This window comes from Schistocerca serialis, chromosome 4, assembly GCF_023864345.2.
Source record: "Schistocerca serialis cubense isolate TAMUIC-IGC-003099 chromosome 4, iqSchSeri2.2, whole genome shotgun sequence".
Taxonomy (NCBI): domain Eukaryota; kingdom Metazoa; phylum Arthropoda; class Insecta; order Orthoptera; family Acrididae; genus Schistocerca; species Schistocerca serialis.
This window is the reverse complement of record NC_064641.1, coordinates 681,389,067-681,632,859: the sequence shown is the minus strand read 5'-3', so window position 1 is coordinate 681,632,859 and position 243,793 is coordinate 681,389,067. Positions and strand designations below refer to the sequence as shown.

Sequence of the window (243,793 nt, the reverse complement as noted above, 5' to 3'; positions counted from 1 at the left end):
AAAGAACATCAAACAAACTTTGGCCAAAAATCCAAGACAGAAGCCAACAGGTAATCTATCAACAGGTGGCCACGAAAACCTAACAATTAGATGACTAATTTACCAATTCATGTCCGATCGCAGATGCAGCTCGCGCCAGTGGAGAGCACGCATGACATGAGTGTTGCACGGTATGCAGGTGGTGGCGACAGCGTGCTCTGCGACAATTGTGGACCGCGCCGGACGTCGGATTCTGCTCATCTTCTCGTACAGCGCAATGGGGGTGTGCCTCATCGTAGTTGGAGCCTTCTTCTTCATGTTGGAACAGAATGAGAATATGGTGAGGGATGTTCGTTGGCTGCCCATCTTGGTTATTAGCATCTACCTTGTTGTGTTCTCGATGGGCTGTGGGCCGCTGAGTTGGAGCATGATTGGAGAGATCTTTCCGCAGGAGGTTAAGGCTATTTGCAGCGCCATATGCGCCGCTACCAACGCCGTAATGACCTTTCTCGTCTCGAAGACGTACCTGGACCTAGAGGAAACGCTTACCACTGCAGGCGCTTTCTGGGTGTATGCAATACTGAACTTCGTTGCCGCCATATGGATCTTCTTTTTCGTCATTGAGACTAAAGGGAAGACACTCGACGAGATACAGAAGCAACTTGGCAGTTGATGAAGCATCCTTGGTTCCCATGTTCGAAAATTTATTACCACCGCTCATGTGTGTGTGTTATGTGAATCTGCATTCTAATCCACGAAATTTTTATCGTTTCTTAATTTTTGTATAATTTTTATTGACCATCTGTTAATCTTCATCTCCGCTTATAAAATACTATGACTCATATGCATTTCAGAAGCTATGAGATTATCAAGGTGAATATCTAAAAGCAGACAGCAGTTTATTAAGTGGTCTCTACAGACACTTTCCTTTGTACAAGAATTAGACAAGCGTCAGTTTTTACTACATATTTATTGGTCGAAACTTGTCATACAATTGCTAAATGATAGAAAGTATAGTATAAGTATATAACATGCCGTGACGGGTAGCTAAATTCCTATACATTCACGGTGTTTATCGACATATTAAGCAAGGCCAATTGCAGCTGACAAACAGCTTTGTCATGGCTGAAGCCAACAACATTATCAAAATCGAGAACATTGCGTCAAAATAATGGAAATGTTTCAAATTCCTTTTATACTAATGGACTGATTTGTCTTATTTTCTCCACAGTCAATTGATCCATTAACTCATTCAAATTAAGCCGAATAAATCTTAATCATGATTTCCCATCCGTCAAGGCATATGCTGGAATTTTAATCTCTGGTGTGCTGAGGTGTCATCTGATGGAAAATGATAGTTGTACTGACAAAATTACAATAAAAGTAGATTGGTTTCTATAAATTGTGGTGAAATCAGAAAATATGATGTCTCAATTTTTAAAAAATAACTAAAAGACAAAATGACTCATTTATTAAGAAAATCGTTTGCACACAAATAATTTATGTCACTTTTACAAAATGTTTACAGTGTACAACAATATTATGAAAAGGATCGATTGGTGTTCACCATCAGGATGACACGTTGAGTTACAGCCAGGCACTACGGAAAGGCTTAAACACTAGCTTCTGTCCAGAGGCTTCTTCAGAAAAGAAAACAAGCGTGCGCGCACGCAACACGCACACACACACACACACGCACACACACACACACACACGTGTTCACACAAGCAAGCACCCTCACACACACACGACCACTGTCTCTGGCCGCTCTGGCCAGAATGCAATGGTGTTGCGGTTGCGTTGAACGCAAGCAGAAATCCACAGTGGGTTGGGGAAGGCGGAGAGATGCAGGGTACAGTTGACGAGTCAGAACCACCCGGTAGAGCGTGCAGGGACGAGATAGTGGCAGGACAAGGCTGCCAGGTGCTAGACTAGGAGGCTGTGGGGAAGGGAGGGTGGGGCAGAAATGGGGAGCAGGAAAGAAGAGATTCATATAAGGGGAAAAACACTAGTGGGTGCATTGGCAGAGAACCAGTGCCCTTTTCCTACTTCACCCCCCCCCCCTTCCGTCCCTCACAGCGTCCCGACATTGTTACCTGGCAGCTTTGTCTGGCTACCATCTAATCCCTGCATGCTCCGCCAGGCAGCACTGACTCCTCTTTCCCCACCTGTACCCTACCATCTCTTCCCCGTCCCCACACCACTAAGGATTGCTGCTTGCGTTCAATGCAACACCACTGCATTCTGGCCAGAGCGGCCAGAAATAGCAGTTATATATGCATGAGATGTACTTGCTTGTGTAAATGTGTGTTTCCTATTCTGAAGAATGTTCTTAGTCCACTCAAATGGTGATTCAAATGGTGATTCACAGAGGAAAGTTTTGTAGAAGTATGTATGGCAGGCTATCTGTTATGAGGATGCTGAATTCAAATTTTTAGAATTGCACCAAAATTTCAGTATGGAAGTGGATCAAAAATGGAAGAAAATCATGAAAAAACTGGACTTTTTTGAGTTTTCGTTATAACTCGGAAACGACGCAAATTTCAGCAAAGTTTAGTATTTACTAAAATTTTCCACAAAATAATTTTGAATGATTTTTTCGTCAGAACAAGTGCATGGAGTGTAGAGCACATTGAGGGGTGCGATCACCAAAACCCAGCTCATCTATCTCTCAATATGATAATACGTTAATTGAAATAGCAAAATGAATGCATTCATCACTTCTACTGTTAAAAGGTATTCAAACAACCTATCTAGATGGCATAATAATTATTTTTTATTTTGAGTTTACTAACAATAATAATAATTATCATAATATTATATTATTAGTATTACAATTATAAAGAAATTTCATAAAAGTTTCATCCTCTCGGTGCCTCATGCATCGCTACCCTTTTGCTCGATTCATCTGCAAAATGAGAATATAACTATATGGCTATGTTACAGCTAAATAAGATAATATATGACTGATTATAGTTCATACCAGATAATAGGTAAATAATTAGAGTTGAAACCAGTATACTGTGTTTATTACAATAATGAGGTCATTAGACTTCACAACGGAAAATTATAACAACAACAATGTGGAGAAAGTAAGAGTGCTATCGATAGGGGACGTCAAACTGAGTTCATATTTTTAGATTTCAAGAAGGTATTTGGGATCGTTCCTCACAAGCGACTTCTAATTGATTTGCGTGCCTGTGGCGTATCGTCTCAGTTGTGTGACTGGATTCGTGATTTCCTGTCAGAAAGGTCAGAGTTCATAATAAATGACGGAAAGTCATCGAGTAAAGTAGAAGTAATATCTGGCGTACCACTAGGAAGTTTTGTAGGACCTCTGTTGTTCCTGATCTACATAAACGATTTAAGGTTCTATTTGTCTGCGACTGCCGGCGGTAGCGGCCGGTAGTGACTCCGATCAGTTGACTACTGCTCATTGGCAAAGCAACGGACCATATGTCGCGTAACTGCTCGGCAGTCAACGGTCGTGACGTCATCACGACTGGTTCGTCTCGGCCGCTGGAAATGCAGTCTGCCAGTCGGGCAGACAATTGTAGTAAGCTACGATGCGCACACGTGAAAAAAGGTTTTCACGATGACGACAACGACCAGCAAGTGAGGCATGTGAGCAGGTAACTCTGTACTGTATGATCATAAGCATACAGATTTCAGAAATGTGGTGGCAAAGAATAAGGTGTGGAAGAAGAATAGAGGAACAATGAAAAAAAGATGGTAAGTTTCTTTGAATATACACGTTTAATTACTTGTATTTATTCCCTACTGAGACACGTAATTTTACAATATTGAACCCAGAACAATATCTTTAGTTCTTTTCACGGCTGTAACTGTAGGTCACAGAAGTAATTCTTGAGTGTACCTCGTACCTGAAACCTGTCAGCTTGGTGGAATCCCACTGTTCGAGGCAACGGAGTAATGTTTTGTGATAAGCTCACGTCATGGTTAAGTTCATAAAAAGGTCGTTTACTATTTTCTAAATAGGCATCCCTGAGGAGGTTGTGTAGACACCAACAAACTGTAACGCGTTTGTCACATTTTTGATCTGACGCAAAGGTCCAAAAGGATTTTTAGAAACTCTGCCCATTCGTGACAATTTATAGCTGAAGGTAGCTATCGATTTATCTTGCTGGGCAGCCGAGCGAGTGTAAGGCTTGAAAATATGTTTTCACAAGGGGAATGCCTCGACGTCAACTATAACAAATGGCATTTGATTTCAGTTAATGAAAGCTCTTCATCTTTCCCATTACTGACTTATTAAATACGCCACTGTCTCCTGCCTTCCCATATGGACCGACGTCTACCACGACGAATTTACAGTTCGCAACAACCAATGCCAAAAACACTATGGAGAAGTAACCTTAGCAGTTTCAGAAAAGAGAAGCACTTTTTCCAGGACACCGTTTTCTTATATGTTTTCCTCCAATAGCAGCACAGCCTTTAGGAAAAATCCCCAAAGAGTGTAGAATTTTTTCGCACGTTTCAGGAATCACTCTAGTGATGGAGGAGGCAGGAAAATAGGTACCAAGTGTTTGTGCAAAACTCCTAACATTTCACGAAATTTGGCGATATTCTAAAATCGTATCCAAGGGACACGAAACTCTCCCCTGTAGCTAGAAACCTGTAACACAAATCATAATTATTATTAATGCAGGAAACATAAATAATATGTTTTGTACTAATTACACAACCAAAAGGATATCTTTCAGTTTTAGGAAACCAATGTAAGAAGAAATAGAAAGATATCGGAGATAACTCGTGGAAAACAGTTTGAAAAGAACAGTTGCAAACAGATTCTGCAACACCAAGTTCATCAAAAAAATGAAGGTTGTTCAACGGACTAAATTTTTTTAGAGATGTAGAAAGAGTGCGGTCCTCTTTTTGTAGTGTTGCGCTACATAACCCAACAAATTTGCAGGACCGCCATCTGATGAAGACGGTCAAAATGCTTATGAAAGCGGGGGTGACACTCCGCAAGCTATTACTTCCCTACTCTCTAGTGACACACTTACTGCCAACTACCGAGCGAGGTGGCGCAGTGGTTAGCACACTGGACTCGCATTCGGGAGGACGACGGTTCAATCCCGTCTCCGGCCATCCTGATTTAGGTTTTCCGTGATTTCCCTAAATCGTTTCAGGCAAATGCCGGGATGGTTCCTTTGAAAGGGCACGGCCGATTTCCTTCCCAATCCTTCCCTAACCCGAGCTTGCGCTCCGTCTCTAATGACATCGTTGTCGACGGGACGTTAAACACTAACCACCACCACCACTGCCAACTCTTCCTCCTCAGCTCGCAGATCGAGAAAAACCCACTGGGATTCAGTCAACAAAAGGTGTCAACAACAACTGAAATTGCTGCAGCTCTTAGCTGATAAGCAGGGGCTCCAAGATGCTGTGGGATTATTCTTGAGGAACATCGCAGAATCCATTAGGAAATTGCTAAATGACCTCATTAATAAAGCGAAAACTGACATTTTAAGCTACACTACGTGATCAAAAGTATCCGGACACCTGGCTGGAAATGACTTACAAGTTCGTGGCGCCCTCCACCGGTAATACTGAGAATCAATATGATATTGGCCTACACTTAGCATTGATGACAGCTTCCACTCTCGCAGGCATACGTTCAATCAGGTGCTGGAAGGTTTCTTGGGGAATGGCAGCCGATTCTTCACGTAGTGCTGTCCTGAGGAGAGGAATCGATGTCGGTCGGTGAGGCCTAGCGCGAAGTTGGCGTTCCAAACATCCCAAAAGTGTTCTATAGCATTCAGGTCAGGACTCTGTGCAGGCCAGTCCATTAGAGGGATGTTATTATCGTGTAACCACTCCATCACAGGCCGCGCGTTATGAACAGGTGCTCTATCGTGTTGAAAGATGCAATCGCCATCCCCGAATTGTTCTTCAACAGTGGGAAGCAAGAGGGTGCTTAAAACATCAATATAGGCCTGTGCTGTGATAGTGCCACGCAAAACAACAAGGGGTGCAAGCCCCCTCCATGAAAAACACGACCACGCCATAACACCACCGCCTCCGAATTTTACTGTTGGCACTACACACGCTGGCAGATGACGTTCACAAGGTATTCGCCATAGCCACACCCTGCCATCGAATCGCCACATTGTGTACCGTGATTCGTCACTGCACACAACGTTTTTCCACTGTTCAATCGTCCAATGTTTACGCTCCTTACACCAAGCGAAACGTCGTTTGGCATTTACCGGCGTGATGTGTGGCTTATGAGCAGCCGCTCGACCATGAAATCCAAGTTTTCTCACCTCCCGCCCAACTGTTATAGTACTTGCAGAGGATCCTGATGCAGTTTGGAATTCCTGTGTGATGGTCTGGATAGATGTCTGTCTATTACACATTACGCCCCTCTTCAACTGTGGCGGTCTCTGCCAGTCAACAGACGAGGTCGGCCTGTACGCTTCTGTGCTGTGCGTGTCCCTTCACGTTTCCACTTCACTATCACATAGGAAACAGTGGAGTTAGGGATGGTTAGGAGTGTGGAAATCTCGCGTACAGACGTATGACACAAGTGACACCCAATCACCTGACCATGTTCGAAGTCCGTGAGTTGCGCGGAGGGCCCCTTTCTGCTCGCTCGCGATGTCTAATGTCTACTGAGGTTGCTGATATGGAGTACCTGGCAGTAGGTGGGAGCACAATGCACCTGATATAAAAAAACGTATGTTTTTGGGCGTGTCCGGATACTTTTGATCACATAGTGTATGTAACGGGACTTGAATGTTCTTCGGAATTATCTCTTGTGCCACGGGCTGCCACCATCAGTCCTTCCAGCTCTTCTTGCCTTCCATCTCAGCTGGAACGAACTTCAGAACCATTTGATGAAAACGATGGCTATACTTTCACCCACCTAATAAACATCGAACAACTAGCAGGTGATACGTTACTACTTTTGAAAATAATTACTACTAATAGTAATGTAAACATCTAAGAAGACTTTTCGAATTGCTTCCTAAAGGCACTACTCGTAACTGCCGACCGTAACTGCCTGTGTATTTCGCTGAAACTGCTTACGCTAGCGGACACACCACTTACTGCGTTGCTTCTGCGAGACAGACAGGCATGTGAGTTCGCATCATGGGTGCTAATACCATTCTAGGCTTTTTGCTAATGTAAAGATAATGTAAAAATAAAGAACAAGTTGTACAAACTCTGAGTCATTTCCATATAAACCTACCATCTCCATAGAATTTTATTTCATAGAAATGCGCCGGTCGTAGTGGCCGTGCGGTTAAAGGCGCTGCAGTCTGGAACCGCAAGACCGCTACGGTCGCAGGTTCGAATCCTGCCTCGGGCATGGATGTTTGGGATGTCCTTAGGGTAGTTAGGTTTAACTAGTTATAAGTTCTAGGGGACTAATGACCTCAGCAGTTGAGTTCCATAGTGCTCAGAGCCATAGAAATGCAAAATTATCAATTTTAAACCAACGTTGAAGTGTATGTATGTTTCTATACTGCTACTTACAGTAATGTCACTGTCATTTTTTCATCACAGCTTCTACGGCAGTTTGCACTGCACTTGTAGCTGTTTCTGCTATAACTTGTTCGAGCTGTATCTTCTTTCATCAGGCTTAAAACAAAATCGAACCTCGATGTATTAAGCCTAAAAAAAATTTCTTAACCTCTCTTCACTGTTTCTCAAGTGGCCGATTACAAAGTTAGCAAAGATACCTTCACTTTTCCTTGTTTGGATGATGCCGTGAAGGCAAGATCTTTTCAGCTTTATCATAACTTCCTTTTCCAACAAAAAGCCTAGAATGGTATTAGCACCCATGATGCGAACTCACATGCCTGTCTGTCTCACAGAAGCAACGCAGTAAGTGGTGTGTCCGCTAGCGTAAGCAGTTTCAGCGAAATACACAGGCAGTTACGGTCGGCAGTTACGAATAGTGCCTTTAGGAAGCAATTCGAAAAGTCTTCTTAGATGATGCTGTCATTTATCGTCATTTAATGTCATCAGATGGTCAAAACGAAGAGCAAATTGATTTAGACAAGATATCTGTATGGTGCAAAAAGTGGCAGATGACTCTAAATCATGAAAAGTGTTGTCATCCACATAAGTACTAAAGAGAATCCGCTAAATTTAAGTTGCACGATAAATCACACGAATCTAAAGACTGTAAACTCAGTGAAATACTTAGGTATTACAATTACGAGTAACTTTAATCTGAACGATCACATTGATAATGTGGACAAAGCAAACCAAAGACTGCGATTTATTGGCAGAACACTAACAAAATGTAACAGGTTTACTAAAAAGATTGCGTACACTACGCTTGTCCGCCCTCTTCTGGAGTGCTGCTGTGAGGCGTGGTATCCGCATCAGATAGGACTGAAGGACGATGTCGAAAAAGTGCGAAGAAGGGCAGATCGTTCTGTGTTATCGCGAAATAAGGGAGAGAGTACCACGGACGCGACACACGAATTGGGGTGGCAGGATTTAAAACAAAGGCGTTTATCGCTGCGACAGGACCTTCTCGTGAAATTTCAGTCACTAATTTTTTCCTCAGAGTCTGAAAATATTTTCTTGCCACTCACTTACAAAGTGAGAAATGATCATCATAATAAGAGAACTCAGAGACCGCACGGAAACATGTGAGAATTAGTTTCTCCCCCGCGTCGTTCGAGAGTGAAACAGCAGAGAAATAGCTTAAAGATTATTCGATGAACCTTCTGCTAGGCATGTAGATGTAGATGTACATGAGACCATCGTGTGGTGTGGTACATTGGATAACCCCCCTCCCCCTCATTACATGGAAAATGTTTCCGTCAAAAAATTGGGTGTTGTAGTCAGCATTGTCGAAGGCAAACTGAAATGACGCATTGCTGACATCTCAAAACGTACTGTTTCTGTGCGGGAGGTACAGTATCCTAAAGCAGACGGTCCAGCAACAAGGTTCTGAGAACCATACTTCTTGTAAATGATTGCGGCCAGGCCGACTTGAAATGGTGACAAGAAATAGTTGGCTCTGGCAGCTTGTACCGTGTTGTGCGCTATGACCACACTTTTGTTCTTCCATTTGTTCAATTTCCTTGTTTCTTCTTCTGCTTCACTATTCGATTATCAAAACTTCGAACAGTATCAACGATGAGAACATTATTCTCTGTAAAAAACCGGTCTCGAGGGCGATATTCCGTTGTGTTATAAACCTGCGATCGAATGTCTTCAACAAATGTGTCTGCTGCTGTTTCAACCAAACGTTGCTCTCTTCCTCTGAAGATCATGTTTTTGACTGATACGAGCTGTCTGTAGAAATTTAGCACCCAGTGTATTTCAATCAAACAACAATTGATTTCTTCACTGGTGAGGCAATAACTATATCGGTTTCATACATCTTCAGTGGATGAGCTTTCACAGTCTTTACAAAGGATAGCAGTCACTATAGATCTGGTCTGTTAACAGCTGAAGGGAAAACTGGCAGTTCTCGAGTGATGACATATTTAAATTCAAATTAAAATGTCTGTAAATGTTTATTTATTTAAAGGTATGAAATGAAAATCGACTTAGTAAAATTATCCATCGTGTACTAAGGTTAGTGTTAAGGAAACCTCTATAAGTATTTCAAGATGTAAAAGTGTTATTTCTGTGATAAATGTTCGGTGGAATGAGAATGTAGTTTGTGGAAACATTAATAAATTTATGGAAAAATAAAATATGGAAATGAATGTAATTTATAAATTTAATGGCTAATATTCTAAGGGTATTAGAATATTTAATACATTTAAACAAATCGAAATCATGAAGACAGGGAATCCACTGTGAGTTTTCTACCGTCAGTCTTATGGATGACTTTGGCGCGAGTAGCGCAAGGGAGGAAAAAGAATGGAAAACCAGAGGCAGACGCAGTCAAGCCTTGACAGAGTACTTATCGTGGCGTGCGAAGTCTGGCGACGTGAGGCTCAAACTGTAAAAATTCGGTGTGAAAGTGCTTAATACTAGGAGTGGCAGTTTATTTTGTGTCGGAAAGCAAGAATGTCCGAATGGAATATGGAGCCGACGATACAGATAGTTAACATGTGCGTGGTAGTTATAAATTAGTGTTGTGACAGATCTCTGCTTCCGCAACTGCCGAAGTTCCACACATTTTTTCACAACCGCTTCCATATTTTTATATAGGAAGTTTATCGGAACTTTCAACAACGGCGAGGCTGTCGATGCGCGCACTTATTGTCCCAACGCGCCGGGTGCTGCGCAGCCGGGAGTTCGTTGGAGGGGCGTGTAGCATGATGCCTGTCAATCGCAGCGAAAGTATAGCGTTTTCTCCCTCGTCAGTCTACTTTGTGTTGCTGTACAAAATTACTGTATTGTAAAGTCCTTTTTAGTCAAAAGTTTTGTGGTGTAACGTTAGTTAATAGTACAGTAATGAAACCAAAAGCAAGTGTTATATGGAACCATTTCGCTGAGATTAAGGGTTTGAGTCCCAAACGCAAGACCTGTGACAAAGGATATTCGCGGAAATGGCGCACGACCACCTCACTGAAGAGTCATCTTAAATCATTACAACTCCAGAAATTTTCTGAGTTTGAGAAGATAGACGAAACTATCACACTTTCAGTGGAGGCGAAAAATCAAATCGTTAGTCAGTATTTATAATATAATGTAGTCAACACTAATAATATAGTTCGAGTTTTACAGGGTGAGCTCTGTCCACTGCTGGAGCAAAGCTGTTTTATCCGAATGATTCGCAATACGATAACATTATAAAGAGTTCATCCCACCCTTAGTTTTGGTCGGTTCGTATTGGTACAAGTCGATACATAATGTAGCTTTTCTCGTTGCTGACAGCACTTAATGATATAAGCATATAACCGTCTGTGGCACGGAAGACACGAATCACTGTAGTACGTGAGCTGCACACGAGTGTTTGTTGGCTGCACTGAAGGAAATTTAAACCGTTTTACGTCCCTGCCCCTCAGGCGGTCTGAGGTGAGCACTTAGAAAAGTTATCTCACTCTATATAAAAACGTTTCTAAGAATTTTATCTTCCATTTATCTATAGAAGAGTGGTGATACTCTCGTAACTGTTTATAATTTGAACCAACACCAACCACGTTCCATTTACTCAGTGGCATGTTAATTTATTTATTGCATTTTTTCTCTTTATTGCATACCAGGTGACGGTGACTACCTTACCATCATCAGTTCTAAAATAAAAACTAATGATGGTAAATAAGTTACTAAAACCTAGTATCCAATATGAAGCATAAAATCCAACACTTATAAATTAACACCCCACTGAAAACTGTAGCGTGATGTATAAACTAGTTCAGAAACGTTTCTTTTACAATTGTCGCTTTAGATGGGCTCGTTGCGAATTATCGACGTGCTCTACTTAACAATATGGAATTTTATTTTTGTATTACTTTTTACTATTTAAATTCTTGGGGTATTTTGCTATTTTCATTGTGTTGCTGTCAGAGGTTTCTTTTACTCTTTCCAAAAATCATAAACAATAACTTAAATTGCAACAAAGTGTGCAAGTAAATGATTATTGGGATTCGTCACACCCAAAGTCTCAACAAATGGATCGTGTGATTACTGAAATGACTGCCTTCCAGAACTTATCGTTTAATTTTGTCAAGGGTCTCGGCTTTCGCAGAGTAATGTCGCTTTAGATGGGCTCGTTGCGAATTATCGACGTGCTCTACTTAACAATATGGAATTTTATTTTTGTATTACTTTTTACTATTTAAATTCTTGGGGTATTTTGCTATTTTCATTGTGTTGCTGTCAGAGGTTTCTTTTACTCTTTCCAAAAATCATAAACAATAACTTAAATTGCAACAAAGTGTGCAAGTAAATGATTATTGGGATTCGTCACACCCAAAGTCTCAACAAATGGATCGTGTGATTACTGAAATGACTGCCTTCCAGAACTTATCGTTTAATTTTGTCAAGGGTCTCGGCTTTCGCAGAGTAATGAATGCTGCTCTTTCAAATTATAAGTTGAAAGGTCGTGATTATTTTACTTCGTATTATGCGATAACTTGTACAATAAACTGGTAAGAAAAATCAAAATTTACTTGCAGAATTTGAAAAAAGTATCTTTTGCAATTGACGTATGGTCTGATCTACATTCTAGAAATTCATGACTTAATTTTGACTTCTCGTGATATTTCAAAGGATTTTCACAAGATGTCTACAATTTTGAAATATGAAGTCGTGACTGAGCGTCATACAAATTGTGTAATATGAACAAGATCTGAAACTATACTACAAGAATGGGGTGTAAATTACCAAGAAGTGCATTGTATTGTTCGTGGTCGTGAATCTAACATGAATAAAGCATTGGAGTTGTTTGGCTTTGATGATATGGATTGTGAAATACATCAGATACGACTTTGTATTCGAGCTACTCTGGAATCACGGGAATAGCTCCCACAACTTACTGCTTAATTGAAAAAAATTGCCACCCGCTTCAATCATTCCTTGGTCGTAGAAAACGAGGTGGCAAATATTCAAAGGGAACGCCTTAACCCATTATATCCCATCGTATGATTTATCATACGCTTGTTCTTGTCAGGCGTATTTGTTTTCAGAAGCTCTTTGTCAACAACTGAACTACTTCTTTTATGTTTTATTGTTAGTTTGAAAGCCCACTGTAGCAGTGGACATTAGGACTGTTTATTTCCTGGTGAAAAGCATTTGTTCTAGTGCTATCGACTCCGTTACTTGTCGTCATGGACAGGCGGTAAGTAATAATAAAATTATGATCTGCCGGTTCATAATTTCGCTCATATTACTACGGATTAATAATCTGAATACTTAAATGCAATATATGAGCACAAATTGGAAAAGAGTACTTTATTTACTGTGTTGTGGTACTGGCTTATATCTTTACGTATGAAATATCATACGGTGGGCAGTAAGGGGCCATTTTCTCGCAGTTGATACGATTTATTTCAGTTATGATTTAGAAAAGGAGGAGAAGAACAGCCCGCCACTGTTGCTGGTTTAGGGAAGAAGGTTCTGGGACAAATTGTAGAGATAAGATCCGTAAATATTGACGGCCTTGTTGAAAATGTTACTTCTTTATCCACCCCAGAGGAAAATCCCTGCTATTCTAAATCACGATTGTGGTTGAGTTAGGAAAACAAGACACTGGACAGAAGAAAGACTAGACTCTTCACAAAAATTCGAGGTATCTCGTGATCCTACACCTGATACAACATAATATCTCCGTATATCAAAACCGACTCCAATAGATCTTTGCCGTGAAGATTTTGATGCTGATTTGGTTGAGATTCTGACGGGAGAGACAGTAAAATATGCTGCTCAAAAGGGACGCAACAGACAAATAAGTAATGATGACATCTACAAATACATCGCTATTTTGCTGTTATCTGGATACTGTAAGATCATGCATAGACGTATCTACAGGGAGATCAGATCTGACACAAATAATGCCCTTGTTTCTAATTCTATCTCCAGGGATACTTTTGACAAAGTTCATAGATTCTTCCATGTCAATGATAATGACAACATTGAAAAAGAAGGTAAAGTTTACAAGGTTCGGCCATTAATTTCACATCTAAATACGAAATTCCATGACATCATAGAGCCTCTAGGATCAAACTTTTCCTTGGATGAGGCCATGAAGCCTTATTATGACCACCACTTTATGAAACACTTTATAAAAGGCAAGCCAATTCGCTATGGTTTCAAATGGTGGTGTTTAGCTGCATCTAATTAATCTCATCAAATTTGAGCCATATGTTGGAGTAAGTCAAAGAGAGCCCCATAAGGCACTGGGACATTCTGTAGTTGAAAAGCTCTGTGTGGGTACATCCCTCAGAACAGCACAGTGTACATTGACAATTACTTTAACTCTATGCTCCTACTTGAACCTCTTACTTCAAATGGAATAAAACGCATAGGAACCCTGAGAAATGACCGCTTGGAGAAGGCACCCATGCCAGATATAGAGAAGGCACCACGAGGTACTACTCATGTGTTACGTGATACAGAGAATTCTATTACACTTATAAGATGGAATGACAATAATCAAGTGACTCTGTGACAAATCTACTGGCTGAAGGTGTATTAGGTGAAAGTACATGCTTGAGGGGGAATGGAGACTCTAGAAAGAATGTTTCCACACCACAGCCTTTCCTTGTACAGGAATATAATCGCCACATGGGAGGAGTAGATATTTTTGACAATCTACGAAGTCTATACCGCATTTGAATAAGATCAAAGAAATGGTACTGGCCAATGATCAGGTTCTGCCTAAATGGTGCTGTTGTGAATATGTGGACCCTATACCGGCAGTTAAATAACAATGTAAGCCTACTGAAATTTACCAGACTTATTGTACTATCGGTCGGCCGGAGTTGCCGTGCGGTTCTAGGCGCCACAGTCTGGAGCCGAGCGACCGCTACGGTCGCAGGTTCGAATCCTGCCTCGGGCATGGATGTGTGTGATGTCCTTAGGTTAGTTAGGTTTAATTAGTTCTAAGTTCTAGGCGACTGATGACCTCAGAAGTTAAGTCACATAGTGCTCAGAGGCATTTGAACCATATTGTACTATCAATTCTGTCTTCGCTCAACAAAAGGTGTGTTGCCAAGATTCTGCCACAGGTGCAAGAAGGCATAAGATTTGATAGTGCTGGACACATGATTGATGTGCAGAGCATGCAAAGAAGATATGGACAGTGTGGTAAATGTATAAAATTTTCTCTGTGTAAAATGCAATGTGGGACTCCATCCAAAGCGATGTATCATTTTGTATCACCGGCGCTAAGAGGACTGTGTTGTCTAAGAAACTATTATTTTTTTCATTTCTTCTTTATTATTGCAATCTCTTCGTTTATTCATGTAATGCTGCAAAGTTACTTTGTTGATTCTACTTTGTGAATTTGCCATGTATACTTAATGTATAAATAAATAATGTAACTTTCAAATAAAATGAAACGAACATTACAATAACTGGAAATTATTATTGTACTTTTTCTTCATTTATTCGTGTAATGAATGATAATCACTAGAAATTCGCCATATTACTTGTGACGAAATGGTGTAAGGAATTCTACCCCTTACTGCCGATCGTATCATATCTCAGTAATTTTACCCCTTACTGCCCGCCGTATGATTTATCATACGTAAAAAAATCAATGAATTTAAGGCCACTATCATAAAGTAACATTCATGAAGTGCTTATTAACCCACGTGGGTAGTGGATCTGAAATATCGTCAAAATCTAAAAAAGATTAATTCTAGGGTATAATGGGTTAATCGAACTGCTTTATCTGTCGTTTTGAATTGCCCAACACGATAAATATTGTTAAACATATACAAACGAATTTTACTTTCATGGTATATCTGTAACGTAAGTATTGTGTATTTTGCGTTACGAAAATCCTATCTGTTAGTTTAAGTTCTTCTATTTCCATCTGGAATAGCACGTTCCAAATGATGGAACGATTTTCAGAGCTCAAGGAATCGCTAATTTTGTACTTATGTTCAAATACAATCACGATTATATCCACTGAAGACTGGCGCTAATTTTGTACTTATGTTCAAATACAATCACGATTATATCCACTGAAGACTGGATAAAAGTTCAAAAATTTGTAGAAGTAATTAAACCATTCGAAGAAATTAATAGAAACTTAAGCAGTTCTCAAGCGAGCATTTCATTAGTCATACTGCTAATTCAAGTTTTTGTGAGCACTTTATAGCAAGAAGAAACGAAAACTGATACTTCAGAACAATTCCTAAATTTTGCAAGAAAATTACCGAAATGAAATGAATAAAAGAACGAGATCTAGAGAACTGTCGAAAACTCCCGCGACGTAGTTAGATCGATGATACAAGTAGATCTTTTCAGTGGCACCGCCACAGAGCAAGTTGAGACCCAAATACTTAATTTGATGATGATAAAAACCAGAGGTACAAACTCATCTCAGGATGACTGCATGCCTATTAGATCTGAAAGGTTCCGAATGAAACTGAAAATCAGCCTTCAACAAGTTGTGACTTAACACAGAATCTTCATTAGAAAAATCGTTATAAACTTTAAAATACATGTTAAAATGAACGAAGATCAGCAAGACCTGACTATGGATAATGAAAACGACAATCAGCTTACTATCTGTGGCCACTAGCTCGCCAGTATTTATTAGACCCTCACAGCAGCGTAGCCAGTGAACAGTTATTCAGTAGATTGCAAGGTGAAAACGTGGCAAAACTACTTTTCGTTAAATATAATCTTCCACTGATAAATTTTGAGTATTAATATAATCAAAATAGTGTTTAATAAAGAACTGTTACTTTTTACTTAATACATATACTTCCTTTTCCACATCCGCTTCCATTCCCACTTCCGCTGAAATTGGTTTTTGACATCTCTTTCCACTTATGCTTCTTTTATCACATTTTAGTCACATCACTAAAATTAATTCCATCACTGGAGACGTGAAGAGCCTATCTAAACTTTCATTCAGAAAGCAACAACTTCAACGCTGATACGAATGCAACCAACAAGTTAAGACATGTTCATATTGACCGTATGTAGCATTGTATCAGGATGGTGCAGTCAACTCCATAGTTTGCAAAAGCTTTAATACATTTTCTTCAAAGTATTTGTTAGAATACTTGGCCCAGAGTCATATATCGATCCAAAGTTCCCTGTCCATTTTGTTAAATGTTAATTTTGTGTCATGTTCCCGGATCACATCATAACTACTGATGGATCCAGGAAAAGTAAAAACAGTAATGGATTGTGCTAGGTCCAGGTAGAAGTCCTATACATACTATTCAAGCCGACGATGGGTTGGATATAGTCGCACTCGATGTTTCCGAACGGTTACCGAAACCCACTGGTAATTTTTCATACATTTTTGTAGTAGTGGAATTTTTCTCAAAATTTATCAAACAGTATCCGTTGAGGAAAGCAACAATAAGAGCCGTACACAATAGAATGGTTCTCGACTATTTTCCGAATGTAGGTAAACCAAAGAGAGTGCTATCCGAGAATGACTGGTCAAAGTTATGGTAAGAGGGTATGGCGAGCAGCCAGGTACGAGTTTTGCCTATTGCCGCACATTATCTCTCTAGTAATCTGCCTAAGAAATATAAGCGAGAGATTAGGCCGTTATGTCGGACTTACTGCCACAAAAACCGTCAAGCTTTGGGAACGTACGTAAATGAATTTGAGTAGATAATGTCTTCGTTAAACCATGAAATGGAAAATGAAATGATCGTATGGTATTTATTGGCCGGGATATCCCCTTAGAGGAAAGTACAGGATTCACTCCTGCGGAAATTTCGAAACAATGGAAAAGCAAGAGTTTGGTCGAAAAATTATTAGATTTTCCCACTTGTAAAGAGGTGAAAATGGACGAGAAGAAAGAATTGCTTGGAAAAAGGTGACAAAGCAAGCTGAGAGCAGGATTCGTTGGTATGACAGAAACATAAACCTTCCATAATTTAAAGCAGACAATTTGGTTCTCATGAAATTTTACGAGCGATCGAGTGAGATTAACCATGAGATAAGCAAATTTATATTTTTATATAATAGACCATAAAGGATAGCAGATATACAACACACCAATACCCGATATCAAAAAAGTGTTTTGATATTCGGAATGTGGTTGATCTGAAAAGATACAAGGGGCTCGAAACGACAATGGTCAAATGTAAAATATAGTCTGGAAAGAAAGAAGGGAAAAAAATTTAAATTCGATATGGTATTTAATTAAAGTATTGCAGAATTATGTTGAAGTGTATATATGTCAATAGTAATGAAAAATGTGTACAGTAATTTTCCAACTTGCAGTGGAACCATACGTTATATAAAGCTTCTATAATGGAGCTGTGGAAATGACGTAAAGTACTAGGCAGTGAGTTGTGAGAAAGAACTCACAATGGAGTGATGAAGTGAAAATCATGGGTATTGACGGAGAATTCACTTAGTTCTCCATGAACATAAGGAAAGAAGCGAAAATGAAGTGATCAAGAAATGCACTGGAGTGCACTGGCCTTTTTATTGTTCTAATTTAGCGTGCTTTACAAATATATGTCGCAGTTTGTAGACTAATTAGTGTTTAGTAGTAAGAACAAAAGAGTACCTAGTAATAAGTGTTGAGTAAATGCTGAATTTGGCAGAAAATATTTCAGAAAGCAAACGATAACCAATTTATAGTGTAATAAATGTATAATGTATAGGAAAAATTTTTAAATTGAAACTGAAAAGGTGTTGCAGAGTAGGAATTTCCTTTATGTGTTAATGTAAGGTAAATTCGTTTTTTTTTTCAGTTTGTGTTATCTTGAAGGAAAATATATAATTTTTCTTGAAGTACCTGAAGAATCCATATAGAAGGTTTTTTTCTGCAAAGAAACATTTTAGGATGATTCAACGAAATTTGGGGGATATACGATTACACAGTCAATGCAAATTGAAATGCCTAATAATTTTTGTTTATTTAAACGCTATCAAATGAAAATCGGGTTAGTAGTTTTACCGATCTTCTACTAAAGGTTGGCATAAGGAAACCTCTGTAACTATGTCAAGATGTAAAAGTATCATTTCTGTGAGAAATGTTCGATGTATAAGTGTTATTTCTGTTGTAAATGTTCGATATAAAAGTGTTACTTCTGCGATAAATGTTCAGTGGAAGGAGACTGTATTTTGTGAAAAAATTAATAATTTTGTAGGAAATAAAATATTGAAAGAATGTAATTTATAAATGTAATGACTGTAACATTCTAAGGGTATTAGAACACGTAATTAATTTAAACAAACCGAAATCATAAAGGTAGGGAATCCGCCATAGCCGGACTTAAGCCCGGTTGAGAAAGGAGGAGGGGGAGGAGTAACACCTCGTTAAAAGATCTTGGTTCACCAGGCCCAGGTGATCGTACCTCGTGAGGCCCTTTGCCAGGGATACTGTGAAGATCTCAATGTCAGCGAAGGCGGAGAAGATGGCCTTCGGTACAACGATGCGTGTGGAAGAGGCAGTCTCTTGTCCAAGGCCAAAATGGACAGAGGTCTCGACGGTTCCACATGTCAGTGGCGGCGCCCCAACAGCGTCTTTTCCACATTTTAGTGGCGGCTGAATAAGTGATATTTCAGGCCAACAACCTGGTCTTACTTTGGGAATTCTGGGATGACTTTGGATTCTCTACTCTTCACAATTTACAGCTGCAAGTCGCAAAATGAAAAGTTTGCACAATGGATGCTTTACCCCTGGTGGTAACTCTGATGAGGAATCCACCATTACATCGTGTAATGCAATGGGGCCTAGGATTCTGGGGAGTCCCAACATTTGTGACAAAGAAGAGATGGAATATATTTAAAAGCTTTCCAAGTTTCAGTTCAAGAAGAAGTACTACTTTGGGACATTAAATGTAAATTCTCTTCTGAAAATTGGGAAACAAAAAGAATTAGATTTATTTCTGCAGAAGAACGATACACAAATTATAGCAGTCCAAGAAACACGATTGTTGGATGACAATGTAGTTGATACAGAACATTGTAGAATTTATAAAGGGAAACCAGCAGTGAGGATAATGCAAAACATGCTGATGTTTGGAACAGCATTTTATGTAAACAAAACAATCGTAGACATTATAACAGAATTTAGATAGAATTCAGAAATAATATCCATGTTAACAATAAAGTGCAAGAAAAAAAGTTACACCCTCATAGACTGTACATGCACCTATAAATGCTGACAAAAGGATAAATCTGGAGAAAGTAAATCAGTTCAGGGATCTTTTAGAATCTGAAATTTCTATCATACCTAAAAAGAACGTTAAAATACTTCTTGGTGACTTCAATGTGCAAATTGGAGGGAAAATAAATTTGGGACTATTGTAGATGAATATCCAGCACACTCAAGAACAAACAGAAATGGTGAAAGACTGATCAATGTGGGTTAAATGTTCCACTTAAAACTTATGTCCACACATTTCCGCAAACTACCAAGAGAGTTCTCCCCTATTAATTTTTGAAGTTACGTGTTACTACTGTTTGCAGTTCATATTTTGAAAATTAGAAACGTCATTACATCCATCCTTAGTCACATATATAGCCATGTACATAATTTATTTTGCAGTTGGTCCAGAGAAATGTGCTTGCACACATACAAGGACAATAGTTGTACTTTTTGAACTGATTTAGTGAAAATCAGTGTCTGAAGGATATGGATTTCTTTTGTTCTCTGAATGTTGCTCTTTCATTAGAAATGCTAGCTGGAAGAGATGGGTTGTTTGTGAAGGAACGAGTTTAAATGAACTTTCCATTAAACTGAACAGAAAGACCAAGGAATGACTTCTAAGGAAATGTCATTCACCATTCCCATCACGTCGGCCTCATTCACACCTCAGTCTCATTCAGTTAGTTTTGTTCTTTTGCAGATGGTCACTGATTTTTCATTACATTTCCATTGCTCTTCATTTAGTTGTTTTGTTCATTATGTTCACCTGTTCTTGTTCAGTTGCAAGCTTTTCTTGAAACCTCAACTTGTGGTTCCACAACCAGTAATTTAATTTTGTTATAATTATATATTTAAATTAATACAAGAAGTCCTGATTCAGCGGATCTCCTATTTCTATTTGCTAGTGTATGTTTGTGAAAAGGAAGTTCCCATAATACCCACTTAAGATTTTGCAAAAAAAAAAAAAAAAAAAAAAAAAAAAAAAAAAAAAATGAAATGGAATTAAATGAATTTATTAAAACAGTTCCCTGCACCATTTTCACATTTCTGCTTCTGAGGTACAATTAGTAGTCCTTTGGAGTGATTAAACAGCGGTTGGGCTACTTGGAGTCCATTCTAATCTTGTTTTGTTTGGACAATAGTTTTATATCGTTGTGAAATCTGGGTGACATCAGCAACAACTGAAGAAGCAATCTGTGCCTTGGAGAGGAGAGTATTTTGAAAGATCTGTGGTCCCATTTACAATATCATGGAAGGTAAATGGGAATGAAGAACGAAAGAAGACCTGTACTAGTGGTTTAGAAAGCCACACATTGGCCGAATATCAGAGCAGAAAGAAACTACAGTGGTTTGACCACATCTTTTGATCTGATGGATCCCACCCTGAGTCTTCCATTCTCAACCTTCTGGAAAATGCCCAAGGGGATCGAGTATTAACAAACCATGGACCTTGCCGATGGTGGGGAGGCTTGCGTGCCTCAACGATACAGATAGCTGTACCGTAGGTGCAACCACAATGGAGGGGTATCTGTTGAGAGGCCAGACAAACGTGTGGTTCCTGAAGAGGGGCAGCAGCCTTTTCAGTAGTTGCAGGGGCAACAGTCTGGATGATTGACTGATCTGGCCTTGTAACACTAACCAAAATGGCCTTGCTGTTCTGGTACTGCAAACGGCTGAAAGCAAGGGGAAACTACAGCCGTAATTTTTCCCGAGGGCATGCAGCTCTACTGTATGATTAAATGATGATGGCGTCCACTTGGGTAAAATTTTCCGGAGGTAAAATAGTCCCCCATTCGGATCTCCGGGCTGGGACTACTCAAGAGGATGTCGTTATCAGGAGAAAGAAAACTGGCGTTCTACAGATCGGAGCATGGAATGTCAGATCCCTTAATCGGGCAGGTAGGTTAGAAAATTTAAAAAGGGAAATGGATAGGTTAAGGTTAGATATAGTAGGTATTAGTGAAGTTCGGTGGAAGGAGGAACAAGACTTCTGGTCAGGTGAATACAGGGTTATAAATACAAAATCAAATAAGAGTAATGCAGGTGTAGGATTAATAATGAATTAAAAAATAGGAGTATGGGTAAGCTACTACAAACAGCATAGTCAACGCATTATTGTGGCCAAGATAGATACGAAGCCCACGCCTACTACAGTAGTACAAGTTTATATGCCAACTAGCTCTGCAGATGACGAAGAAATTGATGAAATGTATGATGGGATAACAGAAATTATTCAGGTAGTGAAGGGAGACGAAAATTTAATAGTCATGGGTGACTGGAATTCGTCAGTAGGAAAAGGGAGAGAAGGAAACATAGTAGGTGAATATGGATTGGGGCTAAGAAATGAAAGAGGAAGCCGCTTGGTAGAATTTTGCGCAGAGCATAACTTAATCATAGCTAATACTTGGTTCAAGAATCATGAAAGAAGATTGTAAACATGGAAGAAACCTGGAGACACTAAAAGGTATCAGATAGATTATATAATGGTAAGACAGAGATTTAGGAACCAGGTTTTAAATTGTAAGACATTTCCAGGGGCAGGTGTGGACTCTGACCACAATCTATTGTTTATGAACTGTAGATTAAAACTGAAGAAACTGCAAAAAGGTGGGAATTTTAGGAGATGGGACCTGGATAAACTGAAAGAACCAGAGTTTCAGGGCGAGCATAAGGGAACAATTGACAGCAATGGGGGAAAGAAATACAGTAGAAGAAGAATGGGTAGCTTTGAGGGATGAAATAGTGAAGGCAGCAGAGGATCAAATAGGTAAAAAGACGAGGGCTAGTAGAAACCCTTGGATAACAGAAGAAATATTGTATTTAATTGATGAAAGGAGAAAATATAAGAATGCAGTAAATGAAGCAGACAAAAAGGAAAACAAACGTCTCAAAAGTGAGAATGACAGGAAGTGCAAAATGGCTAAGCAGGGATGGCTAGAGGACAAATGTAAGGATGTAGAGGCTTGTCTCACTAGGGGTAAGATGGATACTGCTTACAGGAAAATTAAAGAGACCTTTAGAGAAAGGAGAACAACTTGCATGAATATCAAGATCTTTGATGGAAACCCAGTTCTAAGCAAAGAAGGGAAATCAGAAAGGTGGAAGGAGTATATAGAGGGTCTATACAAGGGTGACGTACTTGAGGACAATATTATGGAAATGGAAGAGGATGTAGATGAAGATGAAATGGGAGATATGATACTGCGTAAAGAGTTTGACAGAGCACTGAAAGACCTGAGTCGAAACAAGGCCCCAGGAGTAGACAACATTCCATTAGAACTACAGACAGCCTTGGGAGAGCCATTCATGACAAAACTCTACCATCTGGTGAGCAAGATGTATGAGACAGGTGAAATACCCTCAGACTTCAAGAAGAATATAATAATTCCAATCCCAAAGAAAGCAGGTGTTGACAGATGTGAAAATTACCGAACAATCAGTTTAATAAGTCACAGCTGCAAAATACTAACGCGAATTCTTTACAGATGAATGGAAAAACTGATAGAAGCCGACCTCGGGGAAGATCAGTTTGGACTCCGTAGAAATGTTGGAACACGTGAGGCAATACTAACCCTACGACTTATATTAGAAGAAAGATTAAGGGAAGGCAAACCTACGTTTCTAGCATTTGTAGACTTAGAGAAAGCTTTTGACAATGTTGATTGGAATACTCTCTTTCAAATTCTGAGGGTGGCAGGGGTAAAATACAGGGAGCGAAAGGCTATTTACAATTTGTGCAGAAAGCAGATGGCAATTATGAGAGTCGAGGGGTATGAAATGGAAGCAGTGGTTGGGAAGGGAGTGAGACAGGGTTGTAGCCTATCCTCGATGTTATTCAATCTGTATATAGAGCAAGCAATAAAGGAACGAAAAGAAAAGTTCGGAGTAGGTATTAAAATCCATGGAGAAGAAATAAAAACTTTGAGGTTCGCCGATGACATTGTAGTTCTGTCAGAGACAACAAAGGACTTGGAAGAGCAGCTGAACGGAATGGACAGTGTCTTGAAAGGAGAGTACAAGATGAACATCAACAAAAGCAAAACGAGGATAATGGAATGTAGTCGAATTAAGTCGGGAGATGCTGAGGGTATTAGATTAGGAAATGAGACACTTAAAGTAGTAAAGGAGCAAAATAACTGACGATGGTTGAAGTAGAGGGGTTATAAAATGTAGACTGGCAATGGCAAGGAAAGGGTTTCTGAAGAAGAGAAATTTGTTAACATCGAGTGTAGATTTAAATGTCAGGAAGTCGTTTCTGAAAGTATTTGTATGGAGTGTAGCCATGTATGGAAGTGAAACATGGACGATAAATAGTTTAGACAAGAAGAGAATAGAAGCCTTTGAAATGTGGTGCTACAGAAGAATGCTGAAGATTAGATGGGTAGATCACGTAACTAATGAGGAAGTATTGAATAGGATTGGGGAGAAGAGGAGTTTGTGGCACAACTTGACTAGAAGAAGGGATCGGTTGGTAGGACATGTTCTGAGACATCGAGGGATCACCAATTTAGTATTGGAGGGCAGCGTTGAGGGTAAAAATCGTAGAGAGAGACCAAGAGATGAATACAATAAGCAGATTAAGGATGATGTAGGCTGCAGTAGGTACTGGGAGATGAAGAAGTTTGCACAGGATAGAGTAGCATGGACAGCTGCATCAAACCAGTCTCAGGACTGAAGACCACATCAACAACAACCAAGAAAATCCAAAACTTGGAGGCATCCAAATCCAAACCTAGGAGAATTTCAACTGGATCACGTAGCCATATCACTGAAATTATCAATGTTAAAATAGTAATAGGGAATTCGATTCAGATCATTATCTCTCTAAGATTAACATAAAATTTCTCCAGATGCTAATAACTCAAGCAGCAGAGAATACTTTGAGATTGGCCAAGAATAAATAAAAGCCATGGTGGAATGAGAAGTGTTAAGAAGCCCTAATACAAAGAGCTCAAAAACGGGGAAAATGGAGATGTTGGAAAAAGGAGGAAGACTTTGAACAATTCAGACAACAAAGAAAAGAAACATCAAAAATAATCCACAACATCAAAAGAAACTTCGAAAATTCTCAGCTTAGCAAAATAGAAGAAAAGTTCACCAAAAATAATACTAGTAATTTTTACCAAATTTTTAAGCACATACTTAAAGGATATCAGGCACAAAGTATTTGTTTCAAAGATGAAAATGGCAAAATGAGATTAAATAACAAAGAAAATTGTGAAATTTTAGCAAAATTTTTTGAAAAGCTGTTAAATTGTCCAATTCTGACAGATAAATTAGAATTTCCAAAGACACCTCAAAATCTGAGGGAAGATATCCCACCAACAAAGTTAGAAATTCTTGAAGCCATCAAAACACTCAAAAACAATAAAGCAAGTGGTGAAGATTCCATTACAGCAGAATTATTGAAGTGGTCAGAACCAATAGTCATAAGGGATCTACATCTGCTTTTTGAGAGCATTTCGAAAACTGAAAAACTTCCAGTTGAATGAAAAACAGCATTAATCCACCCACTACATAAAAAGAGAGACAAACAAAATGTCAATAATTACAGAGAAGTGTCACTTCTGCCAGTGGCATACAAAATATTATCAAAAATTCTCCTGAACAGAGTGGTAGATAATTTAGACAAACAACTCGGAGAATGCCAGGGTGTTTTTCGAAACGGAAGATACTGTGCAGAAAATTTTTTTAACTTAAAGTCAAGAATTCGCCATAGAATGTTAACCAGCAAACCAATAATAGTGTCATTTATTGATTTCAAGAAAGCATTTGATTGTATAGACAGAGAAACAATAAGTAAGGTTATTAGAGAATTTGGTGTTAAATCAAAATTAGCAAATATAATTTGTGTAACACTAACAGGTACAATACCTAAAGTCATATTTATGGGAGAAGTATCTCAGGCATCTGAAACAGAAACTGGTGTTAAACATGGTGATGATTTATCACCTTTACTGTTTAATTGTATTCTAGAAAAATTTGTAAGGATCTGGAATTTGGAGCTAAAAAGTCACAAAACTGAACCAATAACGTAGGGAAGGAAAACAAATGTAATTAAGGTAAACTGCTTGGCTTTTGAGAATGATTTTGCAATACTTTCAGAAAACCTGACAGAGGCAATTATTCGAATAAATCTTCTGGAAAATATAGCAAACAGGTCTGGTCTCAAAATTTCAGCAGAAAACAAACATCATGATAAATATAAAAAATGCGCCAAAACTCATAGAAACACAAATAGGTAAAAAAGAGTGAGTAAATAAATTTAAATATCTTGGAGAAACTATATAACAGAATGGACTAGAAAAATCTGCAATAGATGTAAGGAGCAACAAAATGGAAAGAGCATATGGTTCAACCAAAAATATTTACAACAAGAAATGTGTATCTAGAAAAAGAAAACTAAAACACTGCACCACAGTGGTACAACCAGGACGATATACGGATCTGAATGCCTAACGATGAACTATAAGATGGACAAACTAGAGGTCCTGGAAAGAAGGATTTTTAGAAAAATAATGTGTGCAATAAAAACTGCAGATGGTTGGAAAATAAGAAGTAATGAGGAGATCTCCAAAAATGTAGAGAAAATGTCCGAAGTAATGGCCAAACGAAGATAAACCTTTTTCGGACACCCCTACAGAATGGATGGAAATAGACTAACAAAACAAATATTCTTGTATTTCTGGAAGAAAAAGTCGGCAGCAGCATGTATTACAGAAGTATGGAAATATCTAGAGAGAAACAACATCAAAGAATCAGAAATAGCAGAAAGAAACCGTTTTAAAAATAGAGTACTTAGTTTGCAAGGCTTTCAAAGCAGAAGAAATAAAAAAATTGGGAACAACATCGACAGAAGAAGAGTTTCATGGGGAGAAAATAAGGGAATACCGGAAAAATAGGAAACAACAAAGGAAGAAGAGGAACTGAAGTTGTTAACGTGATTCTAGTTGGTCAATACGATTGTAAAAAAATAGTGAAGAGCCTATCCAAGTTTTCATTCAGCAAGCAACAACTTCGACACAAATATGACTGCAACCAACAAGGCAAGACACATTAGTATTAATTGTGTTTAGAAATGTATCAGGATGATAAAATCAACCCCATAGTTTGACAAAGTTTTGCAGTTTTGTTAAAAATATTTGTTAGAATCGTTGTCCCAAAGTAATATACCGATCCAAAGTTCACTGTCCATTTTGATAGACGTAAATTTTGTGTCAATCTATACTGTCAAAAGGTAGTAATTAATTTAGGTGTTACAACAATCTTTCAGTGTCATATAAAATTAATTTCCAAGAATAATAATCGTAGTTTACTTTGATTTTTAAGAGATAATACGAGTGGTCGCTTTGATATGTCATTGTACAGTTAAATTTTATGAGCTTTCCTACCTTTAAATTTGCCTTAGCAGATTATTAATTTTACATAATTATTCAAAGTACAGATGGCAGCCATTAAGTCATGTCAGAATGCGTTAGTAGCCCTCCATCTCGTTTCCAAGTAAAATTGTAGCCGCAAAAGTTATTAACGTAAATTTTCTTCTGGAAAATTCAATGACATATAATGAAAGAAAGTATTGAAATTGTTCCTTCAGAGCTGGCGATCAAAACTATCTTTGTAGGTCCAGTTTATCTTTCATTGTATCTGTCATAAGGTAATGCTACATAGCTGTAAGCTGTTTGCTACGGGAGTGTGGATAAGACCAAATCCAAAAAGGCCTTATAAAGTGTTGTGCGTGCAGGGTGATGTACCAATGCTGAAAGTCGAACCCCATTTTCCGTATCTCATTTTGCAGCGAACTCTAAATCGTAAATAGATGCCTTGCTAATAATAGTATTCTGCGAGGTAAAAATTTTTTTAGAGTTTGTTTTTAATGTTAGTCAACACAGTGCGATGTTGTGCAGTTTTAATGAAAATGCTCTACACGGATAAACTAAAAGCTGTATTTTCCTGAGAAGCGTCATGTAGGTAGCGTGGGAGGAACGAAAGTTTTTTTGTGTTATAGACCCGGCTGGTAGTGGTACACGCGCGTGGTGTTGTAAAACCGACCAGCAAACGGATTCAGTCTTCGTAGGGCAGCCAACGCCGTATTTTCACTTCTGGAGAGATACGAAAATTATTCAGCACATTATTAATTTCATTTTAATCAATATTTCGTGGGTATTGTTACGTTCGTAGTTAGAAAGCATTACTTTCCCTGCTATGTAACATTAGAAAACGATTCGATTACACACGATTCGGACATTTAAAAGAGTAAGTCGAATCAGTCACACATGGGATCGGAGGGGTTCGGTTACACTGATCGTTTTCACTAAGGTGGTTGAAAATTTTCTCCCTAGCACCATTGGTTTCAGTGGCATATGGATCTCGTCGCTTTTTATTCTACCTGCTTTCGATTGCCGTGAAAAACTTTCATGTATTTGATATGGTACTTGGCATCTGTTGCAACCAAGTAAAGAAGTGGTCCAATGCGACATATTATTGAGCGTCCCAGCCTATTGTTTTGTCTCTTACCAAGGTTCAGAGTCTTGCACCCCCAGCTTAAATACACGATATACTAGGTTCAATCGATTATCTGGAAGCTTGTCCTATTGAGCCAGACATTCTGGCGTAATAGCCAAACCACACATAAAAGTTGGCTTTGAAATCAAAATCCGGTTGAACAGATCGAGTTTCTTTTCAGTTGCCACCAGCCGCAACCTCTTAGGCTCTGCAGCATTTAATTTTTTATTAATGTACTTTTTAGACTTCATTCCCAAACTTCAACCACAGTTTTGCACTTCAGAAGACAGCTAACCACCCCTTCCTTTTCTTTCTTGCTTCAAGAAAATTCTCCAAGCCCACTTTGAGGCTAAGTGGTGATTCTTTTCTCTCGTCACCCAGTATAACATCACACAGCACACTTCTCACTTTAAATCATTATGTACGTTTAGTTTATGCATTTAAGCTGAATTTACCGACCGCAAATACGTTCAAACCCAACATTCAAGGGCGAAATCGTAACCAACTGCTTGCGCAGGAGACGAGCATAAGAAACACCTTCCCCCTATCACTATCCATATATCACTGAGTTTCGTAGCTTCTTCTTTTTGGTTGAAATTATTACTATGCTTATATATTTCGATTGCTTCTCTGTATAGGCGTGGATAATAGTTTGTCACAGTAGACAAGGCTTTGGTGCCGGAAAACTTCACTTCATGATTTCCTGACTGAAGTGCATGCTCTGCTACAGCTAATTTTCCTGTTTTCCCTAGTCGGGAAAAACGTTTATGTTCTTTCAGTCTTGTATTCACTCTTCTCTTGGTAGCTCGTCTTGTATTTACTTTTCTTTTGGTATTTCCAATGTAGACCTTTCCACAAGTACACGGAATATTATCTACTCCACTTGTTGACAGAGGAGGGAGGGGGGGGGGGGGTCTGTCCTTCACGGATCAGAGTGCTTGACCTATATTCTTAGTTGGTCTTAAGTAGTTCTAATATCATGTTTCTGTAGAATCTTGCCGTCCTGATTAGCTACTTTTTTGATACAAGGGAGAGAAGCCGTGTTCTTCCATCACCGACTTTTTGTAATTGTCCTTTTTCCTATTGTTATTCAGTTGAAGAATCTTATTTACTTCAATGCCGGAATAGCCATTCTTATCCAAAGCGTGCTTCAGATATTTTAATTCGACATCCAGATGTTTTGGCATACAAATTCTTTTTACTCTGTCAACGAGACTTTTAAGGCACCTCTCTCTTGACAGACGACAGTCAGTAGATAAGTCTTATCTCCGGCAAAGATTGTCTCTGCTGATCACTTGTAAACTCGAGCAGGCCTACTTCGCAGAATATTTATGTCTCTCTCTGACGTCCAACTCGTTGTTGGCAGGACACAACGTCGCCGGGACTACATCTGAAGACGTCCAGCGCAGCTCTGGACGAAACGTTGGGAGTCGAAAGGTTTTTTCGACCACGGCCATACAACTCGGAAGACTCATCAGCAGCTTTGATCGAGATCATTCCTGTGAGAATGAACTTATTATTATTGGAGTTACGAGATGTCTGGATGAGTTCGATATTCCTCACGTGCACTATTGGCTAGTGACGAACTGTCGATCTATAATATATTCTTATTATATTATGATCGAATAGGAGGCAAAGGAAGACTTAAAAATTCACTACAAACAGATTTCTCAACGCGTCATGTAAAGGGCAAAAAAACCATACACCATGCACAAAAATTAAAAATTCCAACGAGAATGCCAGGGCAATTCGGAGCATTTCTGGACAAGAAACGAATAAGCTTGACGAGGCAAATGATATTCAACTCCCAGACGACAGTAATAGCGAGACAGACGACATGAAATTCAAGTCACTGGTTACTAAACTCGAGGGAAGGCTAACAGCAGCTGAAAACACAGGGACAAAAAAAAAAGATCTATTAGATTTAGTTAGAAAGGAATTGTGTGTTCAGCTTTCAGGCGTCAGTTTCACCGTATCATCTCTTAAAGAGTTCAGAAAATCCTTAGCTTGTTAAAAAAACAGCGGCTCCCCTGGCTATTATTATACCTCAGTCAGAGTAGTAAAATCTTGCTGTTACTTTGTAGCACCACCCTTGAATTATGTGTCTAACCAGTCGACGAGTCAAGGTATATTTCCTGAAAGACTGAAGCGTAGACTAATAACACACTGTAATGCCGGATGACAAAACACTTGAGACATTCGCGTCGGCACTGTAGTGGGTCCTAGCAAGAACACTTAACCTGGACACGATCAGTATCCACAGGAATGACATATGTATTTGTTACTGTAGCTGAAAACTCTAATTTCTTACTTGTTACGACGCGCGCTGTTGACTCTGAAGTAAGATGGTGCTGTCATCGTAAGTGATGATTGCTGAGCGGGATGAGAGGCGCTGGAGTCTAAGTAATTTTCCGGCAGCGTGTCTTCGCCTACGTCTCTCATTCGTCGCTGCGTGTGGCAGCGACTGTCCTCACTTGATACTTATATGGATATGGTGTCTGCTCTTCCGGACATGTCCGAAAGAACAGACACCATATCCCTATAAGTATCTGGCAATACCGGCCATGACCTTCTTCTTCTGTGCGGATGCACACATATTACCCGAACTCTCACGGGACTTGATAAGAATGTCTTCCACGAGTAAAGAGTGTGCTGAGTAGGGACACTACGAATGTAGTATGTGGACATATAAAGTGAGAATGTTGGTCTCGCGGGAGGCGTGCGCGAGATAGTCCCTGCAGTCGCACTACCCTCTGCACCCTCGGTGGCTCAGTTGGATAGAGCGTCTGCCATGTAAGCAGGAGATCCCGGGTTCGAGTCCCGGTCGGGGAACACATATTCACCTGTCCCCGTTGATATATATCAACGCCCGTCAGCAGCTGAAGGTTTTAATATAATTCTAATTTCGTCCTCACTTGAGGTTCCGTCTTGAGATGCCGACTTTAATATGGGTCATCGTTCTTCAGACGACGTCACACATACATTACAAAAATAGATATAAACAACTTAGCTGCAATTACAGCTCTGTGCCCCTTCTTTCCGTGTGCTGAAAAATGTTTAATAAGTTAGTTTACAACAGAATATTGAACCATCTTTGTGAATACACCTTTAAGAACGTCTAATTTCGGCTTTCGTGAAAATTTCTCTTCTGCGAAAGTAATATATGACCTCACGAATTCAGTTTTGGTGGAATGCAGTTTTATATTCTGGTGTAATAGTCCATAACTAGTTGGCAGTAGAGATCAGAAAGGAAATTGAAAATCCCAGATATTCAAAACCTAAGTGAAAGAATACCTCATTGGCCACTTCTCCTCCATTTATAATAGTATTTAGATGTAAATTACTCATAACTCTAATATCTTTATTATGCAGATGTTACACTTTGTCAGTATATAGACAGTTGATGGTGGCCTAAAGTTACATAAATGCTTTCTTTGAAACATTAGAACCTGAGCGGTACAGAAAGAAGGACCCGTAGCTTCTTTCAGAGTAAGTGTTTTTTCCTAATATTAATGCGTAAAGTAATCTGGATGTATTTTCTATAATTATCAGCGAACATAGGTTAGCGGTAATCATAATTTTTTTTGGTATACTTTACAGAAATATCTAGCAGTAGTTACGGCTGCCTGCTAATGTGTAACTCGACTCGTTGCTTATCCCTAAAAAGTTCTCCTTCGTGGCAGGAGTTAGGAAATACGATGTCTGAATGAATGAAAGTAACTGAGCTATTTTCACTAGTGAACAGTCGGCTGCGAATGGTCTAAAGATAAATCTTTGGAACCGCACCAGATCACAGAACAAAGGCGCAGTTGTCGTGTGTTGGCATAGTCAGATAGTCTAATGTGAAGATACGTTTTACCTACGTTCTGATCTTATTAGCACCATGTTCAAGTGCATTACAACATATAGGTCGACACGGTTGATTCGGAGATATTTTATAGCATGCTCATTTTTAAATTTGAAATTGTTAAGTATTGTAAGAAAGAGATGAATTGAAAGAGCAGTAAGTGTTGCTATAGATGTAACTGTTTTATGTGTAACTGGTCCGACAACAGGGTATTTTTCGTTCTGTACTGTGGGACCAATTTTTCCGCTCATACCTGTGACTACTACCAAGAATAAAGCGAAGGCAACAGCTTCATCGTCGATAAAGATGGGAAGATGTGATCTACAACAGCGAGACGACAAGTAAAACAGGTACGTGAGACAGCCTGTGGAAGGCAGCTATAGTCTGATCTGAAAAGTTTGACCTTCATCCGCAGACTACTGAAATTTTTTGTGTGTTTCATTTTGTAATTTTTAAGACAAGAACCATTTAGTTTTCCTGTAAGTCGTTCCGGACCAGAATCGAAAATCGTGAAATTACTGAAACACGTTGTTCTAATTAATTTTACTTTTGAAAACTGATATTATCAGGAAAGGAGACATCGGTGTTTACGTAATTTATTACAATTAAACAAATTTTTATGTAGAAAGTTAGTGCCTAGACTCTAACTTTCATTGGAGAATTAAAACAAGATGACTAGTTGAAACTTCTTAATTTATTTGATTCTGAAACTGCTGAGTGAGATTGAATGCAAGTGAACCAGCTTTCTCTTTACTTATTCTTATCATTTCAACAATGATCTACAGAATTTGTTCTGACAAACACAACTCAGACTTTAAACTTATATGGATATGGTGTCTGTTCTTCCGGACATGTCCGTAAGAACAAACACCATATCCATATAAGTATATAGTTCTGGCAGTACCGACCATGACCTTCTTCTTCTGTGCAGATACACACATATTCCCCGAACTCTTACGGGACTTGGTAAGAATGTCTTCCACGGCCGGCCGGGGTGGCCGAGCGGTTCTAGGCGCTACAGTCTGGAACCGCGCGACCGCTGCGGTCGCAGGTTCGAATACTGCCTCGGGCATGGATGTGTGTGTGTGAAATCTTATGGGACTTAACTGCTAAGGTCATCAGTCCCTGAGCTTACACATTACTTAACCTAAATTATCCTAAGGACAAACACACACACCCATACCTGAGGACAGACTCGAACCTCCGCCGGGACCAGCCGCGGGCATGAATGTGTGTGATATCCTTAGGTTAGTTAGGTTTAAGTAGTTCTAAGTTCTAGGGGACTGATGACCTCAGAAGTTGAGTCCCATAGTGCTCAGAGCCATTTTTGTCTTCCACGAGTAATGAGTGTGTTGGGGTGGGACACTACGAATGTAGTGTGTGGACATACAAGGTGAGAATGTGGGTCTTGCGGGAAGCGTGCGCGAGATAGTCCCTGCAGTCGCACTATCCTCTGTGCCCTCAGTGGTTCAGACGGATAGAGCGTCTGCCATGTAAGTAGGAGATCCCGGGTTCGAGTCCCAGTCGTGGCACACATTTTCACCTGTCCCCGTTGATATACATCAACGCCCGTCGGCAGCTGAAGGTATTAATATATAATTCCAATTTCAACTCAAACTTCTCCTATTTATGAATTACCCACAATATTCAGGGATAACGCGATCTGACTGCTTTAAAATTGAATCAAATGAATGGCCCTATAAGAAGAAATCCTGACAATAACCTACACATTTCATGAGTCATTTACATCACGAAAATCTTCATTGCCCGAACTACAGCAATGCCGCAGGCACCAATACTGCCAGCTAAATAAAAGATTTTAGCTACTGAGGGCTCTAACTATTGACAGGCATGTGGTTAGGAAAGGAAAGATTTCGTTGCTGAACAAACAATGTATTTACCTTAAGAATGTGACAACCAATTCATAAATTATATTGTCGTGCATGACATACAGTTCCAAAAATTATATAATCATGAATAATATTCAATCTCCAAGTCGGACAGTCCAGATCGTGAGCTTTCGTTAACACTTAAAACCTCTAACCTCTATCAATGCTAACTACTCACTTCCAACCTCCATCACTGCTGGCTGTTCACCTCCAACTACTAGTCCGACCAGCCACAGAGAGTCTCTTACAGAGCGCCACAGAGATTTAATACAGAGCACTACATAACGCTACCAACATACAAACACATAAACAGCCTACTTACATAGTTTTGGACGTGTATAACAGTCATCTTAAGATCGTACAAATCGTGAATGCACTGAATAGTATCAATTGTGTACATCATGCAAAAACATATTTTATTAAAGAAACGACCATACTAAGATAATACTGATGTTAAAAGCATCGTTATGGGTACCCGGCCAGGTGCGAGTAGAATTCGCCCACTGAGACCTCCGTACAAAAGTAATTATACACTACTGGCCATTAAAATTGCTACACCAAGAAGAAATGCAGATGATAAACGGATATTCATTGGACAAATATATTATACCAGAACTGACATGTGATTACATTTTCACGCAGTTGGGTGCATAGATCCTGAGAAATCAGTACCCATAACAACCTCCTCTGGCCGTAATAACGGCCTTCAATACGCCCGGACATTGCGTCAAACAGAGCTTGGATGGCGTGTACAGGTGCAGCTGCCCATGCAGCTTCAACACGATACCACAGTTCATCAAGAGTAGTGACTGGCGTATTGTGACGAGCCAGTTGCTCGGCCACCATTGACCAGACGTTTTCAGTTGGTGAGAGATCTGGTGAATATGCTGGCCAGGACAGCAGTCGAACATTTGCTGTATCAAGAAAGATGCGTACAGGACCTGCAACATGCGGTCGTGCATTATCCTGCTGAAATGTAGGGTTTCGCAGGGATAGAATAAAGGGTAGAGCCACGGGTTGAAATACATCTGAAATATAACGTCCACTGTTCAAAGTGCCGCCAATGGGAATAAGAGGTGACTGAGATGTGTAATCAATGGTACCCCACACCATCACGCCGGGTGATACGCCAATATAGCGGTGACGAATACACGTTTCCAATGTGCGTTCACCGCGATGTCGCCAAACACGGATGCGACCATCATGATGCTGTAAACAGAACTTGGATTCATCCGAAAAAATTACGTTTTGTCATTCGTGCACCCAGGTTCGTCGTTGAGTACACCATCGCAGGCGCTCCTGTTTGTGATTCAGCGTCAAGGGTAACCGCAGCCATGGTCCCCGAGCTGATAGTCCATGCTGTCACAAACGTCGTCGAACTGTTCGTGCAGATGGTTGTTGTCTTGCAAACGTCCCCATCTGTTGACTCCAATGTTTCAAATTTCCTTCGACTTTGTTCCTCTGGATTTAGTGACTTTTGACCATACTTTTGTGATTTTTGTCTGTATATTTTCGATACTTCTATTACTCAAAACTGAGTTGTATACACTACTGAAATTTGGGGAATGTAGGAATGTTTTATTGGCAGTCTGTCTTGCATTGAACTGAAGGCTGCTTGCCTTTTACTCATGCTGCTTGCCTTTGATCATATAAATCATTATCAATATAAACCTCTGTCGTAGTTACTTCGCATATGTCCGTACCTTGATATTAAACATATAACGCGTTAATCCTGTAGCTAAAGATGACTAAGCTTTTACTTTCAGTGAAACTATAGCTTTAAATTTTTTCCATTTGAAATTGTAACCAAGCCTTGGGAAGTTTCTGACATGTTATCAGCATAAGAGCTCATATAACTGGTATTTTCTTTGCACAAATATCGAATCGAAGAAGGAATATGGGTGAATGAGACATCTCTAATTTACTTACGTTATACTGATGATACGTAACTGTTTGCATCGAATGCAGATGAGCTGCACTAACAATTGGACGTATATAATGGACAAATCTTTAATGTAGATCTGAAAATCCCTTATAGTGGGGCTAAAATAATAATTAGAGAAAAATCTAGTGAAGAAGATGTAGTTAAAAAGTAACGGAGGTGGAAGGAACATGTAGGCAGGCTACTGGATTGTAGATTAGTGGACTTCAAAAGTTAAGGAGACGAAGATGTCGACCTAAAGGAAGATGGGCACGTGTTATTGGAAAATATGGAGGAACATACAGAATGCACTTAGGAGAATGCGTATCAGCTTCAGAAACTAAGATATAAGTGTCATCCTACACTAAGATCATTCGGGCTTCCTGCAGACGCAGTTCTGCTGCAGTATATATAAGAAGGTGTGAGTCAAACGGTGCTGCAAATGGAAACATGCTTCTTCTTTTGCTTCTGCCTTTTTCCTGCAGTTACGCAGGGTCGGCACGGTTAGTTTAAGGGGTGGCCAAATGCCCTTCCTGCTGCCACCCCAGACCGCCCCCCCCCCCCACCCCCGGACGTAATTTGTTTAGTCTGCGACTAGGGTAATCCACGGAATAGTGGGAATGTGTTGAGATGTCTGCGAGCCGTGTAACTGAGGCGGTACGTGGGGACCAGCCCGATATTCACCTAGGGGGATGTGGGAAACCGCCTAGAAACCACATCCAAGCTGGCCAGCACACCGGCCGTCGTCGTTAATTCGCCGGGAGGATTCGGTCCGGGGCCGGCGAGCCTACCCGAGTCCAGGAGGCAGCGCATTAGCGCTCTCGGCTAACCTGGCGGGTCATGCAAATGGAAACGTACTCCAAAGGTGAAATATGTGGGACAATATGTTTCTTGTAGGCAAAGCGTCTAAATTGTACACGGGTTCAACATGAAATCCTGGCGGTGTCTGGACCAAATTGAACGTCTTAGCCAACCATAACGGAATGGTGCCAACAATTTCACCACTGCCGCACAGACGTGTGTGATGCCTATCGGAAAATCCGACCTTGCACCACGCGATTTCCATCTTTTCGGCAGCTGAAAAAAAAACTTCTGGGAAAGACATTTTCCAACGGCGAGAACCACGTAAAGGTTCCCGAACAACACCGTGACCAATGAGCATATTTCTATCGTCAAGGAATTGAATATGTTGAAAAATAGTGTTATATATGTGTGTCACTGTGAAGTGTAGTGCAGCATTCAATAAAATTTACTTTGGCTACCATAAAACTGTGTAAGTTACTTTTTGAAGCCCCTCGTGCGATGAAGCAAGGAAACATTTTGTCAATTACTGATGACGGCCGGCCGGAGTGGCCGTGCGGTTCTAGGCGCTACAGTCTGGACCCGAGCGACCGCTACGGTCGCAGGTTCGAATCCTGCCTCGGGCATGGATGTGTGTGACGTCCTTAGGTCAGTTAGGTTTAATTAGTTCTAAGTTCTAGGCGACTGATGACCTCAGAAGTGAAGTCGCATAGTGCTCAGAACCATTTGAACCAATTACTGATGACGATGACGTAACCAAATTTCGTGATGGATGACTGGATTGCCGGTCGGAGTGGCCGAGCGGTTCTAGGCGCTACAGTCTGGAACCCCGCGACCGCTACTGTCGCAGGTTCGAATCCTGCCACGGGCATGGATGTGTGTGATGTCCTTAGGTTAGTTAGGTTTAAGTAGTTCTAAGTTCTAGGGGACTGATGATCACTGCAGTTAAGTCCCATAGTGCTCAGAGCCATCTCAACCATTTTTTTGATGACTGGATTGTCTACGACAACGTGTGGCAACGAAAATAAGTAATTTATTTGTGGTAGTACGTTACCACGATTTCTGACAGCGATCCGATTGTTACACATGTAATATTGGCCATACTACGGCCACGAAAGCGCACAGTATCTGCCTGTCAATAAATCTCGTACAGTACGCCCCCGGTGGCCTAGTGGCAAAAAAAAAAAAAAAAAAAAAAGTGGTCAGCGCGACAGAATGTCAATCTTAAGGGCCCGGGTTCGATTCCCAGCTGGGTCGAAGATTTTTTCCTCTCAGGGACTGGGTGTTGCGTTGTGCTAACCATCATCATTTCATCCCCATCGACGCGCAAGTCGCTGAAGTGGCGTCAAATCGAAAGACTTGCACGCGGCACACGGTCTACCCGGCGGGAGGCCCTAGTCACACGACATTATTATTAATCTTGTACAGTAATGAAACGCGTACTCTTTCTGGTTACTTTGGATATGACGTATTCGACGTTATTAATGAAGAGCGCAGACGTAGATTGCTATTATAATCTGTCGTGAAGCCGTGATATTCACTTTTCTTTAGTCCAGTATCTTATACTCAAACTGTGTTCTTTGTTCTGTGAGTCTACAGTGCGCAGATATCTGGGGTATGCAAAAGCGTTCCTTTCTGCAGGCGTCTTTTTACTGTCTTCAGTTTATATCATAAGTAACGCTGATTTTTCTTGATCGGTACCTACAAGAACATTCATGTGACATTACGGCATTGTCTTTCGTACCATTTCATGAATAATGTGTTTATGTTGTGCCGGAGACATAACACAGTTGCCATTCTTTCGGACACGACGTCATTGCTCGTTAGTGCAGTTAACTCGGTCCAATTAGCCACCTGGTTAGACAACAGCCTCCCGTAACAGCTCACAACTTCGCAGCAGTCGGCGTACGTCTGGCCGACAAAGTACAGCCCGACTGATTTTATCTCAGGTGTCTGCTGAACACAGGGCTTTCCCCGGTAAGTCATCTCCTATGTTAGACAAAGGATTAGGCAATTCGTATTTTTCTTACTGTAAAACGGAGTCATTTACTTAGAAATGATAGTTTAGCCTTTTCAGAGACCAGTTTTACTATAAATCTACTAGCGACCCACTCTCACAGGAATAGCATCAAATATCTACAGCCTGGCGGCTCGTCTAACGTAGCGGCAATTTTGTTTACGAGGCACTGTGTAGAGATATAACCAAAATTCAAGGAACAGCACTAAGTTACTGAATACCATCACTTTTACATAACTTAGATGAGTTAAGCAGCGCATACCGGGAAAGTTCTCAGGAGACGCGAATGTTAGCTTTTCCATATTAAATTGGCTTTGGGAATGACACCTTGTGGCAGGGGTGGGAGATGCCAGCTACCGCACCGTTCAGTCTGGGCCCATTCAACGCGAGCCATGTCCTAATATATATGGATGATTCCAAGAAATTCTACCGTTCACGGCTAGGTGGCACTGACACCGTTTTCACAGTAGAGGGAGACTTAATTTCTTAACCCCAATTTCCAAAATTTATTTATAAATTATATACACAAATCCTCCTCGTGAATCCATGTATCTGTTAGTGAAAACCCTACGAAAATCCCTACAGTAGTTGCTGAGATTAGCCTAAACAAATAAACAAACTGCGGCGAAGTCCGTTATCGTCCCTGTGTCTCTTGTTGCGATGATTTCCAGAGACATTAATAACCTGTATTCAGTTGTTTTTAGGTCATTACTGTAGAAAAACTGTAAGTAATGCAGGTCCACATGTCTCGCTTCATACTCGAAAGACGTCGAGAAAAAGAGACTATTAGCAGCATGCATTGCTCTCCATTTTTATCTATATCATGTATAAGGGGTGACCAAACGTTTCCAGTCGAAGGTCGTGCAGTCCAGGATAGGTATGCCAATCAGGCAAAACCGCAATGAGAACTGAGGCACTGTTTAAATTATGAGTACAAACTACAAGAGTACAATTTTACCCTTTCCACGTTATCCAAGCGGAAAAAATTCTCCCACTTGGAAATGGCCAAAAGACTGAAGATGCTGTCGTGCAGTTTATTTACAAAATAATAGTTCATGGCAACAGGAATGCACTTAAAGATTCCCATAGAGGATTAAACAATTTTATGGAAATTCACGTCTTTGTCAAATTGTTTGGCAGTATTCTGTTTTGTGCGACATATCTGTTATCTATAACTTTGAGATATCCGGCAACTGGAGCTGGTTTCGAAGGAGTTCTGTATTGCACCTCTTATATTGTCCAGTCATGAAAAAATATGTCGTGACATGATGTGCGTCTTATTTGTCAAACCCGTGGATAGAAATGGAGAATTTGACAAACAAATTAAATCGTTTACTGGCGTGCTTAAGAATATACCCGCATGAGGCTCGCCTTTTAAGCCTTTTCCTATTATTAAAAAAATGGCAGCTCACAAACTGGCAGAGCAATCTGTTTATAGTGAGAACTTAATGAAACATTGTTGTGTAAAATGGAAATTAAACATAAAGATATTCGTCGATTTTTCAAATTTTTGCAGAGGCATTACTTGACAAGAAATGACTCGAACCGCCTCATTCAACTTTTGGTTGTCATTCGCTTTCAGACTGAGACTATTCACAATTGAAATGTACATAAAAACACAATGTAACAAGTCAGAAGACCTTAAGTTTTTCATTCACGGTGGGTTTCGGAGGCTATACCGCATCACTGAGTGGCAGTTGCAGTGTTTAGCACAGATGCGCTTCTCTCGGTAAAGCAAACTACTACCTGGCGATGGGATAAAGAATCCTAAACCAATCATGATTAAAAAAGTTAAAGTTTAGCGATTGGTCCCATGTTTTTATTTATATTTCAAATAGACAGTCGTGGTACATGTTTAAAACTGGTTTGCAGAATTTCTTGCTGGTCGTACTGCCGTCACAGACGAATTTCGTGAAAGTCAACAAAATCGGTAGTTGTTGGAAAAACATCGATGTTGTTCGCAAAAAATCAGTCAATCTGTGTCTTACCGTGATTACAGGCATAGTGAGGTTTATCGAAAAGTGCAGTGCATTCGATTTCACAAGAACACATAGCTGTGAAAAAGATTTCTTCGAGATGAATTCCGCACAATTTTACCGTAGCTGAAAAACAAAGCCGTGACAACTGGTCAAGGAAGGGCTCAAAAAATTCGATCGTTGAAATGTAAAATCCATGCACAACATTGTACCTGGAGACGAAAACTTCGACATACACCGCTTGCTAAACAATGGAGGCGTGGACTGCTTCGGAAGTGACCTCTGAGTTTTCTTTGCTACCGTGAAGCGATATGCAAATGAACTAGTTGCTAAACTCTGCATTCTATTACAAATTCCCCCAATGCGATTCTTACGTGCTTAATGACATAGGCTATGCAATCCCGGCCTCTGTTGAAGAATCGGACTGGGTGGGGTCTCTTGCCTCATAGAAAGTAGCATTGCAAGTAAATTATTAACATCAAGTTAACCCCACCAAAATTTGTGACTTGATTTTAGGAAAGGGTTGGTGTTTCCATATCTGTGTAGTCTGAAATATCTGGAAAGATAATAAGATTTATTCCATTTGACAATTACATATACAAACAAATTGAATTAATGAAATAATGCTTCTTGAATGTGGACAGATTAATATCTTAATAAAGAGAAAGGAGTATAACACTAGTCTATAATTATAAAACGTAGGAATGCAAATCGGTATTTCCCCCTAAATGAATGAGAGCACAAGGTTCTAGGCCACGTTATTTCTATCAGTAACTAAATCACAGAAATAATGCGAGAATGTGCTGCAATGTTCAATGGGTCAATAGCCACCCGTTTAACTTCTGCGATCTGCAAGGCTGAACGTGCTATGTTCGAAGCTGCATATATTACCTATTCTGCTTTTCTGCTCCACGACTGGGTTCCCAGCCGGCTCTCCTCCTCGTGCTGTTATGCCGAGCAGATGTGGTGTGGCGCAACTGCACCGGCGCACATATACGACACAATTCCGCGAAAATTTCCGGATGTTCTGGATGTTCCGGATAAGGTAAAGAGCTATTCCGCAATCACTCAGTGTCGTCCAGCACGGGGTACTGCGTACTTATTGGACAGACAATGAAACGTGTCTCATTTCTACCAAAAATCTAGCGTGGCGTGCCGCTCCGCTTCTGTGGCTGTCCAGTCACAACAATTTAAAAAATTTTTCACCGATGAGCACTACTCTCGCTCAACTGTGAGTGCACGGGAAACACCGGTTAAGTCACGTCGATCTGGCCAATCGCGGTCGCCTGTGGGAGTCGCCACTCGTTCGAAAAATTAACCAGTCGCTTCCTTGGCACCAGCGTCTAAATGGACACATTTCGCTCCTCTGTGCCACCCTAAAAAATGTGGAGTGGTAGAATCGTGGAGGTATGTTCCTTGCTGGCAAGGGCGACATGGCCGAGGAGGAAACAGCATCTCCCTGCTGCCTGCGGCCTGCCTGTCGGGTGGCATCAAAGCCCTGCTGCTGGAGACCGCCCTGGTAGTGAGAGCACCTTCTGGGGTGCTGGAGGTTTTAAAATTCGCCCTTTGTGCTAACGCGCTGCTGGCTTCACGCCGCCAGGACCCTGAGTACAATCCTGCTCGAAATTCTATCTGCAAAAATTATTTGCACTTAATGCAATGCAGTACATTCTCATGGGCCATTCCTTAGACATCTCTGTTACCGTAGCGTGATGAACAGCAAATTTGTTCACCTCTTATGCTGCTACTTGTCGTTACTGCCCTAATTAGTTACTCAAAAATGCAAAGTGGCGGTTAATGTCGGCGTTGCACTCCTAGTGCATAGCCCACATAAGTTGCCACCTAGCATGCTAAAGAATGGCGTCGTGTTGTGATCAGCTATGAATCGCGTTTCTGCATTACCTCGAACGGCCATTAAAAAAATGGCTCTGAGCACTATGGGACTTAACATCTGAGGTCATCAGTCCCCTAGAACTTAGAACTACTTAAAACTAACTAACCTAAGGACACCACACACATCCATGCGCGAGGTAGGATTCGAACCTGCGGCCGTAGTGGTCGCGTGGTTCCAGAGTGAAGCGCCTAGAACCACTCGGCCACATCGGCCGGCGAATGGTCATCGTTGGCGGGCATTGTGGCTAACCGGGGGGAGGTCCCATTTTTCCAGTGTTTTGAAGAGGCACAGTGGAGTTTCTGCCTGCGTCATGGTGTGGGGAGCTATTGAGTGTGGCTACAGATTGGGCTCGTAGCGATTGACAGAACTCTGACAATCCAACGGTACGTTTTGGACCTCGTGCGTGCTTATGTCTCACCTCTCATGCGACAGTCCCGTGGTTCCATTTTTCAGTATCGCTGCGCTTGTCCATACATGGCACGTGACCCTCAGATCCGTTCGCGATGGAACATGTGTACGGGTTAGCTCACATGTGACTATATCGAGCGTATTATAGCAGCACCGGACACTAAGGAGGAAAGCTCGAACTGATTGATTGAGTTGATTTAAAAATTGCAAAAATTTGTATATTTGTTCATAGAGAAACCTATGAAATCGTAACAAATCACAATAACTTCCAAAGGTTGCTCTCAAGAAAATGTCAGCCAAACACTCAGCACTCTCGAAGTTTAACTTGAATTTAAGTAATTAACAGCTTTAATATTTACTATTATGTCCAAAAAGTATCATAAACAGAAACAAGGTTAAAGAAATCAACAATTGTAAAACCAAAGCTCACAAGCAATTTAACTCAAAATCTTAGGAAATGAAAAGCAACTCAACAACTATGTAAAAGCCGTATTAAAAACTGCAGCTTAATGGTATCAAAACCAATATTTAAAACAGAACTTCAGAATGGTTAAGGAAGTTAACAATTACACTGCAGGTAAAAATTTGTACACCTTGAAAGACTGCCTCGATTTTGGCCAATGGCTGCATGTGCCACCCGGGGGGTAGTAGATGTACTGATAATGGTTTCATCATCATCTGCCAACTGACACCATAGCCGCATAGCTGCCAGAGCACCATCTGTGTCTACCTTTTAATAGGGAATACTCACAGCCAGAAAGGCCAGTTTGGTGCAATCACATGAAACAAGCAGGCAACCACGCCATGGAGATGTACTCGTGCTTCCAACAGCCAGCTGAACGATTTAGAAAGAGGTCAAATGGTTGCCTTCCATGTGGGGGAAGCTCCTTTTGGAGAACTGCCACACAAGTTGGACATCCTGCGTCAGATGTGGGATGATGCTGGCATCATTGGTCACTTGAAAATCCTCACAGCCGTAGATGAGATTCTGGATGTCCCCACACCTCAAACTTCCACCGGGATCGTTCGATTGTAAGGGCAGCAGCGACAGATGGTGCAGCTACTACTATGCTAATAAGAGAGCTTATGAACACGGACGTGTCAACACGAACTGTTGCGAACCGGTTCTTAGCAGTGGGACTACGGGCACTCCACTGTATGGCTCGGCTGTTGACGCCAGAGGATCGCTTGGAAGATGGAATGGTGCGCTGCGGTCTTTCGCGGTGAAAGCAGGGTGTACCTGAAACAAGTGATGGTCGTTAGCGCATACGACGTAGACCCGGTGAGCGTTGTCTCGTACACTACATTATCTCAGCCACGCTGGCCATATGGTTTGGGGTGCAATAAGCTACAACTTTTGTTCCTCTTTGGTGTTTCTGGAGTGGCTCTCGCTTCGTAAAAACTGTAGAGGAAGGCAGAGATTGGAATATATCCAGTAAACAACTGAGGACGTAGGTTACAATTGCTACACTGAGATGCAAAAGGTTGGCACGCGAGAGGAATTCTTGGCGGGCTGAATCAAATCAGTCAGAAGCCTGATGACAAGGTAGCACAACAAGGCCATACAAGGCCTTGGGGATCAGCACGGCGGAAAAGAGAAACCACGGCCACACGGCTAATGCATCCATGGGAGTCGTTCGGGAAACGTTTCCTCATCATTTTTTCTCACGTTTCAGCGATTTCCACTAGCCAGCATACTCACCAGATCTGTCGGTATAGCACTTCTCCTCATGGGGTCATCTGAAATGCAAATTTTACTCTCGCAAACCTCGTTCACTCAAGGGTCGGAAGGTCGCAATACGTGAACAGATTGCTTCTGTTTCACGGGACACTTTGACAGAAATTATGCAGAACTTTAAAAGAATGACTTTTAATTTGTTTCCACGAAGAGGGACGTCGTCTTACCGATGACATTTAAAAAAAAATTGCAATTCTTAAACTGTGTAACTTACAGGTTGTATTGGTGTAAATATATTTTATATATAATCAACATAAAGCTTATCATAGTAGTTTTAAATTCATACGTTCTATTTGCCTCACCTTGTATTAGTTCGCATCTTAATTGTCCCTGAATAATTGTTGTGTCCTTAATGGCTGTCTGCATTACGTATGTGGCCCAGCGGTTCTAGGCGCTTCAGTCCGGAACCCCAGAGGACTGATGACCTCAGATGTTAAGTCCCATAGTGATCAGAGCCATTTGAATAATTTGAACCGGAACACCGCAGCTGCTACGGTCGCAGGTTCGAATCCTGCCTGGGGCATGGATATGTGTGATGCCCTTAGGTTAGTTAGGTTTAAGTAGTTCTAAGTCTAGGGGACTGATGACCTCAGATGTTAAGTTCCATACTGCTTAGAGCCATTTGAACCATTACGTATGTATTTATGGCGAATATTTGTACCATAACTAACATGCCTCAAGAGAATGAATGAGAGGGTCGTATGTATTTGATGGCTGGGAAACTACGAGAAGCATCGTCATACTACGAATTAAAATAAGAAAACCACGCCTCCCGATATTTTGTGTCCCTGAGGCGAGAGTGAGACGGTAATTGCTGAAGATCATTCTCTTTGCACGGGAGTAATTTTGGACTAGGTTAATTTTAAGGTAACACCTTTTAAACTGTATTTATTGGAGGTCAGGAACACTATGTTTGTATGAGACGCTGAGAAGGGGCAATAGAGGTAGTACGTGTAGGTAATAATACAAATTAGTTTGTTCTGGATGGAGTATCATCTATGACTGACCATGAAGACACTGAGCTCGTAAAATATTTAACTTAATGAAACAGTTGTCTGTTGGTCCGATCGTCGAACTGAGTTAGTAACCACTGTAGACATGTCAGGGAGAAAGCAAAGAGCTCTAGACGAGCAGTTAACGGAACTTCGGTGAGGTCATATTGCGATCGAATGGGAGTCTCTATGGTCCTTCACGTTGAACACGAGGTGTCTGCATATAGATTTTCATGTACATATAAATCTTCATTCCGGAAGCCACAGTACAGTGTGTGGTGGAGGATACTTCGTGCCCCTCTCCGTATTTCATTCGAGAATTGTAAATGGGGAAAAAGGTCTGTCGATAAGCTTATGTATGAGCTCAAATTTGTCTAATGATACCGTCATTATCATCTCGCGAGATGTTTAAGATTTTACATCACTTGACTGTTTCTGGAATGTGGGCTTTTATAGTTTTAACTGTAAATTTCTACGTGGCGAACAAAATTTCCCTTGTATCGTGTGCCACTGGAGAAGCACAGTGATACTCTCATGCTTACAAAAACAAGCCCTTGAGGAAGCACGCAGTTCTTTTTCCATTCTCCTCTATCTCCTGTATTAGTCATACCTGGTAAGTGTCCCAGACTGGTAGATAATATTGTAGAAAGTGGTCGAACGAGGATTTTTGTGAGCCACACCATTCGGCGGTCAGGTACATACGAATGGTGTTTGATCTTGATTTCAGATGGAAGCGGCATACAGACTCAGGTCAGAACCACAGCAACAGACGAAGAGCTATTGGTGATAGAATAACGACCGCAGCACAAATTTAGACCTTAGTTACACCCAGACTGCCAGCCAGAAGCAAAAAGAAGCTTTTGCTGAAATCTAAATTACAAGCAAATACGTCACTCGCGACGATTTCTTTCACACTCCATTGCCGTACGACCCATCTACGGTGGTCTAATGAGTGTCGCTAGTACGACGTGAAATTTTGGAGAGAGCGAAGTCTGCCTTAGGTTCAACGATGATCGTTTGTGGATGCCGCATCGACAGAGAGAGCATCAGTAATCACACAATATAAAAAATATTACCACATCTGGCTACCATGGTGTGGGCAGCAAACCTGCGATTGGTGGTCACCTTTGGGGTTTTTTGGCAGAACCCTGACAAGTGCAGAATACATTCCAAATATTATCCTGGCCATTTTATTGCGCACACAGGACGTCTAAGAGATGTGTTCCACAGGAACTTTTCCTGTTTTTCGTTATTCAAGCGGTGTGCGAGATGGTCGAGGAGTTCACTGCCATACTTGTTCTCCACTGACCATTATGGGACATAGTGGTGCCTAGCATGGGTTAACGAGAACGTCAGTTGACAAACTGCGACGACAGGTGGCAGTTGTGCAACATTATCTTCCAATATGACATCCCATACTTCTAATGCAGGATTATTTCGTAGCTATAGGAATAGAAGTATGATACTGAAAGTATTGTACAACACATTCTGTACATATTTGTATGTCGATGTGATTATGAACAAATCCAACGTACAAACTGAATAAAGCTAGAGTCACATGGGAACGTTGGTGAGGGATGTACAGTTTTCGTTTTCACTGGTGCAACGGTTGACGTAAGCGGACAAAGGCACGCTTGCAGTGGATGCGTCATGAAGCGACCAAGTAAGTCTCGTCGCCTAAAGTACATTGACCCGTCGAGGCGACGCCTGGGTTCTAGGCAGAAATGAAAAGAGTGAGAGAACACAATCACTGAAAGGAATTTGCATTATACTCCAGAGTGCTACGGAGCGTCCTTGTCGAAATCCATATATAAGCCTTTGGCAAAGCTGGGTTAAGTTAAACACTTTAACAGTTCACTATATAGAAATGAACATACGGCCTGATACCAGGTCTGATGTACAATCATCGCAAGGAAAGTTACGACGTCACTATGATCAACTATGACTGCTGCTGACTGGAGCTACACGATAACTGGTCAACAGCTCGGTAGGAACTCAGCTAGAACTGGCTAGAGCTACAATCGGGCAGTGTCTTATCCATACGATCATCAGGGGGACGTGGCACACGTGCGGCCAATGCTTGCTGCCGCTGGCGGACAACAACAAATGGTTCAAATGGCTCTGAGCACTATGGGACTTAACATCTACGGTCATCAGTCCCCTAGAGCCTAGAACTACTTAAACCTAACTAACCTAAGGACATCACACAACACCCAGTCATCATGAGGCAGAGAAAATCCCTGACCCCGCCGGGAATCGAACCCGGGAACCCGGGCGCGGGAAGCGAGAACGCTACCGCACGACCGACAACAACAGAAACTTTAGTGCCGACCTCTGTACACGCAACGATAGAGTCTTGTGGTAAGGACTGATTACGATATCACATAACACACAGAAAGCTCCTGCGGATTTCTCTTTTCTAACTTATAAACGTGTGGTTTATTCTAAACTAAAGAGCCAAAGAAACTGGTACACCTGCTTAATATCGTGTATGGCTACCGCGAGAATGCAGAAGTGCCGCAACACGACGTGGCATGGACTCGAATAATGTCTCAAGTACTGCTGGAGGGAACTGACACCATGAATCCTGCAGGTCTATCCATAATTCCGTAAGAGTACGAGAGGGCGGAGATCTCTTCTGAACACGACGTTGCAAGGCATCCCGGATATGCTCAATAATGTTCATGTTTGGGGTGTTTGGTAGGCAGCGGAAGTGTTTAAACTCAGAAGAGTGTTCTGGAGAAATTCTGGACGTGTTGGGTGTCACATTGTCCTGCTGGAATTGACCAAGTCCGTCGGAATGTACAACGGTTATGAATGTGTGTAGGTTATCAGGCAGGATGCTTATGCACTAGTCACCTGTCAGACGTATCAGGTGTCCCATATCACTCCAACTGCACACGCTCCACTGCATTACAGAGCCTCCACAAACTCGAACGGTCCCCTGCTGACATGCGGGGTCCACGGATTCATGAGGCTGTCTCCATACCCGTACACGTCCATCCACTCGATATAATTTGAAACGAGACTCGTCCGAGCACGCAGCATGTTTCCAATCAACAGTCCAATGTCGGTGTTGACGGGCCCAGGCGATGTGTAAAGCTTTATGTCGTGCAGTCATCAACGGTATACGACTGGGCTTTTGGCTCCGAAAGCCCATATCGATGATGTTTCGTTGAATGGTTCGCACGTTGACATTTGTTGATGGCCCAGCATTGAAATCTGCAGCAATTTGTGAATGGGCTGCACTTCTGTCACGTTGAACGATTATCTTCAGTCGTCGTTGGTCCCGGAAAAAAAAATTGGAAATTTGTGGTAAGTTCTATGGGGCCAAACTTCTGAGGTCATCAGTCCCTAGGTTTACTCGCTACTTAACGTAACTTAAACTAACTTACGCTAAGGACAACACACATGCACGCACGCACGCATGCACGCACGCACACACACACACACACACACACACACACACACACTCACACACACACACACACATACACATACACACACATGTCCAAGGGAGGACTCGAACCTCCGACGGGGGAAGCCGTGAAAACCGCGGCAAGACGCCTAAGACCGCACGGTTACCCCGCGCGGCTAGTTGGCCCCGTTCTTACAGGATCTTTTTCCTGCCGCAGCCGTGTCGGAGACTGATGTTTCACCGGATGCCTAATATTCACGGTGCACTTGTGAAATGGTTGTACGGGAAAATTCCCATTTCATCGCTACGTCGGAGATGCTGCGACCCATCCGTCGTGTGCTGGCTATAACACCACGTTCAGACTCACTTAAATCTTGATAATCTACGAGGGTCGGTCAAAAAGTAATGCCTCCCATTTTTTTTCTACTTAAAGAAATTAAGTTAAGTGAAAAATTTGAATTTGGCGCCATTCCTCAAACCTTCTTCTGCAATCCACTGCAGTAGTAACTTTCTGTGTCAACAGATGGCAGCACAGCAGAAGTTTGTAAGATGGCCGACATCGATGTTCGTTTGAGACAGCGTTGTGTGATTGAATTCTTGAATGCAGAAGGTGAAACGCCCATACGCATTCATGAAAGACTGAAGAAGGTGTATGGTGTTGTGACAGTGGATGTCAGCACTGTTAGACGATGGGTTCGTCGTTGTAAGGAAGCTGAAGGGCAAACACCGTTGACTGACGAAAAGCGGAGCGGCAGGCCGGTGAGTGCAGTGACTCCACACAACATTCAGCAAGTTGATGACATCATTCGTGGTGACCGTCGGGTGACTGCAGATGAAGTGTGTCGCATTATTTCTCTTAGTAAAGGCAGTGTGATCACGATTATTAAACAATTGGGGTACTCAAAAGTTTGTGCACGGTGGGTTCCAAGAATGTTAACCGATCAGAATAAAGAGGCAAGGAAAACAATAGCCTCCCAACACTTGCAGCGCTTCCGTTTGGAGGGAGATGAGTTTCTGAAAAAAATTGTGACCGGGGACGAAAAATGGGTGCATTTTTTTGAACCCGAATCAAAGAGGCAGTCAATGGAGTGGCGTCACACAAGCTCGCCGAGGAAGAAAAAATTCAAAACTGTGCGATCGGCAGGGAAAGTTATGGCAACAGTTTTCTGGGATACAGAGGGTGTGATTCTGGTTGATTTTTTGGAGCAGGGATGCACAATAAATTCTGTTCAATACGTCACAACCCTCAACAAACTTAAAGCACGTCTTCAGCGAGTTCGCCCAACAAAATCAATGGCAGATGTTCTTCTTTTGCATGACAATGCAAGACCACACACCAGTCGTCACACCTCTGACGAGATTGTCAAAATTGGATGGGAAGTTTTGCCTCATCCCCCATACAGCCCTGACCTGGCACCATCAGACTTCCATCTGTTCGGGCCACTAAAAGAAGCTCATCGTGGGATTCATTTTGAAGATGAGGAGGCCGTCAAAACATCCGTGCGTCAATGGCTTAGGAAGCAGAGCTGTGATTTTTACCGTGCTGGGATACATGCCCTTGTTCAAAGATGGACCAAAACTGTAGAGATGGGCGGAGATTACATTGAAAAATGACAAAATGATCCTCAATGTTGTGGTTTTCAACCTATGTAATTGCATTTAAATTTCCTGACAATTAAACGTAGAAAAAAAATAGGAGGCATTACTTTTTGACTGACCCTCGTACATGCCATTGTTGGAGCAGTAACCGATCTAGCAACTGCGCCTGACACCCATTCTTTGTCTTATATTGGCTTTGCCGACCGCAGCGCCGTAGTCTGCCCATAACAGTTTCTGTGGCGCTTCAGTGTAAATGTGAGGTGCACAAGTCACCGGAAATTTGGACTAGTATTCGGGAAGATGGCAATTCAAATTCTTGTTCACACTTCTAGAGTTTGATTTCCGTTGTTTACCTAATCGCTTAACGCAATTGCCGAAGTGGTTGCTTTGTAGAGGGCATGACCAGCTTCTGCTTCCTCATCCTTCCCTAACTTGAGCTTGTCCTATGACTCTGATGACTTCGTCGTCGACGCGACATTAAATCGTGATCTTCCTCCCTTCTTTCCGAATTTAAGTTAAATCGCAACTGTTTGCACATTACTGCCATCAGTAAGTGAGAGTAGTTTTGAGACTATAAACACTTGTATTTCCACCAGTAACAAATACAGGTTGTCCGCTTTTTGGACTGTCTCATTGCATAGCACTACAGTCAGCACACTATCATCGCAGTCAGCGGTTCTGCTAGGAAATGGTTACATATCTGGACTCTACAGGCGTGCAAAACGATGTCGTTCCGTTGAAAGCGTTAGGGAAACATGTATATTAGATTATAGTGTTAAACTATCCTGAAAAGAATGGGAGAAGAAATAAATGTGTAAGAGTATTGGCTGTACTTGCGGTGTAGATACAAGGAAGCCACAAAGGTTATCGCACCTTAAATATGTCTGAACAGTTTGATTAAAGAAACAACAACCTGACTAGCCTTGTATCCCCGCCACAAAAGATGTGACACTTGCTAAGTGCTCTCCAAGGGCAGCGAACGCTCATACCACTTGATTCACACTCTTATTAACAGCATCGCGCGTTGTTTTCAGGCGTGTGCTGCTGTTAGCCAGTGTCTTTGCCAGAGTTTCATTACATCCTGTGCTCTCTATTTTTGTATTTTGTAGTGTCTGATACTGCAGAACTTTTGTGGGAACTTTTATTTCCTTTCGTTGTTATCATCAGTAACTTACGTTTAATGGTCATTCGCTTATAAGCACCAGAGTTGTTGCCTCCCATTTTATACAATAATTTGAGTTTACTTTTTAAACATTACCTGGCAGTCTGACATGTCGATGCAAATATGTATTGAAAATATTGGATTAACAGGTCACTTTTATACTACTGTGTAGCCTCTAAAACTAACTCCGACCGAACGAGCCTCGGAAGGTCTAATGGTACCGACCAACCGCCGTGTCATCCTCAGGCGATACGCGTCACAGGATGCGGATATTGAGGGACATGTGGTTAGCAAACCGCTCTCCCGGCCTTTGTCAGCGTTTGTTACCGGAGCCGTTACTCCCCAGTCGAGTAGCTCCTCAATTGACCTCGTAAGGGCTGAGTGCACCCCACTCGCCAACAGCGCTCGGAAGACCCGAATGGTCACCCGCCCATGTGCTAGCCAAGCCCGACATTGCTTAACTTCGGCGATCTGACGAAAACAGGAGTTACTAACGAGGGAACGCCATTGGCTGCGTAACCTCTGAGACATACGAAATACGTAGCTGCTTCTGGAGCCTTGATTTCATACCCTTCATTATCGCTTGACCTGCAGATTACCTTGTTTTTAATCGACGTTTTCCTGATTGTCAATTTGGTTCTGTTCATCACATCAAGGTATGATAATCATAAAGCCATGAAATTCACATATATTACACTACTGGCCATTAAAATTGCTACACCAAGAATAAATGCAGATGATAAACGGGTATTCATTGGACAAATATATTATACTAGAACTGACATGTGATTACATTGTCACGAAATTTGGGTGCATAGATCCTGAGAAGTCAGTACCCAGAACAACCACCTCTGGCCATAATAACGGCCTTGATACGCCTGGGAATTGCGTCAAACAGAGCTTGGATGGCGTGTACAGGTACAGCTGCCCATACAGCTTCAACACGATACCACATTTCATCAAGAGTAGTGACTGGCGTATTGTGACGAGCCAGTTGCTCGGCCACCATTGACCAGACGTTTTCAATTGGTGAGAGATCTGGAGAATGTGCTGGCCAGGGCAGCAGTCGAACATTTTCTGTGTCAAGAAAGGCCCGTAAAGGACCTGCAGCTTGCGGTCGTGCATTATCCTGCTGAAATGTAGGGTTTCGCAGGGATCGAATGAATGGTAGAGCCAAGGATCGTAACACACCTGAAATGTAACGTCCACTGTTCAAAGTGCCGTCAGGTTGCATCCATGCGGATAAGATGCCTGTCATATCGACTGCTAGTGATACGAGGCCGTTGGGATCCAGCACGGCGTTCCGTACTACCGTCCAGAACCCACCGATTCCATATTCTGCTAACAGTCATTGGATCTCGACCAACGCGAGCAGCAATGTCGCGATACGATAAACCGCAATGGCGATAGGCTATAATCCGACCTTTATCAAAGTCGGAAACATGATGGTACGCATTTATCCTCTTTACACGAGGCATCACAACAACATTTCACCAGGCAACGCCCGTCAACTGCTGTTTGTGTATGAGAAATCGGTTGGAAACTTTCCTGATGTCAGCTCGTCGTAGGTGTCGCCACCGGCACCAACCTTGTGTGAATGCTCTGAAAAGCTAATCATTTGCATATCACAGCATCTTCTTCCTGTCGATTAAATTTCGCGTCTGTAGCACGTCGTCTTCGTGGTGTAGCAAATTTCAGGGCCAGTAGTGTATTTTACTTACTGTCATCGGACACTGGCAATGACCTGTCTCGGTAACAAACATAAAAATTAAAATTAATTTATGCTTTACTGAGTTGTACATAGTGAAGTCAGTAAAGCACTTTCCTATCAATATACCCACTAAGACAAAAAAAAGAAGAAAAAACGGACTTCTAACGAATTATCGGAAATCGATAGATGCGACGTACAATTTCAGAAAAATTCCATGATTTGTCAAAGGCAAACAACTTCGCAAATTCAGGTCAATAACGCGTTGATTCACCTCTTGCCGTTATGCAAGCTGATACTCGGCTCGGCATTGATTGAGTTCTTGAATGTTCTCCAGAGGTATATCGTGTCCAGCTGGCGCGATAGATCGTCAAAATACCGAGGTGGTTGGAGGGCTGTGCCCTTGACGTTCCAAAAGTTCTCAACTGGGCAGAGAGCCGGCGACCTTGCTGGCGAGGTAGGGTGTGGAAAGCACGAAGGCAAGAGGTAGAAGCTCCTGCCGTGTACGGGCAGGCATTATCTTCCTGAAAAGGGAGCCCAGGATGGCTTACCATGATAGACAACACCCGGGGAGCAGAATATCGTCGACGCACCACTATGCTGTAAGGGTGCCACGAATGACAACCAAAGCAGTCCTGGTACGAAATTAAATGATGTCCCAAACAATCACTCCGTGCTGTCAAGCCATATGGTGGGTGACATTCAGGTTGGTGCCCCACTTCTGTCCGCAACGTCTCCAGACACGTCTTCGGTGGTCATCGGGGCTCAGTTCGGAGCGGGACTCATCACTGAAGACAATTCTATTCCATTCTATCAGATTCCAGGCCTCGATGAGCAGTGAGGATATGAATGGAGAGAAGGAGGAGAGGAGGAGATTAATGCTTAGAGTCCCGTCAAAAACGAGTTTATTAAAGAAGAGCTCAATCTCGGATTAGGGAAACCAGAGTTGCTGCCTCCTATTTTATACGGTAATTTGAGTTAGGCCGTGCCCTTTCAAAGGTACCATCCTGACATTTGCCTGAAGCGATGAGGATGGCTGGACTGGGGTTTGAACCGTCGTCCTCCCGAATGCCAGTCGGACGGGTTAACTACTGCCCACCTCCCTCGGTTACGTGTCTGGAGGTGCCCCGGATAGCGGTGGGATACCTGCATCCGCCGTACAGTCCGGCAACCAGGACTGATGATCTGGCGTGCCAATTCATTTCATAGCAGCATCCCTTTGATTGTCATCCGCGGTGTCCTTACAGCACAGCAGTACGTCGACGATATTCTACGCCCCATTGTCTTCCCCTTCATGGTAAGCCAGCCTTGGCTTACATTTCAGCAAGATTATGCTCGTCCGCACACGGCAGGAACTTCTACTGCTTGTCTTCGTGCTTCCCAAACCCCACCTTGGCCAGCAAGGTTGCCGGGTTTCTCCCCAGTTGAAAACGTTTGGAGCATTGGTGACATGCTCTCCATCCAGCTTTTGACTGGACAGAATTTGGCACGATATCCTCCAGGAGGACTTCCAATAACTCTCTCGATTAATGTCGAGTAACTGCATGCATGAGGGTCAGAGATGGACCAATGCGATACTGACTTGCTCAGTTTGTGAAGCTCTTTGTCTTGAATAAGCCATACAATTTTTCTGAAAGTGTAAACATTTGTTTGTCTCTACATGGTACGCTGCATCTAGCGAATTCCGTCCCATACTTTTACTTCCTTCGAGGTGCGTCAGTTTTTTCCTTAGAGTGAACAAATTTTCAGGTATTACAAAAACGAGAAGCAAAGACGAATAAGGAAAACTGGTAGAATACTAAAATCGACTGGTAGTCATGGAAGGCAGAATTCGGTTACGATTGTGGACAGGGCCGTAATCAGGTACTATTGGTTCCCTTTTGCAATTACACACATTTATTTTAACACGGTAATTCCTGACTCAGCACTAAATCAAGATATCTCACGTTATTAATGAAGGAATAAACAACTGTGTAATTAACAGTGTTTTCAGTGCGTTACAATTTACCAAATGAGCATAAAATACAGACACAGCAAATAATGTTTTAAAAACAAGCCAATGTGATCCCAATTAGAATTTTAAGGCAAGTAACCACAGTCACGGCTGAAGGCCTTTAACGCCAAGAACGGCAATTACAAAAAAAAAAATTAACAAACATACTGTAAAACAGCAATGCGATAGCAAAGGTTAATTTAAAAAGATAGGCAACTGATCACCAAACGGGTGAGACAAAATGATGATAAACGTGGTTGCACAACCATTTAAACCTGCTGTAACGCCAAGAATGGCAATTATATAAAAAATTAAAGACGTACAGTAAAACAGCAAACATAACAGCAAAGGTTGATTTGAAAGGACAAGCAACTGATCACCAAACAGGTGAGACAAAATGATGGTTAACTTGATAGCACTATCATTTAAACCTGCTGTAACGCCAAAAATGGCAATTATATAAAAAATTTAGAAACATACAATAAAACAGCAAATACAATAATAAAACACAAGGGCCAGTCACAGACGGAATCGACCTCTGAGTAGGTCCGGCAAAAAATACTTTCGCGAGCCATAAGATAGGCAGCCAAGAGTTGCGTTCACTTCACTAGATGGTAACTCAGACTAGTGATAGTGTAACGAATGACTAATGATAGTCTAGCTGAGGTTATGTGACGTCCAATAAACCAAATGCAAAGATGTAAAAATACGCCAAAGCCGGAACCGGCGGTCTGGACTCCGCTCGCAGAATATCGTGCTTAGAGCGCCCAGAACGAGAAAGGAATCACGAACACCAGAGTAGAAGAATCGCCAACCAACCTAGAATCAAGAAAGCTGTCAAAACTACACGCCTCCGCCTCACCGGACAGCAGCGGCAAGGCGAGGAAACGTACACTCCCGCTACATACACTAGCCCCCAGTTCAGGTCTCTGGGGCGTTAGTGGCCACGAGGCAGGAAAAATACCACTGGTTGAACTTAACAAATAGTCACAAACTGAACGCAATAAGTACTAATTAGAAGTCCAGGAAAGCATCAGATCTGCCTTTCCCAAGCACTCCACTCACTGCTCTTCACTTCAGTAACACTACTAACAGCAACACGAACCCAAGTCACAGGAGAATCGCAAGATCTCACAGTGGTGGAAGTTTCTCTACTTGAATCCGATTGCACTCAAAGCTTGCAGGATTCGGTTTACGACGAGGTCGTGCACCCTCGTGACCACAGGCCTTCGATCCGGCAGTCCATGCGCGCCACCAGGGGTCCTGGCGTGTTCTCGCACTGCGTGGACCTGGCTCCTCCTACGTCCCCACATTTTGTACCCGCTTCCAAACCAACGTATTACAGGGCTATTACAAATGATTGAACCGATTTCATAAATTCACTGTAGCTCCATTCATTGACATATGGTCACGACACACTACAGATACGTAGAAAAACTCATAAAGTTTTGTTCGGCTGAAGCCGCACTTCAGGTTTCTGCCGCCAGAGCGCTCGAGAGCGCAGTGAGACAAAATGGCGACAGGAGCCGAGAAAGCGTATGTCGTGCTTGAAATGCACTCACATCAGTCAGTCATAACAGTGCAACGACACTTCAGGACGAAGTTCAACAAAGATCCACCAACTGCTAACTCTATTCGGCGATGGTATGCACAGTTTAAAGCTTCTGGATGCCTCTGTAAGGGGAAATCAACGGGTCGGCCTGCAGTGAGCGAAGCTCATGGAAGAGGATGCGTTCAGTGCGAAACTTGTTTTCAGTGATGAAGCAACATTTTTTCTTAATGGTGAAGTGAACAGACACAATGTGCGAATCTGGGCGGTAGAGAATCCTCACGCATTCGTGCAGCAAATTCGCAATTCACCAAGAGTTAACGTGTTTTGTGCAGTCTCACGGTTTAAAGTTTACGGCCCCTTTTTCTTCTGCGAAAAAAACGTTACAGAACACGTGTATCTGGACATGCTGGAAAATTGGCTCATGTCGCAACTGGAGACCGACAGCGCCGACTTCATCTTTCAACAGGATGGTGTTCCACCGCACTTCCATCATGATGTTCGGCATTTCTTAAACAGGAGATTGGAAAACCGATGGATCGGTCGTGGTGGAGATCATGATCAGCAATTCATGTCATGGCCTCCACGCTCTCCCAACCTAACCCCATGCGATTTCTTTCTGTGGGGTTATGTGAAAGATTCAGTGTTTAAAGCTCCTCTACCAAGAAACGTACCAGAACTGCGAGCTCGCATCAACGATGCTTTCGAACATGGGGACATGCTGCGCCGAGTGTGGGAGGAACTTGATTATCGGCTTGATGTCTGCCGAATCACTAAAGGGGCACATATCGAACATTTGTGAATGCCTAAAAAAACTTTTTGAGTTTTTGTATGTGTGTGCAAAGCATTGTGAAAATATCTCAAATAACAAAGTTATTGTAGAGCTGTGAAATCGCTTCAATCATTTGTAATAACACTGTATATGAAAACTCATATGACGACGACGTATCTATTTACCTACATGACATTCGCTTCGTTTATACATTTTAACTTCGACAATGTTATCCCATTACTAACAACATTAACGGTTTCATCCTTTCGTATGTGTTCTTCGTTGAGAGCTATCCTTTATTCCTCAGGTGCTAAACTCGTTACCAGAACCAGCCGACACTAATAATCAGTGGACATAATAAATTGCGTTTACACGTGAGATTACCGAAATACTGTTTTATTAATAACCAATGTTCTTGCGCCTGTGAGAGCAGTCGAGAGAGAACATTGTCTTAAAAACGTTTAGGATAATAAAAGTAATGGCTGCAGCTGTGGGTAGTCGTTTTGGAAGAGATATTATAGCTGAAAAGTGAATATGTCTGACTGCCATCTGCAGGGCTCGAGTTCGACTTCCAGTACCGTCACGGATCATTACTTGGTGGGAGAACCGTTGCAGAATGCATTCAGCGCCGTAAGTCAGACTGAGATATATTTGAATGACAAGTATCGATTTACAAGGTCAAAACACTGACAACTACTGGGAGAGCAGTCCGTTGATCCCATGGCCCTTCATACCATATTCAGTGATACATTTTCATGGTTTCTTCGTGGGCCAGTTAGTGGACGAGTAAGTAATAATACCTCAACTAGAAGTTGTTATTGTTGCTGTTGTTGTTCTGGTCGTCTTCAATCCAAAGATTGATTAGATACAACTCTCCACACTAGTGTATCCTGTGCAACTCACTTCATCCCTACGTAATCGCTGTATCTCGTCTGGAACTGGTTACTGTAGTCAAGTGTGCCCACTTAGCGCGTCTGACTCCCATGTAGCGGGCCCGGGTTCGATTCCCGGTAGGGTCAGAGATTTTCTCATCTCGGGTATGGGTTTTATATTTTCCTCATCATAATTTCATCCTCATCGACACGCAAGTCGCCATGTTTGGTGTCAAGTAAAAAAACTTGCATCTCGGTGGTCGAACTTCTCTAGGTGGGGACTTCCGACCATCAATACTATAGGTGATTTCATTATCACTGTAGTCAAGTCGTGGTTTCTCTTAATAATGTTACTCTCACGCATTCCTCTGCAACCACGCTGGCTACTCCATGATGCCCAAAGACATTGGTGTCCAAACTTTTATGTTACCTGCCCCAAACTGGAAGCAGATGAGTGGTTTTTTGCACACGAAATATACTAAAAATAACCTCTGAGAAATAAAGACGGCGGAGTTAGGAAATATCTAATTAACACATTAAACTAATTCAGGATTTACAAATTTGTGATACTTATTTCTAAAAAAGAGCACATTGTAATTAATTTGACATTTTACATATGAGATATCATTAATAATGTTATATATAAGTAGTTACAAATCGTAGAATTAGTGTGACATTTGACTTTGTATTTGGGAAACTAATGTATCAATATAAGGTTCTATCATGTTCATACGTAGAGTTTATTTCTAGTAATAACTCTGGAACTAATTAAATGAAGGATACGGTTTTGTAACGTAATTACTTAACGAGCAGAGGACGCATAGATCAAGTAGAAACTTTCAGTTGTTTGCTGCTTTCTACTTGTCGATTAAAATCATCTACATTGAATCTCCTTCCCGATCCAGATATTTACCTAAATAAAAGATTTGTATGAAGGACTTACAAGAAATATGTTCCAGTTTCCACAATACGCATCGAAAAAAGGGAGAAAGAAAAAGGCATTATACGTGATTACATTTATGACAATGATGTCCCGACAACTGAAATATTCAGCTGTGGTTAAGCCGCTGCCTGCTTGCATTTTATAGTAATACACTGAACGTTAGTGATATGTAGTTCATGTAGCGTAGGAAGCTAGTCCGTGGAGTGTCGAATGAAGAAACTGATTTGAAGCTCATCTCTTCTTGCCTGGCGAGTTAGGAGCCACTTCTGGATTATTACGGCCAAACTGACGAATACTTTACCGTTCTGCTGTTACGTCCAGTGTATGCTGCCGTACGCCGTGAGTGCAATACTCTAATTTCTTTTTCTTGATCAAAGCATTTAGCCACATTCTGTATTATTTTACCGGCCTTACTGTGAATATCAGGCCTAACAGGCGTCATTGGAATCATGGGTAGTTGCTTACCTTCATTTGTGGTCTCTCATCTTCAGTTCCATTACCAAACACGCTAGTAATAATGCACCGCTATCTACTGTTAGTCCGCACCGGTTGACAGTAGTTCCAAGACGATGACTTCCGACGTCTACCGACAAGTACCGACCAGAGTCAGAGGTCACGGTGTAGTGGCCAGGTGGTACACAACAACCACGATATAAAGAACTTTCTGTACTGCGACTGATGTGTGAGGGGAATGAGCATGATGGCCGCTGCGGGGCGACGAAGTGCAAGGGAAGCACCTTCCTCCGTGACGTGTTGTATTAATACATTTTGATTTGTACTGATTGTCTGCTATGGTAGGAATTGCACACGAAGGTAAAAACATTTTGGAAAAGTCCATTATAATGATGTTCATGTTCAAATATGGTTCTTATTTGTAGAGACAGATATGATATCAAACTAAAACTGTTACAACAGTATTAGGGTACTATTAGATAGCAAACATTGGCAGTAATTGCAGCCCACATCAAGATTTCTGGCTCCTATCGACTTGTGTGATCAGGACAATGGTGAAAAATGTTATTTACCACAATTCTTCAGAAATAACACTGAATTTTCTTGTTTTTCCACAAATTAAAATTTCATAATACGCCTCTAATTCTCAGTTTCGCAGTTTCAACTGCCATAAGATAACACACCACTGCGTCTGACGGACTAGTGTTTATAGGAATGAGACTCTGCGGGTTCAAGTATAGCACGAGTGGTAATGTTACAAACGGGATGGACCAATGAGACAAAAGCATCGTGTGTAGGGAGTTTCAAACTGAAAATGCTGAATTTATCGTATTTTTACATTAACGGAATTTTACAGACTTTTTTTTTCCCTTTCGTGTGAAAGATGCTCACTTTTTGGGTCGCATCCAGCCCGCGGGTCTACAAAACCCTTTTCTCCCCATTTAGTTGCAATACCACTTCATTAGATAAATGATGAACCCATTTTCGGTAGTCTTATGTACACCACAACATTACCACTTGACTAAAAGAAGCGACCGGTTGATAGGACATGTCCTGAGGCATCAATGAATCGTGAACTATGTGCTGTGAGGAGGAGTGGATGGGTAAAAATCGTACTGGACGAGCAAAAATTGAGTATAGTAGGCCGTTTCAAATGCAATTAGGTCGCAGTAGTTATGCAGACATGAAGAGACTTGCTCGGAATAGACTAGCGTGGAGGGTTCTGTCAAACCAATGGTATAGCTGAGGACCACAGCAACAACAACAACAACATACTCTCATCTTGTCTGCGCTGTTTATCGTCGACGTTTAGTTTCCATACAGCGCTCCACACAGGTATTTAAAAAAGATTGTCATTGTAGGTTATTCCGCTGGCCAAATAGCAAGACACGTCTACTACTTTTAGAGACTCATTTCCTAATTTAGTTCCCCTAGAGTCACCAAACATAATTCGATCACACACCACGCTAAGGTGACAAAAGTCACGGGTTATCTTCCAACACCATGTCGGACCTCCTTTTGCCTGGGGTAGTGCAGCGACTCCGCGCGGCGTGGACTCAACAAGTCGTTGGAAGTCCCCTGCGGAAATATTGAGCCATGCTGCCTCTGTAGCCGTCCATAACTGCGAACGTGTTGTCGATGCAGGATTTTGTCCACGAACTGTCTTCTCGATTATGTCCCATAAATGTTCGAAGGGATTCATGTCAGGTGATCTGGGTGGCCCAATCATTCGTTCCAACTGGCCAGAATGTTCTTCAAACCAATCTTGAACAATAGTGGTGCATTGTCCTCTATAAAAATTCCATCTTTCTTGGGAATATGACGTCCATGTTGGCTGCAACTGGTCTCCACGTAGTTCACTTGGACCAAAAGGCCCAGTCCATTCCATGTACACACATCCCACACTACTATGGAGCCACCGCCAGCTTGCACAGTGGCTTGTTTATAGCTTGGGTCCATGGCTTTGAGGGGTCTGCGCCACACTTGAACGGTACCATTAGCTCCTACCAACTGCAATCGGGACTCATCTGACAAGGCCATGGTTTTCCAGTCGTCTAAGGTCCAGCCGATATCGTTACGAGCCCAGCATAAAGGCAATGTCGTGCTGTTAGCAAAGACTCTCGCGTCAGTCGTCTGCTGCGATAACCCATTAACGCAAAATTTCGCCGCACTATCCTTGCTGTTACGTTCATCGTACGTTACACATTGATTTCTGCGATTATTTTACTCTGTTAGCACTGACAACTCTACGCAAAAGCCACTACTTTTGGTCGTTCAGCGAAGGCCATCGTCCCCTGTGTTGTCCGTGGTGAGAGCTAATGCCCGAAATTTGGTATTCTCGGCACACTCTTGACACTATGGATCTCGGAATATTCAAAACCCTATCGATATGCGAAATGGAAAGTCCCATTCGTCTAGCTCCAACTACCATTCCGCGTTCGAAGGGTGTTAATTGCCGTCGTTCGGCTATAATCACGTCGGAAACCATTTCATTTGTATCAATCACCTGAGTCCAAGTGACATATCCGCCAATGCAGTGCCGTTTTATACGAGGCCTGTTCAGAAAGTAAGCTCCGATTGATTGCCAAATTGAAACCACAGTGAACATCAGAAATGTTTTACTTGTAACAATTAGCTAAACCTTTCAGCTACTTCTCTACGTAGTCGCCGTTCTGACTTAGACTTTTGTGATAGCGTTGTACCAACTTTTCAATAGCCTCATCATAGAAGGCAGCCGCCAGTGCTTTCCGCCAATTCTCCACGCTGGCCTACACCTCGTTGTCTGTGTCAAAATGTTGTCTTCAAAGACAGCGGTTCATGTGACCAGAGATGAAACTCAGGGGGAGACAATTGCGGACTGTATTGTGGGTAATCTCACATTTCCATTTGAAAACGATGCAGGAGCATCTTCATTGCCCCTGCAGAATGCGGCTGAGAATTGTCTTGAAGAAGAAACAGCACGACAGTTATGTAATGTTAGCTGCATAGCTTCAGGCGAAATTTCTCACCAGGCCCTCGTACTTGGCGGCAGACACTATTTTCTAGACATCTTTACGCACTCACTGCGAGCTCAGAAATGAGAAGAGCGACGTGATGCTAACTGGGGTTATACTAGAGACACTACCCAACACATATGTGCAAAGATTTATCGGATTTTCATAGTCGTTTCCATTTCGCGACCGATCGGAGCTTACTTTCTGAACGCCCCTCGTAGCTTGTGTACTTGATACTCCCTCTATTTGTTTATGTGCGTGTCTCCGTCCCATGACTTTTGTCAAGACAGTGAATTACCGGATATTTTACTGCTATCAGTTTTAATCTTACGAGGGTTGGAACTTAAATAGAGACAACTATTTATCACAACCGATACAAAAGACTAACATGTTTGCATCTGTTCTGTCCTTCAAATTGCCGCCCTGTGTGGCCGAGCGGTTCTAGGCGCTTCAGTCTGGAACCGCGCGACCGCTACGATCGCAGGTTCGAATCCTGCCTCGGGCATGGATGTGTGTGATGTCCTTAGGTTAGTTAGGTTTATATAGTTCTAAGTTCTAGGCGACTGATGACCTCAGGAGTTAAGTCGCATAGTGCTCAGAGCCATTTGAACCATTTGTCCTTCAAATTAGTCACCTGCGTTGTGTAGATCCCGTTGCTAGCGTTGTGGAAGGCGTAGTATACCGTTAGCAGAGCCTGTTCTGTTAATGGCGTGAATGGAGCGGTCTAAAGTTATGGTGACTCTCGTGTACGACTGTGATGGTGTTACCCTAACGCGTTACGTTACTCCACGGCAGATCGTCAATGCGCAGTACTACTGTTCGTTTTTGGAGCATGACCTGCGACCAGCTTTGCGAAAGAAGTGGCTACACTTTCTGCGCATCCCACCCATCATTTTGCACGACAATGCGCGGGCGGATACAGCGCCAGCAGTGGCTGCTCTGTTCGGTCGATGGGACTGGGACGTACTGTACCATCCACCATACTCCCCGGACTTAAGTCCTTGTGACTTTGATTTGATTCCGAAGATGAAGTAACCGCTTCGTGGCATCCGCTTCACAACCGTTCCAGAGATTCGACAGGCAGTAGACCGTTCCTCTCGCACCATCACCAGAACGGCCTATACTACGCCTTACACATCGCTAGTAACGGGTTCTACACAACGCTAGTGACTACTTTGGAGGACAGTAACAGGTAAAAACATGTAAGTCTTTTGTATCGGTTGTGAATAAACAGTGCCACTAATTAAGTTCCAACTCTCGTATAATCAGCTTTAAACACACGATTAATTTCGTTTCACTAAACTTCGCAGTTCTTTGCCATCTCTCACTGAATTACGGAATCATCGGAAAAGTTTAAAATGTCTTATATCGTTTGTTCAACTTTTATTCATTTTTTAAAAATTCTGCTTAGTTTCCTTTCCTTCTTTCTGATTGCACAAATTGAATAATAAGGGAGAATAGGCTTCAATCATATGTCACTCTCTCCTCCATTACAACTTCTCTTTCACATCCTTCGATACATACAAGAGCCGTGGAGCAAACCAAAGACTGCGATTCATTGGCAGAACACTTAGAAGGTGCAACAGGTGTACTAAAGAGACTGCTTACACCACACTTGTCCGCCCTATTCTGGAGTGTTGCTGGGAGGTGTGGGATCCGCATCAGATGGGACTGACGCATGACATCGAAAAAGTACAAAGAAGGGCAGCCTTTTTTGTATTATCGCGGAATAGGGGTGATAGTGCCACAGACATGATACGTGAATTGGAGTGGCAGTCATTAAAACAAAGGTGTTTTTCGTGGCGACGGGATCTGCTCACGAAATTTCAATCACCAGTTTTCTCCTCCGATTGCGAAAACATTCTGTTGGCACCAACTTACATAGGGAGAAATGATCATCACGATAAAATAAGAGAAATCAGGACTCGCACAGAAAAATTTAAGTGCTCGTTTTTCCCACGCGCCTTTCGAGAGTGGAACGATAGAGAGACAGTTTGAAGGTGGTTCACTGAACCCCCTGCCAGGCACTTTATTGTGAATAGCTGAGTAATCACGCTGATATAGATGTAGATGTCCCTATTTCGTATGAGCAGTAGACAATGTTTAGCTCCTTGTATTTTGTTCCCGATTACTTCATAATTTTGAAGAATGTCTTCTAGTCAACATTGTCGAAGGTATTCTGTAAATCAAAAAATTCAACCTATTTCTAAGACAAACTTAAGCCGTAGGTACAGTGCTGCCTCGCGTGTTTCTACTTTTCCCGGAAACCCAGGCTGATCTCTCTCCAGTTGTGCTTCTAGCAGTCACCCCATTCTTCCGTAGATCATTCATGTGACTAGTTTGTAATCGTTACTTACTAAGCGGATACTTAAGTGAAACTCATCCTAGAGAGCACCTACTTTCCTTGATGCTGTAGTTATCATATTCTTCTTGAGTTCTGAGGGTCTTCGCCGTCTTATGTATCCCGTATACCAGTTGGAACATTTGCATGGCAGATTCCCCAAGGAAGTCAATAATTGTGAATGAACTGAAATTATCTCGTTTCTGTTTAGGCCTCTCAGCGATTTGTCAGTTTTTTTCCCGCAGTATCGTATCACGCGTCACAGCTGCCATATTACCAATTTCCTTTAAGCACAGAAATAGTGAGTAGTCTTTACCAGAGAATCAACATTTTGTTTAAGCAGATTCCGACATTAACATAAAATGATTTGATGTAAGTGGTTCACAGCCTAGTGTAAACTTTTTAGATCTGACGCAGAGTCGGCGATTTGCGTGTTGATGCTGGTGTTTATTGACTGTAACATTTTACCTCAAGAGTTTGGCTACATCGTATCCCTCTCGTCTTCAAGATGCACGCCAGTAGCGAAGCAGGTACCTCAGTGACAATGGCTAACCAGGTTAGTCAGTGCAACACGGAATATTTCTTCATTCATGAATGACCAAAGCGTAAAACGTATTAGATACAGCACGAAAAGTCGCAGAACGCTCGTGGAAAGCTTATAACCCGCTGTAGGGCAGCTTGAAATGCAGTACGGCTGTTGTCTACTCCCTTCCTTCACTTTTTGAGGTTCTCAGAGAGCGCAAACAATTTGATCTGTATTTGATCGTAACATGACATATCGCGAAAGCACTCCCCTTTTTAGACATACTATAATAATGTTAGTCAGCTCCTTTGCTCCATATTCAGATCCACTGCTTTGTAAAAAAGTGTTTAAATACTTCATGACGCCCCCGTAATACATTCCCTCTCCTTACAAACGTAACGACATGACGTGGTAGGTACATGCATGGGAAATAGTTTTCAAATCGTCGTTGTATATTCACTCATGCAAATTTTGGGAGATGAAAGTTGCCTGCAAAACAGACGTTAGCATTTTAAATTACCTGTCCGGTCGTCCCATCCATTAAACTAATTGGACAGAATCTCTCTCTGCGTGGAGCTATTTCGGCTGGAACTATAGTTTAAAAACCTGGTATGTCGATGAAGAGCCTAGGATTTCATGCATATTGTATAGTCCTCATATGACAGATTGGTGACAGCATTTCATGATGTAGCTATTACTGTCTGGGTAAGGGATCTGAGCATGGAAATACATACTGCCGAAAGTAGTAATCCAGCCCTGCGGAGTGACCACGCGATTAGAGGCGACATGTCAGGGATTGCGCGGCCCCTCCTGCCGGAGATTCGAGTCCTGCCTCGGGCATGGGTGTGTGTGTTGTTTTTAGCAATAGTTAATTTAAGCAGTGTGTAAGTCTCATTACCGATTACCTCAGCAGTTTGGTCTCTTAGGAATTCACACACAATTGAACATTTTAGTAATCCGGTAACTGTGTTTACATAGCGATCCTTGCAAACAAAATTGTTTTCAAAAGAATATTACAATTCAGTTTTAAAAAGATTTTCTGCATACTTGGGTCCACAGTCGAAATGCATTTCATGCGAGTGGGCGCTTTTCCAGCTTAGGATGGATTAATTAGCAATCAGTCTAGCGTTTGGCCAGATTCTACCTTTTGATCATCATTAAGCACATACACTGAAGCCCCAAAGAAACTGATATTAGGCATGCGTATTCAAATACAGAGATATGTAAACAGGCAGAATACGGCGCTGCGGTCGGCAACGCCTATGTAAGACAACAAGTGTCTGGTGCAGTTGTTAGATCGCTTACTGCTGCTACAGTTGCAAGTTATCAAGATGTAAATGAGTTTGTACGTGGTGTTATAGTCGGTGCACGAGCGATAGGACACAGCATCTCCGAGATAGCGATGAAGTGGAGATTTTCCCGTACTACCATTTCACAAGTTGTACCGTGTACTGGGAGATGAAAAAGCTTGCACAGGATAGAGTAGCATGGAAAGCTGCATCAAACCAGTCTCAGGACTGAAGACCACAACAACAACAACAACCGTGAATATCAAGAATCCGGTAAAACATCAAATCTCCGACATCGCTGTGACCGGAAAAAAGATCCTGCAAGAACAGTACCAACGACCACTGAAGAGAATCATTCAACATGACAGAAGAGCAACCCTTCCGCAAATTGCTGCAGATTTCAACGCTAGGCCATCAACAAGTGTCAGCGTGCGAACCATTCAAGGAAAGGTAATCGATATGGGCTTCTGGAGCCGAAGGCCCACTCTTGTACCCCTGATGACTCCACGGCATAAAGCTTTACGTCTCCTCTGGGCCCGTCAACACCGACATTGGACTGTAGATCACTGGAAGCATGTTGTCTGATCGGACGAGTCTCGTTTCAAATTGTATCGAGCGGATATACGTGTACGGGTTTGGAGCTAATCTCATGAATCCATAGACACTGCAGGTCATCAGGGGACTGTTCAAGCTGGTGGCGGCTCTATAATGGTGTGGGGCGTTTGCAGTTGGAGTGATATGGGACCTTTGAGACGACTATGATAGGTGACACGTACGTAAACATACTTTCGATCAACTGCAACCATTCATGTCCATTAGTCGAGTCCATGCCATGTCGTGCGGCATTTCTGCTTGCTCGTTCTGAAATCGCATTTGAACGTTGTTTGTGAAAAGATCGTGTTGTGCCGTGTAAGGAGGTGAAACGTGTACCAGCAAGTGTGGGACTTCGATAGAGGCAGGTCGTGACTTATTGAGACTGCAGTTTATCGCTCCGCCAATATTCCTATTCTCGTTCATCAGAGTTCCACAACTGTCATGTAAATGTGGAATTGTAGGGTTCATGATAGCCGTACTCAATGTCCTGTGGTATCTCAACTGCCCCATGTGCCTTTCGCCTGACGAAAGACATATTGTTGACTCGGCCATGCAGGATTTTCCAGCCACATCGCATTCCTCAAGTTAAGAAGTGGACAGCGAGTCGAGTACTCGCACGATCATTTATTTATTCTTCAAGAGTACAACCTAATATCTGAGAAGTTAAAACAGGCCCTACGTATCACATTTTCTTATATAATAATAAATTGATATGTTAATTATTTACTTAATAAAAATGAATACCACAAAAATGCTAACATGTATTCACATGGAGAGTGCGATGACATCTGGTGCACCATACACTGTCAATACGGCGACCGTTGTTCTGAGTTCGCTTTGCACTGCGCTAAAGGTAGGTGCGCCGATAGTAATACTAGTACATTCATAGGAAACACTGCACACAGGAGTGACATGACATATTTTCAGAAGAGACCCATTCCTGCGTTCAGCATCACGTTGGGGTTATCCATTCGAGGAAGCTCCGAGGAAAATGAAATTCGCCACATTACGTCCGTCATCATCATACGACCCCAGCACCTAGCTTGAAGGTGTTGGTTGCCACTGGAAATACACGATCGAGCCTCTGGTTTGCATAGTCGGTAATTCCACAGCAGGCGTTCCGTTTGTGATGTGTTAGGCCTGTTTGTGTGTCCTATCTTTGAGGTCTCTTTGACATTCTCTTTCACCAAGATATTGGTGCCCTTGTTACCTTTGCCTACCTCAGTACAGATTGTGTTGAACTGTTGCCCAGGCCAGCACTTCTTAGGCTAAACACAGTTGGCGGTGGCATGTTTGTTGCTGTTAGAAGTAGTTTAACATGTCGCAAAATTGAAGTAGATACTTCCTGTGAGTTAGTATGGGCAGAGGTCATTGTTGGCAACCGGAATAAAATAATACACTCCTGGAAATTGAAATAAGAACACCGTGAATTCATTGTCCCAGGAAGGGGAAACTTTATTGACACATTCCTGGGGTCAGATACATCACATGATCACACTGACAGAACCACAGGCACATAGACACAGGCAACAGAGCATGCACAATGTCGGCACTAGTACAGTGTATATCCACCTTTCGTAGCAATGCAGGCTGCTATTCTCCCATGGACACGATCGTAGAGATGCTGGATGTAGTCCTGTGGAACGGCTTGCCATGCCATTTCCACCTGGCGCCTCAGTTGGACCAGCGTTCGTGCTGGACGTGCAGACCGCGTGAGACGACGCTTCATCCAGTCCCAAACATGCTCAATGGGGGACAGTTTCGGAGATCTTGCTGGCCAGGGTAGTTGACTTACACCTTCTAGAGCACGTTGGGTGGCACGGGATACATGCGGACGTGCATTGTCCTGTTGGAACAGCAAGTTCCCTTGCCGGTCTAGGAATGGTCGAACGATGGGTTCGATGATGGTTTGGATGTACCGTGCACTATTCAGTGTCCCCTCGACGATCACCAGTGGTGTACGGCCAGTGTAGGAGATCGCTCCCCACACCATGATGCCGGGTGTTGGCCCTGTGTGCCTCGGTCGTATGCAGTCCTGATTGTGGCGCTCACCTGCACGGCGCCAAAAACGCATACGACCATCATTGGCACCAAGGCAGAAGCGACTCTCATCGCTGAAGACGACCCGTCTCCATTCGTCCCTCCATTCACGCCTGTCGCGACACCACTGGAGGCGGGCTGCACGATGTTGGGGCGTGAGCGGAAGACGGCCTAACGGTGTGCGGGACCGTAGCCCAGCTTCATGGAGACGGTTGCGAATGGTCCTCGCCGATACCCCAGGAGCAACAGTGTCCCTAATTTGCTGGGAAGTGGCGGTGCGGTCCCCTACGGCACTGCGTAGGATCCTACGGTCTTGGCGTGCATCCGTGCGTCGCTGCGGTCCGGTCCCAGGTCGACGGGCACGTGCACCTTCCGCCGACCACTGGCGACAACATCGATGTACTGTGGAGACCTCACGCCCCACGTGTTGAGCAATTCGGCGGTACGTCCACCCGGCCTCCCGCATGCCCACTATACGCCCTCGCTCAAAGTCCGTCAACTGCACATACGGTTCACGTCCACGCTGTCGCGGCATGCTACCAGTGTTAAAGACTGCGATGGAGCTCCGTATGCCACGGCAAACTGGCTGACACTGACGGCTGTGGTGCACAAATGCTGCGCAGCTAGCGCCATTCGACGGCCAACACCGCGGTTCCTGGTGTGTCCGCTGTGCCGTGCGTGTGATCATTGCTTGTACAGCCCTCTCGCAGTGTCCGGAGCAAGTATGGTGGGTCTGACACACCGGTGTCAATGTGTTCTTTTTTCCATTTCCAGGAGTGTAGATACTTCCTATCAGTTAGTATGGGCAGAGGTCATTGTTGGCAACCGGAATAAAATAATGATTGGATCCTTTTACCGACCTCCCAGTTCAGATGATACAGTTGCTGAAAGGTTCAAAGAAAACTTGAGTTTGATTTCAAACACGTACGTGACTCATACGATAATAGTTGGTGGTGACTTTAATTTACCCTCGATATGTTGGGAAAAATATATGTTTAACTCCGGAGGTACGCATAAAATATCATCCAAAATTGTGCTAAACACATTCTCTGAAAATTATTTCGAGCAGTTAATTCATGAGCCCACACGAATAGTAAACGGTTGTGAAAACACACTTTACCTCTCAGCAACAAATAATCCTGAGTTAATAACCAGCATCAAAACCGATATAGGGATTAGTGAGCACAGGGCTGTCGTAGCGAGATTGAATATTGTAATCCCCAAATCCTCGAAAAATAAGCGAAAAATATACCTATTCAAAATAGCAGATAAAAATTAACTTGACCCCTTCCTGAGAGACAATCTCCACTCATTCCAAACTAATAATATAAATGTAGACCAGATATGCCTTAAATTCAAATAAATAGTATCGGCAGCAATTGAGAGGTTTATACCAAATAAACTAACAAATGACGGAGCTGATCCTCCTTGGTACACAAAACGGGTTAGAATACTGTTGCAGAAACAACGAGACAAACATGCCAAATTTAAACAGACGAAAACTCCCCAACACTGGCGATCCTTTAAAGAAGCTCGAAATTTAGCGCGGAGATCGATGCGAGACGCCTATAACAGTTTCCACAACGAAACTTTGTCTCGAAACCTGACAGAAAATCCAAAGAGATTCTGGTCGTACGAGAAGTACGTTAGCGGCAAGAAACAATCAATGCCTTGTCTGCACGATAACAATGGAGATACTATCAAAGACAGTGCTGCGAAAGCAGATTTACTAAACACAGCCTTCCGAAATGCCTTCACAAAAGAAGAATTTGAATCAAGAACAGCTGCCAGCATGAGTAAAGTAGAAGGAAATATCCTCGGACTAGTGAAGCTACTCAAATCACTTAATAAAAGCAAGTCTTCTGATCCAGACTGTATACCAATTAGGTTTAAAAAAATGGTTCAGATGGCTCTGAGCACTATGGGACTTAACTTCTGAGGTCATCAGTCCCCTAGAACTTAGAACTACTTAAACCTAACTAACCTAAGGACATCACACACATCCATGCCCGAGGCAGCATTTGAACCTGCGATGTAGCGGGCGCGCGGTTCCAGACTGTAGCGACTAGAACAGCTCGGCCACCATGGGCGGCCAATTAGGCTCCTTTCGGAGTATGCTGATGCATTAGCTCCATACTTAACAATCATATACAACTGATCGCTCGACGAAAGATCGGTACCCAAAGACTGGAAAGGTGCACTGGTCACACCAATATTCAAGAAAGGTTGTTGGAGTAATCCACTAAATTACAGGCCCATATCATTAACGTCGATATGCAGCATGATTTTAGAACATATATTGTGTTCGAATATTATGAATTATCTCGAAGGAAACGGTCTGTTGACACACAGTCAACATGGGTTTAGAAAAATCGTTCCCGTGAAACACAACCAGCTTTTTATTCACATGAAGTGCTGAGTGCTATTGCCGAGGGGTTTCAGATCGATTACGGTTCCGTATTCCAGGATTTCCGGAAGACTTTTGACACTGTACCACGCAAGCGGCTCGTAGTAAAATGGTTCAAATTGCTCTGAGCACTATGGGACTTAACTTCTGAGGTCATCAGTCCCCTAGAACTTAGAACTACTTAAACATAACTAACCTAAGGACATCACACACATCCATGCCCGAGGCAGAATTCGAACCTGCGACCGTAGCAGTCTCGCGGTTCCGGACTGTAGCGCCTAGAACCGCTCGGCCACCGCGGCCGGCTGGCTCGTAGCAAAACTGCGTGCTTATGGAATATCGTCTCAGTTATGTGACTGGATTTGCGATTTCCTGTCAGAGAGGTCACAGTTCGTAGTAATTGACCGAAAGTCATCGAGTAAAACAGAGGTGATTTCAGGCGTTCCCCAAGGTAGTGTTGTAGGCCCTTTGCTGTTCCTTATCTATATAAACGATTTGGGAGACAATTTGAGCAGCGGTCTTCGGTTATTTGCAGATGGCGCTGTCGTTTGTCGACTAATAAAGTCACCAGAAGACTGCAAAACGATTTAGAAGAAATATCGGAATGGTGCCAAAAGTGGCAGTTGACCTTAAATAACGAAAAGTGTGAGGTCATCTACATGAGTGCTAAAAGGAACTCGTTAATCTTCGGTTACACGATAACTCTGTCTAATCTAACAGCCGTAAATTCAACTAAATACCTAGGTATTGCAATTACGAACAACTTAAATTGGAAAGAACACATAGAAAATGTTGTACGTTTTATTGGCTGGACACTTAGAAAAATGTAACAGACCTACTAAGGAGACTGCCTACACTACGCTTGTCCGTCCTCTTTTAGAATACTGCTGCACGGTGTGGGATCCTTACCAGATAGGACTGACGGAGTACATCGAAAAAATACAAAGAAAGGCAGCACGTTTTGTATTATCGCGAAATATGGGAGAGAGTGTCACAGAAATGATACAGGATTTGGGCTGGAAATCATTAAAAGAAAGGCGTTTTACGTTGCGACGGAATCTTCTCACGAAATTCCAATCACCAACTTTCTCCTCCGAATGCGAAAATATTTTGTTGGCAACGACCTATATAGGGCTGAACGATCACCACGATAAAATAAGGGAAATCAGAGCTCGTACGGAAAGATATAGGTGTTCATCCTTTCCGCGCGCTGTACGAGATTGGAATAATAGAGAATTGTGAAGGTGGTTCAATGAACCCTCTGCCAGGCACTTAAATGTGGTTTGCAGAGTACCCATGTAGATGTAGGCCTCTCACGCACCTGGCAATCACTGTGATTTCTGAACTCTGGTACTGAGTCGAAGGACCATGGAATGACGTACCAATATCTGTCACCTATGTTCAGTGTGACTTGATGCACAGCCGGGATATAGTCGGCTGGCAGATCCGTGTGCTGAATCCTGCATTCTATATACTGCAAATCAACTACATATGTAATTGAGTTTTCCTCCAGTCATACTGTACATACATTATAAGTGAAATTGGTATATTTCTTGATGATACATTTCTAATGCCTGCTGTATAAATATAACCCATGCAAGAAAATGTAAGTAATAATAGTGGCATCACATTTACCCGATACTTTAATGCGGTGACGAAAAAAAAATCACAACACGAAGTAGTTGTGCGACATGAACAAAAGTTGGCAGGCGTGTTTCTACATTTGAAAGATGAGGTTAGTTCAGATTTCGTGCCAGTCGCTTAGTAGCACCACTGTGAGGATGAAAAATAGGTTTGCTTTAAATAGACACTGTAATGGTCGTGAGCGTTAGTTACCTTTGAGATTGGGCATGGTGAGCTGATGTTAGTCAAGAATGCCTTTATGGCTACAAAGACGCCATTATCAATACCTCACCCAGTTTGAACGAAGTTTTGAGCTTTTGATGGCCATAGCCGAAACGACGCTATAAATAAAGAGAAATATTAAGCGATCCAGTAGGCTTTGTTCACAAAAATCGGCAACGATCGCAGATTCGTTTACTAAATTTATTTCCTTTATTAATAAGAAATAGCTATCACAGTGGCCACGTGTATACTGCACTGAATACTCTTGATCAGTTTCGTGAGAAGTGATTTGTTCCTGGAATGGTCTACATTTGCGAGTGAAGTCATTTACTGAGGCGGGAGTGTCACATAAGATAATCATAGATTTTCGAACTACGTAGGTAAAAAATCAGTGCTTTTTGATTCCGATAATATACGTGATTCTCAAAATGTGTGTTTCATAATTACGCGTAATAACTCAGATTATTCAAGTGAAGCAATTGATGGAAAGACAAGAGACAAATTGCGCGTTTTTGTCGTAAATATATATATACTCTTTTCTATTTATTTTGGTTTTGTTTTTGTTATTGCTCGCGTAATAACGCATATACGAAAAGAGCCGCGAAATACCTTTTAGTAATGCTGTGCCAAGAATTTCTTTATAATCATTAATTTTCAACAAAACAGAATATATTGGGTTCTTATTGTTCTGTATCTGGCTTTCTATTAAAGGAACATTTTTGGTTACTGTAACTCATTATAAAAAAAATCAACATATCTTCCCTACTTTATAGTTATTAAAAATGAAAATTACTTTCTTATGAAATACTGATGTTACAGTTCGCAAAGATTGTTCAACATTTTGCAGTGGATTTTTGTTAAGCGTAAAACACCAATAATTACCACGACTAGCACAAGAACATGAGACTATTGTCGGAGAAAAATACATTTTCACTATAAGGTTTGCCTGACCAGAACTAAGCACAACAAAATTCCTATTATGTTACGAAGGTAAATTATCTCTTTTGTACTGTTAGCAATATATTAACAGCAGCCCGCGTCAACCTGCAAAACACATCATAAAATCTGCTGCTCTGCTCTGCAAGTCCGGAAGCTGAAAGAGATGATTTTATTTCACTATTACCTTCCCGCTTCTTTGCGGTATGATCGATTTCTTTTAATGCAGTTTGAATGCGCCGCGGCAGCGGCTTGTTCGTTCGTAGCGCAGCTCTGCACCACGGATAATATTTAAATAACTGAAAATGTCTTAAAAGGATGGGATAATAATTTAAGCAAGCTACTACAAATAATAATGCAAAGTTTCATTAAATAACTCTATTCAAAACATTCAAATATGTTAACTTATCTACAATACACACCTTTTTTAAAAATGAGTACGTAATGGCGTACATCGATTAACCATGACAAAAGAAGACTACGTTAGCATGTACAACTGCGACACAGGCTATCTTACTCCCGTAACTCCAAGAGGAAGACAAAGAAATTACTGTTCGTTCTGTATTATTTATACTAGGGATATTTTTCATCTCTGTATGATATTTATCGTCTGTGCGGTTTCAGTACTCGCCGACACAGATATTATCTAAAATAAATAATAATAAAAAAAATACATAATTCCATACAATAACAGAATACGATGCACAATATTTTCTCTTTACTACAAAATATGTCTTTTGCTAAGGGACGTTACAGTAGGTAAAAAATCAGTGCTTTTTGATTCCGATAATATACGTGATTCTCAAAATGTGTGTTTGATAATTACGCGTAATAACTCAGATTAAAGTGAAGTAATTGATGGAAAGACAAGAGACAAATTGCGTCATATTGTGAAAAAATACGATAGAATCGGGAACAGCGAAATATCGTTGTGATATATCTGGAGAGAGATAGATAGATAGAGAGAGAGAGAGAGAGAGAGAGAGAGAGAAAGAGAAAGTGCTCGCGTTTGTGTGTGCGTATGTATAAGCTAAGCTGGTTTGAATGAGTAAAGTCATTCAGAACGCTGAAAAAGGAAAAGACAACTCGAATATTATACAGATGTTGAATAGACAACGTGTAAGGTATTGTGACTCACACAGAAGCTTGCTCTAAAATACCACTGCAATAGGAAGTGTAGTGGTGAAAACATTTTGCTCGTATACGAATGAATGAATGCCAGTCAAATCTCCGTATGATCATCTTAGAGTTCCCTGTATTCCAGTGATTCAGTTCAATAAGGTCAAGACTGACTTCTTGCTACAGTGCATAATCAGTCAGAATATAATCGTTGTAAAGATGAGCTTACAATGGAAATGCTGTTGTAAAGACGCCAAGAAGAAATTCCCGTCTAAATGAGTAAGGGTTGGACTAAAGTATGGAAACAATAAAAGTGACGCTGTACACAGCGAGAAAATGCAAATAGCCGTCTCAGGCTGTTGCGCTCATCACTATTCAATGTTTTAATGGTTTACATGGAAGTTAGACGTTCAGTCTTTACCGCGCTAGTACAGGGGCTTCACGTAGAATATTGAGGAGGAAACGAAATAATAAGCTTCTGCTCTTCTCTCGTCTTCCATATATTTGATCCTGATTCCTGTGTGTGCAAAACAATGCAGGTCAGAGAAAATAGTTCACGGAATAAAGGATTAAACGTTACATGTCGAAATTAAACATTACTAAGTTCTAATCTTAAACAATGAAGTTACTGCACCAAATACACATTTTCATGGGTAACGCAACACGTGTCGAAAATTTATTCGCTTTTCGACAGTTGTGGGAGCTTACAGAAGTTTAGATATGATATCTGCTTGTGTGCTGTTCTGCCCTCTTTCTCTGAAATCTTTTTTTTTTAATTTTTTGTTTTCACTGCAATCAGAAAATGGGAAAATAGAATGTAGCTAATGTGGTGAGCTAGGAAGAAACCATCTGTTGCCGGAACTTTGTTATTTAAACCATTACTGGCATAGCTGCACGCTTTCCAAATATTGTTTTTCATGGATCTAATAATTAAACTATTCAGTTCACTTTCTCACTACAGCTGTTGTTCTAAACACAAAATGCGTGCATGTTGTGACCTTCTGCTTTATTATGAACTTCGAAAAGTTTGCGAATATCGAGCGTAACGTAATTCTACGCAGCTGACAGGTGAGGCTAGTATTTCTGTTCTTTACAACGCCAGCTGTCGTAAATCGTCCTTACCAGTCATCTCCGCTTAACTGCGGAGCATATTTAGCTGACTAGAGATATTTTTCTCACTTTTTATGACCCTCTTTCCAGTAGCGAATCCTGTTGTGACCATAGTCTGATGTCGTAAACTTTCGTTATTACCCACTAACAGTGCAAACTTATCGTTTTAAAGTGCCCGTATTCAAACGCGAGTTTCCTTAATTTTTTTTTTAGTAGCAGATACCAGCTGAAGAGGTCCTAACAACGTTTCTTGCCGACTACCGGTCCGCGCCAGTCAACGGAAGAAGCCCGGCTGAGCCACAGCACAACCGAATAGCGATGGCAGTTATCGCCGAAACAGTCTGTTTTCGTTTTTTTTACGTCAGTTTCCACTGAGTGTTAAAAGCGCTCAAAAATTTGTTTCTGAACTAACCAATTTTTGGTTTTTTATCCTATTATTTCCTGCATTAAACACAGAAATCGAACAAAGACTGAAAAATTTTAACACTGCTGCTGTGGCTAATTAATATTTCGGTGTTTTACCCGGTTATCAGTAGAAAATAAAGAACACCTGTCATAACCGAGACCAAACAAATGCCGAAAAATATAGGCTATTCAGAACTAAAATACTGGTATCGGTTTTAACTGGACGGGTTTTCCCATCCCTTCTGCGGACTAGGCATGGTGGTTATCGCTGAAACAACCGGTTTTCGGTTAAAATGGTTCTTTTCGCCTCCAGTTTGACTGTTAAAACTTCTCGAAATAACTTTTTTGCTGAAATAATCGATTTCAGGTTGCTTATTGCTATTACTGCTATTAGTAAACGTAGACTTTGAACAAAAATTGAAAAATAATGATCGATACGTGGTTGAGGCATCAGCAGAAATCGGTCACATTGTCTCCAGAAAAGATTGCCAATGTTAAACAGACGGGGACGGCGACAGCCAGATGTTGATGACTTTTGGATGGTATCAGTTTTCCATCCTGAAGCAAGGCAAAAAATAAGAGTTCAGTTATTACCCCAGATCATAGGGCCTCAATAAAATTGGAGGTGTATCAATCAAAATTACCTTCTCTTCGAAGAAACTTTGTGAATATTTTCTCCTTACATGATGTTGCAAGTTTGTTGTGCTTCCTACCGGTTTTAATCTTTTAAGGCCAATGGAGCACTGTATCTCATTGCTACCACACTTTGTAAAATGCTTCAAAACTACGGATCGTACCATTCTGCAGTATAACTTGAGTCCGATGACGACACCGAGAAACTATAGTACGAGGGTTGGAACTTTAACAGTGGCAACTATTTATTTACAGCTCGTAGAAAATAGATACGTGTCTCAAAGTTTTACTGACCTTCAAAGTAGTCACCAGCATTGTGTATAGCAGTACTGAAGTGAGTGCCGTGAAGTGTTTCCTTCAGTTTAGAAATCGTGTTTCCTTCAGTTTAGAAATCGAGTTGAACTCACGAGGGCTTAAGTCAGGGGAGTGCAGTAGGTGGTATAACACTTAGTACCCCCATCAGTCAAACAAATTAGTAACACTGTACGTGGTTGCCGGCCGGAGTGACCGTGCCGCTCTAGGCGATACAGTCTGGAGCCGAGCGACCGCTACGGTCGCAGGTTCGAATCCTGCCTCGGGCATGGATGTGTGTGATGTCCTTAGGTTAGTTAGGTTTAATTACTTCTAAGTTCTAGGTGACTGATGACCTGAGAAGTTAAGTCGCATAGTGCTCAGACCATTTGAACCATTTTGTACGTGCTTGAGGATTGTCCTGCAAAATGATGGTCAGGTCCTTCAGAAAGTGTCATCACTTCTGTCTCTAAGGTGGTCATAGGTTGTGTTCCAAAGATGAACCTTGAAACACCTATCTATTTTGTACGAGCTGTAAACAAATAGTTGCCACTACTACAGTTCCAACTCTCGTATACACCAACTGGTGACACGTCTTGCACACTGCACGGACACGCATGTCGGTTAGTAACCCTTGCCACACGGCAACAGGTATATTGCCTCTGAAACGCTGCACCGATTCTTCTGCCGTTTGTTGAGAGTTCCTAACTGGTTCAAATGGCTCTGAGCACTATGGGATTTAACATCTGAGGTCATCAGTCCCCTAGAACTTAGAACTACTTAAACCTAACCAACCTAAAGACATCACACACATCCATGCTCGATGGAGGATTCGAACCTGTGACCGTAGCGGTAGCACGGTTCCGGACTGAAGCGCCTAGAACCGCTTGGCCACAACGGCCAGCAGTCCTAAATGCAGGTTTTGTTATTAGAGCTGATCTCTTTTTCCTGTCTCTGTAATAACTCAATATTTCAAAGCAATGGAAATTTTTAAGTAAAATTATTCATTTTTAAAAAGAGCTTTATTTAAAAACCAAAAATTTGAGCACTGGTGCTGTGACAGATTTATATGCCGTTCTTTTTTTTTTTACGCGGTTGTTAGTCAAAAATTAAATAAAAAAAAATTATTACAGCCGAGACCAAGCAAAATCCAAAAAATATCGGTTATTCAGAATAAAAATACCGGTGTCGGTTTCAACTGGTACGTTTTCCCCACCCCTATTGCGGACCCAGAGCCGAAGTTATACACCTCACTACCAGCCATAGTGTGGGATCGCACGTTCGACTGAAAGCTTGGTTGGGTACCAGACGTCATTCCCGGCCACAAGCGGCGCCGAATATTCCTCGTTGCGGCCGGGCAAGAGTACCTGAACCGTCACAGAAACTACACTACTGGCCATTAAAATTGCTACACCACGAAGATGACGTGCTACAGACGCGAAATTTAACCGACAGGAAGAAGATGCTGTGATATGCAAATGATTAGCTTTTCAGAGCATTCACACAAAGTTGGCGCCGGTGGCGACACCTACAACGTGCTGACATGAGGAAAGTTTCCAATCGATTTCTCATACACCAACAGCAGGTGACCGGCGTTGCCTGGTGAAACGTTGTTGTGATGCCTCGTGTAAGGAGGAGAAATGCGTACCATTACGTTTCCGACTTTGATAAAGGTCGGATTGTAGCCTATCGCGATTGCGGTTTATCGTATCGCGTCACTGCTGCTCGCGTTGGTCGAGATCCAATGACTGTTAGCAGAATATGGAATCGGTGGGTTCCGGAGGGTAATACGGAACGGCGTGCTGGATCCCAACGGCCTCGTATCACTAGCAGTCGAGATGACAGACATCTTAACCGCATGACTGTAACGGATCGTACAGCTACGTCTCGATCCCTGAGTCCACAGATGGGGACGTTTGCAAGACATCAACCATCAGCACCAACAGTTCGACGACGTTTGCAGCAGTATGGACTATCAGCTCGGAGAGCATGGCTGCGGTTACCCTTGACGCTGCATCACAGACAGGAGCGCCTGCGATGGTGTACTCAACGACGAACCTGGGTGCACGAATGGCAAAACGTCATTTATTCGGATGAATCCAGGTTCTGTTGACAGCATCATGATGGTCGCATCCGTGTTTGGCGACATCGCGGTGAACGCACATTGAAAGCGTGTATTCGTCACCGCTAAATTAGCGTACCACTCGGTGTGATGGTATGGGGTACCATTGGTTACACATCTCAGTCACCTCTTGTTCCCATTGTCGGCACTTTGAACAGTGGACGTTATATTTCAGATGTATTACAACCCGTGGCTCTACCCTTTATTCTATCCCTGCGAAATCCTACATTTCAGCAGGATAATGCACGACCGAATGTTGCAGGTTCTGTACGCGTCTTTCTGGATACAGAAAATGTTCGACTGCTGCCCTGGCCAGCACATACTCCAGATCTGTCACCAATTGAAAACGTCTGGTCAATGGTGGTCGAGTAACTGGCTCGTCACAATACGCCAGTCACTACTCTTGATGAACTGTGATGTCGTGTTGAAGCTGTATGGCCAGCCGTACCTGTACACGCCATCCAAGCTTTGACTCAATGCCCAGGCGTATCAAGGCCGTTATTACGGCCAGAGGTGGTTGTTCTGGGTACTGATTTCTCAGGATGTATGCACCCAAATTGCGTGAAAATGTAATCACATGTCATTTCTAGTACAATATATTTGTCCAATGAATACGTGTTTATCATCTGCATTTCTTCTTGGTGTAGCAATTTTAATGACCAGTAGTGTAGTTCAGCTGCAGCTGTGACACACACAGGAGCCAGCCCCGCTCCTCGAGCCAGCACTGGGGACTTCCATCCCCAACACTCCCGGCGGCTACGCTTGTAGGCCTTTCCTGTAGACTGTCGGTGCTCCTAGGCTCGCACCCCGGCCCTAGCCAAAGCTCCAGCAGCGGCAGCAGCCAACGATTGAACCGGCGCAGGACTGGAAACCCGTGTAAGCTGAGTCACTTCCTCCAACACTGGAGTCACTGACAATCACAATAACTCAGAACAAGATTGCCCAGGGATGGAAACCCCGGGTTTTTAGATGTCACCGGAGCCTGTATCAAAGCTGTCTGCACAACGCTACCCCTTGCACTGGAGGAAGAAGCAACGGTCTGGTCATTTTCTGCCCAAAATAGCTGTTAAAGGAGTGAGGAATTTAGTATTGTTACCAGAATTGTTCATCGATACCGAGACGAACGCTCCAGTGTTGACCGTCTAGAACTGTTTGGTTTTTTGGCTCGCACTCCGTGCGGCGAAGGTTTCCGTCAGTTGGCGAGACCGCCCGGCGGCGTAAGCACGAGGAAAGGGTGCGCTTTCCTTGTCCAGTTGTATCGGCGAGTCCGAAGATCGACGTTACTATTTGCACCAGTTACTTGCATGCTCTAGGTTATTTCTCTCCATTTACTATTGTGATTTTGTTCGTACGATTCTAGGCTTTCCGATTTTGGATTCCTCTAGATTTGTCCTTTTGGATTTGTGTATTAGCGTACAGTACTGGAGAGAATTCGATCATCTCAGGCACTTGCAGTTTACTTACGAACCGACTAATGGCACTTCCAGACATAGATTGTGCGATACTAAAGTTCATCCGTTGTACGCTCACCAGCAAAGGGGGTGTGGTGTTACAAATTCGTGCCTGCCACTAAGTCTTCTAGGTGCCACTTTATTCGCCCACCAAACAGTCTCACCGGAAACACGGAATTTCCGCGTTAGGCTGTCACGGTCTTCTCGTCACGGGTAAACTTCCTCTAGCATAGGAAGGTTCCCATTGACTCGCTTCCTTGATATAGCTGTTACGCACTGTTGCAGTCGATCTCGAGGGACGGATGTTTCCTATCTTCAAGAGGACACCTAAACTTCAGAACTTAGATAGGTATGGCAAAACTGTCTGCCGACTAACAACTAATCGAAAGTTTTCCGGAAGACCGTTTCTTGACAGTGTAGTGTGCTTACATTCCCAATGAACCTCCGTTGTGGAATTCATCGCATACAGTGAACTCCTACGCAAATACAACGTACATACTTTTTTATCACGATGCAAATAACTGATACAGACTAAGAAAATAGTATTTCGAAATGCAAATTAGTTAACAAACAAGTCGACAAAGCATAAATGACCCACTGACACATTTTACATTTGGTGGCAACTACAACTCTATTCCAGCTCGGCCTCGAGAATATTCTGAGAACGCCAGAAAAAATCGTTGTTAATGTGGATACTATGTAACTACTAATTTTTTATGGAAGTAGAAATTTGTTAAGTAAATTTCTTATTCCTTTAAAATTTTTGTGCTTTTTGTCTCTTGCAGGGCAGGATAAGCAGAGTAACAACCCAGTCGGCACTTCTCCGAGGCCTTCACTGTGACTGACGACCGTGTTGCCAGCTATGGGTTTTGATCGGGATACCTTCCGTAGAAGGCTTCCTCAGTACTACGCTGCATTTGCCGGTAAGATTCAGTGTGAAGAGAAGCAGTGTGAACGAGGCATAACTCTCAAGAACTAAGCTAGACGAGGTGACAGATCTGTGATGGTTACTTCACTCAAAATCCAAACGTTGGAGTGTGAGAGCGGTTTGATAGGTCTGGTAAAAAAAGGCAGAAAAAATGTTTGTTTCGTAAGCACCTTACCTTACTTCTCGATATAGTCTCCTTTGAGAGATATACACATGGTCTAAAGAACCTTCAGCTTTCTCACCCCATCGGAAAAATAGGTTCTGTCAAACTCTGCAAATTACTCGTTTACTGCAACTATCACTTCCTCATTTGACAAAAATATCTTCCCAGCAGGCCAAACTTTCAAGTTAGGCAACAGGAGGAAGTCACTTGGGGCTAAGACTATTGAGAAGCATGGATGAGGAACCAGTTCAAGGCTTAATTCATGCACTTCCACAATTCGTATCGGTGATGGGTGGGATGATGCATTATCCTGGCGAAAGAGCATTTTTCTCAGCCAACCAAGTTTGGAACGGTCTCACAGTGCAGCATAATACGGCCTGGTTATGGTTCTTTCTTTTTATAAGCAGTCTATGCGGACTGTTCCTCGGGAATCACTAAAAACCAGCTGACAAAATGGTCTTTCCCTTCGCTGCTGCCCTTTCACCAATATTTGCCCATTGGTTTGACTGCCGTTTTGACTCTGGTGTGTGATGATGGATCCAGGTTTCATCAATCAACAATCACAAATCTTCGCGAAAAGTCTTGCCGACTGCAATTAAACATCGCCAGACGCCGTGTTGAAATGTGCCGGATGCGCTTTAGGTCGACTGTATTCAACTTCTTCATAGCCAATTCTCCATGCAGGATGTTATGCACTCGCTCAGTTGAGATGCCTACAGTCTCAGCAATCTCACGAGTTTTTAGTCAGAGCTCTCAACGTTACAATATGATGGACTGTGTCAATGTTGACCTAAACTGGACGGGAGGAGTGTGCTTGTCCGACCACGTTTACATTCATCTAAAAGTAATTGGTCTTAAATCGCCTTCAATGAGGATGCAGAGTCCGCGAGAACTTCATCCAGTACTGTTTTGATTTGTGCGGCAGTCCAACTCTTCAAATGAAAATTTCAATAACAGCTAGGGTGGAGAAGTTTAAAGGTATGCGATACATCGTTGAGATTCTTTATACGATCCTTGTAATAATCAACCTCACCAAATATGGAGGTGCAATAACAATGTTCCATTCTTTCACGGAAATTTACGAGACTTATCAAATCTCCCTCGTAAAACCGACAGTTAATAGAATCTGCCCTTGTAAGCAAGGAATTATTTCCTGAAGAGAACAATGAACATGTTTCCGCATTGGTACTCTAATGTTACAACGTGCTAGTGAATCGGGAACACAGAAAGTCTAATACAGCGTGTCGCGAAAAAAAAGAGGGTGAAGATTATACTAACTGTGAAGAGACGTAAGTGCGTACGGCGAGGTGAGGAACTAATTTTGTTATACAACTTACTCAGGCATTTCGAGGTCTTGAATGAGCAATGCATGAGATTCACGTGTTTATAAACTTTTATGTTTCATAATAACTAAATAAGTGCTTGTCGCAGCGACATTACGACGCTATATAGACAAACACTACACAGTCGTCGTGTACGTGGAGCATTACTCGGTACAGGAATTTGAAGATATTCATGACACGCACACTGATGAACCAAAACATTATGAAACTGATACCACCTGATGATGTTGCAGACACATAAGGCAGCATGAAAAATGCGAAGAAATCGAAAAAGACTTGATTACTGTAGGACTGCCTCAGCGTATAGAAAAGTCAAAACAGCCTTCGGTCAAGTTAAAAACAAGGAGGGTAACATTAAAAATACAAAGGAAATTTCGTTCTTATATACAGAAGAGAGAGCGGATAGGTGGAAAGAGTACATTGAGGGCTTCTATTAGGGGAAAAGTAGTCTGACGACGTGATAGAAGAAGAAACAAGAGCCGATAGGGAAGAGACATGGGATCAGGTATTAGAATCAGAATATAAAACAGCTTTGGAAGATTTAAGACCAAATAATGCAGAAGGGATAACATTCGATCGGAATTTCCAAAACCGAGTGTAGAATGTGTGATACTGGCGACATAACCTACAGACTTTCGGAAAAAGTCATCCGTAAAATTCCAAACGCAGCAAGTGCGAGAATTATCGCACAGAGAGCTCAACAGCTCGCGCATCCAAATGCAGTCAAGAATAATATACAGAAGAATGGAAAGCAATACTAATAAACCCTTGCGGCCGTTCTACACGTCTCAGTGAATTGCAGTTCTAATCATTTATATACTCGCCGTGGTGTGTACATGTACGAAGTTTTTTTAAATAGTGCGTTTATTGTGGCCTACGTACCGAACAGGCTGAGGTTGCTTGTTCCCTTTAAATGTTCTGACCAACAACCCATTACGCACCACTCCGAACAGGGAACAGAAGGCTTGGGAGGGAAATCACAAGCTGGCTGATGGCCTTTGTTGTAGAACTGGATCGACATTGGAGACTCTGACACCGGCTTTCAGCTAGCTACGACGTGAACTCTCTCCTCTCTCTCCACGTTTTTCAGACTTTGTACTAACATCGTTTCGTGAATACATCGCCTGGCAGTCTCACGGGCCGACTTGGCGCGCCCATCTACAATCGTATCGTATGAAAGAACACTCGCGATTTAACTTCAGTTACTTCTTCCATTACATCCAATATCAGTTTCGTAATCCTCTGCTACATACGCTAATCGTTTCATATAAATCACAATGACGTTCTATTTGATTTTTATTTCAACGTTTCTCTAATGATTTTTATTTCTGTTTCCTTTTAGATCATCTACTGTATTTCGAACCCAGTCCAATCACTATATTATAAACAAAATTTGCATGCAGTCAGAACGGGAAATTTGTGAGGGGTTCCGAATGATAGTTATATATATTTTTTATTATTTGGCCAAAAGCGTAAATTAAAATTATATGAAAATTAATTTGATCATAAGACACGTTGTAATTCTGACGTAGGGCTTGTTTAACGCTATGGGAATGACGTCGCATACCACTAGATTAAATGAAGCAGCATCAACTAAAGGTGGGTGGTTGTGTGGAAGTTTTGAAGACCGCTGATTTAGGCCAGTGATCCTGATTTTTCGATTTTTGTCAAATAACATTGTTTTTTAACGGATTAATAACATTACTCAAGCTTTTTGTTTGTTATTTCTAAACCCAAGATCAACTCAGTGATAAAATGAGTCCGTGACCTGTAACCCTGGACAACCAACGACCATAATTACGGGGTGGTAAGGAGACAGCCGCCACATTTCGACCTTGAATACTGTGCATGCACAGTAGCTTGTATTGGGTGGCCGAGAGGTGAAGGATAAAGGAGAGCATGCCTCCTCATATGGCAGTAGGAATGGAGAGTTGGAGTTATTACGACACTAAGTCTGTGACAGAAATGCAACGTTTTTTAGACGACAACTTTAGTGTTAGTTTATATAGTCAGATGCTCAGAATACCATGTTCTTCGCCCTAGAAGAAGTTTGAAGGTTCGACGTGAAGCATGGATCTCCGACTGCGGTGCAGGTACCCGAAAATTTGAAGAGTGTGCGGGAAGCTTTCGAACGTAGTTCTCGACGCTCGGCGCGAGCAGTCTCGCGTTTTAAGGGTGAGTCGAAGAAGTTTACGGTGATTGGTTAATGATAACAAATTCCATCCTCACATGTCGCACATTGTTCAGAAACTTCATTGCAGATAGCAACATGCATGAGATACTTTCTGCGCTGCCATGATAAAGTTGCTAAGCTAGAACCCCGATTTCTTGAATAGTTGTTCATACCCAACAAACCCCATTTTCATCTTTATAGCTCTGTCAACAAACAGAGTACGTAGTACTGGTCTCCAGTGAACCATAAAGAGCTACATGAAAAGCCATTCCGCTCTCCCGAAGTGACAGTTTGGTGTGAATTTGGTGTGGTCCCGCGTGGAGAAACAGTGACTGTTGATTGTTAACTTTGTGTTACTATGTTGGAAAACTTAGTTCAATCTCACTAAGGATGGTTTGGCACTGCCCGAAAGCTTTTACTTTCAGCAAGATGGTGCAACAGCCCATTGTATGCGAAACAGCAGTGTTATTGTTATGGAATGTTTGGAAGTGTTCTCTAATTTCCGAGACATTTTTTGGTGTTCTTGGTCACCTGACCTTACTGTCCAAGATCTTTTTCCCTGTGGGGGTTCTTGAAAGACAGTGTGTTCTGGAGAAATGTAATGAACATTCAAGAACTGAAACAAGCCATAGCTGATGAAATTGGGACTACTGACGGCGATCTACAGAGACGCAATACGAAAACTTCTTGAAGCGCTTACAACAGTTCTTTGATTTAAAAGAACATATTTCTAGCACAATTTTCAAGAAGTAAGATTTGGTTATTGAATTACATACTTCAGAGTATTTAAAGACCGTATCACTTTATCTTAACTGTTTCTGTTTCATAATCCATCATCTGTAATCTATCAGCCGACTCATGGCCGTCTTGTACATCAGGGTCTGCCACGGCGTGCAAAACTTCACACGAGCAAAATGTGCAGCCCGCGTTCGGGGATTGGCTCGGCCTGTCTCCGTACAACTCGGTACGTCTCGGTTTTCCTCGGTTCTTTTCGGTATAGCACGACATTTCATTCAGCTGTACGATGCGACACATTCTTCAGCATTTGGTGCAGCTTATTGTGGTCGGCACGTAGTTTTTCAGTTCGGCAGAATCATGGTGTAAGCGCTTTTTATCCTTCACAATTTGTTCTTTTTGTAAAGAAAGTTCACAGGTCCAGTGGCTGTTTGCGCCAATAGACACACTCTAGATATCTATAGTCGGAATCATTTAAAAATGAATGGTAATCACAAAGTATGAAAAACACTTATTTCCTGTGACGTGGACTTTCACCATAATGCAAAAGAAATTAAAAGAAAGTTGATGACTAAAAAGCTAAAAATTATAACGCTCGAAAGACGATTTGTATGAGTTCATTGTTTTGTACATTAAGAAACAATTTCTGTTAAATGTGCAGCCATGGAATGCGTGTTTAAATGAGCAAGTAGTAAGGCAAAGTGGGTTCTGGCGCAATTTTGATATCAAATAAATATGCAAATTAATTAATTGATCAATTAATTAACGCCACCCCTGATGAAGTCATGGATTTTCTCCAGCTGGCACATGGGTCCTTCCTTCCTCCCTTCCCTCCCCTCTCCCTCCCCAATCCCCGGAAATCGTGGGAATTTGACATTTTGGCAGTAAATTCAAGTTTATTGGGGGAATATCAAATTTTATGTGTTCGCCTTGAGGCTCTGATGCCAACTAACCTATTTAACAACAACACCACCAGACAGAATTATTGCCCCCCCCCCTCCACCACTGCACTCTCCCACACTACACTACTCTCCCGCTTCCACTCTCCTCCACCTCTTGTGAGGAAGCTTCAGTCCATGCTGAGCTGCCGGTTAGGACCAATGTAAGGCATTTTTTTATACGTAGTGCAGGATACTGTTTATTTAAACAATTTGAGTTGGGTAGGGGTTGTTCAAAAAATCAGATGGCTCTGAGCACTAAGGAACTTAACATCTGAGGTCATCAGTCAACTAGAACTTAGATCTACTTAAACCTAACTAACCTAAGGACTCATACACATCCATGCCTGAGGCAGGATTCGAACCTGCGACCGTAGCGGTCACGCGGTTCCAGACTGTAGCGCCTAGAACCGCTCGGTCACTCCGGCCGGCAGGGGTTGTTGCTACTGATCGAGCACTACACAGTAGCGCTGTCCAGTTTCGTAAATAACTGTTGGATGTGGAGAGGATACTTTGGCTATTAGTCTAGCACTAGCAACTTGCTCCAGCGAGTCTAGCCATTAGCCCTGTGTTGGGAGGATGGGTAAATACTAGGACAGCAAGCTACCACTGAAGCACAGGGGAGTAGCCTCCTGCTGATCAACAAGTGAATAGCTGCTGCTGGAAGGAACATGTGTATGGAAAATAGAACACCTACTCACTGTCCCAGTGCACCTGTAATATTCTGTCCCTATAAACAGGACTCCTGAAGCAACATCATTTCAGAATGAAACACACCTCTACCTGTTTATGAGTCACAAGTCACATCCTAACCAACAGAAACTTGCGAAATGTGTTGTACAATAATTTTTTACGATTTAGTGCTAATTGTCTTATTTGAACATGGCACCTCAAGTCGGAAAAGAAAACTGACCAGTCAGCTCCAGTCTAGTCCAGCGCCATCCACTGAGTGTATTTTGTACCTAAACAGCCGATAAATCGCCGCTTACTATGCTCTTAAGTCTTGATATCTGATAACCCGACTCCCACAACTGACAGAATCCGGCTCGACTTGGACTAACTGCAGTCCCACCCCTAACATTCACTCCTCAGTTTAAAAAATCCGAAACTGAATGTTGGTTTTCAATAAACCTCGAATTAATAACACTAAATGTAGAATCCTCCCTTTTGAACGAGTTACTTTCGAAGATAGAATGAATGACCATACACACGTTTTCACATCGCTGAAGTATCGTTACGTATTGTAAAAATCCTGTACAACACAATGGCATAGGCTATATTTCCTCTAAGTATTCTCTCATCAGGTAGATAATCCTGTTCATATTAGTATAATACCTGCCACATCCTGTACCACAGGGCTAGAATATTAAACTAATTTTTGCCTCCTGGTGATTTGGCAAGAGCATATTCTAACTCTGTCACAGTATTGTCTCTACCTTTCGAACACTCTTAAAGTAAACAAGTGTCTCGTCACGTACAAATTCTCTCAAGGTAATGGCACAGAGAAATTGTAAATATCAGGTTTTATAGTTTGTATCGCTTTATAAATTCAATAATGTAGCTCGTTTTATTACAGCCATCATCTTTCCCTGTGTAGGTGGGAGACTTAAATTCCATTCAAAGACCTCACCACAACGAAAAAATGCCTGATTACCACACGACCTCTTGAATCATGTCTGTGGTACTCTTGCCCTCGCTTCCACCTGCCCAGTGACACGTTATTGATATCAAATTGATAGGCTAATTAATTAAATTGATCTTGTTAGTTTCTTTGCATGGTGAGTAATTTTTTTTCTGCAGGTGGATTACACTCACCGGCTAACCATTGCAGATCCTTCCATGACATGTCTTTAGGTTTCGCACAGGCTGGGTAGTCATATATCTAACAACATCCAACGCTAATTGCGTTCTGTCTCTCAGATGCCTTGTCATGGTGGGGGAAGTAAGTTATTTAGAATTCTGATTTACTGCTCCAGAACTAATCCTGATGAGATCTGTCAGTCTGTGAGGGTTGTAGATTGATTGACTCTCTTCTCCACCCCCAAGATGCCTCCACCTCCAGAATCTATGCGAACAGCTGTCACCAGGTGGTGAACCTTCGCCTGCACGTCAGGTCTGTACAGCTCCTAGCAGACAACCCACCATTCTCTGTGTTGCACAGCTGTTAATGATTCCAGACTCAAAAAAGTTGTCATATCCTTATCACAACTGGGCACTTACATATCACTGGGGTAAATAACAGTACAGTGAACAATACGCTTCCCTCATCCCTGCTGTAAACTGAAACATTCTGAGATGTGTTTTCGAAATATCCTGGAAAGGCTGACCCAGTGAGTAATAACAAAATACCTGTTTACTGTCCGCCACATCCCAAACGTTCATGAGCCTGCAGAGTTAGGTTTCACTCAGAATACAGCCCTATGCAGTCATTCCTATCGGTTCCCGCCAAATTAGTGGGCTGATGCTTTGAGAAATCAAATGGGAATCCTTGGAACGAAGATGATGGTCTTTTCGAGGAACACTATTGAGAACTGACGTTTCAGGCTGACCGCAGAAGCATTCTACTGCCAGCCGGCCGAAGTGGCCGTGCGGTTAAAGGCGCTGCAGTCTGGAACCGCAAGACCGCTACGGTCGCAGGTTCGAATCCTGCCTCGGGCATGGATGTTTGTGATGTCCTTAGGTTAGTTAGGTTTAACTAGTTCTAAGTTCTAGGGGACTAATGACCTCAGCAGTTGAGTCCCATAGTGCTCAGAGCCATTTGAACCATTCTACTGCCACCAACATAAATTTCGCATAAGGAGCATGAAGATAAGACACGAGAAATTAGCACTCATAGGGAGGCATATAGGTATTCTTTTTCCCTCACTCCATTTGCGAGTGAAATGGGATGGGAAAGACTAATAATGGTACATTGTACCCTCTGCCACACATTATAGAGTGGCTTGCAAAGTAAGCATATAGATGTAATTGTAAATTTAGTCTACCAATTAAGATGTCAGTCCATCCACCTAGAGGCCTACAAAACTCATGGAAGTTTTCTGTTTCTTATTTATCGAAAAAAAAAAAAACCGTTTAATCTCGTTTTCCACTGCGATGGGGTAGCAGGTGTCTCGGTGTTCCATTCTGAAGTGATCAAAAATATTTATTCCTCGTATTACAGTCATGTACGCAATCATTATTTTATCGCTGGCAATCCCTGGAAGGTGTTGCTCTGACCAAGACTTTCTCCATCTCAAGAAATTTTTGTCAGTCAATCATTACGTGGTAATCATTAGGGTACCAGTGGAGTGATAGGATGGAAACACACCGTCAATATGGTATGACGTACAGTAGTAAGTACTGCAGTTGATAAGGTTATCGATTTTAGCGGTTTTACCAGTCTTTACGGAATTTCAGTGCCAACCAGTGACACATCAGTATTCTTCCCATTTTCTGTATCGCCGCTAAACTACTCTTCCACTACTCTGTGAGTAACATATAATAGAATGCTAATGCGGATAGATGACTGTGCAGTACTGCAAACCCTGTGTGTGTACATTTGCTTGACAGTTTCCTGTTCAAAGAGCTATCACACCACGGTTTGTAATTTCTCAAGTCAGACACCGCTCGTTTGCGTGTGCCTGTTTCCTCATGACATGAATTTTCCATTAGGGGCAGTTATTTTATAGGACTGATTCGAGTATAGCATAATTTCTGAACCATAGCTGAATGTGAGCACTGGGCCTACATGCCTCTGGAAAGTATATTGTGCATGTTTTACAAAGAATGTAGAAGGTAGTTGTTCTTTCATCTTAATGTTTGTCTTGGTGGTGACTGAGATGGAAAACTTGCAGGGTGGATATGTGCCAGATGTGGGAAATACACGTAGTGGCCTTGCCGCAGTGGTAACACCGGTTCCCGTCAGATCACCGAAGTTAAGCGCTGTCGGACTGAACTAGTAATTGGATGGGTGACCATTCGGTCTGCCGAGCGCTGTTGGCAAGCGGAGTGCACTCAGCCCTTGTGAGGTAATCTGAGGAGCTATTGATTGCGAGGTAGCGGCTCCGGTCTCATAAACTGACAAGAGGACGAGAGAGAGGTGTGCTGACAACATATCCATCCATATCCGCATCCAGTGACACCTGTGGCCTAAGGATGACACAGCGGCCAGTTGGTACCGTTGGGCCTTCATGGCCTGTTCGGGCGGAGTTTAGTTTTTAGGACATATACACTCCTGGAAATTGAAATAAGAACACCGAGAATTCATTGTCCCAGGAAGGGGAAACTTTATTGACACATTCCTGGGGTCAGATACATCACATGATCACACTGACAGAACCACAGGCACATAGACACAGGCAACAGAGCATGCACAATGTCGGCACTAGTACAGTGTATATCCACCTTTCGCAGCAATGCAGGCTGCTATTCTCCCATGGAGACGATCGTAGAGATGCTGGATGTAGTCCTGTGGAACGGCTTGCCATGCCATTTCCACCTGGCGCCTCAGTTGGACCAGCGTTCGTGCTGGACGTGCAGACCGCGTGAGACGACGCTTCATCCAGTCCCAAACATGCTCAATGGGGGACAGATCCGGAGATATTGCTGGCCAGGGTAATTGACTTACACCATCTAGAGCACGTTGGGTGGCACGGGATACATGCGGACGTGCATTGTCCTGTTGGAACAGCAAGTTCCCTTGCCGGTCTAGGAATGGTAGAACGATGGGTTCGATGACGGTTTGGATGTACCGTGCACTATTCAGTGTCCCCTCGACGATCACCAGTGGTGTACGGCCAGTGTAGGAGATCGCTCCCCACACCATGATGCCGGGTGTTGGCCCTGTGTGCCTCGGTCGTATGCAGTCCTGATTGTGGCGCTCACCTGGACGGCGCCAAACACGCATACGACCGTCATTGGCACCAAGGCAGAAGCGACTCTCATCGCTGAAGACGACACGTCTCCATTCGTCCCTCCATTCACGCCTGTCGCGACACCACTGGAGGTGGGCTGCACGATGTTGGGGCGTGAGCGGAAGACGGCCTAACGGTGTGCGGGACCGTAGCCCAGCTTCATGGAGACGGTTGCGAATGGTCCTCGCCGATACCCCAGGAGCAACAGTGTCCCTAATTTGCTGGGAAGTGGCGGTGCGGTCCCCTACGGCACTGCGTAGGATCCTACGGTCTTGGCGTGCATCCGTGCGTCGCTGCGGTCCGGTCCCAGGTCGACGGGCACGTGCACCTTCCGCCGACCACTGGCGACAACATCGATGTACTGTGGAGACCTCACGCCCCACGTGTTGAGCAATTCGGCGGTACATCCACCCGGCCTCCCGCATGCCCACTATACGCTCTCGCTCAAAGTCCGTCAACTGCTCATACGGTTCACGTCCACGCTGTCGCGGCATGCTACCAGTGTTAAAGACTGCGATGGAGCTCCGTATGCCACGGCAAACTGGCTGACACTGACGGCGGCGGTGCACAAATGCTGCGCAGCTAGCGCCATTCGACGGCCAACACCGCGGTTCCTGGTGTGTCCGCTGTGCCGTGCGTGTGATCATTGCTTGTACAGCCCTCTCGCAGTGTCCGGAGCAAGTATGGTGGGTCTGACACACCGGTGTCAATGTGTTCTTTTTTCCATTTCCAGGAGTGTATATCCTTCTTTTATAGTATTAAGAATGTTGCACTCCTCATGACTAATATTTCGGAAACCACATGGCTTCACCATTATAGTGTGTGTAAGTGCAGAACTGAATAGTCTTAGGAGTGCATGTGTTTATGTTCTATGATCACTTCTCTGTTGCCAATACCTTCTTGGCCTGACCCCAGACACTAGAACAATACTTCAGAATTCATAGAACAGTGGACTTACATAAAATGCTTCAAAACTCCATCTGTCTGGAGGTCCATCATGAATAAATCACAGGTTTCTTCTTAAGAGTGTAATATATCACTACAGCACTCTCGTATCTACTGTAATCCTATAAGGGGTGCTTACTTCCTCAACATGAATGCATCTGGAGGGATCTTGTGCACTTGTATGGGTGCCATGAGTAAGATTGGTGTGAAACAAACTTCACTGAACAGCAGTTATGGACTCAGCTTACTATATTCCTTCATGAGACGCGAAATGTAATGGGTGTAGTACCCTCCTACTTCTTGCCAGTTGCGAATTAAACCAGTGACAGTGTTGCAGGTAGGGTTGGTCAAACACAAAGTGGGCAGAGCTTTCAATATCCAACATTATACTATGAATGCGACAATACTCTGTGACTCCTATCCACATGAGAAAAGATGGCCAATCATAATCTATAATTCCGCAACATGATCAAAGTGCTATAAATATGTAGATAACCTAACTGCATCAGTATAGGATTCTGTCTGATTTACTCTGGTGTATGAATCCGAGAATTAACCATGAATGGACGTACTGCATCTATCTACATTCGCAATATAGTGTACAGTATTCAAAAAGCAGTGGAGGGATGGTTTAGTGATGATACAGAAATTGGGAAGCATGCTTCCGTGACGTTGGCTGGCGTTGAAATTGCGGAAAAGCTTGTAATATTACTAAAACTGATCGCACTATCAACTGTGATGGTTATTACACTACACCATCCCACATCTTTGGTGTCTTTTCCATCCCATCCTTCCACTGGCATGCTGTTCATTACCATATAGTGACTGACGGATACCAGTTGTTTGAGATGGATAGAATCTTGATTGGAGCAACATCTTCTGGGGATGACCAACCCTGAAACAGTGGTCAAGTACATGGCTGCAATATGAGGAATCAGCGCTCCTGGTCACTTCAAAATAGAACACCGAGACATCTGCTATCCTGTCGCTGTGTAAGGTGAGATTAAACGTGGAAGTCATCACCTTTGGCAAGCTGTTTGGAAGCGCTCGACAATACCGCAGTCTCTTCCAGTTCTTTTACGTTACAGTCTCTTTTTTGTCAATAAAAAACAAGCCGGCCATGGTGGCCCAGCGGTTCTAGGCGCTTCAGTCTGGAACCGCGCTACCTCTACGGTCGCAGGTTCGAATCCTGCCTCGGGCATGGATGTGTGTGATGTCCTTAGGTTAGTTGGGTTTAAGTAGTTCTAAGTTCTAGGGGACTGATGACCTCAGCTGTTAAGTCCCATAGTGCTCAGAGCCATTTGAACCATCAATAAGAAACACTGCTTCTGTCTTTTGTTACAACCATCCTGTGTGTTGTGGGAGCAGCATAGTTTACATGATGTGGTGTCCAGCTTTCTGTGAGAGCCAATGGATCAAAACGTGTTAATGTCAGTTTAGCTTCTGACACAAACCTTGAGTTATGGTAGAAAAACAAAATGTATGACTGTGTATGAAGGTTCAAATGGCTCTGAGCACTATGAGACTTAACATCTGAGGTCATCAGTCCCCTAGAACTTAGAACTAATTAAACCTAACTAACCTAAGGACATCACACACATCCGTAACCAAGGCACGATTCGAACCTTCGACCGTAGCGGTCGCGTGGTTCCAGACTGTAGCGCCTAGAACCGCTCGGCCACTCCGGCCGGCTGTGTATAAAGCTGTAGTTATGCACTACTTCGATGTGTTACAGCAAAAAACAATGTACCAAACTGGTTATGAATCAACAACTGAAGAGTCCTCTCCTTGTGACTGATAGACGATATGATATTGTTCCAGGACAGGTGACTAAACTTAGCACAGGTCTGTGGAAGCGACTTTGATTACTGGTCGCCAGCTCCATTGGGCCAATACATGTATATTTAATGGGATCACCAGATATTTTCGATGATACAGATGGTATTTGTTTCCCTATATATTGGAAGACAGAGACGTGGTAAAATTTTGTTGACTTCTCTGCCAGGTAACGTCAACAAAGTTTTTATAGATCATACATTTACTCCATTGGGTGTTAGAAAAATAACGAAGAGAGTGAGTGAGGTGAGAGAGAGAGAGAGAGAGAGAGAGAGAGAGAGAGAGAGAGAGAGCGTGCTGTCAACGAAGGTTTGGACACCATTCATTACACTGTCGTATTTCTGGCGTGGTAATCATAGGTACATGATAATGGAGATTAGGACTTGTACAGAGAAATTTTTATACAATTTCATTCGATATCAGTGAATTTTAGGTGTTATTCTTCTGAATTTCTCTGTGACTGTGCGTGCACTCTGCATAGTTGTGATTTTCCTCCTGTATATTAGTTTAATACTTGTGTCATTGTGATAGCTCTCTAACTGTCAGCCTTCTAACTAATGGAACAATGCTGTCAGAACACGATGGGATTTCAACAGAAATAGTCGGGGTCTGTAACATGGTGGGATACATCTCTTACTCATCAAAATCAGGTGCATGCAGATGCTATGTATCAAAGACTGGAAAATACCTGAGAATACGGCAGGTAAGCTATAATATGACGAAAGGGGAGTTGAAAGGTGGGCTCTTCACTGTCTCTTCAAAATATTGTGGACAAAAGTATCACAACCCCTCAGATACATCTTGGGAACTGACTGCAAAGAGAAAATTATGGGCTAATAAGAAGGTTTCTACAGAGAGACAATCCGCAGCAGACATTCTGATTTGGTTTTCTCCATGAATAAGAGACAACATTCTTCTGTAAGACATCTGTGTGCTTACTTCGCAAGCCATCGTATGACGTGTGGCGGAGGGTGCCCTGTAGCAGTACTTGTCTTTCCCCATCCCATTTCACTCGCAAATGGAGCGAGGGAAAAATACCTATATGCCTTCCTATGACTGCTAATTTCTCGTGTCTTATCTTCATGCTCCTTATGCGAAACGTATGTTGGTAGCAGTAGAATGCTTCTGCGGTCAGCTTGAAACATCAGTTCGCAATAGTGTTCCTCAAAAAGAACATCATCTTCATTCCAGGGATTCCCATTTGTATTCTCAAAGCATCAGCCCACTAATTTGGCGAGAACCGATAGGAATGATTGTATAGGGATGTATTCTGAGTGAAACCTAACTCTGCAGGCTCATGTACGTTTGGGATGTGGCGGACAGTAAACAGGTATTTTGTTATTACTCACATCCAACAGTTATTGACAAAACTGGACAGCGCTACTGTGTAGTGCTCAATCAATGGCAACAACCCCTGCCCAACTCAAATTGTTTAAATAATCAGTATTCTACACTAAATATAAAAAAACCTTACATCGGTCCTATCCAGCAGCTCAGCATGGACTGAAGCTTCCTCACAAATGGTAGAGGAGACAGGAAGTGGGGGAGTAGGGTAGTGTTGGAGAGTTTAGTGGGGGGGGGGGGGAACAATGGTGTCTGGTGATGGTGTTGTGAAATGGGTTAGTCGGTATCAGAACCTCAAGGCGAACACATAAAATCTGTTATTCCCGCCAAAAAATTTGTATTTCCCCCCATGTTTTCAAGCTCTTGTCAAAATTTCTATTTTCAATCACTTCCAGGAGTGGGGGTGGATAATGGGATGGGGGAGGATGTAGGGTCCACGTACTAGCTGAGGAAAACACTTGACTTTTGAGGTGTTGGGGTAATTTATTGATCAAATCATTAATTTATTATCAATTTGATGTCAAATGTGGGCGAGAACCTGCTTTGCCCTTCTACTTGAGTAGTGCAATTAGTATATTTTCTGATGTCTCACCCGTTATTAGGGTGTCAGTAGCAACAGTGTATGATGGAAATGTGCGGAGCATATGGGGACGATATATATTACTGAAACGTACATTGGCTAAGTCAAAGGACATGCCTAGAACAAGTTTCCGGTTTAAGACACAGTGTTGTTGAATATATGAAGGAAAAAGGAAAGCGAAAACGAAACTTTGAATTTCCAGAATGTTTTGCAGATCTAGAATTTTAAATAGAACTGATTGCTGAGTGCCCTTGGTAAGATATTGCAGGACAACAAGCAACTTACTTCTGATTTGATGGAGAAAGTGGGTGCATTAAGAAAAATACTCTTTGTGGAAGAGTCAACTTCTGACAGGGAACACCGTCCTTTTCACTGAGTTCACTAGCTTTAAAGAAATCGTGAATTTTGAACACTCCGTTGTGGCACTGAAAGAATTTCGGGAATACCTTTGTAAATGTTTGAGGACATCGCTAATCATACATCTGTCTGTGACGTCTTTCCGAGATGATTTTTCACTTCACTTGCACGTGTATTTGCACTTTACAGTGTATGTGCCGTTTAAAAGACAAAATCCTTTAGGTTATAAGTGTTCGGGAGTTCTACATGGTTTTCCTGGGAAGAGGTTCCAAGTCTGCGTACAACGGTTGGCAAACGTGATGCCATGTTTCGATCAATATATGTGTGTGAAAGGCTTTTCGCTTATAGAACTAAATAAATCATGACTGCATGACAACGTTGAGCTGTGGTAAAAATTGCTGTTTTGAAGAGTGCCCCGCAGCGCGTAGTGTGAAGCAGTCGCCCTCCGTTTCTGGCGGCGGCGCCGCTGTGGCAATCACAGCTTTGGTGTCTCCCTCTGGTGGGAAAGGGGAAAGATTGCCTGTTCATGTGCAATTAAGGGGCGCTATCAGCTCGTCAGTTGGTCAGTCTGGGACAGTCTCGCATCACCAGTTGCTAGTCTGTCTCTCGTCCGCATTTGTTAGGCAGTTAGTGTCTGTCATCCGGAGTGCTAGTATGTCGGTCGTTCGGATCAACCTTCAAAGCCGGCAAAGTGAGAGTCTTTCCACTCCGCCAGTAAGAGGACTCAGCGAGTGGTCGCCCGGTCGGGGCTTAGTTCCTGCATCTGAGTTTGCGCGTTAGGCCGCCAGTCTGCTCGAGTTCGCTCAGGCAATGGTCATTGGCGCTTGGATCGATCGGTTGGTCAAGATGACTTGTCCGTCTTGAGCGTCGTCGCATGTGAGATCGCCACGTCAGTCCAGTGGGCCGCGGCGTATAGCGAGGGGTAGTGGCTTACCGGTCGACACGAGAGCAACAGGAGTCAACGCACGACATCGGTCTGGCCGGTGCGAGCTGCGACGCCGTGAGACGGGAGATCAGCGCGCCTTCCTGCGTCCGTTGAAGCGGCTGGCAGCGGACGGTTCGGGAGAGCGATTTGGGGGTGCTGCTCCAGGTCTTCTCGAGAAATCGCAGTTTACTAGAAGTTAAGTGATTGGTTATATATTGTGTGATTTACTCTTGTGAAATTCTACTTGTTTTCTTGGTCAGTCTCTCGTCCCCAGCTTGTTCGTCTGTCTCTCGTCTGCATTTGTTAGGCAGTTAGTGTCTGTCTGTCGTTCGGAGCTGCCTCTGTCATGTTGGTCGGATTTGGTGTGTTAACGATTTTATTGCTTGGAGTGTAACGGCCAAATTCCTGAAACATGTTTTGATCTTGCCTATCATCTTGAGAGGTGGTGTCTGTGTTCTTGAGAGGTGGTGTCTGTTTGGCCAACCCTGTAGAATTTTATATAAGATTGCATTTCATGCGCTTTTATTTAAATGATCATTTTAGTATATAAAGTTTCGACCCTTTCACCGTAAGACTTTCTTAGAAGTTAAAATCAAGTTGCACCTTCTGTGGCAAAATTAATATATTTTTTTTCTGTTTTGTACCATTTCCATCCCTCCCACGGGGGTGCATAGTTTGTGTGCTTGTGTAAGTTGTTAAAACTTTTAGTTTAAAGTAATCTGGTGTGTTGCAGATTTGCACCAGTGTAGTCTTTCAGAGGCTGTTGTGAGCGGTCATACCTACGGCCGTGTCAAAAGGGAGCGGGAAGGTTCTCTGTCCTAAAGCTCATAAGTCAAGACTTGTTTCTTTCTGTCTCTGAATAAATTGTAACTTGATATTTAGAGGGTGCTTTCTGATTATAATTTTAAATCTGTTTCTTTTAAAAAATGCTTTTAGGCACTAGTAAAGTGAATAAAATTCCCATTTGTTAAAACAATTTGGTTATGATTTCATCAGTTACTCCCTGGCAACTACTTCCACGGTTACATAGTGTGATTGAATGTGTTAATGTTCTTGATGAATCGCTAGTAAATAAAATAAATTCTTAAGAATATTCTTTGAAAATAAATGCACCGTTGAAACCTGAATGACGAAGATCTACGAGAGTTTGATATGTCCGTATGTCGACAGTCTGTCACAGACATAAATTTTGTTGTGTCTTCAACGGTCCAAAAATAATTAAATAATACTGAAGGTTTATTTTGTTTATGCTCTGTGTTGTTGGGATGTACGAAGTCTGAAATAAAGCATGCTACGCTTTCACAGTCCCCCTCCCCCCCCCCCTCCCCCACCCTCGGTTTCCTCCTCTTCCCGCTCACAAGTGCAGAGTATAAACGTCCCATCACCGATATGATTCCTACTGACAGGGTGTGGAAGGAACGATAGAACTTCAACATATGTAAACAGGAAGACGCAGCTGTCAACAGTTTTCGAGAAAATCGAGCTTGAAAATTTAGGGGTGCTCGCATACTCTGTGCAGTCGCTAGGATCCAAGGAGACCGTGGCTGAGCAAGTACAGTACGTCTTCGGCGCTGTAGCGGCTGGGACGTGCCTAGCACTACGACCGCACTCCGTCGGTGTATTGATTATCACATATCGAGATGACTCTTTCTTGCCGTTAGGCGACGATCGTAGCGTTCCAAGCACAATACACAAGACCGAAAGCTCACGAAATCGAACGCTTAATGCTTGATCGGGTGAATCTAGATCCACGGGAGCCTGTTCATAGCGTCCAGCCTCGTATACGCCAAACTTACAGAAGGGGCGGCTTGCAAAAGACTCATTCGTCGATCCCCTGACGGTTATCGTTTACGCAAGTCGACGGGAATGTGGGTGTGGAGTGTGGAAGTGGTTCCGGAAGATTATCGCACTGAAGAGCATTCCTCTGCAGACGTGGAGGCGCGGCTATGAAATCAATGGTCGCAAAGGAAGCGGAAGGAGCCGCAAATGTGGTGACAAACAAGACAGTGGGAATGATTACAATTTGTTTCCATTGGCTGGCAAGGATAAGTCACACACACAGCATCTGCGCTCGCTACAGCCCAAGGGGGGGGGGGGGGGCACAACCTATAGGAGAAGCGATGGAGACGACTATGCAACAGGATGGCGTCCTATCTGTCAGTAGTAGAGACGAATGCCTGTCAACAACGAGCGTCCCCATCAATTCAATGGGGAATGAGGCATGAGAAATGGACCAGACTGGCGAGAGGTGGCCTTTCGGTCACTGGCTCCCACGAACAATCAGTCGGGAGGGAACCTCTTTCACGGCGTCCCATGAGGTGGTGTATTGTGGTCCCATTCTGGGAAGAATGTTCCATTGCCAGTCGATTTATTGGTGTGTGACGTTCTAGCAGCGCACAGCAGATACGGTGTCCCACGCCTATCGAATTGGTACTGTTACCATCAATGGTGTTAGCACACCGGTAAAGATCCAAATGCTGCAAGATATGGACAACCATACTGTTATGTGAAAGAGTAGTAGCGGAACATGTGGACTACTTACCATTAACCCATAGCATTGCCCTTACCATAGGAGTTGTCCGCTTGGTAAATGTTTGTGCACCGTCTGGCTCAACGAAAAGACACGAACAACTTTTACACAGAGGAAGCAACACTGCATAATTACATAATCGACGGTGACATTAAATGCACTCTGCGGCCCGATGATCAGTGACCACATTTCGTCCCCTGTCCGGCTTTACAAGTGTTAGTCCAGGACCTCGCAATGCGTGACACCTGGGAAGTGAAACATGGTGACAGCTGCGGAAATACATCCTTACAAGCCATTCAGCTGGTCGACAAGACCGGATGTAAGTGTCGCGTGGGCTATGCATGGCGATGATTGAGGCTGAGCTGTGACATAAGGTCACCAGACTTAGATGAACCATCGCTCTGCCAAGACAAAAGGCATGACGCAACAGGGGGCCCACGTAGTCTCAATGTTACCCACCTATGAGATGAAAACTCTTTCTCGGAGGCTGAAGACACAGAACGTCAATGGGAACGGCGTCAACGTGCATATGATTCAACACTTAAATGGTGGCTCTGCTGAGCAAAACCAGCTTTATGCAGAACGTTCACGCGATATGGCCGAGATAAGTCACGTAGCGGTCGCGCGGTTCCAGACTGAAGCGTCTAGAACCGCTCGGCCACGTCGGGTGGCACTTACATGGGACGTACCAACGACCTGAGGTCCCTGTATCGAATCTGACTACCGGTGCCTTTTTGTCATTTCCACGTTATTATGCCAACGTTGCAGTACTACAGTAATTCCTCGTAAATGTACTCCGCTGACTGACGAAGAACCTTATAAAAGGACTACGAAATTACACTTACTTTATCGAACAGAATAGAGAGCTTCTGGAGAAGACTCCATAAAAGTTGAATCAATCGTACACCATGAGTAATCCGTACCAATATCTGGTGATGGGCTTCGATATGTGTGGTACGCCGCTCAATTGTGTGATGACCAGCACCGTTTGTGAAAAAGAAGCATGTTTATTTTGCAGTAGACACGTTGAAAAATCGTACACATTGAAAAATTCGGCGTTCACCACACGTGGTGTATGTCGCAATAATTATTATTTTCTATATTTCTGTGATCATTCATACAGGCATTCATAGATTACGTACTACATTTGTCAGAAATGTAAATAAAATTATACAAGTGAAATGACTTTACTCATTTGATAGAAAGTTCTCGTGCATAGAAAGTACGCGCTTACTCGGTCTTTTTTAGTGACGTTTGTTTGGTGCTTTAAGGGTACCTAAAAAAACAAAACAAAGAAAGCAGGATTAACCGTACGGGGCACCGCCAGTTGAGACTCTACCAAACAAACTAAACTTATCCCTCCTTAGGCGTTGCCATTCTAGATACAGCTAAAACTACTCCCCACGTAAGAAAACTAAGATAAATAAAAGAGGCAATTATTCGAGCGTCAATTCTTAAGGGCTTTAGGAATGAGGGATAGGAGATCCCAACAATCATGAATGGAGGATTTATTATATTCGTTTGTTGGCTTGTATATGCTGGTGAAAATTACCGTGGAAGGTGCGTCATGATAATGGGAGACAGGGCATATCCAAAGTGTGCGACTGGGGAAGGGGGTAGGGTCAAGAAAAAAGCTTTAGAGGTGTCCTGCGTAGGTCTGTCGGCAGTGGGGTGACCGCGTGAGCATAATGTGCGCGATCACAACCCGATTCCAGAACTCGAGGACGGTATGTGGACCATTGTGAAAGAGGTATTCTAAAACCTGTCCTCGAAGGTAGATGAGTGCGTGATGTTTCACAAGAGGATAGTGTATAGTCTGAGGTAACAACAGAAACTCCGGGGTAAGCGTCGTTGGCTTGGCGCAGAAGTAACAGCCCACGACGCGTTGAAAGAGAAGCCAAATGTCCCGGTTCAGGGGGTACGTAAGATGATGTTCGCCGGTGTCGTCGAGTTGGCAGTCAGAGTAAAGTGGCGAAGCAGCCAGTCCTATTTGATGAAAACGACGATTGGTCGGTAGATTGCCGTTTACAACGACGTACCAGAGTGCAGACATGTTCGATGGTGTAATGGGTGCGTGAATGCACCCCCGAACCGTTCTGCGGTTAACGTCTGGATGATGTATCTCCGTATGGTTGCGTGGGGTAAACGATAAAAGTTCTTCGCACCGGGAGGGCGGGTGACTGGGAGATCGTTCTGAACCTAGGTTCTCACTCGACGAGGGACTGCTTGAATGTCACCGACAATGCAAAATATGTAAGCACGTCTAAAACTTTCTGATTCGATTTTCTCGAAAAACGGTGGACAGTTGCGTTTTCTTGTTTACATCTGTTAAAGTATTATTCGTGCCCTACATTCCCTTTCAATACGAATCAAATCTCCGAGGGGAAGTTCGTACAGCCCTTGTCAGATAGCGTAGCATGGTAGAGGACGAAGTGCACACGTGGGTGAGAGGGATTGGCACGTGTGCACGAGTACTACACGCGAGCTGAGATCTTGGCCGTCCCCACTGTGTATCCTCAGAAGTAGTGGATATGAGACTCGGCTAATGGAGGCCTCGCATATTGTAAACAAAACGAGGAAACATTGGTAGATCTCGCTAAAGAGCTGGGAATACTAGAATATCAGTTTGGTAGCATTTGGTGAAGATTTTTTCAGGTGTAATAGTTGCCTTTTCCTCCGTTGTATGTTAACCCTTTCGCCGATACGGACAAGCTCTTTGCATTCCATGCTTTTGTTGTGGCTGTACTCCTCCTCAAATGCTGGTGCAAGTGCTGAGGGGCGGCTTTACGACAGATATGATATTATCCGATTTTTCGAAAATTATTAGATCTTCACTGGATAAAGAACCGAATTTATTTCCGTTATCCGTTATACCTACTGCAGTGAATCAAATTAAGTGGAACATGGGCTGTGCTGAGGGATTGCATTCCGGCTCATATGAAATACTTATCATTTGATTTTTGGAAAACTATTAAATAAAAAGTTTCATTTTTGCACGTCTTACATTCTGATATCATGATTCGATAAAGAACTGAATTTATTTTCGTTATCCGTCATATTTCCTGCGCTGAATCATATTAAGTAAAACATTGCACGAAATTTTAAACAGTTCGCAGACGTAAACACATATTGTGAAAACCTTGCGTATGGTTGATTTTAACTCATACATTGCAGGGAATGAAATGTAGATAGCATACATAAATATTATTTAAAACTGAGAGCAGAAGGATATCTTATTTATTGAGTTTTATATTTGAAGAATGGTCACACATGACAAGTGATTCACGGCCTTGCGCATTGCGAATCATGTGGTCATAACAGTCGTCATACCTCACAAACTGTTCCAGATATCGAAAATGAAGTTTCCTGCAGATGATAGCATGTAATGTGTGATAAATACTCGAATCTCTTTTATTCACCGAGATATGAAGTAACTAGTCTGCAGCAGGCTCAGGACGTATTCAGACGTTCATAGCACTGTGAGAAAACCCAAACGACGCAAATAAGCGCGTTCACAACACCTTGGGAATGGCGTAGCGAGTCGTTTATACGTGTCCATAGTAGCGGAGAGGTTAATAGGCAGAAGTGCCGCAACACGACGGACACGAATGGATGCATGTGATCAGACAGGATGCTTACGTACGTGTCAGCTGTCAGAGTCGTATCTAGGCGTATCAGTGGTCCCATATCACTCCAACTGCACACGCCCCACGCCATTATAGAGCCGCCACCAGCTTGAACAGCCAAATTTTCAAATGTGTGTGAATTCCTAAGGGACCAAACTGCTGAGGTCATTGGTCTCCTTGAACAGTCTTTTTTGGACAACATGGTTGTGGAGAGAAGCAGCGATTGGTATGATTCATCAATAATTCAAGAACAGTCTTAATCACATTTATTATTGTTATAATATCGCCAACCGGTTTCAAACCGACAGCGATAGTTTCCTGCCGTTATGTAGACAGGAGTGACACCACCAGCAGTCGACCAATGGTGTAAACGCCCAGAAGATGACCCCTACGTCGGGTTGAAACCGGTTGGCGTATTATAACAATAATAAATGCGATTAAGACTATTCTTGAATTATTGATTATTCCTTGAACAGTCCCCTGCTGACGTGCGGGGTTCATGGATTCATGAGGTTGTCTCCATACCCGTACACGCTCACCCGCAGGATACAATCTGAAACGAGACTCGTCCAACCAGGCAACATGTTTCCAGTCTTCAGCATTAAGATGTCGGTGTTGATGGGCCTAGGCGAGACGTAAGGCTTTGTGTCGTGCAGTCATCAAGAGTACACGAGAGGGCCTTCGCTTCCGAAAGCTCATATGGACGAAGTTTCGTTGAATGGTTCACACGCTGACACTTGTTGATGGCCCAGCATTGAAATCTACAGCAATGTGCGGAAGGGTTGCACTTGCGTCACGTTGAACGACTCTCTTCAGTGGTCGTTGTTCCCGTTCTTGCAGGATATTTTTCCTGCCGCAGCGATGTGAGAGATTGATTTTTTACCGGAGTCCTGATATTCACGATACACTCGTGAAATTGTCGTACGGAAGAATGTAAGCTTCATCGGTATCTAGGAGACGCTGTGTCCCATCGTTCGTGCGCCGACTGTAACACCACTTTCAAAACTCACTTAAATACTTATAATCCGCCATTGTAGCAGCAGCAGGTGATCTAACAACTGCGCCAGACTCTTGTCTTATATAGGCGTTGCCGGCCACAGCGACGCATTCTGCCTTTTTACATATCTCTCATGGGAAAACCCAAACGGCAGGCGTATACACCTTCACAACACCTGTGACATGGCGTAACAAAACGTGTATACGTGTCCACAAAAGCGAAAGCGTTAATTAGCCAAGCTGAGAAATTTCCACCGTGCTCGCTTTTTTATCTTGTTTTCGTACCACAGTTAACGCTGCCCAGAAGCACTGGAATGAATCCCAAACGGCCGGCCGCGGTGGCCGAGCGGTTCTAGGCGCTTCAGTCCGGAACCAAGCGGCTGCTACGGTCGCAGGTTCGAATCCTGCTTCGGCCATGGATGTGTGTGATGTCCTTAGGTTAGTTAGGTTTACGTAGTTCTATGTCTAGGGGACTGATGACCTCATATGTTAAGTCCCATAGTGCTCAGAGCCACTTGAACCATTTTTTTTGAATCGCTAACGACTGCATCGTTCTCTCCGGCCAGCGGCGCTGGGCCCGTGGACGTTCGGCTCTGCGCTGGGCTGGTCGTCGCCGGCGTCGGAGCACCTGAGCGGCGAACTGGGCCTGGCTGTGGAGGAGGTGTCGTGGGTGGCGGGGGTGACGCCGCTGGCGGCCGTGCCGGCCATGCTGGTGACGGCGCTCACGGTGGGCCGCTGGGGGCGGCGGCCCGTCATGCTGGCGCTGGGCCCACCCTGCGCCGTCGGCTGGGCGCTCGTCGCCTTCGGCCGCGCGCTGCCCATGCTGCTCGCCGGCCGCGTCCTCACCGGCTTCTGCGGCGGCGCCTTCTGCGGGGCCGTGCCCATCTACACGGGCGAGATCGCCGAGAAGCAGATTAGAGGCGCGCTCGGGGTCTTCTTCCAGCTCCTCCTCACCTGTGGTGAGCACAATAGCCTACGTTGGACAGTCTTCAACTGGCCGGCTGTTCACAACGTTCTCGCCCGATATTTCGCCGGGGTGACTCGCTGTCTCCTTAAGGTGCTCCCTGAGACAGGTGCTTGGGCGGATCAGGTCTAGCATTTAAGCCTGGCACCATCCAGGAGTAAATACTGAACCCTACCCACCCGACGACCCACAAGGAGGCATCCTCTCCCCGTCACTGTATGGGCTGCATACAGCAGACATCCCACCACGACGACACGTGACGAAACAGTCGCGCTATACGCGGACGATACCGCGTACTGGCACACTGTTCCCAACGCAAAGAGACACAGCCGCGGGATTAGCCGAGCGGTCTAAGGCGCTGCAGTCACGGACTGTGCGGCTGGTCCCGGTGGAGGATCGAGTCCTCCCTCGGGCATGGGTGTGTGTGTTTGTCCTTCGGATAATTTAGGTTAAGTAATGTGTAAGCTTAGGGACTGATGACCTTAGCAGCTAAGTCCCATAAGATTTCACACACATTTTGAACAAAGACATACAGCGTAAGACTACTACATACCTCCACAAACTGCACACACGTATGACAAAATGATGGATCAGATCTAATCCAACCAAAACTCAGACGGCACTTTTCCGCCACAGAAATATGACCAGGAGGAGACAGCAGGTTCACACAGACATGCTACTCACCCTGTGGAACAGGCCGCTGATACCGCAGTGTACCTTGGCGTGTTCATGGAGCAACATAAACGCTTGTTAACCACCTGCTCAATAAGAAACGTAAGAGACAAGGACCAATTCAAGGACGCCTCTACAACTGAAACCTAGGAACAGCCCAATGTACAGTGCCGGAAGAGAAATCAGTACACCTTCTAACAATACCACCACTTGCAAAGTAGGTTAGAAATCAGATTAATAATGTTGCTCACGCAGCATGTGTTCGCTTTATCGGGCAACAACAAAGTTATTGACTGTGGATAGTATCGTCAGAATGGAAATAATGCAGTCACTCTAAAAAAGTCATTAATTTTGGCACTTATCTTGAATGGATTCCCACGTAGATTTCGTCGAAGTTGTTATGGCTCATCTTGTTGATTCTAGGGTCATTCCACTTTGACTGCTAGAAGGTCCAGATCTGTATTTTAGCAATATTTGAAGACCTAACATATGCGTTTTTCAGGAGATTCTTAATGATCAAACAATCCCACATCAGAACAATGGTATGGTAGAAATAATTTTTGACTTGGTATTCACGATCCACATTTTTATTGAACTTCATGTAAATTCACATATACTTCTTAATTGTCACATCATCAACAAACAGTTTTGTATCAATCTTCATATATTTAATTTCCACTTTAACCAAACACAAGACTTGACTGTTCTTTTACAAAGCGAAATAACTTACCTTCTGCAAAGTGAAACAAAGACTGCTCTGTGTGCATTCGCGCCAGAACGATTACAAGTAAGTCAAAGATTATGACAGTCTCACAGAAATGAATACACACAAGAACCATATCACTGTAATATATCGACACATCGGAGTACCTATACATTAATAAAACCAAATGTGAATATTGTCACAAAATAAGTCGTACGATATTACCGGTATCGAGAACTGGGGTTGGAGTGCCGTAATGGTCACGTAAATAAAGAACCAGTACAACCTGGAAACATACCGTCGATTTTGTACTCATGACGGCTTATACCACATGGGAGGGGTCGGAGGGGGGGGTAGTAGATGTACTGATAATTGTTTCTGTGTCTAGCCTTTAATAGTGAATCCTCAAAACCAGAAGGTTCAGTGTGGAGCGAACGTGTGAAGCAAGCAGGCAACCTTACCATGGGGGCGCACTCGTTCTTCCTACGGCCAACTGAGCGACTTTGAAAGGGGTCAAATTATGGCCTTTCGAGTGGCGGGACGGTCCTTTCGGAGAATTGCCTAAACAAGCTGGACATGCTGCATCTGTTGCCTCATATTGGTGACAACTCACTTTTCTGAGAAGAAAAAAATAAATGGCGAATTTATTGAGGACAACATTGAGGGAATATTATTCAGATTGTTAAGAGTGTATCCCCAGCGTTTTGAAAAGATACACTGATCAGCCACTACATTAAGACCAGCTACCTAATAGCCGTTATGTTTACCTTTGGCAATGAGGTGTCAGGTCAGAGGGGTGTTCTGAACACAATTTGACACAAAGCAGCTCTATAGGCTGTGGAGCGGAAGGGGTAGGCTAGCAATAGAACAGTGCATCACCGTTGACTAGATACTTATTTACTGAACACTTAAGTCAGGAATTACCCAAAAGGAACAATCAGTACAAATTGCAAAATAATATTCTTTTCCTTTAAGTCACTCAAATATTTAAACAGGCAAGTAGCAATCATTAGACTGAAAGCTTATTAAGAAAGCAAGACTAAAAAATTTGAATGATAAGTTAAAATCATATTTAAATAGGCTCTGACGGAGCACATTTTTTAAATCGAAATACTTCCTTTAAGGAACCAGCGATCAAAATTAATTACATAATCCTCAACAACCATATTACATCCAAGACATTTAAGATTAAACAGTAATATATAACATCAGAGAGCTGCAGTCCCAAGTTTTAAGCAGCACGTTTCAGATGGACTGCACTGCAACAGTACAATACAAGTCCCTCAGAGGTTCTCCCCACACAGGAAGTTATTGCCGCAATCGACAAAATATCAACATCATTCCATGTATAGATCTAAAACAAACTAAAAGCTCTCTTAAGCTTGGTACAGTTACTTCCCTTTCAACATAAAAAATACATCACAAGTCTAGCCGTAGGACGGCACCGTCATCCCGCAATTTAGCACGCGAAAAACTACAGCGATGCACTCATCACGTATCCTTACAAAATCCAAGAACAGAGAACCGGCTCCCCAATAGCGGAACATTTAACCACGCGCAGCGTGCGGGTTTGTGGGATGCTGATCTCGCCCTTAACCTCAACACCAGTTCAAATACTAGTCAGCCTACAATCTTGAACCACCATACACATTCCTTCAGTTACTGCATAAAAAGCCAATGTGATAGACAAACAGACCAGCATATGATAAAAGCTTATGCAATTTCCTTACTAGACAGCCCTTATGAATAGTAGCCGTAATTTTTTTTTTAAACGTGAGCGCACCCACAATCAAAAGACAAACAACGCCAATCAGAAGGACCGTAGCACGTAAGCAATTATCAATGGTAACTTCTGCTTAGACTGGCTACAAATCAGCGCGTGATTTAACACACCAGCGAAGAGTCTTTACAACATAACCATCAATACAATAGCAAATTACTCACACGTGAACTCCCCCACGATTTCGATTCGCAAAGCCATAGACAAAACGTGGAGAACGTATCACTTAGACCAACATAATGGTGCTCCCTCAGTTACCCCAAATAACTGACTCCCTTAGTTGCACAGCAAAGAACCAGACCTAATGAAACCGCCACAGTTTTCGCCTCTAAATTGTCACAGTACCAGTGAGACTCAATCACAAATGTAATTTTGCATCACCAGTTCCCGTATAGTCAATACAAGCGCCTGATTTTCACCCGTTTATAACGACAGGCAGCAACATCGTACGGAAAAGAGCGTAGACGCAAGCTCTTACCAATTCTCTTCTCCGCAAGCAGCCACCGCAACTCTCGAGAACCACTGGAACATCCAATGCAAAAATCATTACTCCTTCACACAAATTACAGGACGCCCGCTTCCCGCTGCTTGGTACGGCGCCTTCCGTTCAGAGCCAACTTGTATATCTCCATGCGATAGGTCCGGACCCACACTCGCTGCGCCAACCCGACAACCGTCATCCACCACGTCCCGGAGCACACCCCCCACAGGACCTCGCCCCGTTACTCCTCGGGTAGGCCCCAGAGGGCGCTGCTTACCGCCCTGACCGTGGCAGGAAAGATAAACCACCAGAGTGGCACTATCGATATGAGCAGCCACGGCTCAGATAATAGTGGTGACGCATCATGGCATGGAAGCGATGAGGTCTTGTTAGGTCACGGGAGGAAGTTGGCACCACATCTGCACACGTAAGTCACCTAATTCCCGTAAATTCCGGGAAGGAGAGCGATGACCTCTCACTCCACGTTCAAACACGTCCCAGATGTGTTCTATCGGCTTCAGATCTGGCGAGTTTGGGGGTCAGTACATCAATTGGAACTCACCACTGTGTTCCTCGGGCAACTCCGTCACACTCCTGGCCTTGTGACATGGGGTATTATCTTGTTGAAAACTGCCACTGACATCGGGAAACATGATCATCTAGAACCAGTATAAGGTACTCCTTGGTGTCATGGCGCCTACTACGGAGCTCCACTGGACCCATGGATGCCCACGTGAGTGTTCCCCAGAGCACAATGGAGCCGCCACCAGCTTTTCTCCGTCCCACAGTACAGGTGTCAAGGAGCTGTTCCCTGGTAGGCGACAGACTCGCGTTCTCCCATCACCATCATGAGGAATGTATCGGTAGTCATGAAACCAGATAACGCTCTGCCACTGCGCCAACGTCCAGTGCCAATGGTCACGAGACAATTTCAGTAGTTGTTTTCGATATCGTGGTGTTAAGATTGGAAAATGCGTGAGTCGTCGACTGCGGAGGCCCATCGTTAGTACTGCCCGGCTTACTGTTTATTCAGACACTCTCTTACTCTGCCCAGTATCGAAGTCTGATGTTAGTTCCGGCACAGTTCGCCGCCTGTCCTGTTTTACCAGTCTGCCTAGTCTACGATGTTCGGTATCTGTAACGAGGGGTGGCCGCCCAATCAAACGACGTCAGGACGTGGTTCCACGTCGGTTTTGCTATGTGTTGAAGAAACTCACCACAGCACTCCTCGAACACCTGAAAACTCGTGCAGTTTTCGAAATTCCCGTGCCGAGCCTCCGGGCCATCACAATCTGCCCTCGGTCAAACTCAGATCGCGCACTTCCCCCATTCTACACATGGACAGCACGCTCACTGATATTACATGCACCGTGGGTGTGTTTGGCTGACAGTCATTCTTCGTCAGGTAACGCTGCTATCACCTCGACGGGGTTACATCGATAGTAGGGCGGCGGTTATAATATTCTGTATGAAAGGTACTACAATCCTTCCAGCATTATGCATGCATTACACGTGCTTAGAACACAGTCCTTAAACACATGTTGGATGACGATTATGTGATAAATGGGCTTGCAGTGACTGTTAAGGGTAGTGCCTGTTTCATGAAAGAAACTGGTGACGTGAACTCGGTGAAGAGAAGCTTGAATCAAGAAACGGAGAGAAAGTGTAATAGCGTGTTTAGAATGACACAGTACGTAGTACCGCAGTGCGACAAAATCATGCAACTGCACCCGAACTGAGGCGTCACTGAAAAACTTATTGTTTACGATAACAACATTGCGAAAGAGCTCATGATATTTTTAGAGCGATTCAAAGATGCAATAAGAATGCTGGGAGGCGACAGCGTTGTGCAGAGGTGTCACCGGAGGCTCGAAGATGGCAGGCATGACTAAAGTGATGTGAGTGTAATTTCATCAGTTGACGCGAGTATGTCAGAGGCGACAGCAGCTTGTAGACAACACAGAGCTGCTATTAAAACGGTCGCAACAGCATTATTTGCGCATGATTCCAGTTTCTGGTTAAGAACGAAAGGTCATCTGCAAAAGGTAAAGACTCGATTTCAGGTGGTATCTTTCCTTTCTAAGGTGCATTCGTCTTATTCCTTTCAACTTCAGAGCCTCCTTCCACGTTTTCATTATTTTCTCCGAAACAATATTGAAGAGAATTGGGGATAACCTGTCTCTTTGCCAGACCCCTGTCTTCATTTCAAAGGGCTCAGGGATTTCTCCAAAAAAATTAATTTTAGTAATGGTGTTGTGACGTTTTAGTAATGGTGTTTGGCTGGGCTTAAAAGGAAATTTTCGCACCGTTTGTAACATGGATGAATGAACTAACATTTAACTTATTTTGTGCCGGTATTAGTGAAATGCTGAAATAGATGTAATCTATAGTAAAAAACAAGACAGAAACTCTATGAAAGATCTTGTTTTCAGCAGTTTATATATTCGTGTACCGAGTTGAAAAAAAGATCTTGTTGGATGCAGTAGGAAAAGGGGCACCCAAGAAGTAATCAGGACCGGGCAGCTTACCCTTGTAGTTTTATAGGATATTCTAGAGGCTGTTGATGCACTATTGGACGACTATATGTCAAGAGCTCATGACACCAGAGATGCAACTTCCGACTTCCTTTGTGGAAAGTATCATCATCCCAAGGCGTAAACCTCAAGGAGGACCACCTATTATGGACTACCGACCATTTTGTTGAACTGTGATATGAAAATCTTCACACGTCTACTCACAGCTCGAATTCGGCGTACGATGTCTCGTGTCCTCTCAATGGATCAGGCATCGATGGGTGGGACGCGTAATATGCACGCCGCCCTGTGCCGCCACAGGGTCTTGGTTGCCATCACTAAGGCTCGTCGCGTACCAGGAGCGCTTCAGTCAAGCATTTTATAGCATCTGTCATATGTACTTAACCGCTGTTCTTCAGAATATGCATTACCCGGGTGCTGTCGTCGAGGTGGTACTCCGTCTCCTAAGAAGCGCAACATCGAAAGTGCAAACGAACGTCTCCTTCTCCGTGACAACGCCAGGTCTCACGCAAGTCTGCGCACCCGCGAGGAGCTCACGAAACTTTACTGACTGTTCTTCGTCATCCACCGTACAGACTGGACCTCGCACCTTCAGACTTCATCTGGTTGGCCCAATGAAGCATGCGCTTCGCGGGAAGCAGAATGTGGATGATGGGGAGGTAATTCATGCAGTAAGAAATGGTTCAAATGGTTCAAATCACTATGGGACTTAACATCTGAGGTCATCAGTCCCCTAGACTTAAAACCAGTTAAACCTTCCCCATGAACCATGGACCTTGCCGTTGGTGGGGAGGCTTGCGTGCCTCAGCGATACAGATAGCCGTACCGTAGGTACAACCACAACGGAGGGGTGTCTGTTGAGAGGCCAGACAAACGTGTGGTTCCTGAAGAGGGGCAGCAGCCTTTTCAGTAGTTGCAAGGGCAACAGTCTGAATGATTGACTGATCTGGCATTGTAACAATAACCAAAACGGCCTTGCTGTGCTGGTACTGCGAACGGCTGAAAGCAAGGGGAAACTACGGCCGTAATTTTTCCCGAGGGCATGCAGCTTTACTGTATGATTAAATGATGATGGCGTCCTCTTGGGTAAAGTATTCCGGAGGTAAAATAGTCCCCCATTCGGATCTCCGGGCGGGGACTACTCAAGAGGATGTCGTTATCAGGAGAAAGAAAACTGTCGTTCTACGGATCGGAGCGTGGAATGTCAGATCCCTTAATCGGGCAGGTAGGTTAGAAAATTTAAAAAGGGAAATGGATAGGTTAAAGTTAGATATTGTGGGAATTAGTGAAGTTCGGTGGCAGGAGGAACAAGACTTCTGGTCAGGTGACTACAGAGTTATAAATACAAAGTCAAATAGGGGTAATGCAGGAGTAGGTTTAATAATGAATAGGAAAATAGGAATGCGGGTAAGCTACTACAAACAGCATAGTGAACGCATTATTGTGGCCAAGATAGATACGAAGCCCACACCTACTACAGTAGTACAAGTTTATATGCCAACTAGCTCTGCAGATGACGAAGAAATTGAAGAAATGTATGATGAAATAAAAGAAATTATTCAGATAGTGAAGGGAGACGAAAATTTAATAGTCATGGGTGACTGGAATTCGAGTGTAGGAAAAGGGAGAGAAGGAAACGTAGCAGGTGAATATGGATTGGGGCTAAGAAATGAAAGAGGAAGCCGCCTGATAGAATTTTACACAGAGCACAACTTAATCATAGCTAACACTTGGTTTAAGAATCATGATAGAAGGTTGTATACATGGAAGAACCCTGGAGATACTAAAAGGTATCAGATAGATTATATAATGGTAAGACAGAGATTTAGGAACCAGGTTTTAAATTGTAAGACATTTCCAGGGGCAGATGTGGACTCTGACCACAATCTATTGGCTATGACCTGTAGATTAAAACTGAAGAAACTGCAAAAAGGTGGGAATTTAAGGAGATGGGACCTGGATAAACTGAAAGAACCAGAGGTTGTACAGAGTTTCAGGGAGAGCATAAGGGAACAATTGAAAGGAATGGGGGAAACAAATACAGTAGAAGAAGAATGGGTAGCTCTGAGGGATGAAGTAGTGAATGCAGCAGACGATCAAGTAGGTAAAAAGAAGAAGGTTAGTAGAAATCCTTGGGTAACAGAAGAAATATTTAATTTAATTGATGAAAGGAGAAAATATAAAAATGCAGTAAATGAAGCAGGCAAAAAGGAATACAATAGTCTCAAAAATGAGATCGACAGGAAGTGCAAAATGGCTAAGCAGGGATGGCTAGATGACAAATGTAAGGATGTAGAGGCTTATCTCACTAGGGGTAAGATAGATACTGCCTACAGGAAAATTAAAGAGACCTTTGGAGATAAGAGAACCACATGTATGAACATCAAGAGCTCAGATGGAAACCCAGTTCTAAGCAAAGAAGGGAAAGCAGAAAGGTGGAAGGAGTATATGGAGGGTCTATACAGGGGCGATGTTCTTGAGGAAAGTTTAATGGAAATGGAAGAGGATGTAGATGAAGATGAAATTGGAAATATGATACTGCGTGAAGAGTTTAACAGAGCACTGAAGGATCTGAGTCGAAACAAGGCCCCCGGAGTAGACAACATTCCATTGGAACTACTGACGGCCGTGGGAGAGCCAGTCCTGACAAAACTCTACCATCTGGTGAGCAGGATGTATGAAACAGGCGATATACCCTCAGACTTCAAGAAGAATATAATAATTCCAATACCAAAGAAAGCAGGTGTTGACAGATGTGAAAATTACCGAACTATCAGTTTAATAAGTCACAGCTGCAAAATACTAACACGAATTCTTTACAGACGAATGGAAAAACTAGTAGAAGCCAACCTCGGGGAAGATCAGTTTGGATTCCGTAGAAATACTGGAACACGTGAGGCAATACTGACCTTACGACTTATCTTAGAAGAAAAATTAAGGAAAGGCAAACCTACGTTTCTAGCATTTGTAGACTTAGAGAAAGCTTTTGACAATGTTGACTGGAATACTCTCTTTCAAATTCTAAAGGTGGCAGGGGTAAAATACAGGGAGCGAAAGGCTATTTACAACTTGTACAGAAACCAGATGGCAGTTATAAGAGTTGAGGGACATGAAAGGGAAGCAGTCGTTGGGAAGGGAGTAAGACAGGGTTGTAGCCTCTCCCCGATGCTATTCAATCTCTATATTGAGCAAGCAGTAAAGGAAACAAAAGAAAAAATTGGAGTAGGTATTAAAGTCCATGGAGAAGAAATAAAAACTTTGAGGTTCGCCGATGACATTGTAATTCTGTCAGAGACAGCAAAGGACTTGGAAGAGCAGTTGAACGGAATGGATGGTGTCTTGAAGGGAGGATATAAGATGAACATCATCAAAAGCAAAACGAGGATAATGGAATGTAGTCGAGTTAAGTCGGGTGATGCTGAGGGTATTAGATTAGGAAATGAGACACTTAAAGTAGTAAAGGAGTTTTGCTATTTGGGGAGCAAAATAACTGATGATGGACGAAGTAGAGAGGATATAAAATGTAGGCTGGCAATGGCAAGGAAAGCGTTTCTGAAGAAGAAAAATTTGTTAACATCGAGTATAGATTTAAGTGTCAGGAAGTTATTTCTGAAAGTATTTGTATGGAGTGTAGCCATGTATGGAAGCGAGACATGGACGGTAAATAGTTTGGACAAGAAGAGAATAGAAGCTTTTGAAATGTGGTGCTACAGAAGAATGCTGAAGATTAGATGGGTAGATCACATAACTAATGAGGAAGTATTGAATAGGATTGGGGAGAAGAGAAGTTTGTGGCACAACTTGACCAGAAGAAGGGATCGGTTGGTAGGACATGTTCTGAGGCATCAAGGGATCACCAATTTAGTATTGGAGGGCAGCGTGGAGGGTAAAAATCATAGGGGGAGACCAAGAGATGAATACACTAAGCAGATTCAGAAGGATGTAGGTTGCAGTAGGTACTGGGAGATGAAGAAGCTTGCACAGGATAGAGTAGCATGGAGAGCTGCATCAAACCAGTCTCAGGACTGAAGACCACAACAACAACAAACCTAACTAACCTAAGGACATCTCACACATCCATGCCCGAGGCAGGATTCGAACCTGCGACCGTAGCAGCATCGCGGTTCCGGACTGAAGAGCCTAGAACGGCTCGGCCACAGTGGCCGGCTTCATGCAGCATGACGTTGTGTCTGACGTCGACCAGTGGAGTGGTACCATGAGGGCATACATGCCCTCTAGGTACCATAAGGCCTTCGCACTGAAAGGAAATTATGTTTAAAAATAGGGCTTTGTAGCCAAAAGATTGGGAAATAAAATGGTGTACTGGAATCCTGAATAAAATCAGCCTGCTTTCAGAAAAAAGGAGTTTTATTACTTATTGGACGACCTTCGTATAATGGCGAAAGTATTACAAATTTATGTTGATAAGATATTAAAATGCCCGTATATTCTGTCAGAACCCAGCGTTAGTAATCAGGTAGAGTCTTGGACAGCAAACTTCTAGGAATTCCACGAATGCACTGACCCAGCGCGTGCTTTTGTCAGTGCTAGCTTGCCAGTTCAGGGTCCCTGGCCAGTGACATTGATATGTGCTATCATTTTGCTGGACTCGTCAGTTACGCGGACCTTCGCTCAGTCTCGTCTAACGTTGATTAGGATATTCACCATTATGTTTCAGTACCAACCGATCTTCCCCGAGGTCGGCATCTAGCATTTTCTCATACTTCTGTAAATCTTTCGTGTCAGTGTATTCCAGCCATGAGCTGTTATTCTGATACTAGGGTTGGATAAAAGTGCAGCACTGCCGTAACATGATGGATGCACGTCAAATGGAATGCATGCTGTTTGTTGCTGGTAGCAGAAGGTTAGTCAGTTAACGTCGTGCAGTGAGCGGCGGCGGCTGTGTGAGTCAACTGGAGTGTGTACTTTCTGAAAGTGCGAGAGGACAGTTCAAGCGTCCTACAAGACGCCCCACTGCAGCCTACTAGTGCAATATCTCGCGACATGACCCTCGTCCCACGCTGAGAAGAAAGTGACTGCACATTCAGACACTGCAGCCCATCGTCCTTCATGTCAATGCACGATACTACACGGTGAACCCCGTGTTGGAGATCCTGCGTGTATAGGGGTGGGAGTTACTGGAAAATCCACTGTTTTCACCTGATACGAGTCTCTGAGATTACGACCTGAGTCTCTGAGATTACGACCTGTTCACCAAAATGAAAGAACCTCTTCGTAGCCCGTACTACAACACAAGAGAAGACATTATTCGCGCCATAGGCGGTCCTTGCGAGACATCGACAGAGGTGAATCCACTGACGCTGTACGACGCCTTCCATCTGTCTTGGAAAACATGTTGGAGATGCGAGGCGATTATATTGAGGGCATGTAATAGGATGAACATCTGTCACTAACGTCTGGTATGTTTTATAGCAGTGTTGGCACTAATTTTCATCCAAGCCATGTAGTTCCCTCACATTTACTCTGCCTCTTCTAGGATTGCAACTATTACATTCTTCTCTAAGTGTGTCATATATCTAGCACGCCAGCTAGAATAATTTAGCCCTGGCTGGCTCTTACGAGGATGTCAATAATTCTGAGAGAATGTCGTCTTCTCCAGGGGCCTTGACTCGATTTACGTCTTTCAGTGGTCTGTCAAATTCTTCTCGCAGTATCATGCCTCCCACCTCATCTCTGTACACTGTACTTTCTCTTCCCTTTCTATAGCATTACCTTCAAGTTCATTCCCCTTACACAGCCCTTCTATATAATCCTTAATCCTTTCAGCTTTTCCTTCTTTCTTTACTGTTTCCTTGCCATGGTCCTGCCTCCGCACTGTCCCTGACCCGTGACAGTACGAGATCCGTGGGATGGGTGAACTTGAATGTTCATTATCACACGTCAGCTTTGACCCAGGATGTGCTAAGTGACGTCGTTTGTTAATTAGATGGAATTTTGAAGCGTCCAGAGAACAGACATTACTTTGGTAGTCCTAGTAACAAGAGAATACTTTGATTGCAATTTATGTGAACTATGAATTATATAAAAATGAATTCCTTTTCGAAAATAAAATTTTTGCCTGCTGTGCTAATTCCTTTTGTCTTTCTGTTCTGCTATCTGACAGAGCGAGTGGCGCAGTCCGGGCATCCTGATTTAGGTTTCCCGTGGTTTCCTTAAATCGCTTCAGGCAAATGCCAGGATTGTTCCTTTGACAGGACACGGCCGACTTTCTCCTCTATCCTTCCCTAATACAATGGGACCGACGAACTCGCTGTTTGGTCCCTTTCCATAAATCAATCACCCAACCAACTGTTATCTGTTTTTGGATTTCTGTACAGTAAACTCGTATGCCATGAATAGCTGGGAGACTCCGAAGGGTAGGTTCAGCAGCCGAATTGGAAAGCTTTTCCCTATCTTTCGCGCCTTAGGCACCTTACTTCCGCGAAGTATAAGCGCTGTGTGCGTAAGTGTAAGTGACGGTGATGGGTGAGTCATGTTCGTGTTGGACATCATGAGGGAAGGGAGAGGGTGAAACCCGTTGACGGTACAAAGTCTATTCGTCTTGAAGAGCACAAAAGGGACCACCGAACTTAACGTTTCCATACGACACTGCACAGAGGTTTGGAACTGAACCGAGGGCGTTTGGCTCAAAGAATGGTTATCAGGGACTCCATTCAACATCTCTCCTCTACCCTCTACAGTGAAGGCAAATAGAAACATATCAAAGCGCATACGGTCACCCACCGAAACACGGACTACGCGCATTGGTGTTTAACTGTGGTGATCTGACGTTGTGTCACTCGGCACGGCGCTCGACTATGTATCGGTAATGGTCCTCAATGTTGAGCTGTAAAGGGCAAATGGTATTTTTGATAGCAGTTACACTGCTTTGTGCTCATTTGGTAGTTTTCTGCATTTTTGGTGTTATATCGTGTTTCTCCGGCTCTTTCGTTCTTGATATTTCACCAGTACTGCTAGGTACTCTAGATTTTAGTTTGTCCCCGTTATAAAACCCCAATTACCCATGTTTGTCCCGTCATCTTCAATATTTATTTTTATGTATTTGTACGATTCTGTATCTGATCTTTTTATTGTCATGGCAAGTGTAATCTTATTGATTGCTAATTTCAAGTCATGTTTGTGTAGGACCTTCCGTCCCTTTACGCCGAACCTGCACCTACCTGTGAACATAGTCCCAGCATATCTTCAGTAGGGAGGCCGAGCGAAACTTACTTTACGTGAACCAGGCTGCAATTAAAGTCACTAAACTACGTTTCGGGAGAAAGTTTTCACACGGAACGAAATTTTGTCGTTAATTAATATATCCCTGAAACTTAGGTGAAACAAGTATCACTGCTTGTCGTAGCACAGTCACTCACAATACCTTTCACTCACGTTAGCAAGTGTATGGTGTTGCATTTCCCGAAAACGTAATAGCTAAAAAAATACGGATTGTTTTTGACTGAGAATCCTCGCCAAATATTAAGTCTGTCGGTACCTAATGCAGTCACAGCTTTTAGCCACCGACCTGCTCACTACTCCACGCGCATTTTATGTCTTTTCTCGTCACAAAATTCACTTAAAAATTCCGAAATTTCTACACACCCATCGGAATAATTATGCCGTCACTTTACCACACTTTTGATGTATGAAACGCTGCTAGACCCGGCAACTTATCGTTTCCATCGGAACTACTACTACACACGTCCGAACTGTTTCATGGCTGGGCTCCGACTCCTCCTCTAGAACACTCTAAGACTTCTCTACTAGCAGAGAAAGGCGCGCGAAGAATATTGCTTTACCATTGGTCAGTTTACTCAACAGCCAATAGCAAAACAACATTCTCCCGCGTCAATCCGCGCTTTTCATCAATAACCAATCGCAAAATAGTAAACCTAACGACTGCACTTTTTACCGACCTAATTATCTAATATGCTGAAGTTTTGTTTATGCATCAAGTTATTTCCTACTGTTATTTATACCTGAATTAACTTTCCCTTTACCATAAAGTTACTTTACAAATCTATTCTACAAAAATCCCCTTTGTCCATATCCATACTGCTTCGAAATGTTCCCACACTAAATCCCACTACACAACTCGTTAAACAATTATCTTCATATTAACCTTAAACCACACTCACGCATCATTCATACTGCTAAAACACATTTATAACATTTTACCTACACAAAAAGACATAACAACACTTTATGAAAATACTAGAACAGTTTATGAAAAACATTCTATTACTTTAGTGCACCCTAGTGGGCACAATCGAAACTAAATCAGTCCCCTATCCAATATTGTCCTCTATCGGCTGATACATAAACTACGTGCGCGTCCAGTCTCGCGTCACCATCTGTCACTATCCAGCTCTGAGACACATCTCCCACTTAACCGCTTACAAGGCAGGATCGGTATACGGCGCTACGCCTCAACCTTAGGATTGGTCAAAACCGACGAGTGATACTGGACGCTATTGTTTATCCCATGTGGTTCATGATAAACCACCGCTGGGATATGGCATACTTGAGATAACTTATGGCCTCTCTTCGTCGGTGAATTGAGGCCATTATCAAGACTAGAGGGTGCGCTTAATTTATTGTGCAAAGTGGGGACTGACGGAGGTGGTGGCTGAGGCCCCGTGCGTTCTGCAACAGGTATACTGTACGTGTACGTGGTGGGGAAGGCGGTGTCGCTGCAGACGCTGGGCCTGGCGTGCGGCGCGGTGCCCGTCGCCTTCACGGTGCTGTTCTTCTTCGCGCCCGAGACGCCGCTCTACCTGCTGGGCCGCGGTCGCCGCGAGGACGCCATCGCGGCGCTGCGCTGGCTGCGGGGGCCGGCCGCAGACATCTCGGGGGACCTCGCCGAGATGGACGAGGTGGGCGCTGTAGTTTCTACTGTAACCTACACCAGTACATTGACACTTACACAATGAGGTGACAAAATTCATGGGATAGCACATATATGCACGCCGGTAGTATTGCGTACAAAAGGTATAAAAGGGCAATACGTACATTGCCGGAGCTGTCATTTGCACTGAGATGATTCGTATGAAAAGTTGTCTGACGTGATTAGGCCAAACGATTGGAATTAACAGACTCTCAACGCGCTAGCTGGAGACGCATGGGATATTCCATTTCGGAAATCGTTAGGAAATTCAATATTCCTAGATCTACAGCGTCAGGTGTGTCGAGAATACAAAATTACGATAGGTGTCCGTAAAATAAGGTTCCCAATTTCTTTCTCAGTGTAAAAGATGTTTATTTCATAAATGCGTACATTTTTGGAAAGCTCAGAATTCAACCTTTTTTTCTACGTAGTCGCCACTGAGGTCAATACATTATTGCATGAGGTGTACGAGCTTTTGAATGCCCGAGTTAAAAAAATCTGCTGCCAAGCCGTACAGATACCTGAGAACCGCTTCTTCCAGCTCTTCTCTGTCGCCGAAATACGTTCCACCCAGGTGTTTCTTCATGTCAGGGAAGAGATGGTACTCACCTGGGGCAAAGTCCGGGCTGTAGGGTGGGTGTTTGACAATATCCCATCCAAATTTTGCGATGAGCTCGTTGGTGGATTTAACTGTGTGCGGTCGAGCGTTATCCTGTTGCAATAGCACCCCCTTGGACAGCATACCCATCCTCTCATTTTGAATTACACGGCGCAATTTTTGCAGTGTCTCGCAGTACCCGGCAGCGTTGATTGTTGTACCGGTGGGCAAGAACTCGCACAACATTACCCTCTTCCTGTCCCAAAACGCTGTTGGCGTCATGGATCACCGAGCGCAGATCACACCTGGCGGGCGAAGCGTGGGGGAGATCCATCACGTACGGTTGCCAAGCCAAGGCTGAGCTCCGCAGGCAGCTCGCTAGGGAGGAGATTTGGAGTGGGGGAACAAAGGTACACTGCAGAATCGCGGCGTCCACCGTTACAGCGCTTTTCAGGACTGTAGCGCCATGGGAACCTTATTTTACGGACAACCCTCGTACATACTACCACTGATAATGCAGTGGCCGATGGCCTTGACTTAACTACCGACAGAAGCAGCCTCTGCGTACGGTTATCAGTGCAAACAGACAAGCAACACTGCGTGAAATGACTGCGGAAATCAATATGGGATGTGCGACGAACGTATCCGTTAGGACAGCGCGAAGAAATTTGGCATTAATTGGCTATGGCAGCGGACGAGCGATGCGAGTGCCCTTGCTAAAAGCACGACATCTCCAGCAGTACCTCTCCAGGGCTTGTGACCATATCGGTTGGACCCTAGACAACTGGAAAACCGCGGCCTGGTCAGCTGAGTGCCGATTTCAGTCGGTAACAGCTGGCAGAATTCGAGTGTGGCGCAGACCCCACGCTTGTCGTGAACAAGACAATGTGCAAGCTGGTGGTGGCTCCATAATGGTGTGGACTGTGTTTACATGGAATGGACTGGCTCCTCTGGTTATGTTCGGCTACTTGAACGGTCATTTGCGGCCGTTCATGGACTTCATGTTCCGAGACAAGGTGGAATTTTTACGGATGACAATGCTCCATGTCACCGGAGCACAGTTTTTTCCGATTGGTTTGAAAAACATTCTGGACAATTCGAGCGAATGATTTGGCATCCAGACCACCTAACATGAATCCCATCGAACGTTTATGGGACATAATCGAGAGGTCACTACGCACAAAATCCTGCGTCGGCAACACTTTTGCAATTATAGACGGCTAAAAAGCCAGCATGGCTCAGTATTTCTGCAGGGGACTTCCAACGACTTGTTGAGTCCATGCCACGTCGAGATGTTGCGCAACGCCGGGGAAAGGGAGGTCCGACATGATGTGAGGAGGTGTGTGTATTGCCCTTAGCAAGTTAGTTTAAGTTATATTTGATGGTGTGTAAGCCTAGAGACTGATGACCTCAGCAGTTTGGTCCCATAGGAAATTACCACAAATTTTCAATTTCTTGATCGGCTGCAGAGAGTGGTTGAAGGACACTGAAACCACCAGTAAGCAGCAAGAAGTTGGACGTTTATACCTTGCCGCTGACCAAAGGGATCAGACTATTACCGGCGAACTGTGACAGATCTGACGACAAATGGCAATGCTGCTGTAGACACAAGTGATTGTGATCATACTGTTCAGCGAACATTGTTGAACATGAACGTGGGGCTGCACGTCACATGACCCCACATGTTCCACGATGACATAATGACATAGTCAATTACGACTGCAGTGAGCACGGTATTGTAGAGATTGGACTGCTCATTGGAAAAGTGTCTCCTTTTCAGATGAATCATGTTTCTCACTACTGCAGGTCGATCGTTGCGTCCAAAAACTTGTCATCCAAGTGTATGGCTGCCATAATCATGCAATGTACCAGGAACACAGGTCAGTGTCGGCAGTATGAGGCCGTCCACCTGAGTTTACATGGAACTTGGGGTAGCAATCGAAGGTACTGTGACACCTGTCGATTACATGATCGTTATGACAGACCACCTGCATCCCTTCCTGCTTGATGTCATGCTCGACAGTGATGGTATCCTCCAGCAGTACAACTATCCATGTCACAAGGCCAGCAATCGTTTACAGTGGTTCAAAATGGTTCAAATGGCTCTGAGCACTATGGGACGTAACATCTGTGGTCATCAGTCCCCTAGAACTTAGAACTACTTAAACCTAACTAACCTAAGGACATCACACACATCCATGCCCGAGGCAGGATTCGAACCTGCGACCGTAGCAGTCGCGCGGTTCCGGACTGAGCGCCTAGAACCGCTAGACCAACGCGGCCGGCTACAGTGGTTCGAGGAGCTTCATAGTGAACTTAGTTTGATGACTTGGCCGCTAAATTCACGTAATCTGAAGGTGATGGAACACATATCTTGGACGCTATCGAGAACCAGCAGCGTGCCCACGAGTCAGCGTTCCATAATTTATGAGAACAGCGTGACCATTGCGTGGACATCTGTTAGCACACACCCCCGCAAACATACCAAGCAGTTGCGGAATCCATGTCAAGAAATATCGTTGCTGTATTGAAAAAAAAAAAAAAGTGTGTGAAATCTTATGGGACTTAACTGTTAAGGTCATCAGTCCCTAAGCTTACACACTACTTAACCTAAATTATCCTAAGGACAAACACACACACCCATCCCCGAGGGAGGACTCGAGCCTACGCCGGGACCAGCCGCACAGTCCACGACTGTAGCGCCTAAGACCGCGTTGCTAATCCCGCGCGGCTGCTGTATTGCGTTCTAAACACGGACACTTACGTTACTTTGCAGGTGGTTATAATGTCTTGGCTCACCAGGATAAAGTCACTATTTCGAGATAATCAGATAATAGCAAAGTCATCGGTTCCACCTCGATTGTTTATTACCTCCCAAGTTTTGTTCATTGTATATCCACAGCTGGCCAGTTTCGGGCTAATATGCACGTTTTCAGTGCAATACGCACATACAGTCAGTGAGAGCTTGTTGATGCATAAAAATATTGGCTCTCAGTATCCAGCATGACGGAGCCGAAAGAACTGTCACGATAATTCCGAATACAGTCATGGTGTTCATACATGTCACTAGTATGTCAGAATGGAATCTTCGTTTTCTGATATATAAACAGAATTTTAATTTATAAATAAAATCGGCAAATACTGTGAATTACTATAAGATATAATAAGTGCTGATATTTGTAAGCTTACAATAAATTGAAATTCAGTTCCATTTTCTCTTTATAAGTGCCTTTCTTAATGTTGCTTACAACATAGTAAATATTTTCCAGTTCCACACTTTTAGAAGGTTAGGTGACCATAACTTTTGTTGTGCACAGCTGTCTACATCATATTTTCCTCGACATCAAAAGACGTGTGGTGGCAGCGCCTTAACCGATTCCGAAAAGTTCTTCCATGACACATTCCGCAAGCTTTTTAAACAATAACGAAAAGTATAATGCTGGCGACAGCGTTAAGTTAGAATCCGGACATATTTTTACTTTCTCTTACAAGGATAACTGAACGAAACATAAGGCTCCAATTTCAGTCCAGATCCTTAGTTGTCTCTCTTGTTCAGAGGTGGACCAGTGGTCCTCACATTGAACAAGCAAGCAACTGTCACCCTCTTTCATGATGTTATCGGTACTGCTGGAGGCAGGTTCCACTTCCCATCCAATGTTATCAAATTGTATCTCAACTGCTTAGCAGCGCCTGTGGTAATATACAGATTATGTGTCTGGGCCCAGAGATTAGGTCTGCTGAAGCCATCCACGGCGCTAAGAAGGATACAGAGAAAGTATTATACTGAGGCGTATTGATGCGGTAAGCACATCAGCGTCTGGTGATTTGTTTTCATAATGGGGCTTCGTCCCCGAAACTTAGTACTTTGTCAAAAGGCAGTCATCTTTTGGCTGAGAAAGTAACAAAGGCACAGAATTGAGAAAATAATTTGTATTTTTTAAAAAGTGCCGTTTATACTTTCGCTTGGCGTGTAAGGCAGTCAGTTCGAAATTCGATCTATTATAGTCCAGCTCTTTCCACCTAAATAGCAAGCGATCTGGTATTGCGGCAGAGCGGGTCCAACTAAGGAATATTTCGCAGGGAATTTCCAGCTTCTGGATTTGGCTTACAACCAATGGAGGTATCCTAGAAAACTTCAGCGTAACGGGAAATTACAGCTATTACAGCTATTATTAATGTATTCCTGGGACAATAGATTCTAGACGAAAATATGAATACTAATGCGTTTTTGAGTATTGTTTTGTGTAATGTGGTGAAATCGATAACTGGTTCGAAATTTGTAGTGTAACTATTCGCACACACTGCATCCACGAGCGTATGTTTAAACAGTAGGGAGATAAAAAACTCAGAGATTGAGAATTTTCAGAGTATGGAACATACAAGAGAGATAAAAAATTAAAAGAGATACCAAATTGTCACAATTATGACGTGAGGTAGAGATATGATCGAACGCCGAATGTGACCTCTTTGAAAGGAAGTGTTCACTTGACTAATGAGAGATCGCCCCGTATATGCACAGATTGTCTCGGTGGAGAGGCAGACATTCAAAGCAGAGATGTCATTGAGTTGTTAAATGACATAGAAAAGGCACACATCTTTACAGTGTTATGGGACAGAACGTCATAACATGCTATGGTGTAAAATACAACGTATGACGAAAAAAGAGCAATACCCTGGAGGGGAGGAGGAAATGATATGAAACTTCACAGGCTGAGTGGCCATTTGATGTTACTTCTGCGATTACAAAATCGGGCAAATTTACGAAGAACTTGGCACTATGAACACACTTATTAGTATTGTGTCTCAACCCCCTCTGACCTGGATGCACGCACTGATTCGTTTGCGAAGGGTGTCATTAAACCGTTGTAACTTCTCCTGAGGCAAGTTGGTCCTCAACTGTTGAAACTGGTCCATAGTGTACTGGATGTTGGCACTCGGACAGTTGTCCAAGTTCATTCCACACGTTTTCTATCGGGGACAGATTTGGGAGCTTGCTGTCCCCGGGAGTACCTCAATATCGCTCAAACAGTTCATGGTGTTGATGAGGTCCCATACTCCGAGGAGCAGAGGGGACGATGCGGGAGACCCGCACCGCCGGACTAGGCAAGGTGCTAGTGGAGGTGGTTTGCCATTGCCTTCCTCCGACCGAAAGGGGGATGAATGACGATGATGAAGACGACACTCAGTCATCTCGAGGCAGGAAAAATCCCTGACCCCACCGGGAATCGAAACTGGGACTCCGTGCGCGGGAAGAGAAAACGCTACCGCAAGACCACGAGCTGCGGACAGACAGTTCATGGAGACATGCGTTATGTGTAGACAAGCATTGTTCTGTAGAAAAGTAGCTCTACAACGCTGCGCATTAGAGGTAACAGGCGAATCGCACGATGTCCGTGGCGTACCGTTGTGCTGTCAGAATTCCCTCAATCGCTACCAGCCGTGATGAGAAGTCTCACCCCATGACACGTCTTCGCTGGTCATCGGGGCTCAGTTCCAAGCGAGACTTACCACTGCAGACAATTCTACTCCATCCAATGAGATTCCAGGCCGAAGACGTGTCTGAAGACGCCCCAGACAGCGGTGCGATACCAACTTGACTGTGGCCTGCCATACGGCCCGCCAATCAGGAGTGCCATTTCACTTCATAACAAGACCCCTTTGGTTGTCATCCACGGCACCATTACAGCACAGCGGTACTTCGACGACATTCTATGCCCCGTTTTGTTGCTCTTGATAGCAAGCCATCGTGGGCTTACATTTCAGCAACAAAATGCCAGCCCGCATGCAGCAAGAGTTTCTACCATTTGTCTTCGTACTTGCCAAACCCTACCTTGCCCAGCGAGGTCGTTGGATCTCTCCCCAATTGAGAACGTTTGGAGAACTATGGGCAAGGCCCTCCAACCATCTAGAGATTTTGATGGGCAACGCCCTCCAACCATCTAGAGATTTTGACGATCTAACTCGGTAATTGGACAGAATTATCCCTGAGGGGGACATCCAACAGCTCTATCAGTCAGTGCCAAGCCGACCAACTGCTGGCATAAAGTTCAGAGATGATTCGATCGTTATTGACTTGCTCAATTTTTGAAGCTCGTTCTCTTGAATAAATCACCCAATTTGCCTGAAATTGTAATCATTTGTTTGTCGCTATGTGTACATCACATCTACCGATTTCCATCCAATTCCGATAATTTTTTCGTGGTGCGTCCTTTTCTTGCCTCAGTGTGTGTTATTCAGTTGACAGAACGTAGTCCATTAACAAGTACACGCAGAATTTCTACACGTATCGGTGTTCCACTTACAAGAATATAGTGAACATTACGTATATACGTTCTCTTGTTATTGTCATTTACAAAGGATGCAACACCATCAAGAAAGAGATGAAGTGCAGAACTGATATTCATCGTGGAACGGAATGCGATGACGTTCGTCAGCAGTACATACTTTCCGTTGACGGCGCCACTCCAAACCCTGTTGTTTGTGTTGTGATGCTAACGACAGCCTACACATGGGATGGTAATTTCACAGTCCGGCTGTTGCTACTCTCAAACCTGTGGTGCGGGATGACACAGAATGTTGCCGGCAGTCCATTACTTGTTCTCGGACGACAGGCGTAGATTAGAAGGGGCTACGATGTGCTTGGAGCACAATACGACGAACCTCCCTTGTGGTGGTCAGGTGTGGCCGACTGGAACCTTGACGACGAGTAAGCCTGCCGTCATGTTCCCGTGCAGTCCAGTTCGGGCCACTGTGACGTCCTAGTGCTCCACAAATCTGGACGAGGCACGATTCGATCAGCCACCCAAATTGAGATCCACAGTCAGGCCCTTTTCGTACTTTCAGATGCTGATAAGGTTGTCTCAGACGAGTACGCAGCGTCTCCGTGTCCTTTGTAGTGATTGCTCAACATGTGACGCTGCCAACGCCACTGGAACTCCTGATAACACAAACAACACCAGTGCACTCTGCTGGTCGTTCTATCTGCCACAGAGAATTGTTTGGTTGGTTGGTTGTTTTGGGGGAAGGGACCAAACAGGGAGGTCATCGGTCCCATCGGGATAGGGAAGGATGGGGAAGGAAGTCGGCCGTGCCCTTTCAAAGGAAGCATTCCTGCAATTGCCTGTAGCGATTTGGGGAAATCACGGAAAACCTAAGTCATGATGGCCTGATGCAGGTCTGAACCATTGTCCTCCCGATCAGTGTGCTAACCACTGCGCCACCAAGATCGGTGGAATTGGAACTTTAGTGACTTACCTATCTGCCGATGGTGTTTAGCTACAATTCCATTGCCTTGTCTTCTGAGTACTTAACTTTTTTTCGTCAGGCAGTGTGTTATGCACTGTAGATGAAATAGCAGTTGTGTTATTTCTTTACTTAGGAAACTGATATTGTGAATGAGCAATTATTTCTAGTTTTTATAGGGAGCAGATCTCCAGCGGTGTAATAGCTTTGCGCTGTGTGGCGTTCTAAATATAGGAAAGTATTTATCGAATATTGTGAAAAATCATAAGTTAACAGAGTAGTTAACCGCTATGTAGAAGTATTTAGTGAGCTCACCAGATAAAAAATTAGTCACCTCAGCGGGCATGTACGGATGAATCGTTAAGACTTTACAGATGGCACAGCGATCGAGTGACGTGCTCAACTCTACGTGCACTGCATAAGGAAATGGCGATCACTGAGACAATGTTTAAAGTGGTCGTTGTACGTAGATATGGGTAAATGTAAGGACGTGACAGAGCTGCAAAAAGGGAGGAATCTAGTTTGGTCGGGCCCAAGGCCAGGTGGTGTGTGAAGTTGCTGCTTTCTTTGGTGTTTCGTGGCGGACTATTCATTGTGTCTACAAGCAGTGGTGTAACAGGGCGTCAGAATTATGGTCAGAAAAGAACCTGACTGAGAGCGTCCGGAGAGACGTTCCACGACTTTTGAATCAAAATCGCTGCCACACCCGACGAGAATTACTGCAGGCAGTCAGTGACGGTTCATCCCACCCTGCTATCGAGAAAATATTGCTACTGGATTTGTACACAATCAACATTCGGAGCTAGTCACTACGTAAGAGACCACTGCTCACCCCTGAATTTGCGCTCTGCCAAAACTACCGCTCAATAGTTTAGGTACACTGCGTAAGTGATGTGAGTGGTAGGATTACAGGTAGTGTTAGTAGCATTGGTAGGGAAACAATCATAAATGAATGCTTGAGAAAGAAGCAACTGGGAGCCGACGACTTCTCTTTGTTTTTTGTTTGTTTGTTTAAGACGTAATTAGAATTGTACATCGTTTAGTGTTAGTCCATTGCCTATTTTGTGTCCTTTCAAAATATAAATTACATTTTGTAAGCAAGAAAAGTTAGTAGATAGCGTAACTTCCGCGCTTTCTTGTAATTGAAGCAATTAAGTTTCGTGCAAGCAGACTTTGCATGCGCAAACATAAAATATGCATGTAATTAATGTTATTTTGTACTCAATGGAACATTCTTAAAAAAAAATGTTCAAATGTGTGTGTGAATTCCTAAGAGACCAAACTGCAGAGGTCATCGGTCCCTAGACTTACACGCTACTTAAACTATCTTATGCTAAGAACAAAACACACATCCATGCCCGAGGGAGGACTCAAACCTCCAGCGGGAGGGGCCGCACAATCCGTGACATGGCGCCTCAAACCGCGTGGCCACTCCGCGCGGCGAACATTCTTCAACACGATCAAAGACAAGACTTCCCTGTTATTATTAATAAATGTGAAAGCTGTTTATAAATAACAGAAACATGTTTTATATAAGCATTCAAGTATTCAAGCCATGTTTAACATGTTTTTTTCGTTTTTTATTTTACCTTTTTTTTGAGGAAATTGCATTTTCCAGCGCCAAATGGTAAGGTATTATCACTTTCTTTTACTTTTGCTACAAAATTTCACCGTTCCGCGTTACAAATCAACAATTTTCGAATAAAACATGAAGCAAATATTCACGATTTCATTTTTGCCATAAATAGTGTTTATTTCTACGTAACAGATTGGAGGATAAGTATTTAGAGCAGAAACGTTCCGTAGATTACGCGGCCCTTTATGTATGCTCAGTCGGTATCGAGACAGTCCACCGCTTCCGGTTTATAGGGGAAACTAGTAAGACACTGATCACAAACGCAAACAAAGCGATTGAAATGAGTAAGGTCCAATAGGTGTACAATACGCCTAACTCACAGGTAACGCGGTTATGATCTAACAGACCAAACCTACTTGGAAAACTTCTGTAGTCTACCCTTAGCTATGATAGCCTACGGTAGTTTTACAACTATGCTCATTCCTGTTTTTCTTGACGACAACAGCAAAGATTATCGGGCAATTTTCTGAATACTCGCTCACCCTATTACATCTCGACTGGCCTGCAAAGTCTCCTGACTTGAACCCATAGGAACTAAGCGGGACATGGAACAGTGGAAAAAGGCGGACACCCGCGTCCCCGCAATTTGGTGGAATTGCGCGATCAAATCCTCAGCGAGTGATTTAACCTGGACGTGACGTATCTGCGCCACCTTGTGGACTCATTTCCTAGTCGAATCCAGGCGGTTATCAAATCCAAGGTTTGGAATTACACCATATTAAAAGATAATTGTAAAGATTTCTCTATGGGTGGCTAATTCTTTTTCGTCTGGTGCGCTTAGTTATTCTACGGTCGCTTCTAGTTACGAGGTGCTGCTTGTATCTTTGGCAGGTGATAACGTCGGCGAAGCAGCGGAAGGGCGGCGTGTTGTCCCTGGTGAGGTCCCGCGCTGCGGTGAAGGGCCTGGCCACAGGGGTGGGGCTCATGATCTGCGAGCAGCTGTCCGGCGTCAACGTCCTCATCTTCTTCTCCGTCAGCATCTTCGCCAGCGCCGGCATCGCCCTCGACGCCAACACTTGCTCCGTCATACTCGGCTGCGTTCAGGTCAGTAGTCTCTTTTCACTGGCTTTTTGCTGGAAGCAGTACGTCCATTTACAAGTGCAACATGGTAATACACCAAAGAAGGGGACGCAGCCATTCTTCTCCACCCCCATCGTTAAGTGAATATTCGGATGGATTCAATTCAGATGTCCTATCAGGCCACACAATAAAAGTTCCTAATACATATCTGAGAAGAAAAAAAACCACTCAGGTTTCAAAGTAGCCGACTTCAGGGAACTTTTCTCGAAATCTTCCACAAACAGGCTGCCTACAACAGATGACATCTGACTCCCTATCGCATCTCCATTTGCCTGCTCACAGAAATGGTCACTGAATAAAAAGCATGTGGCAGTCAGCACATGTGAAGTAGGTTCGTTAATTGAATACCAAACCAAACGTCAATTAACCTTAATGAATCAAAGAAAAGCGAGTGGCTGAGATCAGACTCATTCAAACGCAACCCCCCTTGTCGACGTAAGAAATCCTGCGAGTCCTAATGAGCTCAACGGAATAGCGACATGTTTGGTGTACGATATGTCAGAGTACGAATGTTACAGTAGAAAAAATATGACCCCTTTCTTTGTGAATCTTCGGAAGGCCATTTAATCTAGACGCCACAGAACAACAAGAAATAAAACACTTGATGTAATATCTTGCGATAAGAAACTCTTCTTCGGGAGTGTGTTATCCTTTCTCCCAACACTTTTCGTTGGGTCAACACCGATGCTACGATACGTTGAATCAGGTAGTAAACACTGAATCTTTTGAACGTAGTTCTGCTTGCTTAATACAACTGTGACATAGCCCATGTCCGCGAGTGAGAGAACAATATCTGGATCCACCCTCAGTGAAAGCAGGGCAGCCGTCTGAGCTACTATTAACGTATATTACTTTTGGGCGAACATAGTCCAGTCAACACTTAACATGCGCCTCTCCTAACTTTGTAGTTTAAAAACAGACTTTTCTTGAGAACTTATAAAATAAATAACAAGTAAATACTTTGGCGTTGGTTCAAAATTTAAACTATTCTTCGTCCAAAGCTTTCTCCCCGAGACTGATCACATAGCGTTGAGACGTAAAATGAGACTTCAAGCCACGGAAACGTTCAAACTTCGTCGAAAGCTGGGCAGTTGCAGAACGAAATTCCTTGTCAGACTGCGACCAGAAAGCACTGTCCAGCCGATCCCTGGGTAATGCCGAAATTTTCGAATCAGTCATTAAATGAAACTGAAATAATTCCTTCGAAACAAAATTCAGCTATCGGTGAGTATCGATAACTCTTGACGTTGCTCACATTTGATTGTGCTTTGTTATTTTCCGGCGTATGGTCTGCGTACCGATGTGTCCACTTTCCTAGCATAGCGCTCCCTGCTTGAATTTTTGCCTTGAAAATGACAGGGTTTGCACCATTCTAAATGTTAGCAGTTGTTGAAATCGTCACCATACTGCAGTCCCATACGTTATTTAAATATTTTGTACGTCGGGAGAAATTTAAGCTTAAAAAAAAGTGGTTCAAATGGCTCTGAGGACTATGGGACTCAACTTCTGAGGTCATCAGTCCCCTAGAACTTAGAACTACTTAAACCTAACTAACCTAAGGACATCACACACATCCATGCCCGAGGCAGGATTCGAACCTGCGACCGTAGCGGTCTCGCGGTTTCAGACTGTAGCGCCTAGAACCGCTCGACCAATCCGGCCGGCTTTAAGCTTCAAATTATAGATTTGCATTCGTATTAAATAACTTGCCAGTCAGACACAGTACGACGATTAGAGATGTTACGTATCGGCAGAACTCAATTAGAAGCTTTTGTGGATGATCCTATCGAAATAACGCAGCTACAAAAGAAGATATTCTCTTGATCTATTCGATGGATTCTCATTGTCGATAAACGACAAGTCTACAAGCTTCTGGATTTGTCGCCAGAAAAATTTTGAAGACTATAGTTGTGACTGACACACTGCTCGCCCGGCAAAACCCACAATACTACACGTATTTACATAATGCTACAAAAACAACAGGTATGAACACTCTACATGATTCGCGCTTTTCCACTGATTCCTTCGCGCTGTAAAAAATACCACTTTCATTGCCTTCAGGAAATCTACCTTTGGTTGCACATAAAACTTCGAACGAATGAAACTACACAAACATTACCGCTAGCGTAAGTATTGTACATGAACTGGGTCGAGAATTGCAAAAGATTTTCGGTGATGACGTTAGGGTATTGCTGAGACCATAGATTTTTGGGTTATTTTCATCTTATTCAATGAACTATGAATATTAGCTAGCATTATTTGCTGTTATCCCTATTAAAGCTAACGAGAATATTGACGCTACAATTATTGTTTTGCAGTCTATTTTACACAAAAATCCTTTTTAACTCTCAAAATCAACGTTCCAGCTTATAACTCCGACTGTACTGCTGCAGTAGAAATTCCGAAGCTATTTTCTAAAAGGGCTGTTCAAGCGCCATCAGTTGACGCTTGGTTCGTTAAATTCGTTTAAAGTGTTACGAATTTACTAATTTTTAAAGTAATGAGTAATTCAAAGTCAACATGTAAACTACATCTACATCTACATGATTACTCTGCAGTTCGTAACTGAGTTCCTGACAGAGATTACATCGAGTCACCTTCAATCTATTTCTCTTTCGTTCCACTCTCTAACAGGGCGCGGAAAAATCGAACAGTCATATCTTTCCGTGAGAACTACGATTTCTCTTATTTCATTTTGATGGTCATTCCTCCTTTTGTAGGTAGGCGCCAACAAAAAATTTTCACACTCTGAGGAAGAAGTTGGTGACCGGAGTTTCATGACTAGATACTGCCGCAAGGAAAAATGCCTTAGTTTTAATGACTGCCACGCCAACTCGCATAACTTATCTCTGGCACTTTCTCCCCTATTTCGTGATAATAAAAAAAAGACTTACCCTTCTTGGACTTTTTCGATGTCCGCCGTCAATCCTATCATAGTTCAGAAGAGGGCGGACAAGCATAGTGTAAGTAGTCTCTTTAGTAGGACTGTTGCACTTTATAAGTGTTTTACCAATAATTCGCAATCTTTGGTTTGCTTTCCGCACAAAATTATCAACGTGATGGTACAATTACGTTACTCGTAGGTACAATCCTTAAGTATTTAGTTGAATTTGTAGCGTTTAGATTTGTGCGTTTTATTCTGTAACCGAAATTTAGGGGATTCCTTATAGAAGTCATGCGAATGACTTCACACTTTTCATTATTGAGAGTCAATTGCCACTTTGCGCAGCATAAATATCCCCGAAATTGAATGACTTCACACTTTTCAATATTGAGAGTCAATTGCAACTCTGCGCTGCATACGAATCTCTGGCATAAGTAGTTTTGCAGTTTGCTTCGATCATCCGATGACTTTACTAGTCGGTAAATGACAGTATCATCCGGAAACAATCAGAGAGGTTTCCTCGGGTTGTCTCCTAAATTGTTTATGTAGATCAGGAAAAGTAGAGGGCCTACAACACTACTTGGGGAACGACAGATATTACTTCTATTTTACGCCATGACTTTTCGTCCATTAGTACAAACAGTGTACTATTATATCTACAGAGTGGATGCTTTGTCGTTTTTCCCAGCCTCATTTCTCTCTTTCACGTGGTGCCAATTTGTAATATACACTCCTGGAAATTGAAATAAGAACACCGTGAATTCATTGTCCCAGGAAGGGGAAACTTTATTGACACATTCCTGGGGTCAGATACATCACATGATCACACTGACAGAACCACAGGCACATAGACACAGGCAACAGAGCATGCACAATGTCGGCACTAGTACAGTGTATATCCACCTTTCGCAGCAATGCAGGCTGCTATTCTCCCATGGAGACGATCGTAGAGATGCTGGATGTAGTCCTGTGGAACGGCTTGCCGTGCCATTTCCACCTGGCGCCTCAGTTGGACCAGCGTTCGTGCTGGACGTGCGGACCGCGTGAGACGACGCTTCATCCAGTCCCAAACATGCTCAATGGGGGACAGATCCGGAGATCTTGCTGGCCAGGGTAGTTGACTTACACCTTCTAGAGAACGTTGGGTGGCACGGGATACATGCGGACGTGCATTGTCCTGTTGGAACAGCAAGTTCCCTTGCCGGTCTAGGAATGGTAGAACGATGGGTTCTATGACGGTTTGGATGTACCGTGCACTATTCAGTGTCCCCTCGACGATCACCAGTGGTGTACGGCCAGTGTAGGAGATCGCTCCCCACACCATGATGCCGGGTGTTGGCCCTGTGTGCCTCGGTCGTATGCAGTCCTGATTGTGGCGCTCACCTGCACGGCGCCAAACACGCATACGACCATCATTGGCACCAAGGCAGAAGCGACTCTCATCGCTGAAGACGACACGTCTCCATTCGTCCCTCCATTCACGCCTGTCGCGACACCACTGGAGGCGGGCTGCACGATGTTGGGGCGTGAGCGGAAGACGGCCTAACGGTGTGCGGGACCGTAGCCCAGCTTCATGGTGACGGTTGCGAATGGTCCTCGCCGATACCCCAGGAGCAGCAGTGTCCCTAATTTGCTGGGAAGTGGCGGTGCGGTCCCCTACGGCACTGCGTAGGATGCTACGGTCTTGGCGTGCATCCGTGCGTCGCTGCGGTCCGGTCCCAGGTCGACGGGCACGTGCACCTTCCGCCGACCACTGGCGACAACATCGATGTACTGTGGAGACCTCACGGTCCACGTGTTGAGCAATTCGGCGGTACGTCCACCCGGCCTCCCGCATGCCCACTATACGCCCTCGCTCAAAGTCCGTCAACTGCACATACGGTTCACGTCCACGCTGTCGCGGCATGCTACCAGTGTGAAAGACTGCGATGGAGCTCCGTATGCCACGGCAAACTGGCTGACACTGACGGCGGCGGTGCACAAATGCTGCGCAGCTAGCGCCATTCGACGGCCAACACCGCGGTTCCTGGTGTGTCTGCTGTGCCGTGCGTGTGATCATTGCTTGTACAGCCCTCTCGCAGTGTCCGGAGCAAGTATGGTGGGTCTGACACACCGGTGTCAATGTGTTCTTTTTTCCATTTCCAGGAGTGTATGTTTTCATTAATATGGATTTTACTTATGTAGCAGTCGTATAATGATTTTCGAATTCTGTGTTTACTCTGTGACGGCACTGTCACACAGCGCATGGGACAGCAACGGCACTCGCCCGATGAAACCTACTCACTATAGTCCTTCAGACTACCTACTGTCCTTACGACAAACCACCTGTTTTGTGCCCTGCATATTCTGCAAATAGCAGAGCTCGGTATGTCGCCCGCTGGTCCGACAGCTTCAACCGCCACCTTCTCATGAGCTCTGTCGTCTCCCAGTACATACGTTGAAGAGCAAAGGAAACTGGCACACCTGCCTAATATCGTGTAGGCCCCCCCGCGAGAACGCAGAAGGGCCACAACACGACGTGGCATGGACACGACTAATGTCTGAAGTAGTGCTGGAGGGAATTGACACAATGAATCCTGTAGGGCTGTCCATAATCCGCAAGAGTACGGGAGGGTTTGAGGTCTCTTTTGAACATCACTTTGCAAGGCATCCCAGATATGTTCTTGTCTGGGCAGTTCGATGGCCAGAGGAAGTATTGAAATACAGAATAGTGTTCCTGGAGCCACTCTATAGCAATTCTCGACATGTGGGGTGTCGCATTGTCCAGCTCTAATTGCCCAAGTCCGTCGGAATGCATAATGGACATGAATCAGTCAGGATGCTTACGTACGTGTCGCCAGTCAGAGTCGTGTCTAGACGTATCAAGGGTCCCATATCACTCCAGCTGCACACGCCTCACACCGTTACAGAACCTCCACCAGTTTGAACATTCCCCTGCTGAAATGCAGGTACCGTGGATTCACGAGATTGTCTCCATAACCGTACGCGTCCATCCGTTCGACAAACTTTGAAACGAGACTCTTCCGACCAGGCAACATGTTTCCAGTCATCAACAGTCCCTTGTCGGTATTGACGGGCCCAGGCGAGGCGTAAAGCTTTGTGTCGTGCAGTCAACAAGGGTACAGGAGTGGGCCTTCAGCTCCGAAAACCTATATCGATGACGGTTCGTTGAATGGTTCGCACGTTGACACTTGTTGATGGCCCAGCATTGAAATATGCAGCAATTTGCGGAATGGTTGCACTTCCGTCACGGTGAACGATTCTCTTCCGTCGTCGTTGGTCCCCTTCTAACAGGATCTTTTTCCGGCCGCAGCGATGTCGGATATATGATATTTTACCGGATTTCTGACATTCAAGGTACACTCGTGAAATGGTCGTATGGAAGAATCGCCACTTCATCGCCACCTCGGAGATGCTGTGTCCCATTGCTCGTGCCCTGACTATAACATTACGTTCAAACTCACTTAAATCTTGATAACCTGCCATTGTAGCAGCAGTAACCGATCTAAGAACTGCATCAGAAACTTGTCTTATATAGGCGTTGCCGATCACAGCGTCGTATTCTGCCTGTTTACGTATCTCTGTATTTGAATACGCATGCCTGTACCAGTTTATTTGGCGCTTCAGTGTACATTACATTATTATATATTCAAGAATTCTTCTGTGGAGTAGGTATTGTTATGAAGGTATGACTTCAGCTTGGGTTCTAAGTCATTTTCGTCAAATACAAGATCATTGGCACTACTTTGTAAGTGGTCAATGCTCTTTATGAAGACACACCTACCTGCGTTCCGCGCCATAGTAGCGCTAGTGATGGACGGTGTTCAGTCATTCACCGCCAGCAATTATTTCAATGGGTGTTACTGTTGTTTTCGAACTACGATTGATTGTTGACAACGAAGCTTATAAGGGAATAAACGTAGTGGGAAACTGTCCGAGAAGTTCTAATATGGTAACCTCATATTATTTAGTCTTGTTGCACGCTTCTGTGCAAGAAACACTTCTGTCCTAAACGAAGAGTTGCCCCAGAATGTGATGCCGTAAGACATTATGGAATAAAATAAGGAGAAATAACGAAGGTTTAGGACATTTTTATCTTCAAAGCCTATTATTATGCGTAATGCAGAAGTTGCAGTGCTCAGGCCTAGAAATGATCTGTAACGTGAGTGCCGGCTGCTGTGGCCGAGCAGTTCTAGGCCCTTCAGTCCGGAACCGCAACGCTGCTCCGGTCGCAGGCTCGAATCCTGCCTCGGGCATGGATGTGTGTGATGTCCTTAGGTTAGTCAGGTTTAAGTAGTTCTAAGTATAGGGGACTGATGACCTCAGATGTTAAGTCCCATAGTGCTCAGAGCCATTTGAACCATTTGTAACGTGAGTTCTGGCTTTCGTCAGTGTCATCATCTATCAATATAGAAAGCTTTCTTTCGTTTATTGGTTTTCCCTCGAGAATTAATTATAATGATGTTGTCGGTTATTACTTTTCAAGAAGGTCATACTGCATGCACCCAAAGTGTTTCCTAATTGTAGGTAAGACTGACGTCAGCGATATAGACATGTAGTTATAAGAAGTATTGTTAGACGACCCCTGTTGATAACGGGAATAACGTGCGCCTTTCTTTCCAAAACGACATAAAAATAATTTAGGGCGTACCCCAAGGGTGTTTTATAGGACCATATTTTTTACAATATTAAATGATGTAGTGGATGGCGTTGAAAGCTCCAAGAGGCTACTGGCTGATGACGCTGTCATATGTAGAAAGTCGCAGCGCTTGAACGGACTGAAGGAAGATCTCCTAAGGTATAACATAAACAAATCTAACATATTTTGCATAAACAAACAGAAAGAACTGTTATTGCGTTGTTAAATAATAGCCTATAGATCATTGGAAGCAGTCGTATTCATTAAATATCTGAGAGTACGCGTATGAAGCAGTTTCAAGCTGAACGACTACATAATCTATGTTCATATGTGTGTGAAATATTATGGGACTTAACTGCTAAGGTCATCAGTCCCTAAGCTTACACACTACTTAACCTAAATTATCCTAAGGACAAACACACACACCCATGCCCAAGGGAGGACTCGAACCTCCGCCGGGACCAACCACACAGTCCATGACTGCAGCGCCTTAGACCGCTCGGCTAATCCCGTGCGGCGACCACATAAAACTAACCGCGGGAAACGCAGTTGCCAGACACGTACATCGGAAGACTCTTCAGGAACTGTAGTCCATCCACGAAGGACGTTGTCTAATATGTACGAGGGGATGTTTAATAAGTAAGGCAACACAATTTTTTTCTGAAAGCAAGCTTGTTTTATTCGGATTACAACACACCATATTATTCCCCACTCTTTTGGCTACAAAACCCTATTTTTCAAAAATAATCTCGGTTTAATGCAATGGCCTTATGTCACCTTACTGGGAGGGCCGCATGGTATCACTCTACTTGGCGATGTCGGAGCCAACGTCCTGCTGCATCAATTACGTCCCCATCATTCACGTAATACTTCCCGCGAAATGAACCCTTCATTGCGCCAAACCCATGGAACTCATCACAGATGGTCCTTAATGTTCTTTTATGGTCTTTTGTTGGGTGGCGAGGAACCCAGCTGGCAAACACCTTTGATTACCCCAGCACTTCCAACAACGACGTCCAGTTGTCCAGTTGTGCAGCGTGGTGTTGGGTTGAGATTCTCAAATGAGAGTGTCCGCACGTTCCAGTATTTCAAAAGTCACAGCTGTGGGCGGCTGGTCGGCACGCATGGCAACGGACACGTTTGGGCGACCTTGTTGCGACAATGACAGATGCCTCGCCCAACGACTCGCAGTGCTTTTGTTCACAGCCAGGTCCCTATAGACGTTCTGCAGGCACCTATGAATACCTGCTATGCTTAGGTTTTCCGCCAAAAGAAATTCAATGGCAGCTCTCTGCTAGGAACGCACCTCCGTTACAGAGGCCATTTTGAAGGCTACGTGTAGCGCCGCGACCTATAGGAATTCCATAGGACTATGGTGCTGAAACGGAAATATCCACGATGTTTCACAACAAATTCTGTGTTTTTTCAACCGAAACTGGTCAGAAAAAAATGTGTTGCATTACTTGTAGATCGTCGTTCCATATAATTTTAATCTTTATACCGACGTACTATTAAAAATAAATTTAGTACTTTGCGAACATGTAAGGTATACATTATGTATTGTATACATGCATTATATATTATATTACATTATAAAATGAAGCATTATAAAATGAAGCAGGCAAAAAGGAATACAAAAGTCTCAAAAATGAAATCGACAGTAAGTGCAAAACGGCTAAGCACGGATGGCTAGAGGACATCTGTAACGATATAGAGGCATATATCACTAGGAGCAAGATAGATACTGCCTACAAGAAAATTAAAGAGACCTTTGCAGGAAAGAGAACCACTTGTATGAATATTAAAAGCTCAGATGGAAACCCAGTTCTAAGCAAAGAAGGGAAAGCAGAAAGGTGGAAGGAGTATATAGAGGGTCTCTACAGGGGCGATGTTCTTAAGGGCAATATTATGGAAATGGAAGAAGATGTAGATGAAGATGAAATGGGAGATACGATACTGCGTGAAGAGTTCGACAGAGCACTGAAAGACGTAAGTCGAAACAAGGTCCCGGGAGTAGAAAACGTTCCATTAGAACTATTGATAGCCTTGGGAGAGCCAGTCCTGACAAAACTCTACCATCTGGTGAGCAAGATGTATGAGACAGGCGAAATACCCTCAGACTTCAAGAAGAATATAATAATTCCAATCCCAAAGAAAGCAGGTGATGACAGATGTGAAAATTACCGAACTATCAGTTTAATAAGTCACAGCTGCAAAATGATACGCGAATTCTTTACAGACGAATGGAAAAACTGGTAGAAGCCGACCTCGGGGAAGATCAGTTTGGATTCCGTAGAAATGTTGGAACACGTGAGGCAATACTGACCCTACGACTTATCTTAGAAGATAGATTAAAGAAAGGCAAACATACGTTTCTAGCATTTGTAGACTTAGAGAAAGCTTTTGACAATATTGACTGGAATACTTTCTTTCAAATTCTAAAGGTGGCAGGAGTAAAATACAAGGAGCGAAAGGCTATTTACAATTTGTACGGAAACTAGGCGGCAGTTATCAGTGTCAAGGGGCATGAAAGGGAAGCAGTGGTTGGGAAGGGAGTGAGACAGGGTTCTAGCCTCTCCCCAATGTTATTCAATCTGTGTATTGAGCAAGCAGTGAAGGAAACAAGAGAAAAATTCGGAGTAGGTATTAAAATCCATGGAAAAGAAATAAAAACTTTGAGGTTCGCCGATGACATTGTAATTCTGTCAGAGACAGCAAAGGACTTGGAAGAGCAGTTGAACGGAATGGACAGTGTCTTGAAAGGAGGGTATGTGATGAACATCAACAAAAGCAAAACGAGGATAATGGAATGTAGTCGAATTAAGTCGGGTGATGCTGAGGGAATTAGTTTAAGAAATGAGACACTTAAAGTAGTAAAGGAGTTTTGCTATTTGGGGAGCAAAATAACTGATGATGGTCGAAGTAGAGAGGATATAAAATGAAGACTGGCAATGGCAAGGAAAGCGTTTCTGAAGAAGAGAAATTTGTTAACATCGAGTATAGATTTAAGTGTCAGGAAGTCGTTTCTGAAAGTATTTGTATCGAGTGTAGCCATGTATGGAAGTGAAACGTGGACGATAAATAGTTTGGACAAGAAGAGAATAGAAGCTTTCAAAATGTGGTGCTACGAAAGAACGCTGAAGATTAGATGGGTAGATCACATAACTAATGAGTAAGTATTGAATAGAATTGGGGAGAAGAGATAGTTGTGGCACAACTTGACTAGAAGAAGGGACCGGTTGGTAGGACATATTCTGAGGCATCAAGGGATCACGAATTTAGTATTGGAGGGCAGCGTGGAGGGTAAAAATTGTAGAGGGAGATCAAGAGATGAATACACTAAACAGATTCAGAAGAATGTAGGTTGCAATAGGTGCTGGGAGATGAAGAACATTGCACAGGATAGAGTAGCATGGAGAGCTGCATCAAACCAGTCTCTGGACTAAAGACCACAACAACGACAACATCAAAGGTATGCATAGCTTGATCTCTATAATAATATTACTGCACAGGAGAGTACATGCCTTTTTATCAACAATGTAGGAAAATACTGGTGTTGCTGTGTGCTAGCGGCACTTCTACTCGAACTCTTTCGCGGACTCTTGGCCTTGTATGCTCTTGTTTTAATCTTTGAATCACTATCTGTAGCGTATCCAGTATAAATATTCGTAGGAAAGTTGCTTTGCTATTAACCAGTTGTTTACTGGCACACGATACGAAACTGTGTGACGAAAAAGCATTAATCAATATAGCAAATCTAGTTGTATCACAGTCTTTCTGTTCTTAATCAACCGTTGAATCTTCAAAATTTAAGTGACAGATACTACAAATAATCTCTGAACGTGGCCTTCGTATTTGGAAGAAGTAGTTATAATAGCTTACAAAAACTGCGTTGGACTGATACGTTAGTATCGCTTGTGACTTTGGGACCCATACCAGAGAGGATTGACAGTTAAAATATGAAAGATTCATGGAGTGCAGCCTGTTACGACACAGGTTCGGTTGGAGGGCACGAAAGTGACACAGAGATGCTCACCCAACTACAGTGGCAGACGCTACAAGAGTAATGTTATGCTTTATGACGTCGTTTACTGAGCCTAGGTTTTGTTTGCCCCATCCTACGAATTTTTTACTGCTGGATCAAGAAGGCAAAATTAGAGAGAATCTAGGTTATGCCATTCCAGGTCACGTGTCCACTGTCGGATAGCCTGGTACACACTCGCACTTGTCGGTAGAGGTGGACAAACAGCTGATGCACAGAAGTCTTGGAGACGGGCCATGCGTACACGATCATAGTTTTTATAGCGGCCGAGTGCTCAGTGTTGCCAACTCTCCAAAGCGAAATAAGCTAAATGTGTCTACATAAACATGCCAGAAAAATCTGAAATAAAATACCCGTAGTCTTATTTTTACGATAATTATAATGTGTAACGGACTAGCATGAATTATTATTAATTTTATTAATTTGGAATCTGCTGGACACTATAGCAATACAAACAATTAACTGTGAATATATAAAATTATTTGAACTTTATATCCTTGATGGAACGGAAACAATAGAACCTGCATTTTAAAAGTTCAAAACGGATGATACGCATCACTATACGTGTTAATTTAAACATTAGTTTGTACCCATGAAAAGAATATATAGTCCGATTCATTCAAATCATCAGTGCATTGCAGTGAGGTTGACACCTTAGCAAACTACTGCCTGAATAGGAGTTAGCTGTTTCTCTCCTCAGTTCAGTCGCTAGCATATCGTTGATAGTAACAGTGAAGCGTATGACTTCTGATTCAACTCGCATAAATAAAAGCTTGCGTTGCTTGGAACACCTTCATTATTGTGAAGTTGTGATACTCTTCTGCTGTCAACTATGCAGGCAATAGTGTCTCCAGTAACACTATCAACTGTTTATATTTCGCAGTTTTTTTGTTTTGTTTTGTTCTTGTGTTTGTGTATTCTGACGAGCCTACAACATACACCAATGTAGTTTTAATTTGCTTTGTTGTGACTTTTCAGTCTAATACTGAATTTTCCTTGGAAAGTAAAGTGTGTTTTGAAATCTTAGTAGCGACGTGTATTTTAATGCTTTCCTATAATCAAGAAAAAGAAAGCAAGAAAAGGTCAAGTGATTGTGGAAAAGGCCATACTTCCGCACCCCAGCTATGTCACTCATTTGTCAGCGAAAAGGTAAAAAGAAGCCAGAGGTAGCTCAAAAAGCTGATTTGGCAATACTGCGGGTGACTGTGGACGGGAATGGTCAAGTGGCTGGAGCATGAGCAGAAGGCGAGAATATGGCTAGCCACCTGGCGAATAGCCTATCCGAGCTACTTCTGCCCGCAAGCGAGCTGATGAGTGCCCCTGCGTAGCCGAGGCCCTACGGGGCAGCGATGCAACGTCCTAATTTAGGTCATGCGTAGCCTTCCTCGGCATCATCCACGACTCAACAGGAATGAGGAGAAAGTGGCAGTAGTACACTAAGTACCCTTCTCGAAGCACCATTATGTGGCTTGCAGAGTATAGACATGCAGGGGATGGTCAAAAATATGGAAACACCTAACATGCAACATATTAACAGTGCCTAATACAGTGTACGAAACTCGTTGGTATTCAAAACAGATTCCAATCATCTCATAGTGGATAAATACTGATGCACCACGTACAGCTTCAGTAGAACTGGATAACTGAAGACAGGCCCTGAATGTGTGTCAAGGGAATCTTATAGCATTCTTCCTGCAAAAATAATGGCAAGGTAGCGATGATGGAGGTAGAGAGCTATCACAGACCCTTCTCTCCAAAGCAGACCACAAAGGCTCAATGTTATTGAGATATGGTGACTCTGGTAGCCAGGAGGGATTCGACAATTCGCCCTCGTGCTCTCGAAACCAGTTGTTGACTGTGCGAGTTGTGTGAACAGGGTCCCTATCGTCTTGCAACACCGCGTCACCATTGGGGAAGAAACATTACACCATGGGATAGACCTGGCCAGCAAAAACGGTCACACATTCCTTGGCAGTAATACGATCTTGGAGAATACCCATGGAGCCCTTGAGTACCACGATATGATTGCGCCGCCCCCCCCCCTCCCTCCCCTCCCGCCCACCAAGTTGGTCCACTCTTGGGACACAAACTCGGCCAGAAGCTTGAACCAATGTGAGCAAGATTCATCCTATCAAATGACTTTTCCGATTGCTCTGTAGTCCATGTTTTATGGGTTTGGCACTACGTTTTCCTGTTATGGTCATCCACATTAATGATGACTGGGCTGGAATTCCAGCTCGCCCTACAAGTAGCAGCTTATAAGGCTCCCAACGCGTTGATCTGATGCTGACAGCGTTCGCCATTGCGGCATTCAGTTTTATAGTGGTTTTTGCAGCTTTCGTCCACTTGTTTTTCATCACATTCCTCTTCAACGACAGTCTGTCACGATCAAAACACACTTTTATCCGCTTTGTGACTTAGCGAATGATGTTTATCCACTTTTCCTTTATTTGGTATAAATCTCCGATGGTATAACAATCACGTTCCTTTCAGAGTATGCAAACACAATAGCGCCTTTCTTAGCAATCATATACAGCCGCTCACTTGACTAAAAGTCCGTTCCTGAAGAGGTTACTCCAATATTCAAGAAAGGAATTAGGAATAACCCATTGATTTACAGACCCATATCAAATGGTTCAGATGGCTCTAAGCACTATGGGAGTTAACATCTGAGGTCATCAGTCTCCTAGACTTAGAACTACTTAAACCTAGCTAACCTAAGGGCATCACACACATCAATGCCCGAGGCAGGATTCGAACCTGCGACCATAGCAGCAGCCCGGTTCCGGAGTGAAGCGCCTAGAACCGCTCGGCCACTGCGGCTGGTCAGACCAATATCACAGACTTCTATTTGCAGTAGGATTTTGGAGCATATACTGTACTCGAACATTATGAACCACCTTAAACAAAGTGACTTATTGATACATAGCCAACACGGATTCAGAAAGTATCGTTTTTGTGCAACACAGCTAGCTCTTTATTCCTATGAAGTAATGAGTGCTGTCGACAAGGGATCTCAGATGGATTCCATATTCCTAGATTTCCAGAAGGCTTTTGATACCGTTCCTCTCAAGCGACTATTAATCAAATTGCGTGTATATGGAGTATCGTCTCAGTAGTGGGACTGGATTCGTGATTTCCTCTCAGAGATGTCACAGTTCGTAGTGACAGACGGTAAATCATCGAGTAGAACAGAAGTGATATCTGGCGTTCCGCAAGGTAGTGTCGTAGGCCCTCTGCTGTTCCTGTTTTACATAAATGATCTAGGTGATATTCTGAGCAGCCCCCTTAGATTGATGGCAGATGACGCTGTAATTTACCGTCTAATAAAGTCATCAGACTATCAATTCCAATAACAAAATGATATAGTTAGAATTTCTGTATGGTGCGAAAAGTGCCAACTGGCACTAAACAAAGAAAAGTGCGAGGTCATCCGCATGGGTAATACAAGAAATCCGATAAATCTTGGGTATACGATAAATTGCACAAATCTAAGGGCTGTCATTTCTACTAAATGCCTAGGAATTACAATTACGAGCAACTTAAATTGGAAAGACGACACAGATAATATTGTGGGGAAGGCGAAACAAAGACTGCGCTTTGTTGGCAGAGCACTTAGAAGATGCGAAGAGACAGCCTGCATTACACTTGTCCGTCCTCTGCTGGAATATTGCTGAGTGGTGTGGGATCCTTACCAGGTGGGATTGACGGAGGACATCGAAAAAGGGCAATGAAAGGTAGCTCGTTTCGTGTTATCGCGCAGTATGATATGGGAGTTGGGGTGGCAGTCACTGAAACAAAGGCCTCCGTTACAGAGGCCATTTTGAAGGCTACGTGTAGCGCCGCGACCTATAGGAATTCCATAGGACTATGGTGCTGAAACGGAAATATCCACGATGTTTCACAACAAATTCTGTGTTTTTTCAACCGAAACTGGTCAGAAAAAAATGTGTTGCATTACTTGTAGATCGTCGTTCCATATAATTTTAATCTTTATACCGACGTACTATTAAAAATAAATTTAGTACTTTGCGAACATGTAAGGTATACATTATGTATTGTATACATGCATTATATATTATATTACATTATAAAATGAAGCATTATAAAATGAAGCAGGCAAAAAGGAATACAAAAGTCTCAAAAATGAAATCGACAGTAAGTGCAAAACGGCTAAGCACGGATGGCTAGAGGACATCTGTAACAATATAGAGGCATATATCACTAGGAGCAAGATAGATACTGCCTACAAGAAAATTAAAGAGACCTTTGCAGGAAAGAGAACCACTTGTATGAATATTAAAAGCTCAGATGGAAACCCAGTTCTAAGCAAAGAAGGGAAAGCAGAAAGGTGGAAGGAGTATATAGAGGGTCTCTACAGGGGCGATGTTCTTAAGGGCAATATTATGGAAATGGAAGAAGATGTAGATGAAGATGAAATGGGAGATACGATACTGCGTGAAGAGTTCGACAGAGCACTGAAAGACGTAAGTCGAAACAAGGTCCCGGGAGTAGAAAACGTTCCATTAGAACTATTGATAGCCTTGGGAGAGCCAGTCCTGACAAAACTCTACCATCTGGTGAGCAAGATGTATGAGACAGGCGAAATACCCTCAGACTTCAAGAAGAATATAATAATTCCAATCCCAAAGAAAGCAGGTGATGACAGATGTGAAAATTACCGAACTATCAGTTTAATAAGTCACAGCTGCAAAATGATACGCGAATTCTTTACAGACGAATGGAAAAACTGGTAGAAGCCGACCTCGGGGAAGATCAGTTTGGATTCCGTAGAAATGTTGGAACACGTGAGGCAATACTGACCCTACGACTTATCTTAGAAGATAGATTAAAGAAAGGCAAACATACGTTTCTAGCATTTGTAGACTTAGAGAAAGCTTTTGACAATATTGACTGGAATACTTTCTTTCAAATTCTAAAGGTGGCAGGAGTAAAATACAAGGAGCGAAAGGCTATTTACAATTTGTACGGAAACTAGGCGGCAGTTATCAGTGTCAAGGGGCATGAAAGGGAAGCAGTGGTTGGGAAGGGAGTGAGACAGGGTTCTAGCCTCTCCCCAATGTTATTCAATCTGTGTATTGAGCAAGCAGTGAAGGAAACAAGAGAAAAATTCGGAGTAGGTATTAAAATCCATGGAAAAGAAATAAAAACTTTGAGGTTCGCCGATGACATTGTAATTCTGTCAGAGACAGCAAAGGACTTGGAAGAGCAGTTGAACGGAATGGACAGTGTCTTGAAAGGAGGGTATGTGATGAACATCAACAAAAGCAAAACGAGGATAATGGAATGTAGTCGAATTAAGTCGGGTGATGCTGAGGGAATTAGTTTAAGAAATGAGACACTTAAAGTAGTAAAGGAGTTTTGCTATTTGGGGAGCAAAATAACTGATGATGGTCGAAGTAGAGAGGATATAAAATGAAGACTGGCAATGGCAAGGAAAGCGTTTCTGAAGAAGAGAAATTTGTTAACATCGAGTATAGATTTAAGTGTCAGGAAGTCGTTTCTGAAAGTATTTGTATCGAGTGTAGCCATGTATGGAAGTGAAACGTGGACGATAAATAGTTTGGACAAGAAGAGAATAGAAGCTTTCAAAATGTGGTGCTACGAAAGAACGCTGAAGATTAGGTGGGTAGATCACATAACTAATGAGTAAGTATTGAATAGAATTGGGGAGAAGAGATAGTTGTGGCACAACTTGACTAGAAGAAGGGACCGGTTGGTAGGACATATTCTGAGGCATCAAGGGATCACGAATTTAGTATTGGAGGGCAGCGTGGAGGGTAAAAATTGTAGAGGGAGATCAAGAGATGAATACACTAAACAGATTCAGAAGAATGTAGGTTGCAATAGGTGCTGGGAGATGAAGAACATTGCACAGGATAGAGTAGCATGGAGAGCTGCATCAAACCAGTCTCTGGACTGAAGACCACAACAACGACAACATCAAAAGTATGCATAGCTTGATCTCTATAATAATATTACTGCACAGGAGAGTACATGCCTTTTTATCAACAATGTAGGAAAATACTGGTGTTGCTGTGTGCTAGCGGCACTTCTACTCGAACTCTTTCGCGGACTCTTGGCCTTGTATGCTCTTGTTTTAATCTTTGAATCACTATCTGTAGCGTATCCAGTATAAATATTCGTAGGAAAGTTGCTTTGCTATTAACCAGTTGTTTACTGGCACACGATACGAAACTGTGTGACGAAAAAGCATTAATCAATATAGCAAATCTAGTTGTATCACAGTCTTTCTGTTCTTAATCAACCGTTGAATCTTCAAAATTTAAGTGACAGATACTACAAATAATCTCTGAACGTGGCCTTCGTATTTGGAAGAAGTAGTTATAATAGCTTACAAAAACTGCGTTGGACTGATACGTTAGTATCGCTTGTGACTTTGGGACCCATACCAGAGAGGATTGACAGTTAAAATATGAAAGATTCATGGAGTGCAGCCTGTTACGACACAGGTTCGGTTGGAGGGCACGAAAGTGACACAGAGATGCTCACCCAACTACAGTGGCAGACGCTACAAGAGTAATGTTATGCTTTATGACGTCGTTTACTGAGCCTAGGTTTTGTTTGCCCCATCCTACGAATTTTTTACTGCTGGATCAAGAAGGCAAAATTAGAGAGAATCTAGGTTATGCCATTCCAGGTCACGTGTCCACTGTCGGATAGCCTGGTACACACTCGCACTTGTCGGTAGAGGTGGACAAACAGCTGATGCACAGAAGTCTTGGAGACGGGCCATGCGTACACGATCATAGTTTTTATAGCGGCCGAGTGCTCAGTGTTGCCAACTCTCCAAAGCGAAATAAGCTAAATGTGTCTACATAAACATGCCAGAAAAATCTGAAATAAAATACCCGTAGTCTTATTTTTACGATAATTATAATGTGTAACGGACTAGCATGAATTATTATTAATTTTATTAATTTGGAATCTGCTGGACACTATAGCAATACAAACAATTAACTGTGAATATATAAAATTATTTGAACTTTATATCCTTGATGGAACGGAAACAATAGAACCTGCATTTTAAAAGTTCAAAACGGATGATACGCATCACTATACGTGTTAATTTAAACATTAGTTTGTACCCATGAAAAGAATATATAGTCTGATTCATTCAAATCATCAGTGCATTGCAGTGAGGTTGACACCTTAGCAAACTACTGCCTGAATAGGAGTTAGCTGTTTCTCTCCTCAGTTCAGTCGCTAGCATATCGTTGATAGTAACAGTGAAGCGTATGACTTCTGATTCAACTCGCATAAATAAAAGCTTGCGTTGCTTGGAACACCTTCATTATTGTGAAGTTGTGATACTCTTCTGCTGTCAACTATGCAGGCAATAGTGTCTCCAGTAACACTATCAACTGTTTATATTTCGCAGTTTTTTTGTTTTGTTTTGTTCTTGTGTTTGTGTATTCTGACGAGCCTACAACATACACCAATGTAGTTTTAATTTGCTTTGTTGTGACTTTTCAGTCTAATACTGAATTTTCCTTGGAAAGTAAAGTGTGTTTTGAAATCTTAGTAGCGACGTGTATTTTAATGCTTTCCTATAATCAAGAAAAAGAAAGCAAGAAAAGGTCAAGTGATTGTGGAAAAGGCCATACTTCCGCACCCCAGCTATGTCACTCATTTGTCAGCGAAAAGGTAAAAAGAAGCCAGAGGTAGCTCAAAAAGCTGATTTGGCAATACTGCGGGTGACTGTGGACAGGAATGGTCAAGTGGCTGGAGCATGAGCAGAAGGCGAGAATATGGCTAGCCACCTGGCGAATAGCCTATCCGAGCTACTTCTGCCCGCAAGCGAGCTGATGAGTGCCCCTGCGTAGCCGAGGCCCTACGGGGCAGCGATGCAACGTCCTAATTTAGGTCATGCGTAGCCTTCCTCGGCATCATCCACGACTCAACAGGAATGAGGAGAAAGTGGCAGTAGTACACTAAGTACCCTTCTCGAAGCACCATTATGTGGCTTGCAGAGTATAGACATGCAGGGGATGGTCAAAAATATGGAAACACCTAACATGCAACATATTAACAGTGCCTAATACAGTGTACGAAACTCGTTGGTATTCAAAACAGATTCCAATCATCTCATAATGGATAAATACTGATGCACCACGTACAGCTTCAGTAGAACTGGATAACTGAAGACAGGCCCTGAATGTGTGTCAAGGGAATCTTATAGCATTCTTCCTGCAAAAATAATGGCAAGGTAGCGATGATGGAGGTAGAGAGCTATCACAGACCCTTCTCTCCAAAGCAGACCACAAAGGCTCAATGTTATTGAGATATGGTGACTCTGGTAGCCAGGAGGGATTCGACAATTCGCCCTCGTGCTCTCGAAACCAGTTGTTGACTGTGCGAGTTGTGTGAACAGGGTCCCTATCGTCTTGCAACACCGCGTCACCATTGGGGAAGAAACATTACACCATGGGATAGACCTGGCCAGCAAAAACGGTCACACATTCCTTGGCAGTAATACGATCTTGGAGAATACCCATGGAGCCCTTGAGTACCACGATATGATTGCGCCGCCCCCCCCCCTCCCTCCCCTCCCGCCCACCAAGTTGGTCCACTCTTGGGACACAAACTCGGCCAGAAGCTTGAACCAATGTGAGCAAGATTCATCCTATCAAATGACTTTTCCGATTGCTCTGTAGTCCATGTTTTATGGGTTTGGCACTACGTTTTCCTGTTATGGTCATCCACATTAATGATGACTGGGCTGGAATTCCAGCTCGCCCTACAAGTAGCAGCTTATAAGGCTCCCAACGCGTTGATCTGATGCTGACAGCGTTCGCCATTGCGGCATTCAGTTTTATAGTGGTTTTTGCAGCTTTCGTCCACTTGTTTTTCATCACATTCCTCTTCAACGACAGTCTGTCACGATCAAAACACACTTTTATCCGCTTTGTGACTTAGCGAATGATGTTTATCCACTTTTCCTTTATTTGGTATAAATCTCCGATGGTATAACAATCACGTTCCTTTCAGAGTATGCAAACACAATAGCGCCTTTCTTAGCAATCATATACAGCCGCTCACTTGACTAAAAGTCCGTTCCTGAAGAGGTTACTCCAATATTCAAGAAAGGAATTAGGAATAACCCATTGATTTACAGACCCATATCAAATGGTTCAGATGGCTCTAAGCACTATGGGAGTTAACATCTGAGGTCATCAGTCTCCTAGACTTAGAACTACTTAAACCTAGCTAACCTAAGGGCATCACACACATCAATGCCCGAGGCAGGATTCGAACCTGCGACCATAGCAGCAGCCCGGTTCCGGAGTGAAGCGCCTAGAACCGCTCGGCCACTGCGGCTGGTCAGACCAATATCACAGACTTCTATTTGCAGTAGGATTTTGGAGCATATACTGTACTCGAACATTATGAACCACCTTAAACAAAGTGACTTATTGATACATAGCCAACACGGATTCAGAAAGTATCGTTTTTGTGCAACACAGCTAGCTCTTTATTCCTATGAAGTAATGAGTGCTGTCGACAAGGGATCTCAGATGGATTCCATATTCCTAGATTTCCAGAAGGCTTTTGATACCGTTCCTCTCAAGCGACTATTAATCAAATTGCGTGCATATGGAGTATCGTCTCAGTAGTGGGACTGGATTCGTGATTTCCTCTCAGAGATGTCACAGTTCGTAGTGACAGACGGTAAATCATCGAGTAGAACAGAAGTGATATCTGGCGTTCCGCAAGGTAGTGTCGTAGGCCCTCTGCTGTTCCTGTTTTACATAAATGATCTAGGTGATATTCTGAGCAGCCCCCTTAGATTGATGGCAGATGACGCTGTAATTTACCGTCTAATAAAGTCATCAGACTATCAATTCCAATAACAAAATGATATAGTTAGAATTTCTGTATGGTGCGAAAAGTGCCAACTGGCACTAAACAAAGAAAAGTGCGAGGTCATCCGCATGGGTAATACAAGAAATCCGATAAATCTTGGGTATACGATAAATTGCACAAATCTAAGGGCTGTCATTTCTACTAAATGCCTAGGAATTACAATTACGAGCAACTTAAATTGGAAAGACGACACAGATAATATTGTGGGGAAGGCGAAACAAAGACTGCGCTTTGTTGGCAGAGCACTTAGAAGATGCGAAGAGACAGCCTGCATTACACTTGTCCGTCCTCTGCTGGAATATTGCTGAGTGGTGTGGGATCCTTACCAGGTGGGATTGACGGAGGACATCGAAAAAGGGCAATGAAAGGTAGCTCGTTTCGTGTTATCGCGCAGTATGATATGGGAGTTGGGGTGGCAGTCACTGAAACAAAGGCGGTTTTTTTTGCGGCGAGATCTATTTACGAAATTTCAATCACCAACTTTCTCTTCCGAATGCAAAAATATTTTGTTCACACCCACCTACGTAGGGAGACATGATCATCATAATAAGAGATATCAGAGATCGAACGGAAAGATTTAGGTGTTCCTTTTTCCCACGCGCCATTCATAGTGGAATGGTAGAGAAGTAATATGAAAATGGTTCGATGAACGCTCTACCATGCACTTAAGTGTGAATTGCAGAGTAAATGTATAGATGTAGATGCAGAAACACATGGTGCCTCCCAAATCACTAGAGAAGTAGACTACCTTTTTTGCATAAGGGCCCACCATATGAGCACCAACAATTTGAGACTGTTACAACTCATTTAGCTCCGACCAATGCACTCACAGCTACACAGAATCTGACCACTGCTGACACTTACAGCGTACTGAGGACTTTGCACAGGTATCATTAGTCGCTAACTACAACAACGCAGCCTACACGCATCAGTATTTATGATCAAGCATGCGTAGGTGTATATACTGCCTCACAACAGAAGTGGAGCACACAGAAGCCATAGTCAAATGTCTGTGCAACTGTAAATGTTGGTATATAGATGGTTCTAGAGTTGCAGTTGTCTGTGACAAATAGGAAGGTCACCAGAGTACATCAGCGCTGTCTATGTTTAGTGTTGTTATCACGCTTGGTAGCATCGATAAGGGGCCTGAACAGTGTCAGATGTCGAGTGATCACTATGATGAACACGGAGATGTTGCTTACTCGTGTAAGACAATGTTGTCAGCACTATACAGAGTTTAATATTTTCCTGGTAGAATACACTTCAGAGTTGATCGTTGCACCATGATAGAGGACATCAACAGAATAACCCGTTCAGGGTTGGCTCAAATGGCTCTGAGCACTATGGGACTCAACTGCTGAGGTCATAAGTCCCCTAGAACTACTTAAACCTAACCAACCTAAGGACATCACACACATCCATGCCCGAGGCAGGATTCGAACCTGCGGCCGTAGCGGTCGCGCGGTTCCAGACTGTAGCGCCTAGAACCGCTCGGCCACTACGGCCGGCCCCGTTCAGGGACCCAGAAGACGATCGCCATGACTTTGATTACATTGAGGGTACGGCTTTGAATTTCTTTTCCGGAAGATTTGTTGTGGCACCACTCAATGGACTGCCGTTTTGTTTCCGATTCAAAGTGATGGCTCCATGATTCATCGCCTATGATGATGTTCGACAAAAAATTCTTACGATCATCCTCCTAACACTCATGCAATTCGTTGCTCTTTGTGGTCTGCTGTTAGGCGGCGAGGAACCCGGCGGGTACACACCTTTGAGTACCCCAGCTGGTGGACGAATGTGTCAGCACTGCCAACAGATTCGTCCAGTTAAGCAGTGAGATGTTTGATTGCGTTCCATCGACGACATCGAATAATAGTGTCTTCACGATCCAAGAGTGGAGGAGTTACGTCTAAGTGCGGCCGTTCGGCACAGGAGAGATCCAACAGGTTTGATGACTTCATAGTGGTGGCGACAGATGCATGATCCAACGGCTCAACGTGCTTTTGTTCACTGCCAAGTCTCCGTAGACATTCTGCAAGGGTATATGAATATCTTTCATGCTGTGGTTTTGCGCTAAAAGAAACTCGATGACAGCTCTCTGCTTGGAACGCACTTCGTTACAGACGCCATTTTGAAGACTACGTACAACACTTTTACCTATAGGACCTTCATAAAACGGTAATGTTCTACGATGTCTCATGACAAATTATGCATGTTTTCAACCAAAATTGGCGGAGAAAAAAAAGGGTTGCTTTGCTTATTGAACGCCCGTTGCACACCCCTCTTATGAACCTTACAGTTGATATTGTTAGGTAGAAATGATGATTACGTAAATATCTCTTCCAAGTATGAATTCGATTTCGATGTTGGCCAATCATTTCGATAGCATCCGTCTCCGACGTCAGTTCTAATACACTACTGGCCATTAAAATTGCTACAACAAGAAGAAATGCAGATGATAAAAGGCTATTCATTGGACAAATATATTATACTAGAACTGATGTGTGATTACATTTTCACGCAGTTTGGGTGCATAGATCCTGAGAAATCAGTACCCAGAACAACCACCTCTGGCCGTAATAACGGCCTTGATACGCCTGGGCACCTGAGAAATCAGTACCCAGAACAACCACCTCTGGCCGTAATAACGGCCTTGATACGCCTGGGCATTGAGTCAAACAGAGCTTGGATGGCGTGTACAGGAACAGCTGCCCATGCAACTTCAACACGACACCACAGTTCATCAAGAGTAGTGACTGGCGTATTGTGACGAGCCAGTTGCTCGGCCACCATTGACCAGACGTTTTAAATTGGTGAGAGATCTGGAGAATGTGCTGGCCAGGGCAGCAGTCGAACATTTTCTGTTTCCAAAAAGGCCTGTACAGGACCTGCAACATGCGGTCGTGCATTATCTTGCTGAAATGTAGGATTTCGAAGGGATCGAATGAAGGGTAGAGCCACGGGTCGTAATACATCTGAAATGTAACGTCCAGTGTTCAAAGTGTCGTCAATGCGAACAAGAGGTGACCGAGATGTGTAACCAATGGCACCCCATACCATCACGCCGGGTGATACGCCAGTATGGAGTTGACGAATACACGCTTCCAATGTGCATTCACCGCGATGTCGCCAAACACGGATGCGACTATCGTGATGCTGTAAACAGAACATGGGTTCATACGAAAAAATGACGTTTTGCCATTCGTGCACCCAGGTTCGTCGTTGAGTACACCATCACAGGCGTTCCTGTCTGCGATTCAGCGTCAAGGGTGACCGCAGCCATGGTCTCCTAGATGAGAGTCCATGCTGCTGCAAACGTCGTCGAACTGTTCGTGCCGGCCGGAGTAGCCGAGCGGTTCTAGGCGCGTCAGTCTGGAACCGCGCGACCGCTACGGTCACAGGTTCGAATCCTGCCTCGGGCATGGATGTGTGTGGTGTCCTTAGGTTAGTTAGATTTAAGTAGTTCTAAGTTCTAGGGGACTGATGACCTCAGATGTTAAGTCCCATAATGCTCAGAGCCATTTGAACCATTTTTGAACTGTTCGTGCAGATGGTTGTTGTCTTGCAAACGTTGACTCAGGGATTGAGACACAGCATCTTCTTCCTGTCGATTAAATTTTGCGTCTGTAGCTCGTCATCTTCGTGGTGTAGCAATTTTAATGGCCAGTAGTGTAAATCCGCTACCGCCACTTCCCTGATGCTGGCACTATTTGAAATGGTGGTGCAGGCTCCAGTGGTAATGCGGTGTGTGTACGTCTGACAGGTGCTGTCGACGCTGGCGTCGGCACTGGTGGTGGACCGCGCGGGGCGCCGTCCGCTGCTGCTGGTGTCCCACGTGGGCATGGCGGCCAGTATGGCGGGCGTGGGCGCCTTCTTCCACGTGCGCGACATGGGCTCGGCGGCGGGGCTGGGCTGGCTGCCCGTCACCTCCACGTGCGCCTTCCTCTTCTTCTTCTCCATCGGCTCCGGGCCGCTGCCCTGGGCCATCCTCGGCGAGGTCTTCCCCGACGAGGTGAAGCCCGCCGCCACGGCCATCGTGGGCGCCACCAACCTCATCCTCGTCTTCGTCGTAGCCAAGTCGTACGCCAACCTCGTGGAGGCATTCGGCGTCGCCGTCACCTTCTGGATATACGGCGTCATCTGCTTCGCCGGCGCCGTCTGGATCTTCTTCTTCGTCATCGAGACCAAGGGGAAGACTCTGGAGCAGATCCAGCGCGAGCTGTCCGGCCACCACGATCAGGACGCGCAGAGCGACTCGACCGCCGACGAATTCCGCCTGAAGTAACGCTTTAGTCCTCGTCTGCCCGTCTGAGCTACAACGGACAGATGTAGGACGCGCTTGTACCTAGAGTGAGCCGAATGACACGAACCATCGAGTTCAATGACAGTCTCATTTCTGAAATGGGACACTTCAATATACCTTCCTACAAACAACACGCAAATAAAGTAAACGATAGATGTTACTGTTACTGGATCCATTAGGAGATTTACTGCCTTTTTTGTATTCTCATCGATACGAATAAATTGTAACAAAAATAGTGAAACAATAATTCACCTAAGATGAATAGGTCTGACTTTTCTGAGTGTGTTGTGTATGGAAATATGATTTTTTAATGTTGTAGATTTGACTAAAAACTTTATTCGACCGAGATTGCAACGTAAAAAACAGTCTCTACTAGTTTCACCCACTTAAACTGTCATCTTCAGATCTGGGAAAAAAGTAGGGCCACACACCAGGATACAAACATGCGGTCTCAAGTCAAGAGAACAGGTAAGACACTTTGTCATTATAGTGTTAACATTCTTAAGGAAATGTCAGCTGTAAAACAACATAGAATAAAATTACTTGGATATGACGCAGAGTCAATGAAACAAAGATATGTGCAGCAGAATTACAGTGAGAAAATACCTTACAGTCGTATTTACAGTACACGTATGTGAAGCATATTGCACAAACATCTTTGTAATAATTTGAATACGATATAAGATAAAGTCATAACGCCTAGTAAAGCTTAACTAGACCAACGTAGCAAAGAGACTCACTGGTGCTGTATACATTGACTTACAGGTCAGCGCAAATGCCAAAAGGTGGCAGTACAGGATAATGAATTCGAATATAATGTAATGCAATAATCAAAAAAGGTTGAAATACTAAAATAATAATTTAAAAACATCTGAAGTAACTAACGGTTTTAACTATAGAGACATGAAATTTTGTATAATAAAACTGAAACAGCACAGACAGAAGACGCCTACAGGTGGCGTAATATTATCGAAAACTAATAATATCACAGAGAGAGAATTAACATTAACAATATTTTATCCTTTACGTTCCTCATTCCAAAAATACTAACTATTACATATCGAGATGCTGAATGGAAACTGCTGTACCTCACTGTACAGTGCAAAAGCTAGGAGAAACAACCTCCAAGTACGATAGCGTCCATATAACTGTAAGGTAGAACTATTCAAGAAATGTTGTTGTATGGGACAGAAATGTATTACAATACATATAAGATTCAACCACACACTGTAGTAAAAAATAAAATAACACGAATAATTAGCGGTTAGTGGGAGTGATTAATGCCCCAACATATACTTATGTTCAAGATACACTCTGGTTGTCCTGATTTAATTTTATGTAGGACTTGTCTATGTTCTTATACTTAGAAGCAAATAACAATCTAAGAATAATGCAAACCACCCTCAAGTGCGGTAGTCTTAGATAGTCACTGCGGGCCAATTATAAAGAAATGCACAAATGTTAACATTAGCTTCATAGAAGATAGCATAACTTTCGCTAAATAACATTTACAAATTGAAAAACTGCAGAATAACTCTAGGTGTAAATAGTTGCTTTGTAAAATCAAGACTCTTGACCTAACATTGAACTGAAAAATAATAATGTAGTGTAATGGAATATGGACAGCATTTGTACAGCTTGTACTATGTATCCTTAGCGTTAGTATACTTTGGACCATGTATGGCTTCCATTACACGACAACTATTCATATTATTTTAATTTTTACTACAATATGTAGTTGAATGTTATACGTGTTGTATTACATTCTACATCCGTTACAACAACATTTGTTGAATAGTTTTGCCTTTTAGTTATAAGTCCGCTATCATGCACAGAAGCTGTTTCTATCGGATGTTTTATTGTATAACGAGTTTGAATGGATTTTCTTTCAGAATCTGGATGACCTCAGATGTTAAGTCCCATAGTGCTCAGAGCCATTTATATAAAAGTTAGTACTTATGTAATGAGAAATGTAAAGAATTAAATATTATTAATGTTAATTCTCTTTCTGAGATATTATTAGTTTCCCATAATATTACGACATCTGTGGGCGTTTTATATTTGCGTTGTTTCAGTTTTCTTATATAAGATTTAATGTTTTACAAATAATAGATTTCAGCTATCAGTCGTCCTTTGGAATTTTTATTGGCATATCTAGATTTCGGCTAGCAACTAGCCACTCTCAATGCACTATCATTTTTCGGTCAATGTATGTAATGCCTGTTGGTCTGGCTTTGTACACAGTTCATGGAATATTTCATCCACTGACAGAACTTATTGTTGACAACAGTAAAGCTCACTTTACCCTTCGTCCCCAAGATTGGAGTCAGTAGAAATGGTTCAAATGGCTCTGAGCACCATAGGACTTAACATCTCAGGACATCAGTCCTCTAGAACTTAGAACTACTTAAACCTAACTAACCTAAGGACATCACACACACATCCATGCCCGAGGCAGGATTCGAACCTGCAATGGTAGCGGTCGCGCGGTTTCAGACTTAAGCGCCTAGAACCGCTCGGGTACACCGGCCGGCAGGAGTCAGTAGAGTCGGATCTGTTTTTCCAGTAGTATTTTCCAGTCCTAGCTCATGATTTATATTGAGAGCCTATCAACAATAGTCGCTTACGTCACTATTTGTAGTAGTATGTGTTTCTACACATATACTTGCCAAAGAAATGAAATCTCAATAAGTGAAAGATGCAATTACAAAATACATTATATAACTTCTTAATAAGTATAAAATGTGACACATAGTTTCTTAGGTAACATAACAATCAATTATTTTCTTAAATAATATTACAAAGAATGTCAATATGGGGTCTTTAATGTTGGGTAACAATATAAAGGTTCCTGAACAGAGAAATAATATTGGCGCTAAATTCTCCGGTTGGTATTCCCTCTGTTTTACAATCGTATTCAGACGTTTTTACTTCTAATCAGCTATTTTTACAGTGTACATACGCCCCACTAGTTCCTTTTCTTCATTTAGCTAATTTTTCAGATCTTCTTTCTAGTTGGTTGTAGCCCTCTTGCCTATTCCAACGAGTACCTCCCATAAATTTTCTACGGAGTGAGGTCCGATGGTGAAGGTGGCGTCCGAAAAACATTCTGAAAGTTATAAAGAGGCCATTGTTTCACAAGATATGAGGAGTCCTCCGGGTCATTATGTTGGAAAAATACGAATATATATCTATCACTTTTTTGCACTTCTGTGCAAATTTTGTTTCAGAGTATTGAGATATTCAAGAGTTTTCGTTTTTAGACCTTGATCTCTTCCATTCCCATTTTTCCACAAGAACTGTCCTTAAAGGAGTCATTTCTTTAATAAGGAGTGGCTTAATTCTATTTGAAAGAAGATGATACTTTTTTAAGGCCTCTGGAATAACATTATTTGTAGCAGCAGTAATACTTAATGGCATATTTTTCTTAAGACATGTGGAAGAACAAGGCGCCGTACAGTCCACTGTATATTGGTACAGTATATTCATCCTTTCTATAAGCAAATCAAAACGGGAATGGATGTCACTCATTACTGCTATTCCGACGTTCTCGTGGAATCAACCAATTTTATGTAGAAATGAGTCAGTTTTGTATTGAAGTCAACGAATTTTCTGTCGATATCTGTCAGTTGTTGAAATCAATTTTTGTTTCGAGGAACTTTTACAGTTAGTTTAAAAATTTTAGTATGCTGTCTGTCAGAGATTACATGTCACAGGATAAGTTATCAAAAACTTTAATTACGGCATTGTGAACCATTTTTTCTTCTAAAAGCAAATTTAATGTGGAGTAATAAACGCCATTTCTCCTTCCAGTACTGTAATTACGTACGTCATTGTTCCTTTTGAACTGCAGTGAATTATTCATAACAAATTAGAAACAACTTTAATAAATGACATTACTCAGACTGCATAGGAAACTACTACTCTGAAAAATAAAATTGTGAACTTACTGGTGGAATGATGACTGTGATGAGTCAATTGTGAAGAAACCATGAGCTTGGAATATTTGAAGTGCAAATAAAAATGATAAGAACAGAGAAAACTTTACACAAGCCAGGAAACTTGCATCAAGAGATCTCAAAAAGATCAGAATACAACATATAGAATGTCTACTGACCTCAACTAAGTCATGATTGAAGCAAAACAACGTTTATAAAACATTCAAAATACTTTACGAAAGCGCACATCACCAAAACTCAAAAACACAGAAGGATGCGTACAATAACACTGAAAACTGCACAATACTTGTGAACTTCTTTAAAGACCTACACAACTGCGATCCACCCAAAGAACCATTTAAATTTGATAACATAATCGAAATACAACCATTATCAAAGCCACCAACAATAGAGGAAATCAGAGAAATCATTTAAATACTTGAAAATAACGAAGCATCAGGAGAAGACAGTATATTTGCTAAATTATGGAAACACTCCAGTGACATTATTCTGAATGACAGAAATAATTACTTAAATTTGGACAGCAAACAGCTTATCATCATAATGGACCTGGCATTAATAAATTCACTACTTAAAAAAGAAAAAAAACAACGGATCCTAGCACTTATAAAGGGCTCTCCTTCTTGCTAGGGAACTTCTCATGGCATTTTTGAAGAGAGCTATAGGAATATATGACCTACACCTACAAAAATATCAAGCGAGGCTTAGGAAGGAAAGGTCTTGTGTTAAGCACGTACTAAATCTAAAGAACATACTCAAAATTATGAAAATCAGAACTTTTAAATATATGAAAACTTTTGTGGTTTTAAAAAGACATTGACTCAACTGATAAACAACATTATAAAGGAATTTAGACCGGATAATAAAACAACAGAAATAAAGGAACTTGAACAAACAGAACATTTAGGGAGGAACTGTCAAAACCTTTTATAAAAAAAAGTCAGGGGTAAGACAATGGGATGGTTTGTCACCGCTACGCAGTGGAGAATGTAGTGAGAGAATGGAGGAAATCTATCAACACTAAGAATGTTCAACTACGGAGAAACTACAGTTCACAGCAAATATCAATTATACCACCAAAATCTTAACAGTTGTAACACCACGATATCTTAAACAAGCTGTTTTAAATACCAAGAGAATGGATAACAAACAATACGAAAGAAAATATAGCAATAGGAAGCGGAATATATAAAATGAATACTGCCTTTCATAAACAAACAAACAAAAAATGCTCTCTAATACAAAACTCAGGCAGTATAAAGCAGTCGTAAGGCCCGAAACACTATATACTGCAGGATCACTTACACTAAAAGAAGTTGGTGGTCGTGAAAAACTGGGAAAGGTTGGAAGAAGAATTCTAAGGAAAATAAAACAGATGGATAGTAATGCGCTAACCAAGTAGAGCTTCAGCTTACTAAATCCAAACTCATATGGTTCACTGAAACTGGAAAAGATATGAAAAACCGGGCATTATGATGGACATAATAGATAACAGAATAAATCTTATAGAGGCAACACAAATGGCAGGATTTTAGGAAAGAAAAAAGTCGACAAATGGAAGGAAGTGTACCCAGCACGAAAAGGACTGAGGGAAGTCTGGCAGCAAGGAAAATTAAACACAAAGAAGCAAAACCAAAGTGGATTTATTCTATCCTTGGAAAGGATTATTCTAATGAATAAATGAAATGAAGGATGCAGCAAATATCTGTTTATAAAAATTAATTCCCATTTGGATCTACTTAGAAAGGATGGTTACAGTGTATCTAAATGTGGTGCACGTTGTGCACCTAGCAACAGAACAGCCATTAGCGGAGTTTAAAACTGATGAATAACTACATTTAATTGGCATACATTTTGTTAAATGTGAGCTGTACATGGAAATCCTGTATGAATTAGAATTAGAGAATATATCTCCTTTGTATTTATTAAATTACTCGCTGGAAAAAGAATCAGATGATTTGGATACGAATTTAACTTACACATTAAAAATTAAACTGGACATCATTAAAACTATCAAAAGGCATCTAGTCGCCATGAGAGAGGATAGAACCTCATCCAGTTTGAACCACTCCTCCGTTAGATTCAGCTGGTGCCAATTTGGTTACCGCCCCGTTGGGCAAGTCATTGGAGGACGTGTCGTCATTTATAGATGAACCAGTGACATCCGGAAGGCTGGGTTTCTAGACGAATGAGCATATATTGTAGATGACCAGGTTCTGTTTAACTGTAGAAGATAAAGCATTTGTTAGGTATCACAAGGGTCTAAGGAATGTACTTACATTCGAGGAAATTAAAGGAGTGCCTCGTACAGTGCTGTACGAAACAGAATAGATCAAGATTCCTTTTGGAACGGCAGAGTGTGGGATTGTAAAGGCAGGAAGGATCAGGAGAATATTTTAAATGGACTTGACTTACTGATTTAAGATGAAAATGCACGTGTTAGCTACGAATGTAATGTGGTCTCATCACTTATAGACTTACAGCGCTACCAGTGTTGGAACACAAGTATTGTATTAAAGTGTCACAGTGGGATAACAATCACAGAACGACGCAGTCGTATGAATTAGTGTTGTGGGCTTCTGCTAATATCAAAGATACCAAAGACCATACAATGGACTTCTCACAACTGCATGGTACTAAACGAGACATCTTTCTCACGCCTGTGGCGGGTTGATGAACTGCGTCAGGGTGTGGAGGAAACGTGATGCAGTGGTGCCGAGAGGCGCAGACTACTCAACGACACTGCTGGGGTAAACAGGAAAACTGGAAAATAATGAGAGCAGAAATCCTCACCTGACAGTTGTAGAGCAATACTTACAACGGAAAGTCCACATCGCACCCCCCTCAGATTTAGTGGTAAGATACACTAGTGGAAAGCCTGTCAAAATCTGAAGACAGATCGGGCGCGAGGGTTGCCGCGCGGTCTGAGGCGCCTTCTCGCTGTCCGTGCGGCTCCCTCCGTTGGAGGGTCGAGTCCTCAATCGGGCATGGGTGTGTTTGTTATCCTTAGCGTAAGTTAGTTGAAGTTGGATTAAGTAGTGTGTAAACTTAGCGACCAATGACCTCGGCAGTTTGGTCCCATAAGATCTTACCACAAATTTCCAAATTGCCATAGATCTAGCATAAAAATGGAAGAAGGTGCACTGAGTGAAAAAAGAAGCAAAACAGAAACGGTTACCGGTACAAGCTCAAGATGTGCAACGTCTAAAGAATCAGAAGAAGCACGGTGTCGTGGTTGAGTGGTCACGGTGTTCGATTGTAGCCCGGGAGGTTTGCGTTCAAATCTCTTTCGGGACTCATTTCTTTCTTTTCAAAAAATTATGAACTATCCGTCCAGTCATTTCCGTGTCCGCTCTTCGTCTGCAGTCTTGGCAATTGTCATACTATATATTCGTTGTAGAATATGGTTCAAATGGTTCAAATGGCTCTGAGCACTATGGGACTTAACAGCTGTGGTCATCAGTCCCCTAGAACTTAGAACTACTTAAACCTAACTAACCTAAGGACATCGCACACATCCATGCCCGAGGCAGGATTCGAACCTGCGACCGTAGCAGTCGCGCGGTTCCGGACTGCGCGCCTAGAACCGCGAGACCACCGCGGCCGGCATAGAATATGAGTCACGTGACAAGAATACACTACCTTCGCAGAGCAGGCAACCTGATTTTGCTATTTAGCTTTTATTATTTCATTCGGTGGCGACTCTTTTATTTTTGTTTCATTACGTAATTTCGTAAATTTTATATCCTATAGATTTTTATTCTTTAGATGTTTTTACAACGTGACTTTTCTTAAGAAGAAAGACGAGGAATCTCTGTATATAGAGGGTGTTCTTGCCACTGCTGGCCTTAATTTGACTCTATTTAAAGCTTAGCATTGACCTTAACTTGCAGTTTTTGGCACACCTACTTGGGAAGCGAGTGTGACGGCTGCGTGCTAGCGGCGAGAAACTACCTATATATTTCAAGGTTGTACTCCATACCATACGTTTTATATTATAAGAGAAAATACTTTGTAAATGTCTCTTAGGTTATTGTTTTAACCATGTACTGTGATTTTTTGATCATAAGACGTCCTGATGGTCGTACAATGTACCGAAACTGGTAGCCAACAGACAACATTGCGACTATAGAAGAAAGTAAATACACTTTTCAAATTCGAAAGTGTTTCACGTGTTTTCACTAAACTGTGTGCGACTTGCGCAGCACCCATCAATCGTCTCTCATCTGAAATTTTAAAAGTAAAGAGTGTGAATGACGCATGAGACGTTATTTAGTCGATAGAACGTAGTCCGTCGACAAGAACCCGTCGAATTTCTACGTGTTTCGCTATTCTACACTGAAGAATATGATGGACGTTAGTTATGTACGTCTTCTATCCTCGTCATTTACGACGGATTCAACATCTTCGAGAGGGAGTCGATGGTAGATGGTTCAAATGACTCTGAGCACTGTGGGACTTAACTTCTGAGGTCATCAGTCCCCTGGAACTTAGAACTACTTAAACTTAACTAACCTAAGGACATCACACACATCCATGCCCGAGGCAGGATTCGAACCTGCGACCGTAGCGGTCGCCCGGTTCCAGACTGTAGCGCCTAGAACCGCTCGGCCACTCCGGCCGGCTCGATGGTAGACTCCTCGTATTTTATGGGTAATTATTCCGAGTAATACGTTTAATTTTATTTACTGATGAGCCATGTTCCCTGGTGACAGTGTCAATAATATCCGTCACTCCAATCGGTGGTCCGACGACAACCCACATGAAGACACAGTTTCACGAACGTATGTCTGTAAATGTGTGGTGTGGTACGATAAACAATCAGTTCATTGGGTCTTTTGTGTTGCTGCCTCACCCCACAGAGCCCCATTGTCTGGACTTTCTGGAAAACGGGCTTCCAACCGTACTGCAAGAGGTACCTTTGACTACATATTCTTTCAGCATGACTGGACCCCTTGCACATTCTACTCGTAAGGTGACACATCGTCTAAACCTAATGTTCCCCGACATTGGATCGTTAGTTATGACCACGTTCTAACCACCAACTTTTCTGGACCTTACCCAACATGATCTCTGAAGATTTATATGCAGTGTTGTTCAAGTGAATTCGGAAATCGGTTAAAATCGGAGGTGGAATTCAAGGAAATCAACTTCGAACTTAATCATTTGCCTATAAAGTTCTGTATTTACTTGGGTTATTTGATATCACGTATCGATACCACCCCATGGGCGTCATAGCAACGGAATTGCAAGTTTCTCTCTGACGCCAATAACGGTCGCGTGGAATCTGGCAGACCCTATCGTGCGTGCCAACTGAGCGGCGCCTCCATTAGCTCTGTACCATGAACGCCGGCAGCAGAGGCTCAGCCACTCTCGGTTGGAAACTCATCGCACCGACACCATAGTTTTAGAACAGTGAGCTTCATCCGTGTTGACAGCTGGACTCTACTGCTTGCTGTATATTTGTACTGAATCTTCGTTCTCTTGGAGAAATAAAAGTTAAATAAATATTCAGTTTACTATGTTAATCTATTTATTGATCATTTCTGCTGCTGTCCAACTTGCCTACGACGACGATTGTCGTACCACTCTTTATCATTGTGTACGAAGCTGTACACAACAGGTTACATTCCAAAATCTGTATTTCCAAAACGTATGATAACAGTCCACGTGTTATATGGAATTTTTTATTAGAATTAATATATACTACTACATCCTAAAATCTTTACTGTTTCTCCTGAAACACCCTGTGTGAAACAAAGATTTCGCTTCTATTCACTTCCGGTTTCAGCCAGCTTTCTGTTCCTAGTGTTACGTAGATATTATTATCTTTAACAAGTGCAAATAACTGTAGAGTTTTACCATTGAAGCCCCTGCGGTTCATTAGCATTTTCTCATCTGAAGGAAAAACGTTCTCCACTTTGATTAACGTGAATTATCTACTCGTTTCTCGAAGTACGGCGCCTAATTCATCGTCGGGTATCTTTAACCTACGGAAAAAAACCATTTGCACGCTGGCGTACTCTGATACCCGAGTAGTCCCTTCCTTTATTTAGTGAGTGACCCGCAAGTCTCAACCTCTTTGGCGGGGGTCAGAAATTCTCGACCAAGATCGTCATGGAATCGTATAAGCTTCGGTTTAAGTCTTCCATTCAACTCCAGTCGACCACGATGATTTCGGGGTATAATTCCGCAGATAGTAAACCATACTTCCATGGCTTAATGAGTTCACCAATTCAGCCAGTCTTCTAAAGAAACCGAGAATGGCAGGTGTAATTCGTGCCAACTTGTACTATGATTCGTGGCCCTATGTATCGGGTGCGTTTAACATCCGCCAATCGAGCCTCTTGCACATTTCGAGCTAGATCTCTCAGCAAACATACCGCGAATACACCGCTACACACGGGACCAAGTTATTGGTCAAGGAGTGTGCTGAGGGTGGGTTATAGCTTTGCGCTCTACAAATTCCCATAGCAATTACTGATGAAATGCTCAGAATTTGCAGGGACTGTGATTACTGATGAAACCGTAGGGAAACCGCACAGACAGTATTTGCCAGCGGGTATCATCATAACGATAAAAATTGAAATATGGCAGTCATCTAAACAGATGTCAGAAATACTTTGACACAATATAGAACAATTTTTCAGAAGAGACTGTTTTCGATTAACACTCACAGAATGCATCCGTAGTCTCATTGTTGCTTAAAAGATTCGGCGCTCCTCTTTGATGGTCCAGGAAACCGTTTACACATCGACGCCAGACGAACAGTGCAAAGCGAGTCATAGTATCGATACCTGGGGAAAACTGTATATTTCGACAGTTGACAACAACTACTGCCGACTTCCAATAGGAGATGAACGAGGCTTAACTCCTCGTCCAACTATTCCGATAGCCCCTCTATGTTTCCTCTGAATCATGTCTTAAACGTAGGTGGCTATTACCCTATCTTTTTCTTCTACGATCTGAGTTTGTGCTCTGTCTGTAATAATCTCGCTGGCGACGATTAATTTTAACCCTAATCTTCATCCTTTTACTGTTAAGGGATTGTCGTAATGAAATACACAAAACCCTTCGATTAGTGCAGTCTCCACAATGTAACGTCGATGCATATGATGCTCTGATTAGACACGTGTTTTTCTAGCACAGTAGGATAGACGTGTTCCCTAGCCTAGCCTTTCGCTAGGGATCACACGCTTTACTTGTTTACGCTTATGTTCTATGTTCATGCGGAATAGATCCCGTAATCCTGAGGTGTGAACTTGGGTCAAACAGCCTCACGATCAAAGTTCTTTGATGTGGAATCGGAATATCGAAAAAAAAAAACAATTACGGTAAGCAAATATCATAGATACAATGATTTCTCTGACAAAGTAATTGCTTGCGAACCTGTTGCAAGGCGTATAGTGAAACATGTTCAACAATGAGTGGTCTATGTCAGGTGGGTTTAATTGCGGACTACGAGCGTATACAAAGAAATGGAATGCTGCATAACCAGAACTGGTGGAAAAAAACGTGTAATATTTTGCATAAACCTCTCTAGAAACTTACTAGAGCAAATTTTTAAGATGGAATCTACGAAAATTCACTCCTGCAAATAATGTGTAGATTTCTACACTGATGACAGCGTGCAAGTAGTTGGGTCTGAGACTTACAGAGAGTTCGGGTAATATGTGTGCCTCCCCACAGAAGAGGAAGGTCATTTCCAGTATTGCCAGAACTATATACTTATTTGGATATGGTGTCGCCGGCAAGTGTGGCCGAGCGGTTCTAGGCGCTTCAGTCTGGAACCGCGCGACCGCTACGGTCGCAGGTTCGAATCTTGCCTCGGGCATGGATGTGTGTGATGTCCTTAGTTTAGTTAGGTTTAAGTAGTTCTACGTTCTAGGGGACTGATGACCTCAGATGTTAAGTCATATAGTGCTCAGAGCCATTTTGATATGGTGTCTGTTCTGGCAACACTGGGCGTGACCTTCATCTTCTGTGCGGATGCACACATATTACCTGAAATCTTACGGGACTTGGTAAGAATGTCTTCCACGAGTAATAAGTGTGGGGGTAGGGACACTACGAATGTAGTGTGTGGACGTATGAGATGAGAATGGGGGTCTCGCGGGAGGCGTGTGCGAGGTAGTCCCTGCAGTCGCACTGTGCCCTGTGCCCTCGGTGGCTCAGATGGATAGAGTGTCTGTCACGTAAGCAGGAGATCCCAGGTTCGAGGCCCGGGCGGGGCACACACTTTCACCTGTCTCCGTTGATATTATCAACGCCCGTCAGCAGCTGAAGGTATTAATATCTAATTCTAATTTCGTTCTAGACGGCTGCAGGTCATCAATGGTTTCTGTTATTTCGGACATGTCCGAAAGAACAGACACCATATCCAAATAAGTACAGAGTTATTGGATGTCTTCCTGAAGGAAATCGTGCCAGATCCTGTCGAACTGGAGCATTATATCGTCAAAATCCCATCCCATAATGGTCCAAACGTTTTTAGCTGGGCAGAGTTCCGGAGACCTTGCTGGCGAAGGCAGGGTATGGCAAGCACGAAAACAAGCGGTAGAAACTCAGTCAGGCTGGTACCGCACCGCTGTCCGAGGCGTCTCCAGACAAGTCTTTGCGGATCCTTGGTGCTCAGTTCGAGGCGGAACTCTTCACTGAAGAGACTTAAACTCCAGTCAATGGGATTCCAGGACGAAGACATGTTTGGAGACGCTCCAGATAACGGTGGGATACGAACCTGACTTCTACCTGCCATATGATCCGACAACCACGTGTGATGGCCTGGAGAGTCATTTATTTTCAGAACAAGACGCCTTTGGTTGTCTTTCGTGGCACCCTTACAGCACAGAGGTACGACGACGAGATTCTACACCTTGTTTTGTGGCCCTACATGGCAAGTGGTTGTCTTTCGTGGCACCCTTACAGCACAGAGGTACGACGACGAGATTCTACACCTTGTTTTGTGGCCCTACATGGCAAGCTTTACATTTCAGCAACACAATGCTCCCCTGCACACGTCGAGAGATTCCACTGCTTGTCTTCGTGTTTGCAAACCCTACTTTGGCCATCGAGGTCGGCGAATCCCTCCCAAGATGAGAACGTTTGGAGCATTGTGGGTACGGCCCTCCAGCGAGCCCTGGTATTTGGCGATCTGACGCTCCAATTGGACAGGATGTGGCACGATATCCATAACGAGGACACTCAACAACTCTGTCACTCAGTGACAAGCCGACTAACTTTTTGCATAAGGGCAGAGGTGTATTTTATTCACAAGCCGTCTTTAGTAGGACGAATTTCTCGTTTTCACTGTAAGATTCCTTCGGTGTGGCGATCTATGACTGTAATATCTATCTCTACATGTCTTGTGTAGATTTATACAGTGGATCATGTGCATTTACTATTCACCATGGACAAGAAGCCAATTTATTTGACATATACGATACTCTTCTCGGATTTGCAGCAGAATATTCAAGTCCACGTGATACGAAGATCCGGCTGCAGACCAGAGAAGACAATAAGAATGTTTCACATATGAGCTGGTTCGCTGCGAAGTGGTGTAATCAAAAAAACTGAAAAATGGCTGAGACCAGTTATCATTACTGGACAGGAAATCATTGTTTCCGACAAGTGGTGTGGGACCTAGGTCAATGTTTTTTCTTTAAATCTTTATTTGAACAACAATACGAATACTACATTAACCGATCACCTAATACATTACAGGGTCATATTTTTTACACATTACAATAGTTTGCTACTACTACAGGAAGTGTTAGCTAACTCTATGGGCAACAATTATTCTTAATCGCCAAGTCTACTCTACCAAACTAGTTCAGTAGTTTGCTTAGCTCGAACTAAGCTGCTGAGCGTCTTGGCAGTGGAATAGTGTACATCCAACTCTCATAGTAGTCCGGTATGCTAACACCACCCCATAACGAATAAGGTTTTGGTTTATGGAATGAAATGTTCATATTTTCTAAGAAAGACCTCTTAAAGTGTGTCACAAAGAGAAAAAAAAGGTGCTGAAAAGGAAAGCAACTGGCCGAAAGTGCATCATATCCAGTATGATAAAGTAGTTTCAACATTTGTTGTTATAAATAAGTCCTAAATGACAAGGATAAATTCTTAGAGCTTGATTTGAGAAAAGGGCGTCTTCTGGAAGCATAGCTGGGCTTCTGTCACTGAGCTTTGCTCGGTGCCAATTTCGAACAGCGTCTCCTGCTGGAAAATTCGTCACAGAAGCAAAGAAAATAATATGTCACACCTATTGAACTGTATAACCTCCTGCCACTATCATTTCTTTGTAGGTTTACATTGTGGTCATCATTTAAAACAGTGACGAACAATTTGAAGAAACAACGACACCATCAAAATGCTTTGTCGGAACTTTAATTTTGTGTTTTTCAGATTAACGTTTCCTTGGTATCTACTGACAATAATTAACAGCTCTTTTTCCAGTAGGTTGTCAACTTTCATTTAAGCTCATTCCATTTCCAAAATTTTTTAAGATAATTACTCTGAAAGTTTTAATTTTGCGGTAATTGAAACATTTTACACATTGTTCTAGAAAACTTACATTTACAAGTTATTGTCATGTCGTAATTTACTTAATGATAGTTATGAGCTACAAATTTTAATTTGGCTCTCCTGAGAAAGCTGAATTTTGGACATACAGCACCTGACAGCCAACCACTCCATATGCAGAAATGTTACGAAATACCTATACAAAAATATTGCACCATCCTTAGAACACTCACCAACAGGAATTACCTGCAATAAAAACACCTAAATAGATCAATCGATATTCAGAAAAAAACAATGAGAAACTAAGCACAAAAAGTAAAATAAGCACAACACAAGAACCAAAGGAAGTATTTGGCGAATTATTTCCGCAAACGAAGCCAAAATATTCAAGAAGCTTGACATTACATTTCTTCTTGCAAAGAAACACAAATTGGGACACCTTATAGCTCAAAATATTGGTAAAGTTCGTGGCATGTATAGAGGCATATTAGGAAAGCTGTCTTCAACACTGTATTAAACAGGCAAGCAGAAGCTTCCACGTACCTTTGAAAGAGCGCATGGCTGTATTTCATCCGAACCATTTTGATAAATAAGCAACAAGTAACTATATATATTTATCTATGGCCTGAAAATTTACTTGTACTTTCTAAAAGATCAATATAAATGTAACAGTCACAATTTTATTTTAATATTTTTATAGGACGGTACACAAAAAGGACTGAAACGGATATCCATAATGCAATCTCTTTGTAACAAGCTAAAAGAAATGCGTAACCTCTTGAACAGAATGTGACAACAATGTATTCTATTGAATACCATTGGTATATTTTACGTTAGAGTCAGTTGTTAAGTGAAACAACAAGGCACATGAGATAATTTAAGTTGGAAAATAAGAAATGAAAGATGGAAATATTCACTGTAGGTATATTTCCGGCTGTGCATGCTTTATGGTACATTTTAAACTTACGTGGAAAATGTAGTAACATGAGAATACTTTCGCGAGTGGTCCATTAAAAAATGACTGAGCATTAACAAAAATATTTTTTTATGCTGATGCCGTTTTTCATTCATTGGCACGTGAACCACAGTCTGAATCGTAATCATTTCCATTTTGTCAGCAATCTCCATTACCTGCAGACAAGAATTTAGGAAACAGAATCGTGATATCGCCATATATTTGAAGGCGTACTGAAGGTTTAAGGAATTGTGAAAGAATCTGTACACTTCGTAACAGAAGCTACTTGAAAGCTATACTGTGTGCGCATTGTCTACTACAGCGTGAAGAAACAATCATACGTTTTCTATGAGACGGAAATGTACTTGTGGAAATAACGATTATGCCTCTTACGACAAAAGTCACTCAGCGGTTCGTGTGCATCATTCATCCCATTTAATCCTTGCGAATACAGCTCGAAGGTTTTAACGCAGGCCATCGTTCTCAGTTTTCGTTCATCACACTACTTGGTTGGTTTCATCTACAATAGACGTGGCCTCCATGAAATGGGAGTTCAGTGTTCGTAACGGCATTTGTTGTGATTCGAATATAAACGGGATTGCGTAAATGTGCAGATGTAAGATTTATTTCGTGCTGTGAAAGAATGACCACGGAATATTCGAACTGCTAGTTGTCAATCTTTCGAGTTTTATCAGTAATTCTGATAAAGAGATAATTGGTTGCATGTTTGCCTGAAAATTTTATTTTGAAACACAACACTTAAAGCCGAACTAGGCCACGTACTATTTAGAGCAGCAGATATGTTTTCAAGATACTGTACGCCAACTCTCTATTGTCATCAAACAAACGACACACCACAAAAAGATACGTAGTGATTTGATTATGATCATACTTAAATAAGCACATGGGCATTAGTCTGAAGTGATTTATCATATCCAGTGAAAAAGTGCACGGTGTATTAACTAAAGCGCCACTTGGATCGCTGCAATAAATAATACATATGCTAGTTTATTAATAATCAATTGCTAACAACTTCTGGATTACAGGGGAAGGTAGCTGTTTAGTAGATGTATCCAAAATACTCTCCTGAGTAACTTAAGGACCATTAGTTTGTAGATTGGGAAACGTCCTGGAATGGAAGGTGAAATTATGACTGAGACGAAAATTAAACGAAAATGTACAGGCCATGTAGTGAAACAAATGGGTGGAAGACGAATAAAAGTAGGCTTTAAAATATATTGCAATACGACAAGAAAAACGCTTGTGAGATAGATAATTATTGATCACCAGATTCTGACCTTAATAGGTTAGATTAACAGAAGAGACAGAGATAATCCAATGAATAGCCGCGTCTGTCGTCATTGGATCGTTTAGTAAGTGCGAGTGTGATACGCAGACGATACAAAAGAGGTGTTGAGAATCACGAAGAGGTTGACTTTGGAAGCTCCCAGAGCGTGCATTCGAAGGAGAGTCAGTTTAATATCAGTTTATCGCGAAATGGCCACGAGAAGATATAAGAGAAATTAGAGCTCATGGTGAGGTTCAACGACGGTACTTCTTCCCCCGTACCATACGCAAATGCAAGAGGGGCGCATAGTGGTAAAACCGGGCGGGGGGGGGGGGGGGGGAGGAGACATAAACACTGAGGCTGTTTGGAGAATAGAGGTAGATGTACATGCTGTATTCACAGCAGTTGTTCACAGTGATCTCCCCGTGCTTCATTCCATAACTGAAATTGACGAACAAAAAGTTCTACCCATTCGAGCAACCATGATGCTGCTCTAACAATGCCACAGGCAGACAAAGTTAGTCAATACTTCCTTTTCATTCTCGACGGTTGTTTTTTACACAAAACGTTTCACAGCCGCCAAAAAGAAAAAATCAAGTTTGGTCAGTTAAGGTGAAAGAATTCTCCACGAAATAGGACTTCCTCTTCCAATAAACCTATGAATATTGACGCAAATGTTCACGAGCAAAATATGCAATATGGTCTTGGGCTTCATAGTTTTGAACCCGGATACGTCGATGCAGCTCAGTTAGGCTACTCGTCAACAGCATACAGAGTAAGTCAGAAACACAGCAGATACAGTTGGAGGGCAGCGGGGTGGAAGTAGTTACAAGTTTTCTGCAAATATGAGTTGAGCCACTTCATTACTGCCCAAAAGGCAGAACTCATCTACTACTTTTCGAATCTCATTTTCTTACCCAATTCCCTCAGCATCACATGATTAATTCGACTACGTTCCATTACCCTTGTTGATATTCATCTTATAACGTCTTTTCAGTACACTGTCAATTCCGTTCAATTTATCTTCCAACTTCTCCGGCGTCCCGGACATAATTACAATCTCATGAGCTCACCTCCATGTCTTCGTTCTCCACACTGAACTGTTATTCGATTTACAAATTTCTCCTTTCGTGAAATCTTCACGGGTGATCAGCCGAGTAAAGGCGTCGTCTTCTCGCAACGTTTCGAAGGGTTTCGTACCCATCATCTTCAAGCGAAGATGATGGGTACGAAACCCTTCGAAACGTTGCGAGAAGACGACGCCTTTACTCGGCTGATCACCCGAGAAGATTTCACGAATGGAATACGCCGAGAAAGTCTCAAATCACATTTAAATTTCTCCTTGATTTCCTGTACCGCTTTTTCAGTGTACAGACTGAATATCATGGGTGGGGATAGGATTGATGTCGGTAAAGCCTCGTAATTTTGAGTTTGTGGTCAGTGAGAGATAGATTTTCCAGCAATTTCAAACTGAAGTTGTGGGTTGCCTTGTTACCTATAACTCATTCAGATTCGAGCTCTGGCTCCGTATTAATTGCAGATAAATTTACAGTTTAACTAAAACAGAAATTGTCGGTTTTACTCCACAAAATGGATGACTGCGTAATGGAAATGAAATGAGCGTTTGGCGTCATTGGCCGGGAGGCCCCTTGCGTGGCAGGTCCGGCCGCCTTGTGCAGGTCTCATTACATTCGACGCCACATTGGCGACCTCCACGCCGGATGGGGACGAGATGATAATGAAGAAAACACAACACCCACTCCCTGAGTGGAGAAAATCTCCGACCCAGCAGGGAACCGAACCCGGGCCCGTAGGATGGGAATCGCTCACACTGACCACTCAGCTATCGGGGCGGACACTGCGTAATAAAAACACTTGAAGTAACCCTTCGTAGCAGTCTTGTATTTTAGCCAAGTTACCCAACACAATATTGAACTGAAATGTCTCGTAAATTTGAACATAAAGCTTAAAAATACTTGCGCAGAAATAATACATTCGTCTCCAAGAAAGGAGGATTAATAGGGCAACCCAAAAGAGTTCAATTAAGTAAGTAGTGTACTTTGTTAGGTCCTCTAAGTCTTCCTTGCAGTCCCAGGGTCTTGTTCTTCTTGTTCTTTTTCTTCTTCGGAAACTTCTTCGCCAAATAGTAAGTCCATATCTACATCTGAGCTACTGTCAAAATTTGAGAAGCCTGAATCTGACTCTGAATAATAATCAACTGGCTGTTTGATCTGTTTTCTTCCTTTATGTAACGAAATATAACTTACGTCATTTTGTTCCTGTAGCACTCTATTGTCTTTCTTTGGCTCGTCTTTCTTTCTCAGTAGCAACATTTTATTTTCCCAAGCATTTTTATTTCATTCGTTCTTTACTGGATGACGACGTTAGAAGCACAGATTACAATGCTTTCGCAGAAAATGTCCCCTAAATCTTTTTCTCAGATAGCGGAATTATATATTCAGTTGAGATAATTTCACACAATGTGTACTGAATATCATCATATGCGCGGGTTATCGTTGAAGAACGGTCATCACGTTGCTGAAGCTGCGGGAATTTACCGCAAAAGACATGCGGGTCGGACTCCCATGGAAAAATAAGAGACTATAAGACAAATCTACCACCTGGTGGACAACTCTTGAATCGATGACATCCATTTTAAAAACTTGGTGCGGATTTTTACCTCATGCGAGGCTTTACCCACACATAATCTACGTTACAAACTAATGTCACTTCCTCTTCATCCACTGTTTCCCTTTGATGTCCTTCAACTCTTATGACTGCATTGTGTATTCTGCATTATTTATAGATAATCTTTCACCCCCAAACCTTGATCTCTAATACCTTCAGAATTCCATTCAACACTGACAAAGCATTCTCCAAATATAAAAACTCTATGACCGTTTGTTTTTCCTTACTTCAGTGTACGATAAGTTTTAGAGTGAGTCTCCGACAAGTATGGTCTTACATTTATCTGAAACCTTAGCAACTACTTTCAAAATAAGTCTCTTTATTGCATTGTACAAACGAAGACTGGCATGTTTTCAGGTCAGAACGCACAACATGTTTAACTTCATATATTCCGTAGAAGGATTCTGAAAGGCGTCTACTGGGGCACACTTGTATGTGGCACAAGAATAAGATAAGAATATTAATAAATTAAAATGAAACTAGTTTACCATAAACGATGAATGTCTCTGATAGGTTCGATAATGCGTATCGCTGACTGTGCGCGACCGCAGATTCAAAGATACTGTTTCGTTGGTGTAAGAGAGCACTGGGCGCAAAATCGGAAGTAGCTGTCTGTGAGGGAAAGACGATGGAGTAGGCAGTTTCTGTGGCGTGCTGTGCGAAGACACCAAGAGTTAGATTAATGTAGGTATGTCAGTATTGTTGGACATGGAAGCAAAAGTCTTCAGGCAAATAAGGTAAAGCTGTTCAATAATTATGATTTGCGTTTTTCCCAGCGCGTTAGTAGAAATGAGTTCGCTGATAATTTATAGTTTTTGAGTAATCCCAGAATATACATAAACGATTTTGATAAAGAGACTGGTTAAATATTTCATTTTTGTAGTGCTTTTAAGATTTGTTAACAGAGCTATGTGTAAATTTTATGATTTGCATTTACGTTGGATTAATCAAGTTAGATAATACTTACTGTTTAAATTTCATTGTTTGTGAATCAATTGTGAATAATGTAACTTCAATTTTCAGATGTTTTTTAAAAGTGAAACTTAACTTGCAACATAATTTTGCTAAAAAAACTGTGTGTTGGTGATTCATCGTAATCAGTACCGCCTCCCAGTCGAGGCCATATATTTTTTAAAGAAGTTGAATTTTCTTAAATGTTCTCTTTTATGAGCCAAATGAATTTCATGTGCATTTCAATTATTATGGCCATCATTGCACACTGCTTAGCCAGCAATTGGAATACTCATATTTCTTATGAGAGACCAGAATATATCGCGTTACTCTATTGCCGCTCTAGAGGTAAGACAATTTAATTTATTCGTTATGTGAACAGGGCCTTATGATTCAGTGCCTAAGGGGCTGAATGTATTTTGCAGTGACTGTATTTCTTTATTGGTATTGGGAGTTGCATTGCCCAATCGATTTGTAAAGTTTTGCTAATAACAAGACAGAGTAAGTACATCACCTGCGGTTACAAAACGCCACACGACAATTCGAATTTTGTATCCATTCCACAATTCAGACATAGATTCAACATAATAGTGAAGTTTTTTATTATTGCATTTTACTAAAGGAATTTACAATTCTTCGCCTCAAAGTAATTGATTTTCCACTCTTTATCATTCTTTATAGTTTGCATTATCACGAGATAAATCGCTACTCACAGCCAAATGGTAGTGATACAGATTTTGTCCTATATCACTGAAGAATTGGCCGCTTCCACAGTATATACTGAAGTATGATATAGGGTATGTTCTGTATTAATGTTAATGGTATTTAATAGTATGCGAAGTGATTTTTCTTATGTTTTCTTTTATTGCGTGAATGTAGTGGAGATCTGGCAAGAGCTGGAGGCCGTTCGCTGCATTCGAATTTCACCTGGCCGAAGTAACAGCTCGCAGCTGCGCAGAATATCCTACTGCGATTATGACTGTACAATGATAAAATGAATATTTAAAAGTGCACTGAATGTTGTTGATATTGTAATCAATTGTCGTAGTAGCTGCGACCAACTTAACGAGTGTGTTAATGCTCGAAATCTTTCACACGTGACGTTGCATTGTATTCTGTGGTGCTGAATAAACCTATTTGTGAAGCTAAGCTGTATATTCTGAAGTATAAATACAGAAGCTTAGTTTCCGTTTTGTCTTGAAGGATGTTCAGTCAACTGATTTCTCACACTGAAAAAAGCGTTTAAAACGAAAACAGTGAGAAAAATAAGAACTGACGTCTTTGATTTGAAATAGATCTCCGAGATATACACTCATGGAAAAAAATTTAATGCAACGTTGTTCTTCTAGAATAATTATTTATGAGAACTAAAGATTACAACCAGAGATACTGTGTGATAAACAAACAGTACGGAATTTTCTTCCTAATCTGTACATATAAAAGGATTAACTAAATTAGCCCGCTGCAAAAGTTAAATAAAAATTATGTATCAGCTGGCATCACACAGCGGGGGAAAAGTACTTATACACTACTAGAAATGTAGACACAGAAACGACTAACCAACCGCTTGCAGTAAGGAGCACCTTCAATGGAAAGCTACACCTCATGCGTGTTGGTTCTGATACTCGGTGAATGCCGGGCAACAGTAAAATGTGTAGCAAAGGGAAGGAAGGATCTCTAAAGTAAAGGCAAATAGTTATCTCCAAATATGAAAAGGGAAAATCATTTCCAGACATAGCTGATATTAGTGGAAGAAGTCGGGCAACTGTGCAGTCCATAACATCGCGATTTAGAGAAGGAAATACTCCCATTAATAGCGAAAGAAGAGATCTACCACAGAAGCTAATGCAAGTAGGACGATCTGTGTCAATAAGAATGGTCAGAAACGGTCCTAAATTGACAGCTTCTGTATTGTCGGCGCATGTCAATGATCAGCATGAAATACAATGTAAGACCGCTATGAAACAATGTCTGCAACATTGACAAAACATTACCTCAGGGAGTACCAAAAAACTGGTTCATTCCATGCCAACGAAATTAACAGAGATGATACATAGAAGAGGAGTGCCTACAAATTATTAACATTGTCATATTTACATACATTGTAATTTTCTTTGTATGTATGAATACTTTTTTCCCACTCTGTGAAGCCAAATGGTACAGAATTTTTATTTACTTTTTACAGAAGGCTAATTTAGTTAATTCTTTTACATGTACGGGTGTAGGAAGGAAACCACATATTGTTAATTTAGCGAATAATATCTCATGGCTGTGGTCTTCAGGTGTTGTAAATGAAGTTATTCTTTTTTCCGTGAGTGTATTTCCAAAAGAGTAACAGAGGACAGAGTGACCTGTTAATTGAATATGAGTGGAACGTAATCTTCCCCGACTGACTTGAAAATAGCCAAAAAGCACATTAAGGAGGAATATCTGATTTCACATGTGACTGCTCACAGGTCAGAGGTTCAGTGAATTTAGCAGAGCGCCGTGTTAAGCATTACAGTTGGTTGTCCAAACAACGCAGGCATTCAAATAGTGAATTACGTCGACTTCAGACAAAAATTTCAACCAGAAGTATCAATCTTTGTAGCCCTATTATGTCTCAACAATCACGAACCTGCAAATAATTCAGTATCTAAAGAAAGAAATGATGGTGTATGCGTAGCTGTACACTTCAAAGAAAAATAGAAGTGCTGTACATTATCATACACACACACACACACACACACACACACACACACATACACACAAGAGTTCCTAGCACGTCTGCGGATACTCCAATAAAGAACGATGTTCGGCCACCGTCCATAGTCTTTGACGATGAAGGGTTTATTGATGACAGACCGAGTCATATTAAGTCAATGTATATTTGCACAGAGCTCCACAGAAACTTTTCGAAGCAACTGAGCGTTGCAAGTAACGATTTTGATAATCTTTTTCAAACCACGGCGGGTAAGGGCCAAGGACTAAATAAGTAACTGCTCACTGCTGGGTAATAAGCTAGCGTTTCCTCTTAAACAGTCGAGGGTTATGTTAACCTACCCAAGACACAAATTTACAGGGATAATACACAGAAATAAATATTAAGCTCCGTAAATGTAATATTTAAGATGCATTAAAGGTACCAAACCTTATTTCACGGTAGTCAAAGCGGCTATTCTTGGCAAAATCGAAACACTGCAGTAATGGATAACTTAATAATTAAGTGAGTCTTCTGCCTATTAAATATCCAATGTACACCCCGAAGTCACAGTGTCATCAACAGAGTTTCACATGTCATGTCACACGTTGTTTAAAAAGTTTTCAAATATATCTTATTTTACAGAAACCAGGAAGATTCGCAGATGTGGGTTTCTATCGTGTTAACATCGCAATGAAGGTCCTTACATAACAACTGAAGTCGCGATGGTGAAACTATGGCTACGAATGTACACCGATACGCTAAAATGTTATTGTAAAGACTGACGGATTTTCTTACTACGATGTACACCAAACCTTAGTTTAAAGCTCAGCTGAGAAGTGAGAACGAACAAGTAAATAAAATCACGGAATTTTAAAGTGTATCCTACATAATAGCATAAAAATAATAACAAATATTAAAAATTATTTTTTAAGAATCTCGGTTCGACAAAATGCTCACCACTTTTTGTATTCATCTGCTGAAAACTGCTTTTCAATATCTAATACACTTTAAGAAGTATTACAGATATTCGTGACACCCCTGTTGAGAGGCGTCGCGTATAAATTACACTCTTTGATCGGTAATATTTGGACACCCTTACGTAATACAGGATTGACCTCTAGTTTTCCCGTGAGGCGGACCCGCCAGCATAAAAGTTGTGGGGAGTATCGTGTTGTCAGCGGGGAAAACGTAACAGCAGAGTGAAACGATCAGGAGAGCTCATGACAAGTCATCAGGCATATTTCAGTCCTTCTGAAGCTGCCCATGTCTATTGTTGACGTGATTGTCAAGCGGAAACGTGAAGGAATAACAACGGCCAAACCAGACCAGGCAGTCTTCGTGTACTGCAGGACAGGGGCCATCGAACACTGCGGAGGGTGGTTGTAAAAAATCTCACGAAATCAGCGGAAGAAATCACTGGTGTGTTCCGAAGTTCTACGAGTGATCCAGTTAGTAGAATCACTGTGCGTAATGAGTTAAAAAGAATGGGATATAATGGTCGAGCTGGTCCTCATAAACCACATATTTCTGCAGTGAGTGCTAAGCGTCGCTTCAAGGGATGTAAAAATCGACGCCACTACACAGTGGATGACTGGAAACCAGTGATTTATTTAGGTTTGGTAAGTGCATGGAGAACGTTACCTGTCAACATGTGTATTGACAACAGGAAAATAAAGAGGTGGTGTTACGTTATGGGGACGTTTTTCGTGGTTAGATTTGTGCCCCCACAATGCGTTTAAGGGGACAACACCCTGCCTATCTAACCCATGTTAATTTAGGAAAGTAATTGACCCATTTCTGAAAAAACTATTTGATGCAAGACCTTAATATTTTTACTGTATGCTATTTGATGCTAATAGAGTGAACTGTACTAAAATCTACTTTATTCATTTTACAGTTTTTAAGAAATACTTTTTTAAATTTATTAACAAAAAATATTAAGTTTTTTCTGCACAAAATATTTTTTTGTGAATTTCCTAATGGGGGAATGTTAATGAATGTAGTACCAGAGATGGCTTTTGATGTTAAGCAGTCTCTGAAAATTTCATTCATCTATCTATGATAGTTTCTGATATAATGGGGCATATGTACTGAAAATTTTAGTTTGCGGGAAATTGACTTTAAAGAAAAACTTTTGAAATTTGTTACTTACAGTTAATAAAAACAGTCCTGCTGCATATAATGGCCCGTCTTTGGTCTGTAGCAGGTCTTTCAGCTTCTTTTTCACCTCCCTGGATGTTTGTCTTGCTTTCTTGGCCATATTAGATGCAGACCTCTCTGCATCGGTTATCGTCATTTTATCGCAATGTAGCAGTCCAGTGATCATATTTTCACCAGGATTAATTCCCAACTTTTTCAGTACCTTTCACTTTCCAATATTACCACAACTGAATGTAATAACAGCATCATGAACTCCTAGTTTCATTATATACAATTTTAGGAAGGCGGTTACAAATTATGTTGTTGAAACATTCATTTGGGTTCCGTATCTGCCCATGCTGACATTTCCTTAGGTCAGGATGAGCCAAGTCTTTGAAAATAGGCTTAATTGCAGCAATAACAGCAGCAGGAAGGGAATGCTGGTGAGAATAAGATTCTCCAGTTGCCTCAGCCCTATTGTATATACACCACGAATTTTCTCCTGATGGACACAATCCAGACATGGCTTATCTTCAGTAAAGGACTTATGGAAGCATATGGCCCAAACATCTCTCTTCATTGCCTCCAGATTTTCTTTATTTCTCCTATTTGCCTGCCCATAGTATACCTGCAAGTATTCTATTTCAGTTTTAGTTAACCGACCCTGTCCTGTCAAACAGCAGAAACAAAAGGATACCGACCGTTGCATTCCAAGGATAGCCAACACACTCGGGAGTAAAAAAAATCCCTAACGTGCAATGTAGGGAATTGATAAAGATCTAAAATATATGCAGAAAAGTGGGTGACAGAAAGATGGGTGCGGCACATAAACACACGTGGTAGGAAAATGCTTTTTAAATGATCGAAAAAATTTCTTTAGCAAAATCCTTTTTACAGTACTTAAATAAAATCTTAATCTATCGAAATATGATGAAAACCGAAAATTGATTTTTTTCGACCTGAACCGCGGTGTGATCCCCTTAAGACAACGCAAAACGCGGAAGGATATGAAGACATTTTACAGCATTGTGTACTGCGTACAGTGGAGGAACAATTCGGAGGCGATGATTTTATCAGTGTACGGTGCACCCTGCCATAAAGCACCACATGTAATGCATTTTCTAAAATGGACTGTACTTCCCCGAGTTCCGACCTGAACTCAGTGGGAAATCTTTGGGTTGAGGTGGAATGTCGGCTTCACTCGAGAGTCCAGCGTGCAGCATCACTATCTTTCTTGAGAAAGGATAGGTTGCATCGCTACACAGCCATTCAGACATCTCACTGAAAGTGTCTCCGACAGTTCAAGACGCCGGAAAGGCGAAGGACAGACACACCCCATATTAATGTCCCTGTAGGTGTCCAGACATTTTTGATTAGATTGCGTATCTGTATATTGCCATAAATGCATACTCACATCTCCACAATGTTTAGAGTTACTAACCCAATTAGACATGAATCAGCAATAGCTGTAGCTGCTCTGATCTTTATGAGCCGTGGCGAGCTGGCGCCAGTCTTATTTTGTCCATGTATCGTTGAGATCGATTGTGATTGAGGTAAGCTATCTTTGCTTTTCGCGTGTCTTAGGTTGCGGCTTGGCAGGCGAAGCGAATGGATTGTTAGCTTTCGAGGGGTAACCCTCGAGCTCTCGAGACATCCGCGAGGAGACGAGTGTCAACGGCTACCGAACGATCGTGATGACCGTTACATGTTGTGGTGTGAAATTGGCTAGGCGTTTTGCCGACATGGACAGCTTGGAGATACAAGTTCTGTGAATTCGCTGGGAACAAAATTTGAAGGGAAGCGGTGAAGCTGTGGTACCCGCTCCCTCATATTGTGTACCTGATATGGAGTAAGTCATCGTAATTGTTTGTTCACCGACTCACTCAGAGATTTTAAACTTTGTTATTATGGTGAGACTTTCATAGTCGAACGTTAAGACGTTGTGGAAGAGTTCAGTTGGCCTAATTAAATGGTGGCCGTTATTTGAAAATGTTCTCAGAAGTTTTACTAGTGCTTTGTATCTCTTGCAATCAAATGATCTTACGTTGCTGTTTTTAAAGTCTTCACTCTATTAATACAGTTGTCCATGTGTAAGTGAGTCAAAGGTTCTGACGAGTGTTTCTATGTTCCAGAGTTATTGGAATGTCTTTGTGATTCGGGCAGAAACTTTTAATTGGGCCAGCGCCTTGGCGGGAGTGAAATGTCATCCGAGGTCTAGGCCTGGCAGTGTTTAAGAACATGACCACTACCAGAGTTGTTCACATATCACCTTCCAAAGTTTAGTATTTATCTTTCTTCCGTCAAGGTGGGTTAAGCTGGTAGCTATATATATTGTATCTAAGCTGTTTATATATGAACTTGTTTCCATAAATATTAGGGTCTGGCAACTGGCTAAACCTTAAACTGCGTAGCAGTTGCTGAGTTCCTTGTGCAGCTTTTTCTAGTAATTTTTTTATTAACACGCCTGAGCACGCAAACATTTATTTTTTAAAGATCAGTGTCTCTGTAGTAATTTTTTTATGTAATTGATTCTATCATGTTATGTAAGGGCATCGTAGCTTAGCACTAGTGTTCAAGTGTTATTAAGTCACCCTGTACTTGTAACTGTTTCATTATATAAATTTTGAGGGTAGTATATATGAGAGTTTCAAGTTCTCAAGTTTGTTAGTACTCCTGTTTTCTTAATTTGGAATTGTTTGTTAGAGTACTGAGTACGTTGGGTTTCTAAATGTATTTGCAAAGTTTTATCTAGTGGCTCGTCCACAATTTTTAATAGTCACTTTTTTTTAATTTTAAAGGAGTAATGTCAATAAACTGTTTAATTATAAATTGCGACTTCCAACCATGAGTCCATCCCGCTTCCTCTTTTATAGTATTTAAGATATGGTGTGTAAGTGTGGTACGATTAAGGAGTCACGTATCACTTTGAAGGGAGCAAGAAAATATACACAGCTGAAGATTATTAAATTGTTTCGTAAGCAAAACATTCATAACAGTCGGTGCCCAGCCACATCAAAAGAGCATAACGTGCTTGCAGATCTTAAGTGAGAATTACAGGTGAAAATGGACGGGAGCCGAAAGGCGTCCCTTCACGGTGACAGGCAGTTTTGTCGTTTGAACAAGTTCTTAGCACAGAATACCGGAACACAGACATCGCGAGTCATGTAAATCAACGACGTGCGCTGAGGTGACACTCGACAACAGGTGGCGTGATGCTGCGAGGTGCCGTGATCGGCGCAAGTTTAGGTTCACCACTCTGCACGAATATTGGAACGTTTGACACTGCAGAAAGTTTTCAGATAACTTGTCTTCCTGATCGTTTGAAAGAGAACTCCATCTGTACTCACGTCGTCAGTTACAGAGCGTCATAAAAAAACTTTTCTCCCTCTCTACCAGATGCCGTCACAGCCGTCGCCGACTCCCTGTAATACGATTAAAAGTAGGCAGGTGGACAGGACTCTTGCGTATAGATGCTGCCATCTCTTATCCCTTTTGCAGGTGGCGCACTCTTTGGCGTGAAAACTCTAAACTGTGTATTACTAAGCAAACGCCGCTTCGCTCGCGTAGATTGTATGGTCCGTACAGATTTTTTTTTCCCAAATCGAGTTTTCATGTTGTTCACAAACTGCAAACACATCTAACTTTTTCAAGCTCAATAAGGCCGTAGAAGCATGGTCTTTACCAAACGTGCGTCGGACCGAAAAGCGATTCCGGTTAATCCTACCTTTTGAGTTCTTGTGGTGATATTTCCATAGAAACTTTCATCCCCTAACATACTTCATCCCCTATTTCACACCTTTAGAGGTTGAATTTCCAGAAAAGGAACACCGGAACACGTATTTTTCATTTCTGTCCTAGAAGCCAAATAAAAATTTACTTAGATTTACCCTCCGTTAGAAAGGTGGATACTACACCACCAACACAATGGTGGGGTGCACTACATCCCCTGCCTCATTGATTTTCCATGTAAGACCTCTACTACTTTGTTGTTTTACATTTCTTTTTCCCATTTTATTATACGTTTCAAACATTTTACAATGAACAAATTACGTATCTCGATAACATTTTCACGGTTCTAGGCGCTTTAGTCCGGAACCGCGCAGCTGCTACGGCCGCAGGTTCGAATCCTGCCTCTGGCATGGATGTGTGCGATGTCCTTAGGTTAGTTAGGTTTAAGTAGTTCTAAGTCTAGGGGACTGATGACCTCAGATGTTAAGTTCCATCGTGCCTAGAGCCATTTGAACCATCTGATAACATTTTACAATGAAAAACTTATTTGCCTTTATAACATGCAACATTTGGCAATGAACACGTTAGTGATTTCATAATAAATCAAACCTACAGTAAACGTCCAAGTTCTGTATCTGTGCCTGTGTTCGTCCTTCACAATGGCCTTGGAGTCAGTTGACAGTCGCTTCAGCTTCAGGAACGCAGTCGGGACAAAGGAAGGTCGCATGTTCGCCGAGACAAAGATTCTAACTGCAGGCTTTGCATGCGTACTTCGTCTTTCTGTCCTTCTTCCGGACGTACGGCCCGCACCTTGAATTCTTCTTCACCTTTTTTGTCGGAGGAGGTGAATGAAAGAGCATCAGCCACGGAAACTCTCCAGTTTCTCATCGATCGTAAAGTTGCTAGTGAGAATATAACGGCCTCGGCAGTTCTTGTTGAACTGTTCGAACACTCCACGGATTGGACAGAGCTTATCCTTTGCTCTCCGAGCTTGTTAGGTACATAAATCGTCAAATCCGGGATAGAGCAGGAGGAATCTGACTCGAGTCATAGTCGTCGTATGGCGGAGGATCTCAGCACCAGCCCCATCGGTGGCCCAGAAGGTTGCCAGGTTCGTTCGTCCAGCTTTAAATACCTTCCGTTTGATAGAGAAGGCCGAGGGGAGCCATGACCTCAGGTTTGTCAGTCTTCCCCTACGTGCTATCTCTCTTGGTTTGTAGTTTTCGGTAGTCTCTATCGTCATGTTGGTGCAGTCGACGATGACCTGGACAATCTCTGGTGTAATGAAATGACTAAGGGCTTCCTCGGAAGTCTTTGCATTCCTTGCGTTTCCCCTTGGTCCAGAAGCTTCTTTGATGATGTTGCAACATCTGGTCCTAAACTCTTGCGGGCCTGGAGGATTCTTCATTCACTTGGTGACGCCATCCTTCCCGAGGTAGAAGTCATCACATATGATGACGCCGCCGATTCCATCGTCGCTGTCATCCTCATTTGAGTCAGTGTCGTGTTCACTCTCCGCAATTTGACCATCAGACCCGTCGCCCCCATCATCAACAGGTGGCGGATCGTGCAGTTGGTTATCCTCCACATTCTTAGCGTCCTCCTCTTCTACCTCTATGTTTTCGAGTGGCCTCTTCAGCCTAGCGGTTTCCCATGCATATGACGACATCTAAAATATAATATATAATGCACTACAATCAAATAATTATAATATAATATAATACAACACACGAATACCAGTAGCCCAGTCATAAGACAACAATTGTTATTTACACCGGAAAGTATAAGATTGTAATAATGTGTCATGTTACACACTGAAGAGCCAAAGAAACTGGTACATCTGCCTAATGTAGGGTAGGGCCCCCGCGAGCACACAGAAGTGCCGCAACACGACGTGGCATGGTCTCGACTAATGTCTGCAGTAGTGCTGGAGGGAATTGACTCCATTAATCCTTCAGGGCTGTCCATAAATCCGTAAGCTTGTAAGTAGGCTGTTTTGGTTTTTATATTAGTAACGCCACGTAGCGCTCTGTATGAAAATTATGGGCTGTGCTGTGTGCAGTCTGTGGCTGGTTAGCATTGTTGTAATATTCGCTATTGTAGTGTTGGGCAGTTGGCTGTTAACAGCGCGTAGCGTTGCGCAGTTGGAGGTGAGCCGCCAGCAGTGGTGGATGTGGGGAGTGAGATGGCGCAGTTTTGAGAGCGGATGATCTGGACAGAGACAGTAAATTTGTAAGACTGGATGTCATGAACTGCTATATATATTATGACTTTTGAACACTATTAAGGTAAAAACATTGTTTGTTCTCTATCAAAATCTTTCATTTGCTAACTATGCCTATCAGTAGTTAGTGCCCTCAGTAGTTTGAATCTTTTATTTAGCTGGCAGTAGTGGCGCTCGCTGTATTGCAGTAGATCGAGTAACGAAGATTTTTGTGAGGTAAGTGATTTGTGAAAGGTATAGGTTAATGTTAGTCAGGGCCATTCTTTTATAGGGATTATTGAAAGTCAGATTGCGTTGCGCTAAAAATATTGTGTGTCAGTTTAGTGTTGATCAGAATAAGTAAAGAGAGTAATGTCTGAGTACGTTCAGTTTTGCTCATCTGTTTGAAAAGCAAATAATGTAAGAGGTTTAGCAGCACACTAATTCATTGATTTTTCTAAGGGAAAGTTTCAAGCTTACGAGGGGATGGGGATCTCTTCCGAACAGCACATTGCAATGTATTCCAGATGTGCTCAATAACGCTCTTGTCTGGGGAGTCTAGTGGCCAGCGGAAGTGTTTAACTCAGAAGAGTGTTCCTGTAGCCACTCTGTAGCAATTCTGGACGTGTGTGGTGTCACATTGTCCTTCTGGAATTGCCCAAGTTCGTCGGCATGCACAATGGACATGAATGGATGCAGGTGATCAGACAGGATGCTTATGTACGTGTCACCTGTCAGAGTCGTATCTAGACGTATCAGGGGTCCTATATCACTCCAACTGCACATGCCCATAACATTGCAGAGTCTCCAACAGCTTTAACAGTCCCCTACTGACATTCAGGGTCCATGGATTCATGAGATTGTCTCCATACCCGCACACGTCCATCGACTCGATGCAATTTGGAACGAGAGCAGTCCGCCCAGGCAACATGTTTCCAGGCATCAACATTACAATTTCGGTCTCGACGGATCCAGGCGAGTTGTAAAGCTTTGTGTCGTGCACTCATCAAGGGTACACGAGTGGGCCTCCGACTCCGAAAGCCCATGCCAATGATATTTCGTTGAATGGTTCGCACGCTGACACTTGTTGATGGGCCGGCCGGAGTGGCCGTGCGGTTATAGGCGCTACAGTCTGGAGCCGAGCGACCGCTACGGTCGCAGGTTCGAATCCTGCCTCGGGCATGGATGTGTGTGGTGTCCTTAGGTTAGTTAGGTTTAATTAGTTCTAAGTTCTAGGCGACTGATGACCTCAGAATTTAAGTCGCATAGTGCTCAGAGCCATTTGATCCATTTGAACTTGTTGATGGTCCAGCACTGTAACCTGCAGCAGTTCGCGGAAGGGTTGCACTTCTGTCACGTTGAACGATTCTCTTCAGTCGTCGTTGGTCCCGTTTTTGCAGGATCTTTCTCCAGCCACAGTGATATCGGATCTTTTGCGGGATTCTTCATATTCATGGTACACGAGTGAAAATCCTCACTTCATCGCTGCATCGGAGATACTGTGTCCCATCGTTCCGGCGCCGACTATAACGTCACGTTCAGACTCACTTAAATCTTGATTACCTTCCATTGTAGCAGCAGTAACCGATCTAACAACTGCGCCAGACACTGATTGTCTTATGTAGACACTTGCCGACAGCTGTGCTGATTTCTGCCTGTTTACGTATCTTTGTATTTGAATACGCATGCCTATACCAGTTTCTAGAGTGTATCTGTCACTTACGTCTGGCACCTCAATGTTGAAAATCCAGGCAACAAGCACGGAAAGGTGGCGTGCAGTAAAACCCAACGGAGAGAACGAAGACGGATACCCTTCAAGTTCTAGCGGACGAACGAGGAAAACGCGGGGAACACACTTGGTTAAATGCTATTGGTAGCTACTCAGAACCTCAGCAATGCCTGTGCCTCAGCGTTATGCACGCAAGTACGATTCGTGGGGTCCACTGCACTCTGGCTTTCTATCGGAGACTTAAAAATGCTTTCATAATGAAATATTTTCAGAAGACTTTTCATATCCTATTTCACGCCCTTAGGGGTTGAATTTCCAAAAACACTGAACAACGTGTGATTTTTATTTCCAATCGAGAAGTGAAATAGCAGTTTTCATAGATGTAGCTTTAAAAATGTATAGTAGTACTGTAATAATACTTTACTCTCGATAAGAATACCACATCTGTTTTACCCCCTTAGTGACTGAATTTCCAAAAATGCTGAAGGAGGTATTTTGATTTTCTGAGAAATCAAATAGCAATTTCCGTATTTCTAATTTCAAAGTTGCCTTCATAATGACATATTAAAAAAAATAAGACTTTCATCCTCCAACCTCACTTCTGTAGTGGTGGAATTTCGAACTATCTCTTACTAAGACGTACCTTGAGTACGAGATAAATCAGTGTATCAGTCAGGCCCTATCTCACCCCTTTATGGGTTGAACTTCTAAAGACAACGAATACGTAATGTTCTGTTTCTCACTGAGAAACCAAATTCAAATTTTCATAGATTTAGTTTTAAAAATGCTTCCCTTATGAAATATTTTCATATAACTTTCATTCTGTGTTTCAACCCCTTGAGGGCTGAATTTCCAAAAACACTCAAATATGTATTCTTTCCCTTTCCAACCGAGACGTCAAATACCAAGTTTCATAGATGCTTTAGTAGTCTTTTTAATAATGATTTATTTTAAAAAATGTTCAGTCACTATTTCACCCAGATAATAGCTAAATTTTCAAAAATTACGAAACACTTGTTTCTTTACTTCTGACTGAGAAATCAAATATCAGTTTTCGTAATTATAGCTTCAAAATTGTCACAATAGAGATATATTTTCATAAAACCTTTATCCCCTCTTTCACCACATTAGGAATGGAAATTGGAAAAACCTCTTTTCAAACGCGTCGTGTAAGAAGTGTAAGATCAACATCCTCCCCAAATTTTAAGTTTCTGCCCTTAGCGGTTTGGGCTGGGCAATGATGAGTTAGTCACTCAGTCAGGACGTTTCCTTTTATACACAAAGATTAATTTATACATATCGTCTGTAGAACCACAGTTACTGATTTAAAAAAAAGTGAATCGCTGCCACCTCACGGTGAACAGTTTCTCCTGATTTAACCGGAATAGATCAAATATACATGAAAATCGACCTGGACTGTTTCCGGAAAGAAGCGGTATGAAGACTTGTACATAATTAGTAGTTAAGGTGGGATGTCACTGACCGATTTTAGCCTGGTATCCGCCTACATCACTGCAGTGTTTATAGCTGGTGGCAATGTCGTTAGGTAATATCAACATATATATTTTTCCTTCCTCTGTAAGACATAATTTCGTGCCGTTTCTTTTCAATTATGCTGGTTTTCATGCTGATCATAAGTGTTCAACCCGTGCATAAATAGGCTGGGTGCCATTATTTATTCTAATGGTTACAGAAGGATGCAGGCTAGGACTCTGTGTCAGTATTTTATTTAGGAAATAATTTCTCATGTAAACTGAAGAATGCGTTGATTTCAGTGAAAATGAGTATTGACGTACATATGTGACTGTTGTTTAGTGTGTGTCTTTATTGTATGTATCATTTGCAGTTACTGGGGACTGTTTCGGAGCAGTATCTGATATTTCCTTTTATAAATTCCTTTCTTCCCTTTGTACCCGCCTGTAATTTGAGATAGGCCGCATTCCAGCCATCTGGCCTTTTTAAGCACTTGCATGTCTTTTTAGGATCTTTGGGCAATAAAGTACTAGCGTTGTTGCCTCATCAGTTCCCCTGTGGTCATTAGGTTTCAGCTGATCTGAAAATTCTATTAACTGCACCATGCAATTTAACCCTCTTCTCCACAAAGTAGTAAAGTTCCTTTTTGGTTGCGAAACTCTATCAACAATGACATCATTTACAAATTTGATGAACTGCTCCAAGTGAAAGTTATTTACCAAATACTACATTCATTTAAAATAATCCAGCGCAATTGTCAAACTTTGTCGTTCACGTCGTCAACCTACGGACACCTTGCATTCATTTCAGATAGATTATTTGTAGTTCCCGAACTCGTAGAATTTTTCAGTTCTATTAATTGAGTTTTACAAACAAGCTCCGGAAGTGTCTACACTTTGATTGCTTTCATAGCTCACAATCTATATCTATCTGCCTGTAATTTATCTTTCACTTTCCACTGTTCATATATATATATATATATATATATATGTATATATGAAGGCTTAAGCGCTGAGGATGACACGGCGGCTAGTCGGTATTTGGGGCTGTAAAAGTTGTTCGGACGGTGTATATATATATATATATATATATATATATATATATATATATATATATATATATATATGTATAGGGTGGTCCATTGATCGTGACTGGGCCAAATATCTCTCGAAACAAGCGTCAAACGAAAAAACTACAATGTACGAAACTTGTCTAGTTTGAAGGTGAAACCAGATGGCGCTATGGTTGGCTCGCTAGATGGCGCTGCCATAGGTCAAACGGATATCAACTGCGTCTTTTTTAAATAGGAACCTCCATTTTTATTACATATTCGTGCAGTACGTAAAGATATATGAATGTTTCAGTTGGACCACTTTTTTCCCTTTGCGATAGATGGCGCTGTAACAGTCACAAACATATGGCTCACAATTTTAGACGAACAGTTGGTAACAGGTAGGTTTTTTAAATTAAAATATTGAACGTAGGTACGTTTGAACATTTTATTTCGGTTGTTCCAATGTGATAGATGTACCTTTGTGAACTTATCATTTGTGAGAACGCATGTTGTTGCAGCGTGATTACCTGTAAATACCACATTACTGCAGTAAATGCTCAAAATAATGTCCGCCAACCCCAATGCATTTGGCAATACGTGTAACGACATTCCTCTCAACAGCGAGTAGTTCGCCTTCCGTAATGTTCACATATGCACTGACAATGCGCTGACGCATGTTGTCAGGATTTGTCGGTGGATCGCGATAGCAAATATCCTTCAACTTCCCCCACAGAAAGAAATCCGGGGACGACAGATGCGGTGAACGTGCGGGTCATGGTATGATGCTCCGATGACCAATTCACCTGTCATGAAATATGCTATTCAAAAAAATGGTTCAAATGGCTCTGAGCACTATGGGACTTAACATCTGTGGTCATCAGTCCCCTAGAACTTAGAACTACTTAAACCTAACTAACCTAAGGACATCACACACATCCATGCCCGAGGCAGGATTCGAACCTGCGACCGTAGCGGTCGCGTGGTTCCGGACTGAGCGCCTAGAACCGCTAGACCACCGCGGCCGGCTAAATATGCTATTCAATACCGCTTCAGCCGCACGCGAGCTATGTGCCGGACATCCATCATGTTGGAATTACATCGCCATTCTGTCACACAGTGAAACGTAGTAACATCGGTAGAACATTACGTAAGAAATCAGCATACATTGCACCATTTAGATTGCCATCGATAAAATGGGGGCCAATTATCCTTCCTCCCAAAATGCCGCACCATACATTAACCCGCCAAGGTCGCTGATGCTCCACTTGTAGCAGCCATCGTGGATTTTCCGTTGCCCAATAGTGTATATTATGTCGGTTTACGTTACCGCTGTTGGTGAATGACGCTTCGACGCTAAATAGAACGCGTGCAAAAAATCTGTCATCATCCCGTAATTTCTCTTGTGCCCAGTGGCAGGACTGAACATGACGTTCAAAGTCGTCGCCTATGCAATTCAAAAATGGCTCTGAGCACTATGAGACTCAACATCTTTGGTCATCAGTCCCCTAGAACTTAGAACTACTTAAACCTAACTAACCTAAGGACATCACACACATCCATGCCCGAGGCAGGATTCGAACCTGCGACCGTAGCGGTCGCGTGGTTCCGGACTGAGCGCCTAGAACCGCTAGACCACCGCGGCCGGCTAAATATGCTATTCAATACCGCTTCAGCCGCACGCGAGCTATGTGCCGGACATCCATCATGTTGGAATTACATCGCCATTCTGTCACACAGTGAAACGTAGTAACATCGGTAGAACATTACGTAAGAAATCAGCATACATTGCACCATTTAGATTGCCATCGATAAAATGGGGGCCAATTATCCTTCCTCCCAAAATGCCGCACCATACATTAACCCGCCAAGGTCGCTGATGCTCCACTTGTCGCAGCCATCGTGGATTTTCCGTTGCCCAATAGTGTATATTATGTCGGTTTACGTTACCGCTGTTGGTGAATGATGCTTCGACGCTAAATAGAACGCGTGCAAAAAATCTGTCATCATCCCGTAATTTCTCTTGTGCCCAGTGGCAGGACTGAACATGACGTTCAAAGTCGTCGCCTATGCAATTCAAAAATGGCTCTGAGCACTATGAGACTCAACATCTTTGGTCATCAGTCCCCTAGAACTTAGAACTACTTAAACCTAACTAACCTAAGGACAGCACACACATCCATGCCCGAGGCAGGATGCGAACCTGCGACCGTAGCAGTCTTGCGGCCTATGCAATTCCTGGTGCATAGAAATATGGTACGGGTGCAATCGATGTTGATGTAGCATTCTCAACGCCGACGTTTTTGAGATTCCCGATTATCGCGCAGTTTGTCTGCTACTGATGTGCGGATTAGCGCGACAGCAGCTAAAACACCTACTTGGGCCTCATCATTTGTTACAGGTCGTGGTTGACGTTTCACATGTGGCTGAACACTTCTTGTTTCCGTAAATAACGTAACTACCCGGCGAACGGTCCGGACACTTGGATGATGACGTCCAAGATACCGAGCAGCATACACAGCACACGCCAATTGGGCATTTTGATCACAATAGCCGTACATCAACACGCTATTGACCTTTTCCGCAATTGGTAAACGGCCCATTTTAACACGGGTAATGTATCACAAAGCAAATACCGTCCGCACTGGCGGAACGTTACGTGATGCCACTTACTATTACAGCGCCATCTATCACAAAGCGAAAAAATTGGTTCAATTAAAACATTCATATTTCTTTACGTACTACACGAATACGTAATAATAAATGGGGGTTCCTATTTTAAAAAACGCAGTTGATATCCGTTTGACCTATGGCACTATGGCAGCTCCATCTAGCGGGCCAACCATAGCGCTATTTGGTGTCTCCCTTCAAGGTGGACGAGTTTTGTTCTTTGTAGTTTTTTCTTTTGTTGACGCTTATTTCGAGAGATATTTGGCCCGGTCACGATCAATGGACCACCATATATATATGCCAACCGCCTTGCCCAATTTGTAACACCGCTTCCCACCAAGTCACCAAAGTTAGGTGCTATCAGGCCAGACTAATGCTTGGATGGGCCACCGTCTGGGTCTGCCGTGTGCTGTTGGCAAGTGAGTTGCACTCAGGCCATGTGAGGGCAATTGAGGAGATACCTGATTGAGAAGTAGCGGCACCAGTCACGAAAACTGAAACGACCGGGAAAGTGGTGTGATGACCACATACTCCTCCGTTTCCAAATGGTCAAATGTTCAAACATGTGTGAATTGCTAAGAGACCAAACTGCTGAGGTCATCGGTCCCTAGACTTACACACTACGTAAACAAACTGAAACTAACTTATGCTAAGAACAACACACACACATGCCCGAGAGAGGACTCGAACTTCAGGCGGGAGGGGCCGCACAGTGCGTGGCATGGCGCCTCTAACCACGCTGCCATTCCGCGTGACTCCTCCTCGCTCCAGTGAAGCTTAAGGGTGAGGATGACATGGCGGCCGGTCGGTACCTTTTGGGCCATCAAAGCTGTTCGGACGGCGTTTTTTTCTTTATGTACAGGGTGTATCAAAAAGAATCATCTGATTTGCCACGTCGATGTTTCTGAAACTAATAAACGTATACCATGAATTTTGTTTTCTGATGAACGGGAAACTCAAAAAGTTTTTTTCCATACCTTATCACAGGTGTTCGATATGCCCCCCCCCCCCCCCCCACTTTTGAGATTCATGGCATTTGTCACTGCGATATTCTAATATTCTCACACTGCAGCGGGCTGCCACAGCTGCTGTTATGCGATGTCTCACTTCATTCATTGTTGATGGTAATAGAGAAACATAAACAGCGCCTTTTCTAAATCCCCAAAAGAAATAATCACATACAATCAGGTCCGGTGGCCTCGGAGGCATGTAACGTAAGGCTGAATCATTTGGTCCAGTGCGAACGATCGATCGTTCAGTAATCTTTTGATTTTAAAGTTCCCGTACTTCCAGATGCCAGTGTGGCGGCGCCCCATCCTGCTGGTAAATGAAGTCTTTCGAATCACTCACCAATTGTGGGAAAATAGAGTTCTCAAGCATATAGAATTATTTGCTTCCTGTAACAGTGTTCTCGGCAAAGAAAAATAGACCACACACCTGTTCCCGTGGAACTGCACAAAACACATTACATTTTGGAGAGTCCCTCTCATGTTGTACAACTTCATGTGGTTGTTCTGTACCCCATATCTCACATTTCAGCAGTTCAGCTTTCCATTTAGATGGAATGTTGCCTCGTCACTAAATACTAAGCGTGGAAGAAAACTGACATCCATCATCTTGCCAAGAACGAAATTACAGAACTCTTCAAGCTGAATTGGGAATGGTTTCATGCGTAAACGTCGACGCACACACGCCAGACCGACATCGGGACGTGTTGAACTATCGAGCTGCACGGCGAACGGATTTCAGTGGACTCCTTGTGAAACTATGGAGGATGCTTTCGACGTCTGTGTCAGACAGTTGGAGACGGCCCAGCGATTTGCCTTTACACAAAGAACCTGTTTCTCGGAATTTTTCATGCCATCGTCTAATGCTCTGTGCTGGTGGAGGATCCGCACCACTCTTAAAGCCACGCTGAACAGTTGTTATTGATCTGCACTGCGCAAAATGCAGAACACAAAATGCTTTCAATTATGCCGACACTATTTTTACTAGAACTCTAGTGGGCGCAGACTGCTGCTACGTAGCGGGAACCACGTAAAACTCGAGAGTTTTCTCTTTCCAACGTCTGTTGCGCACGCACGTATCTCAAATAACGTAATAGTCATGATTTTTAAAAAAATCGGATGATTCTTTTTGATACTACCTGTATACAAGCTAGCGGAGAAACGCGGCCTTGCCCAGGTAATTTATAGTTGTGCATCCACGCCTGTAGCACGCAGCATCTGGTCTTGTATTTAATGTTCATGACGTCATATCTCGTGAATTGTGTCGTACCATGATATACTTTTGTAAGTACATTCTGTGGCATATGTGGATACTATCTTCAAAATATTTTGCGAATGGAGTAATAAATTTAAATGTCATGCCAGATGGCGCAGTTCGTCACTTATTTCATTGTTTATGATGGTGTATCTCCTGAACTATGTATCGGACGATGTTATAATTTTGTTTTTTCTTTAACCCGCGAGAACTCGCGCCTTTAGAAGTTCCGTGATCGGTCGCGCGTCGAGCATTTTGCTCATACTCAACAAGCAGTCTGAAACCTTCCCAAATATGTATAAAATAGTATGTTTTTGTTATCTCTATAATAAGAAATTCATATTTCACTACGTAAATTATTTATCTACAGTAGAAAAGGATCAAAATGTGTATACTGCTGATAATAATCTTAAGACAATTAAAATTGCCAGTCTTATAAAAAAAAATTGAAAAAAAAAACGAAATAAATATTTCTTATTATGTAACTTTTGTCACCTAATCCTCGTCACATCTCTGAGCTTTGCGCATATCATATAATGTTCACCATTTTCACTACACAAAAAATGTTTGACAATGAATATATCCATTTTCTGTCTTCTGATTTTTACACATTGCACAAACTTGACATACAGGTATACCACTGAATTTTACAGCGCTGAAACTTCAGTTTCATTGGTAAATCTTTTAATAACTTGCTGTATAGGATAAGGCAGATTGAGGATTGTACCCCTACTCACATCTTCTTCCAGCCACGACAAAATCCTTTCTTCTTGTCTGTCCAACTATAAAAATAGAAAATAATGTTAAATGTACGTATTTCATAGATACTTAGCCGTCATAAATAGTAAAAAACACACAATGAAACATGAGCAATATACATAAAACGATATTTTAAAAATATGAAAAGGGAAATATGCGCTTAAATCGAGACTCGCGCGATAGGTAAATGCCGCACGGCGATGACCGGAGCAGCTAATGACCTCTCTGCGAGCGACAGCCGTGTATTGACACAATGACAAAAGTGTGCGCGGCTCGGGGGACGCGTAAAACCCGGCTATGAGTGAACGAGAACCATTCTAGGCATTTTTCACAAAATTTCAGTGTTCTAAAATTTCCGTGAGCAAAATTGTCATAGCGCTAATGCTCGCCGGTTAAATGGCGTATGTGCATACTGTCTGTAAAATGTGCCTCAAATACAGTTAGTAGCAAAAAAAAAAGTAATAAATTATAGTGTCATGCGTTATGCGGTCCTTTCACTGGATGAACAGTGGAAAAGTAGCAAGCAATAAACTCTTCTCCCTTTATCATTTTGCAGGGGTTGTCAGCGAGAAAAATTTCTAAAAGGTTTGAATTTATGTGTAAAGCTTCGCTAACAGCTCTCATTCTCAAATACTGAATGAATAAAGTGTGGGAATTCACGCCTCGCGAGCTACACTACTTTTTCATCCCCACACCACACCACCGTATTAGCACCTGTCAGTAAGTTATATGTGTACCAAGTGTGGTTGAAATCGGTCCAGTGGCTTAGGAGGAGATGTGGAACACAGACTCATACACGTACAAACATTCAGGTGGATTGTTCGTAACAAATTCCATTAGCGAGGTTGTGGTTAAAATTCTTAGCTGATTGAAGAGATGCCTGCAAGACGGACTGAACCCCATTCACGTTTCGTCGTCTGCATCAAGCATAGACCTTGCCATTACGGTGACAGCTGACAGCCCATAGTGAGGCCGTCGAATTTGCTGACAAATCCTTTGCGATCCGTAGAAAGCTTAAACCTGCAGAAAGGATTACACCAAAGGGTGGGCCGCACGTTTAGTAATGCGCCGAGAACTGCAAGAATGGACAAATAGAACATCAAGATCAAGCCGAAAGTGCAAGTCAGAATGTGGTGTGCAAGTATTGGCCTACGGTACCGACAGAGTTAGCGCCACTCTGGACTACAGCAGCAGCAAATGCGTCTGCAAAAATACACCTCGTCTCGCGCTGACGCACGGAGAGGAGGTGTACACAAGTTATTAGTGAGCAGAAGAAGCTGTTGACAAAGACTGGTGGCCGGAAGCTTTGTGTCTGGTGTGTTACAGCTCATGAGCAATTATAGAAAGCGACTGATGCACTATTTCCTATGTGGACGTACCCGAATTAATTTTGGTTTTCTGGTTTTCTGCGCAGTTCGCCGATTATCCTCGGAGGATGCCTTCCGCAGTCGAAGGCGAAACGTCAGGGGAGAGTCTTATGTCGGACCATGGCAGCTCAGCTCGGAAGTTTTAAGTGATGACAACACCTGCCGTGAAAGCCTTCATTCTATGATTAATTTTAGTTCGTTGTCGAACGGTTTTTGTTAACGTTGCTACTGGTTTCACTTTTTTATACTCTGCCCACGAGGCTTATTCTACAACAGAGTCAACGTGTGTTTCGTCTCTTACTGTCCTCTGTTCATACGTACAATGGCACCTGCCATAACGTGCAATTTGCATAACGAGCAAATCAAATTACACGAAAATGACTCTCTTAAAGAGCGATCTTTCGCGTAACGAGTGATGCTGGTTTAGTGTGACGTCACCAGCCGTTTGCCCGCGGTGGGGGAAATGTTCAACAATATGAACATCTTTCGTTGTCGGCAGCGGGATTTGAACAATGTCTTTAGTACACACTGCAGTTTGGCTTTAGCACTCTTTCTGCTACCATCTTGGTGAAGCTTGTGATCACACATTGTTCCAAACTTGTGTTCACACATTGTTTTTTTGCGTGCAAATTTTAATAACCTTCCCAGAAATGTCCCCGAAGATAAAGCCACAAGAAGACGACCACTAGAGAAAGAAAATGACCGTAGAAAAGAAATGAAAAATCACTGAAAAACGCGAACGTGGTGTGAGCGTTGTTGATTTAGTATGCACATACAATCGGTCAACGTCAACTATTTGCACTATCCTCAAGAACAAGGACAAGATTAAGAGGATAGATGCTTCAATGGGAGCCACAATAATATTTAAACAACGGTTTCGTGTTATGGACGATGTCGAAAGGTTGCTCCTTATTGGGATAAATGACAAGCAATTGCAGGGTGACACTATTAACGAGAACATCATTTGTGAGAAGGCGATAATGATTTTCGTCGACCTCGTTAAGAGGACGCAAAGATCATCAGCGGCCGAAGAAGTGTTTGAGGGAAGCCGTGTTTGGTTCGAGAAGCTTAAGAGAAGAACCGGCATCCTCAGTGTCGTGAGGCACGGCGAAGTAGCCAGCTCCGACACAAAGGCAGCAGAGAACTTCATCAGCAACTTCAAGATGCTGGTAGATTCTGAAGCTTATCTGCCGCAAGGGGTTTTTGGTTATGACGAACCGGGTCTATTCCAGAAAAAGATGCCGAAGCTTACCTCAATAACAGCAGAATAGAATGCATTGTCCGTTCACAAGCCAATTATAGACCGTCTCACAGTGCTATTCTGTGTTCAATGCAAGCAGCGATTTCATAATTAAACATCTGCTTGTTTACTGTTCAGAAACTCCACGAGCCTTCAAGAAACGTAAATGCCAGAAGAGCACCTTACATGTGATGTGGAGGTCCAACAACAAGGCTTGAGTGACGCGGGATCTTTTTTATGATTGGATTTGGTCCTTTGGTGAAAAAATATTTCCTTGGGATGAATCTGCCACTACATGTTTTGCTTGTTATGGAAAACGCTCCTGTCCATTCTCCAGGCCTACTAGACCACCTCCTTGAAGAATTTCAATTCACCAAGATCCAATTTTTGCCTCCCAACACCATCATTCTATCCTAACGACCAGAAGCTCTACACTAAAGGACTCTATGAATGTTACTTTGAGTTGACTGAAGCTACCAATCTCACTCTTAGAGAGTTTTGGAAATATCACTGCAACATTGTTGCCTGCGTCAAGATGATGGAAAAAGTGTGGGAAGGGGTTACCAAGAGAAACTGGGTGTTGTGTTGTCCTAATCATTATCATTTCATCCCCATCGACACGCAAGTCGCCGAAGTGGCGTCAAATCGAAAGACATGCACCAGGCGAACGGTCTACCCGACGGGAGGCCCTAGTCACACGACCAAGAGAACTCTCAAACCTGCTTGGAAGAAGTTTTGGCCAGAATGCATTGTCGAATGTGACTCTGAGGTATTAGATTCAGTACCTGTGGAGGCTGTAGTCAACGATATTGTGTCTTTGGCCAAGAGCATGGGACTAGAAGTCGATAACAATCGATGACTTGTGGAAAATCACATCTAAGAAATGACCACCGAACAGATTATGGAGTTGCAGTGTGTTTCAGAGCAATAAGTTGTGGAGAGGATTTCTACAAAGAAGGAGGAGGTGAAGGAGGCGGTAATAGCAAAGAAGCAATCTTCTGGCGCAATGAGAGAAATAGTGAAAGCATGGGCTCTGGCTCTGAGCACTATGGGACGTAGCATCTGAAGTCATCAGTCCACTAGAACTTAGAACTACTTAAACGTAACTAACCTAAGGACATCACACACATCCATGCCCAAGGCAGGATTCGAACCTGCGACCGTAGCGGTCGCACGGTTCCAGACTGAAGCGCCTAAAACAGCTCGGCCACAAAGGCCGGCTGAAAGCATGGGAATCGGTTGGATCGTAAATTGAAAATCATCACCCCATAAAGCAGCGGTTACGCACGATACAAATTTATTTGACGATAATGCTTTGTAACATTTTCGCCAAATGTCGAAGCTTCCGCAGAAACAAATGACTATAAATAGCTTCTTAGTAGAAAAGAATTAGTTATATATCGTGAATAATAAAGTACGCAATACTGTGCGTATAATTTTCTTTGAATAAGTGGCGTGAATTAGATAAAACTTCTGTACTTTTTCCGCACTAATTTATACGAGATAAATTGTTTCGCTTAACGAGTGTTTCGTACTATAAGTAAAATTCTGGAACGAATTATGCGAGATTCCACCGTATTATGTTGCAATGACTGCCGAAATTTTTGCACACTAGACGTGCACTGGCACGAATGCTACATCTCTTTCGCCTCTTTGCACTCTTGCCCCACTACCACGCAACACAGCGTAGAGACGGAGAAGAGGGGAAAAGTGTGAGCTCACCGCACTAAAATGACAATGCAGTCGCACTACATAGGACTTTCCTTTATATTTGATGTTTATTAACAACATAGATCACAAAAACAACAAATTTTCGGTATTAATTAATTGTTTTTGGCGCACTGAAAACGTGATACAATTTGTATCTGGTACAAACACTCGGCATGCGGAGACAAGCAGATAATTTCACAAATTTTCACTCTCAGGCTGTCATGTAATCGTGACTCATTTAGTTTCATAATAGAAAAAATCCTTTGGCACACATATGTTGATCGAAATATTTTATCACTTTTGCAATCTCATTACTGCTCCTGTGGAAAACAATCCGGATGTTCTGGACAGAAAAGAATTTGGCTTTCAAAAGGGATAACTCTGCAAGTCAATCCGTTCCTTCTACACACGCACAGGGGCGCTTTCAAATGAAACGGCAAACGGTCTCGTAAACAGCTCGAAAATAGATGGAAGACTGACAGTACGCTCAAAACGTTTAGAAAAGTTTCCTTTAGGGGCCATGCTGTGTTCTTCATAACTCTGGCTTTCTTTAAGTTCAGTGAGTTTAGGGACATGGATGGCGTCTCCTATAAGGAGATTTTCTTTTTACACGCGTCTCCATCAAATCAGAAACAAATTATTTCCTCGCCTTGCAGTGGCTTAGTGTAGGCTGTGTACAGTCAATTCCACTTAAAATGTGAGGACTGAAATCCATTCTGGATGTAATAAATTTCAATCATGCTTTCCTTTTGCTTTTCTAAATTCGCCAATAGTGGGTTTTAAATCGAAAAATCGTTCCACACATGCCCCTTGACTTTAATCCACGTACTTTGCAGTAATACTCGAATTTAAAGTCTCAATACTCTCCATTCAGTTTCATTGAAAACTGTTGCAACCGATAGTATAATTTACTATTCGCGCCAACTACTTTCATCACGTTTTTCTTAATGTGCAGAGCAATGAATTTCGTGTGTCGGCCGCTGTAATTGTTAGCTCTTTCAAAGTCAACTACATTTTTAAAATCTTCCTGCACGGTGACAACGTCGTTCTATAGCAAATTTGCGGTACCTATCGATGACGCGACGGCATTATATTAAAATCTCATTCTTCTGTCATTCCCATGTACTCGTATTTAGAAGCAGGCCGTTGTGGCCGAGCGGTTCTAGGCCCTTCAGTCCGGAACCGCGCTGCTGCTACGGTCGCAGGCTCGAATCCTGAATCGGGCATGGATGTTTGTGATAGGTTAGTTAAGTTTAAGTAGTTGACCTCAGATGTTAAGTTCCATAGTGGTTAGAGCCATTTGAACCAACCCCCCCTTTTTTTTTTCGAAAAGCTTGTGACGATGGATTGCTGTATAGTGTTATTCCACCTCGCAAATCCTATCCGTTGGTAAGAATAATAATAAATCACGGAATAAAGTTAGTAGTTTTCTGTTGTTGGACTTCGTAAAGGAATGGAGGTTCTAATTTGTGCCTTAAAAACAATCAGATAACTGAATTTAGTGATATAAATAGATATAAATGCAAGTAGAGCTGAAGGCTCATTAATTGAATAATATTTGAACAGCTGAAGGCTATTTGCTTAATTTCATATATCACAGAAGCTGATATAAACTTCAGTTCTCTGGATAAAGGTTGTGGTTCACTTTATACACTCCTGGAAATGGAAAAAAGAACACATTGACACCGGTGTGTCAGACCCACCATACTTGCTCCGGACACTGCGAGAGGGCTGTACAAGCAATGATCACACGCACGGCACAGCGGACACACCGGGAACCGCGGTGTTGGCCGTCGAATGGCGCTAGCTGTGCAGCATTTGTGCACCGCCGCCGTCAGTGTCAGCCAGTTTGCCGTGGCATACGGAGCTCCATCGCAGTCTTTAACACTGGTAGCATGCCGCGACAGCGTGGACGTGAACCGTATGTGCAGTTGACGGACTTTGAGCGAGGGCGTATAGTGGGCATGCGGGAGGCCGGGTGGACGTACCGCCGAATTGCTCAACACGTGGGGCGTGACGTCTCCACAGTACATCGATGTTGTCGCCAGTGGTCGGCGGAAGGTGCACGTGCCCGTCGACCTGGGACCGGACCGCAGCGACGCACGGATGCACGCCAAGACCGTAGGATCCTACGCAGTGCCGTAGGGGACTGCACCGCCACTTCCCAGCAAATTAGGGACACTGTTGCTCCTGGGGTATCGGCGAGGACCATTCGCAACAGTCTCCATGAAGCTGGGATACGGTCCCGCACACCGTTAGGCCGTCTTCCGCTCACGCCCCAACATCGTGCAGCCCGCCTCCAGTGGTGTCGCGACAGGCGTGAATGGAGGGACGAATGGGGACGTGTCGTCTTCAGCGATGAGAGTCGCTTCTGCCTTGGTGCCAATGATGGTCGTATGCGTGTTTGGCGCCGTGCAGGTGAGCGCCACAGTCAGGACTGCATACGACCGAGGTACACAGGCCAACACCCGGCATCATGGTGTGGGGAGCGATCTCCTACACTGGCCGTACACCACTGGTGATCGTCGAGGGGACACTGAATAGTGCACGGTACATCCAAACCGTCATCGAACCCATCGTTCTACCATTCCTAGACCGGCAAGGGAACTTGCTGTTCCAACAGGACAATGCACGTCCGCATGTATCCCGTGCCACCCAACGTGCTCTAGAAGGTGTAAGTCAACTACCCTGGCCAGCAAGATCTCCGGATCTGTCCCCCATTGAGCATGTTTGGGACTGGATGAAGCGTCGTCTCACGCGGTCTGCACGTCCAGCACGAACGCTGGTCCGACTGAGGCGCCAGGTGGAAATGGCATGGCAAGCCGTTCCACAGGACTACATCCAGCATCTCTACGATCGTCTCCATGGGAGAATAGCAGCCTGCATTGCTGCGAAAGGTGGATATACACTGTACTAGTGCCGACATTGTGCATGCTCTGTTGCCTGTGTCTATGTGCCTGTGGTTCTGTCAGTGTGATCATGTGATGTATCTGACCCCAGGAATGTATCAATACAGTTTCCCCTTCCTGGGACAATGAATTCACAGTGTTCTTATTTCAATTTCCAGGAGTGTATTACAAAAGAAGAATACGCTAGTAAGATAACACGTTTTCTCGTCTCTTCAGAATGTCATACCTGAACAACTAACAATCGTCATTTGCGAAGTGGAAGTCGGCAAGAATAAGATAGGAAGAAGAAGTAGGCAGAAGTGGTCAAAAAGCGGGTTGTAAGACGTTTTACATTTCATTTAATAACACGTTAAGAACCAGCGAGTGGATGCCGTTAGCAGCACGGAATCACTACATAGACAACTTGAAACGTCCCCTTAGAAAAATTATACATGACTGTGCTTAAACTGACACACAATATTTTTTAGCGCAACGCAATCTGACTTTCAATAATCCCTACAAAAGAATGGCCCTGGCTAACATTAACCTATACCTTTCACAAATCACTTACCTCACAAACATCTTCGTTACTCGAACTACTGCAATACAGCTAGCGCCACTACTGCCAGCTAAATAACAGATTCAAACTACGGAAGGCACTAACTACTGATAGGCATAGTTAGCAAATGAAAGATTTTTATAGAGAACAAACAATGTGTTTACCTTAATAGTGTTGAAAAATCATAATATACATAGCAGTTCATGACATACAGTCTTACAAATTTCAAAACTCCGCCATTTCTCTCCCCACATCCACCACTGCTGGCGGCTCACCTCCAACTGCGCAACGCTACGCGCTGTTCACATCCAGCTGCCTAACACTACAATGGCAGACAACAATGCAAACTAGCCACAGACTGCACACAGCACAGCCAGTGATTTTCACACAGAGCGCTACGTAACGTTGCCAATAAGAAAACATAAACAGCCACAAAAAATTTTACAAATTGTTTTGGGCAGTGGCCAATAATGATTTGATAAAATTTTTCATAATTACAATAACAAAGATATCAAATGCACACTCTTATTGATGCAATGTTGGTCAAAAGCTAAAATTTTCTCACAGTCTATAAAGACAGTCCTGATCATTCATCACAGTAAAACTGCAGTGTTTTTCTCAAAGTCTGAGCAGTAAAAGAAAATGCACACGGAAGTAGTGGATTTCCATGCAGTCTTGAAGAAGTAGTGTTGTCCTTCCAACAGAAAGACAGTGCTGACACTCGACATGCAGACAGGTAATGGGCCACAACAGAGGAAACCCACAGCAGAGTCATTCGACGTTTTGAAGAATATTGGTAGGTAGGTCATCACAGATCAGACCCACTATAGTCTTGGTAGAGAGTATGGTATTGGTGGGCCACCAAAGGTGCAGACCCACTGCAGTCCTTGTAGTAATAATGGTATTGATGGATCATCAAAGGTGTAGACCCACTGTAGTCCTTGTAGAGATGGCCAGCAGCCATCTGCTGCGACTGTGCAGGTGCACAATCACCATCGAAGAGTCTTGCGGACAATGTAGCAAGTCCATAACCACCACTTTTGCACTCACAAAGTTTTTGGAATTGTCCTTAGAACCAGCAATGCTGTTATCCAGTCCCTTGCTGAATTATTAACACACGTGCAAACACTAACAGTCCCTACTTCTCACATATTGTCCATATACTATGACCACCAGAAACGTGTGCAGTGAAATGGAACTTACAAGTTAATAATATGATGAACTGGTGTCAATTACAATTTTATAACATAAGAATACAATTACAAAGGTACAAAATACATCATTAAAGAACATAACAATACAGATAACATTTGTAGTACAGGCTTTACAAAAGAATCGAAATAACATATACATCAGTGTTACAGGAATTAAGACAGGAGTACATACATAAAAGATCAGAATAACTTTCGAAACATCAACTTCACACATGACATTAAAACAAAACAGAATAAATGATGTCTAAACATCTTTACAAAGTAAATAACATATTATTAATGCCAATTATATTTGAGGATAACAGTATTCCTCATCATAGTGAATGTAGCTTAGTATTAGAAGAGAAAAAAATTCTATGAAACAGTACACAGAGACAGGAAGAAAACAAATACACAATAGTACAAAAACACATAGTGGGGTAACACAAAAGGAAAGGACAGGGTTTGTTTTCAGTGTAACATTTGGTACTGCTGTCCAACCAAAAAGTTCATTCCATAGATCGTCCCTCTTATTTCGACATTTGCTCCAGCCAAAAAAAAAAAAAAAAAAAAAAAAAAAATCCTATCCAAGCATGCTTCCTGTATTCTGTTCACATCCTCTTTCAAAAATAGTTTTTCTCCACTGTACACTACTTTTTTGGCCAAACCATTTTCTTATAGTTTCTCAATGCATTTCTTCCAATCCATCATAGTTAGTTTCTTATATAGTCTACCCCATCTTAAGCTAACTTAAATCTACTGAGCTCAGATGTTAAACAAAGGGACGACGCAATGCAGCAGCACAAAACAATTAACACAAACAGCAATGACAGAAAAATGCAAATTGGCAAAGCAAGCAGCAATATTACAACTAATATAAGGCAATGAGCAGCAAACAAGAAAAATAAATCAGAAGTAAAACTAGCTTAACAGAGTAATACAAAGTGAAATTTAGTAGCACTATGCCTGGCAAATAGCAGCAGCAAATGCAATAACTTATATCTAAACATGACATAGCTCAAGCAGAAGAAAATATTACAGTAAAAATGGCCATTTTTAATACCTATGTCACATCTTAATACTAGAGTGATACATCACAAAAACTTACTCTGCAAGAAAGTTACCAAGTCATTAAAAAAATTATTTATGCAATTCCTGTGATGGGAAATGTCTATTTGTGCTCTCTTTTCTAAGAAAGTACATCATAAACGTATTCTTTACTGGGTCTGTAGACAGAAAATAGTGATATTAGTACATTTATTAAATTTTATAATAACCAATGCTGCAGTGCAGCTAGAAACTAGATATTAAAGAAAATGAGCAAATATGTACAAAGGAAGGCATGAAACATCATTCATTAGCCATATGGCATTTCATAAGGTAGTAAACAAATCTCTTATCTAGAAAGACAGTAGTCATAATCAAGTGTATAGACATAAAAATATTTCTCGTCATTTCATTAGGCATTTCAGTAAATATCATAAATTAAGAGCTTCACAGTGTTATCATATGTTTTTAAGTTTGAGCGTGTTGTATTTGCGATGCTTTCTACAAAGGAATGTCAATAGCGAGGATAATGGCCCCTTTTTTTTCCACCTGTGGCTAATGGCTTTTTTCCAGGCGACTGTCACGCGGCTGGGTGCCCACGACTCATTACGTGAAAGTGGTTACTTAACTTTCTTACTGAAATATTTACGACACCTGTTTGCATTACAGTGACAGTCTCATATAAAAAATTTCACAGGTCGAGAATTTGCGTTGCAAATGTGTAGAAACAAAATCCTATAAATATAACAGTGTCCAAAACATTTTCGTCGGCATTGTGATACATTACACATATACTGACATTTCATAACTCTTAAAGTACGATTCTTGGTTTCCAAAATCCTTTTCCACAAATCAGAGTCCCTAACCACTACTCATTATTCATATACGTATTCGTCGACACTTCTTCAATATTTCATCAAAACAAATACATAGCATAATCAAATTCCTCATATAGCATCAGCTTATTGATCATAAACATACCTCAACAGCATAATACACATTGCCATCATAATAATAACATCATAACACCTCAGTCAAATCTCAAAAACGTCGTAGCTTTCTGCAATAATTTCAAAACCTAAAAAAAATTCTCTGCTCATTTAAATAGTGTCATCTATCTCAAACGTACTTTAAAAATCATGATCCCACACCAAATACATCATTCAGAGCTCTCATAGTGTCACAATGGTTCCGAAAAAATGCAGACAATATACAATTTCGTAAGTGTGAAGTTATCCAATTGTGTAATTACGTGCCGGCCGAAGTGGCCGTGCGGTTAAAGGCGCTGCAGTCTGGAACCGCAAGACCGCTACGGTCGCAGGTTCGAATCCTGCCTCGGCCATGGATGTTTGTGATGTCCTTAGGTTAGTTAGGTTTAACTAGTTCTAAGTTCTAGGGGACTAATGACCTCAGCAGTTGAGTCCCATAGTGCTCAGAGCCATTTTTTGTAATTACGTAAACATGTGTCACTGATGTAGTAAAAAAAATGTTTGTTTCTCTGTTAAATAATCAGATAGCTGTGTAATTCTGTGTTAGAGGAATATGGTACCGATGTGTAAAGTTGTATAAGCAAATACCATATTAGCTAGAGCTCCTTGTGCTTGCCAAACACATGGTACACAAAGTAAGCGTGTACGCCCCTGAGGATTAATGTAATTGTGCCCTCAGGTGTTACAGATTACAGCAATGGAATGAAATGTATCACGAAAAACTTTCTTTGTAATTCAAAAATCTTGAAAAATAAATGGTTTAAGTACAAAATTAATCACTCAAATTCGTGTCCTGTAGCGTTAAATGTGCGTCTTGCTGTAAGATAATTCTGTGGAACTGTCGTAGTTATCGTCCTCTGTAATCAAAGTTCTGCTGAAGTCAATGTACTCACCTCCTCATAAACAAAAGTGAAATGCTTTGCGTATAGATATCTTAGTTATTACGCTTATTGCCGTGATGAAGAAAGTACTGCGCTGTAACGTAATGTTGTGCTACGGAAAACGCTGTTTCATTGTAGCTATACCACAAAAGTTACTACTAAAACATGTTTTACTTTCCAGAATAATACAGAAAAACTGTGCAGATGTAAAACAGATACAGCGCAAAAGCAACAATGTAAATTGTGTCACACATTAGTAGCGTCATGATATAATCGTGTAGCTGTCAAAGAAACCAAATGTTAAGCCATCTTTAATCCCACAGAAAGTACTTCAAATCCAGAATGTATTTTCAAGTAAACCACAATGTTGCACTAAAATCTCATTAGCAGTACCAGTATATGTTCTAAGTATGTAAGCCTGATAGGCGTTACGTAATCGTGCAACTAACAAGCAAGAATGTACAAATAACAACACTGTGTCGTCTGTTCACTATAACAATGCATTCGTAATTTCTGTTTACAAATGTTCCCTAGGTTCTAGACTGGATAGTTAACTTCAAAACATTGTTGCATGTTAACAGTTTCTCAGTTTGACAAATTGTACTAGTAGCGTGAAGTGAAAAGCTTTATGGCAAAGACTAAGTTAAAAAGCAGATTATATCTGAATAAACGGTTTTACATGTGAAATGTGGTGCAATCCTTTACTCTTCATAGTACTCAGAGTTTCAACTTGAACGCAATTATCATGCGGTATACGTCGGTAAAGAATACTGGAATTTTTTCAAGGTTAGCGTCTATGTTATTTTTGTCTGAGCCAGTCGGCGCACGCGGCAGCCTGCGGTGCGAGTCATTGTCTGTCCCTTTGTTGGCGCGCATCGTTATTAGGATTTGGAGACCTAACTTCTACAAATTCACCTTGTCGAGAGGGCCCTTCTCTGTTTGAATCTCGCCAGGTCTGATGCAATTCAAGTCTGTCGTTACGATTATATCGTCTGTCGTCATGTCGGTAGTTCCTGTAGTTTCTTTCTTGTCGGTCACATGGTGGAGAACTTTTCCCTGAATCGTAACTGCGTGGAGGACCGTTGTGTCTGAAGTTATTCTGTCTCCATTGATAATAATTGTTTTGGTTCCCATATTGTCTGTTTCTATGGTTATCTCTGTCATATTCATTATTACGGAAGTGCGATCTTCCTCTGTAACTATTATTCTGCCAACGGTTGTCATATGGGTGGTGTCTGTTTTGGTCACGATTTGTGTTGTGAGAATAGCCTTGTCGTGTCCAGTTATTATTTCTTTCATCGCGGAATTGAGACGGATGTGACCTGTAAATGTTGTGTTCCTGTTTTCGCGTTCCGCGATTGTCAGAGTCAATTTCTAGTTCTTGTAACAGTCCTTGAAAAGCTTCAATATCGTCTTTGCAACGTCCTGCTAAAATAATATGTCGTAAATGTTCAGGTAATTTGATTGAGCAAATGCGGATGAGTTCTGAGGGGTTGTATGGGTTTCACAGGTACTGATTCTTGTGCAACATGTCTTCAAAATATTTCACAAGACTGGAAAATTCAGATTGTTCGAAATGTTTCATCATTATGTTGCTATGTTTTACTCGGTCTTGTGTAGCTTGAGACCAATATGCTGAGAGGAAGGCATTCACTGTGACAATCGTGAATGGCCGATCGCATTCTTACAGCTGGTTCATTCTCTAAATAGCCACACATAAATTCTAATCTGTGCTCTAATGACCAGTTGGGAGGAAAACAATGAGAGAATTGATGGAGTCACGCTTGTGGATGAATGTCGTTGCCAGAATTCTTAAATGTTTTAAATTTACGTGTAGTAATGAACAGCTTATAGTCAAAATCATCATGTCGGTGAGTCGCATATCGGTCATTGTTACGTCGTTTCGGCGGTTCCATTTCAAAATTCGGTGCACCTTGCCAATTTCTTTCATAATTTCTGAAATGTCCTGTGTTATTATTTTGTGGTTGTTCCGTATTTCTATCTCCCTCTTCCCATACTGGAGTGCGAGTGTCCTCTGAAATATGTAATTCTTGTATTACTTGTGCCAACTAATCTTGTACTTCCCGGATTTCTCTTTTGTACTGTGTATTGATTTGATTTTGATTTTGTTTGAATTTTCTAATTTGTTCATGCTCTTCAATGTCCGTGAAGGCTACAGGTCTTGTGTCATTCAGATCATCATCTACCTTTGTAGATAAGTTAGTGAACTGATCTAAAAGTTCGGCTACTTTATCCGACTGTGAAAATATTTCCTCTGTGTGTTTTTCTGAAGCAAGTTTCAGAGTGTCCATTTGTGTTGAAATCGTATCTACTGTGTCCTTTAAGTTTTCCTGAGTTTTTGCAAGTTGCGTAACCGAATCGGTAGATGCAACTGAGTCAATTTTAGCTTGCAAGGTGTCGTGATTTTCATGAACAATAGTTTGCAGTTCTTTTATGGCTGCTTCGTGATTCTGTAATGCATTTTCATGACGTGAAAAAATAGGTTGGAAATGCTCACAAATTTGTGTTTTTACGTCATTACAGACTTTTTGACATTTCGATTCAATGTTAAATAACCCAGTAGTTAAATCTTCACGTGTTTGTTCAAGTGTGGTGTCTAACTTCCAAAGATTTTGTCCCATTGTGTCTAACTGTTGCTGTGTTTGTCTCTGGTGTTGTTCCATTGTGTCTAACTTTTGAAGCTTTTGCTGTGTTTGTCTCTGATTTTGTTCCACTGTGTCTAACTTTCGAAAATTTTGTTCCATTGTGTCTGACTTTTGAAGCTTTTGCTGTGTTTGTCCCATTGTTGTATTAATTGTAATAACAATGCACTGGTGTCTGAAACATGTTCCTCAGTGCTTTTCGGCAGTGAATTTGCACCGGCAACATTCACATTTTGACGAGCAGAAAATGTGTCTTGACTTATTTGAGAAAACGGTGAGGACCCAAAACCTGAATCTACAGTATTTGCGAGATTGTGTCCTATCATTTCGGATTCCTGAGGCGAGCTATTGCCGACCGATCGATCGATAATGCTTCCCTGTTCACTAATTGTTTCACTGTCTACGCCATTATTTGCCGCCCGCTCCATTTCCCTATGCACAATTACCAAATCACTAGTTTGAACATTAGTTAATTCATTACACGGTGGCGCTAACACACTGCTATCGTCTTCACTGTCATTTCTCAGTTTACTTTGGAGCCTAGTATTACGTTTTTACACGCCATTATTGTCACAATATTTCACACAACAACACAGAAAAGCACAATTTGAAGAGCAAAATAAGAAAACACATTAAGATGGCACTGAAAATAATATCTAGTTAATTGCAAGCGCAGCTGCGAAATACTTGGTGCAAATCTACATGTATGCCACAACAACAATGAAAGACTGCAACTACAAAGGAGATTCTCTCTACAATTACGCGCTAGCAATAAACAATAGCTACACTAATTACACAAACTACAAGAAAAAAATCAGAAGATTCCAGTGAGGTATTCTCGGCTAAGGGTCGACATATGAAACGTCCCCTTAGAAAAATTATACATGACTGTGCTTAACTGACACACAATATTTTTTAGCGCAACGCAATCTGACTTTCAATAATCCCTACAAAAGAATGGCCCTGACTAACATTAACCTATACGTTTCACAAATCACTTACCTCACAAAAATCTTCGTTACTCGAACTACTGCAATACAGTGAGCGCCACTACTGCCAGCTAAATAAAAGATTCAAACTACTGAAGGCACTAACTACCGATAGGCATAGTTAGCAAATGAAAGATTTTAATAGAGAACAAACAATGTATTTACCTTAATAGTGTTGAAACATCATAATATACATAGCAGTTCATGACATCCAGTCTTCCAAATTTCAAAACTCCGCCATTTCTCTCCCCACATCCACCATTGCTGGCGGCTCACCTTCAACTGCGCAACGCTACGCGCTTTTCACATCCAGCTGCCCAACACTACAATGGCAGACAACAATGCAAACTAGCCACAAACTGCACACAGCACAGCCAGTGATTTTCATACAGAGCGCTACGTAACGTTGCCAATAAGAAAACATAAACAGCCTACTTACAAACTGATGTAACTTATAGGGCTAGCAGCCGCTCAAAGCAATCACTGCTACCTCAAGAGCGTACTCGTATATATTTTAAAAACGTTTCAAAACAGAAAATGGACCATTATAGCTAGACTGCCTCTTTTTGTGCAAACAGCCACTGGACTTGTGAACTTCCTTTCTACTCCGAATAAAAAGCGAAGGATAAGTGCCACACCCACAATGCCAAGTGAAATGTCACGCTCTACCGAGTACTTCAGAGAAGGAGCGAGCAAAGCCGAGACAGGCCGAGCGTTGGCCCACACACAGCCCTCTCTTCAGGTTCGCGTTAAGTTTGGCACTCCGTGGCCTACCCTATTATACCGCGTATTTCATACATTTGGATTTCGCGAATTCATTACCTTACACTTTCCTCTTGTCGATCAATTCTGCCACATGTACCTTGCATCCGTGATTGAGTACTTCATTTTCTGTTTACGCAAAAAGAGCTCTACTCACTTTCATTTCATTTTGCTCAGGAACTACGTTATTCATTCTTGCTACGCTTGCATTTACCTTTCGTAATTTATTTTCAGCAGTTCATGTAAGGTATCTAAATTATTGCATCCTCCGCACGAGCTCTTTATTTTCAGGCTATTTGTTAGTGTTGTGGATTGGCAGGAGAGCCAACCCAGGAATACTAGAGGAAGCCGAAAGGCACGCGTTTTAGCTCACTCAGCCTGGCGTGAGGTCTGGAACAGGACAAGGAAATTAGAATTTAGAAAAAACGGACGTAGCTGGTGGAATACTTAACTTTAATCCATTAATGGTGAACGTCGCTCTTGACGGTACATAATTTCAGTATCAATAGTAACTGGTACTGGCGCCTTGCTAGGTCGTAGCAAATGACGTAGCTGAAGGCTATGCTAACTATCGTCTCGGCAAATGAGAGCGTATTTTGTCAGTGAACCATCGCTAGCAAAGTCGGTTGTACAACTGGGGCGAGTGCTAGGAAGTCTCTCTAGACCTGCCGTGTGGCGGCGCTCGGTCTGCAATCACTGATAGTGGCGACACGCGGGTCCGACGTATACTAACGGACCGCGGCCGATTTAAAGGCTACCACCTAGCAAGTGTGGTGTCTGGCGGTGACACCACAGTTAGAGCAGGCAACAGACAGCGGAGAGATTTGTTCCTGCACTAATGGAGACTATGAGGCTCCGCCATTTTGTAAGAGATTTTCAGTTAATTTTCTAGTTCAATACCCAGTTGTGTTACTTTCGAGTAACTACGCTCCTCCGCCGGCCAGAGTGGCCGAGCGGGTCTAGGCGCTACAGTCTGGAAATGTGCGACTGCTCCGGTCTCAGGTTCGAATCCTGCCTCGGGCATGGATGTTTGGGATGTGTTTAGGTTAGTTAGGTTTAGGTAGTTCTAAGTTCTAGGGGACTGATAACGTCAGATGTTAAGTCCCATAATGCTCAGAGCCATTTGAACCATTTGAACTAAACTCCTCCGCCTTTGTTGCTCTTTGTGTGAGCCTTGCCATCTCCAAGCTCAATTCCAAGTTCAAATCGCATTATTAATAGGTCGTATTTAGTGTCTGAGGGTATACATATTTCAGGGCATAAACTGGGCGCGTCATCTTCTATGAAACTCAGATATAGTTTTGAAAGAAGTTGCAGATTTATAATTGGAAAGATACGGATTTCAGGCCAGACTATTATATGGCAATAATAGCAGTAGTGGAAAATAGAAGGATATAACGGAAGCAGAATTCGTCACGAATAGAAAGATAAGGCAGAGAGCGAGTTACTCTGAACAGTTCAGCGATAGGGTTATTCTCGTCAGAATCGACGGTGAATCAGAGGATGTTACTGTGGGCAGTTCTGCGATAGGTTATTCTCGTCAGAATCGACGGCGAATTAGCTCCATCAGTAGTCCAGATGTAATGGCCATATCACACACAGAATGTAAAGAGATAGAAAAGGTATATTAGGATATTGAAAGATTAATTCAGTATCAAAGGAAGATGATAATTTAGTTATCATAAAGAACTGAAGCAAGGTAGTAGGGGAAGGAATAAGAGAAAGAGTTACGGGAGAATGTGAGAGGCGAAAGACCACCTGAGTTCTACAGCGAGAAGTGTGACATTGTAACCACAGCTGTGACGATATATTTCAACTAACGAAAACCGCAGTTAAAATGATTATTTATTAATGAAGATTATATTCGTGACATTATAGTTAGATCTTCAGGTAATAAAATGTTGACCTTTGTATACGAAACGTCCTTAAGGCTCCATAGCAGTAAATAACAGATGTCCCTTTGTTGCTACTAAAAATTGGCGGCACAATGTAAGCAAACGTCAAGAATAAAATAACCTGAGACGTAGCCCGGACATACGTGGGATGTCTTCCCTCGGGCAGCAGTCAACTACACTAGCGTCGCTCTTAACTACAGAATTCATCTTTCCAGTGAAGTAAGAATTTACCTATGGCATTACTCCTGGATATTCATTTGTAAAGGAACCTTTAGAAGCCGAGTTCAGAGTTCCTGCTTTTGCACTGTTACGCTTAATTTCAGTTCGTGTGTTATTCTTGGATGCCTGGACATCATTTTGATGCCACTAACAGGATTTCCGGATGATTAGAATTTTTTGCAGGACAGCAAAATATAGGATATGTGAAAAGGAAAAGGGCAAAAAAAACCGTGGGTCACACAAGAAATGATTTCCAAGATGGAGGAGAGAAGAAAATTCAAAAACAAGAACACTGAAGATGCAAGAAGATGTACCGAAGGCTAAATAGTGAACAGCGAAGAGAAACAGAGCAGGCTAGGAAAAAATGGCTAAAAGAGGAATGCGATGCAATAGAAGAACTGGACAGCAAGGGAAGATACGACTTACTATACAACAGAGTAAAGACTATGACATGGTACCAAAACAGAGCAGAAAGTGCTACTATGGAAATTTTGAGTAAAGACGAAGAGGTAGTGTACAAAGGTCGTGACGGTGTCCTCCAGAGATGGAAAGAATATCTAAAGGAGCTATATGACACAGATCGCAAACCAGAAACTCTGGAACTTGAATCACTCAAGAGTGTAAATGATGACAAGAAAGGACCAACCATCGTAATGGAAGAAGTAAAGTCTGCCATAGCTCCAATGTAAAATGGCAAAGCAGTATGTACAGATGCGATACCGGGAGAGATAAAAAATGCTTGAACCAAGATGGAATAAGAGAAATATTGAGGTTATATAATAAAATATATGAGAGCGGTGAATGGCGTGAGGACTTTCTGACAACAGTAATGACTACATTACCGAAAAAAACAAGGAACCAAGAAATGCAATGAACACAGGACAATTAGCCCCATTTCACATGCAGCCAAAGTGATATTAAGAATAATTAATAAGAGACTTGAAAAAGTAGTGGAGGAGAATCTTGGCGAGCAGAAGTTTGGCTTTGACGGAATACGGGCATCAGAGATGCAGTAGGGCTTGGGAGAAAGGTTTACTGAAAAAGGAAGAGACCTCTATATGTGCTTCATCGATCTAGAAAAGGCATCTGACAAAGTGGCTTGAGACAAGCTGGAGACTATAATGAGGGAAAAGAGAGTGGACAGGAAAACCAGAAGACTTGTAAAATCATTATATCTGAATCAAAAAGCTTCAGTTAAAGTGAGAGGAGAAAGTACAAACAGGATCAGACTAGGAAAAGGAGTAAGACAAGGATGCTTTCTATCACCTACCCTTTTCAACCTCTACTTGGAAAGTATGATTGACCAACGCTCATTAGATGCGAAAGAAGTAGAAATTGGAGGAAGAAGAGTAGGGTGTTTGAGGTTTATTGATGACATGATCCTTCTAGCAACATGGGAAAAAGAATTACAGCATGTAGTGGACACCATTGAAGCTAAAGGGAAGAATTTTGGAATGAAAATTAACACAAAGGTAACAAAAGAATTGACATTAGGAGGAAATAAAGAAATAAAAATTATGCTGAATGGAGAAATATTAGAAGAGGTAATTTTAAGTATCTTGGAAGCAGGATAGACACCGACTGAAAGTGCAGCACAGAAATTAATACAAGGATAGCAATGGAAAAAGAGGCATTTTATAAGAAAAGTTGAATTTTCTGCATCAGTCTGGACGGAGAACCGAGGAAGAGACTCACAAAATGTTTTGTATCTAGTGTTCTTCCGTATGGCGCTGAAACATGGACTTTGAGGAAGAAAGACAGAGATGTGGACATGGCGGAGTATGGACAGAATAAGTTGGATGGACAGAGTAAAAAATGAAGAGGTACTGAGAAGAGTGGGAGAGAAAAGACAGTTACTAGATGTAATAAAAGGAAGAAAAAGAAATTGGATTGGGCATATATTAAGAAAGAAAGACGGACGGATAAAAACAGTTTTAGAAGGTTATGTAGAAGGGAAAAGGAAGAGAGGAAGGAAGAGATTTCAGATACTGGATGACGTGATGGTTCAAATGGCTCTGAGCACTATGGGATCAACTGCTGAGGTCATCAGTCCCCTAGAACTTAGAACTACTTAAACCTAACTAACCTAAGGACAACACACACATCCATGCCCGAGGCAGGATTCGAACCTGCGACCGTAGCAGTCGCACGGTTCCGAACTGCGCGCCTAGAACCGCGAGACCACCGCGGCCGGCGGATGACGTGATGGACGGTACAATATACAGCAGCCTTAAGACGGAAGCAATGGATCGCAGAAAATGGAGAGGCAAAGGACCTGCTAATATAGCAAAAAACTGATGATGAGATTTTTTGCGTGTTATGAGATATCTTTAAAATGTTGCTAGAAGTCTCTGAAGGCTTCGCGCATTGCACTTCTTACAGGGAAAGTTTTCTCATGTAGCGTCTCTCTAGCTATAGCCCTATACTTTGTTTTAACTATCTTGTGCATTTATCATTGTTTTTTCTTAGAAGTCCTTGTACAGGGACTGTATACCGTGGAGTGTCTCTCCGATGAGAGATGTTGTAGTAGATATCTAACCCTTGCTTGATGAGCTCTTCTTCGAAACTCTAGCCAATGTTCCTCCCATCTTTGAGATCTTGCTTGATTATCTATAAGCGGTGATGAAAACGTTTCCGTTTGAGGGTACTGCTGCAGCGTACATGAAACCCAGCACTACTCCGATGCAAGTTTATAAGCACCGATATATAGGCAAGGGGTTAGTGTTGCCTTGGAATGGAAACTTTTTAATTGCCCCTTTCACTTGACTAAACATGGAAATATTGTTTCACTTGTCCCTTTGTATTCTATTAGTCACTGTTGGTACAACTGTCTCCTGCTTAGTTTCAAAATTGATATCCTCAAAGCGATCAGGTCTGTTTCACGAGTGGTCTTTAGAACTGTCTATTTGAGCTAGTTTTCGGAGAAAAATTTACTTTTGTGTTGCTTTCCACTTACCAAACTGTAATAAACTCAATCGATATTCGAATGATTAAAGTCTCTGTCAATGATGATAGTATGTTTCGGGGAACACAAGTGTGAGCAAGCTGAAGCTTCTTCAATCGTTCTCGTTCATATATGGAAGGACTGAGTTATAAGTTTCTGCTAGGCTTTGATACTTACTCCTGCCTAAAAGATCTCCTCACATTCATCGTCAGTTTCTGTCTCGGTGGATTTTAATTCCTTGTTTTCCTGTCTGCTTCCATGAATACATACTTCTGTTTCCTATTTGCCTATTTTCTCCCTATATACATTTAGATTTTGCTTAGAAAAATTCGCTGCAGTCATGATCGGATTTCAAACATCTTTCTGTGCCTAGTAGTATGTGAGCGCTGCTGATTTTTAGGAGTGATTGAAATTTAGGGATATTTATGCGATTGATGACCAGAATGTTAATAATCTCATTTACTTTGGCTTCGGTTTTTAAACTAATTCTTTATGGTCCCCATGCGAGCATTTATGAAAGTTTAACATTTTGTAATACGGTCAGTGGGATTAATCAGAATTTACATCCCCTACTCAGACTATTAAAAAAGCAAATTTTTGAGTCCATGCCAGATGAACAAACTGCACCTGGTCTTCGTTTGGTATTTTAATAATTTTAAAATTTATTGTGCCACTATAGCACTTAATAATACAACGTAATGTAGTCGATACCGAAATAGACCTCAACGTGTAGTGTAACTATGACACCGAATTCGAAACTTCTTGTCACTTCTATTAATATTACACACTAGTGTCCTTCCCCAGCTATACACCGGTAACAAGAGGAGGAGGAGGAGGAGAAGGAGGATGGGGAGTAGGAGGAGGGGGAGGAGGAGGAGGGGTAGGAGGAGGAGGAGTTGCAGGCGGAGATTAGTGTTTAATGTCCCGTGGATAACGAGGTCAGAAGAGACGGAGTACAACCTCGGATTAGGGAGGGATGGAGAAAGAAAGCGGCCGTTCCCTTTCGAAGGAACCATACCGGCATTTGCATTAAATGATTCAGGCAGACCACGGACAACCTAAATCAGGAAGGCGGGAAGAGGGTTTGAACCGTCGTCCTCCCGAATGCGAGCCAGCGTGCTAACCACCGCACTAACCCGCTATCTACCCACGTAACACAAACGAGGAAAACACGGCAAGTGCCATAATACGATTTCCCAGAAACTTTGCTCAGTGGAAGAGGCGTCAAAATAAGCGAACACGCATCACGGGTTATCCATAGATACCAGACCATTTTTGAGAAAACGACGGTGAAAGTTTGCGAGGCACGCTCTACGGCTTTTAGCCGTCCAACAAAAGTGGCGGTACAGCGGTTGGCGCCGCGGCTTTACACGTTAGCGCTCCGCGTTCAAAACCCGATGATTATTTTTTATTTTTGTTTTTCATTTATCTACCCACGTCCGTAAAAGATTGCTAGACGAATGTTTTGCAACATGTATTGAAAAAAAAGTTATCTTTATTTTCCTTATTCTCCTGACGGTTAGGCACAGCGTATTACTAAGGAGCCGGCCGGGGTGGCCGAGCGGCTCTAGGCGCTACAGTCTGGAACCGCGCGACAGCTACAGTCGCAGGTTCGAATCCTGCCTCGGGCATGGATGTGTGTGATGTCCTTAGGTTAGTTAGGTTTAAGTAGTTCTAAGTTCTAGGAGAATGATGACCTGATGAAGTTAAGTCCCATAGTGCTCAGAGCCTTTTGAACCATTTGAACTACTAAGGAGTATTGTACTTACCGTCAAAAAGAGTTTTATTTTTCGAGGTGCAAGAGTCGTCATTTCACGGAATTTGACACTACTCCCGAAGAACTTTTCATGACGAGGAGATATATGTTCTACATGCTGTGGCTTAGGAATGTGAAACAAACACTTGACAACTGCGCCGCAGAGAGCTACTGGTCTCTCAGGGTCCATCATCGGTTGTAATTTTCTTCGTAGGTTTCCCTAGTCACTAAACGACATGCAGTCATGGAAAAGTGAGTAACTGTTACCAAAATGTTAACCGTTGAAGACTTGAAAACCACGAACCCAATACAAATAAAGAAAAGTGAAATGGTTCAAATGGCTCTGAGCACTTTGAGACTTAACATCTGAGGTCATCGGTCCCCTAGAACTTAGAACTACTTAAACCTAACTAACCTAAGGACATCACACACATCCATGCCCGAGGCAGGATTCGAACCTGCGACCGCAGCGATCACGCGGTTCCAGACTGAAGCGCCTAGAACCGCTCGGCCACAACGGCCGGCAAGAAAAGTGAGCAAGCGCAGGAAACTTACCACAAAGCATGAGGGAAGACACCTTGACGTTATACTAACATTTAGTGCGGATAATTACACTCCATCATAACATATTACTGGATTCAAGGCGAAAATATTTATGAGTATATCAAAACAGTTCACAGCACGTGTTCATGCGTCGATGATACGAAGACCTGCCGTAGCTGGACGTTTCATCCGTCGGAAATTAGGCAAAATATGAAAAGAATAGTGTAGAAATAAACATGCATTAACAAGTCTATTATTTCCCAACGGATATTCCTTTGAGTAATGTGTTACTGCTTTCTTACATTTCGCTCCGTATTTTATCTACACCATAGAATTTTGGAGTGTTTTTTAAAGTGGACGTATCAAATAATTAACTGCGGTGTTACCAAAAAAATATAATAAATAGGCTGTTACGCCGTTTGAGATTCTTGAATGACTTCTTGTTTAAATATATTATTCTTCATCTCTAATTCATTATAGACTTTTCTAATGACTACAAAACTAGAATAATTTTAAGATAACTTAAATAATATTTGACTGTACTGACGGAGCTGAAAATTGCATCCCACGAGTTTAATATTCCCTAATTATCTGATATTTTTAAATCACTTTTCTCGAAGAAACAGATAATCGTTTCTTGCTTGCTTGTTTGTGTCTTATAAACAGTTGTGTTAGATATGTAGGGAGTATTTCATGCAGTCTGGGTCTGATTGAAGAAAAAGACTCCTTTGATTGTTTTCTTGTATTGATTCTTTTTATCACTAACTCTCTTGATAAACCGTAGTGAACCATGGTTAAAAACCTTGTCAGTAAAAAGAACTAGGAACAGAAATTCCATTAAGGTTACCAATACCTGTGAATCAACTAATATTATTCAAAAACTATGTTTATTTCTTTTACACAAAACTGTAGGAAAAAGGTATTTACACTAGAAAGAATCAACATCAGACAATTGGAATTAACGGGAAGAAAACTTCTTAAGAATAAAATACTAAATTTAGAAGGGTTTCAAGATAGAAGAAATAAGAAACTGGGAGTTAAATGGACAGAAGGGGGAAAATGGAATACTGGAAAAATAGGAAACAAAATATCAAGCAGGGGAAATGAACTTGTCACACTACCGTATTCAGTCAATATGAAGCCGAAAAATAATAATGGAATGGTGACAACAACAATAATAATAGTTGAATATTTCGAGGGATGGACCGAGGTCAGCGGCAAATGAGCACTGAGATAATTCAAAGGCCAAAGCTGAAAATTTGTGCTGACCAGGACTCGGACCCGTATTTCTCGCTTTATACGAGCAGTCGCCTTACAGCTTCGGCTATCCGAGCGTGCTTTCCGTCTGACCCAAATTCTCAACTTATTTAATACCACCAAGTAGCGTCGCTGTCGATTTAGCTCAATTGCTCGCAGCATTTCCTGTATTACCGCAAGAGGTTCGGACCCTATTGTGCTATCGCATTGAGGATGCTATAGCAGCCAAACTTACAGATATACTGCATTCATGCAATTATGTCATATGATGACATGGGTGGGGACTGAAAACAGATATCGTAGGTGTTGAGACAGCAGCCAGACACAAATTTATTTTAAGTTCCTTTATTCAAAGGTAACATTGCCGGTTTCGAATCATTACAATTGATCGTCAGACAGCTTTCATGCTTTCATTAGAACATGTGGGGCGTTTTTTGTTGATTAGTTGTCGTGAGATGTTGGTCTGGAGTATTTGTTTTCATAGTTTTCGTCCAACAAATGATGTTCGTAGTTTTCACCACATTCTTATCGTTGCACACATAAATTTGTATCATTGAGCACTTTAGATTTGACACGGAATAAATTTCCCGTTGGAGGATCGAGTGTATGCGAAAATGTAAAACTTGTTGATGATTTCATTGTATATTATCATAAATAAAGAACCTTGATTCTCTCTCTTCCCCCCCCCCCCTCCCCCCCATCACCACAACAACAAAGGAAAAGTACACATTGATCTTGACAAAAGCAGGGAAGACTGTTTGTTAGAGCCGTTTCGACAATAGAGGAACAATAATGTGAACATTGGGGAACTTATTTTGAAAGGAAAGGCGGATAATTTGCAGCAGCGTTGCGATACGATATGTTTCGTGCGAGTAACGGGTGGTTAGAAAATTTCAGGAAAAGACACGGTATTGTTTCGCGAAAAGTGAGTGGTGAAGTACCAGTGCAGATAACAAAATTTTTAATGAGTGGAAGTCCGAACTGCAGAGGATCCTTCAAGATTACAAACCGGGCGACGTTTTTAACGCAGACGAACTTGAGCTTTCTAACAAATTTCTTTAAGACAAAACTACGACGTCCCGAGGAGAAAAACGTCTAGGGGGAAAATTGTGTTACCGTTTTGTTAGCAACAAAACTGACCGGCACAGAGAAACTCAACCCACTTATGATTGGAAAACATAAGAAACTGCGACCGTTTTCCGGGTGTAAGTCGTTCTATGTGGAATACAGTGCGAACAAGAAAGCATAGATGGCTTCAGAAGTGTCTTCCAAGTGGTTGAAGGATTTTTTAAGGAAAAAGACTAGTGAAAATCAAAAAGTAGTGTTGTTTGTGGATAACTACAGTGCGCATAGTGCTATTTCGCCCTTAAAATCCGTGACAGTATAGTTTTTACCACCTAATACTACGTCAAAATTGCAGCCCTTAGAACCAGGAATAATCAAGAAATGCCAAAGGATACTATAGGTATGAAGTAGCCCGAATAACAATCGCAATATTGATGGATAAAGTGTGGAGAAAAGTGAAACAGTAAACGATCGTCAGTTGTTTCCGGACACGTGGATTTTCGACGACAGCTGGTGGGTTTAATATTTAAGCATATAAAATATTAGTTTGATTCTGACATTGTTTTATGGGAATTTTGATCAAAGTTTTTATTTTATACAGCATTTACAAGAGACATCCCCTATCAGTACCCTGGAGTCCGAATGGACAGAAGTGATGATTCACTTTAAAGCCGTTCACATTCGTTCTGAAGATTTAGTAGATGTGGACAACGATGTCGCAGTAGCAGGATCACTAGCAGAAGCCGAGACTGTTGACTCCGTGAAGACAGCAAACGAAAATAAAACAATGAATTCTGCCATTCCTAGAGATTCGATATATCAAGATTTGACTGCATATGTGTGGTTCCTGTTCTGTTGGACATGTTTCACAGAAAAAAAATATTTATACACTTATATAACTAATGCAACATCCGCTGCTTCTCTTGCATAGGCTATATGCTCTACACAGATTATTATGTAATCGAATTTATATGTAGCTCACAAATTGCAACACTTTCGAAACTCTTCACGCTAATTTAGGCCATAGAAGTATGGTCTTTCCCTGTCCACTTCTGGCCACAAAGCGATTCTAGTAACTGTAGTCTAAAGTTTTTGTTAAGAACGTCTTTTGTTTTCTTGTGGTGATATTTCCATGGAAATTGTCATCCCCTAACACATTTTTCTGACTGAGAAGTGAAATAGCAATTTTCACAGATTTAGCTTTGAAAACGCTTTCATAATGAAATAATTTCACAAAACTTTTCTGTTTCAATTCCTTAGGGGACTGAATTTCTAAAAACACTGAAATGCGTGTTTTTTTCTTGTTTTTTTTTTAATTCCCAACTGAGAAGTCAAATACCAGTTTTCATAGATATAGCACAAAATTATTGAGTAGTTCTTTAGTAATGATGTATTTCTCTTTAAAACACCTTCATTCACTACTTCACCCCCTTAGCAACTGAATTTCCAAAAATGCTAAAACATGGATTTTTTTTTCATTTCTGCTTGAGAAACCAAATATCAGTTTTTGTAGTTCTAGTGTCAAAATTGCCTTAATAGTGAGATATTTTTAAAAAGCCTTTCATCCCCTATTTCTCCCTCTTCAGAGTTGTATTTCGAGCAATCCCTTATTAAATGATGCCCATACCCTCTCCAAGTGTCCAAGGAATAGAAAAGCAACTGGAATCACTCAATAGAGGAAAGTCCACTGGACCTGACGGGATACCAATTCGATTCTACACAGAGTACGCGAAAGAACTGGCCCCCCTTCTAACAGCCGTGTACCGCAAGTCTCTAGAGGAACGGAGGGTTCCAAATGATTGGAAAAGAGCACAGATAGTCCCAGTCTTCAAGAAGGGTCGTCGAGCAGATGCGCAAAACTATAGACCTATATCTCTGACGTCGATCTGTTGTAGAATTTTAGAACATGTTTTTTGCTCGAGTATCATGTCGTTTTTGGAAACCCAGAATCTACTATGTAGGAATCAACATGGATTCCGGAAACAGCGATCGTGTGAGACCCAACTCGCTTTATTTGTTCATGAGACCCAGAAAATATTAGATACAGGCTCCCAGGTAGATGCTATTTTTCTTGACTTCCGGAAGGCGTTCGATACAGTTCCGCACTGTCGTCTGATAAACAAAGTAAGAGCCTACGGAATATCAGACCAGCTGTGTGGCTGGATTGAAGAGTTTTTAGCAAACAGAGCACAGCATGTTGTTATCAATGGGGAGACGTCTACAGACGTTAAAGTAACCTCTGGCGTGCCACAGGGGAGTGTTATGGGACCATTGCTTTTCGCAATATATATAAATGACCTAGTAGATAGTGTCGGAAGTTCCATGCGGCTTTTCGCGGATGATGCTGTTGTATACAGAGAAGTTGCAGCATTAGAAAATTGTAGCGAAATGCAGGAAGATCTGCAGCGGATAGGCACTTGGTGCAGGGAGTGGCAACTGACCCTTAACATAGACAAATGTAATGTATTGCGAATACATAGAAAGAAGGATCCTTTATTGTATGATTATATGATAGCGGAACACTGGTAGCAGTTACTTCTGTAAAATATCTGGGAGTATGCGTGCGGAACGATTTGAAGTGGAATGATCATATAAAATTAATTGTTGGTAAGGCGGATGCCAGGTTGAGATTCATTGGGAGAGTTCTTAGAAAATGTAGTCCATCAACAAAGGAGGTGGCTTACAAAACACTCGTTCGACCTATACTTGAGTATTGCTCATCAGTGTGGGATCCGTACCAGATCGGTCTGACGGAGGAGATAGAGAAGATCCAAAGAAGAGCGGCGCGTTTCGTCACAGGGTTATTTGGTAACCGTGATAGCGTTATGGAGATGTTTAATAAACTCAAGTGGCAGACTCTGCAAGAGAGGCGCTCTGCATCGCGGTGTAGCTTGCTCGCCAGGTTTCGAGAGGGTGCGTTTCTGGATGAGGTATCGAATATATTGCTTCCCCCTACTTATACCTCCCGAGGAGATCACGAATGTAAAATTGGAGAGATTAGAGCGCGCACGGAGGCTTTCAGACAGTCGTTCTTCCCGCGAACCATACGCGACTGGAACAGGAAAGGGAGGTAAAGACAGTGGCACGTAAAGTGCCCTCCGCCACACACCGTTGGGTGGCTTGCGGAGTATAAATGTAGATGTAGATGTAGAAATTTCATATTTCTGTCCCTAGCGGTTTGGGCTAGGTGTTGATGAGTCACTGGATCAATTGGGTCCTACTTTACTCCATTAGGGTATAAATTTCCAAAAACAGTGAAACTCTTATTCCTTCATTTGTAACCAAGAAGCCAAATACAAAATCTCCTAGGTTTAGCTTTTCAAAATACTGCCCTATTGAAATATTTCCATCAAAACTTTAATCCCCTATTTCACATCCATAGAGTTGAATTTCCAAAAACAATGAAACATGTATTTTCTTAGATTAAGCTTTAAAAATGCTTTCATAATGAAATATTTCATAAAATATTTCACTCCCTATTTCACCTCCTCATAGGTTGCATTTCCAAAAATAACGAGGCATGTTTATTTATTAATAATCAAGAAGTCAAATATACGATATCATGGATATAGCTTTAATTATGCTTTAGTGTTCTTTAACAATGATTTATTAAAAAAATCACTCATCCACAATTTCATCCCAATAGTGATCAAATTTCCAAAAATCTGGAACATGTATTGGTTCTTTATTTCTGACCGAGAAACCAAATAACAATTTCCTAAGTGTAGTTTCAAAATTACCTTATTAGCGACATATTTAAAAAAAATTGTCACCCATTATTTCATCCCCTCAGGGGTGGAATTTAGATAAATCCCTTCTTAAACGACGCCTACGTATAATATCAATACCTTCTCCAAATTTCAAATTTATATCCTTAGCAGTGTCAGGACATTGTCTATTATAGACGTAGGTACATGACTAGCGCTGTGCAAGTCCTACTGTTAGATTTTGTTACTGAATACAGACCACAATTAGATCGCCACACATATGCAAATAAAAGCTAAACAAAATAATGAAAGTAAATCACTGTTTATTTGAAGAAGAATGAACAAAAAAGCTATTATGAATAAATGAACAATGTAACTAATAAGTGAACCAAACAATCGGCTCTTTAGAGACAAGGGAAAGACAATATATAAACGCTTCAGAACAGAGTGAATATGTCACGCAGCAAGATCCCTACATATCAACTACAGAAGAAACCCTTAGAGAAAAGGTTCTGCTATGTCTTTCTTTGAGGAATGAAAAAGCGAATGGAAGGTGGAATGAGAGTATACATAAGAAAGTGAATAGAAAGATGTAATGACAGTGAAAGTGCCGTTTCAGAGATTCTGTGCTATATAACTACAAATGATCATACTTACCTTTAGAAACAACCAAATAATATACGATGAGGAAGCGAGAACTCGAAGGGGGATGTATTTGACGTAATTTTAAATATATTGTTCTAACTGGTTAAGTCCTGCTGCTGAAAAGAAAATCTTACAAAAATACTAAACTCGAAGGCTACTAAGAATTCCATCTTATATCTCTAAAGTAATTACTAGATGGTATAATAAGTGGCAGTCGGCCTGGAAAAAAATATTGAATATCACCCTGACGATCCATCTGGATTCAGGAAATACAAGCAAACAAGACACTCAGTTCAGAGTCACAGAACGTCAACGTAAATGAGTAGATCATTAAGTGGGCAAGATGGCCTTACTACCCTACTCACATAGTAGATGTCACTTGATAATGGAAGGGAGAGACAACGGTCAGCAACCTCTACGGACTTCAAAGACGGAAAAGTTATTTGACAGATTCACAAGGAACAGATCGCTTTCATTGTCAAGATGGGACAATTCAAGGATATGAGATGACCTATTGTTTATTATTCTGTTTTTAGAGAAAGAATAGGTAAATTTTCTAAATAGCAAAGTGTTAACGTTTGTCGGACGCTGCAATCATTGGAGCATAAATTAAGAAAGAAGGAAACATTACTGAATTAAGTAAGATTGAGAAGATGAAATAAGGAAATTAATAAAAGTAGGACCAAAATACTGAAAATAATCACAAAATATTGAATTTTGTTGCAGATTATTCTAATACAGACAGCACTGTACAGTCATATCACTTCACAGTGGATGGCATTACAACTACTGCTCCATGTTCGCTGATAACACTCTCATTAGCAAACTCAAATGACCTCAAAAAATTCATTACGCGAGATGCGGTTTCATTTGTGTTTCATTGCACCTTTCGTGTCTGTGTTATTTAACATGTCATTAAATACACAGAATTTATTGTACAAAAGATTGTCAGAATAACAAATTATTGAAATATGAAATAAAAAATGCAAGCAATAATAATTACAATAGCAATGTTAATGAACATTCAGCATAATAGTGTACTTCATTTTGTGAAGTTTAGTAGTGCTCAAGGGAGTGGAAGGTGTCGACTGTGGTTTATCGAAAGGAAAAATCGCAGAACTCTCCTGACATTATTTTAGAATGCCATGATAAATTCAGATCGAGTTAGCTGTATCAGTTAAATAAGATAGAAGCCTCCTGACATGAAAAAATTTGTTACACTTTTCATAAACTCAAATGGACCTAAAGAGACTGCATACGAATATTACGAGAGGCGTTTAGTAGGTAAAGCAACTCATTTTTTTCTCAGTCAATTTGTAACGATACAGCCTTCCCCAAAATTGATATGAAATGTCTGATACCATCTTCTTTTTATATGCATCCGGATAGTTATCGGACAAGTCAATGCTTCCTAAGGCCTTGCATGTGTATCTTTATATATATCATTCTGCCCTATTTGATAAAAGAACTTGATATTCATTGCGAAGGCGTATGGAATGTTCTAGAGGAACGTACATGGTCATCATTATCAAGAGATTCTTGTCATCAACAAAATTACATAGAAATGCAGGATTGAATGTACAATAAAGAAATTGAAGGGATAAATATTTGGCGGAAAATATTAAAATGCTGTGGAAGTGTTGGCATAGGTGGCTGGTGCCTCTAATTACCATACTTAAAATCGAATAACGAGTTAACACAAAGAACCTCATTATCTTCAAAATAAGCTTAAACTTTATTACCTAGCGATGTATTTTCATTTGTTATTTATTTTTATGTCTTTCTTTGCAATTAAGAGTCCTTGTAATTACATTTCTAATTAACTCTCCAATTGTTTACATCTCACAGTTTTGCAATGTTAGTAACCAAATCCAAACTGTAATTAATTACGTAACTAAAATAATACGAGACACATTACTGTAATTAAAGTTCAGAATGATTCTCTTATGGAAAACTAAAGATATTACTAGAAAAGATCTTTATTCAAATATTGTATTTTATACCTTATTCGGCTGTAACATCAGTTTCTTTACGTTTTGTCAATTTTAATTGTAACATTGAAATTATACAGAGTTAATAATGGAATAGTTGGTGAGCAACTGGTAAAATTCTACAATAGGGAAAAAAGCGAGGCTGTTAGTTAGTCAGTTGTTGTTGTTGAGTCTGCTAGAGGGTCAGTTTGAAAGTCAACCTGTGAAGTTAGTTTTGAAGTTACTTTTAGAAGTCAAAGAGATCATACTGTTCGTATTTTAGTTACATGACGAGTGTGCAGTTCGGGTGTCAATTAGTGTGAATAAATCTTGTTAAACATGAAAATTTCACATTCATTCATCAATGGACCAGGCAGAAGAAACTTAAGTTAAGTAAATTCAACATGAATTGTTACAAATTTCATTTGAAAACTACAGAATTTGTTGTTAGGCATCGTGGGATTATTCTCACTTCAGCCTCTTATTATTTCATGAAGTTCCGACTGGTGGCGGCGCTGTTCGTGGCCTTCAAAATGGCGTCTTTGACATAGGCGTGTTCCAAGTGAAAATTGTCATTGAGTTTCTTTTGGCAGAAAACCAGAGCATTGCTGATATTCGTAGGCTGTATACGGAGAAAAAATGGTTCAAATGGCTCTGAGCACTATGGGACTCAACTTCTGAGGTCATTAGTCCCCTAGAACTTAGAACTAGTTAAACCTAACGAACCTAAGGACGTCACAAACATCCATGCCCGAGGCAGGATTCGAACCTGCGACCGTAGCGGTCTTGTGGTTCCAGACTGCAGCGCCTTTAACCGTACGGCCACTTCGGCCGGCGTGTATACGGAGACCTGGCAGTGAACAAAAGCACAGTGATTCGTTGGGTGAGGCGCCTGTCATTATCGCAACAAGGTCGCGCAAACTTGTCCGATCTCCCGCCTCCTGCCGTGTTGGAATGTACGGATATTTTCCTTTGAGTTCCTGTATGTCAATCTTTCGGAGATGGTTGCGGGACTCGGCTGCTCGATACAGGATATTAAATTAAACTTCTTTCAGCCGTCTAGTTTCCAAACTTATTTTACTTGGCCACCAATTTCGTCGGTTGGCAGATGATGGTTGAAGTGACCGCTATAGCAAAAATCTACTAATACCATTATTTCTGGCCCCTGTTTTGATCACAGCTGAGGTAGAATCTTCCTACACGTCGGTCAGGGACCTGAAGACGGCGTAGTAAAACTGTGAAACTGGCAGACAAATAAGATAAGTTTGGAAGCTAGACGGCTGAAAGGTGTTAATTTGACGTTTCCATTCGAGGTGATCGACGGATCACAGTCAAACACCTCGCTGCCCACCTGGACGTCTCCATTGGTAGTACTGACACACTCATCCACCAGTTGGGATGCTGAAAGGTGTATAATCGCTGAGTTCGTTGAAGCCTAACAGAAGATGATAAAGAGAGATGAATGATCATCTGTGCGGAATTCATTGCGCTCTACGATGCTGACCGTGACAATATTTGTCGAACATTGTCACAGCTGATGAAACACAGGTTCATCACTTTGAACCGGAAACAAAACGGCAAAGAAATTCGAAGCCTCACCCTCAGCCGGGAAGGTCATGGCGACGGCCTGAGACTCTGAAGGGGTTACTCAATTTGATGTCCTCCGCCATGGTGCAACGATCAACTCTGAAGTGTATTGTGCTACAGTCAGGAAATTGTAGGAACGAGTTCAGCATAGTCGTCGTCACAAAAATTCAAACGAACAACTTCTCCATGACAATGAATGGCCTCAGACGTTTCTGAGCATCCGAGAGGAATTTACAGATCTTCATTGGACTGTTCTTCCTCTTCAAGCCAACATTCCGAATCTCATACTTTCCGACCTCCACCTGTTTGACCCAATGAGGGATGCACGCCACGGGAAGCATTACGTAGATGATTTGGAGGTTATTTATGCCAAAAGACATTGGCTCCGACGAAGACTAGTAAAATGATACCTTGTGGACATATAGATCGTCCCAGTATGACGGCGTAATGCCGTCACATTGAACGGAGACAATGCTGAAAAATAAGGTTTTGTAGTCAGAAGAGTGCGGAATAATATTGTGTGTTGGAATCCAGAATAAAACCAAAAGGCTTTCAGAAAAAAGTGTGTCAGCTTATTTATTTAACGCCCCTCGCATTTCCTACACTACTGGCCGTTATAATTGCTACACCACGAAGATGACGTGCTACAGACACGAAATTTAACCGACAGGAAGAAGATGCTGTCATATGCAAATGATTAGCTTTTCAGACCATTCACACAAGGTTGGCGCCGGTGGCGACACCTACAACATGCTGACATGAGGAAAGTTTCCAACCGATTTCTCATACACAAACAGCAGTTGACCGGCGCTGCCTGGTGAAACGTTGTTGTGATGCCTCGTGTAAGGAGGAGAAATGCATACCATCACGTTTCCGACTTTGATAAAGGTCGGATTGTAGCCTATCACGATTGCGGTTTATCGTATCGCGACATTGCTGCTCGCGTTGGTCGAGATCGAATGACTGTTAGCAGAATAAGGAATCGCTGGGTTGAGGAGGGTAATAGGGAGCGCCGTGCTGGATCCCAACGGCCTCGTATCACTAGCAGTCAAGATGACAGACATCTTATCCGCATGGCTGTAATAGATCGTGCAGCCACGTCCCGATCCCTGAGTCAACAGATGGGGACGTTTGCAAGACAACAACCATCTGCACGAACAGTTCGACGACGTTTTCAGCAGCATGGGCTATCAACTAGGAGACCATGGCTGCGGTTACTCATGACGCTGCATCACAGACAGGAGCGCCTGAGATGGTGTACTCAACGACGAACCTGAGTGCACGAATGGCAAAACGTCATTTTTTCGGATGAATCCAGGTTCTGTTTACAGCATCATGATGGTTGCATCCGTGTTTGGCGACATCGCGGTGAACGCACATTGGAAGCGTTTATTCGCCATCGCCATACTGGTGTATCACCCGGCGTGATGGTAAGGGGTGCCATTGGTTACAAGTCTCGGTCACCTCTTGTTGGCATTGACGGCACTTGAACAGTGGACGTTACATTTCAGATGTGTAACGACCCGTGGCTCTACCCTTCATTCGGTCCCTGCGAAACCCTACATTTCAGCAGGATAATGCACGGCCGCATATTGCAGGTCCTGTACGGGCCTTTCTGGATACAGAAAATGTTCGACTGCTGCCCTGGGCAGCACATTCTACAGATCTCTCACCAACTGAAAACGTCTGTTTAATGGTGGCCGAGCAACTGGCTCGTCACAATACGCGCGTCACTACTCTCGATGAACTGCATGGGCAGCTGTACCTGTACACGCCATCCAAGCTCTGTTTGACTCAATGCCCAGGCGTATCAAGGCCGTTATTACGGACAGAGGTGGTTATTCTGGGTACTGATTTCTCAGGATATATTCACCCGAAAATGTAGTCACGTCTCAGTTCTAGTATAATATATTTGTCAAATGAATACCCGTTTATCATCTGCATTTCTTTTTGGTGTAGAAATTTTAATGGCCAGTAGTGTATTAATACCAACGATTGATACTAATATACAAATAACAGGACCTGAAGTACTCCTACGAGAAATACAAAGTTTTCCAGAAGGGGAACTTTCCGGTTGCGTTCCATAATTTGCGCTTGTTTACTCGCAGGCTTTAAAAAAGGTGGAGGGCAAATTAGAGCAACAAAAAGATGTACTGTGTTGTCGCTCTGCTTTGATTCATTCTATAAAACATAAATCGGAAGTCTGGGTCTGTCTGAAAATTAGGACTGTCTGTAACGCAGACAAACTCATCCAGAACTTCCCTACCAAGCTCTCCTCCGGCTCCACAACAGTAGGTCTGTGTTACAATGGCTATGGCAATAATGACGTTAATGATGGCGACTAATACGCTAATGATAACGACGGTGGAGATGTAAAAAGATACAACTTATGTGTGGTTGTAGACTGAAATGTCGATTTGCTATAGGTACGGATTCGTTATCATTCTTCTCTTCGGCCGCTCATGTCTTGCGGTGTGTGTTAATTTATCCAGACATGTTGATAGCTTACTGTCGCACTGAAAAGGCCTTCCCCTCTGTGTTTGTAGAGGACAGCATTGCTTTCTCACCTTGGCAGGCAACAGTTGTGTTCTTAAGGCAACGTGAGAATTGACCCTGGTGGTTGGCTGTTACGTCACTGCACTTAGCTCCCATTAAGAGAGCTCCTTCGCAATAAGCCACTAATCGCTCTCCTCATAACAGCTGAATGCTGAACATCTCATGTGTGATACCAGTGAGTGAAGCTGAAGCGAATTATCCTTTGATGAAGCCACTAAAGACATACATGTAACAAATAAAATATGTCAGCTGAATTGTACAGGTTTTCCTAAAATTGAATAGTTTGTAGAATTCTATGAATACAGAAGACAGTAATCTATGTTTGCATTGCAAAGTAGTGCACTAATTTAGGTATATTTATCTGTTATTGATATGTTTTGGATTATGAAATAACAGTAATTTCTTGACATATGCATGATGCATACATATTTACAATTGGACAAAATTTTTCTTTTGTAAGGAAAGGTCTTTGTAGACTTTGGTAGAACGAAACAAGTCATCGGTTTTAAATAACAAACCAGGAGGGCATAGTCAAATTATACAGAATAAATTTTTAGGACCAAAATGACTCACGTAATGAGGAATTATGAAATTTAAATAATAGGTATTCGTTGCATACAAAAAGTGAAGAAAGCTGAAGAGGTAAGAAATCCCGTCTATGAGTAAAGAAGTGTATGAGTAAAGAAATGAGTAAATGATATTATAAATCACATTAAAATATATTGAATAAAGGAAATAAACAGAGCTTAGTGAAAGTTGGAAGAGATTAAGACGAAATAAGAAATAAATATCTGCTATGGAATGAATCATATATAATTTACGAATAAAATCATGACACTCAAAAAATTTCGTGAAAACGTAAGCACAAACGGGTCATAATCTAGACTCTAAAAGATTTTTATTCATACGGACACACTATTACTTTGACAAAAAAATTAACCTGGCGCTGACACGAAGCTAAAATTGCTAGTTTCTTTCTTTCAACACTCAGCTTTACCAAGACCTCTAACGAAGTGGACGTTAAATTCTGTGCTCTTTGCAGATAATTCACCAACTCCAAGCCTATTGCTAAGGTAGCTTTATGGGATGGTAGAACCGGAAAACTAAGGTATCGAGTTTGTAGGCTTGTGGATTGATGAATCTATCGTCACTCGTATAAAAAGTGTGCATTTGAAGTTCTTTATTGTTCTTTGCCACATGACAAGAATTGCGTTGGTGATATTAGTTTTTATTTTTATTTGAGGGCATTACATCTTTTATTTGAATAGGGCTTTAATTACATCAGTGATGTTATAAAGAGATGTAAAACTCTGGTTTTTTATCATAATACGGCATGTAGATTTAAGTTCCGCGAAACAGTTTGTTTGATACCAAATAGTACTGTTAAAATCATTATCTTGTTCTTACAGAATTTTATCTCTTGCGATATTTTAATGTTAGCTTTGTGCTTCCGTTTCCACATAACTAACGTAGTTAATGTTAAAATACTAAAAAATCACAACTTTAAATCGTAAATACGCTCTTTACAGCAGCGTGAAGGGAGTATTTTATTGAGGAAAAAAAATTGTGTTGTACGAAGTGGAAGTTAACTTTTTGAGAAAAGAAGTGAAATGTTAAGATCGCGCAAATTCTCATCGTAAGAAAGTCGGTCATATGTTCTGAAAGCATGTATCTGCTCGGATTAGCAACTAATATAAGTAGAAGAATAACAAAAGATAATCTTAAACATAGCTGCGAAACAGCAACTGTGTAAATCCGAAGAGGCTGAAAAATCAGCCAACCAGCTGGAAACAAAGGTTTGTCAGCCCTTGACCTTGGTTTCGGTATTGGTAAAAATATCTTCTTCAGATGGAGTGGGCCTGGTGGCTGCTATCTAAAGTCATGACTTGGGATATTCTTGTTTTGTCAATTTTATGTATGACAAGAGCCGCTCGGCTTCATCTAATATAATATACCATCATGTGATGTAGTAAGGCCCACAACTTCTGAAGAACATGTTTTTAAAAATATCGAACCCTGTGTCAAGGGCTGGTAATCCTTAGTTTGCAACCGTTTGGCTGACTTTTCAGCCTCTTCGGCTAAAGATAATTTACGTAACACAATAATTCGAGACAAAAGATTTGGAATCCAGAATATTTTCATAAAATAAGAGCTGTCTCTGAAAAATCGGGACAGATAGGAGACCTAAATCTTATAAGCGACGAGGAAGAACAGATTGTCAGTAAGGGAAATGCTTAATATAATGCACAGCCTCTCGGAAAATATTTGAGGTACTGACGAAACTGAGAACTGAAACAGTTAATTTTTTTACTTGCGACTGATGGGTAAAACAGGCACGCATTTTGCATTCTCGAAATATCGGGACCAATAAATTTGTAGGAGAACAGGTAACAAAAATATTATTAATGTCTTCACCACCTTTTTCTGTCGCACTAGACGATTAGAAGCAGTAACTACAGATCTTCAGTAATACTCTGCAACATAAGGAAACTGTTTCTTGTGGCTCTCCCGCGCCCGGCCATCCTGATTTAGGTTTTCCGTGATTTCCCTGAATCGCTCCATGCAAATGCTGGGATGGTTCATTTGAAAGGGCACGGCCGACTTCCTTCCCTAATCCGATGAGACCGATGACCTCGCTGTTTGGTTTCTTCCCCCAACCAACCCAACCCTTATGGCTCTTAATAGTTGATATGAATAAGAGTTAACACGTGTTATTCGCTTCCGCAGACAATGTCATATTGTAAACGTGCATAGTGTAATTTTGTCCCTACAGTGTCGGATCTGGTAGATGAGGTTTCAGGAAATTTCTCACACTTTTTGTTGTGACCCCCGACGCCAAAACCACACTCTCAAACATAGAAAGCATTCTGTCATGCTCTCTCTAAGCAAGAAGTCGTTCAGTATCTTATCTCGCCCCTTAAATAAATAACAATAGTGCGATTTTTTGGAAGTTCGTGTGGTAGTGACAAGAGTGTTTTTAGTCATTGAGATTATTTAGAAAACGTTGATAAACGGAAAAAGGCGCGGCAAACGAATTGAGAAAATTAGAAATTCAAGTAATTGCAGTGCTTGACAATCGATAAGTAAACAACGAGATTTCCCCACCTGCTGCCACGTTTACCAATATGAAGTAACTGCAAAAAATTTATTGTTAGCAGAGTGCACACATTAAGTTTCAGCGAGTAGACTCTCGTTTTTAAGGTATTCCTTGACCCGTTCCACAATCGTAAAATGTATGTATGCAGACTGAAGTGACGAAAGGAAATTTGTGCCAAATATAAACCCAAGTCTCCTGTTCACTAGGCAGATGCACTAACCCCTACGCCATCCTGGCACAGTACCTTTGCACAAGAACTACCTAAGGGTGCTGCCCTCCTCAGTACAAATTCACATTCACACCTCAGCCCACTTGGTATTCCATCTAAACTCGAGCGAGGTGGCGCAGTGGTTAGCACACTGGACTCGCATTCGGGAGGACGACGGTTCAATCCCGTCTCCGGCCATCCTGATTTAGGTTTTCCGTGATTTCCCTAAAATCGTTTCAGGCAAATGCCGGGATGGTTCCTTTGAAAGGGCACGGCCGATTTCCTTCCCAATACTTCCCTAACCCGAGCTGGCGCTCCGTCTCTCATGACCTCGTTGTCGACGGGACGTTAAACACTAACCACCACCACCACCATCTAAACTCGAACAAGACTGCAGAGGCTCTCCAGCTGTATTGCAATAGCACCTCACCATCGAACGAAATGGGGTAACCGCCTGAAACCCAGGCGCAAGTGCTTTAATCAAACGAAACTATGTAATTCCAGACTTGCCAAGTTTCAGAAACTGTGACGTATGTGTGCAGACTCAAGCGAGGAATGAAAATTTGTACCAAGGTCAGGGTTCCAACCTGGGTCTCCTGTTCATTAGCACATGTGCTGACCACCAAGGCACCCAAGCACAGTGGCATTTCACTACTGTAAGGACTACCTCAGCACCTCAAATTCCCATTACGCCTCAGCCCACTTGGTAATCAAAAAAAATGGCTCTGAGCACTATGGGACTTAACAGCTGTGGTCATCAGTCCCCTAGAACTTAGAACTACTTAAACCTAACTAACCTAAGGACATCACACACATCCATGCCCGAGGCAGGATTCGAACCTACGACCGTAGCAGTCGCGCGGTCCCGGACTGCGCGCCTAGAACCGCGAGACCACCGCGGCCGGCTACTTGGTAATCCCCCTAAATTCGAAAAGCATTGGAGAAGCTCTCCAAGTGTATTTGTCTGGTGCTGAGGTGCTGTTCCAGCCTCTGCAAAGCTGTTCGAGAGTAGAGGGAATGCCAACTGGGCTGATGCGTGAACGGAATTTGGGTTGAGGAGGGACGCATGCAGAGGTAGTCCTTGTGCAAAGCTACTGTGCTAGGTTAGTGTAGTGGTTGGCGCATATGCCTTGTGAGCAGAAGACACGGGTTCGATCCCGGAGTGTGCATATATACATCATACAATCTGAGACTTGAAAAGTCTCTGAAACCATATAAGCTATTCATCTGGTGTCTCTCTAAGTTTTATTTGTTTTTGTAAGGGACATAGTGAATGAACGAAGTAACGAATAAACGAATAAGCGAATGATTCAGTGACTGAAAGAATGGACACTGACAAATGAGCCGTACGGGGTTGGCCATCGTTGACGATCTTTGTCTTGATAACTTTGAAGATTCGCCGGTGGCGCTAGTGGTAAGGACAAAAGCCGCGAAGCAGGAAGATTTTGGGCAATGAGTGTGGTGTGCAGAGCGAGTCGGCTGTGGGCGTGAGAGGTTCCGAGTTGGGGATGGTACACGAGTGAACGAATCGGCTCCTGTGAAGGCGCCGAGCCTGGTTTGGACTGTGTGTTATCGCCTGCTCTGCGAATTTGTTTCCGTGAGTGGGCATGATATTTTGGAAAACACTTTTAGGTTATTTGGTCGCTTCGACGCTAGTGGAGACGATCCTATTTTTTGCAGATTTAAGGAGCGGAAGGACGGCGGCGGATCTGTCCGAGTTTAGTAACTTCCGTGTATATCCTCACCTCTCGCACCCCACCAACCCCCCGCAATGCCCTCCGGTGGCGTTCATGCAACCACTACCCCTAATTAATAGCAGCTGTTTAAAAGTCATTTGGTTAAAAACTAGTCAATGAATTTTGGCTAAGTGTAACTGGCTGTTAAGTTGGTTAATTTTTTTAAACTCTGTATTTTGCTGTCGACTGGACAACAGTGGGTTCATATTTAACGGTAGTTGTTTAATAATCCTTTGCTTAAAGTCTTATCAGTGAAGTTTGGCTAACTGTAGCTCCTTATTCTGTTTCTAAAGTACTGAGTTCTTTATTTTGTTGTCTGTTGAATAACAGTGGGTTGATGAGTAATAGCAGCTCCTTGAAAATCATTTAGTTAAAATATGAGCAGTGAATTTTGAAGAACTGCAGCAGCTTATTCTATGATTGCTAATTGTTCTGTACTTTCTTTGTGTACTGAATCACAGTGGGTTCATAATTTACGGCAGTAATAGTAATAGTAGTAGTAGCAGTAGTAGTAGTAGCTTTATTCATCCGCAGATTTCTTTCTACAAGGATATAGGACATATCAAAGTACACTCCTGGAAATTGAAATAAGAACACCGTGAATTCATTGTCCCAGGAAGGGGAAACTTTATTGACACATTCCTGGGGTCAGATACATCACATGATCACACTGACAGAACCACAGGCACATAGACACAGGCAACAGAGCATGCACAATGTCGGCACTAATACAGTGTATATCCACCTTTCGCAGCAATGCAGGCTGCTATTCTCCCATGGAGACGATCGTAGAGATGCTGGATGTAGTCCTGTGGAACGGCTTGCCATGCCATTTCCACCTGGCGCCTCAGTTGGACCAGCGTTCGTGCTGGACGTGCCGACCGCGTGAGACGACGCTTCATCCAGTCCCAAACATGCTCAATGGGGGACAGATCCGGAGATCTTGCTGGCCAGGGTAGTTGACTTACACCTTCTAGAGCACGTTGGGTGGCACGGGATACATGCGGACGTGCATTGTCCTGTTGGAACAGCAAGTTCCCTTGCGTGTCTAGGAATGGTAGAACGATGGGTTCGATGACGGTTTGGATGTACCGTGCACTATTCAGTGTCCCCTCGACGATCACCAGTGGTGTACGGCCAGTGTAGGAGATCGCTCCCCACACCATGATGCCGGGTGTTGGCCCTGTGTGCCTCAGTCGTATGCAGTCCTGATTGTGGCGCTCACCTGCACGGCGCCAAACACGCATACGACCATCATTGGCACCAAGGCAGAAGCGACTCTCATCGCTGAAGACGACACGTCTCCATTCGTCCCTCCATTCACGCCTGTCGCGACACCACTGGAGGCGGGCTGCACGATGTTGGGGCGTGAGCGGAAGACGGCCTAACGGTGTGCGGGACCGTAGCCCAGCTTCATGGAGACGGTTGCGAATGGTCCTCGCCGATACCCCAGGAGCAACAGTGTCCCTAATTTGCTGGGAAGTGGCGGTGCGGTCCCCTACGGCACTGCGTAGGATCCTACGGTCTTGGCTTGCATCCGTGCGTCGCTGCGGTCCGGTCCCAGGTCGACGGGCACGTGCACCTTCCGCCGACCACTGGCGACAACATCGATGTACTGTGGAGACCTCACGCCCCACGTGTTGAGCAATTCGGCGGTACGTCCACCCGGCCTCCCGCATGCCCACTATACGCCCTCGCTCAAAGTCCGTCAACTGCACATACGGTTCACGTCCACGCTGTCGCGGCATGCTACCAGTGTTAAAGACTGCGATGGAGCTCCGTATGCCACGGCAAACTGGCTGACACTGACGGCGGCGGTGCACAAATGCTGCGCAGCTAGCGCCATTCGACGGCGAACACCGCGGTTCCTGGTGTGTCCGCTGTGCCGTGCGTGTGATCATTGCTTGTAAAGCCCTCTCGCAGTGTCCGGAGCAAGTATGGTGGGTCTGACACACCGGTGTCAATGTGTTCTTTTTTCCATTTCCAGGAGTGTATTTACAAATTTAGATCAATTTATAATAAGTTAATTCGTATACACATATATTTACAGACTTCTAGTTAGAGACAATCATTATATTTACTCCTGGTATACAATACTTTTTTTACAAATAACTTATTAAATAATGAAATGCCACATAGTTCACTCATATCTCAATATCAGTCACTGCACGCACTACACATACATTGTTTCATAACACTTCATTCACTACACACGCACACACACACACACACACACACACACACACACACACTGGTGAACTCTGGGCCATTTTCTGTACCGTAACTTCCCATTTGCTATCCTGAAAAACTGAGTCAGCATCCCTCCATAACGAGTGAGATGTTGAGCTCAGAAAGAGG

At 42.4% G+C, this 243,793-nt stretch overlaps 1 protein-coding gene and 1 non-coding gene across 2 annotated transcripts; both read left to right on the top strand.

The window, feature by feature from the left end:
• The first annotated feature begins 256 nt into the window (after positions 1-256).
• Positions 257-158,884, top strand: LOC126474688 (facilitated trehalose transporter Tret1-like). Its single transcript, XM_050102166.1, has 6 exons — positions 257-398; positions 107,112-107,504; positions 122,338-122,466; positions 122,497-122,558; positions 132,877-133,089; positions 158,363-158,884. The coding sequence occupies exons 1-6, from the start codon at positions 257-259 to the stop codon at positions 158,882-158,884; spliced, it is 1,461 nt and encodes a 486-aa protein (XP_049958123.1).
• Positions 30,942-31,015, top strand: Trnat-ugu (transfer RNA threonine (anticodon UGU)). The gene has a single exon. It is a non-coding gene; the product is annotated as a tRNA-Thr (tRNA).
• Positions 158,885-243,793: the final 84,909 nt, after the last annotated feature.

What these genes read in the sequence shown, in the direction of transcription:
- LOC126474688 (XM_050102166.1), top strand. Translation starts at nt 257, where the DNA reads ATGGGGGTGTGCCTCATCGTAGTTGGAGCCTTCTTCTTCATGTTGGAA. An exon ending in CCAGCTCCTCCTCACCTGTG is followed by an intron (nt 107,505 to 122,337) that starts GTGAGCACAATA and finishes GTTCTGCAACAG; the next exon opens with GTATACTGTACGTGTACGTG. An exon ending in ACCTCGCCGAGATGGACGAG is followed by an intron (nt 122,559 to 132,876) that starts GTGGGCGCTGTA and finishes TATCTTTGGCAG; the next exon opens with GTGATAACGTCGGCGAAGCA.